This window comes from Neolamprologus multifasciatus, chromosome 13 (assembly GCF_963576455.1).
Source record: "Neolamprologus multifasciatus chromosome 13, fNeoMul1.2, whole genome shotgun sequence".
NCBI lineage: Eukaryota > Metazoa > Chordata > Actinopteri > Cichliformes > Cichlidae > Neolamprologus > Neolamprologus multifasciatus.
Window position 1 is genome coordinate 29424414 of NC_140451.1, and position 288358 is coordinate 29712771.

The 288358-nt window shown below is 39.3% G+C and overlaps 14 protein-coding genes across 23 annotated transcripts; 10 read left to right on the plus strand and 4 right to left on the minus strand.

The window, feature by feature from the left end:
• The first annotated feature begins 41293 nt into the window (after positions 1-41293).
• On the plus strand, positions 41294-51736 carry mcm8 (minichromosome maintenance 8 homologous recombination repair factor). 3 transcript variants are annotated; one of them, XM_085182956.1, is made up of 21 exons: positions 41294-41429; positions 41795-42066; positions 42269-42334; positions 42461-42543; positions 42734-42883; positions 43010-43107; positions 43204-43402; positions 43542-43627; positions 44813-44958; positions 45168-45248; positions 45334-45472; positions 45782-45812; positions 46471-46608; positions 47111-47171; positions 47273-47353; positions 47658-47853; positions 47928-48141; positions 48235-48444; positions 48583-48659; positions 50101-50290; positions 50904-51736. In XM_085182956.1, the coding sequence occupies exons 2-21, from the start codon at positions 41802-41804 to the stop codon at positions 50994-50996; spliced, it is 2604 nt and encodes an 867-aa protein (XP_085039082.1). In that variant the 5' UTR covers positions 41294-41429; positions 41795-41801; the 3' UTR covers positions 50997-51736. The 3 variants fall into 3 exon arrangements, with proteins under 3 accessions (XP_085039082.1, XP_085039084.1, XP_085039083.1); XM_085182958.1 differs by having other exon boundaries at positions 41300-41388; XM_085182957.1 differs by having other exon boundaries at positions 41326-41487.
• Positions 51737-51956: 220 nt separating this feature from the next.
• crls1 (cardiolipin synthase 1) lies at positions 51957-62207 on the plus strand. The gene is made up of 7 exons (XM_085182959.1): positions 51957-52559; positions 54714-54851; positions 55227-55356; positions 55443-55528; positions 57781-57849; positions 58570-58661; positions 59491-62207. Exons 1-7 carry the CDS (start codon positions 52107-52109, stop codon positions 59585-59587), a joined length of 1065 nt encoding a protein of 354 aa, XP_085039085.1. The 5' UTR covers positions 51957-52106; the 3' UTR covers positions 59588-62207.
• An 11748-nt stretch (positions 62208-73955) lies between these two features.
• On the plus strand, positions 73956-114208 carry plcb1 (phospholipase C beta 1). The gene is made up of 32 exons (XM_085182922.1): positions 73956-74456; positions 79126-79203; positions 81319-81387; positions 84685-84825; positions 84923-85002; positions 85295-85348; positions 85982-86057; positions 86505-86605; positions 88319-88482; positions 89892-90038; positions 92285-92442; positions 93514-93596; positions 93691-93775; positions 93893-94058; positions 95325-95380; positions 97165-97261; positions 98781-98865; positions 99112-99236; positions 99909-100063; positions 100173-100340; positions 100423-100522; positions 101241-101345; positions 103683-103795; positions 103878-104028; positions 104160-104213; positions 105508-105685; positions 105950-106082; positions 106361-106437; positions 109472-109561; positions 109724-109781; positions 109955-110041; positions 110522-114208. Exons 1-32 carry the CDS (start codon positions 74358-74360, stop codon positions 110672-110674), a joined length of 3486 nt encoding a protein of 1161 aa, XP_085039048.1. The 5' UTR covers positions 73956-74357; the 3' UTR covers positions 110675-114208.
• Positions 114209-117164: 2956 nt separating this feature from the next.
• On the plus strand, positions 117165-132700 carry napba (N-ethylmaleimide-sensitive factor attachment protein, beta a). The gene is made up of 10 exons (XM_085182940.1): positions 117165-117413; positions 123369-123448; positions 123893-124009; positions 126081-126127; positions 126244-126321; positions 126423-126478; positions 128978-129062; positions 129317-129421; positions 129557-129625; positions 131588-132700. The coding sequence occupies exons 1-10, from the start codon at positions 117316-117318 to the stop codon at positions 131738-131740; spliced, it is 888 nt and encodes a 295-aa protein (XP_085039066.1). The 5' UTR covers positions 117165-117315; the 3' UTR covers positions 131741-132700.
• Positions 132701-134377: 1677 nt separating this feature from the next.
• cdc5l (CDC5 cell division cycle 5-like (S. pombe)) lies at positions 134378-143390 on the plus strand. The gene is made up of 19 exons (XM_085182860.1): positions 134378-134607; positions 135079-135182; positions 135350-135511; positions 135614-135741; positions 135985-136084; positions 136990-137116; positions 137221-137312; positions 137524-137668; positions 137754-137945; positions 139667-139815; positions 140191-140362; positions 140648-140812; positions 140901-140981; positions 141139-141390; positions 141486-141593; positions 142175-142264; positions 142362-142493; positions 142627-142707; positions 142956-143390. Exons 1-19 carry the CDS (start codon positions 134563-134565, stop codon positions 143067-143069), a joined length of 2439 nt encoding a protein of 812 aa, XP_085038986.1. The 5' UTR covers positions 134378-134562; the 3' UTR covers positions 143070-143390.
• A 7-nt stretch (positions 143391-143397) lies between these two features.
• supt3h (SPT3 homolog, SAGA and STAGA complex component) lies at positions 143398-154316 on the minus strand. 3 transcript variants are annotated; one of them, XM_085182866.1, is made up of 12 exons: positions 154195-154316; positions 152710-152813; positions 149051-149135; positions 148689-148775; positions 148436-148532; positions 147367-147497; positions 147067-147142; positions 146597-146709; positions 145455-145559; positions 145221-145349; positions 144221-144310; positions 143398-143529 (listed from the first exon to the last, which is right to left on the minus strand). In XM_085182866.1, the coding sequence occupies exons 2-12, from the start codon at positions 152799-152801 to the stop codon at positions 143488-143490; spliced, it is 1047 nt and encodes a 348-aa protein (XP_085038992.1). In that variant the 5' UTR covers positions 152802-152813; positions 154195-154316; the 3' UTR covers positions 143398-143487. The 3 variants fall into 3 exon arrangements, with proteins under 3 accessions (XP_085038992.1, XP_085038990.1, XP_085038991.1); XM_085182864.1 differs by having other exon boundaries at positions 145221-145352; XM_085182865.1 differs by lacking the exon at positions 154195-154316 and adding an exon at positions 153983-154187 and having other exon boundaries at positions 145221-145352.
• Positions 152503-156908, plus strand: runx2a (RUNX family transcription factor 2a). Its single transcript, XM_085182867.1, has 6 exons — positions 152503-152644; positions 154819-155009; positions 155135-155294; positions 155881-155985; positions 156072-156146; positions 156355-156908. Exons 1-6 carry the CDS (start codon positions 152503-152505, stop codon positions 156699-156701), a joined length of 1020 nt encoding a protein of 339 aa, XP_085038993.1. The 3' UTR covers positions 156702-156908.
• A 121-nt stretch (positions 156909-157029) lies between these two features.
• On the minus strand, positions 157030-164333 carry LOC146505760 (follistatin-related protein 1-like). 2 transcript variants are annotated; one of them, XM_085182863.1, is made up of 11 exons: positions 164091-164333; positions 163763-163869; positions 161273-161362; positions 161006-161135; positions 160892-160921; positions 160678-160799; positions 159238-159356; positions 158975-159087; positions 158350-158460; positions 158149-158249; positions 157030-157465 (listed from the first exon to the last, which is right to left on the minus strand). In XM_085182863.1, exons 2-11 carry the CDS (start codon positions 163835-163837, stop codon positions 157442-157444), a joined length of 915 nt encoding a protein of 304 aa, XP_085038989.1. In that variant the 5' UTR covers positions 163838-163869; positions 164091-164333; the 3' UTR covers positions 157030-157441. The 2 variants fall into 2 exon arrangements, with proteins under 2 accessions (XP_085038989.1, XP_085038988.1); XM_085182862.1 differs by having other exon boundaries at positions 163763-163837; positions 164091-164325.
• A 6475-nt stretch (positions 164334-170808) lies between these two features.
• Positions 170809-186679, plus strand: LOC146505761 (gap junction alpha-5 protein-like). The gene is made up of 8 exons (XM_085182938.1): positions 170809-171224; positions 176883-177010; positions 179315-179479; positions 182119-182415; positions 182698-182763; positions 182858-183006; positions 183893-184635; positions 185157-186679. The coding sequence occupies exons 2-7, from the start codon at positions 176942-176944 to the stop codon at positions 184359-184361; spliced, it is 1215 nt and encodes a 404-aa protein (XP_085039064.1). The 5' UTR covers positions 170809-171224; positions 176883-176941; the 3' UTR covers positions 184362-184635; positions 185157-186679.
• Positions 186680-191318: 4639 nt separating this feature from the next.
• Positions 191319-195330, plus strand: LOC146505762 (gap junction alpha-5 protein-like). The gene is made up of 4 exons (XM_085182947.1): positions 191319-191415; positions 191510-191658; positions 192545-193287; positions 193809-195330. The coding sequence occupies exons 2-3, from the start codon at positions 191582-191584 to the stop codon at positions 193011-193013; spliced, it is 546 nt and encodes a 181-aa protein (XP_085039073.1). The 5' UTR covers positions 191319-191415; positions 191510-191581; the 3' UTR covers positions 193014-193287; positions 193809-195330.
• Positions 195331-215637: 20307 nt separating this feature from the next.
• LOC146505763 (uncharacterized) lies at positions 215638-227236 on the plus strand. Its single transcript, XM_085182944.1, has 5 exons — positions 215638-215845; positions 217875-218347; positions 218503-218644; positions 219301-219366; positions 219769-227236. Exons 1-4 carry the CDS (start codon positions 215818-215820, stop codon positions 219354-219356), a joined length of 699 nt encoding a protein of 232 aa, XP_085039070.1. The 5' UTR covers positions 215638-215817; the 3' UTR covers positions 219357-219366; positions 219769-227236.
• Positions 227237-233328: 6092 nt separating this feature from the next.
• LOC146505764 (cytochrome c) lies at positions 233329-237590 on the minus strand. 2 transcript variants are annotated; one of them, XM_085182952.1, is made up of 3 exons: positions 237440-237590; positions 235945-236119; positions 233329-234478 (listed from the first exon to the last, which is right to left on the minus strand). In XM_085182952.1, exons 2-3 carry the CDS (start codon positions 236111-236113, stop codon positions 234333-234335), a joined length of 315 nt encoding a protein of 104 aa, XP_085039078.1. In that variant the 5' UTR covers positions 236114-236119; positions 237440-237590; the 3' UTR covers positions 233329-234332. The 2 variants fall into 2 exon arrangements, with proteins under 2 accessions (XP_085039078.1, XP_085039076.1); XM_085182950.1 differs by lacking the exon at positions 237440-237590 and adding an exon at positions 236324-237390.
• A 4450-nt stretch (positions 237591-242040) lies between these two features.
• On the plus strand, positions 242041-251605 carry rbm45 (RNA binding motif protein 45). 3 transcript variants are annotated; one of them, XM_085182934.1, is made up of 11 exons: positions 242041-242435; positions 242798-242920; positions 243303-243429; positions 243603-243734; positions 243848-244018; positions 245758-245887; positions 247930-248020; positions 249246-249403; positions 249655-249730; positions 249823-249973; positions 250400-251605. In XM_085182934.1, the coding sequence occupies exons 1-10, from the start codon at positions 242160-242162 to the stop codon at positions 249937-249939; spliced, it is 1401 nt and encodes a 466-aa protein (XP_085039060.1). In that variant the 5' UTR covers positions 242041-242159; the 3' UTR covers positions 249940-249973; positions 250400-251605. The 3 variants fall into 3 exon arrangements, with proteins under 3 accessions (XP_085039060.1, XP_085039059.1, XP_085039061.1); XM_085182933.1 differs by having other exon boundaries at positions 249823-249962; XM_085182935.1 differs by having other exon boundaries at positions 242053-242435; positions 249823-249962; positions 251085-251605.
• A 2363-nt stretch (positions 251606-253968) lies between these two features.
• On the minus strand, positions 253969-277885 carry zc3h15 (zinc finger CCCH-type containing 15). Of its 2 annotated transcripts, none has more exons than XM_085182937.1 (11): positions 277685-277885; positions 261425-261526; positions 261144-261255; positions 260890-261042; positions 260280-260371; positions 259750-259932; positions 257509-257589; positions 257271-257336; positions 257066-257173; positions 255036-255171; positions 253969-254918 (listed from the first exon to the last, which is right to left on the minus strand). In XM_085182937.1, the coding sequence occupies exons 1-11, from the start codon at positions 277700-277702 to the stop codon at positions 254731-254733; spliced, it is 1239 nt and encodes a 412-aa protein (XP_085039063.1). In that variant the 5' UTR covers positions 277703-277885; the 3' UTR covers positions 253969-254730. The 2 variants fall into 2 exon arrangements, with proteins under 2 accessions (XP_085039063.1, XP_085039062.1); XM_085182936.1 differs by lacking the exon at positions 277685-277885 and adding an exon at positions 263000-263220.
• Between the last annotated feature and the right edge of the window lie 10473 nt (positions 277886-288358).

A 288358-nucleotide genomic window follows, 5' to 3' on the forward strand; every position in this document is an offset into this window, starting at 1 on the left:
ATAGATAGACGGTTAGATGGATAGATAGACGGTTAGATGGATAGATAGACGGTTGGATGGATAGATAGACGGTTGGATGGAGACGGTTAGATGGAGATGGTTAGATGGATAGATAGACGGTTAGATGGATAGATAGACGGTTAGATGGATAGATAGACGGTTGGATGGATAGATAGACGGTTAGATGGATAGATAGACGGTTGGATGGATAGATAGATGGTTGGATGGATAGATAGACGGTTAGATGGAGATGGAGATGGTTAGATGGATAGATAGACGGTTAGATGGATAGATAGACGGTTGGATGGATAGATAGACGGTTGGATGGATAGATAGACGGTTGGATGGATAGATAGATAGAGAGAAGAGCTTCAACAATCTCGAGACCCTTGCTTAAGGGAGTTGATAACAAATATTGACTTTCACACTTGTTAGAATTGTACAAACTCTGTTTTTGTCTTATATACTACATTTCTGCGTATGTTTGAAGATGTTTCAATAAATCACCTATTTCCATTTCATTTTCCCAGCAAAATATAAAGAAATGAGGTCACAACTTTCATGTAATACTGTATGTAGCCACAATAACATCATCCATTGGTTTAGGCATCATCAGAAGCATAATTCTTGGGATTTGGGCCACTACTGTGTTAGAGTTTAAGAGAGAAATCTTCATATATTTGGATGAAAGTCATCAGCTAACACTAGCAAGTCTGAATAAGTCACAGACTAACAAATCCAAGAATTTCACTCCTGAAATACCAGCTTTCACTATATTACAATAATTCTGCTAAAATGCTCCCAAAGGTACCATAATGAAAATATAAGTATTCTAATTATTGACCACATAACATTTTCACTAGTACAATATTCACTTCATCTTCTAGCTATACTTTGATAAAACATCCAATGCATTTAATGATAATTGCATTTGATTGTTTTGGTTTACAGCAGTTTTACTGTGCTGTTTATAGCCCCAATGCTCTCATAAACCTTATTTCCAGCATCAGAAGAGCAATCAGTGATTTGTATAAGAAATAAAGAACTGCACAGAGTCAGGCATGTTTGATGGCCTTATTTGACCCAAGTACTTGAAACACAAACTTGGGTCAAACACATGTTTTGCAAAGCTTGTCTGCTGCAACACAGCATAACAGAACACAGGTAGACAACTAGTGTCGGTTAAGAAAAATCAAGACGCTGAATGTATGCATTTCATCCATACACCCCAGCAGGCGATTTCATGGTTTACTTCCTTTTGCAGGTGAATGTCCACTGATCAAGGGAACAAGCTGCTGTAGTTACCGATTTGAATAAAAACCAGTGTATTCCTGAATTCGGATGAGATGTTGAATGCACATCCACAAATAAACCAACAAAAGCCCATTTTTGTAGAGAATGGTCTTCTTTTTATTATTTTTTTCGGCCGAGCAGAAAAAGCTGACGATAACACAAGAGAACAAAGTGGTTGTATTTGAGCCCAGTAGCCCGTTCTGCTCTGTGATTCACTGCATAATTTGACAAATGTCCCATTATAGACACTAGTGAAACTGAGAGTGAGGACAGAGCAGGGTTTGCTGTCATCCTGGAACAAAAACAGAGCAGAAGAGAACAACTGAAAAAGGAGAAAATGCAACTTCCAGGAAAAAGCCCATCGCCATCCCAGGAAAGTCTGCCTGGAGCGCAGAAATGCAAAAGCCTGCAAATGCTGCCCTGCAGCGCAGCTCTCCAAATGCCAGCTAGTAGTGTGCCACCTGTTTAAAGCTTCGAATTCGACATCCACGGGCAGAGCGCTGTGCTTCTCTGCTCAAGCCAAAGCTTTCATCCACAGGAAAGCGCTAGCTCAGTGGAAAAAGACTGACCACCAAGGATGAGCTCTCATTTCTCATACTTCTCTTCCTCTCCTTCATCTTCCTGTGCCTGCTAACTGCCACTGTGTTTTTTTTATTTTATTTTATTTTATCTTATTTTATTTTAGATCTGCTCTTTGATTACCAGCTGTGCGCTGCCTTGTGCACAGCTGGTTTGTTGGGATTTAAGAAATTACCCATGTCACCTTGCCAGGTGGAGTCCAGCTTGCTGCGAGGAGAGAGCTGTTACATCTTCATCCCCATGTTTCAGTGTCTCTCTAAATCTCACTGTCAGTTTAACTTACATCATCTATCTCTGTTATCTCCACAAATAACACTGTTTCTGTGTTTCGCTCCATCACACTCACAAAATGACAATAAAACACTCAATTCCCTTTAAACTGTTGCAGTTTTTCTGTTGTGCTCCCTTGTCGCCCTCTCCTCCCTCCCTTAGTTTTTTTTTTCTCTTCTTTATCTGTCAAATTCAATGGGTGTGATTGCGATATGACTGCAACAAATAAACAAACACTAATACAACATTGTAAAATATGACATGGAAATGCTATCAAAGGCATAACTGCTTCTTCTTTGTTTTCCTCTTGCTCTAATCACTCTAATTTCACTCAACTTTTATCTCATCTTTTGCTTCTTTCCCTTCCTCCTCTATTCTCAGCAAGATGACTATTGGCAAACTGAGTGAGGCAGAATTAATTGTAATTCAATGTCTATTACTGTCAGTGCTGCTTAGTTCAAGCCAGCACTGTAGGCGAGAAAGCGAAAGATAGAGGAATAGAGAGGGAAGCAAAAAGAACGAAGGAGACAGAGATTTAATATGAAAGTTAAAGATATAAGATGGAAGCGAGGAGAGGAAAGGAGAAAGAGGGATATGAGGATATGACGGGAGCAAAAACAGACTGCACCCTGCTGTCAGCCAGAATGTCCAGACTGTCCATGCCGCTGACATTTCCCCCTTGTCTCAGCACAATCTCAGGCTTCCTGCTGAACAACACCTTCTGACCGTCACAAGAACATGAAGAGAGTTATATGCCAGGGGTGAAACATCCAAACAACCAAGACCTCTTCAGACAGAAGTCATCATCTGCTTAAAACACCTAAACTGAACCATGTGCATGTGTGTGTGAAGTAATTTAAAAAGCCAAAGAAATTGACAACAACTGCTCTGTTCAAGTTCTACATAGTTTGTTTTTTAGCTACGCATCTTTGAATAGAAGACATCAAGAGTGCTTGACAAACTGCCAGTCAAGCCATGTTGCAGTAGGGAAACATGCAATAAGCCCTACCTGATACCTGATTTTCTGCACTGATTTCTGTAGGGCTGCTCAATTAATAGAATTTTAATCTCGATTACGATCTGAGCTTTCAACGATCATTAAAAATGACTGAGCCGATTATTAGCCCCTCCCTCGTGCTTTACTCTCGCGCTGCTCCGTGTGGCAAATCGAGCGCACCTCTGCATTTTGAACACGTGTCACAACAATTAAGAGCAGCGGTCCCCAACCTTTTTTGCACCACGGACCAGTTTATGCCCGACAATATTTTCATGGACCGGCCTTTAAGGTGTCCCGGATAAATACAACAAAATAAAACTAGTACCGGTACCGAAAAAAGAAGATTTATTCATAACACACGTGAAAAGACCCAGGAAAACCGAGTTAACGATAAAAACGATAACAAAATAACACTGAAAACCGATAAAAACCCTGAAAACTATACATTTCACACCTGAGCCTCAACTCTCCTGGTACCAAACGATTCACGGACCGGTACCGGTCCGAGGCCTGGGGGTTGGGGACCGCTGATTAAGAGGACCCGAGGGAAGCTCGGAAAGCTAAGCAGAAGTTATTTGGAGAGGAGAGTGACCGCTGTTGGTTGAAAAGAGAGGTAAAAAAACTTCAGTGGTGTGGAAACATTATGGGTTGGCGGAGTCAGACGTGGATCAAGTAGACAGTGTGTAAACTTTGCGACAGTGTCGTAGCTGCACCACAGAGCAACACTGCAAAGTTCACTAAACATAGATGTTTACATTTTTTATTTATTTTTTATATTGCAAACATTTGCACTGTTATCAGTATTTGCCACTATTTTATATTATTTTTTGACAGTCTTTAAAGTCATTATTCAACACATTGTTATTGTTAAATAAATATCGTCAAATAATCGAGATCTCAATTTCAGTGAAACTAATCGTGATTATCATTTTTGCCATAATCGAGCAGCCCTACATTTCTGCATCAGGTGCACTTAGAATCCTTTAATTTTCTCAAAAATCGACAGTGCGCTTTATGTATGAATTCTGGTTGTGCTTACTGACCTCGAACAGATTTTATGTGGTACACAGCGCTCAAAAATTTGTCAAAAAAATGTTTTAGTACAACTTTGGTAAGCTACAAAGCCACACTGCTTGATAGATTGTTGGAACATTACGCTTACCGTAGTCAGGAGCCTCGCGGGGTAACCTGGGTACTCAAAGTCAAACAAACACTGCAGCATCACTGAGAGTTAAAAACTGTCTAAATTCTTTCATCTAATAAAGTGATCAAAAACAACAAAATTTATTAAATTTAACAGTTAGCAGGAAGTTAGCTCGCTAGTTTCCACCTAAACATGATATAGCATGTTCTGACTGCGATTTCTGAAAAAATTAAAACGTACAGCTCAGCTATCACTTCCAACATGAATGAAGACAGAAAACTAAACAGCAGTGATGTTTGTAGAGTTACTGAAGTTGGACTAGCTGGTATATAACGATGTGCTACATGATCGCTAGCGACACAGCTATGTTAGCTTAACATAAACAGTGACGCTGGAAGATGAACGCTAACTATTTTCCACTCGATAAAAGTTCATGTGAGGGTTCCCGATGGTTATGGACAAAACAAATCGCATTGCAGGATGCTGCAAACGGACCAAACTTCATTAATATACTGCAACAACACAGGAATGAATCAATGGTATTGAAGTGGAGGAAGCAAGAAGAATGATTTGAGTAAAGTTTGACTTATCTGATTTTGTTTCACTTAATGCGCCTTATAATCCGTTGCGCCTTATGGTCCGAAAAAATATGGTACTGTTTTTCTGCACAAAGAGCACATTGCAAACTTAGAGGTATCTCTAAGTAATAATCTGGCTCATTTTAAGTGTTTCCACTGAGAACAGTTTAACATTTTGTGTTGCCAGCACTAATTTGAAGTCGCTAAATATCATTTACTTTCTTTTTAGCTCAAGTTGTTTCCCATGTGGATGGAGCCATCACCAAGTTGTTGTTTTTTTGGAGCCAGAAGTGGCCACAGTGGAGCGGTAAGTTATCTGATAGTCAGTGTTAAGTAAGAGACTAATGAGATTCAAACGTTTCACTCACCAAAACTAAAACACAAACTTTGATGGTGGTGTATAATACACAGCAGGAGATTTTAGGTGTCAGATCATTGAATTTGATTACTTCTGAGTTTTTCTATCAAAAAAAGGAGGTTTGGATAAAAGATAACAGGTTTGTCATCTTATTTCATTTTTAATTTGCATTTAGCTGGTATCATTCTGCAATGCTTCTACAATGGCAATGAGCAGTTGGCTGACAAGTTGACACCCTGCTACAACTCCAGAGCAGAGGCAGCTCTATAACCTGGGGTGGTTCAACAAATAGTTAAATCTTCCCAAGATGAAAGTAATTAAACACTCTACTGCAAAATTTAGGCATGTTTTAATATTCTACCATTCACTGGCCTTAAGTGATAAAATAGTACAAAATGTCAACAGTAGCCAAGTATTTTATGATGCACATTTATCCAGACATATATTAATTTCAACACTACCGACCATTCATCTTTTTCCCTTGTTCCAGCAGGTGTGGCCGTCCCCCAGGTGCCCCAAATGGCTTGTCACCGCTCGCTGTGATCACGAAAAGATTTGCTGGTTGTGGTGTCACCTAACGCTATCAGGAGCAAAATGTTCGCAGCACAGAGCACTGCTGAGTAATGACTGGTGCCCAAAGAGTCACCCCAACAATTGGATCCCTTTAAGATTAATGTGAACTTAAACTGCACCCAAAGCCATAAGAAAATGGGGAAAAAGTTGGAAATAAAACAAAAAGTCTGCAGGAGGGCATGCTGCACAATCTTCTACAGGCAGATATATTTCAGAGAAGTCGGGAAATGCTACTGAAATTAAGGTTTTGATGGAAGAAAATGATTCCTCTTTACATCTCATGTTTTATGATTTTCTGTCATTTCTCTTCATTTGATAAGTGACATGGAAAGTGTATTGCTGACCAGATTGACCAGCTGATTCTGGCCACCTGTGTAACCTCTTGAGTGAGAAAAATGGATTCGAAAAGAAACGACAGAAGCGCCTGAGGCTCATACTGCTGGCTGCATGTTAGCACCATGAAAAAGCAGAGCTCACATGTCAAGAAAAAAATAAATCAACAAATACAGTGAAGAAAAAAAAATATATATATATATATATAAATATATATACCAATCTAGGGGTGGTTGGTGGAAGATGAATTGGAGACACAGGGGGAAACAGTTTGTTCCTATAAGGCAGTAGTTGTCAAACTTTTTCTCTCATGCACCTCTTCTGCTGCCAAAAAGCATTTAGTACCCAAGCCCAACAATTTGTACCAAGCATTAACAATAAAAAGTATCCAAGTTTAAAATTAGTGACAAAAAGGATTAGCGTATTAGGATCAGCAAACTTCTTATTTTGCCCAAATAAATCATATTCATCCTATGAAGTGTGTTTTCACTCCATGTTTCCCCCTGGTCATTCAGGCCAGCAGAATGAGAACCATAATATTGTACTATTACTATATAATCATTATATTATATTGTTTTATACTACTGATGTGTTATTTTTAAAGCATCTTTTCTCTAATTAATATGTTTTTAATCCTTTATTATGTTTTTTCAGGAGTCTCTGTACCTGTCTGTTGTCTGGTGTCTGTGTGCGAGCATGTGTGTGTGTGTGTGTGTGTGTGTGTGTGTGTGTGTGTGTGTGTGCGCATGCTTTTAACAAACACAGACATTCATCCTGACTTCAGTGACTAAAAGAAAGAGAGTTAATGATCAGCCAGGCCAACATGACCTGGCTGCCTTGAGAGTCAAACTGCGGCACCATTTAATTGTGCTTCCAGGTGAATGTTGGCACAGGATTAACCCCTAACCCTAACCATGGCACAACACAGAAGAGCCACCTCCACAGGACAAGACTCAGCTGTCCATCTGCATCTTAAGGATAAAGGACACTCTTTTGAGGATGCCAATGTTCACATTTTGGACAGAGAGGACAGATGGTTTGAAAGAGGAGTGAAAGAAGCATCTATGTCCACTGTGAGCGACCATCTTTGAACAGAGGCGGTGGTTTACGACACCAACTCTCTGCCATCTATAATCCAGTTTTGAGATCCCTCCCCAGACGCCTTAACGCCCACTCACACCCTGGGCCATCTGACCTCAGGAATTCGCATGATAAGGTGGGGCCAGGTTTCACAATGAACTCACCCGAAACTCTGGCTGATTGGGACCCACACCCAGTTCCACACCTTGGCTCAGGCGATTAGAGGATCATCAGGGGGTCCTTTTGTCCCTCTGTGGGGGGAAACTCCCACTAGGTTTATATCTGGGACTCTCCACCATTTGACCTTAGAACTGAAGAAGCTTCTCGGATGAAGGTGAAATGTCTTCAAGTAACTTAAAGAAGTCCAGACGCTTTTCTTTGCAAGCTCCTTTGACCACGATGACCTGGATGACTGAGAACCTTCACAGGCACAGGACAGGGTTGCCAGGTCCACGGTTTTCATGTGAAATTGGGCCACAGTCTGTGGCTGGATGGGTTGACAGTTTGTGTCCATGGGTTGTGTAGACCTACTTGACATGAAAATTAAATGAATATGTAAAAATAAAAATATTATTTTCATAAAAGTAATCATTTATTTTTACAAGAATTCTACTATAGTGAAGCCAAAGCACAGACTAAACTCCTTATTGTCAGGTTGCTAATTAGTCCTAAGTAATTAACAATAAAATACTCGCTTCACAAAAACCTTTTGTCACAGACTTCTTGTCTAGATTACACAGTAGGTCAGAGCTTTCATCAAGTAATCCAATTTAAAAGTAAATATAAATTACAAGCACTGTAATGAATTAGGAAAATGTCCATTTGCCCCAAACCTGGTTTTTATTCCATATTTTTTAATGCTGTTAAAAATATGGAACATGGGGAACTATGGATACCATCCTCAAAAGGCCACTCCAGCAACTGCAGGTTTTCAGTCATGCTGAAAAGCCATGAAGTAGGCTAGCCCTGGGTTAGGGTAAGTGTTGCATGTGCCAGACGTGTCAAAGAATGCAACATACACCTTATATTTGACACATAAAAGGTGGATCTGTAGCTGAATTGAGGCAGCCAGACTCCTCATGACTCAAGGCTCAATGAAGTCCAGATGTTGCCCATAGAAAAACTCAGAAATGGGCCAAACATTCAGTGGAATCTGGGACAGCCACTCATGTACACACACAGCTTGTTGTAGTGCTGTACGTGATATTTAATGGTTAACATCTCCTGGTCATTGGGCCATTTTTATGGTGTTTGGATATCCTCTCTGTGTCTGCGTGGGTGCTCTGGTTTCCTTCCACAGAAAGTACAAAAACCATACCATACCATGATTTATTTATATAGCACTTTAAAAACAACACATGGCCGACCAAAGTGCTGTACAGCAGAAATATAAAAATACAATAAGAATAATAGATACAATAAATAAATAACAATAAAATAACACTTTCAGTTACGAATAAAAATCTGGATTTAAAAGCCACCACTGATGTAGATTACCTAATGTGAAGAGGAAGATCATTCCAAAGCTTCGGGTCCACTATAGAGAACGCTCGGGCTCCTCTAAGTTTCAGCCTTGATTTAGGGACTGAGAGCAACAGCTGCTCAGCTGAGCAGAGTGAACTGGGGGGGATGCAGGGCTTCAGTAAATTGGACAAATACACAGGTGCCAGAGCATTTAAGAATTTAAAAACCAGTAAAAGGATTTTAAAATAGATTCTAAGCCAGTGTAAGGAGGCCAGAACCAAAATAATAGGTCCAAATGTTCTTTTGCCAGACATGCATATTAGGTAAATTGGTTATCTTAAATTGGCCATGTCTTACTGACCACTCTGGTGACTAGAAAAGCACCATATGAAGACTATTTCCTTATAAAATACACACATTGTCTGATGACACAGATTGATGCGAAGCTTTATCTTTAAAAAGCATTTTCTTGCATTTTCTTATAAAATGCAAGAAAATGCTTTTCTACAATCTACAAGTAAACACTGTAACATAGGGAAACAGTGTGAGGATTACTAAAGTTGTGTATGTAAAGAGCTGCACCTTTGTTTTCAACTTGTGCATTCATATTAGTATCTATATATGACCACTAACAGAAAACTGGAGAACAAAGGTTTCATTCCTCTCCAGATAACAGTTTCAAATTGAGTGAATCGACAGAGATGGAGTTACACAGAAGGGGATGTGAAAAGAGAGACCAGAAAGAGATTAAGATCGAGGAGCAAAGGAAAGGGAAAAAAACACAGCAGGAGAAATCAAGAAACAAAGACAGAGTGAGAATACTAAGGAAAGGAGCACTGGGATGGAAACGATAGAAAAACGAGAGGCTGACAGATTTAAAGGCACTAAGAGGAAGAGGTGTGTGTGCTTGGGGGGGGGGCAGGAGGCGTGTGTGTAAAGGTATAGCGGGGGCATCGCAGGCACGGCTGCCCAGGTCTGCGGTTTGTTAAATAGCTTTTTGATGGAATTGGTAAAGCAGTGAAGCTTGTGACACTGTTAGCTGGCACACCAGAGAGGGAGGGAGAGGGAGCAATGCAGAGGTTAAAAGAAAGAAAGAAAGAAAGAAAGAAAGAAAGAAAGAAAGAAAGAAAGAAAGAAAGAAAGAAAGAAAGAAAGAAAGAAAGAAAGAAAGAAAGAAAGAAAGAAAGAAAGAAAGAAAGAAAGAAAGAAAGAAAGAAAGATGCCAGTTGAAGGCAGAGGGGTAAAAAAGAGAAGTGAGTTAGAAAGAGATTGAAATGTTGATTTTTCTCTTTTACTGTGGAGTTATTCTGCCCTCAAGAGGTCATAAATGTTGCAGCAGCTTAACCACAGTGTCTGCAAATGCCTGCTTATTGAGCTGACAAACATAAGCTGACTACCACAGGTTGTTAATGCTGCTGAGCATGTGGGATTGGGGATTTCTACACATTAGAAAGAGACATTTTCCACAATATACGCCGCAGCTTCTCTGGTATGTTGTTTTTTTTTGTCACACAGGGAATTATGTGCGTTATCTGTCACCAGTAGGTTCGAAATAAACTGAAGAACAAGCTTTCTGCATGGGGACCTAAGACCACTGTGGCTGAAGAGATGCTAGCAACATCTACATAAACAGTATGAAGAAACCTTTCAAACAGAAACAGTTTCTTTTGTGTGTGTGTGTGAGTGTACAAATCTGCACAGAGAAGGCATTGCATGCACCGAAATGTGATGTAAAGTTCGACAGATGCAAAGATATTTTGCATCTGTCAATCATGTTTAAATCTGCAGCACATGAATGCATTTATTATGAGAAAACACTTTTAATTTCTTCTGCTGTTGGGTTAAACAGAGCTTTAACTGTTCAGGAATTTGTTGCACAAGAAAAAGCACAACAAGACAAAACATATATCAGTGTTAATGCGCCAAAACTGGGCTAAACAGTATTAAATGTCCTTTCAGCCTGTTTCTGATAAAATAGTTCACAGCTTTTTTTTTCCTTGATAGATTTTAAGCTTTGTGGAAGAACCCTGAATGCAGCACTGCTCCTGTAACTAATGGCTCCCTACTGCTGCTCACCCACCATGATACACACAGACACAAACACACACACACACACACAACAAGCCAACGTGACTCACTCGTGCACACACACAGATTTAAAAATTCATACGTAAGCTTCTGCTCTTTTCTGCTCCGAAGGGTAAACTTTGATTCCACAATGCTCCCAACAAAATAACATATCACAGCATCAAAAGACTATAAAGAAAGTCTATTTTTGTGATTTTTTCCCATTCCCCCTACTTCTCCGTTCCAGATCGATTTGTTTCTTTGAAGACGGATTGTGAGAAGAAAACAGAACGGCTCAATCCATCATTCTGTCTGCCTGAGGCCCTGTGCCATAAACAATACATTACTGGTGGTATCTGAAAGCGCCCATAGGAGACCGGCACAGTTCAAAGCTATAACCACAAACAAACAGAATGGAACCACACAACTTATTTCGGATAATTCACACTGCTATCCCCCCTCTGTTGCCAGTTCCTCTGCTTCGCACCACTTAGAATCACACTGAAGGAGCGTTTAGCGCATGCATTTATCAGACGCTCTTAACGCAGAACAAGAAGAGACATAGTCAGCATTCATGATTCACTGCGCAACAGAAACAAGCTGCTGTGCCTGTGCTCCAGCACAAGAGGAGTGAGGGAATCCTGCAGAACAAAAGCCAGGAGAGATGAGGGGTGGAGGATTACAGCGCCGTGAATTTTAATGCTCTGATGTTAATACGGGGAAACGGGAATCCAAGTAACGAGATGTCTGATGGCATTTTCCTGCTCACAGATGCTGCATGAAAATGAGTTTGAAATGTCTGCAGCTTCTTATTTATTGCACATATTTGTTTCAGTGATCAAAAATGTGGATGCACAGTCTCTTACTGTCTTTTTTTGCTGTTGTTGTTTTGTTGACTTTGACTGGAAATAAACCAAATATCGATGTGAAGACACCTTCTCAGTGGAGTCACGGGATGAAACTGTTGATATTTGTTGTTTATACAAAGCCAATGGAAACGCTTGTGGCTATCAAAATAGCACCAGACGAAAGCAGAACAGAACAGATCTCCATTGTCCAACACAGTACCCTCCTCATAATTCCAAAATGACAAAGGACACGTTAAAACTAGGGATGCAACGATACCAATTTTTACAAACCGATACGATACCGATACTTGGATCTGAGTACTTGCCGATACAGAGTACAAAAACCGATACTTCTACCACACACACATACAAATGTAATGAATTGGAAGACAGGTTTTATTTCATTCTCTGATGATAAAAAATTAAATCTTAATAAAAATGACCACAAAAAAATTTCAAGTGAAAAATAAGCACTTCTGTTAAATTATTGCAGAGTCTCCACATTGTAATTTAACAAAATATCACTGAACTATTGGCACTGTCTCGAGCTTTCAGAATAATAAATAAACACTTCTGTTTGGAATAAAATAAATACAAATTAGGTTTGAGAATAAAATAAACTTTTAAATTATTGCAGAGTGTCCATATTGTAAACAAACAAACAAAATAACGAAAGTATTTGGCATTGACGAACGAACTCCTCATCTGCCCGTGGATCATCAGTCCACTGTGCCGTTAAACCAAGGACTGACATCGCGCACACACTGCTTGTCTTTACCGTTTCAGAAAGTTTTGGCACCATTATCTCCCTGATGTATGGGCGGTTGGGAATTTCATATCGCGGCTCGATTATGCTGAGAAGAATCCTATGTTTTCCACGACCGGCATTGGCTGGTCATCCAGAGCGATAAAATGAGTCAGAGCCTCTGTTATTTTAACTGCCTGTGGATTTTCTCTTGACATTTTTCTTCGCTTTTCCAAAACCTGAGTTAAAGTTGGCTGTTCCGGTCCACACTGCTGACATTTTGCTTAGCCTAGCTACAGCAGCCTCCAGTTTCTCTTTTTTATCTGGAGCCGCCAGTCTCACTCGTCTAACCCTGTGCCTGTTTAGCGCGGGATGTCCCCCTAGTGGCCAATCTAAAAAACTACAACAGAAATGACAAGCCACCCTCTGATTAATAAAATAAGTTAGTATCGGGTCATGGTATCGGTTAACTTTTACAAGTATGAGTACACACACATTTTACAATATCGGCCCCGATACCCGATACCAGTATCGGTATCGGTGCATCCCTAGTTAAAACAGTTTATTTCAGTTGCTTAAATCTCATGAGAACTAGCCCACACATTCCTGCAGATTCAGTCATGCTTGCTTTCTTTCTTGACTTGTGTGATGTCACTCAGTAAGAAGGCTCTAGCTAGGGATAGCCAGGAAATAAATGTAAACAGAAGTGGCCACTGAAGCCATCTGTGACACTGGTTGGCAACTTCCTTTCACACTTCTGTCTATAACTACACTGGCAACATTACTCCTCTTTTAATTTTGTCATGTTTACAGTAGTAGAGCAGTAGAAAAATCTGTAAACAGTTGGAGCAGCTCTCTTTTCTCACGTTGCTCTGCCTTACAGAAGTAGTAAGAAGAAACATCGGAGCGTAAAATAAATTCTAACATGTTATTCTTTCTCTTTGGATGTCATAAGAGCTCGTAGATGCAGTATTAATTTTATGACACCCAGTGCGGATAAGCCAATCAACTCTAGTGCAGACATCTATTTTCATTCCTGACCTGAAGCAAGACTATACATTATCTGGGATGGGCCATAATCAGACATATCACGTAGTCTGAATGTGTCATGAAATACATCAGCCATCGCCTCCCTAGCATCTGTTGAAACTCAGACTGGCAGTAGATAGATGTCGTCTGATTGGATTGGAAGGGTTTAATCAAGGAGTACCTGCCCATCCACTACCCTTACATTGCTGCACTGAATTTATTTTAATTGAGTGGAACATTTTAAAATATTTTATGAATCTACAGCTTTTTAGTTACATTTCCAGTTTTATTAATTATTAAAAGAAACAAATGTTTTCCTGATATTTCACTCACTGAGTTTTGCTCTGTCACCATATAGCACCACTCAAATCCCAGCTGTCACGCAGAAATCCCTCTTGGCATTTTTAAAACACAGCAGTGAGCTGGGAAAAAAGGGGAGCTATAAAACAACTGATAAGACAAACAGAGCCGTGTCTTTAAGTGAGTGCTGTGATAAATGTATTGATTGATTTTTGCTTTGTTTAAGGAAGTAACTGAGTCATTATCTACTAGACAAGGTTTTGTGTAGGGTTTAATTATGCAGAAGCAACTGACAAATTGAGAGCTGTGGTTCTCTTTCATTAGCATAATCCAGATTTGATGAAGAGCGTTATAAGTGTTGCTATTACTGCAGTAGATGTACAATTAACTTATGCACTTTATCATCTACAAATATATCTGGCCACGACAGTGACCCAGTTAGTCACCCGGGGTGCATGTCTGAATCTTTTTTCATCATCAAAGATAATAAAAGAGCAAACTAGTTCAAGTTTTTATAATTAAAGCTAAAGGAGGCTGGCACTGGGTGAAAGCCAGACTCAAGGACAGAGGGAGTATACAGAGAAATCAATACCAAATCTTTCCAACGCACAACAGAATTCAGAAAACAATGCATTTTGGAAATGTTTCAGCTCCTGCCCTCGGCGATGTTTCTTCCAAACACAAAGGCCATGTCCCGATACAAATATTTATGTGACTCACTAGAAAAAAACAAACAAAAAACATGTAAATGAAATATTTTTTAAGACCGTTGGCACAAACAGTCCTCGCCAGATAAAGAACTCAGCCTCACGACAGCAACACAAGCTCATCTCAAGTGTAAGTGCTTAACGTGCTAGTATCGAGAGACATAACATGAAATCATTTATATCCGAAGCTAAACGGTTTTGTATTAGTTGCAGTGCCTATTATTTTCCGACTTAAACTGAAAGTGAAAAGCACGCTTGCCCTCATTTTACCATCCACCGTGAAACTTCACAACAGATGCATCAATTTATAGGATCATTGTCTCTTCACAGCATGTGACCAAACTAATGGCTTGTTGCTTTAAGTGAAATTTGCAGTAGAAGCGAAGTGAGCCACAGTGTCACTTTCCTCACTAGTTAGTATTGACGAAAACAAGGAAGTCTCTGGGTAAAGGCCGGGATCTGCGCCGGTCCACAGGCTCATTAACCAGCATCTATCCTGCCCTATTAGCTGTAATGGAAAGGGTCCCTTAAGGTGGCGGTCCTGTTACTTTCTAGTCCCAGAGACAAAAAGGCAACTATTTTCACACTTACACACATACTGATCCCTTGAGGGCTCCCTTTCCGGTTTAGCCTGCACAGATGGAGACTATTAGCCACTAGCGTTTTTAATGGAAACAGGTTATCAGAAACAGTCACAGAGTGTGACAATGCTCGTGCTTGCTGTTTCCCCAGACAAACAAACAAAGAAGATGTCTGCTTCTCTGTCACAAGGATAAAAAAAAATACCCTGCTGTTTTCAAGACCCTGAGCAGAGAAATCTGCTATTTGTTCCTGGTACAAAACACCCACAATGTGTTTACATTCAAATAGATGTCAGCGTGGTTTCCAGAGGCAGGCATAGTTTGCAGTTGGTGTTTGTTTTAACAAAGGCTTTCATCGCAAAAGTGCAGAAGCTGACAAGTTTAACCCGTCAAGAGGGAGACAAGAGAGGGCCTCGAGAACAGAAACACGCTCACAGTCGATGCGTTCAGTGCTCGTTTAGACACGCGAGCATGTCCTTGGAAAGATGAGAGCTTTATCAGGACCTGTACAGCTTGTTTCTCTCACATGCTCAAAACAAAAACTATATGCACACAGTACACAGTTCATCACATGTCACCTGTGCACATTAAACTAACAGTCTATTAGGGGTGGGGAAAAAAATCGATACTGTGTAGTATCGTGATATTTTGTTTGCTAATAATGTATCGATACAGGGACAGCAGAAATCGATATTTTGTTACAAAAAAGGTTTTTGTGCTCTGACTTCAGAGCATGTTGATCCTTTTTCTGAGCAAGAATCCTGACATTCCTTCACTGTCCAAATGTGTTTAACTTTTTTTTGGCAGCAATAAACATGACAGTTTACTTATTTTAATTTAAGACATGTTTTATTTTAATTAAGTTTAAAACTTTTTTATTTAATGTAAAATTATATTTTGTTTTAATTTACTTTCAAATTCTTCAGTTGCTGAAGGGGCTGCATAGTTTTCATAAATTGCATAGTTCAGAATAGCTATAATTGTACCAGATGGTTGCGTTCAGTTAAGTTGGACTAGACTGTAATACAAACCGTTCAGTTTGTCAACAATAAAACTGAAATGAGAGAAAGACTGAGTGTGAGACTTTGATATTAGATGAATATTGATAAAGTTTACCTTTATGTACAGAATCTGAATATCGCAAAGTATTTTTAAAAATTGCAATAATATCGTATCGTGTGTTAAGTATTGTGATAATATCGTATCGTGGGATGTATGGTGATTCCCACCTCTACAGTCTATTGTAATGTTTTGGGCTCTGCAAGGAGGGTACCATGTGTGTGCAATGTATTACAGAGAGGGAAGCATAAACATAACATAAATATGAAAACCATTCGAGACCATATGAAAATCATTCCTAAAGGTTTTTTCTTAGAAAAGAAGTTTATTTGGATATTTTGAGTCTTGCATCACCTGCAGAGGCACTGGGAGAAAAATCAGTCAGTGTGAAGTGGTGGTGGGTGTCAAAGAACAGTCTCCTGCTGTTCTCCCTAGAGCAGGACAGAGTATCAATTTAATGTACTTCATTTTTTTCATGCTACTCCGTTATTGGCAAAAACATGTAAAATGATACTTCAGCGAAACACACACAGACACACACACAAAGGAGTACAGCTATGACATTTCTTTGATCCAAAGAAATAGCTGGATGCTCGCCTTAGTATCCCTGTAAGACTGTTAATGGAGAGAGTGGATTTGGATTTCAGGGAATGTGCCAGGTCGCTGTCAGTGAATGGATGACATTTGGCCTGGTGATGTAGCCTCAGAACCCTTAGATCAAACAGTCATCTCCCAAAAAAGGAAAATCAGAAATGAAACCAAAGTGTAAGTGACAAAAATTGAAATTCTAATGGTTACTTGAAGCTGCCTCCAAAAGTAAGTCAGTCCTCATAGAAGTCTGTGTGAGAATGCTCAGTTGTAAGTCGGTAGAAAAGTTTTTTTATGGCTTCAACTTCATAGCAACTATATATATAGTTGCTATGAAGCAACTATATATATATAGTAACTATAGCAACTATATATATATAGTAACTATAGCAACTATATATATATAATAACTATAGCAACTATATATATATATAGTAACTATAGCAACTATATATATATAGTAACTATAGCAACTATATATATATATAGTAACTATAGCAACTATATATATATATAGTAACTATAGCAACTATATATATATATAGTAACTATAGCAACTATATATATATATATAGTAACTATAGCAACTATATATATATATAGTAACTATAGCAACTATATATATATATATATATATAGTAACTATAGCAACTATATATATATATATAGTAACTATAGCAACTATATATATATATAGTAACTATAGCAACTATATATATATATATAGTAACTATAGCAACTATATATATATATATATAGTAACTATAGCAACTATATATATATATAGTAACTATAGCAACTATATATATATATAGTAACTATAGCAACTATATATATATATAGTAACTATAGCAACTATATATATATATATATATATATATATATATATATATATATATATGGCTGGACTGGGACAAAAAATCGGCCCGGGCATTTTGACTAGAGACCGGCCCACCAGGTATTACAGGAAAAACCATAAAGCCTTTGAATGAAAACAAACGCTGATGTCACAGTGATGTACACGGTCTTGTTGGTATATATGTATCAGTCTAATAAACTTAAACCTACACCATCCTCCCTATTCTGGTATTCTAAACAGTACCCAAAAGTAGACTGCTTGGTCGAGTTAACCTCCTGAACTATCTGCAACACATGGTGAAAACTTGAAATTAAGACAGAGATTACTGATGACAGATATATTTTCATAAACCATTCATTTGCCACATCAATAAACAGCATGGCAGGACAAAATATTTTTTCTAACATGGCAACCTTTAAAAAGTGAAAGGAGATAGAAAGACAGGTGAGAAAAAATAAAACTTAATTGACTTTTTGATGGCATTTTACACACAGTACTGGTACAGAATTTAGAAAATGTGGGAAAATACTGGCAAAATCAGCTGATCATTGATCAGTTTCATGATTGAAGTAGAAACAGGAGAGGGAGGGGAGAGAATGAGAGAAGAAGAGGCAGCTGTGCAGCAAATACAGAATAACTCCAGCTTTGTGTCTTTTTCATTGTAGCTGAATTCCGGGACAAACTGTGGTCCTTTTCACCTCAACACGAAACACGCAATATTTTCTCTGAATACGACGATTCTGTTTTTCTGGAAACTCTAATAACTAACCTTAGAAATAAAATAAGATAAAACAAGTTCAACATCAATAACATCATAGCACCTGCCCAGCAGTATATAAACTCCACAAAATATGAATAAAAACAGACAGGAATATTATTCCAGATTAAGTAAACTTAAAAAAAAAAAAAACTTTAACTTTAAATATTTTGCTCTTCATAAAAATATATCCTGTCAAAATTATGCAAGTTAGAAATATGAACATGCTGCCAAAACCCCCAGAAAAAATAAATGAAAGCATATACAAAGTTGGAGCCGCATGTAGACGGAGCTGGGCGTTGCTTCAGGAGTGGAACTAATAAACTGTGCGGGCCAATCAGTGTCGTACTTTTCCTCGAGTGTATCATTACACTGCAGCTCCATCTGAATCTGCACAGGCGCAAGTTCAGCAAAGTCCGCTGACTTGGGCTGTATCCCAATTAAGGGTCTGCAGCCTTAAAGGCCGCATTTTAAGGCCGATTACATCACAGCGACGCGACGAAGGCTGTCCCAATTCGAAGGCTGCTCGAAATGCGGCCCTCAAATGCGTCCTTCATTTCCCTGAATTTCAAGGACGTGGCGGTGTAGACTTCGTGGCCCAACATATCCCAGAATGCATAGCGTGGCCGTGGGTGTGGCTAATTTTGCCGGAAAAAAACGGTGGATGAGGGGCGGCCGAAGAGTAAACTTTAAGTAAGTACTGAATATTATGTCACTTATTTATGTGCAAATGTTTAATAACGAAGAACATTAAAACATTCCTGTTGGCCACATGTCGGCAAAGTTATGTGACATTAGTGACGTTTGTACTAACTTGGTTTTAAAGCCTTTACTTTAAAATATACTCCGTTCAATAGCTGAGCTTAATCTTACAGAGAATGATCAAAGCTCATGTAGAAACAAACAAACAAATGAACAAAAGATTTTCTCCTTCGTTTCTGTCAAACAAAGCTGTATGAAACGTTTCCAACTGTTAGTATCATGGTTGCTAGGCAACCTGGGCAGCGCAACGGAAGCTAGACCGTCCCATTTCACAAGCCTCGTACTTCCGGCCTTAGCGGTCTTTGAGTACGTGGCCCTTGAGGATTGTTGAGGTACATTAAGGCTGCAGACCCTGAATTGGGATACAGCCTTGGTTCAACATTACTTGGCAACAGGGAAAGTGAGGCAGGTTGCACTGGTGCATTTGTGACAGCTTGACGTGAAATGCCTTCCCCGCATCATACATGCCATGTCCATGAACTTACAAGATTTCCTTGATGAGCTCAAAAACTATTGAGAACTTTTCCCCAACTCAGCCAGCGGACCTCTGTATGATGAGGAATGTCGGCAAACTCTGAATCTATTTCCCACATAAAAGACTGAAATTGACGATGATTTAAACTTTTAGCTCAGATAAAATTTACTGTTTGCGTTACGGTGATCATTATATGCTCCATTTTTAGTACTTTACCACACAGCCTTTCCTGGTGTGTGATGTGATATGCTGTTAACTCACCAGTACATGTTCTCCTCCTGCATCTTTACTCGCATCCTGCTGACTAGTCCGCTTTTTTCACCGCACAACACCGGCGCTCCATCTGTTGTAAGTCCAACAAGTTTGTCCCAGGGCAGTTTCATGTCGGTTACCTTTGACATACGTTTTAAAAAATGTCTTTTCCTGTCGTTGTCCCGTGCATTGATTTAATGTCCAATATTTCCTCTCCAAGGATGAAGATGACCAGTCCAGCTGTGCAATGTCCATCATGTCTGTACTTTCATCCACAGCAAGAGAGTATGCAATAAAGTTTTTGCTTCTTTCACACAACTGTGTTCTTAAATCAGTGGCCATCTCACAAACCCGGTCAGCAATCGTATTTCTGCTCAGGCTCACATTTGCCAAAATCTGCGTTTTGTCTGGACACACGACGCAGCTCTTCAGAGTGGTACCGGGCTGATTTGGCTCCTCTGCTACAATAAAACTTGCTTTCACAACAGCTTCACTTTGTGATTTTGCTCTGGTGAAAAACGTCTGCTGAAATGTCAGATTCTTCTTTAGCTCTTCTACTTTCTGTAGTTTCTGCTCTGCATATAGGTTTTCAGCTTATCCTGACGTTTTGTCTCGTAGTGCCGTCTTAAATTAAATTTCTTAATTACAGCCACATTAGCTCCACTAATAAGACACACGGGTTTACCAGCATGTCTGTAAACATATATTCAGTCACCCACTGGCGCTGAAAGGCTCTGCTTTCAAAATCAACTTGTCTCTCCACCATTGTGAGCGGCTAGCTTCACAATAACAGAAGTTTGACTTGATTGACGCGGGAATGTTCCCAGTTAGCCTAGCGTTCAGCAAGGAGGCTGCAGCGCTGCATTATGGGATCTGTAGTTTGTATATTATATATATATATATATATATATATATATATATATATATATATATATATATATATATATATACATATATATATGTACATGCATAACAATAATAGTACATCTATATAAAATGATCTCGTGGGCCGGATATAAATGTAAGCCGGGCCGGATGTGGCCCGCGGGCCTTGACTTTGACACATGTGCAGTGTTTATACCGTTATGGAAAAAAACGAAAAGAAAAAAAAAACCCATCGGCCCACCGGTGTTTTAGCTAGCAAAGTGGCATGGATGATGTGGAGTGAAGCCACGTTAATGACAACGTGTACAATCGTTGGAGATGTGAGCAGGACAGACGGAACAACTGACAGAAAAAGTGTGGACTTTATACCAGTTTTTAAATTGTGTTGCTATGCCACGTAAAACCAGAGTTATGATAAAAATATATATGCAATGTTTGTTTTTCTTCCTGAATACTATCGTTGTTTATATTTACTGCTGGAAGAAACGGTAAAAACGGCGTTTTATAAGAAAAATGCTCGAAAGCCTGTGAGCAAAAACAACACCAAAAAAACCCCACCCTTTCCTATTGGTGGAAAAATGTACCATGTCGACCAATCAAAAGAATGATATGGCAACATAGCATTTAGTTGTGTAGGGAGGAGGGAAGTTTTAGGAGTGACAGCTGTGTTTTGAGATGTGAGAGATTTGCGAAGTTTAGCGCAAATCTTGTGTAGTTAGTGGGCACAAATAATTTGTGTGGCATCAAATTTGATGCAGAACAGCTGATTGTTCTGTAAATAGTTTGAAATGTTTATGGCTGCATTTTTAGGTAAACAGCTGCAAAAAACTTTGTTTGCATAACTCAGTTAGTTACTTCTTCAAAAAAGTAACTATATAATTAATTGCCCAGCATTGGTCATTATATACTGTATTTTGCAGACAGAGTTACAGCACTCTCTCCCAGACCACAGACTCATACTCATAATACAAGTCAGAGCTTTATATATATATAAAAAAAAGAAAGTTGTGTTTTCAAAATTGGAGTTCAAGTTATTTTTACTTTCAATAGTGTTAACATACTACACAGGTCATGAACAAGATTTTTTAAATTTGCATTGTAAGTGGGCTAAAGCAGTTAATTAAAAGTAGTCTAACATAAATGTAAATGTTGTAATTTGATTGTTTTAATAAACCATGTAACTTGGATGGATTCGATGCTGGCGTGACCACCGTGCACACGTCTGCTGTTGCTCACAGTGGTCCAAGGGACCGCTCAGGGAGTTTGTGTGTTCGCTCAGACACATGAAAAATTAGAGGGAACATTGGCTGTGAGGTTTCATGTTGGTGTCATTATCCACATGACATCTCAGCTTTTTTCTCAGCATGGGCAATCAATGTAGGAAACCACACGCTGAACATCTTTGGTGAACAATAATTGTTTGTTGACATGTTTTTTTCACATGTGGTGCAGTTTTTTCTGCAACCAATTAAAGTGTCTAAAGACGTGGGAGATAAAAGAGGGCATTATATTTGGTTAGATATAAATGATAAATAATACCATTATCCCTTTTTGTATAATACCTATAATACATAGGGGTGTTTTTTAATTTATTCTTTATATTACTTTTAAATATATGTTGTGTCACTGACACAGTCAGTAATTTACTGTATAGATATTTCTGGCTGAGCCTGAAAAGATGAGCGCTGTCACATACCGAGTGAAGAGACTCAACGGGTCATTTGGTAAAGACTGAGAGGTTTGACTGATGGTCTGTACAGTGCACTGGACCCAGAGATTGGATGAACAGACAATTGACATTTTGTCCTCTTTAATTCACTTCTTTGGATCTATTTCTTCTACATTTTCACCATCGCTGCTGTTTGTTGCTTTAACACTGGAGCATAATTTCATTTATAATGTGAAGAAGTTCAAAAGTTTCAAATTGCCTCGGCTCAAAAATCCATCACAACAAACCTAATTTATTTTTTTAGCAAATTTTTTGGAAAATTCTCTCTTTTATTCTTGTTTCTTTGTCCCAAACGGCACATTTTCATATCTGTGTGTGGATTAATATGCAACACTTTGCTTAAAGTCAATCACTTGACACCCACAGGGAGAAATGAGAGGAAATAATCCCTCAAAATCATTCAAACCATGGCACATCCTCATCGCTCAGAGAGAAGGAGGGATGAGGATTTTCTTTTATTATTAAAAATAAGTATAAACTTGTTGGAACTATTGTGATTTTTCTTCACTCCTTACTAGCAGTTTTTTCCTGTTTAGTACCTTTAAAGGTGTTTTCAGACAGTAAGTGGGTGCTACAGCCCTTATCGTTCACAGTGCACTCATGACAGCTGTTGGCAGCTGATGTCTGAGGGAATCATGGAGGAACTTTTTGTCTGTCTTTTTGTCTCTCACAGGCCAAATAATATATGTCACTTCTATCCAGCCTCTCCTACTTTGCATTTTTCCTTTTACCATTCATCCATTTCATTACTCTGAGACACACAAACTGTGCGTGCGAACTTTTTTAGATGTACACACATCTCACTGATCATTAAGCAGGAGTTTCAAAGTTTGACTCTCAGTTAGGCTAATAAACAATATATATTGTTAAGGAACTTTCTTTGGGAGGTGTTTCAGAGGTCATTTGCACAATAAGTGCAGTCTCAATTTCAATACAAGTGACCTCATTCACCGGTATGCTATGATTCATTGTCTGTCTCCAGCACCGAGGACACAGAGATACCTTAGACCTTCCCTGTAATGGCTTTGAGATAGAGGCCTTGCATATTCACCATGCTTCTGCTTCTGCATCGACCAAGCAGCACTGTTTCCTTGTTTGAATATTCTTAGTTTGACATCCTTAGTTTGTTACCCTTGAAATAAAGACACTGAAACTTGAAGTTTTTGTCATAGTGATAATGTATTTAGATTACAATAAGTGCTATTTTTTCACTATGTGATCATAAAAGTGATCAAAAAAAAATTAAGCCAATACAGAAGTGCCTTAAACATGCTTTATATCTGAAGGCCACCAGAGGGCAATAACTTTGGTTGCAATAAGAAGTCTATGGGAAAACAGCTTTCTGACTTGATTGCGTTAAACACTTTCATGAGTGCGCAGTTACTCATTTTGGGTCATATTAAATAAGAATACATATATAATTACTAAATAAAATATTATCTGCAGTATACTTATTGGTTAATGATTTATAAATGACAATTTAATTCAAATCAATTCGATTTTTATAGCACCATATCACAACAACAGCTATATAATGTAAGGTCAAACAGGTAAAACAGATGACCCCCCCTATGAGCAAGCTATTTGGTGACAGTGGGAAGGAAAAACCCTATTAGTAGGAATAAACCTCTGGCAGAGCGTGGGACAGGGAGGGGCAGCTGTCTACCCCCACCATTTGGGGACAAGGGGACGAAGACAGGACAAAGACACAATGTGGAAGAGAGACAGAGATTTATAATAACTAATGATTAAATGCAGAGGTATATAACACCTAATGAGTGAAAAAGAAATACTTGACACATCATGAGAATCCCCCAGCAGCCTAGCTCTATTGCAGTGTAACTAAGAGAGGATTCAGGGTCCTTTTAGTTAGCACTGATGCTAAGTAAAAGGACCCTGAATCTAATCCTAAAAGTGGAGAGGGTGTCTGCCTCTGACACTGAATTCAAGTTGTTAGCCAATGAGCAGTGTGACATCAGTTTGGGTTTGTTTTGTTTTGTTTATTAAAATGGTGGATGTGAAAACACTAATCTCAAAGTTTCAACAAATTTTTCAATATAGTTGAGGCTAGTGCCATGTTAAGGCCATACCAGAAGCTCTTCCTTTATTCATTCCAAAACCAACTTTGATGTGTTTGGAACCCATCATTGCCCTGTTGAAATACCCAGTTGTGTCCAAGTTCCAACTATTTAGCTGTTGGTTTAAATTGGAAACTTTGGAAGCGGTCCTCCTTATTCATTAGTCCTTCCATTTTGTGCAGTGTACCAGTATAAGGGTATGATGCTACCTGTATCATGTTGGAGAGCTGCTCGAGTGTTCTTTGAAAGAGACAAAGATTGAGGTATTTGGCCTCTTCTTGTTCTGGCCAAATACCTCAATCTCTGTCTCGTCAGACCAAACTACCTCTCCAGAAAGCATTTGGTTTGTCCGCGTGGAAAGTTCCACATTTCAGTTGAGCTTGAAAGTTTAGATTTTAAAGCAGGGGCTTATATCTTACTTAGCATTAGTTGGTTGTTACTGGGTTGTTTCTCAACAAAGTCCTTCTCATCTGAGGGTGACAGTGTGGGTTTTCTTTTGATGTGTACTTAACACACAATTGATTGTCTGTTTGTGATATTCCAATGCTAAATAATATTTAATATAGTGGGCTCTCCTGCATCACATATGCTTTTGTGACAGATGATACTGAATGTTTTAACTCATGTTAAAAAAAAAAAGTATGATCAACTGGAAGTGTTCTTGTTGCATTTAGAAGCGACAGCAGCTCAGGCAGGAAATGCCAACATTCTCCTGACTCGGTAACTGCAGAGTTTCAAATCTCCTCTGGCATTAACGTCAGCAGTTTCAATGGCAGTTCCTGTGTGTGATGTGTAGGGGCCCCAGTAAACTTATCCTTGCCTAACCACTTGGAGAAAAAGTGTCAGAGCCTTGTTATATTGTGTTTAAAAAAGCAGCGTGCCAAGACCTATGCAAACAAGAATACAAATACAATCCTTATGTGCTCTTCCTTGATCAAAAAACGTGCATTCCTGTAGTCTCATGAGAGCGAATGCCTCTACAGAGCAAATAAGTCTCCTTAAACTAATGAGACACGTAAACCTTTGAACCGCAAATTGTATTTTTTCCATTACTCTTATTAAGCTCTTAATTAGTGACCCTGAGAGGTAACGATTGGCATTGTTCAAACCTTGCAATGAAGTGAAATCGTTACCAAATTTCAAACTTTTTAATAGACAACCATTACCATGAGTAACATGTTTACATTTCCCTATGAAATCAGTGCAGCGTAATGTTAATTGAACATTTAATTCCAGCTCCACAGTTGTAATCAGGGTCTTGTAAAGTGGCACTTTATTGTGAGCTAATTACTGTGTCTTGGGAAATGTAAAAAATCTAATTGAATGAGATTAACAGAAGCAAGGTTCACGTATAAAGTTAAATCCAATCCTCACCACTTGAAACTGATCATCTGAGAGAAACTCTCTTGTTAAGTTGGCACATGCAAACAGACATCCTCTGAACCACCCACATATACGCACACTGCAACTGTATGCAGTTTATGTGTCTGCACTTCATAATAGTCCATTAGCCTCCACTAAAAACACAAATTAGTTGAGATCAAGAAACAGACCCAATGGGGTTTAGAGGTAATATGAAGCCATAAAACACACAGTTTCACTGAGCTTGTCAATAAAGAGGTTTAACTGGAATATTACTGTCTTTTCATGGCCATGTTATGCATCCAATTGTCTCCAAAAGCACTTCTTTTTCTGTTTATGCTTCTAGATGGGTGCCTTGTAGTGTATTTTATGCATGTGCATTGGTGTAAGCCTGCACACGCACAGTTTGTGTGTCTCAGAGTAATGAAATGGATGAATGGTAAAAGGAAAAATGCAAAGTAGGAGAGGCTGGATAGAAGTGACATATATTATTTGGCCTGTGAGAGACAAAAAGACAGACAGGAGTCGGAGCAAGGTCACTGAGGTCATTAATTGCTCTTTTTATTTTTTGCTCCTTAGAGTAAAAAGCAGCAATTATTATGTGCCTCTTTTTCAAACACAAGCATGGGAAGAAAAGTAGAGAGCAAAGAAGTGTCATCGGAGTAATTTTGTTTTCAAATTGCAGAAGTCTGTGGGGAAAGCAAAAAAAAAAAAAGAAAGCAGTTTGTGCAATCCTTGACATTCCCATCAGACCGAAGCTCAGAAAAGAGGTGTTGCTCTTTTCTCTGAAGAGACCTTGAGAGACAAATTTCATTTTCTGTGTTTCAGAGTCTCTGCTGGTGTCTTCATGCATATGTTACTCTCAGATAACAGCTGAAATGCCCCCCATCTGTAATTGTAGTCTGGTGGCCTGCAGAGAAGACAGAAGTGTCAGCAGGGCATGCCAGCAAATTGCCAGAGTGGCTTTTTCCAGACTTTTTGTGGGTGGGTTTCTGTTTTAGTGTGTGCTTGTGGATATGTGTTTGTTTTGGTGGCAGTGTGGAGTGATTTCTCTTCTTCTGTTTACTTGGGATAGCTGTTTGACTTGTCTTCAGTTTTGTTTTTGTGCAATGTTCATGATGATTACCCATCATCCAAGTAACAGCTGAGAAAATTAATATTAGAACAGGAATGATTAAACTACTCACCAAGTTTAATTTTAAAAACAGAAAGAATATATGGAAAGGACACTCAACAACTTAAATGTGTCTTATTTACAAGTGTATTCTTTTCTATATGGATATTAAAGCATAAAAGAAAATTCGTGGAGCAGTAAAACATTTTTTGGAGATAATTTATCAGCATTTCGGGCGCTGGACCACACCTTGAAAGACACTCCCTGTTAGGTTTTGTATTGTTGATTGTCATTTATGCTTAGAAATATCTACTTATATATGCTTAGAGGTGTATAATTAATTGTGTAGTGATAGGATGTGTGATCTTTAGCAGGCTGCAAAGGCTTGGTGTGCATTCCAGAGTGTTCTGGAATGCACACCTACATCCTGGGAGCATGGGAAGAGGTCGTACCTTGTTTTATGGTAGGATAAACGTGGCTATATCTGTTTTAGGCTAAGTGCCTTTTGTTTAGATGGTTTAGGGAAGTCATTTATGGGGTCACACTCTGACCCCACACACACACACACAGGCAAGGTACTCTTTGTTTGTATGTAGACGTCGTATGTTAATGAACCTATGCATATTCATATAACCTCAATAAAAGAGCAGTGTTACGGGGGAGCGGACGAGAGCAACTGGGGTCAAGCGAAGGAACGGCGTTTGTCCGGTTCTCTCCCGTGCACGAGAAACATGAAGATCTTTGCCTACTTTGTGTCTTGCTTTGCTGTGTAATTATATTGTCCTTAACGTTCCAGCGAATAGGTTTATGCTACGAACCTATCACTCCCCCCCCACCCCACCCCCCTTTCTGGCTGCACATCTACGAATGGCTTCCTGCTGAACATGTCAGATAATTGTCGTCTCTGTGCCTCATCCTCCATCCCTATTTCTTAGTTCTCACCTCCTATTGGTAATACCAGAGGGCTCTGCCTGGCCCAGGAGTCATCACTGATGCTCACAGTGCCCTATTAACACACTCAGCAAGCCGAGAGCAAGAAGAGTTTTTGCATAACTACCTGTATCTAGAAGTCTGCTTTTTGGGGGGCTTTTTATGCCCATAGCTGGCTCCTAATACAAGTAGGTTTTCTCTGTTTGCTAATCTTTTTTGCTTATCATTTGGTGTGCTGGTATGGTCTGGTTTTTACCCCTTTTGTTCCATTTTGGTAACAACACTGATCAAATAAAACACTTAAGCTGTGGGCTCTAAAAACACACTTAGACGAGAGGCTGCGGGAAACTGCAATAAGTGACAATTCTCTGTGGGTTCATCTCTGCAAGGAAGCCCAGTAAACGCAGTCATTAAAATCTTGTGTATATGTCCTCACACTGCTCCGAACTCCAATCCTACTTTTGCACTGAGCTGATGTTACCTTGTCAGCTGAGTTTATGCTGCATTATAGACTTTGACTAGTGGGAATATACAGCCCTATGAAAAACCAAGTGCATCCCATCATAAACTTGTAGAAACAATTGTTTTGTATAAGACTTTAAAAGTCTTTCATACCTTTGTAGGGGAATTTTGACCCATCTTCTTTACAGCATTGCTGTAAGTCATTGAAATTTGTGTGTATTTGTTTATGCACAACACTCTTTTTCCAATGTTTTATTTTAATTTTTTCAGCATAGAAAACCCCTCAACAAACAAATACAGCTCAGGCGCTGAGATGATAGGACAAGAAATAGCACAATAATAATAATCAATAGGGAAAGACAAAAGAAAGAAAACATTAAAATTAGAAACTACCAGTATCCATAATGAATTAAATGTCATGAATATGTAATAAACAGGGAAATTGCAGTGCCATGGTACATGTTTATACAACGTGAGCTTTCTCAAGGTGAGTACAAAACGGAGTCCAGGATTTTGAGAAAACATTTGCTGCAGGTGTTTGCAGGTATCGAACTTTCTCCAGCTGAATGACTGATAACATGTCATTGAGCCAGACACTGAAGGAGGGGGGAGCAGCGGACTTCCATTCCTTTAGAATAAGTCTTTTCGCAATCATCATTCCGAGGTCGATTGGCACCCGCACAATCGCAGGGATAGTTCTGGAACGTACACAGCCAAAAACTGCAATTTCTGGATTGGGTGAGATGGAAATCCCATAAGCTTTAGAGTACCAATCAAATATTTTGGACCAAAAATTGGTCAATGAGGGGCAATGCCAGAAAGCATGAGCCAATGTGCTCTCTGATGTTTTACATCTGTCACATATGGGGGAAGTTGAAGGATAAATTTTGTGTAGCCGAACTTTGGAATAATGTAGCCGATGGACAATTTTAAATTGTATTAATTGATGTCTGCTGTTAACAGAGCAGGAATGAATTTTTGATAGGCATTTGTCCCACATTGATTCTGATATTTCTATGCCCAATTCCTCCCTCCAAGCGTCTCTTATCCTCGTAGTCTGCACTTCAATGCTGTCATCAAACAAATGTACAATTGTAGAAATCAAGTGTTTGGAGTAAGGAGGGCTCAGGAACACCTTAAAAAGGTTATGTTCATGTGGAACATCTTGGTAATTCCTTATATTGGATTGCATAAAATGCCTGACTTGTAGGTAACGGTAAAAATGTGAGTGCGGTAAATCAAATTTTTGCTTAAGCTGATTAAATGATGCAAATTTTCCATCTATATAAAGATCTTTGAATTTGATCAAGCCCTTCCCCTTCCGAACATAGTAGGATTTATCATCCCAAGGAGGCAAAAAGGCATGGTTATCACATATTGGTGCCTCCACAGAGGAGTTTGGCACTTCAAAAAAAACTCTAACTTGGTTTAAAATCCGCACAGATTGTTTCGGAACAAACCCCAGTTTCTTAAGACTCTCAGCCTTCCCTACTTTTGAGAAAAGCAGGGCCTCTAGAGAGGAGTCCCTTACAATGCCAGCCTCCATTTTAACCCAAAGGGGGATGTTGAAATCACCAAGATCTGAGGATGTCTGTTGCCAGAAGGTCAAGGCTCTTAGATTTGCAGCCCAGTAATAATGTTTAAATATTGGTAAACTCAGACCTCCCTCCAATTTGGATTTTTGTAGATGTAGTTTTGAAATCCTAGGATTCTTGTTGTTCCATATGTAAGAAGTAATAATTGAGTCCAACTCCTTAAAGAAAGAGGAAGTGAGATAAATAGGAAGATTTTGGCAAAGATACAGAAATCTAGGAAGAGAGACCATTTTTATGGAATTTATACGACCGACCATAGACAGGGGAAGAATTTTCCATGACTCGGAAAATGTTGATAAGAATTCAGCAAAGTTCAAGCTAAAAATTAATTTGGGATCTTTAGGAACAGTTAATCCAAGGTGTCTGAGACGGTCGTTAACTATTTTGAAGGGAACATTACAAAGAAAACTCGGCGAACCGGTTTTAGATAAAGGCATAAGTTCACTCTTAACCCAGTTAATTGTATATCCTGAAATTTTGCCAAATGAGGTGACCAGATTAAGAAGGGATGGTACAGATTCTTCTGCATTACGCAGGTATAATAGTACGTCGTCTGCGTACAAACTAATAACAGTTTCAACACCCCCGACCAAGAGCCCTTGTATTTTTGGATGTGCTCTTATCTTAATCGCAAGGGGCTCTAATGCCAGAGCAAATAGAGCAGGGGACAGGGGGCAGCCCTGCTGAACAGAGCGCTGCAAAGGAAATGGCGCCGACCTCTCTCCATTTGTGAGAACTGAACAGATTGGATTTGCGTATACTAATTTTACCCAAGATATAAATATTTCACCAAACCCAAACTTCCGTAATGACTCGAACATATAAAACCACTCAACCTGATCAAAGGCTTTATGTGCATCAAGAGCTAAAATTGCTGCTCCTCCCGAACTACCATGGTCAGAATAGATGGTGTTCAGAAGACGCCTAACGTTGAAGAAAGAAAGTCTGCCAGGGATAAATCCTGTTTGATCAGGGTGAATAATGGAGGTCAGGTACTTGTTCAGTCTAGTTGCTAAAATTTTGGTTATCACCTTTCGATCAAAATTTTGAATTTATTTATTTATTGGCCTGAAGTTAGCAGGATCGGAGTCATCTCTGCCTTTCTTCAAGATTAACGAAATATTTGCTTCATACAGAGTTTGGGGTAGTACGCCCCTGTTTTTAGAATCACGCATCATCCTAAGCAAGAATGGAGCAAGACCATCACAAAATTTCTTATAAAATTCTACGCCAAAACCGTCAGGGCCTGAAGCCTTCCCAGATGCAAATGACTTAATAGCAGCTACCACTTCTTGCAATGTAAAGTCCGAATCGAGTTGATCTCTGGCAGCTTCATTTAGCCTAGGCAGACTGAGAGAATCAAAAAAGTCATTCAAGGCAGACTGTGTTACATTCAGCTGGGAAGAGTACAACTCCTGATAGAACTCTCTGAAGCGCTTATTAATTTCTATAGGGTTTGTTAGAAAAGCACCAGATTTAGATCTTATTTTGTGAATTGCTCTCGAAGCTTGTGTTCCTTTTAGTTGTTGCGCTAGCAATTTCCTGGGTTTGTCTCCTATCTCAAAATGTTTATGTTTCAGCTTCAGTAGTAGATTGGTAACCTGGTCACTCATAATTGCATTGTATTCGTATTTGAGTTTTAATATTTCTCTGTAATCCTCAGGTGATTTAGAATTCTGGTAAGCCCTTTCTAGACGAGGAATGGCACTATTAACTTCAGAAAGTCGCTTCATCTTTTCCTTTTTGAGGCCTGAGCTATAGGAAATAATTTCGCCACAGTGTTGAATCAGAGACCTCTCCGTTGTCATTTGAGTCAAGAAAGTCCTTGAGTTTGGGCGTAATATATTTAATAAACTTTTCGTCACTGAGAAGGGTTGGATTGAAACGCCAGGAATAGTTCACTTTAGGCAAACTTAGACTCAGTGATATAGCTGTGGGACTGTGATCAGAAATCAAAATATTATGATATCTGGAATTTGAAATTTGAGAAATAAGGCTTGAACTGACCAAAAAATAATCAATTCGACTGTAGGATTTGTGGATGCCAGAGTAAAAGGAGTAATCTTGATCAGTGGGATGTTGAAGTCTCCAAATGACCACTAAGTTTCTAGCTTTAGAAAGATTATTCAGAAGCCACACAGAGGCAATCTCTGGGGGAGGGCGAGTTGACAGCCGATCAAGGTAAGGGTCTAAATAGCAGTTCCAATCTCCTGCTATTACTATATTTGAGTCAGTATCATCCGGTAGCAAGTCAAACACCTTTCTGTTGCACAACACTCTTAAGGTCATCAGAGCATTTCAATCAGTTTCTTGATACTTTTATCTTTTTCAGTCATTCTCTTATAGATTTTCTGACATACCTGTCATGTTTGCTGTGTGGCAGGCAAGAGATTGGACCCATATGCAGGACTTGCAAGACACAGGGGGATGAACTAAAGGAGGTGGCTTTTAATGTGCTGTGAAATTACAGAAAACAAGGAACGAAGCATAATAACTAGAAGCTAGCAAATCTAAGGACTCAGGAAACTGGAAAACAAGAAGCAAAAAAGGAAACTTGGAAATACAGAAACTAGGAACACTGGCAAGGTACAACACGACAACAGACAAAGGGGAAAACAGGGCTTAAATACACCAGAAGGTGACAAGGTAATGGAATACAGGAGGGAAGCTCAGCTGGGGCTAATCTGACATAACGAGACACAGGAACCAAAGCAGGATACAGTGGCATAGGACACGGACTATCAAAGTAAAACAGGAAACAAGAGACATTCACAAGGACAGGGACTTGACAGTGAGGCACAGAGACACGACTGACAGGGAGACAGAAGGAACATGGAGAAAAGTTACCAGATGTGGAACATGTGGAAGACAAAGTAACAGAAACCTAAATTGTAGGAACTAAGAATATAATATAAGCAGAAAACAATAATGAGAATCAAAACCATCAATAACAATAATCAAGGAATATAAATTAATCCACAACCACAAAACACTGAGTCGCAGACCCAGTGCCATGACAGTACCTGGGATCCTCGTCCTATTGCATGATCTAGTTGGCAGCTGTTATGAGGTCTTTGTGCCATCAATATTATATGCATTATGAGAAACATCTCCACTTTGCTTTTGTTTTTTCAAAGTGCTTTTTTCCAGAAGTCTTGAGGTTTTAGTCAGATGCAAATTTGCAAACCAAAGTCATGCTGCCATGTTCTTCTCCTGGAAACACTTTCACACAAGCCAATTTTGTTCAGTCTTTTTCCAGTTGTGCTGTCATGAGCTTTAGTGTTTAACATGCTAACTGAAGCCTGAGAGTGTGTGAAATTGCTGGGAAGATTGTAACATTCGTTTAATACACAGCTGAATGCTCTAGACCAGTACACTCATAAAACTTCTGCATTTGTTGATATGCTCACATTTGCTCAATTTGATCAATCAATCAATCAATCAACTTTATTTATAAAGCACTTTAAAACAACCACAGCTGACAAAAAGTGCTGTACATTGGAACTGTAAAATAAAATTACATAAGATATAAGTAAAAACCAAATAAAAGAAGAGTGAAATCATTAAATAACTACTTCAATTAAAAGAGAAACTAAGTCTTGCTGAGGTTAAAAGCCAAGGAATAAAAGTGGGTTTTAAGACGTGTTTTAAAAGTGGACAGTGAAGGGGCCTCTCTAACGTGCATGGGCAAATTATTCCATAATTTTGGAGCCACAATAGAGAAGGCCCTGTCCCCTCTGAGCTTCCTCCTGGATCTCGGTACCTCCAGGACCAAGTGAATGTGATTAGCAACACTTGGCTACTACTTACCCATTTTATTCCCATGGAAGCAGTAAGGGTGTGTTTAGGTTTCTCACTGGACTGCATAGAGTCCTGTGAAAACTTTCTTTCTTTTCCACATGACTGTAATGCTTTCTCACTGTTTATGTGACAAATAAAAGTGTTACAGTTTGGCTACCAAGACTAAAGCTCCTGTAAATTAGAGCTCACATCCAGTGCGCCTTCATCTTCAGTGCTTATTGAAGTGCCGTATATAGAAGCATTCCCTTTCCTTCATTGTATAAGGAGATTGGCAAATTAAAATTTTACATAAACTTTAAAGTGAACCTATTTTACTCACACTATATTGCGAAAAGTGTTGACTTTAGGTGTTCCAATCATGTCAATGGCCACATGTTTATAAAATCAAAACCCTAGACATGCAGACTGCTTCTACATTCACTTGTGAAAGAATGGGTGACTTTCAGGAGTTCAGTGAATTCCAGCGTGGCACCGTGATAGGATGCTATCCAGTTGTGTAATTTCCTTGCTATGAAATATTCCAATATTGAGGAGGGATACAGGAGGTAATCCAATAACCACACTGATCCGGCCGGGTGAAGTCAAACGATGATTTTAATGACACGCGTGGAGAGATCACTGTACGCAGACAGCATTGATCTCTGCTTTAACAATACACAAGCAGTTTTATACCATTAGGGTTTAAATTTAATGACGCCCCTTCAACGTCAAACAGATACAATAGATACATAGGTTCAAAACCACAATGACTTTTAACACAGTTTGAAAAGAACATCGCCTCGTCTCCACGGCAGGTGCTTCCTGTCCATCTTCTGACTCTCGCTTCTCCAAAACCTCAGGCCACGCTCTGCAACAAACTAGCAATTCTGCACACACAAAAATGCAGTTGCAAGCGAATGTATCTGAACTCTCACCTAGAACATAAGCCTACCTACAGTGTATGCAGGTGTGTGTGTGTGGCTCGACCTCACACAAACTTTGTCTCACGAGTTGTGGTATTATTAGTGGGTGCTCGGGGCCAAAGTGCACAGAGGTCATCAATTTTCTGCAGAATCAATCACTACAGACCTCCAAACTTCATGTGGCCTTCAGATTAGGTAAGAGCTGAGCTTCATGGAATGGGTTTTCACAGTGGAGCAACCCCATCCAAGCCTTACATCACCAAGCGCAATGCAAAGCATTGGATGCAGTGGTGTAAAGCATGCAGCCCTTGGACCCAAGAGCAGTAGATTCAGGTTCTCTGGAGTGATGAATCACAATTTTCTGTTTGGTGAGTTGGTTTGGAGGTTGTCAGGAGTAAGGTACTTATCTGACTGCTTTGTGCCAAGTGGAGAGGGGTGGAGGGGGTTGATATTCAGGAATTGGGCTCGGCTCCTTAGTTCCAGTGGAAAAAAAAAACTCTTAATGCTCAAAACTCAACCTGATAGAACACTTTGGGCTGAATTACAACGGAGACTGCAAACCAGAATCTCTTGTCCAACATTAGTTATGACCTCCAAAATTCCCCAAAACACACTTAAACCTTGTGGTTGATTCTGTACCTACAAGAGGTCTAAAGATGGGAGAAAATAAGGTCACTATATGTGCAAATAATTGCTGTGAGTTATAGGCTCAGACTTCAGACAGTGTTCTCAGCCTCAGGTTTTCATGCTTTTTGATATATCAATAAGAGTAGATATCCTTCATAAATTAAGTGTGGAGTGGACAGCGGCACTTTATTTCACTGTATATGGGAGTGTCCACATGTGAAAATCTTTTGGGAAAAGGTAATAAATCTGCTGAGTCAAATTATTGGTGATGTGATTCCACTTCATCCTAAAATATGTATTTTAAATATATACCCGAATAATTTTGTACCTGCTGGAAACAATAGAGCTCTGTTAACGATTGGACTTTTGGAAGCCAAGCGCTGTATTGCTATGTGTTGGAAAAATCAAAAAATATGTGGACTATCTCAATGGCTTAATGGACTGACATGAAATAAACTGGACAAGTTTTGGGCTATATGGTCAAAATTCTACAACTTTCTGGAGAACTTACACACTGTGGACAGCCTGAAACTCTAACTTGATTTGTATATCTGTCCTTCCCTTTTGTTATGGTTTGCTTTGTTTTTGTTTCTATTATTATGTTGTTTCTGTTGTTGTTGTGGTTTTGTTTTTATTTTTTTATTTTATTTTATTTTTTACTTTATTATTTTTTATTTTATTTTATTTTTTACTTTTTTATTTTTTTATTTTTTTATTTTTTTATTTTTTTATTTTTTTATTTTTTTATTTTTTATTTTGCTCACGGTGCACCATGTAAAACCGGTTAAAACCAATAAATAAATGTTTTTTTAAAAAAAAGATATCCTTCATAAGGTCATCTCAGGCACAGGAGTCCCATCAAACTTCGGTTCAAATCCTTTGATTATGGGTGGCATAATCACATCCAATTAACATGCATACACTTTACTGACAGGGACATGTAGACATTAAGAAAAAAAAGTTGATGTGATTTACAGAGTAAAACTGTGTTTGTGTAACGCATTAAGAAAATAATGAAGATACTGTCAAACAAAAACATCCTACTCTAATCTCTGTTTTTGCCCAGTGCATGTGCTGCTCTCCCGCACTGTTGGTTAAACATATTTGGGGTACTTTTCCTCTGCAGGCTTCCACAACTCCTGCCAGTTCAAAGAAAGTTGCCTTTTACAAAGGTGGCTCTTAAAGAGCTGGAAGCTAATGCTGTCTATTTCAAGCAGGAGCTAAACTGAAGGGCTGTGGAGCTGGTATAGTATGACATGAATAAGGATGATTTTTTAACTCTTTTAATAATTTAATTTAAAGCCAAATTGAAGTCCTGATGAGCATAAAACTAGAAATAAGTCTGCTGTTTCAATGAAACCACTAACATCTCAGAAGAATTTATGCCATGCGTGCCAGAGTTTTTAGGGTTTTTCTTTCGTTACTGCTCTGCTAACTGCTAAACTATATGCAAGTACTGAGGAATATTTCACAGGAACAGTAATGTTCTGTTTTTCACTGCAGCACATCCTCATTGAGCTAAAAGTTTAAGAACAAACTTTTCTTGGCTTTCACTATTTTAACAATACTACCGTTGTTTCACTAAAACCGTTACTTTTTTTTTCTCAGTGTTAAACTATGTGCAAGTGTGTTTTCTGTGAAACCTCCAACCATTTCTCCCAGTGAGCTTCCACACCCAGTACTTTCTGCAAAATAGGGAGCATGATGGTTTGACAGCCCAATTTTTCTTTGCAGCAAAAAGGTGATGGCCACCTGCCTGTACTCATTGAGTCATGCTGTTCTCCTGGAGCCACGATTGATCAGTGTGTAATACAGTCCTCGAGGGGAGCCATATTGCACCCACTGAACCTGGGATATTATACTTAGGAGAGCTTTCTCACCATAAAGTATGACTTATCACCAAACATCAAAACGAGTGAAAGCCTTTTCTACTGTGAAAAAAAGCAGCAAAAACCAAAATTAAACCATCTAAACGTTTATAAGCAGCTAATATCAAGTGTCTTATAAAGAAGACAAAGGAAAATGCATGTGTGATCTAAAAGGACAAAGCATCCAATGTTAACGAAGCATACATTTAATGTGTATTTCGATCTTTGCACCTTTTTATTTGTTTTTCCCTGCTAGCTTGTGGCCACCAGAGATTAAGGTGCTTGTAAACCTGAACACTTCGGTGCTGATCTATTGCTGATCTGATGGCTGCAAACAAGACATTTGGAACATAACAAAATTGTATATCTGATATAAATCATTGCCCTATATGTCAATGGGGACATTGTATTGGGGGGAAAAATAAATTATGGTTACTCGGTGGGTTAGCACTGTGGCAAACTCAAACTCCAGGTGAGAAACTGATTGAATCATCGAGAGGAAGAGTCTGCAAATGGCTGAGCATAGAAGCAGAGCATCCAAATAGGGGATTGCTGCTGTGAAAATAACTCAGTTTGACTTTATGCCATCTTGTCCCATCCCTAACACATCCATAAGTAATGAAATCTGTCTCTCCTGACACCCAGACTCATTTTAGACATAGGCTGTAGATATTGTTGTCATGTCACAACCCAGCGGGGGTGACTCATCGTCTACTTAACTCTCGAGTCTGGCTGAAAAACAAACTTTGCTGAAAAATGATTTCACCTTGTTTGCCAAATAGCTGTGAATCCGCACTGATTTGCTGTTGATTGATCAAGTAGAGATTAAATACCTTGCCGAGAGGCGCAGTCCGCGCATTCATCTCTCTGCGGCGACTGCTGGTGGTTCAGCTCTCTCCCGGCACTTCAGTTTCTACATCTCTCTCCACAAAAGACCTGTTATCATCACAAAGGCACACACACGGAGGAAAAAGCCTTATTTCATTTATCAGTGCCTTGAGGATAATGATAGGAGAGAATTAGAGGACATATCTCCCCCTCTGTCTTTATTTCTTTGTCTGCTTCCTTGACAAGAGTTGTTTCTGACCTTAGCAACAACCTGTTTCACAATCTGTCTCCCTTTACTGTATGTGTGTGTGTTTGTGTGTGTGAGTGAGTGAGTGTCTCCATCCCTCTCAGCCCTCTGCTATTACCGCTAACTACTCCAGGCCACAGTACTTCAGGTATTGATTTTTCCCCTTGTTCATTCTGTCTTTCTATCCCCTTAAAACCACTCCCTTGAGATGGTGTGTGTGAGAGAGAGAAAGTGTGTGCTTTCAAACAGTTTTTGTTGTGTGGACCACTTTTAGTTTAAACGCACTTTCTGGTCACTTTCTAAACTACATTTTGCTTCTTGTTTTTGGCCAAGCATCTGCCCGTCTTTTTGACATGGATGTTTGGATGGATGTGTATTTTTCTAGTTCAGCTGTGAAATCTCACTAATCTTGAATAAATTTCCATCCTCGCAGGTTTTGAAATGCAAATATGTGATTTTATGAAGGTACGTGGAAAATCACACACATAAAAACATCTCTCTTTGGGTTAAATGGCACAATTATTCAAACCATTTGCGTTTGAATTTGCTGTGTATGTGTGAAGACACACTTAAATCAAACATGTTTATTTTACTTTTGGTAAAAAATACGTGTGCAAAAAGGCTTGAACCACTCTTCATTTCTTTATATTTTTCTAGGAAAATAAGAGATGGATTCAGATGTTTACTGAAATATACAGCTGTAATCAGACATACAAATGCAGCATAAATGACAAAAACAATAAAAAAAAAAGTCAATATTTGGTATGTCCACCGTGTGAAATGTATAGTTTTCAGGGTTTTTTATCGGTTATAGCGTTATTTTGTTATCGTTTTTATCGTTTACTCGGTTTTCCTTGGTCTTTTCACGTGTGTTATGAATAAAATTTATTTTTTTCGGTACCGGTACTAGTTTTATTTTATTGTATTTATCCGCGACACCTTAAAGGCCGGTCCATGAAAATATTGTCGGGCATAAACTGGTCCGTGGCGCAAAAAAGGTTGGGGACCGCTGCTTTAACACATTTGACACAGCCTGAACTCCTTTAGGCAAAGCTAATTTAAGAGGCTTCAGGATAGTTCTCCAGACTTTGTAAAGGACATCACAAAGTTATTTGGATGTTGGCTGATTTTTGTTGTGTTGTCAGTTGTCAAGATGATTCCACACTGTTTTAATAATGTTGGCCAATCCATGACTGAGTGTTTTATTGTGTGTTTTTCTGTCCGGGTATGCTGTTAGTGCATTGGCAGTGTGTTTGGGATTATTGTAATGTTGAAAAATGTGGCCACTGGTAATCAGACACTTTCCAGATGGCATTGCGGCTCAAAATCTGATGGTACTTTTCTGAACCAAAACCATTTAAATCAAAACCGAACAAAAGACCTGTTGCTGCTGATTTTCAGTTCAGTTCTTGTGTAATCCGGTATACTCTCTGGGGATCTTGCCCTTCGGCCGCGAGGGCTCTGACTGGGGCATCCGTCCTTCTTCTGGTGTGGGCATGCAGTTGTCATTGGGTCTTCAGTACTCTCTTGGGCTGCAGATGACCTGAGTCCCCTGGGTCTTTCTCTATGCATCTGGCTCTTGGAGGGCATTGTTGCGCCTTCACACCCTCATTTCATCACAAACACAACACACACACACACACAACACAGCAAGACTGTTGGTTAGTGCATGTATTTTTTCACTTTTCAGGTGCTTTTCTTTGGATGTGTTTTCTTACAGGTGCAGCAGTAGGAGACCCATTGCATTTCCCCACTTGTGCTCTGTCCTCTTGTTATTATATTTTTACCTATTTTACCCCCTTTTCCTTGCTATTTTTCTTCAACTCTGACATTGCCATATTACAAGTGCACTCATGTGAATAATAATAATAGAAATCAATAAATAAAAAAAGAAAAGAAAAAGACAAACACAACAAGAGGAGCCTACAGAGAGTCTATGGAGCTCATCTTTGAAGAGCAAATATGCTTAGCACAACGATGCATTCGAATTCTGATTCTGACTCTGCAAAATCTGCCAGTCCCGACCAATGACTGTACAGGTTACAAAAAGACTACAATATGTACAAGAAAGTCTGAATGAAAGGTGACTCAAGACTTTTTTTTTCTAATTTTATAATAACTAGCTAAAATACGTATACATGGATTGTTTGTACAATACTGTTGAATTGAACTTGAAATTAGTTACTATTTCATGTAATGACATAAAATGTCCAGAAGATGGAGGCAGAGGGCTTTGTTTTGTGTTATGTGGTAGGCGTGACTGATGGGTTGAAGGAGAGGGTGGGTTTACATCAAGGTCCTTATCTGCTCTCTTTTTTTTTTCATGGTGGTGATCGACAGGCTGAAAGTTGAGGTCATGCAGTTCACAAACGACAATGTGATCTGTAATGAGAGTAGCGAGCAGGTTGAAGAGCCCTGGAGAGGTGGAGATATGCTCAGGAGAAGGTGAATGAAAGCCAGTAGCAGCAACACAGAATACATGTGTGTGATTGGTTAAAGGTAAAGCTACAAGTAGTAGAGACAATGAAGGTGGATGAGTTTAAAAACCTGGACTCAACCGTCCAAAGCACCAGACAGTGCAACACAAGAAAGGTGAAGAAGAAGTGCAGGTGGAGTAGGTGGAGGTGAGTGTCAGGGCTCATTTGAGACAGAATGATAGCAACACAAGAGAAAGGGAAAGCCTGGAAGATGGTAGGGAGAGCTGCTAAGATGTATGGCTTGGATACAGCAGCATTAACCAAAATAAAAACAGGAAGCTAAGCTGGAGGCATCAAATCCCCAAAGCTGAAGATGTTTAGGTTTTCAGTGGAAATGAGCTCTATGGAAAAGATGAGAAATGAAAAATCTGGACATAGACCTCTGATGTTGGAGTCAGTCTTCCAGGTTTGAGGTTACAAGTTCTAATGCTTCTATTCATACTGAAATCAGTTTGCACTTTACATCATCATCATCTTTACCTCGTACATCTGCTCGTTTTAGCAGCTGGATAGTGTCGGGGTAAAATCAAACATCTTTGGAGCAATTGACAGGGTTTGAATTCTTGCTCAGAGTATGCAGAGTATGGGGCCTGCAGGCGAATAAGAATTCTGTAGTAGTTTCGCTATCCGCTGGGGGGCAGTAGAGCGCCTTAAAGGCACATCTGACAAAATAACATTAAAAGAAGAAGCTTCTTCGTGGAGGGAATTTTTGTTTGGTAATATCAGTCTTCGTGAAACACACAGTTTTGGTTTATGGAGTAATATATTGTGCACTTTCTTAAACTGTAAGATTATTTTACTCATTCTGTTCAAGAAAAGGCAGACGGTGTGTTTATACCTGTTGGCACTTTTTGAACGTAACATGTAGGAAAAAGTCGATGATTGTAGTTGTAAGTTGGCTAATAAGGATAACGTTACTAACTGTTGGAGAGAAAGAAATTAGACATGAAACATTAGCCCGAAGCTTGTAAGCTGAAATGTGTAGTTAGATCTGTAGGGATTTTACGGTTTTTAAAACGGAAGGGCAGTTAAGTTACCCAGCAGTATTTTAAAATGTTAAAGTTGATCTTAAATCTGCAGTGTTGACTTTGGAAAGTAGAGCCAATCAACATTTGCTGTAGTGCATATTTTTAGTGTTTTGTGTTTCGTTAATACTGTCACTTATTTTTGTTCCTCCTTTCATTGTCTTAGGAAAGTAATGAGTGGACAGGATTCCAGGAGAGGCTCTTCTAGAGGAGGCAGGGGAGGATGGAGAGGAGGGAGTGGAAGTGGTGGATGGAGAGGAGGGAGTGGAAGTGGCGGCGGCGGTGGATGGAGAGGAGGAGGTAGTAGTAGTAGTAGTGGTGGTGGTGGATGGAGAGGACGAGGTAGTGGTGGAGGATGGAGAGGTAGACCATGGAGAGGAGGATCCGGAGGAGGTTGGAGAGGCGGAGCAGGAAACCATGCCTACAGAGCGCAGAGAGGTGAGTTTCTGACACAAACAGTGTTTTTTTTTTGTAAGAAACCATTAGTAGAACTATATTTTTCTGTTTCTATTGAAAAAAGACGAGGTGAATACATGCTACATATTAGTGTTACTGCTTTGTCTAAAAACCCACACATTTGTGGTTGTACAATGAATGAACAGCTGCAACAAAATAACCAACTGCTCAACTGTCTCTTCAGTCCTTTGTCAGACTACTCTTGATGCATTATGTCCGTACAAAGGATGGACACTCTACTTCACAGATGGTATGTGTGCATTAATGGGTCCCTGTCACACTGTTACAATGGAAACTTTAGAAAGACGTCACATTTAATAGTCAGGATAATCTGTCTTTGTCTGTGCCTGTAATCCCCATGTCTTTTTATGTCCAGGATTTATAGAGAGTGGACCTAATGTGGAGAAGATCAAAGTGTTTGAGAAATATTTCACTTCCAGGATTCATCTGTTTGACAAGGTTCGTCAGATGGGCTCAGTGCACAACACACTGGCTCTTTGAGTTATCATTTGTCACAGCAATGGCACTACTTGGTGGCATCCTACTAAGAGACTTAATATGTTTTTGTTCCTTTAATTTCTCATCCATCTGTATTATTTTCTTTGTCTGTTTCCATGTCGCTTAAAGTGAACTTTGTTTTTGTGTACAGGATGAAATTGAGCGTCAGGGAAGTGTCCTGGTTGATTATGCTGACTTGATTGCAGACAAAACTGTGCGTCAGGCACTTCCTGACATAGTCACACAACTGAAACAACAACCAGAGGTGATGCTGAACTGTTTGGGATTGGCTATTCACCAGGTACACACACAAAAGACCCTACCACACATTTTATGCTAGCAGGATGTTACAGTCTTAATGATGTTCATATTATAACAAATGCTCAAATTTGTTACCCTGACTGAAAACTGTCTGCACGTCATTCAGGTGTTGACTCTGGATTTGGAGAAGCAAGCTGCTGAGCTGCAAGAGGAAGAGTTTCCTGTTGCTACACCAGTCATCAATATTCCCCATATTAGTGCGAGGTATTTCATCCGGTGAAGAATAATGAGTTGTTTTCTTGACAGCCACTTTGAATGACAATAAATACGGATGACTGCATTTGTGTAAATCACCTGCAGGCTCTATAACTATGAGCCACTGACTCCACTGCGAATGTTACGTGCCAGTGTGTTTGGCCGGCTAGTTTGTGTGAAGGGAACAGTGGTGAGAGTGAGCAGTATTAGACCGCTATGCACCAGGTTGGCCTTCAGGTGTCGGACCTGCTCGACCTCACTGTCTCTGGCTCTGCAGCATGGGAAATACACTACACCTACCAAAGTATGTACACGCACACTTATACGCTAACTTTTTTCTGCAACTTTCTTCCTGTACTTAAAGGTTGTAAGTTATATTGCATACATGCATATGGCTTTCTGGTCAGCATTCACACATCTCTTGTTTGTGTTTTATCACCTAGTGCGGAAAGCCAGACTGTCGCAGTCATACCTTCATCCCCATCCGCAATTCTCCTCTTACACAGACTGTAGACTGGCAGATCATCAAGTGAGTATATCATCCATCCATCCATCCCTTCCACGGTCCCAGCTGTCATGGTAAATGGTAAATGGCCTGTATTTATATAGCGCTTTACTAGTCCCTAAGGACCCCAAAGCGCTTTACATATCCAGTCATCCACATTCACACACTGGTGATGGCAGCTACATTGTAGCTGTGGCTGGGGCGCACTGACAGAGGCGAGGCTGCCGGACACTGGCGCCACCGGGCCCTCTGACCACCACTAGTAGGCAACGGGTGAAGTGTCTTGCCCAAGGACACAACAACTGAAACTGTCCAAGCCGGGGCTCGAACCGGCAACCTTCCGATTACAAGGCGAACTCCCAACTCTTGAGCCACGATCGCCCCACGATCATAGGGCGAAAGGCGGGGTACACCCTGGACAGGTCGCCAGTCTATCGCAGGGCCAACACACAGGGACAGACAACCATTCGCACTCACATTCACTCGCACATTCACACCTAGTGGCAGTTTGGATTATCCAATTAACCTATCCCCACAATGCTGCATGTCTTTGGACGGTGGGAGGAAGCCGGAGTACCCGGAGAGAACCCACGCAAACATGGGGAGAACATGCAAACTCCACACAGAAAGACCCCGGCCTGATGTTGGAATTGAACTCAGGACCTTCTTGCTGTGCGGCAACAGTGCTAACCACCGTGCCGCCGTACATATCATGTACAGTGGAAAACTACAGTAAGACATAGCTAACAAAAATGGTTGTTGCAGTTGTTATTTGAGAGCGGGAAAGGATGCCATGTACTGATATCTAAATGTACATGTAAAAATGCATGAAAGCTCCTCCAAAGAAAAGCCTTTCTGTATTTTTGAGGTATATACAGCATGTCTGTAAACTACTCTGTTGCCGGTCCATATTATAATCACCCTAACCCCATGTCACTTATATTTAATTTTAAGTTGATTCATGAAGAATCTTTGTATGTAAGTTATCATTCATTTATATTTAGGGACTTTACCTTTTGTTTTTTTGCTTGTATTATTTAGTGTGTACCATTTACTGTGCATATGTGTGTAGTTTTTATGTGTCACTCTGGACATTGTGCTTTATCAGCAGTTCACAGATACGAAGTATTGTCTTTAAAGGTCACATCTCGTGTAAATAACCTATAATATCCTGATCAATTGAATTTGAATGATTTTGTGCCACTTCAGGGTGCAGGAGTTGATAAGTGGAGAGCAGAGGGAGACTGGACGAATCCCACGGACAGTGGAGTGTCACCTGACCTCTGACCTCTGTGACAGCTGTGTGCCTGGAGACACTGTTACTGTGACAGGGATAGTGAGAGTTAGCAATGATGGTACAAAAACACACATTCTGATCATTGTGAAAAGTTAAGCCAAAGAAATACCGGTGCAGTCTCTAATTCTAAATATGTAGTGAATTATAAAAAAAATGTCTCAACTAAATCAAGCATTCAACAAAAACTCTAAGCCTTTGAAGTTGGAGTTTGCTGGAAGAAGTGCCCTCCTACTTAGACATCAAACATAGTTTGACTGTGCTTTTTAGGTCCAGGCAGTTCTAGAGGAAATAAGGATCAGTGTATGTTCCTCCTCTACATTGAAGCGACTTCTGTCAGCAATACAAAAGGTATTCTCTTTGAGACCTTCACATTTATATTAATAGGCTTTAGTCTTAAGTATTTAATGAACTGGAACTTTTTCTAAATATTTAGGCAAGCAGTCGAAGATGGGAGGTCAAGGTTCAAGCGGGACAGTTGAAGATCGCTGTGGTGGGGAAGAGTTCAGTCTGAAGGAACTGTATGCTATTCAGGAGATCCAGTCACAGCCTGACTTGCTGCGACTTATAGTGCAGTAAGATGATTACTTACTGCATTTAATGCAGCTACCTAGTCTCATGTAGTATCATTCTAAGAGTTATCACAGCATCTATTTATTTAATTTTTGTCCAAACAATGGAGTTTAAATGGTATGGTGATGAGTCGATTTTAACAATTTAATCTCAAGTTATCTATGAAGTTCGCTTGATTATTTATTTTATTTTTGTCAGGATTTAGAAATATAAAATTCTTCAGTCATCCAAAAATGTACTTTTTGATGATGATGGCATGCTACTACTGCACATCAACATATTTAACTAATTGCGTCCACTTGTTTTTGCAGCTCTTTGTGTCCTGTCATCTACGGCCATCTGGTGAGTTCCGCAAGACTGAGTACGCTAACAAGCTTTTCATTAGAAATTACTACTTCTTTCCCGTCAGGGCTCACATCAGCGGATCGTTTAACTCCATCTCATCCTATCACTAATATCATCCTCTGTCATCCCATCTGTTTGTCCTCCTTTGCTCCTGCCTGGCAGCTCCATATTCAGTATGCATCCAGTGTATCTACTCTCTCTTCCCTGTCCAAAAGATCTCAACCTTACCCCTCTAACGTTATCTCCAAAGTGTTTGACCTGAGATGTGTCACTGATATATTAATTTCTGCTCCTGTCCATACTGATCACTCCCAATGAAAACACAAACCCCTTTGGCTCTGCCTTTCTCTGTCATGGTCTCCAAACCATACATTATAGTTCAAAGTAGTTTTCACTACAACTTGTAAACCTTGCCTTTCACTCTTGCTGCTATCCTTCTGTCACAAATCAGCCCTGGCTCCATCCACTCCACCCTGCCTGCACTCTCTTCTTCACCTCTCTTGTACTCTGTCCATTGCTTCAGATAGTTGATCTGAGGTATTTAAACTCATCTGCTTTAACTACCTCTACTTTTATCAGTTTCACTGCTGCTAATGAGGTCTTACTTGCAATGCTAAAGTTTAGTCTAACATCTTGTGTCTTTGTGTATCTGCAGCTGGTGAAAGCTGCCCTTGCTTTGGTTTTGTTTGGAGGCACACAGAAACAAACAGGCAAGAATAGCATTCCAGTGAGAGCAGACCCCCACATCCTAATAGTGGGAGACCCCGGACTGGGAAAGAGTCAGATGTTACAGGTAACTTAGAGCAGCGGTCCCCAAACTTTTTTGCGCCACGGACCAGTTTATGCCCGACAATATTTTCACAGACCGGCCTTTAATGTGACGCGGATAAATACAACAAAATAAAACTAGTACCGGTACCGAAAAAAGGAAGATTTATTCATAACACACGTGAAAAGACCAAGGAAAACCGAGTTAACGATCAAAACGATAACAAAATAACGCCGAAAACCGCTAAAAACCCTGAAAACCATACATTTCACACCTGAGCCTCAACTCTCGCGGCCCGGTACCAAACGACTCACGGACCGGTACCGTTCCGAGGCCCGGGGGTTGGGGACTGCTGACTTAGAGGACTTTGCGTAGAGAAATGAATACTAAAGTCATGTCTACAGCGCTATGTTGATGACTCATAAGCTGAGACTGTGTATTGTGCTGTGTATTTCCTTTTTGAAACTGTGATATGTTCTTCTTCGACCTAGTACTATGCTCTACGTTTGTCTTTTACTCTGCATAGGCAGTGTGTAACGTGGCTCCCAGGGGTATCTATGTTTGTGGCAACAGTACCAGCACCACAGGTAACTTCTTAACTGATTTGTTATGCAGTAGTCAATAAGTATTTGGTTAAACATAGTCAAATTAGCAATGTGAGCTTTACAGTTTTTCGGTTTTTCTTTAGGACTCACAGTAAGTTTATCTCGAGATGCAGGAACAGGGGATTATGCTCTGGAGGCCGGTGCTTTGGTTTTGGCAGACCAAGGTGGGAAATAGAATAAATGCATTTGTTTTTAAGCTTATTTTAATGTGCTGTGAACATAAAACATTGCGACCTGTTCTAGTGGCTTTGAGGTAATTGCACTTTGGTCTCTAGCCACATTGCTTATTATTTATATTTCTTTTAACTTCACAGCATCTTCCACAAAGTATTCCTCCACTGCTTTGACCACTTTCACTTAGTTTGCCAGGCTCAAATTATCAGACAAGCCTTTCAGCCTGCAGGAGGATCTTTTTGCTTCACATGTGTCACAGTTAGTTGCTTGTTTCTTTTTTACTTGTTTATTTAGGTCTTTGCTGCATTGATGAGTTTGACAAGATGGGCAACCAGCAGCAGGCTCTGCTAGAAGCAATGGAGCAACAATCTGTGAGTCTGGCCAAGGCTGGTATAGTTTCCTCTCTGCCTGCTAGAACCTCAGTTGTGGCTGCTGCAAACCCAGTTGGAGGACATTACAACAGAGGCAAAACAGTCTCTGAAAATCTGAAGTAAGTTAAAGATGGAGGATACAGCAGATTGTATAGTATGTGACTTTACATTTGTGTACTCTTGTTCTGTATAGAATGGGATCAGCTCTCCTCTCTCGTTTTGATGTTGTCTTCCTGCTCCTGGACATCCCAGACGAGTCACATGACCGCCAGCTGTCGGAGCATGTCATGGCGAATAGGTCAGGGAGAGGCAGAACCAGCAGTGCCACGGTTACCAGAAATAACACTGAATTACAAACCTCAATCCTGTTAGAGCACTCTGACATGCCACTGTCCGAACGTTTGCAGGTAAAGATGCGCTGTCTGCTCTCAGCGCACACGGATCACAACGATATCACAAAAAAGCGATTGTTTTCAGGCATTAAGTGTATATTTTTCTAGATCCCTGCAGGTGAAAGTATAGACCCCATTCCAACGTGCCTTTTAAGAAAGTACATCAGCTACGCTCGTCAGTATGTCCGTCCCAAACTCTCTCCTGAAGCAGCACAAACCCTTCAGGAGTTCTACCTGTCACTGAGAGCTCAGGCAAACCCTACTGACGCCACACCAATCACCACACGACAGCTGGAGTCTTTAATTAGACTAACTGAGGTAGGTTTGGATAGCGGTGCATTCTCTCAACACACCTGGCAAAATGTGATGGATGAATACACAAAGTAAAAATACAGTTTTGGGGAACAGAAGGGATCAGTTTCCTGCTGGTGTCTCATGGTAGCTGTTTTTGTTTAGGCAAGAGTCAAGTTGGAGCTGAGAGAAACAGCCACTAAGAGTGATGCTGAGGATGTTGTTGAGATCATGAAACACAGGTAAGCCGAACAATCGATGCTCACAGCTTCTAGGCAACAGCATTTATAAATGTAGGAAAATGAAATGCATTTTCTGTCCTTTCAGGCTACGTCCACACGTACACGGGTATTTTTGAAAACTGAGATTTCCCGTTTTCGTTTTAAAAAATAATCCCGTCCACACGTAAAGGCAGAAATGAAGGAAAGCGCTGCTAGGAACATGCCAAAGCAACAGGTGGCGCTATATTCCTAACCGTGTAGAAATGTTGGCCTATCAGAAGTCTAGAAGCCTCGGTGGGAAATAGTAAACAAAGCTGGGGCATAGAAGCAGAACCGAGTCGTATGTGTGGAGGGACAGTAACTGTGTGTGTATATGTAAGCATTTAAACACTGCAGAGAGAACAATTAACAGTAACAGTGTTGAAGAAATTCATTTCACCGAAACAATAACGTGGCGCACAGTGTGACGTCAAAAAAGGCGCACACCTTTGACGCTGCGTTTTCTGCGTTTTCTCCGTTTTTCTCGTCCACACGTAAATGCAAAAATGGAGTTTTCAAAAATATCCACCCTGGCTGGAGTTTTTAAAAATCTCAGTTTTCAGTGACCAAAAACGCCGTTTACGTGTGGACGAAAGCTGCAAACGCATAGAAAAATCTGCGTTTTCAAAAATACCCGGGTACGTGTGGATGTAGCCTCAGTTAGCTGCTGCCTTTGATGACACATTACCTCATTTGAAGTATTGATCAATTGCTCCAAGGTGCCAGGAGCAATACCATTATAGCGCAATAGTTGTGAGGGCGCTAAGCATAAAAGTAAAAATAAAAATCATTGCTCAACACTTGAACCTCTTATATCGTGGTTTGCGCTTGTTAACCAGCTGATTAAAGCCAAGCTTTTCCACCGTGTTACTGCATCAGTAATTTGCATCCACCATTTGCTTGTTGTCATATGGACAATATTGGACTAATGTAACCCTCTCCATCCATAATAGTGTCATGTGGAGCGGAGCTAGCAATGCTCAGTTAAGTCATCTGTTTGCTCGTGAGTTCCACATCGCCAGCTGCTCCTCCTCCTTTGCAGTCTGGTTGTTCTCTGGTGTTTTTGCCTCAAACACATTTGTTGTTTCCATCTTTAGCAGGAACAGTTTTCTTGCATATTTTGCAAAGTACTGTGCTTTGTTGGAGGTTGTTGAAGTAGCTCCCTTTCTAGGATCTAAATTGTAATGGGAGACTGAAACAGCTCTTACAGTCAGACATGCTTGGACTTGTTTCACTGGGGAACCTAAATACATGGTGTTGCTATTGCAGGGACACTTTAATATCACAGAAAATACATACTAGTAATAATGTGCATAGTATGGTAGGCCAAAGCCAACTCTAAGATGATAAGTGTTAATATTTTTGTTAAATAATAATGCATGTAAATTTCTCTCTCCTTCGTTTTGTGGTTCTTGTTTTTCAGTCTGGCCAACACGTATTCAGATGGTCTCGGCAATCTGGACTTTGAGCGCTCTCAGCTCGGGTCTGGTATGAGTCAGCGCAGTGCTGCAAAACGACTGGTCAATGCACTGCACCAGCACGCTCAGAGGACCGGTCAGAAGCAGTTCGACGTACAGACGCTTCGATCCATCGCCAACAGAGTGAACGTTAAGGTGAAAGCACTGAAATATAAAATAATAAATAATAAGAATCAAGTTAACACTGTGTCTGATTTACAGTATAAAGGTAAAGACACAAACATTAATGGTGTTCTCTCACCATTTGTGAGCAATTACTTCGGATGTCATCATGATACAAAAACTTTATTAAAGGAAAATAGGAAAAAGGTATCGACTTGTTTAAGCTCTTTGTGAATAAAAATGTAAAAGCAAACATTAGAAAAGCATGTGGAAGATTTAAAGATATACAGACACTGCTTTAGCCAACATGTAGACCACATCAGCAAGGGTTAGAACTCTTGATTATCCCAAAATGAAATAAAACTCCAACTATAAATGTTTTATCAAACACAGCACATCTTTAATGGTGCCTTACTGAATGAAATCGGTCAGTACTTTTGATTTTTACACAAAGCTTTGTACCTATATAGAGAAGATTTTCCAAAACCTTTATATTTTGCCTTTTGTAACTATACACAGGTGGGCTTCCCTCTCCTCACCGCAAACCTTAGTGATTTCATACTTAAACATGAATGAAAACTATATGCTTAATTGCATTAAATGTATAATTCTTAATTATATTAAGTCAATCATTAATTCTTTCTAGGTGATGGATTTCGAAGGACTTTTGAGTTCCCTGAATGAACAAGGTTTTCTGCTGAAGAAAGGGCCCAAGCTGTACCAGCTGCAAACAATCTAACTTCTTACAGCTTTCACAGGCTCAAACCTGCAGACTTTACCAAAAGGTCGATCATTGGACCATGTTCTGTATAAAGCAAAAGAAATGGAGACTGCAGTTTAACCATTTGAAGAGATGGCAACAACCACAAACAACAAAAACAAGGCTGATTTAAAAAAGAAAAGAAAACTACTGAAACCTGATCTTTACCGCTACCACAACTTCTTGTAAAGACGATATCCCACTAACCAGAGAAATGTTAGACTTGAGATTGATATGTTGTCTTAACATTTCATTCATAATCCAGATAAAGATAGATTTTCAGAACTGGGCAACCCTTAGTTTAAGCAAAGTTGCAAATTTTGCCTTTAAGTTACACAACTTTGTCTAAACTGAATATGAAAGAAAACTGATTACTTGCCATTTTTTCTACAAATACTTAAAGAATACTTCAGAAGAATGTACATAATATGTATATGATGTTTATGTAAGTTTTTCTGTGGTTACATTTTAGAGAAGGCACTAATATAACCCTGTCAACCCATAATAGTGTCATAATAAGATGCCCTTGTATTATAAAATGTCTTATTTTTCTGAAAGATTGACTTCAGTATTGGGTGTCCTGTTGGATGTATAGTATTTGCTTTTCATTTTTGTCTTAAACATAAGTTCATGGTTACGTTCTGTCTCTCTGCTGTGCACTTTATTAAATGATGTGGAACACTCAGCCCTTTGTTTGTTGTTGTTGTTTTTTTTAGTTTTTTTGTTTTTTACAAAAAGGGAGGTAGTGAAAATGCTTTTAATTTGTAATTCAAAAGACTAATACGCTAAATATTTACATATTATTTAAGAAATTGTTACAATTTATTAACGACAAGTCCGACTATTATCTGATTTTTCTATCTCTTGATACACCACTTATTTAAATAAGCGATTCTCTTTTTAAATTAAAAGCGCTGAAGGAAAGTAGGTTTTACGACATCATGTACCGTATCGATTTACGGCAACATGGCAGCCTGCTGGCTCGATGAGGGTACCCGTCGGCTCTGACCATCGGGGTCTTTAACTTCATGATGAACTCGCGGGGAGACGGCACGAGGCCAGCAGGTCGGTAACGTAAGTCTCGTGAAGATGATGACGCTGTGTTTTCGGGGGATTTCTGCACCGCTGTGCCGCAACACAAACGTTCGCTGTCTGGTGTCCGCGCGGAGTGCGCCCGTGTGCCTACTGGAGCCCGTATCATGGCGGCTCAGATACACACCTGTCACGGAGTTCGCTAGGTTGAAACGACCTCAGGTGAGCGGCTCGTACCTCGCGAGACTCAAAGGGACAGACAGCCGTGTCGCGTGTTGGAGTGGGGTGCTCCAGCAGGGAAAGCAGACTCCATGGCACGTGCAAGGACCTATACCCCTGACCCAGGGAGGTCACGAGCGGTATGCGGCCAGTTTCCGGTCTCTGCTGTGCCCGACAGCTCGAGGACTGTGCAGTGGAAAGACCGACGAGAAGCCGGACAGTTCCACCGGAGAGGAGAGGGGTGACGCCGGCACGGTACCGGGACACGGACTGTTCAAGTTCAAAGAGCTGGTGAGTACAGAGGTGACAGGAGTATGAACTTCACAGAAGGGGGTAGGCACCGTAGATGCATGTTGTACAACAATTAATAAAGTGTAACTCACGTGTGTTCATCAGTTGGTGGCCAAAACGGTGCAATGGTTTATACTTTTAAAAGGAGCTATGGTCGAATGACCATAACATGAAGAAACACACAGTTGCTTAAGTAGAATTTACAATAGTGTAATCATTGGTCACACTAGAAGAGCTTTGTGGGTAATTTTCCACTGAAGAGGGAGCACTGGGCTTTGTTCCAGAAAAAAGGTTTAGTGTAAACTCTTACATTTCTCAAGCATGAAGTAAGAGAAACTGGATTTTTGTGTTTGTGAGCTATCCCAAACCCTGGGTCATTTACTGGCCCAATGGACTCTGTGAACCCAGAGGTTTAAATGTCCAGATTTTTTACAGTAAGTTTCCTCGTAAAACAGCCTTATTAAGTTTAATGAATACAAGTCCACAAGTAAATATTTTTTCCTGTACATAAAAATGGCATGTTTAAAATACCCATCAGTCCATTTTCTTCCACTTGCAGTGGGCTGGAACCCATCTCAGCGGTCATAGAGGTTTATGGTCACAAGATTGTTGCAGGGATGACACAAAAAGAATGATAATCATTGATGCTCACACACCTAGAGCCAGTTTATAGAATCACCAATGAACAACGTTTTTGTAGCCAGAGTACCTGGAGAAATCCCATGCAGACAAACAACATGCAAAGTCCACACATAAACTCTGCAGACTGGATTCAAACCCAGAATCTTCGTCCTATGACCCAGTGTAACCGGTGTGATTCTGCGTTGTGTCTGATAACAAAGGTAAAAGAAAGAAAGGCCTCCAAGTAAATAATTTGCCCACTCCAGCTCCTCTCCCACAGGGGAATTGTAGAAAAGGGCTGGCATTTATTTTTACATTGAACATAAAGTATGGATTTACACGTAACATATTTGACGTAAGATAAAACAAAAACAACAACACAAAATCCGACATACCTGATAACAAAGGTAAAAGAAAGAAAGACCTCCAAGTAAATAATTTGCCCACTCCAACTCCTACGACCAAATACAAACAGTGGGGAAGAGTGTTAGCTCAACCCACCACAACTTCCAAGCTAGCAAGAAGTATATATCCATGCTAGCATTTATGGTGCCTAAAACACATTTATGATACACACATACTACACACTTATAACATCTAACAAAAAACAGGCTTAATAATGACAATAATTGAACTAAAATCACAATCAGAAACATCCAGGTGGCTAAATATGCATTATATGAGCGTTTTACAGTGTTGGGAAAGAAATGACACCCACCTCTCCCACAGGGGAATTGTAGAAAAGGGGAGAGGCAAAAGGGGTACACTGTATTTATAGGGTTGCACCAAAGAAGAAGAAGAAAAGAATGAGGAGGGGCTCTAACTGATAATGAACATAACTACAGGCTTGGAGGTCCTAAAAGTCAGGTATAAAAGGAACAGTTTGGGGGTTTAGGACACATTTTGTGTAATTATAACAATGTGATTTATGACCCTGTTACACCAGCTTAACATAAGCTTTTGTTTACTAAATACCACTGTGACTTGAATGGTGTGGGAGGTTGTGGTGTAGGGATAAAAAGAGTTTTCAGTTATGAAGTAGATCGAGCTTTACTTGTTTTTTTGTCTTCTAGGAAAATTTAAGTTCTGTGACTGTAGAACAACAATAACACCAACTATTTTCTCCCCTACTGTTTTAGATGAATCATAGTCATAAGTCACATTGGTACACGTTCATATTCCTTGGACCTGATAAAAAATATTTTTATTTAACTGTCACCATCTTGTATCCTGTTGTAGGTCCTCTACTCATAAGGGAAACAAATAAATCATTATTTAAAAAACAGTTTTAAAGCTAACTGTTGCATTTGCCAACATAAAATTGAAATTCCTGCCATTGGTAAATGTCATCTTATTTGTTAATAAGGCCAATGCAGAATCGATATATATTGCACACATTACTGAGAACAGCTGCTAGAAAAGATTTAGGCTGACTGATCTGAAGCAAGTTCTGTGATTTATTTATTTATTTATTTATTTTTTAATAGCTCTAGCTGTAAACTCTGTCATAATATTTACTTATTTTTTCTTCAGTATGAGAATCCATGGACCATCCCCAACCTGTTATGTGTGTGTCGGATTTTGCTGGCTCCATTCCTTGGTCATCTGATCATCCAGCAGAAATTTCACCTCAGTTTGGCTCTGTTTGCGCTGGCTGGAGCTACTGACCTGGTAATCTACACATAAACGGACATTTATACTAAAGCACTTCCTGCACATGTGTGTGGTTCCAGTCTGGAGTTGCACGCCTGTACAAGGAAATCTTGTAAACTCATTTTCAGCTTTTGAGGATTGCAAACAGTTTTGGACATTTAACACATGTCAATGATGCACCAGTAAAAATATTTTTAAAAACGTGGTAGTTGGAATATTTACTATTTGTGTATCAAGTCAAGATCAAGATGCATGAGATGCAAATAAAGTTAATTAGGCTTTTAAATTGGGACTTTAAACTAGTTGTCTTACTTAGCTCAGCTTAGAAACTTGTACCACACTAAATTTACATCTTTATTTATTCCTTTTTCTGTCTCATTCTCTCTTACTCAGTTGGATGGTTACATTGCCAGAACGTGGCCCACTCAAAAGTCGGCACTGGGCAGTGCTCTCGACCCACTGGCTGACAAGATTCTCATCAGTATTTTATATGTCAGTCTCACCTATGCTGAACTTATACCAGGTATAATACTCAGTGTATTTCTGTGTTTTCTTCCTGTCTCAAACAAGGATATGAGATTTTTTTTTAACTGTGGACTTCTGTTTCAGCTCCACTGACAGCTCTAGTGATTCTCAGAGACATTGGTTTGATAGCTGCTGTCTTCTGGGTCAGATACAAGACGGTACCTCCACCGGTGAGACATATCGTTCTAAAAAACTCAACTTTAACTGAGGATCTTGTATTTAAATGCCATGTAGACGCTCAAATTTCAAGATATTTTCATGTGCATCCCACTGTACAGAAGTTTGCTGCAGCTAAACTGTGGGTGCAGCAGAGGGTGCTTGCAATGTAGTCCTCACTGCCAAAAATGGCACAGTTGATTTTAGTAATTATATTATTTATATCCATCCGTCCCTGTATTTATAATGCATTTTAATTGAAAGGAAGCACTTCGAGAGTGCAACCCTCTGTCAAGGCAGCGCTCTCGCTGAGTATATTTATGTTCAAACAATAATATTTTATTTTGTATATATTAATTGTGGTTTCTTTGTTCTTTTTAAGCATACTTTAAGAGGTTTATAGTGCAGTAAACAGAGGTTTACTTTGATTACTCAGATATTATGTAAGAATAGACAATATGTATTGATTTGTGAGTAAGTTGAAAAACATGAATAAATAAATCTACAGTGGGGCAAAAAAGTATTTAGTCAGCCACCGATTGTGCAAGTTCCCCCACTTAAAATGATGACAGAGGTCAGTAATTTGCACCAGAGGTACACTTCAACTGTGAGAGACAGAATGTGAAAAAAAAATCCATGAATTCACATGGTAGGATTTGTAAAGAATTTATTTGTAAATCAGGGTGGAAAATAAGTATTTGGTCAATAACAAAAATACAACTCAATACTTTGTAACATAACCTTTGTTGGCAATAACAGAGGTCAAACGTTTACTATAGGTCTTTACCAGGTTTGCACACACAGTAGCTGGTATTTTGGCCCATTCCTCCATGCAGATCTTCTCAAGAGCAGTGATGTTTTGGGGCTGTCGCCGAGCAACACGACTTTCAACTCCCGCCACAGATTTTCTATGGGGTTGAGGTCTGGAGACTGGCTAGGCCACTCCAGGACTTTCAAATGCTTCTTACGGAGCCACTCCTTTGTTGCCCGGGCGGTGTGTTTTGGATCATTGTCATGTTGGAAGACCCAGCCTCGTTTCATCTTCAAAGTTCTCACTGATGGAAGGAGGTTTTGGCTCAAAATCTCACGATACTTGGCCCCATTCATTCTGTCCTTAACACGGATCAGTCGTCCTGTCCCCTTGGCAGAAAAACAGCCCCATAGCATGATGTTTCCACCCCCATGCTTCACAGTAGGTATGGTGTTCTTGGGATGCAACTCAGTATTCTTCTTCCTCCAAACACGACGAGTTGAGTTTATACCAAAAAGTTCTACTTTGGTTTCATCTGACCACATGACATTCTCCCAATCCTCTGCTGTATCATCCATGTGCTCTCTGGCAAACTTCAGACGGGCCTGGACATGCACTGGCTTCAGCAGCGGAACACGTCTGGCACTGCGGGATTTGATTCCCTGCCGTTGTAGTGTGTTACTGATGGTGACCTTTGTTACTTTGGTCCCAGCTCTCTGCAGGTCATTCACCAGGTCCCCCCGTGTGGTTCTGGGATCTTTGCTCACCGTTCTCATGATCATTTTGACCCCACGGGATGAGATCTTGCGTGGAGCCCCAGATCGAGGGAGATTATCAGTGGTCTTGTATGTCTTCCATTTTCTGATGATTGCTCCCACAGTTGATTTTTTCACACCAAGCTGCTTGCCTATTATAGATTCACTCTTCCCAGTCTGGTGCAGGTCTACAATTCTTTTCCTGGTGTCCTTCGAAAGCTCTTTGGTCTTGGCCATGGCGGAGTTTGGAGTCTGACTGGTTGAGGCTGTGGACAGGTGTCTTTATACAGATGATGAGGTCAAACAGGTGCCATTCATACAGGTAACAAGTGGGGGACAGAAAAGCTTCTTACAGAAGACGTTACAGGTCTGTGAGAGCCAGGGATTTTCCTTGTTTGAGGTGACCAAATACTTATTTTCCACCCTGATTTACGAATAAATTCTTTACAAATCCTACCATGTGAATTCATGGATTTTTTTTTTCCACATTCTGTCTCTCACAGTTGAAGTGTACCTCTGGTGCAAATTACTGACCTCTGTCATCATTTTAAGTGGGGGAACTTGCACAATCGGTGGCTGACTAAATACTTTTTTGCCCCACTGTATATAACAATTTATGTTGTCTTCTACCAAAAACGTGATGAATATTACTAAAGTAAATCTTAACTGCTCTTTACTGTTTTGGGGCCACAGTGATTCTGGACTGCATTGTGAGCGTCTGTAATACTGAATCTACAGTTTCCTCCTCTTATTTCTGCAGGTGACCCTCACCAAGTTTTTTAACCCCTGCTATACTACTGCCCAGCTCAAGCCCACACTCATCAGCAAGGTGAGACGTACAACCGTGCACTCTGCTCTTTACCGATTGGAAAACTGTAGACGACCTTTCACCATGAAGTGTTTGTAATGTAGTTTTACCTCTACACGTGTTAGGAGCACCGCTGGTGTAGTTTTACAGAGTTTACTAATCTTTACACTTAATAAGCAAAAGTTACTAAACAATAAATGATTAATGTCTTTAGGCTACTCATCAGCACCTTTACACAGCCTGTTGTGCATCTTGCCGGAAACATCGGCACATTTCCTCATGCTTGGTATCAAATTGGACGTCAGTTAAACTCTGTAAACATTAGACATCCAATGTGATGAGGATATGAACAAAGCTAGTTTACTAGTTTGTGCCTGTTGTGTCTCCACCCTATCAACACCCAGATAATTCAACAATGGTTTCATTTTTGTTTAAAAGACCTGTGCTTCAGTATTTCCCAATTTTGCAAAGTTTATTTATCCAGGGTTTAATATTCATAACATCAGCCAACATTCTCAAGTTATATGGTTTATTACTGCAGTACTATAGCCTATGTAAGATATGCAACTTCTCTTAAATACACCTGACACTGATTCATTCTATGTTTGAATCCACAAATAGCCTTTAAACAGTCTGAAATAGTAGCATAATTTAATTTCAAATACGTGCAAAATTTTATCATGCTTTCATCCTTCTTTTCTGACTTTTATTTTATTGATGATTCATGTTTTTTTTCGATAGATTAACACGGCCATTCAGCTCTGTCTGGTTGCAGCTTCTTTGGCTGCTCCGGTCTTCCAGTATACAGACAGCATCCTGCTGCAGTGCTTATGGTAAACCACACGCTCCACATTACTTATGCAATCACAGTTTCATCCACTTAGCTTTAATATCCAAAATGTCCTTTTCCTTTCAGTCTGGTGGTACAAAAAAAAATTGTACAATGGATGCAAATGGTCTCATCTCAGTCAAGCACATAAATGCTGTTTGTTGCAGCTCGTTGTTCAGGTTAAGTGTACTGACTCATTGCAGTCTGCACCTCAGAGTGAGCTTGAGTAGAAATCAGACCAATGACAAACATGTTGTGCCATAGTAACCTACATTTTTACAAATCTACTTCAGTGGACTGTTGAACTGAGCATCGTAATTGAATTACAAGCCGTACAGTTTGGATTACTGATATGAAACTCTGGGCTTTTATTTAGTTAGATTTTAGAGTTGCGAGTCAAATCTTAAATGCTTTTGTTTGCTGTGGTTGATTAAACGGACTATATCAAATATCTAAAGATAGTATATACAGTTAAAATTAATTTTTCCAATTAAATCGAGTTTTAAGTTAAACAGGTTAAGAAATGAATGAGGGTAAATTTAAGTTAAAGCTCATCATACTCTTTGTTTAGCCAATGTGTATTTCTTCATAAGACCACTGGGGGCAGCATAGTCACATTTTCAAATTCAACACATTTAATGTTTATAACAAACTGGAGATTAATTCATTCCTCACCACAATAAGATAACAACTTCTATTATTCTTTTAATATTAATATAAAAATGATTTACCTCTCCTTCATCTTTTTTCTAACTTTGCACTTAAAAATAATTTGACCAAATACTTTCAAAGTTTGGTGTGTATTACAGCACATGTCATTTATCATGTTGCAGGTATATTACAGCAGTGACTACAACTGCATCAGGTTATAGCTATTGGCACTACGGCCGCAAGACTGTTCAGGTGTTGAACACCAGATCACCGTCGTAAACGCACCGAAAGCAGAACAAAAGCAGCCGCCCCAGAGACACTGAGCCCCGGTAAAAGGATGGACGGACAGGCAGACAGATGGACGATCGCCAGGAGCTCTAAGACCAAGTGGATGTGACAACCATACACGTGTCGCCATGGAAATGACACACGGAAACCAACCGAGGCCGCAGATGGTTTACTGCAACACTACAGAAACGCCTAACAGCAGTGGAGCCAGCAGACAGCATTCAGAGACGGGATAAAAACAGCAAACGCAAATATAGACCGTCCACCCACAACACGAAACGCACACGTCAACTGTTATCTGGCAAGAGCTTCTGTTTATTTTATTTTTCCTTAGGTTTTCAATCAAGGGGTTGCAATGTGAACCTAATTATTGTCACATGATTGTCATTTTTACACAACGGTGATTTATGATTAAAAAGAAAATCTGCTTTCGTGTTTGTCCACGAGAATCTTTCGGATGCAGGGGATTTTTTTTTTCCTCAGGGAGGGGTAATCTTATGGGACACACATGTGACAGCTGATCTATTTAAAACCAACAATCGGGGGATTAAAATTTGGGTGCGTGGTGAAATGACATCCTAGCTGGGCTCCACGGGCCCAGCAGAGTCTCAGTCCTGATTCATTTAGTGCTGCTTTGAGCTTAAATTTGTCAAGGCCGAGCTGCAGATTAGTATCCTTATTAAGCAATGTGGAGTCAATAATCCTATTATTACTTGAATAATTAATAAAAAGCATCAACTTTTAAATTGCTGCTATTAATCCAAACCTTCAAATTATCAGCTGTTGTGAGAACAAAACACCTCAGCTTTGGGAAAGGTGAGGATCCCATTTTATTATTTTCCTCATGTATTGTAGACAAGAAAATAAATAATAGGGACTGGTTGCACACATTTCCTTTGCTTTTATGTATGTGTATCATTAAAAACCACAACAACGCCAGTGCTGTTTTCAAGTTCTTCCAGTCTTGGGATCAATATGCCTGATAAGCCAGAGGTTATGCAGAGGCCCGGGGAGAACACGAGCCATTGCGGATGAACTCCTCAGGCGGTCGTATCTTACTCCACTGCGCATTTTTTTTCCCTCAAGAAGAAAACTAGTGTGATGAGGGGAAACGAGAAAGCATAACCTTTTCATCTCCACCATTTATTTCCCAGCAATTTTCTGCACCACTTGGGTAATGCAGCTTCCTCGCCGAGCGCGTGCTGATGACTGCCAGGCTTTTGCAAGTTGTTTTCATGGCCTTGAGTGGGATGTCTCCTCATATCTTCAGTGAATAAATTTAAACGATCCCATTTTAATATGAGACATCCGTCACCGAGAACAAATTGATACCTACGCTTATTAAAACACTGCTTAAAGAAGTTCTGCTGCTTTATATTATTTTTCCCCCAAAGTCTATATTTGATAAGACTAATTGGATGGGTGCAGTATAATTTGGAAGTTGTTTGGTGCCCCACAGTCTTTTCATATAGTGTTTGGGAGAAGCTTTAATTAGTTATGCCTTTGAGATTAAAGATGGGGAAAACATACCTTCAAGCCCTCAGTGATGGACTTCAGTGAGATGCGTGTCATCGTGACTGACAGATATTGACAGCTGTTATTTACACGATGATGGTTCTGTCAGTAAAGTGAGTCAGAATTTATATACAAAGAGCTAAAGATGAAAACTGTCTTCAGGATTTATTCTCACTATAACAGCACCTCCGAGATGCCTTTAAAACATTTCTCAGGTTAAAAAAAAGGCAAAATCTTCCATCCAGCAATTATTTAGTGCTTTTACCCAAGGCTTGTCTTTCTTTCTTACTTTCTCTTTTTCAAATATGATCTTCCCTTTGGAAAACCATCTCTTATCCCTTCAAATTCTTCCATCTCATTCATTCACGGTTACTGGAGTCTAAATGACTCCTGGTCTGTTGCAATTAATCTTCTTGTCTTGTCACATTTACAAAGAAATCAGTGCTCTTGTCTCAGAAAATGACTCTCTCACTTATTAAAGTAGAATCCACGGATTTGTATTTTCTGGCCTTGAGTAAAGGATCTTCCATTTACATTTTATGCAAAAATAAGTTTTTAAATAAAGTGAAAATAATAAGATTATTTAAGAACTATCAGGAGGTCATCTTCTGCAAGAACACAAACCAAATTATATAAAAACACATAGTGGGGATTATCTTTCTTTATATACAATGGCTGACGCCACTAATAAACAAAACTTTAGTCTTGTTACTGAACTCATTCACCTTGATCGAGAATAGCTTAAGTAAGCCACTGTAAGGCCTTTCTCAGCCACTAGATGGAGAAATGGCAAAGAAACGCCGAAGGTGATTTTACATTAGTGTCAGTAGAGGCCTTGTTTGTATCATTAATGTGCAGTCAATAAATATTTAAAGACCTCAGCAATCAACTGAACAGTGATGTGATTATTTTAACAGATAAGCATTTATAATTAAAGGATTTAAGATAAGGTGCAAAAATAAGTTGACAATTTAGGTGTTTATATGTTATATATTTAACAAATACTGCAAAAGTCATATTCCTTAACTAGTGACTTTAAACAGGAAATGTTTAAAGTCACAGAAAGGATTTAAAAACTGAAAGCACAAAAAATAAACATTTTTTTTCTATAGCAGAAGTGGAAACTGGTGCACAGTTTGTTACACTACAGCTATGAGCTCTAGTGTAACAAACAGACTTTTCCACTGTGAGACTCGAGAGAAAAGAGGGTCAGCTAAAAGTAGAAATTATGTAAATTATGTTAGATTAACCAGATTACTCGGTTTTCTAAACAATAGAGCAGAACTTGACGGTTATTGCTAGTTAGGAATGGTGTGTTATTTTCTTTATTTTCTACCTGGTGCCACATTTTCTCCTTACTGCTCATCTATTAGTTGATGCCGAAACAAACCTGTTCTTCAAAACTTAACAGGACACGTGAGAAACTGCCACCTGGGACTATCCATGTTTAGTGAAGCCAGGTTCAAAACCTGCTGGAAAAACCAACCAGAAACCCTCCAACACTCATACAGATGATTTAGTGATGGAGGCGAAAAAAGCCAAATGTGCCTTCACACTTCACGGCCCAGCTCTCCAAAACCCACAGACAGGCTGAATCACACTAACAAGGGCAAACTTTGGATCTGTATGCTTGTGTCAGCACGGCCCTGTGGCTACCGCTCACTGTTTCAGTCAGCCCTGCATCAAGTGAGAAGTGAGAGGTATCCTCTGTCCTCCAGAGCTAAAGAAAGCTTAGCTCTGCCCAACAACATCTCAACAGAGACTCCTTGTTTCCTGATGATTTTACTAGGTTAGTTTCAAAACTGGTGAAATGGATGGATATATATATATATAGGTATTTAAACCCTAGTGGAGGAGGGCCGGTGACCCACTATTAATCATCCCATCCCATGAGCCAAGCTGCGAAGAAAGGCATGAGTCATTACTACTAGAGGTTGTGGGTAAAGCCACTGTGAGACTTTGCATAAGTTGAGTAGGGGTTGAGGTGCCTGCAAAGGGATCTCAGGACTGTTCTGTAGGTGGCTGACAGCTGCTGTCATAAGCCACCCTCTGTTCAATGACGGTCATTCACAGTGGACATAGGTGCCCTGTTTTGCTCCTCTTTCAAACCATCTGTGCTCTCGATCCAAAATGTGAACACTGGCATCCTCGAAAGAGTGACCTCTATTTTTTTCAGTGTAAATGTAACATCTTTAGAAAATTTAAAGAAATCCAGTTGCTTTCTTTCCAAGCTCCTTGGATTACCATGACCTGGATGACTGAGAACTTATACAGACATATCCTATACAGACATGTCTTTGAAATATGGTTTTGCCTGCTTTGCTTTTACATTTGTCTGTCGGGTAAGGTTATAGTGGTGGATGCTCATATTAAACATGGCTAAAGTTTCACATGATCAGGTCAGTTTTTGTCCTGTGAGTCAAAAACATAGGATACAGACTCCTCTAGATGCTGATTTTCTATTTTTTTTTTTTTTTTTTCCTTTTTTGCCAATCCAATGGATTTATTTTGCCAAATGGATCATCATGGCATTGCCGTATTGGTCCATTTGATCGACCTTTGTTTTTATTATTTATTTTATTTTATTTTCAGTTGTTACAGACGGGACAGACATGAGTGAGGGATAGGAAAGGGAGAAAGAAAGGGGAAGGAAAAGAAAAACAGAAGGGGAGAGGGACAGTGAGAAAGGGAAAATAAATCTCCTGGATCACCTGTTGAGAGAAAAAGAAGAGAAAACAAGCAAAAAAACAACAACAAAGCAACATACTAAACACAACACCATCGCATTAATCTAGCTAAGTGTAAACAGCAGTAAATACTAAATATTGAATGTTGTTGTGCAGCACGCAGGACAGACAGCGCACAAGAAAGCCAAGAAAGGTGTGATTTAAGTCTACGAACAGTGAACACCCGTGTGCACACTTGTGTGGATCGGCGCGCTTGTATTCAAATGGTTTCCCCATGTGATGGTCTGCAAGAGGATGTAGAGAGCGATAGCCCTGTCCCCAGGGCATGAAGCAGGCATGGAGGAGATCCAGGCCCCAGACTATTATTTTTTTCCACTATTGATATATGATATTAGCGAGAGAAAATATCCCTAATAGCTACATATTGGTCACACATCTGTGGTTGTGAGCATAGAAGCCCCAACCATCGCCTATCTGGTCATTTTGTTTTTAAGGTGAAGCCAATTAGAAACTATTAGGATTAAAGCACTGCTTTTCAAACTGTAGGACAGGGATGAGCCACTGAAACTAAGCTGAGTGAATAAGACTGTCAAAGAGAAAGCAAAGACAAGTTTATTGATGCTATTATGCTCACATTTATTAAAGTAAAATTCAACTTTAATCCTTTAATTGATTTTTTTAAAGAATTAAAATAATTTACAGCATGCAGGGAAAAACTTGGGAGCATAAACAGAGGGCAGGGTGTTCCAGGGAGAGGAACTAAATAGCCTTGTTTTATTAAAGCAGCTCTAATAAAATCCAAGGACATGGAGTATGAAGATGTACTCTGAATTGAATAAGTCACCTTTCAAATGGCTAACAGTAGTTTAGTAGAAGATTGTATTTGACACCACTCCTCCCTGGTCACTGCTATTCCACTTCAGTGTTTTTTGACACAAACCACCACCTGTGTGTAATATCTGGCCTTTGCTGTAGGTTATCAACAGCATCCTCTGAGGAGTCTGACACCATCGTTGTTGTCATTCCTGATCCTGTTTCTGTGCTTGTGTGAAATTTCATGCGAGTCCATGCAAAATCTGACGAGACATCTCAGTCTGGAGCAATGTGGTGGACTGAACTGCTGACATCACCGTCCATCCCCGTAACCACTCTGCCAGCATGAACATATTTTCTCACGGTAGTCATATCGTTTCACTGGATCAGGTTCAGTTGAATTGCATTTAATTTGTGGTGCTCACGGCCATAAATAATTACAGTTACAAGACGGGCAGCGACGTGTTTCCCGTTATTCTGCATAATCCACAAAACATGTTGCAGTCAGTTTTGCTGGCACTCGTTCTTAAGTACAAAGTTGTGAACAGACTCTTTTATAATCCTTTTTAGAGACTTGAGGCAATTTAGAGAGGATTTTCAGGGAGAAGACTGCAATTAAAAGGTTTTCAAAAGCTCTTATCAGAGCTGCGAAGGCAAGGATGTGGCTGCCACAACATCCGGGTGCACTTGATTTGTCTGTGGCTACGACAAGTAAACAGGCATTTTCCAGTTGCACAGCTCCGTGGGAGTGCTGCCTTTCGAGTGTGTGTGTTCGTGAAGCTCCGTGGTGTGACTGGACACGTCGTAGGCACAGAGACTTTGAGCTGCCAGAGGTTCTGAGCCAAACTTCACTTCAAACTTGACTGCTTATGAAACCCACTGAATCAGAGTCCTTATAGTGCTTACACCAGGCCTACACTCACAAAGCCGTACCAACACAAATCCATATGGGTACTATAGCTCCGCACACACACAAACACACATGCTCCTGCACACTTACATCTTTTCTGGTCCTGAAATAGCTCTCAGCCTCCCACTCTCCCTTATATAAGCTCCCAGCACGGAGATCTGCTGGTGAAGATTGGGGTGTGTGCAAATGTGTGTGTGTGTTAATGCATCTGTCTGTTGATGTGTGTGCACATGTGCACTTGTGTCTGCGTGAGTGCCAGTGTGTGGGCAGTAGGAGTGTCTTAAGTTGTGTGTTTTTGTGCAGCATTTATGATTTGAGATTCCTGTTGATAATGCAGTGCGCAGCAAAGTACAAGCAATTTCTTGAAGGAAAGAAATGTTCTTAAATTCATAATTGCTGCCTTTTTTCTGTAGTTTTTGGCCATCATATGGTTATAAAAGACCTGGGCAAGGGCAAAGAACACATTTAGTATGACGGCATAGTATACAAACTCTAGCATTTAGGATTCAAAGGGAAAGAATTTCAATACCGTAGCACTGTAATTGTCCTTCATAGTGGAAAATTTAATTTAAAAGTATTACTCTAAAATGTTATTTTAACAAAGGTTTTTAGGTATACTTAATAATTTTTTAATAACCTGTGAGCCAGATACAGTAAAATGTGACTCAGTATTAGAAATCCAGACAACAGAGAAAAAGTCTTTGCATCATTATTATCTGTTTGCTACTTTTGCTTCTGCAGAGGGATTCTGGTGCATAACAAGGAGTCCCATTACCAGAAACTCTGAGCAGTCTCTGCTTTTAAATGGCCTTGTATTCTGTAAGCAGTGTTTCCTTCTATCTGGACACTGAGGCAGGACACGTTTTGTACGAGTGGGTGACTGAGTGTAATACGCCGATCAGCCACGACATTATAACCACTGACAGGTGGCATGAGTAACATTGATTATCTTGTTACAAATAGCACCTATGACACGATGGACTGCATTTAGCACAGCAATTTGCTTCAGATTTAATGTGTTGGAATTAAGAAAAATGGGCAAAAGTAAGGCTGTGAGCAGCTGTGTTGTCTATTTTAGTGGCTTGGACTTCTTCAGAATGTCAAGTCTTATCAGGTGTTCCTGGTATGCAGAAGTGATCCAATGAAGGGGGGGCATGACTCACTGAAACGCTTCTGCAGCACAAATTACTGAAACTCTTGATGTTGCTTAAGATAAAAGTGTCACAACAAATTTGAACTGCAGCTTTCTGGAGCTGTTCCCATTGTAGATATACTATATAAGGGAGATATGAAAAGTAAAGAATCTAGAATAGGAATCTATGGGAAAAGCAAGAGCCAGTCTGTGGCTAAAATGGGAACAATAGACTCACTGGCTACTTTGTTAACTGCTTGTTAACTAAATATCTAATCAGCCAATCGCATTGCACCAGCTAAATAAATTATGTGGATGTGGTGAAGACGACCTGCTGAAATTCAGAGCAACAGAATGGGAAATTAAGTGATTTTGAACATGGTGTGTTTTTTTTTTGTGCCAGAGCATTTAGAAACTACTAATCTAAAGAAAATATCCAGTGAGTGGCAGCTTTTTGGGTGAAAAGACTTTGTTGATGTCAGAGGACAGAGGAGAATGGCCAGACTGCTTCAGCCTGATAGGCAACAGAAACTCAAATAACCACTTGCTACAGGTGTGCAGAACATGTCTGAATGCACAATACGTTGAACCTTGAACTGAAGGACTGACACTGAGACTAGTATTCACAAAGAATGGAAAAATGTTAAGGGAAAAATTCTATTGCAACATTCTAAAGTGTCAGAATTTGACATAAATAACATCAAAGCATGGATCCATCCTGTCAGTGGTTCAAACTGGTGCTGGTACTGTAATATAATGGTGTATGGAATATTTTTATGGTCCACTTTGGTGTATAGGGTGTATCCGAAAACTGCCCACATTTATTCTGATTTTCTTCTAGAAGGGCTTTGCTCCTGCTGATGCCTGTTCATCCCTGAAGGGGTCTACAGTAGGCACATGGTTTGGCAGAAGATGAACTGGGGGGACCTGGTTTAATATATCTCCTTTTCTTTTATGTTGGCAGCAACATGTGCAATTACCTGGGAAGATGTGGCAGCAGGATACACTGTGAGAACAAGGCGAGCCTGTGGAGGTGGCGTGAAGCTCAGAGCAATGTTTTGCTGAGAAGCATAGAAGTAGGTGTTAGTTTCAAACATAACCCCCTACTTAAGCCTGGCAACGGTATTCCCTGATTGAAAGGGCCAATTTTCAACAGGAAAATACAGCCTGCCACCCTCCAGAAATGGTTCAAGAACAGTTTGAGGGACAAAACAACGATTTCAGCTTGATTTTGGACACCTCGTTTCCCATATCTGAATCTAATCAAGAATCTAATAAAGAAGGAATACATTGCTGCCAAGATCTTATTGTGACAAGACACCATCAGGGGTGTTGTAGAAGCCATTTGGGAACGAGTGTTTTGTAGCCATAAGAGGGAACTAAACAATATCAGAGAGTGGGTTTGATGTTCCTGCTTGTTATTGTAAATTCTAATAAAAACCCGTTTTAACAGACATTTTTAAAACTGCCAAAAACTTCAGTTGATCATAATTTTATAATTTAAATGGGTCTTAGTTTTTTTATGTGTCTTTTTTTTTAAACCTAATCCTCAAAGACTTGCAATGTGCTTCATGTTGCTTGAATTATAAATGCAGAAAAGAAATTCACTGGAGAACTCTGCACCCGCAGAAATGCTACTAAAAGGCAGCACTTAGCTACCGATTACAGTCTGTGTTCGCTGCACTCGCTGTATAAAAATTTAACAGGAAGATTCTGAACTGAAGCCATCCGTGACAAAAACTCAGAATCTGGCTGTGGGAGTTTCTCAGTTGCTCTGTGTCATCTCACCATAGTGCAAAACCTACCTGCTCTTTTTCACTTTTGACTTGTTTCAACTTCTTTTCCTGCTGTTTTTTGTCACATCTCAGTGCTCAAGAAGCCAGAAGATTTTACTGCAAAGCTGCTAAAATATACAGATACATCCACACTATTTGTAAGTGTGTCTTTTATTTTAAACAACAAGCATATATTATTGCAGACATCAGAGCTAGTTTCCACAAAAAGGTTCAGAGAGGAGAGAGTCAAAATAATCATTTATGGCATCTTGACAAACATAGACACTCTCATCAGCTAATAGTTAAAAACATTGTCCCTGGGACATAAGTGAAAAGGTTATTTGATGAGCAATTGGCCATATTTATGTATCTATATCATCTGCTGTGCTCAAGTGTGAAAAGTTGCCTTAATATATGCAGATGTGCATAACTCTCTTCTTAGCCTGCAATTCTCTGCATGCTTGTCCTGGTCAGTCACTGTAAATTAACTTCATATATAGAATTCTTGTCATGTTGATATAATTTTCTGCCTTTTAATGTCAACGCATTTAGATTATTTAGATATACTGAATCTCGAAGGAAGATTTTAACTTTAACTTTGAGGTTAAATTCAGTAGGTAAAGCCACAAAGATAGATGCTTTAACCATTTCAGGCATTTCTGCTGCTGGCTCAAATAGAGTTACACAATGCCTCTTTAATCCTCATTTTCATCAGTGTTGGTTTTGATTTCATCTAAAAATCTGTCGGCTCTTAGAGCTCGGTGCCTGTGTGTTCAAAAATGCCTTGCTTAGATATTTGATGAGCGAGCACAGACTTCAGATGTGTTCTCTCACATCTTTTCTTTTCAAGACTAAATGGCATTTTTGATAAAAGTTAAATTCATGTTAAATTTATGTAGCTCATCGTTTCAATACAGTCATGTTTTTGTTTTTTCAGCCAAGCTTGTCAACAAAATGTTAATTTTGTATATTTACAGATAATTTTGGCTCTGGCGCTGACGAACAGTATCACACAGTATCATGGCAACATGAGTCTCTGCACGTGTCTTTTCATGCACTGAAGTGTGAGTGTGTAGGAGGCTGCATAGCTGGTAAAGTGGGCCCTGAAATAGTGCATATCATGAGTGTGTAAGACCCCGTGGAGGTTATGGGGTCACACTGCTGCATTGCAACAAGCTCTGTGTTTTTGTGACTTATGTAATGGCATATGGAAATAAATATTTTCATATATAAGTGTACATAGGAGGTACATGTGTTAAGGTAAACAGCAATGGGTGGGCAGTGTTCCCTGTCTTGCTATCTTAAATCCTCGCCATTAACGACACTTGAAAATACTACAACAATCTCAAAATATGAATGTCATTAAAATATGATGTCGTCAGCATCTTGTTGCTTTGAACATGGTTACTGGAAGTGAGGGGCAGATCTGACTAACAATCTAGGGCACAAAAAACGTTTAACTGGAAGTGATTTAGTCAGATCAGAAGGTCCACCTTATTTTATACTCCTTTCTTTTCTCTATTTGGGGCCAAAATGATCTGAAAAAGACCTGAAGCTAGTGACTGAGATTATAAACCCATTAACCCTTTAAGACCTACCATAGAACCAAGTCCGCCAGAGCTTATATTATATTTTTACATGCTGTGGAGCCATTTTTGGGAGCATTTCAAGTTGATATACATCAATACAACCATTATATCCCAGATGTTAATAATATGTATGCATTGAGTGCATAGTAATTACATACATTGCAAAAAAGTGCAATAAACTACAAAAAAATTGAAAATCGTTTTTGTTTTTTTAACATATATTTCTAGTTAGAGAAATTTAAGAGGCTTATCCCTCAAAACTGTAAATACAAAAAAGTTGCACAAACTAGTTTCCCACCACAGGAAATTTATTTTAAGTGTCTTCATAGTTTTATTTTTGAAATACACCAATTTTCATACACTGCAGGAAAAATGAAAATAAATATTATAATGCAAATTTGCAAAATAACAGCATATGCATCAAAATAAACTATTTCCAGCAGTGCAATTTGAGTTCTAAGCATCCCAGAAACTATACAGAAAGTCAAAGATAACTTTTAAAAACACCAGTATAGGCTCATGAGGCCTTGATGGTAAAAAACGAAATTTCCGCAAAATGACGTCACTTCTGGTTTCGGGCAGGACATGGAGGATATGCGATAGTTCACGCTGATGGACGTAGGAAGTGTTATGAACAGCTGATCGGATCGGCAAAGCGTGTTTCTGGAATATTATGTTTTTGTTGCTGCAAGCGCTTTTTATGCAGTTTTTGCAAAACTATATGTGGAAGGAAACTGTGACCGAGGACAAGCTGATGGCATAAGATGTAAGTACAACTCCTCTGGTTTCATATGCAAAAAAATTTATTGCGCTAGCTTACGTGGTTGCAGTGCTACCAGGATTTAAAAATAGTTATGCAAAATGGAGCGTGTCCGCTCCGACCAGCTTTAAAGGGTTAAGAAGTGTTTACCAAGGTCATAGAGTAAGGGAGAAATAGAGTCATTTTCCCACAGACTTGCATACAATCAGTCTCCTTCTTGCAACCAGAGTTGTTGCCCCCTGCTGGCAATTACAATAATGCAGGTTTAAGGCACTTTATTGGGGTCACTTTTCTCTTTCCTTGGAGAAGAGAAAAGCAAAGCCAAAGCCTCAACTCTTTTATATACGGCTTACAGATACAACACACAAGCTATTCTGAATGCTTTTAGTTTTGTTGCTCTATAGCTGTTTTGTAGTTACATATGACTGATTCACATTTCAAAACTAATAAAGCCATAGCCATCTTTTACATACAGTCTATGTGATCAATTCATCAAAACTTATTTAGACACATGATATTTAACCATACAGACTGTGTTGTTTAATTTTGGTTTTATTTACCCAGTTTCCATCTGGGAGATTCCTGGATCCATATTAATATAGTGGAAGTTAATTTATTTATTTATTAATTCTGCAATAAAAACGACAGCCAAATCGCTCTGCCTATAATAATGATTGTAAGTTCTAGAGCATCAGGGATAACATTCTTCTCCTTTTTATTATTTTTGTTTGTTTCTTACTGAAATGGGCAATCACTCCTCAGAGTAAGCACTGTACGCAGCTCCTTATTGCAAAAATGGTTCCAATAGCACATTGTGTGAATAATTATTTTTTTCATCCCTCCAAAGACAGATAAATGTGTGAGCTCACCTTTTTGTGCCACCGCTTTGCCAGTGAAATCACCGCAGATGCATTTTTATGAGCATTTTATTGTATTTATGTATCTCTTTTGTCTCCCTCTCTGTAAGCACTTAGTGACATGTTTTACTGAGATTGCTTTTCAGAAAACAGAACTGGATTTAGATCTACCGCTTATTGTTAAACACAGCACGCAGGAGCAGATATTGCAGACATTCACAAGGTTATGTCCTTAAATGTCCTTATAGGTCTCTTGTTCCACTGAGTGATTACACTCCCACTAACACTTTGGTAATTATTTTTTGGCTGCATCAAACCTGCCAATTTCAGATTTAGCATTTAGAGGAAGGAACGCATTGTCGGTGATTTGTGCTTGTTTGTCCTCAATTGTTCTGTTTTTTTCCTTCATATCATCCAATACTCAGTTATTCAACATTCGCCATCTCGCCCACTCTCTTTCTTCCTCTGTTATAATTAGCTGTGTTTGTAAACATAAAAATCACAGCCATAAAAATACAAAGAAAGTAATGCTGTGTATTTTGTGTCTGTGGAAACTCGTGCATTCTAGATACTTTTTGCTGTTTAACTGTTTTGGCCACAATCCTGTGGTCTCTGTTAAGGAAAACCTAAATTCTACAGCACACAGTGATATAATATAGCTTTTCCCAGCTTCGTGACAACAGCTTGGGGATTTCTGTTTGTTCTTTTACCTTCACCGTTCCCCTAAGCACAAAGCTGGCTTGTATTAAATGTATTAAATCTCTAAAATGTAAGTTTAAAAATTATATAAATCACATTGGAAATGTTTGTTTAAACCGAAGACTACATTTAAAAGATATGTAATTTTTAAATGGGGCTTGAACCAAGAATGCAGGGGGGGTGGGTGTATGTGTAGAAAACTGGTGTACACACCAAAATTATAAAGCTCATCTGCAACCCTGTTTGTATTAGATTTATTAAAGCAAAGTGGAAAAAAGTATTTAGACTTTTTACTTTTTCAGTTATGTACAAATTATAGTAGCTAATAGTTCACTCAAAATTACACTTTTCAGAATCCTATTTATGATATTATTGGATTAAAATGAGCAGTTTATTGATGTGTGTATATCTTTAATGTTACAGCTGTTGATGATTTTAATTAGCTATGTATAGCACTATAGCTTTATCTAAAATGATCCAATGAATCTGAAAAATACCCAAGTAACTAGTAGTTACTACTACTACTAGTTACTACTACTAGTTAGTAGTAGTAGTAACTAGTAACTGGTCGCAGCAGATGGCCGCCCCTCCCTGAGCCTGGTTCTGCTGGAGGTTTCTTCCTGTTAAAAGGGAGTTTTTCCTTCCCACTGTCGCCAAAGTGCTGCTCATAGGGGGTCATATGATTGTTGGGTTTTTCTCTGTATCTATGAAGCGCCTTGAGGCGACTTTTGTTGTGATTTGGCGCTATATAAATAAAATTGAATTGAATTGAATTAACTACAGCAATACTAATAAGTATGTGCAATTAGTAGCAAGTGCAATAAGTATATTATGAATATAGTTGAATACATTCAGAAAGCAGCACAAGCACTGAAGTAAATGTGGACTGTAAGATGAACAGTACTGTACTTCAATGTCTTTGGTGGGGTGGCGCTTGGGGGGGGGGATCATAGCTCAGGAGGGCTGATCCTACTCCTACTCTTTTCTAGATCCGCTGCTGTGTAAGCCTGAATACAATTTAAACAGTTGAGTAATCAAACTAACAAAAGAAACCAAAAATTTAAAGCTGGCTGTAAACAAGCTGACTCGTTACCAGCACGTCGCCGAATCTTCAACCAAACCTTGTCTAAGTAAAAGCCTCATGACACAGTATCAGCACCAAACCTGACTGATGTTCAAATCCCTGCACCGTAGCTTCAAAGCATGATGGCGAACCTACCCATACGAGCAGAGGCTGTTATAATAGATTAATGCCTTTGGTATAGGAAGCACATAATATAGCTGTTAATATAGTGTGTATTCAAAACTGGCCTCATTTGACTATAATCCTGGTTTGGTTTGATTCACCCTCCACTAAAACGCCCACTCTCTTTTTCTTTTCTCCCTCTAGCTCTTTATTCTCTCTCTCCTCTTCTTTCTCCCTCCTTCCTCTTCTCCTCTCCTCATTTCTCTCCATCTCTCCCACTCTCTTTCTTTCTTTCTATCTCCCTCGCTCTCCCTGTCGCTCCGGCTCTCCCTCTCTTACCCCTCCCCCATCTGTGGGAAGCTGCCGTTGTGCGCATGTCGCCGATGAGTCAAATTGTGGAGGCAGTGCATGCACACACACATACACACACACACACACACACACATATCCTGTCTCCCACGAAGGCATCTGTTTCAGTCTGTCTCTCTGTGAGATGCAGCACCAACAGAGAGAGGGGGAGACAAGAAGAGGGAGGGAAGGATAAGAAAAAAGAGGTGTGAGAACAGAGGCACAGAGCAGAAAGAAAGGAGAAAGAGAAGAAGGGCTCAAATAAAAAAAAATTTAAGAGTGAACAAAGATAAAGCAAAGACAAAATACAAAATACAAGACTCTTCTTCAGAAGAGGAGAGGATGCTGCTGCAGCTGAGCATCTATGCCTGACTTCTGAGGAGTTCTCAGCTCGGACATGACTGACATGCAGCATTCCTGCATCTGAGCATCTCTAGTCCGTGCATGTGTGAGAGAGAGAGAAAGTCAGGGTTAATGTGTGTGTGAAGCCATGGCGAGTGCTCAGCCGGGGGTCCACGCGTTGAAACTCCAACCTCCTTCCGTCTCTCACACGCTGAGGAACGGAAGCAACTTCATTAAATGGGATGAGGTAAGGACTGATTTTCCTCAAGCACAAGCAAATAGTTTTATTTAATTCTGCTACTTGAAAAAAAAATAAGGAGGCTGAGAAAACAGTCGAAGAATTGAAACTAGCTGAATTAATGTGGAGCGTGAGAAATTGAGGAGGAAGAGGAGGAAATGAGCCATGTTGTCAGATGTGTTTACTATTCATTTGCTGATTGAGCTTTGGCAGTAAGTACCTGTGGATCTTAGCAGTGAGGCAGATAGTGTGTGTGTGTGTGTGTGTGTGTGTGTGTGTGTGTGTATGTAGGTGTGTGTCTGAAATGTGTTTCTGATCAGTCTTCTATTGGCACCTGTTGGCATCCACCAGTATTCATGTCCTGTGTGTGTATGAAGCCCACACATACTTACTCCTGTGCCGGTCATGAGCACAGTCAACCACAAGGTATTTGCAGAGCTGTGTGTGTTCCTCTGTGTGCATGTGTGTGTGTTGGTATGCTGAAGTACAGAGCGCTGACAATGAGGAGGGAAAAAAAAAATGCTGTCCGGTTGCCATGGTAACTGACATGGTTACCAGCACCTAAACAGATCAGGTGCGTGTGTGTGTGTGTGTTTATTATCACTGCCTTGAGCTTTATAATGTCATGGATCATACTTATGGAGAAGTACTTAAGAACTAATCCAATGCAGAGCTGAATCCATTCACAATAGCTTAAACTAGTGTGTGTGTGTGTGTGTGTGTGTGTGTGTGCGTGTGTGTGTGCGTGCGTGTGTGTGTTTTGATATTTCTCTCCAACATGTAGAGCCGGGCTTTATGAAAAATAGAATCAGTTGCTATGGCAACAGGTGACAACCAGGGAGCTAGTTAACCAGCTTCTGAGCTTCTTCTTCTGCTTTTTCTTCTTCCAAATGTAGGCTGTGTTAACACTTTCAAGAAAGCAAAAATCCTGCAAAAGAATGTGAAGAACTTTATAAGTACGGACATCTAATGTTTAGAGGACTGAGCTCAAGCTGGTTCCTGTACCTTCTCAGAAATAGGGATGGAGTAAAAAGTCCCTCCAAGTGTTAAATATATGCCCTTTTGAATAGCTATATTAATTATAGCACAGCAGGTAAGAGGTATAGCTTTGACGGATTTTATTGACTAGTATTATGAAACGATCAAGTGTGTACGATCAAGAAAACAAAGAGAAAAAGAAGTACCATAGAAATATAGTGTTGCCGAGGTTAGCAATTGTGCCACATGGAAAGCGGATGCTGATGTGTGACAGACAAACCGTTGAGTCTTAGTAAGAGTTTTAATGCTAGTCATTTTCCATGCATGCAAACAATTAATTATTTAAATTATTGTGTACCCCTGTATATAATTTTGTACCATTAAATTAAGGTGCAACATTCTGAGCTGGGACTAAAGACAAGTTGTAATGATAGTACTGACGAGGATACCTTTCTTTTCTCCCTGTGACATCTGGAAGAGTCCAGCTTAAATCTTAAATCAATAAATAATATTATTCTCACTCACAATTCACAGCTTTTTACGTATGAGGAGAACATATGTTCTTTTCTAAAGATTCTGAAGAAATATGGCACATTTTAGAATTCAGTGACTAATTTAGCGTTGGTTCAGTTACTGTATTTGGTTACTGTAAAAGGTGATATTAGTTAGTTTATTAGGTGGTATTCCTTCCTTGTGGTGGACTTTTGGCCACTAGTGGATGTTCCAGGCTCTTTTTTTGCATTTGTATCCCTAAAATATATTTCATACCTTTTCATATTATTTAATTTTTTTTTGTCCATCATTCAGTGGTTAATAGACAGACTTTTTAAATCTAGTTCTGTTTTATTGTGATTTTTCTGTGCTTGTAAGTTTGTTCAGCAATGCACTTGTGATGTATTGACTGAATGACAATAAAGGAATCTGAATCGGTCATCAGTGCCCTTAGCTCCTGCTGGTATTGATTTCAGCTGCTTTCCTCAAAGAGGGGATTAGTTTATTTCAGTAGCCTATACCCTTTTACTTTGCTAACGGATATTTTGCCTGTCATGGCTACAAGCTGCCAAACTACATTAACCTTTCCAGTTGTCCCTGGGGCATCATTTCAGGCGGGTGTATGGGTCGATTATACGCAAGTTAGCCCACATGTCCTTTTTTCAATAATATGAGCTACTTTTTTCATGTGGGTGTGTTTTACTTATACTCTTTTCCTAACCCTAATGTACTGGTTTTCTGGCAGTGTATAGTATAAGCCAGCAGCCCACTTAACCTATCTGCCAGGCATTTTTTATGGTTTTCATTTAACTAATACCTAAATAGATCTCTGTTCCTGTTAATACTTTTTACACATTAACAAAACAGCTTGAGCAGTTTTGTAGCAGTACAAATCTGATATCCATTCGCAGTAACTGAGTCCAGTAGCCTTGTTAGGCTAAAGCCTTCACCACTGTGTGCAGTTGTGAAGGATGCAAAAGATTCACGCTGGAAGTGTGAAACTGTCACTGTTTCACACCTCCCTGCTCTTGTTCTGCACACAGATAATGCAGCTGTTGGGTTTGAGCATCAAATTGATTAAGGTTTAGTTTATAAGAAGGTGGACGGCACTATATTAATTAGATGTAACATTAAATTGTATTGGAACATCTTATTCCTGTGTCTCAGGCAAGATTGTTGTCAAGTCCGTGTCAACAACAAAGGACACATTACGCATCGCACGGAGGCATCCAGTAAAATGTAGCATTACAAACCCCGGGATGAGAAGGCACTGGCATGCCATAGGCTTTGTTTGTGTGTGCCCTTTTAGGAAGATTCAGTGTGTTAGGACAATGAGAACAAAAGATTTGAAAGTGGAGAGAAATGGGTCCAATCCGTGCTGGTATGGAATAGGAAGAAGCAAAGCTGGTGAGCTAGTTTAAGCAGATGAGTTGAGCTGCATGGTATCATGCTTCCCTCTGCTCAGATCATACATTAATGACATGCAGTTTGGTGGTTTATTTAAGCAGCAACGATTCCCATCTCTCTCATTTCTGACATGTTGATATTTATAACTCGAGAGGTCGAAAGCAGCCGATGTTACAACTATAATCTTTAACAGCATCAGTCAACTTAACAATCAAAGGAGCTTGCAAAGAAAAGCGTCTGGACTTCTTTGAGTTGCTTGAAGACGTTTCACCTCTCATCCGAGAAGCTTCTTCAGTTCTAAGGTCAAATGGTGGAGAGTCCCAGATTTAAACCTAGTGGGAGTATCCCCCCACAGAGGGACAAAAGGACCCCCTGATGATCCTCTAATCGCCTGAGCCAAGGTGTGGAACTGGGTGTGGGTCCCAATCAACCAGGGTTTCGGGTGAGCTCATTGTGAAACCTGGCCCCACCTTATCATGCGAATTCCTGAGGTCAGATGGCCCAGGATGTGAGTGGGCGTTAAGGCGTCTGGGGAGGGAACTCAAAACTGGATTATAGATGGCAGAGAGTTGGCTTCACAGTCAACTTAACAATATTATTATTATTTTATTATACAATAATCCTTTCCTAGCTTTCATTATTTCATTGAATCTCCTATTACTGAACCAGCAGAAATATTGGATTCAATTTAACAAGTACTATCAATATGATATGATGTCTAAAACTTTTTGGTTGAATTGTCTTGTTGTAACTATAACTATAAGTCACAGCTCCCCAGTTACAAAAGCTGCAGGTTAATCAACTTTATAAAGAAGTCTTAAGTTTGCTTCACCAAGTTTGCAAAAATGACAAATGTCAGCTTTAATTTTTGATGCCACGATGTCTTCTTCTGGCGTCACTGTTTGTGTTGTTCGATATTTAGACTATTTTTGCTGTTATTATTGATTTTGTACAGCTTAAGTTGCTTTATTTTTGATTATTAAGTTATTTTTGATCTGTCACATTAAATCTTTTGAACCTTTTTGTTTGATTCGTGGCAACTGAAACTGTTAAAAGATTCCATCAGTACCTGTAATAAAGTCACTCCAATCCTATCTCTGTTTTGCAGAAAAGCAACTGAAACCACTCTGATTAAACTTTTATTAAACTGTATACACTCAAAGCTTTACATAGTCACAAATCTTTGCACTCCCTCGAAGCATATTCAATTCGGCTGCAAGCTTCAAAACACCAGTTTATCAAATAATTTGGGGATTCAAACTGCTTAACCCCATATAAAAAATACTTAGTATTATTTTTGTCCATTCAATACCAGATATTTACACCAGGCTTCAAGATGCTTTTATTTTTAACCAGTAATTAGCCACAGAAACCGGTCCTCTGAGACACCTGCTGCGTATAAAATGCTGTGATTTTTCAAACAGCAAAACATCAGAAGAGCTGCTCTGTCTGAATCCACCTGGAGCCAATTAGGAACTGTCATGGTGGGTTAATATGGATAGATAGTTAGTGTTATGACAGCTGAAAAGAACTTCTGTTACATGAAAATGAAATCGCTTAGTGTTCCCAGGTTAAAAGAGGTCACGCTGTGGTGAGTAGTAAAATAAGATTCTGGACACTAACAGTATGAATCATTATCACTTCATGCCACCACAGATAAGTGTATTCTTACATAATTTTCTCGCCCTACCAAGTAGAAAGTAGAACATTTTTATGAGTGCGTTAGATACGTAAATGATTTTTCTCTTGAGTTTTTATGATGTTTTACGGTTATTTTCATTCTCTCCACCTGTCTCCCTAGGATTTGTCCACTGTGAATCCAGTGACTCTGCATGTGGATCCACATGGATTTTACCTCTACTGGACCGACCAAAACAAGGTTAAGCACAAAAATCAGCTGTCTTAGATATAATTCTCTTAGACTGGCTGTAGATATTAAATGATGAGGAACACATTTAGCTTGATACCTCAAAAAGTGACATTAATTGATTTGGTGACTCATCAATATTCAGTATTTCAGTCATTAAAACTGGAACTTTTTTCAGACTAGATTCTGAATCAAAGATGAATCATTAAATGTTTCATTACCTTCTTATTTTCTGCACATTTGACTAAATTAATTTGCTAATGAAGATTGGTTTTTTAAATTAATTTTCCATTTTAAGTTTGATTAAATGTTGTCTGAATCATTTTTGTGCACCTGTGAAGCAATTTTATTATTTTTTTATTCTAATCTTACAAACACAAAAATATAACCAATACAGTCTAGCTGTTAGTCTGATCTGTTTTTGCTATGCTAATGTTTTGCTATAAGATGCTAAATATCTTGCTTCCACATAGTCTTGTCTGTGACCTTTATCTACTACATAAACTGCTTACATATTTACAACATTCAGCTTCACTGTGCTAACAATAACCAGTTATGTTTTTGGAATGCAGAGAAAAAGATATACTAAATGCTGCAGTTGGAGATCATAGCAGAGCCAAAATGATTCCCACCATGTGTAATGATTTTACAGTTTTCTTACCTTTCAAATGGTTGCTTTGAAGTTTGTGACCACTATTAAACCCCGATTCTTTTGTCCCCATGACAGAACAGAGAAAACCGACTCATAGTGTGTTCAAATATTGATATTTCTTTTATTCAATCATCTTCCGGAAGAGAGAGACCTCTGCACAGCTCAAACGCCAGTTGCAAGAGCTCTCTAACATTAGAATCATAAACTGTGCCTCATATAGGTGTTATTTTGGTAGTAAACATTGCTTATATGGCAAGTTCCTCATTTCAGTGTCTTATCTATTAATATGGCTGAGCACTAAAACTTCCTGTTTTTCAGTCTGGCTGAGCACTTAGGTTGTGAGTTAAAAGTGGCCTTGCTCTACAAGCCTTTATTAAAGTACATAAAACAATATAATAAGCAGATACACATTAAAAATATTTCTCTTATCCCTAACACCGCTCACAGCCAGTTCCTGTCTTCAAATGGTAGTTACACTGACTTGGTCAGATATCAGTCTGAGTTAGCTTACAGTTAAATAGCAACAGGTTGGTAATTACATGCAAACTGTTTGTGATAATATGATGATTTATTGTGATAAAGCAGTGAAAATAGCAACTCTGTTGCCATCTACATACAGAGAAATTTGCATTACACAGAAAAGTACAGTAAATACTTACATTCAAAGTCAGTCAAATCAGAACCACATAGATTTGAAACAAATATTAATAAAGACCTCCACAAATAGTTGCTGCAAGATGGGGATTTAACTGATATAACCAGAATACAGCTAGTTTGTCAACCAGCTGAGTCGAGTCAGCTGCTGCAAAGACATGAACAGCAGACAAGTTGCACTCAGCAGCACAGACTGATTCAGATTGGTTGCAACACATTGGCAAACTGTCAGTGTTCATAAATTAGACATCAATTACTTGCAAAGCCTCCCCAACCTGTTTGAGAGTGAGTCAGTCTGAGTTGGACCGTGATTATTTGGAGACAGATTGCCTCCCATCAGGTGACTTGTGCAATCGCCTTGCGATCATAAGTGGCCACCCAGATGTTCAAAAACCCAGAGGTTAGCTTTGTCACCTGAAAGTATGAAAATACATGAGAAGCACAAACTGTGTGCCATTCAGGGATTAGCTGTTTTTATTTTTCACAGACTATTCCAAGAATGTTGGTATTTATTTTATTTTTTTTTAGCTTTGTTAATCAAGAGGCTTGTTAATGTTAAGGTTATGTATTCATATACAAGAACTGTAGCGATACAATGTATAGTCAAAGGCTGGGCGGATACCTTTAAAAGGTATGCAAAAAGCAAGCATATGAGACAGCATACCATTGCACACACATACATACATGCACACGTTCTTTCCAGGTCGGCTTAAATCCTTAACAGGAAACAGCAGGAGGCCTTTAGCTCCCAGATAACAGCTGACTGTGTGTGTGTGTGTGTGTGTGTGTGTGTGCTCTATGTGTGGGTGTGTTGTCATTAGGACACAGAGCTGTTGGACCTGACCCTGGTAAAAGATGTCAGAACAGGCAGAAGCACGAAAACACCCAAGGTACTGTCATCTCTCTGCTTATGTTCACCTCTACTTGACCCTGCACGTGTGAAATGTATGCTGTGTCCTTCCTGCATTGCAATTTTCAATCCTCCTACTGCATCTCTGTAGCCGGTGACCTCTCACCTAACAGTTGCTCCTCTTATGCAGCAGAATGTGATGTTTTATTTATGAAATTTTTAATATTTGACTTAACGTTTGCATTACTTTTTGTAGCTGACATTACGGCATTTGTGCTTTAATAATAAGTTGATGTTTTTTATTGCCTCTTTTTTCTTTCTGTACTACCATGAAATACTTTAGATTTTATTTCTGTTACCTACTATCCTTTATGTTATATTTATTGCTTTGCTTCCTACTTCAATAGAAGACTTGTGCTTTGCTTTCATAAATAGCAAAGTATCTGATGTATTGTGTTCGAGGGCAGCCATAATATTTGCCCGACTGGGTTTCTTAATGATTTTAATCCTTGATTGTTACTATGACTGCCTCATAAGTCTCTAATAATCTCCTCCCTCTGGTCCTCCTCTACCCCTGCTTTTACTTTGTCATCCTGAAAATGATGTGCCACCATGGGAGGAGGCAATTTAACTGGATAATCACAAGATTGAACATTAAACCAAAGCAAAAAAAAACAAAACATTTAACACACCGAAACCCTGGAAAACTTTTTTTTAAAAATCAGTGATTCAATTCAATTCAATTTTATTTATATAGCGCCAAATCACAACAAAAGTCACCTCAAGGCGCTTTTAACAGGAAGAAACCTCCGGCAGAACCAGGCTCAGGGAGGGGCGGCCATCTGCTGCGACCGGTTGGGGTGAGAGAAGGAAGACAGGATAAAAGACATGCTGTGGAAGAGAGACAGAGATTAATAACAGATATGATTCAATACAGAGAGGTCTGTTAACACATAGTGAGTGAGAAAGGTGACTGGAAAGGAAAAACTCAATGCATCATGGGAATCCCCCGGTAGCCTACATCTATTGCAGCATAACTAAGGGAGGATTCAGTGTCACCTGGTCCAGCCCTAACTATATGCTTTAGCAAAAAGAAAAGTTTTAAGCCTAATCTTAAAAGTAGAGATAGTGTCTGTCTCCTGAATCCAAACTGGAAGCTGGTTCCACAGAAGAGGGGCCTGAAAACTGATGGCTCTGCCTCCCATTCTAATTTTAAATACTCTAGGAACAACAAGTAGGCCTGCAGAGCGGGAGCGAAGTGCTCTAATAGGGTGATATGGTACTACAAGGTCATTAAGATAAGATGGGGCCTGATTATTTAAGACCTTGTATGTGAGGAGCAGGATTTTGAATTCAATTCTGGATTTAACAGGAAGCCAAAACAGAAGAAATCTGCTCTCTCTTTCTAGTCCCTGTCAGGACTCTTGCTGCAGCATTTTGGATTAGCTGAAGGCTTTTCAGGGAGTTTTTTGGACATCCTGATAATAATGAATTGCAGTAGTCCAGCCTGGAAGTAATAAATGCATGAACTAGTTTTTCCTCAATAAGTACGCAAAAGGAGACATGGCTGGTGTGCCATCACCTCGTGGCATACACACACTGGGCAGATCACCTGCCATCAGGGCTAAGAGACAGACAACCATTCACAATTACTTTGAAGCCTACAGGCAATGTTGATTCACTTGTTAACCTAAAATGCATGTAATGGGGTGCCAGAATACCCAGAGAGAACCCATACAGGCACACAGAAAAGCACCAGTCTGGTTGATGGATTTGAAACTTCTTTATGGAAATGTGAATGATGTGCTTTAAATCACTGGTGGACATGTAAAATCAACTTTCCTGACATCTACACATGCGGCAGCACTATTTAAGCATAACGTTTAACCCACAAGACCATGGTACTAACAGAATGCAAGACTATACTGATCTCCCAAACTGGCCTCTCATTTCTTACATTTTGCTTCCAAGGCACCAGACTTTTTAGTACTTTTTAAAATGGTCTTGATCAATAATTCTCCAGCTATTCACTGGTGTACATAGTGTAACATGTATCCTTAAAATATTGGAGGAAACTGAACAAATGGAGGGCAAAAGAAAAAACATCAGGTCAAAAAACTATTTACAACAGATAAACAGTATCTGAAAGTCATGACCTTAAGAAATTAAAAGAAAAATGTAGAAGACTTGACACCTGACAGTTGATCGGTTCCCCAAAGTCTCATAGAAATAGTATTAATTGAAGGGTGGCTGTCAAGAAAAAACCAAAGAAAGGAACCAGGAGAAAAGTCTGAGATGAGCCAAATTACACAAACCTGTGAAGGTTCTCAGTCATCCAGGTCACGGTAGTCTAAGGAGCTTGGAAAGAAAAGCGTTCCCTTGAAGACGTTTCACCTCTCATCAGAGAAGCTTCTTCAGTTCTAAGAGTAACTGGTGGAGAGTCCCAGATTTTAAGCCCTATGGGAGTTTCCCCAAGAGGGTCATGGAACCAGTGGAGAATCCATCATGTCCTGGGACTGCATTTCAGTCACAAACCAGACAGTAGCATCTAAAAAGCATCTGGCAGCAGCGTTCACAAACACACTTTCAGTCTTAGACAGAAAAACATACAACGTAACACTATCAGTAAGATGGCATATAGTAGGAATGGCCTCTCCAGAGCCCGCACCTCAACATTATTGAAACACCGTGTATCATCTTGACTGGAACAAGAGGAATCTCCCTCAAGAAGCCCGGAGAACTATTCCTGAAGACTACTTGAAAGCTTGCCTCGGAGAATTCAGGCTGCGCTGAAGAATAGAGGTTGCTGTGTATACCCAGTGTTGGCTTTCAGCCTTGTTAGAATTGTACAGACTCTGATTTCCCCTTATATACTGTATTTCCATATATATCTGCACAAGTTTCAATGAGTCGCTGTGCCTATTTCCCATCTTACTAGAAAATAAAAAAATAAGTGGAAACTCAAGACTTGCATGAGGGATGATGAGACCCTCTTCAGTCAGAAAAACTGGAGAAAATGTGAAGCCCCTCTTGAGGAAGGTGACAAACATTAAATTATTTTTATTTCCTTACTTTCCACAAAAACATCTTTCTCTGTTTGATCGCCTGATTTACTGTCAGGTTCAGCCTGCACTCTCTTTACACTTAAAACACACTGTATGTTACAAACAACATGTCACGCTGGGTAAAAATAGATGCAAATAAACTGCCTGAAATGGTCTCGGCCATCCCCGCATCCCTCCAGGTCCCCTCACTTTCATCCGTCTCCTCTCTACAGTGCACGCCTCCCTCGTGGCTCCGATTCCACTGACAGCTTTCACTCTGTGTCATCCAATAGGAGGCTAAGCTGCGGGAGCTGCTCGACGTGGGAAACCTGGTCGGCAGGCTGGAGAACCGCATGGTTACCGTGGTTACGGCTTCAGACCTTGTAAACGTCAACCAGCTTAACTTCATCGCTTCGCAGGAGGACGAAGCCAAGGTGCTGAGCTCATTAAAGCGACCGTGACCATGACTAATTGCGATGATAATGATGATGCAGTGTGTGACTGTTTTTGTGTTTCGTTTTTTTTTTGTAGGCGTGGTGTGAGGAACTGTTTTCTCTGTCTTCCAACCTGCTGAGCCACAATCTCAACAGAGACCAGAGTCTGCTGAAAGCGTGAGTACGCACAAATGCATCACTGCACGCACATGTTTGTTTTATTAAACAGTATATGTCTTAAAGGGAAGCACAGATGTGGATTTGTGGGGTTTGGAGGTTAATAAAAAAAATGTGATGAACTTAATCATCCCTGCTGCTTCCTGACACCTTTTTGAAACCTATTTTCTGCACATCTTTTAATCTTAATGGTTTTACAAAATGCTTCATTCACACACACCATTGACCCATTTGCCCGACCACTTTTGCTACTTCACCCTTTGATTTTGACCCTCTAATGTTTCTGCTTCAGGTACATCAAGTTAACTCTTCAGCCGAATGCAGAGGGGAGAATTCCCGTCAAGAAGTGAGTTCCCGATGATTATTAGGTCCCCAAGCCTCACTCAGTGGTTTTAAACAAGCATTCACTTTGAGGCACATGTTACAGTATATGGTCGGGAACGTGAGGAATTAGCCTGAAGAAATCTTCAGAGACACGCACAAACTTTAACTTTGCTCTTTCCTGTCCCTTGCTTCCAAAAATAAACTTAATTCCATGTGCACTTGGGGAAGCAAAAACAGGGACAGGATTCATGAAGGTGCTTAATTCAGCACTGACCTGGTAATCAACCACTGCCAGAGCATGAGATGGATAATACAGTTATGACAGGAAGCTGTATTTTAGAAGCAAACCGAGAGCCGAATTAAGGTCAGCTGATATCTAAGAAGCCGAGGGAGTAGAGTTTTACGAAAGCCCGCACGGTTTGACAGTTTGCACAGTCGAAGCTTTGGGCTCGAGTGAAGAGGGTGAGATTTGCCAAAGTGAAATTGCATACATGGGGAATAGTTGCATTTCAAGAACCGTTATGGAGGATTAGCACCGTAAATGTCGGCCCATTAGTTGGAGAGAAGAATACGTAGAGGTTCTTACGGAGAGTAAAAAAATGAGTTTTGGGTCGGTGGAATGATCATAATATTGTTGCACCACTGTCTGTTTCAGTATTGTTCGGCTGTTTTCATCGGACAGAAAAAGAGTCGAGAATGCCCTGGAGAGCTGCAAACTGCCCTATGGACGGGTAAATACTTCAGTTAGTTTGGATTATTATAGGTGGCAGGGAATGAAAGACACATGAAAAGCTGTTCTCTTTTCATGGATAACTGCATATTAGACTCACAAAGTATTTTGTTTTTTTCTCTCTTTTTCTCTTTATTCTTTCTTCTCAGTTTTCTGTTTGCTGTTGAAGCTTTTGTCTGTTGGTTTTGTCCAGAATGACTCATAGTGCATGGATGGGTGAAATAAGCTCAGATATCTGGGTCATCAAGTTTTCAAGCAGCCACTTCCAATTCAAAACAAAGTCGTGTTGATTTTACATGAATCACACATTGAATATTCCTGTGAGCACAGAAAGATTGTTTTGAAGAAGACATGTTGGAGGAAAAGTTGCATTTTAAAAAGGTTTTTGAACTATATTCTGCAGTTGGCATTATCAATAATTAATGCCCATGTTCTTTGTGTTTGACAGGGTGACAGCATCAAACTGGAAGACTTAACACTTGAAGTTTACCGGAACTTCTTGGACAGTCTGTGCCCTCGTCCTGAGCTTGGGAACATCTTCAAACTGCAGTAAGTAAACAGAAAATAACTTGAGCTGGAGCTCTTGCTGCAGCTACTGACCGCTACTCTGCTAACAGATGTATTAAAGATGAAGAAGCTACTCTACAAAATGAAAAGTTGTTATTTGCTTCAGGCCAATTTTTTTGATGTCAGAAAAATCGTGATTCATCGTCTGTCCCACTTGTACAGACAGACAGGGATTGAAGAAACTGGTTGATCTTTAGCTTTGCAGCAGTAATCATATTCTTAACTAATCTATCCCCTCTTCCAACGATGTTATGCAACTGGACCAGTTTGTTAGAAGTAATTAGCTTTCTGGAGTCTTTTATCCTGTCTTCCTTCTCTCACCCCAACTGGTCGCAGCAGATGGCCCCGCCCCTCCCTGAGCCTGGTTCTGCCGGAGGTTTCTTCCTGTTAAAAGGGAGTTTTTCCTTCCCACTGTCGCCAAAGTGTTTGCTCATAGGGGGTCATATGATTGTTGGGTTTTTCTCTGTATCTATGAAGCGCCTTGAGGTGACTTTTGTTGTGATTTGGCGCTATATAAATAAAATTGAATTGAATTGAATTGAATTGAATTGAATTGAATTGAATTGAATTGAATTGAATTGAATTGAATTGGAGCCCATCGAAATCCTGATCCTGGAGTTTTTTTTTAATGTAATTGTGTCTAAATCTAAATCTATTTGTATTAATTTCTTGAACAACAAGACAATACGTCACAATTTCTTTTTATTTCAAGTTGATATGCAGTTGGAAATATATGATGATTAAGACCTCATTAAGACCAGTCAACAACCCCCCCGGTGACCACTGATCACTAGGAAAAAAAATGTCTATTCTACAAAATAGACATTCTACCTTTTTCTCTCTGAGCTGCAGTGAAACTGCAAACATCTATGCAAACTACTTGTAGCCTAGTAATGACGACAGCAATCACAAGGAGCTTTTCAGTGCTTCATCGTATACCTCTTTACTACCAGTTTTTTATGCAAGAGACTGTCAGGAACCTCCAGCAACCACTCGCTTACTAGTCACAGAATACACACTTTTCCCGCATGACTGGTGGTTGCTAGATAAGTGCCAACAGGTCTCTAGGTCTGTGTGACTGAGACCTGAACCATTGTGAGATGGGCCCAATCTGAAATTTCACATCGTATCTTCACACTTAGAATGACAACTTGATATTTTAAGAAAATGAAGCGTATCATCTAGTTGTTCTCAAATATTATCACAGGGCATTTCTGCATCGAAGAAACTGGAATCAATAAAGGATGATAATAATAAAATTATTTAAATGTTTAGTTATAGTTTGTGTAGTACTTGTACTACACTTGTACTTGTAGTAGTAATTCTCTGGGGTTTTTTCTAGCATTGGAAAGCAGTAGATAAATCTGTACAATGTGAAAACTGGCAGATTTATGCAGCATACCACTTGCACATTTGTTCTAGTGGTTTCTCATCACACATGAAAACATGTTGACGTATTCCAGTTTCTACAAACGTTCTAAACCCTTGCAAATTGATTTAACTTAATAGATTCAATCAATTGATAAAACCAACACAATAGCACTCTTCCCATTTTAAAAACTGTTTTTCAAGAGTATGAGGTTAAGCAGCACTCCAGCAGTGGTTCCACAAAAATACACAAACAGCATACAAATTTCTGAGAAGGTTTATCCTCTAATGCTCTCACTTTCAACCCAACTCTTCTCTGCTCTGCAGAGGAGCCAATGATGGGATGCTGTCAGTCGATCAGATGACAGAGTTCATCAACAATAAGCAGAGAGACCCAAGGCTCAATGAAATCCTCTACCCACCTCTTCGTCCTGCACAGACGCACACTGCGATGGAGAGGTATCAACATGACCAGGCACAACTGAAGCAAGGTACACACTTAGACAAGCAGATTTTGCTGGAGGTTTTATGTGTTTGTTTGTTGTTGTTGTTGTTGTTTTTTTACTTTAACCTCCTAGGACCTGGTGTCCACATATGTGGACATCACATTTTGGGTTATTTAGACCAAAATACTCAATTTTGCTCTACAAGGGCCTGATATCCACTTACGAGGACATTATGCTGCTACAGTTCTATCAAAATTTTAAACAAATATCCTCATATGTGGCTTATTTTTCATAAAAACAAAAATAAGGTAAAAAAAATCTTTCTTTTTACATTCATCGGGCCCCAATATGCTCAAATATCAAAGAGAAATTAAAAATGCATGCTGTGGAAGAGTTCGGGTCTTAGGAGGTTAAAAAAAAAACACACAAGTTGATTAGAAAAATACCTTTCTAACCCACCTATATACTTACTCTTTAATTTGTGTAGATCCTACTAGAAGAAATTTAGGTACTTTGCATCAAACATAAACTACAGTTTTTTTCACCCATAAGATAACAGTGCTGCTATCTAAGAAATAAAATGATTATGTTCATATTAGATTAGATTTCCTTATCAGAAATTAAAAAATCCTTATAGAGGAGGGTTGAGAAATTAAAAAGGAAAAACCTGAAGCTTTATTCTAGGATAGCGACAAGTCACTAAAGGGTTTAATGAGTATGACAATGATGCTATGACGCTAACATTTAGCAGATCTCAGCCCAACTGAACACCAAACAGCATTGTGGACAGTCGTGTCAGCCTGTGCGCTCCATCATAATCATCACCAAATGACAGGATGTTTTATAGAAAAATGGCGTTCATTCCCAAGGTCCCAAAGGTGCTCTACTGGTCTGAAATCTGGTGACTGTGGAGGCCACTTGATTACAGTAAACTCATTGTCTTGTTGGCGAAACCAATTTGCAATGATTAGAGCTTTGTGAGCTATCACAAGATGGGCACATTGTGGTCATAAAGGGATGGACATGTTCTGCAACAAAACTCGTCTGGCATTTAAATGTTGATAACTTAGTAGTAAAGGGATCAAAGTGTGCCAAGAAAATATCCCACACGCAATTACACCACCGACAGCAGCTGTTGATACGAAGCAAGATGATTCCATCTTTTAATGTTTTTTTCTCCAAACCCAATTATCGGAATATTACAGCAGAAATTGAGACTTCCCAGACCTGGCAAAGTTTTTCCAATATTCTGTTGTCCACTTTTGGTGAGCCTGTATGAACTGTAGCATCCTTTGCTGTTTTCAAATTCACTTTCCCAACTTCGTTAGATTGTCTTGATCATGCCTAAACGAAGTAAGAGTCAAAGTGGCCAGTTTTTATTGTCCTGAACTGATTTTTGTTGGAATAGGGTTCTCACTTTTTGTCTTTTGTGTTTGTGTGAACAATATTTTTAGGCAAGATCTCCCTCCAGGCGTTCTCCAGTTATCTGTCTAGTGATGAGAATGGAGTCATTCCACCAGAAAAGCTGGATCAGTCTGAAGACATGAGCTTCCCGATATCTCACTATTTCATCAACTCATCGCATAACACCTACCTGACAGGTACGCATGCACAAGTCCTAAAAGCTCAGCAATAAATCCATTACTTTCCATCACCGGTCTGATCCAAATACATTCTCTTTGATAGGCATTGGCAACTTCTTAGGAGAGAACAAATGAGTTGATTTAAATGTGTGAGCGTGACGAAAATAAAATATTTGTCTGTTCAATTAACAACTGATGCAAACAGGAAAAAAGGTGAATTACCAAACTTTTTTTATTAGTTGCGACTCAAATACGTCCAAAGTCTTCTTCAAGTTGACAGTTTAATCCTGCCAACAAAGCAGAGTATCGGGGGAACACACAGCTCTACTAAGAGAGCCATTATAGTTTTTCAGAGTGACACTGAGCTAAACAACATCCCAGAAAAATGCCTCTGCTAAACAACAAGTATGCATTTGCAGCAACAAGAGCACTTTAATGGCATGTAAATGAGCCAAATGCAGATCTCATCCAGATTTTTCCAAATAGGCTGAGCATTAATGAAGACATAAAGGATATGGGACACAAAGCGACTTAACACGCACATAACATTTTTCAGTTTCATCAAAATTATGCACAGACCTGAGGCCTGTTGCACCTGAGTCTAAAACGAGATGGCCTAAAAAGAGAGCTTGGAATCGTGGCCTGGTGGGATTCAAGTGTCTCCTGCTCCTTCTGCTTCTATAAGCATGCAAACTCCCTGCTTGTCCAACAGTTCGAAAAAAAAGGAAAATATTTGATGGAACTGGTTATCTATTACACAAGGAGACAAGGTGTGACACTAATAATCCATGCATTATTTCACATCTTGGCTTATGTGACTATTCATACGATAAATGGACGAACAACCTTCGGGATCACATCCTAAGGGGCAATCCTGCTATGTTTTAAATACCTGGGACTCTTCATGAGTTGTTTTAGAACCAAAGAAGACTCTTGGATGAGAGATGAAACATTCTAACAAAGCAAAAAGAAGTAATTTCCTTCTTTTCAAGTCCTCAAGTCTACCATGACCTCAGTGACTGAGAGCCAAGGTTATTATCGTTAACGAAAACTAACGAAATAACGAAAACGAGAAGTGAAAAAACATTTTCGTTAACGGAAATAAAAATAAAAACAAAAAAAGGAAAACTAACTAAAACTGGAATGAGTGTTCACAAAACTAACTAAAATTAACTGAATTTATAGCAAAAATGTGTTTAGTTTTCGTTGATGTGTGCGTGTCATACAAGAGTCAAGGGTGAAAATGAAGTTTAGTTTCCAGATTTTTTTCTTGCTGTGTCTCATTATGCCAGCAGGTGGCAGCACGTTAGTCGAGTCGTCTGTGTCGCTGCTCCGTCCACGCGCAGAATCATGTCAGGAAAAGTCGGAAGAAAGCGCCAGAGTCCAATTTGGGATTACTTTGAATATGACTGTGTTTTGGATAAAGCAAGTGTCTTGTAGTGGAAACAGACAAATTATGAGGGACATTTCTAAAGGGAAAAAAATCCCACAAACCTTGTGCACTTGAAAAGCTCACACAAGAAGGCTAACCTAGCTTACCTTGAGAAGGTAAGGGAGCACACTCAACCCTCATCCCCAGAAAACAGAAGCTAACCCCAGGCAAGGCAGCGTGATGCATCCCGAGACAACAGGACTGGGATATCTACATAACTGTGTGAGTCAATTACCTTCAAAAAGTTTATCAATTCACTTGAACCACAATTACGAACACCCGGTGCTGCGAGAGTTAATAGTCTCATTGGGGCCAAGATATACGTTTTATAGTTGCCTGGTATCAATGGTTGTTCATCTGCCTTTATTTATTTATTTAAAGAACCCATAGGTGGGAATGTGAGTTGTCTTTCTCTGCATGTTAGCCCTGCGACAGACAGGCGACCTGTCCAGGGTGCAGTATGGTAGCTGGAATAGCAACATACCCAAGGATGAGCAGAATGACTGATATGATGAAACTGGGATTTTTGTTACACTTAATTATTGCAAACACGACTAAAACTATAACTGAAACTAATCAAAACTAAACTGAAACTAAGGATTTTCAAAAAATAAAAACTAAACTAAACTAGCAAACAATTGGTAAAAACTAATTAAAACTGATATAAAATTGAAAATCTGAAGTCAAAACTAAATAAAAATAAAAACTAATGAAAATTGCAAAACTATTAAAACCGTGCTGAGAGCCTACACAGACTTACTTCCAGGAAGTAGCTTTGTATTTAAATCTTTAGCCTTGTTTTGCATCATTTGTTCTTGACCTTGTGTTTCAGCGGGCCAGCTGGCCGGGAGCTCCTCAGTAGAAATGTACAGGCAAGTTCTGTTGGCCGGGTGCCGCTGTGTGGAATTGGATGTGTGGAAAGGACGGACTGCTGAGGAGGAACCTGTCATCACTCATGGATTCACCATGACTTCAGAAATCTCCTTTAAGGTGTGTCTAAGTGGGAATTAAATCATGCAAGTTAAGAGTGCACGTTTAGAAAGCCATTTAAGCAAATGTTCGGTACAACTTTGTGTTTTCTCTCCAGAAGGTTCGTCTTAATCCTCTTGGTTGTTTGGTCTATATGCTCTTCTTTTCTCTCTTTGCTTCCCAGTCACCCAAAGCGGTCATAGCAGATGGCCGCCCCTCCCTCAAGCAGTTTCTGCTGGACATCTTCCTGTTTAAAGGATTTTTTTTTCTCCACACTCTCACCAAGCATTTGCTCATAGAGCAGTTATTGTTTTTTTTTGTGTATAATGTTGTAACGTGTACAATAATTGTCTTGGTGCTGTTGAAATATAAATAGAACTGGATTAAACCTTCTGAATTTGATTGCTCACATTGTTTTTGTGGCTGAATGAAAATGCCAAGCCATCTGCAATGATTCTGGACTGTTTAAGAGCTAATTGCAACCTCTTAGTCATCTGGCTTAGATCTTCTGCTTGTTAAAGAGGCCAACTTGTGTTTGTTTTGAATGGTCCTGATTGCTAGAATACATAAAATGTGTCAGCCATTAACTTTTAAAAGCAGGCTAAAAACATTCATTTTCTCTGAGGGATTGTTGTACTTTTGGTGTGCATGATTATCATGGCCCTAAGAATTCACAATAACTATAGCATTGCAGACACCCCATATTTTATTCCCAATACTACATAGAAAACATGTCAAATGAAACTGACAAAACGTACTATTGTAAGAAGAGGCAGAATCGTGTCTCAGTAAAGTGGTAATCTGCACGTCCAGACCATTGCTGGACTTTTGTCTCACATAGGATGTTCAACAGTCCTGACTCTGTAATTTTTGTTTCATGATGTGCCAAATGATTTCAGCCGTTCACGGTCTGGACTGTGGGATGGCCGGTTTAACAGGGCTCTTCTACTACGAAGCCATGCTGTTGTAATAGATGCATTACAACACTGTCTTACTTAAATATGTAAGGTCTTCCCTAAAAAACCTGCCTTGAGTTTTTGAATATCTGCAAGCCACTTTGCAATGTGTTTTTGTCTTTCTTTCATTTTCTAGGAGGTGATTGAAGCTATTGCAGAATGCGCCTTCAAGACCTCACCCTTCCCTGTGATCCTGTCTTTTGAAAACCACGTGGACTCGTGAGAATCTCATTATTTATGTTTTTTAATATCCTGATTGAATCATAAGATCTTTTTGTTTATATCTGTAATTTTCCATTTACCCATCTATCAGGTTGAAGCAGCAGGCTAAAATGGCTGAATACTGTCGATCCATTTTTGGAGAAGCTCTTCTGATTGACCCTCTGGACAAATACCCTGTAAGAAATACTGACACGTGAAAGTGTTCAAAGTGTCTATTTTGTGATCAGACTGCAGTTTAAATTAATTTCTCTCTTTTCTGTCTTTGTTTTCTCTTCTATTGTGTGTGTTTGCAGCTGGAGCCAGGTGTCCCTCTGCCCAGTCCTCAGGAGCTGATGGGCAAAATTCTCATCAAGAACAAGAAATCCCACAAACCTTCCAATAACACAGACACAAAGAGACTGACGGACCAACCTGCCAATCAGAGCAATGAACCAGTGTCTCCTAGCAACAACACAGGAGGTAAGACACAAAGACAAAAGGACTTTTTTTCAGCCCAGAAATCCAAGTGAAATGTATTCAACTGCGACAGCCTTTGTGTAAAAAAAATACGACAGACAGTAAATTCTTCTGTGGTTTCGACAGCTGCACGCGGCTGGAGAAATGTTAAAAACCCAGGTGTATTCCGGCTGTAACTTAAGGGCATCAGATGTCCAAAAAACGCTTTCACTGTGTGTCTTTCAAAGTGTTTTCACATTCAGCAGGCGTATGTCCTCACAAACATGAGTCATCGGGTAATCAGCATCATTGGAAAAAGGCGCAGTGGCTGGAGCTTCAGCACTGTTCCTGAGAAATTTGTTTTAAAGACCCAGGAAAAATAATGTGATTACTGCCCCAAATCATTTTGTAGTGTTTCGTTCTCTGAAAGGTCACTATCAGAGGACAGCACATTTCTTTAAACCACAATTTCCATCATGACTTTTTGTAAAATCCTTTGGCCCAAAGTATTATCTACTCCACCTCATCAGGGATGCTTAATGAGCAGGACATCCCAGATGAGGTCTGAAGCTCTTTTCAGCAATTAAATAGCAGAGCAGAGGGAAATAAGGGAGCCTTATTGACATGTTTGACATGCAGATTCTGAAAACAGGACAGCAATTGAGAGCACAACCGTGAATGAAGATCAGACCAGCATCTTTACTGAAGTCCATGCTCATACAGTGGCCGTGACCCTTGACAACGACTGCCTGTGTGGGCTGAATAATTAGCACCAGAGAAGTTAAAGCACAGGGCTGTTTAAACACTTTCCACTATCTGCTTGGTTTATATTCTGCTCTTTGGTGCACAAATTTGCCTTTGTCATGTGTTTCTCAGATGCTGTGCATGATTATCTATCATTAGTTTATTTGTGCACAGATTTTATTGTACAGCTCAGGAGAAAATCTGTAGTCCTTGCTCTCAGGCATATGCTAAATTGCTACCAAACAGTCATGTTAATGGATAATTCCTTGATGATTATATCAATCACACCTGATTAGCAGTTCACAGGCTAAGTTTCCTCCAGTGAATACTTTTATCAGTCTCTAGCTCTTTTCACCAGCTTTAGGACACATCTCATTAAACTGAAGTATTTATGTGAGGTTATTTTATTTGCATTCTGCTTGAAAAGCAGAATGCAAATCCTGTTCTTGTGTCAGCTGAATAACTGTGTTATTCTGGCCGTTTATATCTGAAAAAAAAAAAGACAAAGAGATGAAGAGATGATGAAGACTTGTTTAATTTTAACAGAGATGGAAGCTGAGAGTGAGGAAGATGATGATGATGAAGATGATGATGGTAAAAAGGTCAGTGGTGACATCGAACAGAGCTGACAGAGGGTCACCCTCACTGCTGTCGCCATTCGTTAATGTTTACAAGTGCTGTTTATTTTCATGGTTTTGCTGTTTATTCTTTAAGCCATTGTCATTGTTAATCTTGTTCTGAACCCTGAATATTGTTGTTGTTGTTGTGAACACTTGCTTTTTTTCCTTTTTTTTGCTGTTGCTTGTGCTTTATTTTTGCTGTTGTCTCTCCAGTGGTTTATTCCGTATCTGTACCATTCGTGCATTTTCCTCTGTTTTCACAGTTTTTGTTAATAAGGTGACTGCACTTATGTAGCATTACTTTACTATCATTTTATCTAACTGGGGGTTATACAGTGTGTCTGATACCAGGATGTTGGTTTTGCTAGAGCATCATACTAATGTTGCTCCCACAAAATCACTGCAGTTGACCAGCCATTGTATTGTGATATCATAGTGCAACTGAAGTTGCTTCAGCCTGCCCACAATTTCTGCATATCTGCAAGCCCCTTTGCAACCCACTTTCATCCCAGACAGATTCATATCTGTTGCTGTTAATGCCCACTCTGTGATAGGTTCTTAGTGCTGCTCTCTCAGCCTTTATTCTTTCTGTGTATCTGCATTAAATTATAACAAAGTACAGCACAGAGGAAATAGATTTAGGAAACATCCTGCTTTCCGGTAAAACAAACCATTTAACGGCATTAAATATGCATTTAAAAGCCTTTTTAGTTGCGCTTTCCTCCAAGCTTTGGCATCACAAAAAGGTTTTGTTGCGGTAATTATTAATTTTTATAGAAGATGAGATCGTGCTGTGCACACACAGCACCTCACTGCAAAAGAAAATACAAAATCACCTGTTTGATATTCTTTTAGCACCCCTAATGTACCCTTTAGTACCATTAATGAGGAGCTTTGACACCTCTATATATGTTATAGATTATAACATATATCTAAATATATGCATCTAAATATACTTTGTTCTACCTCTATCTTTGCTACTGGGGAATTTATTGCACTGCATGTATCAAAAGTTAATGTAGCCTTGAGCAAAGGTGATCAGCTGGCTTCAGAGGTCTGGTAAGCTCCCTTCTTTCTAACTTTTAAACTCGCTGTCTTGAGTGAAATCACCTAAGGCCATTTATCAGATTTTATGCAACTCTTTTTAGAGCCACCAGAGGTTTTATATAACGTGTGTGTTTTTCACTTTGTTTTAAACTACTCCCCAGGAGCTGTAAACAGTCTTTGATATGCGTTTGATGTCAGAGTTCCCCTTTAAGTTTCAGATGATGCTGAATGTAAATGAATAAAAGTAGAAGAGACATAATGTGGCAAGAGATATCAAACAGACAAGTGCGTTAGGTGTTGAGACAGAAAGACAGAATTCATTACACAGACGAGAGTGAAAGGTTGAAACAAATAAAAAAGCACAACAAAAAGTAGCAGGATAATAAACAAAAACTGAAATGAAAAGCAGGTCGGACATAGAGTGCGTGCACAAGTGTTTGTGTATTTGTGTTTTAAAAGTCGATGGATTTCATTTTGCTGTATATTTTTATTGTTGTGTTGGTATTAATGTTTGCTGTCAGATTCTGTTGCTGCTGCCATTCTTTTTGTTACTAAGTGCTGTGTAGAGAAATGCAGGACTGCAAACAATGAAAATGTCTGCTTGAAATGACAGCTGCTGTTCCCTCCAGATGTTATGGAAAAAGATGTATCTCATCTCATTGAAACTATGCTTTGGATGTGTGACGCTTATACTTTATTCCTTCTGTCGTTTATTGCAGGGCTCAGCTGAGCGGGAAGCAGTGGCAACAGAGGAAATGTCAACTCTGGTTAACTACGTCCAGCCTACCAAGTTCAACTCCTTTGAAGCCTCCAAGAGTAAGAAAAGCTCACTAGAGATCTGTTATTTTGTAGTGATATCCACTGTAAGTCAATATAAATGATATAATGCATAATTTTGGCCTTCACTGTGTTCACAAAATAGGGTGTGAGATTAACTGAGAGAGATTTTTTTTCATTAAAATTGGTATCTAAAGTAAAGTCAGGTGACAAATGAAAGGAAAACTCAACACAAAGTGACTTAATCAGTTTTAATAGATGATAACGTGTGAAGAGGGGATCAGGTCAATGTTTTACACATAGCAGGAGATATTCAGGGCCAAATGTGTTTTGACTGCTTGAATTCAACCTAAGTAGAGCTTTCAATAGGCAGGTCACATGATCCCAGCCCATAGTTACCTGCACTATGCTCATGTTGTGAGTTTGGCATAGGAAGCTAGCAAATTGAAAACCCCTAAATATCTGATCCAACTGGGTTGTAGATCTTTGAAGTCTCTGAAACTCTACTGGAAGAACGGAACAACATAATTCCCAGAAGATAGATCCTCATTTGGTGTTTAGGCGATGGTGGTGGAGGGAGTTGTGTAAATCAGGATTCACTGTCCCATGTTGTTGTTTATGCGTGTGGGTCTGTGGCTGTGCAGAGAGAGTGATTGTGCGACTTCTTCCTTCTCTTCTCTTTGTCTGTCTCCTCTTTTCATTCTTTCTATTTTATCTCTTCTCTTTTCTCCTTCCCTGAGCTGGGTTCTGCCAGAGGTTTCTTCCTGTTAAAGGACTTTTTCCCTCCCACTGTTGCCAGGTGCTTGCTCACAGGGGGCCATCTAATTGTAGGCTTTTCTTGTAGATGGTGTTTTTCTTTACAATATAAAATGTAACTGCTGTGTGAATAAAACTGAGCTACCAGTGCGTAGCTTGATGCCAGTAATAAAACACATGGATGAATCTGTTGAAAACAGTCCCTCAAAGGGAGAAACAAATTGCCATAATATAATATAAAAACTTTTTTTAAAAAATCAAACAAAACTTCTTTCTCTCGGTGAACTAGCCAGCCAGTCATAAGCAAAAGTAGGCAATATTTATGGTTGTACCACTTATTTTGACACTGCCCTGTGGTTGCTACAGACCTGCAGCTCATATCTGCAAAGCTCTGCAATCGCATCTATACACAGTCATGTTGAGCACTTAACCCCTCAGTCCTCCTATAATTTATCAGTTTGGTTAAAATCTGGTGACTGTGAAACTCATAGCACAGGATTTACATCATATTAATTCTCATCAAACCATTCAGTGAACACTTTGTCCTCTTGGAAGAGGCACCTTTAATTGCAGGATAAAGGTAATTACTCAGACACTTACACTGACACGTCCCTCTAAAAGAGCAAAAACGTGTCAGTAAAGTGGCCCCCACAAAATAACTGAGCCACCAGATCCCCACATAGAGACCAATGGCTTCATCCAATCCCTTCAATTTGTTAACTTTCTGTAGATGCAGGAAGTTTGAAACCAAACTAATTGCTCAGAAATGCGTGTGTTCTCGTTTTTGTGCGTGTTTGTGTAGAGGCAGCCCGCTGTTACCACATGTCGTCTTTTGTGGAAACCAAAGCGTTGGAGCATCTCACAAAGTCACCAGTGGAGTTTGTAGAGTATCCTTGGCAACAGTTACCACAGTTACATCACACCAAGGCACCATCACTTTATTTTTCATTGATTTCTCACTTTTGCTCCCTTTTTTTCTGTTAACCTCCAGAAATCTTTGTAACTCAGTAAGTTCTGATTACGTTTTCACTTCATCAGCTTCTATACCAGCAGTTTCAGTACAATACATTTTACATGAATCTATATGTTTGCACTACTAATGAAATAATGGTCCTTAACCTTCTGTTAACCAGATATAATAAATCTCAGCTGAGTCGTATCTACCCAAAAGGAACCAGAGTGGATTCATCTAATTTTATGCCTCAACTCTTCTGGAACGCAGGATGTCAACTGGTGGCTCTAAACTACCAAACTATTGGTAAACTATTTTTTCTTTTTCTTATTTTTTTTGTAAAAGGTGCATTTAAGGACCTTTAATAAAAGTCCTCCCACAAGCAAGTCTCCTATCATGGAAAGCCCATTGGCCAATTCCATGTTAAAAGACTAATCTGAATAAATGGAGCCACGAACATAACAGTTCATCTCTGACTCATCCCTACAGAGATCTTGAACAATTGCTGTGCTAATCCACATTAAACCTCTACTGTGCACTGGAAGATTGCGATTTTTATGTGCCACCGTTGACTGTCATGAAGAAATGTCATTATTGACATTTTAGAGGGAATGCAATTTTTGGAATTGCAGAATTCTCCCATTTAGGTTTCTTTTGAGCGCCATGTCTCTGCCTTATAATGCTTCTGCCTTAGTAAAAGAAAGCACTCAAGATTTCCCCCCCTTTTTAGTGCATTTTAAATTAAGGGAGATAGTCTTTCCAAGGCTATCCAGGCTTTGCATGTACTCATTTGTTAACCACTTACCCTTGTTTAGAGTCAGATCAGCTGAAAATGTACTTCAGAAGCCACTGATTCCCCGAAATAACACATTCCACTTTGCTGCTCTTTTGTGCAACAACCAGAGTGCAGCTGTACAGCTCAAACTCAAACTGGTGCTTTATGCCTTTGTGATGCTAAACTTCAATTTTCTGTTGCAGATTTGTCCATGCAGCTGAATCTCTTTATGTTCGAGTACAACGGTCGGAGCGGCTACAGGTTGAAGCCTGAGTTCATGAGGCGCCCAGACAAACACTTTGACCCTTTTACGGAAAACACAGTAGATGGCATTGTAGCTAACACCCTCTCTGTGAAGGTATATTCACAGTGCTTTCTTTTTTTTTAAACCGTCTCTATTGGTATAACTCTTGTTGTATCTTCCTGTATATGTTTAAACAAATGCAAGTGAATCCTCTGTGTTTCAGGTCATTTCAGGCCAGTTCCTGACTGAGCGGAGAGTGGGGGTGTATGTGGAGGTGGAGATGTTCGGACTCCCTGCAGACACTCGGCGGAAAGCTCTGAAGACCAAAACGTCTCAGAACAACAATGCGGTCAATCCAGTGTGGGACGAAGAGCCGATTGTGTTCAAAAAGGTGCGTTACAGGGAGTCAGATGTCTTACCTGTGCATACTAATTAGCCTATTAACAGTGTGACTGTGACAAATCTTTTCACAGGTGATTCTTCCTACTCTGGCCTCACTGAGAATTGGTGCCTTTGAAGAAGGAGGGAAGTTTATTGGTCATCGAATTATTCCGGTGTCTGCCATTAGGCCAGGTATTCATTCATTTCAACCTTTGATTCTCACCCTGGTGTTGAATGTTAAAGTATTTATCTATCAGATACGGACCTTTTTGTATCTTTAGTGCTGACTGCTATTACTAACTACACCTCTTAGAGATTTCTTTGAGTGTGCTTGAGTTTCTATGGGTTCACTAGTTTGTATTGCAGTTTTTCTTCTCCATGTTTCTTATGGAGTTTATTGTGTTTTCCTTGTACAAAGACAGCACTATGTCATAAAGCTTAGCAGACAATAACTGTCCAAACTCCCAGGAAATGAACTGATGATAAAATAAAAGTCACAGAGAATAAAAATCAGCATTTTTTATATGTGTAGATGTTTTACGGCACCTATCACGAAAGATTCATACATAAATATTTCTTTGGCTTTTCGTGCTTGTGGAGACTGTACAGACGTTGATATTTGTGTGATTGATCATATTTTGGGGCTCTAGATTTTTCTACTTACCTTACCTCCTGGGAAACATCCTGACTTTTATGTTCAGACTTCATGTTGTGTGATCAGGTTGCAGAGGCACAAACAATGTGAACTAAATAAGTTTTTTTCTGCGTAGTTTGACTTCACTCATGCTTGGTCTGAAAACACTTAGCATTTCTTACTGCCAACTAACTTTATTGCCGGCGTTTTGTGCATTGCATTAAATATTTATCTGTCTACATGAACCAGATGACTGTTGCATCTGTTACTCTGCAGGTTATCGTTACATCGGCTTGAGGAATGAGAAAAACCAGTCTCTGATTCTGCCAGCTGTGTTCGTCTACATTGAAGTCAAAGACTACGTCCCAGATACATTTGCTGGTACAAACTTCTGGACTGTTTAATGGCATCACAGAACCAAATAGCTACACTGACTGATTTATTTCATGTTTTTTGTTTTCATAACAAAGCCAAGCATCACATAAAAGAACATGGGGGAAAGGGCAGTGTCTTTATTTATGCAAGGTGGCTTACAGCGAAGGTATCCACTGTTGTGACAGTTTTTCAACACATGTAGGATTCCAAGCTCTGTAGTGCCACCTACAGAACAAATCATGACCAATCATGGTCGAAGTGGGCTCCTGTTTTTGCGTCTATTTGGCTCGTCCATTAGCAGAAACACACTCCTTGCAGTAAATCTCTTGAACATATTCATTGACTCAATAGAATAAAGGTTTTATTATTTTAATGTCTCACCCACATGATTGAGCACAAGTGTCTTAAACGGCTAAAATATTTTATTTGATCATCAGCTGAAGAGCTTTCAGAACATTGTTTATGCATTTAAAGTCCAGAGTGCAGTGAGGAAGCTTTGTTTGTTTGTTTGTTTAATGAATGACCAAAACTGACAAAATTACAAATCACATCACATAAATACAAATCACATAAATAAACATTAGTGCTACTCTTCTGATACAGTAAAGAAAGAAAGTACACCATTACATATGCTCTTCATCCACTTACTCATAATTTGCATAATTTGGCAAATGGAAAGAAATACAGTAACAAAAAATCAACATAAATCCATGTAAATTGCCAAAATTATTAAATAAAAATGGTGAAAAAAATGAAAATTACATAAGGATATAAATAAATAGGGGAATTAATACAAAGTTAAATATTTTTATAAATTAATTCATGTTTGCGTGTATTTTTTATCATAAACAATTTTTATTTATTTCATTTTAAACTTCAATAACAGAACTTAAAGATAAATACATAAATAAATGATTTAAAAAAAAAACAAACAAAACAAACAAAAAAAAAAAACCCCAAAAAACACATCAATCCCCACACCGCCACTCTGTCATTACTCCTCTGTTCTTCAAGTTACAGAAAGCCAGCTTGTAAAGGGGGACCAAATACAATCATATTGATGCAATTTGTCTAATAAACCATAAGTCACTTTTTCGTAAGATGCCAACTTAGCCATTGCCATTAGCCACTCTTCATAGGGAGGGGGGTTCTTTTTCCGCCAATATCTTAGCAGGACCCATTTGGCCGTAGGAAAAATCTCCATCAGAAAGTTCTGTGGTTATACCAAGTATGGACAGTTTTGGTGAGATACCAAATCTCCTTTTCAAAACACTGAAATTACCTCCATTATCTTTTCCCACCAATCCCAAAGTGTCGAACAGCTCCATAAGATATGTAAAATTGAAGCATTTTGACCATCACATCTCCAACATTCGTCCGTAGAGACCACGTTCCATTTATACAATTGTTGCAGTGTTCGATGCCACTTATGGATTATCTTAAGTTGAATAAATCTACTGCCTGTTTCTTTATACACAGTATTAACATTTTGAAAACATGAATCCCATTCAACTGAAGATATGTCCAATGCCACGTCCTGGGCCCAGTAGCCCTTAACTTTAAGGAGAGGGTCAGCTGACCGTTCTTGCAATAAATGATCAATCTTAGAGGTAATACCTTTACCCAAGGATGATCTTGAGAGCAGGACTTCCACAGGGCTGCCCACAGGACAACTCAAGGGGGTTCCCAGCCACTTCGATAATGAACTATGTATTTGGACATATAAATGGTAAATGGCCTGCATTTGTATAGCGCTTTTACTCAGTCCCTAAGGACCCCAAAGCGCTTTACACTACATTCAGTCATTCACCCATTCACACACACATTCACACACTGGCAATGGCAAGCTATGTTGTAGCCACAGCTGCCCTGGGGCGCACTGACAGAGGCGAGACTGCCGGACATTGGCGCCACCGGGCCCTCTGACCACCACCACATATCTCCAGAATTGATTATGCTGCAACTTATATAACTCCACAATTTTATCAAAGCTTAAAAAACATTTAGTCCCACAGTCAAATAAATCCACTGTAACCAGTCAACCGATATCCCTCCAATTAAAATTAAAAATGTTTGCGTGTATTTTTAATATTTCTGGTGCATTCAGTGGAAAATGTATTTATTTATTTTGGTCTTTTATTTATTCACTTGATTTTGGTTTTAGCGTTTCAATTTTTATCTTCATATGTGTACACAAAAACTATGACTTCTTCCTGTTTTAAATAACTGCTACATGTTAGTCAAACTGATATGGTCACATACACATAACCATATTCATGATGTCCACATAGTCCTCAATGCAATGCCATCAGCTCTGTATGTGTTTGTTCATATTTCTTCTAGATGTAATCGAGGCTCTATCGAACCCTATTCGCTATGTCAACCTTCTGGAGCAAAGATCTAAACAGCTGGCAGCCCTGACTCTGGAGGATGGCGAGGAGGACACGCAGACTGAGGTCAGACCTGCTTCGATCCTATTCATTCTTTGTCTCGTGAGCTAAAAGTTTGGCTGTAAAAGGTCTTGGTATTGATTTCCAGGAGGAGACTGAAAGCTGTGCAGAGCGTAAGACTGATCTGAAATCAGCTCCACTAGAAAACGGGCTTAGCCCGGCCTCTGGCCCACCGGGCCACACCCCCATCGCCACCACACCCAAAGCTTCTGCAGCCAATCAACAGGCAGCCACGACAGGTAGTTAGCACTTGCAAGTGAAGATGCACACACTCATTCAAATATTAAACGACTGATAAAAGTGAACTGAAGATATTCTAATGGTACAAATACTAAATTTACTAATGGATTTTCTCTTTTCTACATTTTAGATGCAGCCAAACCAGCAGCCAAGACTGAAGACCTGGTTTTAAGTGTTTTGATAGGTCAGTATTTACATAATTACATATTAAGATTTCTTATTTTAATTCTCTGGGTTGGTCTGAAAGTGTGATTCAATAATAGCAAATTTAAAAAAAATAATTAAGAGCAAAATTAGCACTGAGTGTATCTTAAATAAATATCGTGTATTATATATGTTTATATAAAGGTTAGTCTAGGACTAGGTCTGAAAAGTGAAGCCAATCCATGCGTGTCTTAAACCTGTGATTTTTCTAAAGGCTTGCAGAAGAAATCTGTTTTCATAGAAGCAGGGAAAATTAACTTTATTGATTTATGATCTCAGGAAATACATTCCTACTAAGTATATGATCACAGTAATTAACATCAGTGGCATCATTTTTTATTTTGTTTATTTATTTATTCATTTTATTTATAAAGTGTGGTGTACTGTAAGGTGTGGTTTCCTTTTGGTTGACAACATGAAGTGTTACTTGATTTGTCAGTCACTCATCGTGGTTTTCATGTTTACACAGAGCCTTTACAGAGAAGGTGTACTGGAGTATTTGTATTTTGCGAGTATAATCATCAGTTTGTGCTTATAGATCAGGGGTCCCCAACTCCAGGCCTCGAGGGCCGGTGTCCTGCAGTTTTTAGATGTGTCCTTGATCCATCACAGCTGATTCAAATGGCTAAATTACCTCCTCAACATGTCTTGAAGTTCTCCAGAGGGCTGGTAATGAACTAATCATTTGATTCAGGTGTGTTGACCTAGGGTGACATCTAAAACCTGCAGGACACCGGCCCTTGAGACCTGGAGTTGGGGACCCCTGTTATAGATAATAAACTTTAGGGTTTTTTTGTATTAAAAGAAATTCTGTATCCTTTTTGTAGCGGCAAGGCTTGGAAATCTTTTTGTACATGACTAAAAATGTGTGCATTGTGTACTTTGAATGACATTATGAAATACTTCAGTTGTTACTGTCTGTGTGGCAGACCGTGGGAAGTGGGGAATGAGGATCCAGTTGCAGGACTCTTAATAATGAGCGGTGTGTTTATTTACAGTGATGTAAACAGTTCACACGAAACCCCGTGCTCTCCCCTGACTCCTGTGCTGTGTCTTCTTCCCAAAAAATCCTTGTTTAGTGCTCTCTGCTCCTGTCTCTGCACTCCCCGTGCTCACTGCTCTCTCTCGTCCCACGCTCCTCCTGGGGGAAACAATAGAGGCAGCCTTTGACTTAATTCCAGCAGGCATACACTCACTGAACTGAATTACAAAAACCAATGTTTTAACACAAACTAATCATACACTGTATGATCTGTGATCACATATGGTAACAGATGTCCCAGTGTGCACTTTGGAGAATCTGCAGCAGTCCAAAGTTTACCAGAAGGAGCAGAGACGCCAGTTTAAAGAGCTGAAGGAGTTAGTGAGGAGACACCAGAAGAAAACGTCAGAGCTCCTCCGAGAGTTCAACAATAAGTACAAGAAGACAGCAAGACAATGCAGCAAGAACAGGTACGCACACCAACGTTATTATAGTGAATAAAATAAAACTAACAAAAATTTAACTTAATTGAAAATTACAAAGTCAAAATGAAAAAAAAGAGAAAAATAATTATACATTTTAAAGCTGTAATAACTCTGACACACACAGACACGTTATGTTTGTGTTTTTTTATAACATTTTTTCTCTTATCATATTGAAATAACACCTGTTATTTTACCGTGAAAGAGAGGGGAAAGTGTTTCATTTTAAAATCTTCGATTTGCCCTCGTCAGGAGTTCGAACTCGGACAGCGAGAAGGACGACCGTCTGCAGCAGCTGAGAGAAGAGCAGCATCAGCAGCTTCTGGCTCTGAGGCAGGAACAGTACTATAGTCAGAAATATCTGCAGAGAGAACACATTAAAACGGTAAAATCTAACAAAACAAACTTTTAAAACAAAAAAACTAGTTTCTTCACTTTTGATTGAAGTATTATTGACAAGGGAAACTCACAATAACATCTTCCCCCAAAAGACAAATTGCTAATAAGTATCACGCTATGATTGGCATGACAGAAAGTCTCTCCCCCCCAGGTTGTATAGCAATAAGAATGATGTTTGACAGGCTCTGTGTTAAGTTAGCGCCTTCAGTTTTGAGCATGTCTGTAAAATGTATTTGTGTGAACCAGTGTCTTTGTTCCCTCCAGCTGACGGAGCGGCTGACCAGTCTGGCTGAGGAGAGTCACAACACCCAGATGAAGAAGCTCAAAGACATCTGTGACAAGTGAGATAAAAATCTGTGACTGAAGTCTCACGGCTCTTTAAGCTCAGAGGACTTCCACATGGTGTTAGAGTTATTTTCATAACAGCAGTAGCTTGCAGAGCATTCCCTCTGAGCTGCTTCAGGCAACAGCAGGTTGGATTTTTGCAGGGCATGGTGCCATTCTTCATGGTCTTTATACCATAAAGACAAAATTTGACAACCTCCCCTTTACACTTAATGATAAGTTTCGATGCGTCGGTATATACGAATAAAGATGTGGTTTGACAACCACTAGAAACCGTCCTCCCTACTTCTGATGCAAACAACTCGGCTCAGAAAAGAGCTGCACGGATAACTACTAGTAGGCTTTCAAGGGGCTAAGAGTTCATTTTGAATTTGATCCTAGCAATACAACAAAACAAATGGGTTCAGCTTTGGATTCTTCCAGTACAAAGCCAGGCTGTCACAATAGTTGCATTTGCATTCTCTTGTTGAAATCAGCAAGGCTTTCCCTGAAAAACAGCATCATCTGCATGGGAATGTATATTTCCATAAAAATCTGTATATACCTTTCAGCACTGATGGTGCCCTTTCAGATGTGCAAACTGCCAAGTCCAGACTTCTAAATGAGTGCTGATAACAAGCCAGATGGTTCCACTCCTCTTTAGTCCAAAGTTTCCATGTTTTCCAAAAGAAAATCTCAAATTGTTCTCAAACAGGTTTCCAGTTTGCCTAAATGAGCTTTGGCAGCAACGTTTCTGGATTATGTTCACATATGGATTCTCCATTGTATGATAGAGCTTTAACCTGCATTTGTGGATGGCACAGCAACTCCACAGTGTTCACAGACACTGATTTCTGGAAGTGTTCCTGTTTGGATGTATTTGCATATTCCAGTAAATAAAACATGTAATTTATTTATTTATCAGGCACATTTTCACATAAGCATATTTTCTTTTTCAAATGAAATCATAATCACTGTTTTGACACCTAATTATGACAACATATATCTGCTGCCAGCATTTTGAGAAATATTTATATTGTAGAACATGAAACTAATGATCTGCAATATTATTATTATTTTATATTGAAAGTAATGTAGAAATTCTCCTAGTATTATCATATTAAATGGTGGAAGAAAAACAGACAAAGCATGGATTTAACAGCTTAAAATTATAGGCAGTTGCCTTGAAATGCTTAAATGGCTCCTAGAGCTAATTGAAGGTGATTTAATAATTCAGTTCAATTCAGTTTTATTTATACAGCACCAATCACAACAACAGTCGCCTCAAGGCTCGATTGTAAGCGGGAAGGAAAAATTCCCTTTTAACAGGAAGAAACCAGGTTAAGGGAGGGGCGGGGCCATCTGCTGCGACCGGTTGGGGTGAGAGAAGGAAGACAGGATAAAGACATGCTGTGGAAGAGAGACAGAGATTAATAACAAGTAGGGATGCAACGATACCAATTTTTTCAAACCGATACGATACCGATACTTGGATCTGAGTACTTGCCGATACAGAGTACCAAAACCGATACTTCTACCACACACACACACAAATGCAGACAGGTTTTATTTTATTCTCTGCCGATAAAAAATAAAATCTTAATAAAAATGACCACAAAAAAATTTCAAGTGAAAAATAAGCACTTCTGTTAAATTATTGCGGAGTCTCCACATTGTAATTTAACAAAATATCACTGAACTATTGGCACTGTCCCGAGCTTTCAGAATAATAAATAAACACTTCTGTTTATTTATTATATTTCATATCACAGCTCAAGTATGCTGAGAAGACGGTGCAATCCTATGTTTTCCACGACCGGCATTGGCTGGTCATCCAGAGCGATAAAATGAGTCAGAGCCTCTGTTATTTAAACTGCCCGTGGATTTTCTCTTGACATTATTCTCCGCTTTTCCAAAACCTGAGTTAAAGTTGGCTGTTCCGGTCCACACTGCTGACATTTTGCTTAGCCTAGCTACAGCAGCCTCCAGTTTCTCTTTTTTATCTGGAGCCGCCAGTCTCACTCACCTAACCCTGTGCCTGTTTTGCGCGGGATGTCCCCCTAGTGGCCAATCTAAAAAACTACAACAGAAATGACAAGCTACCCTCTGATTAATGAAATAAGTTGGTATCGGTTAACTTTTACGAGTATGAGTACACACACATTTTACAGTATCGGCCCTGATACATCCCTAATAACAAGTATGATTCAATGCAGAGAGGTCTATTAACACACAGTGAGTGAGAAAGGTGACTGAAGAAGAAACACAATACAGCATAGGAATCCCTCAGCAGCCTACGTCTATTGCAGCATAACTAAGGGAGGATTCAGGGTCTCCTGATCCAGCCCTAACTATATGCTTTATCAAAAAGGAAAACCTAGCTAAGATTAGCTAAGGCTTAATCTTAGGTATTTATCTAGTTAAGATTAAGCCTAATCTTAAAAGTAGAGATAGTGTCTGTCTCCCAAATCCAAATTAGAAGCTGGTTCCACTGAGGAGGGGAAATGAAGGCTCTCCCTCCTATTCTACTTTTAAATACTCTGGGAGCAACAACTGCAGTGTGAGGCATGAAAGATCGTTTTGACCTCCGCATTTTCTATTGGCAACTCCACTGGAAGCAGAAATTAGATGTGAATTCCACAACAGAAGCCATGATGGTAAAACCATGGCTTCTGTTATATAAAAAATATAAATGAAAAAAAGCTTTTAGTTTGAATCAGATTCAAGTGGTAATTCTATGCTTTCATTTTTTACATTGTAGTGACAATTAAAATAAGGTAAACAATAGAAAGGGACAGATTAGAGGGCATCATCTGGGCAATTCTTCAAATACCGGCCCAAATAATTGCCAGGAAGAGTTACCAAGATGGCTCTGGATTTTTAGCCTTGCTAAAGATGTCTTTTTAAAGTATACTTTATATGTACCCTATCTTATTTCAGCTGTTCTTCAAAAAATACTATGAGCCAGACTTTTACCAAGTGCACTTCTAAAAACTTGATACCATGTTTTTCCCCAAACATTTGCTCTAAACTTTCTTTCTGCTTCTGTAGGGAGAAAAAAGAGCTGAAGAAGCAGATGGATCGAAGGAGAACAGAGAAGATCAACCAAGCAAAGACCAAAGAGAAACATCTGGCTGAGGAGTACGATCTATAAGCACACGCACACACATTTCACTATTTATCTAGCTGCTTTAGCTTGCTCATCTGCTTCATGCACTGATCCACTGATCTAGTCTCATTAGAAGAGAAAAATATTTATCTCAGAGCCAATCAATGTCAATCCATCTGTCTCTATGTTCCCAGGGAGAAGATTGAGATCAATAAGTCCTACGTCAATGAAGTCGTCCAGAACATTAAAAGGGTGAGCAGCAGATGAGGTTAAAGGAATTTTTATGGGCCTTTCCATAAAGTGAATTCCAAAGAGACAATTATGAAAATTTTATGGCTGCAACACTCTCTCCATTTAGTGCAACTCTGTCTTTCTGCAATCATAAAATGCTCCATAAAACTGTATGTCTGTGTGTTTATCCTCAGCTTGAGGAGACTCAGGCAAAGCGCCACGAGCAGCTGGTGGAGCAACACAATGATCTCCTGCAAGAGATACAAGACCAGAAGCCAAAGGTAAATACGAGTTTCTCTTTCTGTCCCCAATTAAGTTCATTTATTTTTAGCCAAAGTCGGTGAAATCTGCCACCGACCACTTTGCAAGCTTCATGCTCAAACGCACTGCTTGGCAAGAACATTTCTTGTACACGAGGCTCCAAACTGGTGCTGCCGTCTGCCCACACCCACGCACTTTAGAGGCAGCGCTGACGTCAACGTGGGGCATTTAAAGGATGCAATGTGGCCTCTGGCAGCCATATTGGAGCTGTTCGAGTGTTGGCAGAAACAGCTGACAACAGCTGCGTTTCTGAATGTACAACCCATCTGTCTCAACTGTAGGAGATAACTTAACAAATTTGTGTGGTGTTTCTGACTGGGACCTGACTCATCATGGTTATATTTCGCTACATCTGCCGTTACGTAATCCCACCTTAGCCACAAAATATCTTTAAAAGCAATCTATCCTCTGAGCAAGCGAATGTGTGTGGTGTTTTCCAGCTGCAGGGTTCTGTGGAGGCAGAGTTTCAAGAGAAGTTCCAATGTTTGCCTGGAGAGATTCACGACTTCCTGCAGGACAGGAAGTTGGAGGTTCGAGGCCACAGCAAGTCACGACCTTCCACCCCACACGAAGCTCTTTCAGAGGAGGACTGAAGAGGGGAAAAAAGGATGAAGGAGCGACGGGGAAAGAGGAACGAGAACAATTGGATCAATGGAAGCAGCGTGGAGTAGATCAATGAAATGCAAAGCATGAGAATAAAAGATAACAAGAAGTATTGATGAAGAGGACGCGAAAGAGTAAATAATCAAGTTTATATAGACTGTTACTTCTTTTTAATGGAAGAATGCTTTAACAATTTATTTTTTATTCCATTCTAGCATGAACTTTGTGTGTTTAATACAAGTGTTTAATCAGACCCCGTTTAGTCTTGCATTAAGTCTTCTATTCTGTCATCTGTTATTTTAGACCTCAACAGTTTGTACTGCATGACTGCATATCTATCTATCTATCTATCTATCTATCTATCTATCTATCTATCTATCTATCTATCTATCTATCTATCTATCTATCTATCTATCTATCATTTGAAGATCACTGAACATACATCAGGCTCTGTCTTATTGGAGAGAAATCTTTACAAATATAGAGTTTTCAACAGAGTTTCAACAAATTCTAAGCAGCTGTTTGCCCTTTTTACTCGTCCAGTCTGCTATAACAATGTCAAAAATGTTAAAAACTACAAAGCTAGAACAATTCCATCCTGGAGTCCTCGGCGCCATGCTTTTACAAACACAATCAGCACACTTGGTCTGGTGCTGCCAAGAATAAAATGCACTGTAGCATTTGTTTGAGCTGAGAGTTTTTAAAACAGAAGCACTAACGTCTGGGTTTTGTTAAATCTCTCAAGGACAGAAAAAGACATTTTGCAATTCACAATTCAAGTATCTGCACTCCAAGGCTGGCTGAACTCACAGTTGGAAGCTGTTACGCACTAAATCTGGATGAAACTCTTTTATTTAGAAAGACAGAAAGATTAGAATTTAAGGGGTTAATACATGACAACAGTTAATGCTGTATTTTTTTATGCATTTATTTATCACTGTTATTATAAACGCTTTCTTTTATTTTATTTTTGGTTAGCATCACTGATATAGCAACAGGCTACATGCCTGACTTCCGAGCAGCTTTGCAGCTGGGATGTTGGTGATTTTGTCAGGGACACCTCAGTGGTGGAAATGCAAGAGAGGCAAATGTTTTACTTTTTCTGCCTACATCCTGATATTAATGCATTTATTTTTTTTTATTTTAAATAGGATTTTTTTTCCCTGTTTACTGTCATACAGATGAGGTGTGATTTTTTTAAAGGAGCTGACAATAACTCCATAATATAAAAAAGCTTTACCTGCTGTAAGTTTGTCTGATCTCCCTTAAAAGTCTTCTGGTGCACATCTGGACAATTTTTAATAGAGATGCTTTTATTTAGATCTCCCAGTGGAAGTCCCGCTTTGTCCTCTTGCACTTGTGCCTCTGTGACAGACGCTCTCCTCTCATGTGTCACAACTGCAATCCTTCAACTTGATTTTCATTTCTATAACTGTTGCAGGGAGACAAATCTGGTGACTGGTCTAAAGCAGTGTGCAAAGGTTGTTTTAGTGGCTTAAGAAGTCCTGCATGTTCAGTTCTGTTCTGAATGTTCTCCTTTAAATATCCTTCCACTGACTCAAGTTGCTACAATTACATTCAGTCTTGACAGTCTCTCACTGAGAGGTGAATTTATAATTTAAAGCCATATGTAGTTTGAAAGAAAATGACGAGCATTCTGTCACGGCCACTTCTCGTCTGAAGAGATGCCTTTACAAGTGGAAACTGTGAAGTCTTCAACTGGAAAGAGACCCTGCTCACATTACAATTAATGACCATCCACACAAAACTCAGGTCAGTTTGAAGCAGAGGTTGATGTTTTCTCTCTGTACACGCTTGGCTTGTGTATGGAAATCACAGACCAAAGGTGCAAGGGGTCACGATGGGACTTCAGATAATTTTTTTGTACTCTTCGCTCCATTTCAGGCAAGTCCCAACTGCTTTTCCATCCTTTGGTTAGGAAGGCCAGACAATCAGAAGGCTTAAAGCAAGAGAAGTCTTAAAGGATGATGAATGAATCAACAGTGCTTCAACAGTGTCCAGTATAAGATAAATAAGGCTTATTTTCACCTGTGAGTTATGCAAAGCTACTTTAGCTTTGCACAACTCACAGCTGAAAATAAGCTACTTTAGCTACTTTAATAATAAGCTACTTTAGCTTTGCACAAGAACAAAAATATGAGCATAGTAGGTCCTCTGTCAGTAATTCTTATCCTAAACTTTGCCTCATGCAGTTGCATAAACATCTAGTTTCATATTTGTGGTTTCAGGATTCTGTTATATAAACATATTGCCATGTGTCATATTTCAAGAAGGTAATATCCAGCTCTTTGTATGTATGTGGGTGTGTAACACTCATCCGTATACTGCATTATCTGAACATTAATAAGGATTTTGACACAACTCTGTGTTTTATTCTAGCAGAAATTATGCTAGTTCCCAGTAAGTGTGTATCATTATCTGCTTTATGTATTTATTCATGAGATTTTGGCAGAAAATGTAAAACTGATAAGTTTTTTCATTGTTTGGTTTTTTTAAAAGACTGTTAGTAGAAGACATGTTTATACGAGTGAGAAGGATTTGCACTGAAAGATAAAGTAAATGGTAAATGGCCTGCATTTGTATAGCGCTTTTCTAGTCCCTAAGGACCCCAAAGTGCTTCACACTACATTCAGTCATTCACCCATTCACACACACATTCACACACTGGCGATGTCAAGCTACATTGTAGCCACAGCTGCCCTGGGGCGCACTGACAGAGGCGAGTAGTACAAAGGTTTTATGACTGACCTATTTTGGATTTTTTTCTGACTACTGTAGTAGCAGCAATCACCCCCTCGACTTCCCCCAGATGCTGCTGCAGAGCTGATTTGGTGGCCAGGTGTCTTTGTCAAATGTGAACGTCTGCTGCCACTGCATGATTTATTTGTTCTAATGTGAAAGATGTACATAACATAGTCCTCATTCTGATGACGTATGGATTTATCGGTTGCTATTTTCATGATATTTAACAGCATAATTTGTAAAGTTTTACTTTGCTGTAAAAATGTAAAATGATTGGAGCTTGTTCCTCTTTGTATAGTGATCTTCCAGAACAATATTTGTTGGAACATTTTCCATGATGTTTTTTTTTTCCTCTAAGGCCTCAGCTGCTTTCAACAACCTTTTTTTGCTGTGAACCTTTACTTCAAATTTAAGCCACACATGATTGATCTGAACAATCTGGGGTCACTGTCTGTTCCTGACCTCATAAAGGTAGCTTGCACTTGCAGTCTTCATGGCAATATAGAGACTTAGTTTATAACTTTTCACACTAACATCAGAGTGCCTCATCGTTCACTAAATTGTCTATTAAAGGATGTTCATGTTTGCAAAGTGGCTGAGGTTCTACTGCAAAAATGTGTTGTTGAACATGCCTCGTGCTTTAGCACATATACTGAGCATGCTTTATTGTATTAGATTTCTCCACCAGTTGAATCGTTTCTTGGGTTAATTGAATGCTATTTTAAGACCAGACTATTAAATATTTGATCTAAAAAAACAAAGTGTTCTTGGAATGTTTTTTCTACCCTTACAGTCGAAGACTTGCAGTGTTGCGAGAAGATGCACTGTTCAGGCACTGTGTGAGAGGAGGTAATTGCTGTTGTCAGCCTCGTCAAAGGCAAGCCCACTGAATCGTGCCTGTTCACAAAACTTTGCTGTTGCTGTAATTGCGTGCACAGCCGGGATAACGTGAGCTTTCGGGCGCCGTACTGAAGGTGTGGGGGAGGAAAGTGAGCGGCAGTCTGTCACAGGAGATTAATGTGACTATGATGACCTTTCTGCTTCCTAAATAACAAAATATGTAGTGAACTGAATCAAGCCGTACATGAACTGTTAATTAAACACAACATATATTACGAAAATCTTTTTAATTGTCTATTTCCTTAATATACGCAACATATTTATAAATAAATAAATTTTTATTTATATAGCACCTTTCAAGACAGAATCACAAAGTGCTGCACATAAGATTACAAGTCATAAAAAGATTTAAAAAGAAAAAATAAAACAGGCGAAAAATTAACCAAAAGCAGTTTTAAAAAGGTGAGTTTTGAGTTGTTTTTTAAAAACAGCTACTGAGTCCACAGTTCTTAAGGTTTGTGGGAGTTCCACAGTCTAGGGGCCACAGTGGCAAAAGCTCTGTCACCCTTAGTCCTCCTCTTAGTATTTTTTATAGCAAGTAAGCCCTGATCAGATGACCTCAAAGACCTGCTAGGGACATAGGGCTGTAGCAGATCAAAGATGTAGGCAGGTGCCAGTCCGTGCACAGCTCTGTAGGTCAAGACCAAGATTTGTCAATAGAACTTTCCTCTTGTATGTTTTCATTTGCCCTGATGTCATTTGCGTTGTTTTTATGCTTTTGTGATTCAACCAAACACCTGAAATATATAATTTTATTACCATGGAAACATTTTCATTTGTATTCACTTAAATCCAACAGTTTTTTTGTTGTTTTGCTTTTTGTTTGCTTCCCGTAGCAGTCGGAAAATATCAAAATTAGCCATCAAACAGCAAACACTGACGCTGAGCATACAGCTAACCTACACAGAACCCTAATCAAACCATGATTCCAAATGGATGTCTCACATGAGCTAACATTTAATAACCTTACAAGATGATTTTCTGACAGATGTTTTCTGCATGACTCTGCTGCCCTCTAGTGAGCAAGAACAATAACGCAGGTGTAAACTCAGACCAGAATTCAAATCTTTTTTTTGTTGTTGTTATTGCTGTTTGTGTCTTTATATTTGTTGTTGCACTGAATTTTGTGAGATCTGTAATAAGACATTTATCACCAAATTTATCAGTTAACCAAATTTACAACTTTTGAAATGCTATACCGAACACAAATATTTACAATTGTCTCTTAACTGCTGCCCTTAACTTGTTTTATTTTACATTACTGTCTTAAGTAAAAGTCATAATCTCACTGTAGCAATCGAGCAACAGTTGTATCCTAAAATCATCCTTAAAGTATTTAAGTTGAAATACTCAATATGCAGAATGGAACATTTGTGAACTGTATTTTATTATTGGATCATAATTGCTGAATTTTTTAATCTCTGAGCTCGATATGAATTTATTATTTAGCTTAATTAAGCTTTGACAGTAGTGATACAGTATAATATATGGCCATTTTATTGTGTACATCTTGCTAGTACTGTGTTGGACCCCTTTTTGCCTTAAGAACTGCCTTAATTCTTCATGTCGCAGATTAAAAAAGGTTCTGCGAGCATACTTCAGATATTTTTGGTCCATGTTAACAGGATAGCGTGACATACTTGCTGGAGATTTGTCGGCTGCACATTCATGATGAGACACTCCTGCTCTACCAGATCCCAGAAGTGCTCTATCATTGAAATCTGGTAACTGTGGAGGCCATCTGAGCACAGTTAACAAATCATATAAGATGATATGACACATTTCCCTGTAGGAAGCAGCCATCAGAAGATGGGTACTCTGGTCACAAAAGGATGGACATGGTCAGCAACAGTAGTCAAGTCAGCTGCGAAGCTTACATGATGCTAAATTGATACTAAGGTGTCCAAAGAGTGCCAAGAAAATATCCCCACACCATGACACTACCGCCGGCCTGAATAATGTTGTTTATACCACATTGTGACTATCTGAATGTTGCATCAGAATCAGTTTTACAATCTTGTCTTTTCCAGTTTTGATCAGCAGTAACTGTATCCTCAGTTTGTATTCTTAGCTGAGGAACGTAGCACACCGTGTGGTTTTCTGCTGATTCTTCTGCTTCAAGGTCCAACATGTTGTGCACTGAGTGGTGCTGTTCTACAACTCGGTTGTGTTTATTTGAGTTACTGTTGCCTTCAGCTCCAAGCAGTCTTGCTATTCTGCGCTTGCATGAACAAGACCTTTTCACGCAAAGCTCACTGGATATTTTGTCTTTTTGTACCACTCTCTACAAACCTGAAGTATTTGTGCAAGAAACTCCCAGTAGATCATCAGTCTCTAAACTAACACTATTCTGATTTTCACTTTGAAGGTCACCAGCAGGTTGTCTTCACATTTTTTCAAATCTAAATACACCAAAATGTTGCCATTTGACTGGATAATTAGATATTTGCATTGATGAGCAGTTTTCCAATGAAGTGGCAGTATAAGAAGGTTTATGTTTTAAAGTCCACAAAATAAAGAGTAAAGTTTTAAAATAAAACAGCACAATGCTGGCATAAAGAAATAACAGGTTAGAGGCAGATAAACACCTTCAGTAATTACTTGATTAACTCTAATAATTAAATTCCTCAACAGGTGATATCCATGCTCATCAAAGGTGTTGGGCACCATTAGATTACTAGGGGTCAACCCAGCTTCTCCTAATTTTTTAGTTTTTAGTTTTTAGTTTAGTTTCAACCTTGCGCCAGTTAGTTGCACTTCCGCTTCCTTCCAGCAGATGGTGCCATTGACTCACAACTGACGCTCCACTCTCGACGTCGAAGAAGAGCTGCAGCCTCTCAGCAACCAGCAGAGACGTCTCTCTCTCCTCTCTCCTCTCCTCTGCTCAGCTCTCCTCTTCTCCATCCACTGCGGAACATCGGCCTGTTTTCCTCCCGTCCCTCCTCCAGCGGCAGACACCCAGCTCGTCATGGACAACTCCGGGAAAGAGAAGGAGGCCATGCAGCTGATGGCTGAAGCCGACAAGAAGGTCAAAGCGTCCGGATCCTTCCTCGGAGGGATGTTCGGGTAAAGGATGCTCTGATTCTCTGCCTCTGTTTACCAGCTCGTCGTGGTGGTGGGGAGGGGAGGGGGCTCTCTGCACAGAGGGCCCATCTTCTCCACGGACAGACCGCTTTATTATGTCTATATTAGGCCCGTGATATACAAATAACGCGCCTGACGCTCAGAAGCGAGCGGCACATGAGCCTACATTGCACGCTTTTGTATTTTATCGTCACCCTTTAATTTATTCCTTATAAATCCCACCAGGTGCGCCTAACTTTCACTATGACATTGTGTCCTTTTTTTAAACGTTTATAAACGAATCATGGAGTCGGCTTCATGCCAGAAACACTGGCTGCCACCGCAGATTGTGCATCTTGGCAAATGTAAATGTGGCACATCTCTGGATGGTGCTGATGCTGAGGATGCTGGAGGTGAGCGAGTTTGGATGAAGCGTGAGGCCGAGGCAAAGATGCAGGGAGGCGGGGAGAGCAGCGCAGGCAGGCCGGTGGTGATGCGGTGTTTGCGGGGGATGGTTTTCTTTTTGGTTTTTTATTTGCTTCGTGTGTGTGTGTGTGTGTGTGTGTGGGGGAATGGGAGTGAGTTAGCTTATTTCACGCGTGTGGGAGGGGCGGATGTTTAGCCATCATTTTTGATATGATGTAACCATTGATAACAAACAGCCGGTTTGCTTGAGGCAACTTATTAACTGGGGGCTCTTTGTGTAATAAAGAGGAAAAAAAAGAAAAACATGTATTCTGTGCAAAGCAGGTCTCTCCAAATTCAAACCGACCCGATGGTCTCTGAGATTAATCTCTCCAAATCTGACTGTTTACTATCTCAATCTGATAAATTTGGGTCAGATGATTGCAGCCAGCTTCAACTCAAACAGACATGTAAAAGGTTGGTATAAGGACACAGTGTGAACATGTGCATTTACCCTAATTATCTTTAAGGTTTAGATGCTAAAATCAATTAATCTGCATTACCTGAGTGTCTGTTAGAGTCATGTCGGTTTTATAAAGTTATACATAAAGTGATATTAACGAATTTATCGTTATTTAAGAAATAAGACAAGAAAAATAATGCAGGCTAATATAACTAACACAAACTGGTAACTTAAAAGAGAAATCATCTGAGTTGTTTTGAACAGGATCCCTGAAAAACCTTTCTTACTACACAACAGAGACGGATAATAATTTTATTTGTTTGGGGGTTTTTTTGTTTTTTGTTTTTTCAATTAATGGACTACTCTGAATATTTCAATTTTTGGTCCATTCAACTGACAGCTTGCATATTTAGAGATATAACATGGGGTTTTAGGATTTTATGATTTATGATCAGCCATTTTTTTAAGGAACATCTAATTAACTAAAATCAAACAGAAGATTAAGCAAGTAATATGAACCTAGAAGCCATTAAAATAGATCACACGACAATAAGTGAGCTGACCAACAAAGCAGAACTGGTTATGGTAAATAACCATGAAAGAATAAGGAGGAGTAGCCACGATCAGACACTAAATCCCATATAGTCTTTTATGGTAAATGTTTATGGTTAATACCAGAGTACCAAGTCTGGCATACAGTATCAGAAAATACAGTTATATTATAGGTCCTAAATCTTTGTTTATATATTAGGGCTGCCACGATTAGTCGACTAGTCACGATTACGTCGACTATCAAAATCGTAGACAACTGATTTAATAGTCAACACGTCGTTTGAAGCTTTGTAAGATCACAAAAGACGCAGGAATAAGTAGTAGGATTTAAGCGTGTAATAACGGACTGAAACAGAAGATGGCAGCACTGCATGTACAAGGATGTCAGCTGCCGTTAAACCCTGAAGAAGAAGAAGCTGTGTCCAAGAATTCATAGGGCATGTCACTACCCGATCCGTACCGGAAACCCGATCGGTACCCCGCATGCGCGAAAGGTGTCTACTTCCGGTCGTAGCGTTTTACGATAGTTATGGGTCAGAGTATCTGTTAAGATGTTAAGAATAATAAGTATATCTTAAAATGTTTGCAATAATGAAGCATTTCAGTACAATGTAGACAAAAACGAAAAACAAAAAGATAGTTACGGATCGGGACTCCCCGATCCTTACTGCGCATGTGCAAAGTCAGACCGTACAAATCGGCCACCTGCTGACTGAGCGAATGAACCCTATTGTAAACTGAATTAGCGTCATTACAAACGTGTGTTTAATTTGATTTAGTGATAATCGAGTGTGTTTATGCTTGTCTGTGTGGAGAGGATTGTTGGAATAGTGATGATGATGTCCGCTATCACTGTCAGTTGTCAGTAAACACTTCATCTGGCTGCTGAATCTTCACGTGACATATTACAACGTCTGTATTATTAACTCTGTAATTAGGCGCCATTCTTCTTATTTTACGGCGCTGTTATTCAATCGGGGGACGCTCTCTGTTGAGGAGAAAAGCATGAATTTGTTTGTATACGGATTATCCATTGTTTAAATGACCCGGTAGTCGGAAAGGAGGCAGAGCTGCTGAGAAATGCTAGGAGCTAACTGGGCGCTAACCGTATCATTCAAATATATTGAATGTCGCAATGTTGGCAAAGAGAGGAAGTGACGTGAGATTTGCGCATGCGGGGAACCGATCGGGTTTCCGGTACGGATCGGGTAGTGACAGCGCAGCCCAGCTCAGTTTACAACAATGGCGGCAGCTAGTTAGTTTTAATATTACTCTTATTATTCTTTCTGGGTCACAAAATAAACGTTTAACATATTTTCAGGTGAGAATGTAGCTGTGTAAACCTCAAATATCTGCTCGGTTTATCAAGACACCACATATTTTCAAAAGCGCTCTGACGTTTTCGGAGACGTCTGTTACCCACTAGCTCGATAGCTAGCCCGGAGCAAGGCTCACTAGAGCCCGTGAGAACACCGGACTCCCGGCTAATCGTTTTCAAACCCACTGCCGTCTTTCGCTACTCAGGTTAAATATATATAAGTTACTTAGATAGCTTAAAAATATTATTGTTTGGCTTTTTTTGGTATTTTATTTGTTCCTGACTAAATCGGTTTGGCTGAGATTAAAGTTATAGTTTTTACACAGCTGTATGAACGTCAAGAAGACAACTGATTATCAGAAGTGTGAGATGCTCAAGAATATATTCCGGTGTCCTGTTATATTTTAGATAGCAAGGAGTTTATTAAACTTCACTGAAACAATCTGCAAATTTCATTAAAATTTAATAAACTATCATCTTGTCTTTATTTTTAGCACATACCTTAAACACTTAAAGCTGTAAGCTAATGATAGTTATATAAGAGCAGATGCTGCTGGTGCAATAAGCTGTACGTTTTACGTCCAATGGATGCATGATCTGATTAGTCGACTATCAAAATAATCGTTTGTGGCAGCCCTATTATATATGCATATTTATAAAAGAATAGATAGATAGATAGATAGATAGATAGTCATTGTGACAGTTTTAATAATTTTCCTTCTAACTCTACAACAGTTGTGTCCACACCTCATTGGACTATAAACTGAGCCAAAGCTCTTCTAAAGGCACTTTTTCGGGCAACTATTTTGAAGCATTATCATAATTAACTTTAATTTTATTGACCACTAGGATATTAAAAACTGCATGTCAGAGATCAAAGTTTTCTCACCTCTCCCAAAATAAGGTTTTAAAATGTGTTTTTTTCTGGCACCATCTTTACTTTTAAAAAAGCTTCCCATAGCTTCTGCTTCAGGATACTTTGAGTGTCATGTACCTCTCTAATAGTGTCTCTGATTGAGTTTGATTCGTCATATAGTCACAGTTAAACCCATCAGTCCTTTTTGAACCTAATAGTTTTTGAGTCATTAAAATGAAGAAACCATATAAAAATGTGAGCAATTTCTAGATAGTTAATGCACGAACACTTCAGACACATACAGATTGCTTCATTTCAAATTCATTGTGGTATTGTACAGTGACAAAATGTCCAAAATTACATTGCTGACAAAAAACTGAGGACTTGACACAGAGCTATTTATTTGATGTCCTAGAATTGAGAACTAGGTCACTCAATAAGCTATACCATGATTATTTGATGAGTTTCTCCCCTGCGTTGAAAGATGAGACGAGTTAAGCTGTGGCTGTTTTGTGACCAGAGGTAGGTTGTAGATTTGTGATGCCATATCATATCATACATCTAATTAGTGTTGATGTATAATTTAAAAGCTGCATTTATTTTCCTACAGAAAGGTGCAGATGTTGTTGCTGAACAAAGCCCCTTCTTTTTTTCATGATTCAGAGCTACTTGCCTTTAATTTGAAATCTTTTGTGAAAGATTTTCTTCAAGACTTTTGTATAAATATTGAGGGAAGTAGCAAAGCCACGAAATGTCAAATGCTGAACAAAATCTACAGTTTTTATTTATCAATGAGCTTGAGAAGGATCCTTGTTGGGTTTTAACTTTGTCTGTTTGTCGAGGTTTGCACGCAAAGAACACCGTGCAATATCGCTTTCATTTTTGCTCCCTAACACTGTTTTCCACATTTGTTTTTGCATTTTTTTACAGAAAATAAATCATTGAGTTGTTTTTTTTAAGATAAAAATGTGTGCAATATTGAGGAAATGGTCCTTCTCATATTTAAATCACATTTAACAGATTACATTTCTCATTGCAAGAGAAATATGCATCTTTTATCCATTTCTAATCAGCAAATCAGCAGCCTGCCTCTCTCGTTTTTATGTCTGCTTGGTTTATTGTCCTCCTTTTTTTCTAGATGCAAACCAGTCCTCTGTCCTGAGGAGTGTGACGTAAATACTTTGTGACCTAATTCAGGCTTCATGTAGTAAAACCAGAAAGAAATATGATGCACAGATGAGCACGGTTATCAAACAGGAACGAAAAATATAGTTTGAGTTGTGCAGCAAGTATCTGTGTGCACAGCAATACAATATGCAAGAGAAAAAGGATTTGATTTGAGACTTGAGAGTGTGTCAGCTGGAGGGGTTTCTGTCCTCTCAGCACGTATGTCCTTAAACTGGAAGAGCTGTAGTTAGGGATGCACCGATACCGATACTGGTATCGGGTATCAGGGCCAATACTGTAAAATGTGTGTGTACTCATACTCGTAAAAGTTAACCGATACCAAGAACCGATACTAACTTATTTCATTTATCAGAGGGTGGCTTGTTATTTCTGTTGTAGTTTTTTAGATTAGCCACTAGGGGGACATCCCGCACTAAACAGGCACAGGGTTAGGCGAGTGAGACTGGCGGCTCCAGATAAAAAAGAGAAACTGGAGGCTGCTGTAGCTAGGCTAAGCAAAATGTCAGCAGTGTGGACCGGAACAGCCAAATTTAACTCAGGTTTTGGAAAAGCGAAGAAAAATGTCAAGAGAAAATCCACGGGCCGTTAAAATAACAGAGGCTCTGACTCATTTTATTACTCTGGATGACCAGCCAATGCCGGTCGTGGAAAATAGGATTGCACCGTCTTCTCAGCATACTCGAGCCGCGATATGAAGTATAATAAATAAACAGAAATGTTTATTTATTATTCTGAAAGCTCGAGACAGTGCCAATAGTTCAGTGATATTTTGTTAAATTACAATGTGGACACTCTGCAATAATTTAACAGAAGTGCTTATTTTTCACTTGAAATTTTTTTTGTGGTCATTTTTATTAAGATTTTATTTTTTATCGGCAGAGAATAAAATAAAACCTGTCTTCCAATTCATTGCATTTGTGTGTGTGTGTGTGTGGTAGAAGTATTGGTTTTTGTACTCTGTATCGGCAAGTCCAAGTATCGGTATCGTATCGGTTTGAAAAAATTGGTATCGTTGCATCCCTAGCTGTAGTAATAACTTGTAGTGTTGAAGTAAATTTACATTAAAAAAATAACATTTATGTCAGGTTCAAAAATGAGGTTGATGAAAACAGACAAAAGAAATTATACATTTTGTTTGACTTTGCTTTTTATGTGCATCCTTGTTGTGTGTTTTAGGGGGAACCATAAGGTGGAGGACGCCTGCGAAATGTACGCCAGAGCAGCCAACATGTTTAAGATGGCAAAGAACTGGAGTGGTGGGTGACACACACTTATCTACACACACACACACACACACACTATCTACACACAAGTACATGCGTCACATTCATTAGACAGTAAAAAAAAAGCTTTACAAAAAAAAGATGACTCCCACACAAACACCCACATGCAGACACGCACATGTATCTGAATGCTTTTACCCTCTGCTTTTTAGTAGCATATGAATGATTCAACAGCCTGTAGAAAACATCATGTTACCACATACAGCAATGAGATCTTCAAACATGGACTGATCAGTGAGATTTTGTCTGCAGGAGCCACCCTGTGCTCTGGATATGCCAGATGTGCCAATAATAGCTCACGCTGTGCAGAATTTAGCTGTTCGGATGTGTGTTTTGATGCAGCCTGATGTGTGTCCGTCCACACAGTCAGTCGTGAGCGTGGTCGTGTAATGCATGTGTGTGTGTGTGTGTTTGTAGCTGCTGGGAACGCGTTCTGTCAGGCCGCTCGGCTCCACATGCAGCTTCAGAACAAACTGGATTCTGCCACCAGCTTCGTCGATGCAGGAAACGCCTACAAGAAGGCCGACCCACAGGGTGAGTGCTTCTGTCACACAGACACACATCTGGCTGAGTGACCTCTACAAACTTACATTTAGGCCGTGCATGATGTCTCCTTTTAGTGTTGCACCACAGATTTACACATTTGCCTGATAACAGGACGATGGTTGGTCGCTGAGAGGAGACACAGGTCTGTTTGGGGCTGTGTCGGAAAGGTCTGCTGACATAAAACATGACTTTTGTTATGTAAGAACAACATTGTGGTGCACCGATGTTTGGCTAGAAGCTACTTGGTTGATACGCAGATAATTGCCTTGATTTTAATCAGACCAAACTCACTCCTCTGAGATGAGCCGAGTGAGATCCAGTTTTAATAGGTGCTGTTGACGTTCAGGAGATAAAACCATCCATTTATGTCAGCCCGGAGATAAAATCAGTGTGTTGTTGTTTTTTTTGTTCAAGGACTCTTATCATTTACCTCCTGATGCTTACTCTGTTATCTGGCTTTACTCAGATTTCTGTACTTAAAACCTGTCGCTTTAACAAGTGGAGAAGGGAGGAGCAACAGAAAAGGCACTAGAATTAAACTGACCATCTAAACTGTCCCCCTCTAGCCACAATTATACCCAAATTTGCCAATTTTCTTGGATTTCTTCACCCTTTATTCACAAAGTGCAACATAAGTAAAATGTTTAATGAGAAGTATCCAAATGTGCCTCAAGGTGCTTTATGTTTGTGAGGTAAAGACCCTACAGTAATACAGAGAAAACCCTAACGATCACATGACCCCCTATGAGCAAACACTTGGTGACAGTGGGGAGGAAAAACTCCCTTTTAGAGGGAAGAAAGTTCCAGTAGAACCAGGTTTAGGCAGACGGGACTGAATATGGGTGTGTCAGAGCTTTAATCTACGTTCAATATGCTGATTTTCTTAAACTGGTTGTAGAATATGTGATAATCAGCGTTTGTGCTGGAAACCAACATTTGATTAGATTAGAAAAGCATTATATAAATGTCGGTGCTCTGTTGTTGTGCAGAAAAAACTTTCCACATCCTGTCAGAGGAGTGAGTTTGGAGTTTTTGAGAGGGTTGAAAGTGCATCATTGTAATGGAAAGATATTACAGTGACATTACAACAAGATATGCTTGTTTTTATAATCAGTGGAATCCATAATGGTAATTAGATTAAAATTGGATTAGCTGAGCTGCGCTAACTCTTTACTGTCCGTCTTTATCCATTTTTTCTTACTTGTTCTTGTTTGTGGGTTTACACGTTTAAAGCTTCTCTAAACATTGGGCAGCAAATTCTGCTGTTTAAACATATCACAGCCTGGCTCCATAAAACATTCATTCAACACTTTTTAAAGTAGTAAAAAGAAGATTTTAAAGAGTTCAAAGAAACAGGAAAAACAGGAGCCTGTGAACACTGGAGCTGACTGGGCTCTACAATGGAGCTCAATGAGGCAGGATGCATAAAATGTCTTGACAATTTAACCAAAGAATAGTGTTTGCTGTTTAGGTAAAGAAAACTACATGTAAAAACTGGTTAAACAGTTACTATGTGACAGCACTGGTTCATTTCTTTGCCTCTATGTAAGATGTTCAAAGCAGGAAAGTCCTGTTTCTGGTGGAGCTGCTTCCTATTCCCCCCAAAATGCAGTAACAGTTTTAGCAAATTGCAACAGTTTTAACTGAGATATTAAAGAGGTTAAAGCTGACCCCACAGATGTGCTAAACGAATGTGCTGTGTTTACACTTCCTCAGTTTCCTCAGAACAACTACAAAAGTGTAAAGCTACGTGGTGAAAGGGGAAGCCTCTGCATCACTGCATTTCACCGACAGGTTCGGGCCCAGCGGTGGGATTGTTGGAAGATTAAAATGGGTCCCTGGTTTGCTCGAGGAAAATTAATATCTGGGTTGTGTTGTGACAGACTTCCTGCTTCCTGGTGATGAGCTTAATAAAATACAGCGGGTTATCAGGTTAACAGTCACATAGGGAGGAAACTGAAATTGGAGATTATTAATTTGACTTCGGGCGTTCAGCACACTTTCCATCTTCTTTGTATTTATAAAAGCCCTCCTTACCCTCTCATCTGTCTCTTTCCAGAGGCTATCAACTGTTTAAATCAGGCCATTGACATCTACACTGACATGGTAAGACCTCTGCCAGCCATTACATCTCACTCTCTGACAATGATCTCAGTCTTTCCTGTGATTAATGTCCTGTACTGCCTCTTCTATCTGTGTGTGTGTGTGTGTGCTGACTACAGGGTCGGTTTACCATTGCAGCCAAACATCACATCACTATAGCAGAGATTTATGAGTCAGAGCTGGTGGACATTGAGAAGGTAAAGTGGGGAGTAAAAGGACTTCCTCCGTTTCTTTGGGATGAAAAGATTTTGGATCTATGTGCGACGCTCTGAATGTCCTCGTCTGTGTGTGTTTTCAGGCCATTGCCCACTACGAGCAGGCAGCAGACTACTACAAGGGAGAAGAATCTAACAGGTAAACAAGCTGTTTAGCTAAAAGCTAAATAACTATATAGTACATACATAATGGGGCAATTAAAAAAACAGATATAAGAGCAAAACATTTACAATTATTGGATGTTGCTGAGCTGTGACTCAGCATTGAAAATGGCCACTAGAGATTTGTCTCGCATCTTTCAATCTTAGACACATTTTTCATGAACTCAAGTCAATTTTAAACATATTTGAGAAACTAAACAACGCACAAAATATTTATTTATTTTAAGTAAAATCAAGTTGTGATTTAAAGCTGATGTGATGACAGTAAATGATCGAGTACACAGAAACAGCAGAACGTCTCTGTGTGGGTATGATTACACAAATCTTCTTGGTAGATCACAATTACTGGAATTTTTGACATAATAATGGGTTAAAAACAACACATTACCATTTGCAGGTTGATAAATTAGAATATTAATTTAAAAAAACAGTTCTAATAAACAATTATTTCTATTACTAAAAGTAGAAAGACCATTTTTTTCAGGTTACTCAAATGGACTCAGGCGCAGACCAGGAATCCTTTGCAAAGCAGTGATTTTATTTACAGTAAACACCAACTGCAAATATGTACAGCTTGCAGGGATTGGGGGGCGGGGGGACCAGGGCTCCAGGGTCCGTGGGAAAGGGAAAGATCCACACACACTCCACTCTCTTCTGTAGGCGCTCGCGCTTCTAAGCACTTTGCCACTCAAAAGCTCTCAGGTCCCTTGGGTTTACAGGGACGGGTCCAGGAAGATCTATTCACACAAAGGACTCGGTTAGAAACAGACTAAGATAAACACACAGGTTCAGATCAGAAATTGCCAGCCAGACTAACATAAAATACTCAACGATCCAGTGACAAGTAGCACAGAACTGCCATCTTAAATATTGCTCAGGATTGCAGGAGATGAGCAGCAGGTGTTGTGATTAGAGACAGGTGCGTGGGCCAGAGGCAGGAGCCTGTGATGAGCTCTGCCCAGACAGAGGAGAGAGAGCGAAAGACAGAGAGCATAAAACAGCAAAAAAACATGTTGCCTAGCACAGAGGCTGTATCCCAATTCAGGGTCTGCAGCCTTAAAGGCCGCATTTTAAGGCCGATTACGTCACCGCGACGCGACGAAGGCTGTCCCAATTCGAAGGCTGCTCGAAATGCGGCCCTCAAATGCGTCCTTCATTTCCCTGAATTTTAAGGACGTGGCGGTGTAGACTTCGTGGCCCAACATATCCCAGAATGCATAGCGCGGCGGTGGGTGTGGATAATTTTGCCGCAAAAAACGGCGGATGAGGGGCGCCCGAAGAGTAAACTTTAAGTAAGTACTGAATATTATGTCACTTATTTATGTGCGAATGTTTAATAACGAAGAACATTAAAACATTACTGTTGGCCACATGTCGGCAAAGTTATGTGACATTAGTGACGTTTGTACTAACTTGGTTTTAAAGCCTTTACTTTAAAATATACACTGTTCAATAGCTGAGCTTAATCTTACAGAGAATGATCAAAGCTCATGTAGAAACAAACAAACAAATGAACAAAAGATTTTCTCCTTCATTTCTGTCAAACAAAGCTGTATGAAACGTTTCCAGCTGTTAGTATCATGGTTGCTAGGCAACCTGGGCAGCGCAACGGAGGCTAGACCGTCCCATTTCACAAGCCTCGCACTTCCGGCCTTAGCGGTCTTTAAGTACGCGGCCCTTGAGGATCGTTGAGGCTGCGTACTTTAAGGCTGCAGACCCTGAATTGGGATACAGCCTGAGCCAGCCAGCGAGACACGGGGGCCATGACAGTTTCTTTCTTCTCTGCCCCTGTTTGTTGTTTCCTGGAGTTGCTCTCTCTTAAACTAACTGTGGATGTTAATGCTATCTTTATACATTTTTTTGCAGACCTATTGTGTTCAACTACTAAATTTACCCCATATTCATCAGCATACTTATGAAACTAGTTTATCATTTTGTGAAAACTTGGAAGGATCCAACCAGAGTTTGATTACAGACAACTGAACAACGGACAAAGGAAAACATAAGAGTTTACACAGAGGGTTAATCTGGAAGTGGGGTTGCTGATTTTATTGCTTATTTGGTATTTTTGTGTTTTGGACTCTTATTTCTTTTGATTTGGCGAAAATTGTGTTTCTTGGAGTTTGATGGACCACACTTTAGTCTGATTGAGAAAAAACTGAGAACATGATCTGTAATTAAAATATAATCAGTGGTTATAGCCCTTGTAGGGGAAAATGTATAACTATACATGTATTAATGTGACTGTGATATTGTTGACACTGGTGGAGTGTTTCATGCTAAAGCTGCCACTCGTACAATATGATGAAGTGGTCATTGAGTGATGCTCACTCAGCCAAGCCTGATGGTCTTTACAGCTGGATAATACGCTTTGTATACAGTCTGTGGGTAAAAAACTGTCAGTCATCTGTAGGAAGATTCAGTATGAAAGAAACAGCAGCTATTAAAGTAACATTTCTTGTTTGTGTCTTTTCAGCTCAGCTAACAAATGTCTTCTGAAGGTTGGACACTACAGCGCTCAGCTGGAGCAGTACCAGAAAGCGATTGAAATCTATGAGCAGGTAACAACTGATTGTTATACCCATTTTGCTTTTATAAATGCAATAATGTTAAGTTATTATTATATTTGAAAAGAACCCTTTTTTTTTTTATAATGTTTCATCCCATTTCAAATTGTATTACTAATAGTAACAAAAGAGAGCATAAGTGACCAAAAATGTAAAAATGTATCAAGTTAAAGAGAGGGTTCTAAAAACTGGTCGTTTATGACATTTGCCCACTTTGGTTAATGTTTGTGCCTCCATGTGTGTTTTAGGTTGCAATGAGCACCATGGACAATCCCCTACTCAAGTACAACGCAAAAGAGTATTTCTTTAAGGCATCGCTCTGTCATTTCATTGTGGATGAGCTCAATGCCAAGGTAACACAACAAACAACAACTATAGGCAGCCACTGAGTCCGCACAGACACATTTGTGGGTCGGGTTTCATGCTTAATTGTTCATTGCAGAAATCAGTTTACACGTACCCTTAGCACTAACGCCCGTGTGTTTCAGTTGGCCATCGAGAAGTATGAAGAGATGTTTCCAGCCTTCTCAGACTCCAGAGAGCTCAAACTGTTAAAGGTAAATTACCTTTTCTTGTTTTTTTTTTCAACGTAACTTTCTAAGTTTGCATAAATATTTTATTAAAGGTTTTAACGGTTTATAAAATCTGTTACGCTGAAAGAATAATTTTATGAAAAATGATATAAACTCTCTTTACAACAAGCAGACAATGATTTATGAAAGAAATTCCTGGAAAATTTAAATGTAATTTTTTATTTTTAACCTCTGCAAAGGTTTGGACTAAACTTTGTTTACTAGTGGATGCATTGAAATGTTTTCAAGTGTTTGTTGTATATTTTTGTAGCTCTCCATCTTTGACTTACGTGATTAAATAGAAATCGCATTGACTTGGTGCACCATCTTGTGGTTCAAACTAGAGATGGACCGATCTGATATTACGTATCGGTATCGGTCTGATACTGACCCAAATTACTGGATCGGATATCGGCGAGAAATAAAAAATGTAATCCGATCCATTAAATATCAAAAAAGCACCTCACAAAACTTGCGACACGACGTAACTCGGCTCATAACCGTAGCACGTAGCAGCAGTGTGCATCACGTGATAGAGCGGCTGTGTGTTTTTGTAGCCTCGCTAGCAAGCCAGCATTTTATCTCCGAGGAAGTTTTCCCAGAGAGAAATAAAGCAAGTGTGTAAGTTCATCTCTGAATGTTTGTAAAGCGTTCCTACGTTAAGCTTAACAACCGATATATGGAGCGACTGCCTCTCTCTCTCTCTCTCTCTCTCTCTCCTGCTGCTACTTCAATGTGAAACTGATTAATGATCAGCTGATCGGCTTTTCTGTCGAGAGTCCGTCTCTCTTCTTAGTTTTTGGCCCACTTCCCGCCAGAAAGAGGAAACCAGCGGCTGAACAACAGCAGCACGTTTAAGCTTGATAAGCTGTTGTTAGAATGTATTTAATATTACTTTCTACACCAGGATCCTTTTCTATGTAGCTGACGGCTGGTAACTGTGCAGGGGCGGATCTAGCAAAATTTAGCCAGGGGGGCCGATAGGTTATGAACAGGGAAAAGGGGGCACAAAGACATACTTTTCTTTCTTATTCTCATTTAAAATGTCGAGCTTTTAATAAATAATTATCTGAATTTTACACCCAAAGTTTTAATCTGATGTAAAATGTATAGAAGTCCATTACTGTATATAGTAACTGTTAAGTCTAATATACCCTAGTAAGCTATACTACTTTTTCCTTTGGGAAGATACCATCTGTGCAGTCTGCAGTTCTGTTGAAGAAAGATGTTGAATCTATTTAATTATTCTTGAAAAATAATTTATTTTTGTGCATTTTCCCCCCTGCATCAAATTAAATTTGATTACATCGATTAAGCATCATGAGGTGGAGGGTGGTTCCCTATTTTCTTTTGCTGGGAGTTTGCAACCCTATTAGTTAGGTTGCTTAATATTTCTGCTAAGTACTCTTTAAAATACCAGAATAGGGAGGATGGAGGATTTAAGTTTATTAGATTGATCAGTGTTGCTGAACTATGAAATATTTTGGGCGCAGTGTATTTTTTACATACAGGTATAACAGAATAACTTTAGTGTTGTTATTTATTTATTTAATTGCTTAAAAAACACACTATATCGGATTCATATCGGTATCGGCAGATATCCAAATTTATGATATCGGTATCGGTATCGGACATAAAAAAGTGGTATCGTGCCATCTCTAGTTCACACTGGCATTGCACAAAGGTACAGCCCAGCCTTACTCCAACTCCAGTTGATATGTCTTCAGATATTGCACTTTTAGTTAAGTTTAGACACTGAAATCAAACATGTAGATTTCTTTCAATAGTATTTAATATAAATAGTCATAAGAACATTATGATGTGAAGGAAAGCCCACAGAATATGATCATTAAAAACACTGCTGCTACTAATCAGAGCTTAATTGTGCCATTTGTGTGTGTTTTTCCCCATGAACGATCGCCTATTCGCCACTCCTCTGTGCAACAGAAACTGCTAGAAGCCCACGAGGAGCAGAACAGCGAGGCGTTCACGGAGGCTGTGAAGGAGTTTGATTCTGTGTCTCGCCTGGACCAGTGGCTGACCACGATGTTGCTACGCATCAAGAAAACCATCCAGGGGGACGCTGGGGACCTGAAATAGACACACTTAGAAGAGGGGAGAGAACAAAGGGGGGGGGGGGGGGGGGGGGGATAGGGAAAGGGGGCATTGAAGAGAGAAGGAAGATGAGAGTGGAGGGGATTAAATGATGGGACAAGAGACAGACATGTATCTTAATGGATGTGTGAAAGTAGAATAAAGTAAAGGCAGAAAGATGAAAGAGGGTGGGAGGTGAAGGAGTTTACAGTTGTACATATCAGTCTGCATGTGACCTGCCCCCCAATGAGCTAAGCATCACCTTTAAATCACCTTAAGATCACCCCGTGTCTCCCGGTCCTGCAGTATTGCTCTCGTAACACTGGACAGAATTGTACTTAAAAAGTAAGAGTGGAAAGAAAACGTGTGTGTGTGTGCGTGTGTGTGTGTGAAAGAGAAAGAGTGCATGCGCGTGTGTGTGTGTGAAAGAGAAAGAGTGTGTGTCCACACCAGAAAGGTAAATGATGGGAAAGTTTGCAGCTTACATGAGATTTAAGGAAATATGTTATTAAAAAAAATATTGAGAAATATTATTTATGAGATTTCTGATATTTATTGTCAATACTGAACATATGTATTGTTTATTATGGTGCTCAGTGTTATGACTTGTCTTACTATTTTAGGTATTAGCCCCTCAGCTCTCTCTCCTTCTCCTTTCTCCTTTCCTTCTTCTCTTCCTCCTCCTCTGTCTCACTGTCCTCTCCGCATCCCCACACCCTGTCAAATCGGTGAAATCACCCATTGTGATTGGTTTGTGTTCAGGCCAGTGGTGGTTCGGCACAGTGAGCCACCAGTGCTGACTCCTGTCACTGCCTTGTTTTGTGCATGTCTACTGTCATGTTGTTGTAAGTGTTTTCCGTGTTGTGCTAATGTGTGAAGAACATACATGTAGCCTGGTATCATTCGTGTGAAATCGGTAAATATGTACTTCAGAGACCGAGTTGAATAAAAACATCAGCGCTCCAAGTATCTGGGTGTTTATTTAGAATATGGAAACAGACCACAGGCCAGAAGACGAGAACACTGAGAAAGTAGAATATCTCATTAAAATAAATATAAATAAAGGAAAATAAATACACTACATTCACTTTAATAGCATAACATAGACACATGTCTCTGGTGTCTCTGTGGTTGGTATTGCTGCAGTTACAGATTTTGGAAGCTAGGATCTGAAATGGATTTTAGTCATAGGTGAGAGTGAGTCAATCAGGTTTCTCCCAAAGGCAGGTGGATACACCAAGATGAATTCTGCAACACTCAACACAACAAGGAATGGTGAGGAGGTTCATATTTAGCTTTTGTGTTCAGAGAATATTTGTTTCATGTATATATGCAGAACAGGAAAAGGAACTGCCATAGAAGACCAAGCTTTTACATGTGATGTGCTGTTGACTGATAGAGGAAATGCCTGAAGCCGAGAAGTGGCTTGAAAAGGCCTGCTTAAAGGGCAGCACAGAAATCAGATCATGGCAGCAGAAGAAGAGGCCATAAGTACTGCTTCCAAAGAGGCATGAGTCTAGCATACATGACAGGACCCAAGTTGCAGACTGTGCAAAGGTGCCCTGCAGACTATCAAACACACGTTGCCAGACTGTAAGATGCAAACTGAGACGGCATGCACTGAGAGGCACAACCAAGTGGTGAGGAACATCTGTGCCTTTGTGACTATGGGAGACACCACCACACGTGACTGACAACAACAGAGGTAAGGTCCTGTGGGACTTTGAGTTCCTGCTTGCTGTCTGGAACAGCAAGCAGCTCTGTATTTATTCATCCACTCACCTAGTCAGCAGGACACTGCATCAGACCTTGTGTCTCAGCTGTACTCTGCTGACCATCCTGCACATTTCTTTTGTTTGCCTGATAACCTTGAATGACATAATGGCATATGCTAGTCTTGTCAGAATGACAGATGCCATCTGGTGTTGGTGTTTTAAAGTTAAAATGGTTAAAACCCTTCCTTAATAGTAGATCATTATTTTTGGTTTAACAAACCTTATTTGTTTTTTATTTCAAAATTTAGGAGGAATAGACTTTTTATTATGATTTGAATTCATTTATATATTCGAAACTGGTTGAGAAACATATTTTTACGCTACACGTAACACCAATATGGAATAATAGATATGCTCTCATTAAATGAAAATGTGTATACACAGAGGATATGTTTTCCAACGGTGTTTTTTAAAATTAATTATTTTTTCATACAAGTTATTTATGTTTAAATGTTCAGATGTATCTAATGTTATTTTTTAACATGTATTAATGCTATGGTGTGTGCTTTTCATATATGGAACGCCAGACTGCCATAATGAATTAATTAAATACACCATTAAATAATTAATTAAATGTGGCAATAATTAATTAAAATGTGAAATACATAAATAATTAATTAAATGTGTCAATAATTAATTAATTACATGTGTCATAACTATTTATTTAATTAATTATTTCCCATTTTAATTAATTATTGCCACATTTAATTAATTATTTAATGGCGTATTTAATTAATTCATTATGGCAGTCCTGGCGTTCCATATTCATAGACTTTGTCTGTTTAATCAAGTTCCGAAAGAGGGGGGCGGGGTAGGAGGGGTAAAGGAAACTGTCATCGATTTTCGTCATTACTCGTCGACCACATTACCCACAATTCAGTTGGTGGACCCGTTCTGAGTTTCCGGTATGGTGCATGTCGCCTTTTCCCTCGCAGCGCTTGTTCTGTAGTTGGATTTTTGTTTTGTTTGAATCTTAAGCTACAAAACACCACAACTGGATAAGAATCACTTATAGCATTTCACTGAAGGAGGAGATACACCGAAGCCGCCAAGATGCCGCGAATTATGATTAAAGGAGGCGTCTGGCGCAACACTGAGGTACGTGTTTACATGGCTAGCTTGGTTAGCATGATGCTAACCTCCGAAAGCAAACCTATGGTCTCGAGTTAGCATGAAGCTAGCTACTCATTTAACAAATTTATCCCGTGTGACCTTTTAATTTCATTTAAATTATCACCAGCTCTGTTTAAGACTTTATTTCGTGCTTGTGTTGAGTTGCATGAACGCGGCTTTTTAATTTGCACTTAAACATATATGTTTACAGTTAGCGAATATTTGGCAGTCTAGATGGCCAAAATAATAAACCACAAGACTTCATAAAAGTTTATAAGGGAGCAAAAGATAGGGGATAATATAATTGTATTTCAGCACTGGGATGAAAATTAATCAGCCCACTGCGGATTGAGGATAAAAGATTTTGACATGTTTAGTCTTTATAAATCTTTTGTCATTCAGTACATCCATTTAATTTATGGACGTCTGTTCCTTTTTTAAAAATGTTTTATTCAGGATGAGATTCTCAAGGCAGCGGTAATGAAATATGGGAAAAACCAGTGGTCCCGTATCGCCTCCCTGCTTCACCGAAAGTCTGCCAAACAGTGTAAAGCCCGATGGTGAGTTTTGAGTCAGAGATGTGTGATGTGTCAAAAACATGAGATTAATTAAAAGTCTACATACATTGATGGTTGTTTCTTCTGTCTGTGATTTGTTTTAGCTTTCAATCTCTCTTTATGAAGAGTGAAATAAAGACCTTCTCCTCTGGCTTTGTTTCTGTCTGTAGGTACGAGTGGTTGGACCCCAGTATCAAGAAAACAGAATGGTCCAGAGAAGAGGAGGAGAAGCTGCTTCACTTGGCCAAGCTGATGCCCACCCAGTGGAGGACCATTGCTCCTATCATAGGAAGGACTGCTGCTCAGTGTCTGGAACACTACGAATACCTGCTGTATGTTTATCTCTGTGGCTTTTCACCTTGTATGTCCAGGATCATTCATTGTTGCTAATCATTGCTGATTTGTAATTGAGATGTATTTTGTGTTTTATTCAGGGACAAAGCAGCTCAAAGAGACAATGAGGAGGAAGTGGGAGATGACCCCAGAAAGTTGAAACCAGGAGAAATTGATCCCAATCCTGAAACAAAACCTGCCAGACCTGATCCTGTGGATATGGATGAAGGTACAAAAACACACTGTCAGATTTATTTGAGCCAACAAAAGAATGTATCCTGATGTTAAGAATGGATTTGCTTCCTAGTTATCTTGTACATTTTTATATTTAATTATTTTTAAAAAAAATCCTTTCTACTTTGTACTTTCAGTCGAGTCATGTGAGAGTTTAATTATAACACAGTCATATGTGGTAACTAACCAATGTGTTTTGTGTGTGTGTGTGTGTCTGTCTGTCTTCATCGGTCTCTAGATGAGTTGGAGATGCTTTCAGAGGCCAGGGCTCGTTTGGCCAACACCCAGGGCAAGAAAGCCAAGAGGAAGGCCAGAGAGAAACAGCTGGAGGAAGCCAGGTTCAGCTAATTTAATGTTTTTACAATTGCTCTAAAACAAGCTGTCTTAGAGGTCCATAACTGGACCTCTTACAGAGCAGTTGACATGTAATTAAGGCTGCACAATTAATCGTTAGAAAATCGCGATCTCAATTCATACTTATGTGCGATCTCATTTCCAAATGACAACGATTTAAAAATAAGAAATAAAAAGACGATTGTACCGCATTTTCATCCGGGACGTAATCTGCATGAAAACAAGCGCTCACTCTTCCTGCTCAACAAATGACAAGGGCGGAGCCTTATACCACGTGATACAGAAGCTGGCTGCTAAAAATGGCAGGGAAAAAACAACGTAGAGCACGTCAGGGATGACGAGAAAGTGACTGGAGAAACATCAATAACGGGAACCTTATACAGCGCTTCCCTATACCCGTCGAACTCCCGCAGGCACAAAGAAATTACGGAGGCTGTTACTTATCACCTGACCAAAGATATGGCTCCATCACACTGTGCAAAACGAGGGATTTAGGAAAATGGATCAACACGCTAGACAAACGCTACACAGTGCCGTCCCGCAACTACTTTTCTATTGTTGCACTACCTGCTCTATACACGCAGTGTCGAGCAACGGTGGAGACGCAATTTCAAGCAGTACAACATTTTGCGGCAACAACAAAACGTGAGACATTTGTTGTTTTTATGTTTATTTATTGTTTTTATGTTCAGTCTCAACTGTTACGAGGTTGATGTGCAGTTCATAAGTGCAATAAATATTTATACTGGAAAAGAAAATCGTGAGAGAATCGTGATCTCAATTCTAAGCAAAAAAATCATGATTCTCATTTTATGCAAAATCGTGCAGCCCTACATGTAATAATAAAATGATCATATTTGACTATTTTTTTCCTGATGTCATACTGTAGACGGCTGGCTGCTCTGCAGAAACGCAGAGAGCTGAGAGCAGCAGGAATCGATGTTCAGAAGAAGAGAAAGAAGAAGAGAGGAGTAGACTATAATGCTGAAATCCCTTTTGAAAAGAAACCTGCATCGGTAACCGCAGCTTTATGCGTTGTATACTTAAAATAACCCACAACATCAGCAGTGAGATCAACTTAATCTTACAGTACTAATTGTTGTCTTTTGTTTACTTTAAGGGTTTCTATGACACCAGCATGGAGCAGTATGATGCTCAGGAGCCTAATTTCAAGAGGCTCAGACAGCAGCACCTGGATGGGGAATTACGCAAGTTAGTATAACTTTAAACTACTGGTGTTTTTCTGTATGCTAACATGGCTCCTTGTTTATGTCACTTGAATATTTTCCTTGGTTCTTGGCTTCTCCCAGCGAAGGCGTGAGAATGTCACGCTAATGTTATATAATATAAATAATAAGGATCAAAATGTGTTCCACATTTTTTTGTCTTCATCCATTCATAAGCCCTATTGTGTTTTTTATAGTGAGACTGAAGAGAGGGAGAGGAAGAAAGATAAACAGAAGATAAAGAAGAAGAAGGAGAGTGACTTGCCGTCTGCCATCCTGCAGACCAGCGGAGTGGCTGAGTTTACCAAAAAACGTTCCAAACTAGTGTTACCCGCACCACAGGTAACCACTTATATATCAATATAATGTACTTGTTATATTGAAAACAGGTAGTACATTCAGTTTTTTAATTCGCCTTTCTTCACAGATCAGTGATGCCGAGTTGGAGGAAGTTGTCAAATTGGGTGTCGCCAGTGAGGTCGCCCGTCAAGCTGCCGAGGAGAGTGAAAGCGCTAACTCCGCCTCCTCCACCCTCCTCTCAGAATACAGTGTCACCAATACCATGGCAACAGGCCTACGGACCCCACGAACCCCTGCTGCTCAGGACAGAATCATGCAGGTAATAAAGACACTCAAAAGCAAAATGTCTCACATATGTTTTGTTTAATCTCATATGTGTGATTTCTGCATATCTGTGATATTTTATATTAATTGATCCATGTAATTACAGAGATGCTAAGCTAAATTGTCCCTCATGAATAAAGAATAAGTCAAAATTAGAGAGCCAATGTGAAATCACAGTCCTGTCTGCACGTTTGAATGTCATACAGGTTACATCAGAAAAATACCTTATAGTCTGCTGTTTGATCAGTTATTACCAATCCAGATAATAATAAACGTAAGTTAGTAGAGACAGGATAGTGCTTAAAAACGCATGTACATATTATGTGTTGATCACTTGGCCAACAATCTGTTTGCATCATTTATGTATTTGCATTTATGTATACATTGGATGCAGACCTAAACTTAGAAAAACACATTAAGACAATAACAAAATCAGCTTACTATCACCTCAAGAATATATCAAGGATAAAAGATCTGATGTCTCAACAGGACCTGGAAAAACTAGTCCATGCATTCATCTTTAGTAGGCTTGATTACTGTAACAGCATCTTTACAGGTCTACCTAAAAAATCAGTCAGACAACCACAGCTCATTCAGAACTCTGCTGCTCGAGTCCTCACTAAGACCAAAAAAGTGGACCACATCAGTCTAGCTCTGAGGTCTTTACACTGGCTGCCTGTCCGTCAGAGGATAGACTTTAAAGTTCTGATGCTGGTCTATAAAGCTCTGAATGGTTTAGGACCAAAATACATCAGTGACCTCCTGACCCAGTATGAACCTTCCAGATCCCTCAGGTCATCTGGATCCGGTCTTTTATCAGTTCCCAGAGTCAGAACCAGACACGGAGAAGCCGCATTCAGCTTTTATGCTCCTTATATCTGGAACAAACTCCCAGAAAGCCTCAGATCAGCTGAAACACCAATACTGAAGCACCAAATCAAAACTTACATTTTAACTACTGATTTTATCTGTTTTGATTTTATATACTGTTTTGTTTGTTTGTTTGTTTGTTTGTTTGTTAATTAGTTTGTTTGCTTGTTTTAATCAATTTTAAATCATGCTTTTTATTTGTTTTTGTTTCTAATATCTCTGTAAAGCACTTTGAATCACCTTGTTGTTGAATTGTGCTATACAAATAAACTTGCCTTGCCTTGCCTATACATTAAGGAGTATCGTTGTCAGTAAAAATGTAACTTTACAAAGTTGAATCTAATTTCCTGCTTCTAAATTCAGATGAAAGAGGTAATTGTACTCAGCCCTAAAAATCTAGAAATATGGTCTGTAACCAGATTCTTACTCTGGATGGCACAGCAACACTGTGAGGAACCTTGAAGTCATCTTTGACCAGGAAATGTCCTTCAATGCACATTACACAAATATGTAGGACTGCTTTCTTCCACTTGCCTAATGTGTTTAAATTTAGAAATATCCTGTCTCAGAGTGGCGCTGACAAACTAGGTAATGCATTTATTACTTCCAGGCTGGACAACTGTGATTCATTATTATCAGGATGTCCTAAAAACTCCCTGAAAAGCCTTCAGTTAATCCAAAATGCTGCAGCAAAAGTACTGACTAGAAAGAGAGAGCATGTTTCTCCTATACTAATGTAAAATTCAATTAAATTGAAATGATACTAAATTCCTTTCTGTTTGTTTTTTAGTATTTATCTGTAAATTAATTTGTACCATCTGTGTGTGTGTGTGTCTGTATTTTCAGGAAGCTCAGAACCTGATGGCTCTGACTAACATCGACACCCCTCTGAAGGGAGGCCTCAACACCCCGCTGCATGAGAGCGACTTCAGTGGAGTGACGCCTCAGCGCCAACAGATACAAACGCCCAACACTGTTCTCAGTACACCATTCAGGTAAAAAAACCTTTAATCCGTCACATAGCATAAGGTTTACTCTCTGTCACGTAAATAGAGTTCTGAATTCTGCATCAAGTTAAGATGTAATAAACACAAAAGTGTCCTTTGTCAAGGCTCTAACAAAAAACCGATGCTATTATCCTTTTACATTTTGTAAACAGTGTGAACAAAGAATCTTAAAGACACATGTGTTACCATTTAGTACTCAAGCCTCAAATGCTGTGTCAGATTTGTTGAGCTGCATTTGTTGAATGTGTGGTGCATTATTCCATGTCACAACTCAACCATTTTCACCAAAGAGAAAGGATTTCCTAGACTTGTTCCTATACAGTTTACTAATTTCAATAATTTTGTGTATTTCAACTACAACAGAACTCCTGGTCCAGGTCAGGGGTCAGATGGCATGACACCTCAAGTCGGAGGTGCGATGACTCCACGTGTGGGAGGGACTCCAGGTTTAACTCCCGGCCGTACACCACTGAGAGACAAACTGAATATTAACACAGAGGAACAACTGGCTGACCCTGCATATGCTAAACACACGGTAAAATAAAAAACACACTAATACATATGTGAATGCACAACAAACAGATTTGTAATGATCGGTTAAGAATCTGTGTAACGTGCCACAAATCCTGAAAGTTGCAGAAAAGTTCCAAGTTTTCTGTTTTTGTGTCTTGAATAAAAATGAAATACAATTAAAAAAAAAAATCACAACTTTAAACTTTAAACAATTAGTTTTATGTTTTGGCAGCAGATGCACAGTTTGTGTGTTAAGAGAAAAACAACACACCACAGAATGAATTACCTGCTGTTCTTCTCTTCACAGCAAAGGGAAAGCTTGCAGCACCTGCGACAGGGACTGATGTCACTTCCTGTCCCTAAGAACGACTTTGAGATCGTTCTTCCTGAAAATGCTGAGAAAGAACTCGAAGAAACAGAGACTGAGACGGGATTCATAGAAGACTCTGCAGATGTAGAAGCACGCAAGCAGGTGCGTGTACACACACACACACGCACACACACACACACGTAGTTTGAATAAGATATATCCAACAGGTTCACTTTATGCCATTTTCCAGGCTCAACGAGACGCTGAAAGAGAGAAGGAGTTGAAATTGCGGCACACTGCTGTTCAGAGGAGTCTCCCCAGACCTACTGAGGTAAAATCACAACATTAAAATAATTTAAATAAATGTGCATTTGAATATAATCACCAAATCTTTCAGAAATCAAAGCGATCAAAGAAAAAACGAATTTCGTCTACTTTAGCTGGCATTAAATGGATCCAGTTGTGCTTATGATCCTCCGTGTCTGCAGGTAAACGAGTCTGTTCTCCGTCCCACCTCCATGGAGCCCCTCTCTGACCTCCAGCAGGCTGAGGAGCTCATCAAACAGGAAATGATCACCATGCTGCATTTTGACTGCTTGCATCACCCTTCAGCCAATGCTGCCAATCAGCTGCAGCGCGGCAAAATCCGAGGCCCCACGTCTACGTCTAACAACGCGTCACATATTGCTTACCTGGAAAAAACCTCCTACAAGCCAATTAGCACAGAGGAGATGGAACAGGTAACCCGGCAGCACTGATGTCTCTGCTTTAAAAAAAGAAGTCCCTTACACTGTTTACTCTCAGTAATTCTGTTTACCTGTGTGTCAACAAACAGGCAAAGTTAGTCCTGGCAGGAGAAATGGAGGTGGTGAAGGCAGGTATGGGCCACGGTGACCTCAGCATGGAGGCTTACAGCCAGGTGTGGGAGGAATGCTACGGACAGGTGAGCACCCATGGACCAAAAATGAGAAGTCAGAGAAGCATAAATAGGTGTAGAGATTTGTTATCACCTTTTGGTCAGTGTATTTGTCATATTTCTAAATTAGAAGCTTCTAGTGTGTAGAAATACACATGGATGGAGTAGAGTGTAGTGCACTAACCCAACTAGTTATTACACACCTAGTCTGCCTTTGATGGCACACAGCTGAGGTCTCGATCGATCATTCTCCCCGAAGCTTAAGTGTTTTGAAGTGAGTTTCCTGAGGTGTGCAAGTCCAATGTGATGATTTCACCCCCACCTCCCCACTGGAATAATATGCGTTTCAGCAAATTGGGGTAATAACAATTTTCTCATGCTGTACTTGAGCAGTCGATGCTCTACTAAAGTAACACCTTCACCTAAACCAAAGGACGAATATACAGCAGTGAGGATGCATCTAAAGCAGAAGGCTTGCTGTGTGCCACCTTTATACACTTCTTTACGGCATGTGGGGAAACTGTTGTACTCGTGATCTCACGATATTGGTACCAATTAAATTTTTTTGTCTGTTGTTGAAACTGTTCATATTATCTGCGTCTGCACAGGTGCTGTATCTGCCTACTCAGAACAGGTACACCAGAGCAAACCTGGCATCAAAGAAAGACCGCATTGAAAGCCTGGAGAAAAAGCTGGATGTGAGAACGCACACAGAAAAATCTCTCAAACTTGACTCTTTCATCTTTTTGAGCTCTGGTCTAAACACTGACATCTCTGTATTTGTGGACCCTATAGGTGAACCGTGGTCACATGACGGCGGAGGCCAGGAGAGCAGCTAAACTGGAGAAGAAACTGAAAATCCTGCTTGGAGGATTTCAGTCCAGAGCACTGGGTCTCCTGAAGCAGCACAGCGAACTCTGGGAACAGGTACTGAACACATTTGCATTGGACTGACAGGTTGTGTTGTCACAGGCTGTAAATTATTATGGCGCCTGAAACGGTGTGCAAGTCAGTGTCATAGTTTCTATAACAATCATGTTATTCATAATGTGTCCACCAGGTGGAGCAGGCAGCCACAGAGCTCCAGACCTTCACTCAACTGAAGAAACAAGAAGATACGGCCATTCCCAGGCGCCAAGAGGTAAGACATTACACACGCAAACCTGTGTATCACAGTGCAAGGTGTCTCCTCTGCTTTTGTTCCATTGGTCAAACAAAATTAGTAACTTTAAGTCTTTGAATGTTAGAAATTAAAGCACTATATGCCCACCCAAATAAAAAGTGGGGTTAAAATTATCCAGTTTAAAAGCAGCGGTGTAACTGAGGTTATTAAAAAAAGCTAGTTAACACATCTCGCTGGTGTTTACAAGTCTTCAACTTGTGTTTCAGGCTCTGCGGGAGGACGTGGAGAGGCAGATGGAGAGAGAGAAAGAACTTCAGCAGAGATATGGAGAGCTGCTGATGGAGAGGGAGTCGCTGCTCAACAGTGCTCAGAAATACTGAGCAAACTCATCACAGAGACATCGACGTCGAACTGACCGCTGCCGCGAGTGTCGAACCTTTTAATTTTCCGCAGCAAATCCTACAGATAAGCCCTCCTCCATGTGCTCATGTTGTTAAGATGTCACAGGCTGAGTTTTCAGCATGCTCAGTGGTCCTTTGTGTTTCTGTATTAGTGACCAATAAAGTTTCTTTTCAACATAACTTAGTATCACTGGGTATTTGCCTGAGGTAGATTTTTATCAAGTGCAGCAAACAGTAAAGTTTAATGTATTTTAAGAAAACTACCTTGGGTCTGTAAAAATCAATAAACCATGAATCTGACACCGGCTTACTGAAAAGTTTTTATTACAATAGAAATTGAAAAAAAAAAATGTATAGAACAAAGTCAAAGAATGTGCCTAAAATAATTGATGCGTCCTCAGCAGGTGAGGAAGGTCATCCCACTCCTGGAATAGGCACTCTGCCAGAGAGAAGATGGACATGTTGTTCAGTAGGGAAAACACATTTAAACTCCTGTCCAGAGTGAATTTCTGACACAAGGTACAGAGATTTGCTTCAAATAACTTGTTTTTTCTGCGGGGCGTCTGGTAATAACTGGTTTGTTTAGCAGAGTAATTGTTCTTTTCCTGCAACAAAACAGCGGTACACAGATGCTTTTTTGTGACAACCAAAATCACAAACATGACTAGTTACTCAGTACCAAAAAAGACCTAATGGTTTGTTTAAAATAATATAAAAATACCTCCCAACAACCCACATTTGTGCACAAAAAAAAGACAGCTGTGGGAAAATCCTACCTTTGTTTTGACAACAAATTCACGAGCAAACCAAAGTATGCTGACATTTCAAACAATTAACTTTTTAAAATGTCACATTTGCATTCAACTGAACTTTGAATCCTATTTCACAAAAAGCAAGGAAAGCTCGTTTTGACTCCGATCTGGATCGGTGAGCATGAAGGACAAATTAAAGTTATTGATTCAGCAATCTTACAGGTTAAGACATGTACAGAAAAAGTAAAACATCTAAACCAACCCTTTAAATTAAGAGTATAGTATGCAGTAGTTATACGACTTTTAACCCATGAAATAAAAAAAAAATAAAAAAATCAGCTGTGGAAAAGTTGTGTAAGTTTCTCTTTGTGTACATACCGTGTGTCTGTAGTTGTATCTTCTAATAGCCTCTCGGATGTGACAGGGCTGGATCGCTCCGCTGGGAGGCTCCACTGTAGCCGGACAGCTCTGAAACACAATCATGAGTAATAAGTATTAACACAAATACAACAAAGGACACAATGGAATGTTTTGGATGTTTCCTTTAGGAACGTGGAGTTTTCCATGAGATGAAAATGGTCACCTTTGTCTTGTGTGTTCAGAGACTTACATTTTGCAATTAGCAATAACATCAGTTATTATGTACATTAAGAAAATTAACAGAGGAGTTCATATTCTACATCTGCACAGAAGACTTTCTCCTAAACATTTGTTAAGACACATTAAAGTCTGACTCGTCAAAAATTAGTACAATCAAGGGATTAATACAGCAAAATGTTTCTTATTGTCAGAGCATTTATTCATTATTCATCATAAGTCCTTCTACAAATATGATCAAGCAAATAAATGTACAATAAATCACAACAATTACTGGCTACTTTAGTTGTACCTGGGGTCCAAACTTTAGACCCATTTAACCCAGACACTCTTGCTTAGATTCAGGACTATTAACATGTGTTTTGATCTCTAGAGTTATACTGAATCTCAGTGCGTTTCATTTAAAATGAAAACCAGTGGTTTGGGATCATACCTGCAGTGACGCTAGTGACTTCTCTGACAACATCCATCATATAAAACAAATATTTATGCACCAGATACTTAATAATAATTTACAAGTTAAAAAGGATGTTTTACAGGGTGTATTTGTGCAGCCAAAAGCCCCTTAATCCCCCCACTCTGCAGCATCCTTTATTCCACGGTTGTGTTGATGACAATCTTTTGTTAAGCACACTATAGATCTCATGTAAGGTTGTGATTCCATTGTGTTGACAAAACCTATCCAGAGGCAGACAAACGCCTTTGCTGAAACCTGCCTTCTCCTGTGCCTTCATGACACACACAGACATTAAACTCATAAGAAACTGCAGCTGGGACTCACCTTTTTACGTTTCCTCTGCCTCGCCCTGCCATCCACACTGCCGTTACCTTGTAGGACGGGCTTTGACGAGTGTGAGGACCCTGGGGTGGAGGGAGGGGTGGCTTCAGGTGAGTCTGGATCCTTCTTCACCTGCTGGGGAGGAAGACGAAAGACAGATGATATTTACTCAGTAATATTATGACAGTAGATTAGTGATTGATAGGTCTCAATGTGTGATGAAGTGTGTGTGTGCACCTCAGCATGTGTGTTGTAGTGGATGTAGCTGGCAGAAATTACATGACTGACTGGATTAGTCTTTGCTGTCATTTCCTGCTTCACCAAGAGCGACAAATCCACGATCTGAACGAAGTAAAAGCATTTTAAAACAGGGGAAAGCTTTTAAATTACACGCACATATGCAGTGTTGGGAAGGTTACTTTTAAAATGTATTCCATTACAGAATACATGTCCCAAAATGTATTCTGTAACGTATTCCTTTACGTTACTCAATGAGAGTAACGTATTCTGAATACTTTGAATTACTTAATATATTATCATGCTGTTTACAACTACATGAATGTACTATTGCTGTGATTTATTACTGTTACTGAAGGTCCGCGGCTCCGAACCGTAGTAAAGGGACCTCTGGCTAATACGTCGGGTTCTGTGTCGGGCTCGTAGCCAAAAACTAGCTTTACTTTGTTGTCTGGGTCAACTTTGCTAGCAAGAGACAAAGAGAGGCGTTGAAAGGCTGCTCCAACAGAACTTATTGTTCCAGAGGAAAACACGAACACGGTGTACAGTCGAGTCTTAATAGCTTACTTACAACTGGGCTCGTCAGGCACTCTTCTTGGCTGCAGTGGTTATTATTATATTTACATGCTTCCAGCTCCCGTTTTTGCTTGATGACAGCTCGTACTTTTCCTTTTTCTCCCTCCCTCGCTCACAGACACGTAACGGGTACGGCAGTCCATTCTCCCTGCAGCACGGACTACACTGCCTATGATGCTACATTCTTTAGAGCTATACCTGTAGCATTCTGCCTATTAGCTTAGCATAACAACAACAACAGGCGCTCTCTCACCCAGGAAACACGCAGAGAGAGAGCGTCACCCTGTAACCATGGCAACCGTAACGTTGCCGCCTGGAACAACAGAACGTAGCTGTCAAACAAAACCCAAACAGTCCTGACCCGCCACAATATGAAACAGGGAAGTACCGCCGTGTAATCCATTTATTTCAACAAAGTAACTGTATTCTAAATACCACCTTTTTAAACGGTAACTGTAACGGAATACAGTTACTCATATTTTGTATTTTAAATACGTAACGGCGGTACATGTATTCCGTTACTCCCCAACACTGCACATATGTGAAGTAATGACTTAACAAGTTACCTGGGCAACAGTCTCATATGCCAGGTATGACAGGATCTCCATGGCCATGCTGTTGGGTTTCAGCTCCAGGCTGCTGCAGTCGAGCCAGTCCCGAAACTTTGAAGCTTTCTTAGCTTGGAGCGAAGACGGGCAAAGTAAGCACACACGACAAGAGGTCAGACGGGCTTAAAATGCTGAAACTGATCCTGAATCAGGTTTTTACGTTTTTAAATTTAGAACTGAAATATGATTATTCAATTGGTGAACTAACAGGATAAAACACAGTCCACAGCTTTATTTGCTTATTTATAAGATGCCCATAAACCATGACTTAGAGCACAGGTAGAGTCCGCATTAAAAAAATATACGCAACATCAAACCGACATGAAAACAAACATTAGCAATAAAATGTAATCCTTTACTCCTTTTGTACCTATGACAGAATCAACTTCCTGAGAGACAGATTCTAAATGAGCCGTTTAAAATCTTACCAAAGCTGAGCTGCCGACTCTCACAGAACTCAGCGTACTGAGCCGGGTCCATATTCCGAGTCTGACGCTCCAAACGCTGAAGAGTCAAATACACATAAAAACACTTAAATCTATAATCCCAAAAAGTTTCTCTCACTGAAAACGTCCAGATGAGCAGAATCAACTTTTTGGGAAGTCTTTATCCGGATGATTGAGCATGTGTCAAGGCGTTTTAAATCTATAAGGTCATATATGTGTCATTTACTTTCAAAACAGCCCTACTAATCAATCATATTCATGCATACATCGATGGGCTCTGACCTCCATCCTCTCCTGTTTGATGGGGTCTATTTCCTGACGTTCTGCTAATGACAGGAGTTCACCGGTCTGATCCATCCACACCAGGAAGTCCTGGGCCAATCGCTGCCTCCGCTGGTTAGCACCAGCAGTACCTACAGCACCCCATTTGTCACAAAAGACAAAAAAAGAAACACTTAAGATGAAAACCAGAGCTCAGTATTCACTTGGGTTTTGACTGTAGCATTTGAAGCTTTTTTTGTACAAAGTGGTTTCTGAAAAAGTTTGGATGCTGTAAAAAAATATATTTTTAAAGATCTGCAAATTATTTAAAACCTACATGTAATTTAAGGTATTGCAAAAACAACATATCAAATGTGGGAACTAAGGTGAATTTTGTATTGTGCAATGTGTAATATGATAATGTTAAATTTCGCCTCTGTCAGTGCTCCCCAGGGCGGCAGTGGCTACAATGTAGCTGCCATCACCAGTGTGTGAATGGGTGGATGACTGGTTGTGTAAAGCGCTTTGGGGTCCTTGGGGACTAGTAAAAGCACTATAGAAATACAGGCCATTTACCATTTAAGCAAACAAGATGGGACAAGACCATGTTTTCCAGTGTGTTGCATAACTTTTTTTTAAACATAAACGTTTGGGAGCTGAAGTTCTTCAACTTAAAATTGGCTTTTTTTTGTTCCATAATTTGACAGGACTTTTTAACTATAGTGCAATGCTGATACAACTTGACATCGCCTTGCAAATGTTAGTAGTAGCAAATGTTAAGCATCAATGGTGCCACTACAGATGTGAAGCCAAACCATTTCAATTTTAACCGATCAGGCCACAGCACAATTCTGCATCAGTCCATCTGAAAGAAGTGTGAGCCAAGGAAAAAAAAACAAGTTTTTTTTCTTATTTAAACTATTTAAATGCTCTTTCCAAGAGTTTTAAATTCTATTTGTGGATGCAGCAACAAGCTGAATGACTCAGAAGTGCTCTTGAGCCCACGCATTGATTTCCACTCCAAAACAGGGTCACAGGGTTATAATAACATTTAAAAGGTCACTGTGTGTGTGTGAGGCTCCGTGTATACCTGATTCTGCCTGTGTGTCTTCATCGTCAAGAGTCTTGAGTATTTTGGATTTATAATCTCTAAACTGGAGATATTTTAATAATCTCGCCAACTTCCTCTGGTCAGCAGATTTTGAGGCGTGAAGATGAAGAACAGAAAAAGGGAAAAGGAATTAGTTATTTCAAACCTTAAAAAACAATAAAGGAAGAAAAGATTCATGGACATACAGTTTTGAATATTTAATGTTTTTTTTATTCACATGTGCATTTTGTACCTTGTCTCGCCTCATCAGGAATAAGATGTCCTCAGGTGAAATAACCCTCGAGCCACGCAGAGCCGCTCCCTCGCAGGCCTGATGCAGCTGAGAAATAAACAAATTGCTTCAGTAAAGTCAGAATTAAATTGCACTTATGCTTTAATATAATTACATTTATTTTTATGCCATTCAGAGGCTCCGAAATGAGACAGAATCGTGGATTTTTACAGCCACATCAGTTATACATGTAAGGGTTTTATTTGTCTTATGTGCTTTACTATTATTCAGCCTGTAATTAACTCTTCAGGTGGTTTAGGCTTTGATCTTGAAGTTTGAACAGATAATTGTTTCAGCGTTATATTTGTTACGTTGTATGTTACCATAGTAATGAGTTGTGTGTGTACAATATCCTCCACCAGCGCTGCAGTCTCTTGCAAAGGCCTGCGAGCGTCTCCCAGAGCAAACCTGAAAATCAAACACAGCTATAATCATAGTTATGCAGAGCCTTGCAGAGCTTCCAGTGCGTCAGTCGAATCTAATTACACTGCCACGTGTTAAAGAACTGCTAATTGTTAAAGTCTAAAGTCATAACGTTTCTTAAACATAGCGCCGGTTGTGCTAACAGCACTCATTTTACACTATCTAACTATCTAACTGGTTACTTCTATCATTTTGCATTAATGAAGCCTGCCTCTTACCACCTTCACAAAATTAAAATTACTTTATTTATACACTGTTATTTAAAAGGTAAATATATTACATAATTAATCATAATAAGTAACAAAAAAGCTAAATATATAGTATGGATTTTTTTGAAGAGTGGATTTCCTGCAGACGATATTAAATATAATTGTTTTAACATATCTATATATTCTAAGTATATATTTTGTACATTATAACACCTGTAAGAATAGTTTTACAGCAATTATATTTATTCTATCATCCATCCCTTTTTAAAAACCATTTATTCACCAAAGGTTTCAGGGAGGCTGAAGCCTCTTCCAGTTAACAAGAAGCAAAGTACTTTATTTACCAAACAAGAAAAATGCCTTATAAAAACACAGAAATTTACCCAAAATAAATAAATTATGAATAACTATTAGCACACATCGTTACTAACTATACAACAGCTAAAACCTGTGAATGGTGAGATATTTTATTAGTAATTTAAAGAGGCATACAAAGATGCTCACATTCAACACTGTCATTACAGGACATTACCTTCATTTTTATTCTCACCATAAACCACTAACACTTGCAAATAATTAGAAACAGACTGGCTTGTTTGGAAGGGTTACCAGGAGAAAGCCCCTTCTCAAAAAAGACAACATGGCAGTCAAACCACAAGACTGGAACAATCCCGTTTGGACAGACAAGACCAAAGTGAAGATGTTGACGCACAGCACCACGTTTGGAGAAAGCCAAACAAATCAAGTACGGGGGGACCTGGGCACCTTGCAGCCATTGAGTTGACTGTGAACTATTTCAAAGTATTCTGGGGTTAAGTGTAAGGTCATGTCAGATGGCTAAAACCCGACTGAAACTGGGTCATGCAACAGGACAATGACTCCAAGCACAGCAGCAAAACTACAGCACAATGGCTGAAAGAGACGAGAATCAAACTGCTGTAATGGATCAGACCTCAACTCAAGTGAAATGCTGTGAAGAATATGACAGACAGATGAAGTCATACAGAAATCAATTAAATCAAGTTATTGCTGCTAAAAGTGGGGAGTACTTACTTTTTTACAGGTACTGTAAAACGCGCTTTCTCAGATGACTTCAGTCCTTTAAAGCAGTGGTCTCCAACCTTTTTTGCGCCACGGACCGGTTTATGCCCGACAATATTTTCACGGACCGGCCTTTAAGGTGTCGCGGATAAATACAAGAAAATAAAACTAGTACTGGTACCGAAAAAAAGAAGATTTATTCATAACACACGTGAAAAGACCCAGGAAAACAGAGTAAACGATAAAAACGATAACAAAATAACACTGAAAACCGATAAAAACCCTGAAAACTATACATTTCGCACCTGAGCCTCAACTCTCGCGGCCCGGTACCAAACGACTCACGGACCGGTACCGGTCCGAGGCCCGGGGGTTGGGGACCGCTGCTTTAAAGGATGCGTCTCTCACATTACTTTAAATGGCTTTAATTACATCCAAATTAAATGTAGCTGGATATTAAACCTTGTTTTGGTACTAACTGAAACATAACAGGAGAAAAATTAGCAGATACTTTAAGTTGGTAGTGAGATTCAGTTCAGCTCAGATTTGTTAAAAATCTGGTGTGACTGCTTGTTTATAAACATTTTACATAAGTAAAGGAATCGTCATAAGATGAAAAGCAGTTCTTAATCTGTACGGTATTAAAGAAACTTCTTTTTTTTTAACTATTAACTGTTACTAAACTAAACAAAAACATGATTTATGGTCTAAAAACAAGGCAGAGCTGAAGTTTTGGTTACTTTCCAAATAAACATGCAGCCAGTAAATGTGTCTGTGTATGCCTCTGTTTCTCTCTCACACACACACTAAGGTCAACAGGCCACACATACACCTTGACCACAATTTGGTCAAAACCTCAATTTGCATCCAGAAAGCCACTTCCATGATGGCAGACTAACGTAAACCCACATCCTGGAGCGCTTTCCTTCTCTCATTTCTTCTCTTTCCCACTCTCTCCTTTTATTTCTCTATGAAATACAAACACCACCATTCCCCTTGCTTAATCTCTGCCCCCCAGCCCTTTAACCTGCTCCCTGATTGGTTGTTTGTTGCTCTGTCATACAGGTGAGAGAGGTTTTGGTTTGGGGTTGTGGGCAGGTTGGCCTCAGGTTCGGAGGTTGGCTTCAGACTTTAGGTTGATTTTAGGTTTTGGGGTTTAGTCTGGTTTTAGCCTCTCTGACCACCAGCATCACCTCTCTGCAGCCCACACAAGGTGAGTACAGCAAAAGACACACAACACAAAGGAGGCTGCAGCAGGCATGTGGCCTCTTTAGAAAAAAAATCCTTCAGTAAGAATTTAAATATGACAGTTTTACGTGTAGTACTTCTAAAAAACCTAAGCAGAAAAAGTGACTTCATATCAGAAACTAAGTCAAAAAGTAATTTGTTATGGTACCGGAGTTGTCCAGTTGTTTTTAACTTTAACTAACAGTTTTAACTAACAGTTGCTTTTAACATTTTTTTTAACTACATTTTTATTTTTAAAGATCTTTTTCCACTTCCACTAATTTATCCACTAATTATTTCCTCAACAGGATGATTTCAGAAAATGGTGAAAAATGCAGATTATTTATTAATGCTGAACCTTCCTGATTATTTCTTCTTTTCTAACTAAAAGGTCCAAAATCTAAATATATGGAGTTTCTTGTCACTTAATACAACAAAATGTGATTATTTTAACCTAGAAATAAACTAATAATGAAAGAGTTGCTAATAAAAACTGATAAAACATTACATTCTATATATACTGACCTACTGTCACTTACTGTGAATTTGTAGGAATGTTAATTAGATTTCTTATTTTTTCCTTTTGTGCAGAGCAGTACTTTTGTCCATCAGTCATATTGACTGGTTGTGAATGTAAAGGTTAACTAAATGTCTAGAGACTTCAAGTCTGAACTGATTATCACTCATGGCTCATGTCTCTGGATATGAGCCATTTAATTTCATACTTTTATGTTTTTGTTTTTCGTTTGTTTTGCTTGACATAAAACCAAATGTTACTTAAAGTTATACTTTAGCAATTAAAAAATAATAATTTTTTGAAATTCTTCTGAAATCTTTGTACAAATGTGTTATATAAAATATTGAAATGAAGGGCTATGTGCTGTTTTCAGGCATCTGTTTTGGATTTGCAAAGTGTCATTAACCACAATGCTAATATTGTGGCTCTCTCCTTTAAAAAACAGGTTTCCATGGCTTCAAACAGTCTGTTCAGCAGCCCCAGCCCAATGCTGTACTGGGGTGAGACTCCTTCTCTTTGTTTGTTTGCATGTGTGTGTGTGTGTGTGTGTGTGTGTGTGTCTTACATCATGCTCTGTAGCTCTGGGATAAAATTGATCCTGGAAGCTGGACGGTCTTTAGAGCTGGAGGGGGCGGAGCCAGCCATGGGACTGCTCATAACCACACCCACCTGATGACAAAACCAAGACAACCACATTAAACTAGAGAGAAAAATTAATTTACAATCTTTTGAGTGAAGAAAAGATCTAACAATATTTTAACTTTTGTTCTCTCTTCAAATATACTTTATTGACTATAAGGTATACTTTGACTATATATAATCAAAATATACTATATCTTCTTGTATATATTGACTGTACAAGAAGAGAACACCCCCAATATAAATGTCTGTGTAGGTTCTCAGTCATCAACGTCATCGTAGAAGGCAGCTGGACCTCTTTAGGATTTTAAAGCAGTTTCGCCTCTCAGCCTCCTGAATGATTTCTGATAGCAGTGTTGAATATTCTACTAAAATCAGAGCGTGTTATAGTTTTCTTCTTTTTCCCCTCCTTAATAAGGAATGAAATAAGGAATCTCGGTTAATTCTGAAAGCCTGCTTGGGGTCATTACTGCAGACTGAAAAGTCATTCTGTAAGTTAGTGTTCTGGTGTATCCACAGGCATGCTAACATTCATGCAGGTCCAAACACTCTGTCTGTTAATGCCGGGCAAGTTAATGCCAATAAAGTCCCAAGCTGAACAAAGTAACATTCATCTCATCTGCTTGAAACGTCTGAAAAGTTTCATCTTCAAGTTTAGTGCCAACGACCATAACTTCATTCACACATGTGGATGTTATGTGCCGTCCTTTTCCCTGTCTGAATAGAGACAGAAACTCAGCTACCCTGTATATCTGTATAGAACAACTAAAGCAGCTCCAATTAGAAATACTGCAGCTTTTTTAGCTTCTTTTTTCATCCTGATTGCTGCTGCATCTGAGATTGATCCTCCTGCATCATGTTTTTATCTATGTGAAGGAACCTGCTGGTTCATGTTACGGCTTTGCACGGCTTTGTTGCACTTGGTCTCTACTTGACAGATGTGTGTGTGTGTCTGCTTTATACAGTGTATGTGTGTGTGTGTGTGTGTGTTTCAAATGATATAAATAACAATGCTACACTTGTTGTTCACTTTCATGTGGTTTTAGTATTTTGGGATCACTTCATCTAAACAAATCAGAGCACAACAGAAGCCGAGCCAAGAGCCTAAAACAACAAAATAGCAGAACAGAGCTTGGGATAATAAACACAACGTCCTAACACATGTTCACACACATACATAAATATAAAAACACACATACACACTCCTACAGTTGGACAGGTGGTGTGACCGCAGTAACTTCCCCTCCGGCAGTAAAATATGAATAATAATACAGCGCAGTTCCCTCATATTCAAACACTGCGGTGGCTGAAACACAATGCAGAAAAGAAACAAAGGAGAGGCAAGAGGAGGGGAGGCGAAGAGGAGAACCAAACACACATAGAAAAGCATAAAACAAGTAAAAACTCTCACCAGAGTCTGTCAGAGAGACGCTATTACTGTTAATGTTCTGGTTTTCTTCTGTTTTCGGCGCGATTTGATGACGCAAGGGAGCGCGAGGGGGTGGTAGTTGTAGTTTTCTACACGTCCTGGTCGAAAGGCGCTACACTCCAGCTATGAGCTGTTAAATACAAGGTTAGCAGCTGAGATTAGAGTTGAAGAAGATACACAGCTTAAAGGGGAAGTGTTTATACTCGAATCAGTACTCAGAATTTTAACATATCCACCATAGCGACACAGCTTTAGCAAAATATGCTGTGATATACTCTCCTGCGGCAATCTCACTTGTATGGAGGACCAAACGGTCCAAAATTAAAAAGTAAATAAATTTATATAATTAGTAATGATTTTACAATACACATTTATGTATACAAATATAACTGGTGTTGGAGTGCTTTAGATTGAGGCAGTAGCTACAATAGCTAACCCTTTATTTAAATTGCCATCTAATATGACTCTTAATACAGTCTGAATCTAAGACTGACTTCAGGAAATAAAAATATATTCAAGTCTAAAATGCATGTAATCTCAGAGAAAAGAACAAAAAATGAAAGACAAAATGGGATAAAAATTGACTTCTTTATTCCTATCGTTAAGATCCTGTGGTGAAGTGCCGCCTGTCACCATCAGCCAGCACTCGTCAACTGGATGAACAGGAGCTGAGGTGTCTCCACCAGTGCAGTACAGCTCCACCCAGAGGACTGGTACCGACCGACAGCCCAAATTTCCTCTGCAGCAGCCTGCCTCAGCACTGGAGGTGTAATAAGACACTACCAAGAGCCTTTACTGTGAGTAATCTACATATACACTGGTGCTATTTTTAAACCAAAATACAGTTTATTCATACTGAAAGAGTAAAAATCCTCTGTTCACAAAGCTAAAAGACCTGTTACAATGTTTTTTAATTTCTCAGGTTGTTGCCCTGGGGAACGATGTGCCTGATGGCGTGGTTGTGACAGTGATGGCTGGCAATGATGAAAATGTTAGCGCCGAGCTACGTAATGCCACAGCCACCGTGAAGCAAGGCTGTGCCCACTTCAACGACCTCCGCTTCATCGGCCGCAGCGGGAGAGGTATACAAACAGATACATGCAGCACTGTTACAAGTTATTCATACTTGTTTGTCAATAAACAAGAGGAAAGACTGCAGCCTGCCATCTTTACCACCTCTGTCTACACTGTTTACACTATTTGCAATTGCAGTGCCCTGCAATCGCACGGTTAAAACATTTAGTTGTTGTTATATGTTTCTTTTAAATATTTGAATACCCGTAAAGTTAGATCAATAATCAAGCTATGGAGCCAGAATTAATTAACTCTAGTTAATTAATTTGTTTCTTAATCAATAACATCAGAGCAAAACTGAGTAAAAGAAAGCAAATCACGTGTAATCATGAGCACATTTAAATAAATTAAAAAGCCATAAGATTTAAAAGAAATAAAGAACACACTAAATACAATTAAGAGTATTAAAAATAAATTAAAATACAATAGAAATAACGCTGGATAAAGTACATTAACAAGTGAAAAGTTTTGAGCAGTCAAAAAAAACAGTGATTAAGACAAAAAATTTGATTCAGTTAAGTAAATAAAAACAAAGTAGGCAAAAGTATACTCAACTAGTTTCATGTGTGCATATGTTTTATTATCGTTTTAAAGGTAAGAGCTTCACCTTGACGATAAACGTGCTGACATCACCTCCTCAGATCGCCACCCTACACAGGGCCATCAAGATTACCGTGGACGGACCACGGCTGCCCAGACGTTAGTGAATACGAGTGAAAACAGTATGATTGGATCAATTCTGAGGTGATCCGGGCAGGTTTTAACTTTATTTCTTCTGATCTCAGGTCAGAGGCAGAAGGAGATGAAGGCTGGAGTTTTTAGGCCCACCAGCAGCATTAGTAGCAGCACGGCTTCATCAGGTAAGACAGAAAATGTCACAGCGAGGCCACTGGAAATTAAAAACTATGTTGTTCATTTGTAATTTTAGTTTTTAGAAAGAAAACTTTCTCTTATGAAACAGTAGTGGGGCGTGGTCATGCTCATGTCACATGACAGCTGAGCAAACAACAAAAGAAGACGACGAGTTCTGGAGAAACACTGATGTTGATGCTTCTTGTCTCGCTTCAGAATGCAGATCCTTTCCTTCCACCTCTCTGTGGATGAATGAGTCCTTTCTGGGCCCAGTGACCTCTTTGGCATCTTCATTCGCTCCTACACCCAGAATGCACCACCTGCCTGCTCTCCCTTACTCTACCCAACCTCCTCCATACAGTTCCTATCTGTCTTCTCCTCCTCCTCCCCCCGCTCCGCTCAGCCACAGTGGTCCATTCCAGGCCGGCAGCTTCCACTACGGGCCCAACCAACCATTCCAAACCACAGGGGAGGACCGCAATGTTGTCACAGCACTGACCAATTACATTGAAGGGGCATGTCTTTCCATGAGAGGGGAGGAGCCTGTTTGGAGACGTTATTGATGATTGGATGTATTATTTTAGCATAATGTAAGCATTTAACCAGTTTTAATGTTTTTCTATCTTTTTTCTTTCTTTTTTTCTCAGAATAAATCCTTAAACCTACGTTCTTGATATTTTGTAAACTGTTATTTATTAAAACAACATTTGTATATACTGTGTTGAACAATGAATAATAATAAAAAAAATTCAATAGTTGCTTCTCACGCTCATTTTTATTAGATAAAAAATGATACAAAAATAGCTTTCACTATCAAAACAGTTAAAGTAGTATCTCATTACAAACCAAACAAACAGCATTGGGGGCTGTTTGTTTGTTTCACTGATCATAGGAAATTCGATTTCATAAATACTTGTTCATTAATACAGAGGGAAATTTAGACAGAAAGTCAAAGTTTAGACAGAGTTATCAATCAAAAATTTAAAAAAACAAAAACGTGCTCATGTGTTCTTCAAAAGCCAGAAAATATAATTTAATTCTTTAAAAGTATAAAGCAATTAATAACAAATTAAAAACATTTTTTAAAAACGGGTTGTGTATTAGCAACCAACTTGAGCGTATTAAATTCAGGAAACAAAATAAGAGGTAGAATAATGTTTAGAAGTGATTTAACAGTTCACACAAATAAAATGTGTTGAATCATTTATAAGAATCATAACAACAGCTATTTAAACTAAACCTGTTCCTCATGTTTGGAGCGGAAGGCCACTCAGCTGATGACTGGCTGTTGTGACTCAGGACCTCAGTTCTGCATGGTGACAGATGCCTGAAACAGGTAAAAGAGACGTTCATTGGTATAAGTTTAAACACTACCTACAGGTAGTGTTTAACCCTTCGGGCAGGTCATGGCGGACATGCGATAGTTCGCGCTAACGTCTATTCCAACGTAGGAAGTGTTACAAACAACTGATCGGATCGGCAAAGCGTGTTTCTGGAATATTATGTTTTTGTTGCTGCAAGTGCTTTTTATGCAGTTTTTGCAAAGCTATACGTGGAAGGAAACTGTGACCTAGATCAAGCTGATGGTATAAGATGCAAGTACAACTCCTCTGGTTTCATATGCAAAAAAAATTATTGCGCTAGCTTATGTGTTAAAAGTAGTGTTAAAACCAGTCAGAGCGTGCCCGCTCTGACTGGTTTTAAAGGGTTAAACTTATACCAATCATGTGTGCATCACATTACTACAGAAGATTTTTGTAGTTGTACATTTAAATGACTTATTTAAGTTAATAGTTTTAATTTAAAAAAAATATTCAATCAACAATTATTGAAAACCAGGCAGTGGTTGTGCCTTTCTGTTAAACTCCCTTATTCTGCAGTTTAATGCATTTATTTATTCAGAAGAAATAAATGTATTTTTGCCACTCTGGTCTAAATTTGAGTAACTTTTATGTCTGTGTGAATAACAATTTAAAGGTTAATAATATTGTTTCAGGAGAGACTGTCGACCTGTAAAGCATTGAGTTCAGCCACCCTCCTGCTCCACTCTTCTTCGGTCATTTCTTCATCTTCTCCTCCTTCATCAGTATCTTCATCAACCTGATGCTCTCCTGAAATACATGTTGCAAAGATAAACACAGCGGCGGGCAGAAACAGAACAAATGCAGCAGTCGTACAATACGACTACAGTGTTTTTATGTGAACTCGCACCATTGCAGGTCAGAGCGGTGCACACCCAGTTTCCGCAGGCGCACACACACTTGTTGCACTCCATCTGAGTTTCAGCTCCATCCTCAAAGACCTCGTCTTCCAGAGCGCACTCTACACACATAAAACACAATGTAATAAACAGAAGAACAGCTAACTTTCTTGTCCTTAAAAATATAAAAAGTTTCAGTTTTCAGTTTTTAATAAAAATTATTGTAAAAGGAACAGATGCTGTAAAATGTGTGAAAATACATTAAAATAGTCCAAAATATGTGCTCTTCTTCACATTATCCAAAACTTTGCTTGGCTGATTCTAGCCCGTGAGTCTTGTGTTCGACACTCCTGATGTAGATCATACAGTTAAACATACTTTGCCACTAAGTATGTGTTTGTGTAATTATATGTTCCTTTTTTAGAATCAAAAGGGTTTATACATACATCCCCAAGTAGTAAACACTTTGTTCCAGTAAATAATAGTCTTCAAATGATAAACAGTGTTAGGATAAATCCAAAGCTGGATACAATGGAGAAAAGCAAATAGAAATCTTATAAAAATGTGAATCACACAAACACAAAAAGTGTCCAGTTTCATACTCTTATGTTGCTGCTTGTGTGTATGCATGTTTACTTCTCTCAGTTGGGTGGTAGGTGGGCGTAAGGCAGTTGATAAACTCAGTCAAACTCAGCTTCCAGTCAGCATTTTCATCCGACAGCTCTATCAAAGCATCGACACACAGAGATCTAAGAAAAAGAAAGAAGTAAGAGACAAATGACTGGAGAAGTCTGGATATGGAGTTTTAACAGCCATTTAATTTCTAAAATGATGTGCAAAATGTGTGCTGCAATATACAAACAAAACAACAAAACAAAACAATTAGAAAAAACGAATACCTCAGCAGCAGGTTAGTCTGCAGAGTGTCTGAGTATGTGATGTTGAGCGCCGTCTCATTGTGCTTCAGGAATCGCAGAAATTCATTCGAATCAAGCTGTGAATCCCCATCATCATACGCCTGTGACACAAAAACACCATCAACAACTGCATTCAAAATATTTTACCTCGTTTAGTTATTCACAGATATTCTCATATATTACTTCTTCTCTAACCAGGAAGTGAATATATTAAGAATGACTATGGAAGCAGTCAGTGTCAGAATCCATGTAAGTTAATAAATGGTTACAATTAGGGATGCACCGATACCGGTATCGGCCTCAATACCACATTTTCTAAAGTACTCGTACTCATTAAAAGTCCCCCGATACCGAGGACCGATACCACGGTCTGAGACCTGTCTATGTTTAAGCAGCATGTAAGGGGTTAATCACAGGCTCCGAGTGCCCGCCCCCAGGCCCCGGCTGCAGCTCAGAGCGGGGAGAAGGCGAAGGCGAGGTGAACGAAGACGCGAAAACAAAGGCGGACTGCAAATTGTGCTCAGCGAAATTGTCCAGAGGAGGCTCTAAAGGTAGCGCATTTAACACAAGCAATTTAATCAAGCACCAAAATCCCAACACGACAACGAGTACAAAGAGTTTACCCACGCTTATTTACCCACGCTTATTAGCACAGAGGAGCATAGCTGACGCTATAGCAGTGGGACGGAGAATAGTTGGGCATTTTAAACAATCCGCCTTAGCCTATTCCCGCCTCGAGGACATTCAGGGACAGCTCAACCAGCCAATAAAGAGACTGCAGCAGGACGTACAGATGCGCTGGAACAGCACGTATTACATGCTCCAGTCCCTCATTGAGCAAAAGCGAGTGCTGGGCGTGTCCGAGCACGAACTCCCTGACTATCTCACCGCTCACCAATGGGCTCTTATGGAGACGACTGTTGCCATCCTCGCCCCCTTTGAGGAACTAACTAAAAAAGTGAGCAGCTACGACGCACTAGCCTCTGATGTCATCGCCGCTGTGACTGTGCTAGTGAGACTTCTAAACAGAGAAACAGACAAACAAATTTAAAATTAAATTTTGTTTTTTTATAATTATTTATTCTGTAATATGTTGCATACAACATGCTTTTCATTTTAAATAAATGTTCTTAATTCCAAACTAGTCCCTTGTTTGTTTGTTTTTTGTTAAATTATAGGACTAAAGCTGTTACCTGCAAATTTAAATCATGTTTTTATTAAGTACTTGGTATCGGCGAGTACTGAAATGCAAGTATTCGTACTCGTTTCCAAAGAAGTGGTATCGGTGCATCCCTAGTTACAATAATGGTATATCATAAGGCTGAAGCTATGCAAGATAATAAGCTAAAATGTATCATTTCTTCCTACAAGTGACTAACAGATACATTTGTAATTATTATACAGTGTATGAAGTATTCACACCTGAAAATATGTCTGAAGGATGTCACCGGCTGATGTGTTTGAGGCCAGATCTTCAGCTTCTTTCTGAATCCACTGGATCACTCTCTCTCTCATCCAGTCACGATCAGATAGGAAACACACGACTGCAAGCGTGAAGCGTGAAAAAGAGACCGGCTTTAGACAGCCACTCAAATTTGCTGATTTGCGTATAAATGTGAAATATTTCGTGACTTACTGGGGCTCACATCGGCCTTTGTTGGTTTCTCTGCAAATAGAAACACACACAAATCCTTCATGACTGCACAAGCTTCACTCAAAGCTTGAAGAGTTTGTGTTTGTGGATACTGACCCAGACAGTGTCCTCTGTGCTCCACGTGTATCTTGGTCTGGGTGATGCAGGCGTCTCTGTGCAGTTCACAGTGATTCCTGTAGGGTTTTCCGTTGCTGCCACACACCCGGTGCTCTGACACGTCACACTGCTGCAAAGGAAACAGGCTCGTCAATAGAAGATTACCAAAAAATGGTAGCTGCAGAAATATTACCTGCAGTCTTTCCCTAAACTAAAACAGACGTACACTTTTACAAGTACATGTTTGCTAGTAGTCAGTGCCTTTACCTGTAAACATCGACAGACTGGTTCTCCTTGGTCAGTCGATACACACTCTCTACCTGCACCGCAGAAAGTCCTGGCACACACCGACTCATCCTAACACAGAAGAACACACACAGGGACAAAGACATTGTCATCCCAGTGAAGAGAATTGGGAAGAGTGGAGGAATAATTTGGGGTGGGTGTGCTCCACATTCCAGATGGTGACCTTTGACCTTCATCTGAAAGGCCACATGGCACGTTGAATGACCATGACTTTCTCCCTCTCTCACACACACAAACACACACAGACAAAATGTATTGGAGCAGCTGCGCAGCGATGCATCTCATTTTAAATTCTGTCTTCTTCAGGACTTTTTCATTGTTTATAATTTAAAATTTAATTTCACCACCCCCATTTCTGAGTGAGACAAAAGCTGATTTATCAACAAATGTCCATTTAAACCCAGTTACATATTAAAGGAACTGAAAGAATTAAATGTGAATGTATAGAAAATAATATATTAAACACCAAATTAAGATGCAGATGATAATATACAGTTGATAAGTAAAATGTTGTTATAACCAATGTAAATATAGGCAAAGCACTGTTATAATATATTGTAATATTATTAAATATTTATATAAATATTATTTTAGGCAATTTTTAAAAACTTATTCAAAAGCCAACATTTTGGAGGCAAATGAGAAATGCTGAACAAAAATGATTATAATGATAAAAAATAAAAATAATAATGATTATTATTATTATTATTATTATTATTATTATTATTATTATTATTATTACCTACCTGTCGGCAGGTAATCAGTGCAACATAAATTTACTAAAAGTTCATAAAGCTGAAAAACAGACGAGATTCAGATGATAATTGATTTTTGGTGCCCACTTGTAATATAAATTGGATTGTAGATAGGGGGCAGGGTTTAATAAGAATATTTTCTTCTTCCTGCTCCTTTTCACACATGGTTGTAGTGCTTTTTGATAGAAAGTGTGGTTGGTTTGTTTGAATTGTTGTACCAAGTGTGAAATAAATAAATGAAATGAAATGAAATAATTCTCAGTAAGTTCATCATGTTTATGATATAACAAGCCAAGATTTCCTTTTCAAAGTGTTCTTAAAGAGGCAGTGAATTATATGAAGCAGCAATAAATACTCAATACACAAGAACAAAATTACACTCTGATTCCTGACATTCCTCTTTATTAACAGGATGGAAAACCTGAAAACTTCTGTATGAAAACATTTTTGAAATCATGTATTCCCAAAGCTCTACCATAAGGACATCTGAACTCAGGCTCCAGCAGTAATCTTCACTTTGATCTGAGGACAGTCTTTGAAATGAAAGAGGACTGCACAAACTCGTCACTTTAAAAAAATGTTCTCTGTCTTCACTCCCAGATTGTTCTACACAAAAACACAGAAGGGTGCACACACACACACACACACACACACACACACACACACACACACACAATAGGTACATCTGTCGCCTGTGGCTGTCCAGCTGACACCTGCTGCACTGAAAACCTGCTGTTAGCAACCAGCTGACGGTACGGAACACACAGACACACACACACACACACACACACACACACACACACACACAAACACCGCATTAATGTTTTCGGTGTAATTATGAGTATATGTCTTATTTAGTTTGTTTGGCTGCAAAACAAGTTTCTGGATTTGTTCTCTCTTTTATACTTTCTCTTCTCTTTCCTTCCCTTAGTCAAGCTGATTATTCTCTTCTCTAACAATCCTGTGCTTCTTCTGCATGAATATTGTGTAGATTTTCAATTCTGCAGTAATCCATTTTCCCCTTAAAAGTCCTTTTGGATTCTGTTCTGTCTTTTTTTGTAACATTTTTGCATTAAAGTTCTGATTTATTGTATTTTTTCATTTTTTTCCTGATGTATTTTCAGTAATTGGCTTTTGTGTTCGACATATACATTTAAAAAGACATGTTGGAGTTACTCTATACACATTTTTCAAAAAAAAATCTCATGATTGTTGAAACCTTTGAATTAAAGTAAATTTTAATGTGTGTCACCATATTTTTTTTAATCTTCTTTCAATGGTAACTTAAAAAAAGTTGCCATGGAAACTTCTTTTGAAACAAGCTTACTCATAGCAGAGTGTGTTTCCACCAAAATTACAGGTGGAGGGAGTGCGAGACACACCCGAGGACCTGTTCTATATTTCTGTGGGTTTCTATGTTACCTTAAAAACATTTGCACAAAACACATGCAGACACTTTCCTAAATCATGATTACCTCAACATATGCAAGCACACACCTGCCCGTAAACATCAGCTACTAACTAGTGAGTATTAGCAACAACAACAGTAATAACAAAAGCTTTTTTTAGTGTAATATTAAACATATTCTCTTAGTACTTAAACATAACAGAGCACTATAATTATCCCGTACACTTCTCTCAATTTCCATTTTATCAAAATAAAAACAAAACGACATATTTTCAGCAGTGAGTTTACCTTGGAAAGGGGAGAGGAGGACACAGGATGAAAGAAGAGGAGGAACTGCAGCAGGAGCACAGAGATGGTCAACATCTGAAGTGGACAGGAGTGGAACAATCATGATGCTGTCCAACAATAACAGAAGTAAAGCTGCGCTCTAATGCATGATACCATCAGTAATGCTACTGTGAAAAGTAAAATAGCAGTGAAGACTGAGTCTGATCATACTTTGTTCAGAAATTGCTGCAATCGGCCTGTAAGAACCAACTTGCTTGTATCCAAATTTCACTTTAAAGCGAGTCTGTTCAAAGCTAAACACCCAAACTTCCAAAATATCCTCATGTACCTGCATAGATGATGAGTTTATATCCAGCAGTGATCGGTGAAGACTCCTGCTTTGTTCTGCTTTGTTCTGATGACAGCATGGTATGAGGAGAGAGAGAGAGAGAGAGAGCAGAGGAGGAGGAGTGATGCAGGAACAGAAAGAAGACCAGCTGTCCAGAGTCACCCCCACCCTTCTACACCCCCAAGCCTCAGAAACACATAAAAACCCACTTGTCTTCTGTGGTAGGAATGATGAGTTAAAGGCACGCAACATGTTCAGACAACTTTAAACAGTGACTGACAGATGCAGGAAAAAAAAGAGTCACTGCTGACAATTTTCAGTAAAAAAAAAAAAAAAGTGCCACTGTTTTTTTTCACAAATTATATTTATACGTATTTATGAATATAGATTTGTTTTATATAATCTAGTTTTAAATGTTTATTTATATTTATTATATTTTTTTATGTATTTAATTCTTTATTATATTTTATTTAGTTATTTATTATTAGATAATTAAACAATTTCTCTGGACTTAAGATACAAGGTTTTTGCATACAATCTCGATACAATCTCTTTATTAATTATTCTAATTAATAAAGAAAATATTCTCCAGCTGTTACTTTTTACTATCACTGACTTTTCTGCCCTGTTTGGCTTCTGTACCCTTCAGTTTCTCAGTGCTGTAGCACTGAGACCACCAAGTGAAGTAAAGCATTTGCATTTTTTAGTGCTTCTATATCTAAATGCCATCAAAAACAACACAGGTACTGCATGCTGGCTTAGCTTTTCAAACCACTATCAGTAGTTACATTAGTAACACCTCTGCCCTCACTTTTACAGCAGACAAAAATGTTTATAACACAACAGGAACACATAAAATGTAGCTTGTGCGTGATGAGGTAGTACCACACTGTGACCAGCAGAGGGCTGGTACACTAGGCATCCACATATTACTTTAAAAACAGGATGGTGAATGAAACAAACAGTCCCACACAGACTATTTCTACCAACCTGCCCTCATAAATAAGTGTAAACCCTACGACTAAATGTATACTCTTACCAGCACACACATGAATGGGATTCGGGAGGTAGATGTGCTAATATTTAATCTTAAACGTAAACATAAACTGTCTACATGCAGGAAAACTGTGCCCAGGAGGCCAGAACTGTAACTGGTGGAGAGTCATGAGACCATAGATGGATCCATTCTTCTTTATGAAGTAGGTGTCATCATTAGTTACAAATGTTAATCACAAAATATCAATCATAAAAATCATAAAAATGTCATAAAAATCTTCAAGATAACGATAAGATATTTAGTGTGTGCTTTTAGCTAAGAACAGTATCATGTGAACAAAACTGGAACAAACTTGGATCATCTTGGTCTGATCAGCCCATATAACAGCGGCAACAGTCACATGTGTTTCTAGACTAAGATAAGGACACAAGGAGACAGTAGGCAGCACCTGTTTTAGTGGATAAGTGTTTGAAATTAAATATTAATTAATCTGAAAAGTTTGGCCATATTAGGAAAAAAAAGTATTTTTAGTTGAATTGCACTTAGTTTTTTTAAATATTTGATTTTGGAAATGATTGTTGTAGGCTTCTGTTCACAGTGTGACCTTCCCCATAACAAAACTCTGTAGCTCCAGCACTGTGTTAACATTTTGCTCGACTTTGTCATCCCTCTTGGAGCTTCCTCTCTCTCGGGTGTGACAGTCAGCTGTTTGTCACAGGAGGTGCTGAGGTTCAGATAAACCCAACCTCCCGGTGTGCGCTGCCACACCACTGGAGTGCTTCTTAAAAATAGCCGGGAGCAGTCAGCCAGAGTGTTAACATCATTTTTCTGTGTGCGTGTGTTCTTTTAATGGAAGGTATGTTATCGTTGTTCCCATTAGCTAAGAGATAGCAGAGGTGTGATGCATCCAAAACACTCCAAAATGGATACACACCAATATGCAGTTCACACACAGCCACACATACAGACACAATTTAAAGAGGAGATGATGATAGGAAGTAAATGTTTGCCTGTACTCTTTCTGCATTTCATCACTGAGTCTCTGAGAGTTTATTGGTTCATTTTACAGTTTTAAACAGGCCTGCATTCATCATACGGACCACTAATAACACCTATCTAGTTTTTATACCTTCTCAAATATTGTCTTGATTTTTTTCATTTTATTTATTTTTTCTTCTTCATATGTCTACATATAATTTGACACTTTAGAGATATTCTTGTTTTTCTTAAATATATACATCTCCTTTTTCAAGCTAAGAAGAAATCCTTGTTTCTCTAGAGGCTCGACTAACGTGAGGTCATCACTTTTACTTGGTAAACTGTGATGACCTCACATTAGTCGACTTTCTGTGTGAGAAAGTTTCGGAAAACAACTGCTTGTTTGGTGAGTAATGACAAAGCACCAAAAGTGGAAAAGAGTGTAATTATGCTTGAAGTTGTCTTTTTAGTTAAATTCTTTTAATTTTCTTTTAATTCCTTTATGAATAAGGTGACACAAATATGTATCAGCAAGTTTCTTACCACCACCATGTTTTTGGCTACATTTGCATGTATGTCATTTTGTCCCATGAACACAATAGCTAAAAAAGTTTTGAATTGATTCTGATAAAAGTTTATTGTGTAGAGTGGGGTCATGTTAATAATCCATTACAACTTGCCTTACATCCACTAAGGTCGTCAAGGCCAGCTTGATGACTTATTGGTTGAAAATTGACAGAAAACCTTTTAGAAACTTGGGAACTATGATTCATCTTAGATTTAACCTCTGACCTCTCTTTCAAGGTCAATAAACTTACCTCAAGGTCAAAGGGATACAGAGCTATTTAGAATGAAAACAGGTTTTCAAACATGTTGGTATTGGATACTTTTTGTGTACATTACAGAAACAGGTTCCATCACGATTTAAATGCATAAACATTTGCTGAAGGGATGATCTGATATCGTCGTGTTGGTGTTGTTCCAGGTTCAACATCTCAAGTGACCAATCACATTATTGTGACGTTATTCTTTTGCGCGCCAAGCCATTCGTGCATTTATGAAATTCCAATGTTGCAAGGACAATATCAATTCTGCTTAGCGTTTATTAAAGGGTTAGGGTTAGGGTTAGGGTCCGTTGATCGGCGGACAAAGGCGGTTTCTTGCAGCTTAAGTACAGTTTTTGGTTTTACGGCGGTTTTTCCCGAAGTCGCAAAAGTATGACGTCACAACAGTCTGATTGGTCACTTGCAATGTTGATCCTGGAACAACATTTAGTATGATGATCTGGGAACTACACCAACACGACGATATCACGCTAGCTGTGTCCCAATTCAAGGTCTGCACACTTGAAGTACGCATTTTAAGTGCGGTTACGTCACCGCCACGCGACGACGGCTGTCCCAATTCGAAGTGTACTTAAAACGCATACTCCAAATGCGCCGTCGATTTCCCCAAATACCAAGCGTGGTCCGGTGCACGCTTCGTGGTCCCATATATCCCACAATTCATAGCGCGGCGGTGGGTGTGGATAATTTTGCCGCAAAATACGGCAGAAGGGAGCGGCCGAAGAGTGAACTGTCAAAAGTAAGTACTGAATATAACGTCACTTATTCATGTGCGAATGTTTAATAACGAAGAACATTAAAACATTGCTGTTGGCCACATGCCGGCAAAGTTATGTGACATTAGTGATGTTCGTACTTTCAGCGTTAACTTGGTTTTAAAGCCTCTACTTCTAAATATACATATAGTCGACCTTAATCTTACAGAGAATCTGATTATTTTATGGATAATTAAAGTCAGTCATATATCCACAAACACAACAAGCTGAAAGTCAGTGATATATATATATATATATATATATATATATATATATATATATATATATATATATATATATATATATATCATAATAATCTGACAATACTATAATATTGGCCATATTATATTTACATTACCATAGTGAGATGACTTTAGTCTCATGAACAACATTAACTAATTGTTATTTACTAGCTAATCTTAAATGACTGTTCAGTACAGAAATGAAGCCCAACAATCATGTTTTACAGTCCTGTGGTCTCAGCCTCAGATACTCAACTAATCAAAGTGATGTCATGACAAAACTGAATGACCAACAAAACAATTTTCTTCTTCATTTCTGTCACACAAAGCTGTATTTAACGTGTCTCGCGGTTAGTATCATGGTTGCTAGGCAACCTGAACAGCGCGACGAAGCATATACCGTCCCATTTCACACGCCTCTCACTTCCGCACTTCTCGTACTTATAGTACGCACCGTACGTAGTACGCGTAGTGCGCGTACTTCAAGCGTGCAGACCCTGAAATGGGACACAGCCTCAGATCGTGTAAATTTGAAGACATGTAAGAAGTACTAATTTCTTTTGGAAAACAAAATAAACTTATGCTATTTACTTTCCCTACTTTGTATCTATTGCTAAACATTTAAATTTGACTAAACACATAAATAAAAAATAATAATAAACATTTATGCTCAAATGTATTTGTTTCACGTCTTAAACTTATGAAATTACATTTAAAAAGAACAAAGAAGGCAAAATGAATATACAGAAAATACAAAACTATTTGCATAAAAGCAAATAGTGTGCAGAGAGTGAGCTGCCATGGTGGAGGTTTGTGTTCTCAGAGTGCTTCTTAATCTGATTTATGATGACACTTAAATGAATTATTCATACTTTTAACTGATGCAAAAATAGGTGTAGGTTATAAGTTAAGGTATAAGTTAGTGCATAAATGAATCACAAAGACCACTAACATCGTGCGATTCATCTAGTTTACCCAATGCACGGAAAATCCATAACGATACCAAAGTACCAATATGGTATGTGCATGATTGTATTCTAGATTAGTTAGATATGGTCGCCTAGTCAATAAACATGTGAGCAAAAAACAAGGAAATAAACTTTTTTTATTTATTATTTGAAAAATCTGCAGAACTTTAATCTCCTGAAGCTATTTGGAACAAAATAAAGAGTTTTTGTATATCAAAAACTTTTGTTTTTAATGCTTTGTGAAGCATTAAAATCTTTGATCTTTGATAAAAAAGATCATGCGTTACAGGAAGTTTTTGGGGGGGGATCTGTTGTTTTGTCCCATGGAGATTATCATCTTTATTTTTTTAGGACAACTCAGAACTAAATGATCACCATGCTTCATGTGACAAAAAGCCACAACTAGGTTTTTGGATTCCAGCTGAAAATGTGTCACAAGTTATTCCAACTTTTAGAATTTTTGAAGTGTAAATGCAATAAGGAAATAAAATATTCAATCGTTTAAGAATTAAAACGCTAGCAGTAGCCTTTAAGCAAACTACAGTTATATTACATGTAATAACTTCCTCAGTTTCCTGTTCTTAGCTGACAGGCGTGGCCGCCACCCATTGGTTCAAAATTTGATGTGTTGTGCTTTCAGAGATGTTCTTCTGCATACCTTGGTTGTAGCAAGTGATTACTAGAGGTACTGTTGCCTTCTTGTCGGTTCAAACAAGTCTGACTTTTCTCCTACGACCTCTGAAAGTTATTTAAATGACCTTTCATCTGGACCATGTTCACATGCTTGATTGCTCTGAGTGGCTGTGTAGGTGTTTGCATCAACAAGCAGCTAAACAGGTGTACCTAATGAAGTGAGCAGTGAGCAGAGTTGCATGTTAGAACAATATCTGGTCATTTTAAAGCGAGAGACCTTATTTTATCTACCCGCTCCATTCAAGAAAATCCCCTAACTGTGAAACTACACAATTAGTGTAGGATTTATGTGTTTGCATATCACACACTGCATTTAAGAAAACTTCAATGAATTCACTGAAATGAAGGGTTAGGGTATCCTCACTGAATTTTTTAATCGCAGTTCAGCTGGTTCAAAACAAGAAAATTACCTTGAAAATTTCTGACATTTGGTGTAAAGTTTATATCCTCTGGCTGTGCAGTGTTGTTCACCACATTGTTTAAAGTGTCACATGGTATAACCGCTGCTTTAGATATACTGAGGAAAAGACACGCTGATAAGAGCCTGGAGGAAGCCATGGTGCTTTTTATTCTATCACAAGTTCTCTGAAAAGAAGACACAGCTGCTAGAAAGTGTTTTCATGCTGATTAAAAAACCCCAAGCGAAATTCTGTCCAACATTTTAACCCTTCAGTCATTCTGGGGTCATGAACTGAAGTCACATGTTGCATCTTAACCTATTTTTTAATTTTGAGCAAAGATGTTCACTTTTACTTTTTCATTATATTTGGCAAATTTCAGTTTCCATTAAATACAAATAAGTAAATGAAATGAATGTAATCACAAAAAAGAAAGACTTAAGAAACTGAAACCAGTTTGTGTTTATCTTCGGAAGAGTCTCACCTTAACTCAACTTAACCAGCAGTTTTCCAAAGAGATTCCATAATAAATCCTGCGGAATTATACTTTAAGCTTAAGTCACTTACCAGAGCTTAAGAGAAGCAGAGAGATGTCGAAAGAGTGACATGAAGGAATGCAGGACTGGGTCTTTTAGCTATTGTGTCTTAATACAATATGTGACTTCCTTCAGTGCCAAACACCACAAACAAACACATTCACCTATATTTGAGAGTTGAATAGCAGGCAGCGAGGCACCAGGCCCACTTCCTCTGGAGATGTAGAAGGAGGAGAGGGAGCGAGAGCGGGAGAGAGTGAGTGAGAGAGGGAGAGAGAGAGGGGGGTATAAACTACAGCTTCACACACATTTCATTTCAGTTCAGATCTCTCTGGACACAAATTGCTCCAAACTGCTGGATTGACTCCTTTTTCACTCCCCTGAATCAACTTGACTCTCTCCATCGATCCGTCTTTGTGTCAGTCTCGACCTGTCGGTCCCGAAGTTTGTCGGGTTCATCAAGTTCACGCTGACATTCAGTGACTGAGGCTGAGCAGGAACGCTCACACTCACAGCTGGAGAGTGTCATCACAGATCATCTGAATACGTGCATCTGTCAAATCTGCTGCTCCTACCTCCTGAGGATCAACTCTGAAGAGGAGGAGTGCCTGGCTTACTAGCACCTCACCAACAGGAAGAAAGCATCCATCAGTTTAGCTTCAGTCTACAATCATCAGGCTATCACTGGATTAGAAGTTTCCTTTCTCTGTATCCTAAATCAGGTAAAGTATCTGTATGTGGCAGAGTTTTAGTTAATATCAGTTTAATATCAAAAGTGTAAGCATCTTTTTCTGTTTTTATGCATTCCAGTGTTAATAATGACCACATCAGTGCTAAAAATGACCACAAAACAGCATTTTCAGACCCCAAAACCTTAAATAAGATCACAAAGAAGTGCCACAAATAAAATAATTAACAAATTAAACTTCTTTTGTTACTTGAGTTTGGAATTTAGTTCGTCTCTAAATGAACGCCCATGATGTTGATGGATGTGGCAGAATATTATCACGTTGACCTGTTAATATTTTCTATTCAGCTTATTATCGCATTGAAAACATCCTCATGTCTGACCGATGTCAATGATTCATCATTTATCATTGTAAACCAGCTCGAGAAAGAGAGGGCCTTTGTATTTGTGTGTGTGTGTGTCGGTGTGCCCATTATCAAGACAGGATGCAGAACAATACTGACTCCACATATACACACCCAGTCTCTCTCTCTCTCACACTCACACAAAGAGAAACACACATGCATGCAAAGGTCAAGAGAAAGTCTATACAAGGAAGTAATATTGTTATTAATGATGCTGGGATCACTTGTGAAAGACATGAATGGGAGCACACAGACACACACAACACAGACACACACACACATGGTTTGTTCGAAGCTTCTGGGCTTTACAAAAACAGGAAGGGATGGGCATTTAATAAATAAGTTGCCAAAAAGTTGTAATCTGATTTTAAACTTTTTTTTCTGGTCAGATTTTTAAGTTCATCTTCGTTTCTCATCTGAAATTAGTGCTTCTTGCATAACAACACGTCTGAAATGGACTTTTAATATAAGTTTAATATGAGTTCCAAGTTAGGGACAAAAACAGTCAGAGACATTTGCCCACTGGTTTGAGAAATGACATCAATCTAATGACAGAAGGGTGAGAAATTTGGCATGTAAAGCAGTCCCACTCCACCCAGAAATGCTCTTTATTGTTCTCCCTGTTTTGGAAGTCCGTACAGAGTCTGGTACTCATCAGAATCCATATTCCAAATACCTAGGTATGTCGTCATCAGTTACCTTGTCTGTGTTTCCTTTTTATTATCTTATCATGTATGTATCTACACATACATGTATTTAAATAATAACGATAACTGCAAAATATCCGCAAACTTTAAAAATTGTGACACAAAATCTCATCCCAGGCAGTCAAATACTGCCACGTGTAATGCAAAAATAATTTAACAAATAATGAAATGAATTACTTTCTCAAGTAACTAAGTAATGCACTCTATGTTATATGTTACTTTTAGTAAAACGTAATGTGAAATATTTCACTTTTTTTAACCCCAACACACCCAGTTGAGTCCCAAGTGGGATAAATGTAGGTTTGCTCTGTGCCCACACAGCCCCACAGTTCACCCACACCTGCCCACTGTGGGGTCAAACAGGCATGTTTGCTAGCACATTCTTTATGATGAGGAAGATTAAATGAGGCTGAGAGAAGGTCACTGATTCAAAACTCAATAAAATAGAAGTTAAACTGGTTCTTATTGATATACTGCAAAATAACTCAAGAAGTGAAAGATATCAGGTCATATTCCAAGGATTTGAGGGTTTTGGTTTTTGTCTTTAAGGGTAAGTGCCTCTATTACGTAGAGACTTGAGTATTTAACAAGCAAAAGATTCTTGGTTCAAGCACAAGAGACATAAGACCTGATGGTTGTGTCAGGCCAGGGGCCTGGTGTGAAAATCTCCAGCATTGTGCATTGATGCACATTGTAAACGAGGGAGTGCTTAAAGGAGGCACAGATTTTAATCAACACTCCATACCAACTGGTGACTGTAATGCAACATGGGGCATATGTGGGTATGGAATGTGTGCACTTCTGGGCTCCATACCATTCGGTCCAGATTAGGGGTGGGTTTTTATAATCGATTTATCGATTAAAATCGATTCTGGCTTGGATTACGTAAAATCGATTCATTAAAATCCTGAATCGATTTTTTAATACAAATTTATTTTGCCCGAAATGCCAGAATCTCTGGTGAAATCTCACAAAATTTCAACAACCACCAAACAGCTAAAACAGTAAATGAGAGCAGGAACACAGATTCTGCACAAAGACTTAAACACACAGCGCAGCCCGCGGATCAGAATCAGTTAGATGTCGAATTTCTCACAGTCGGGGCTGAAAGCCGACAGCCCGCTGATTCTGATCTGTCGGCGGGTCAGCGCTTTGTGTTCACGCCCTTTATGCGCTGATTGTAAAGCTGTTAGTTTGATGTCTCTCCAAACAATATTGACCGAACCAGCAGCAAAAGAAGATCCAAACTACGCTTCACATAAACATCGTCATGTATTCACTCTTACTTTTACTGTTTTGCTTCTACCATGAGGCACAGCTCTCTCTCTCTCTCTCTCTGTACTGTTTTCTGCATTATTCGCTTGCTTGTTACGCACAAGTCTACTGTTGTTTACAGCGCTATCGGCCGACTTTTTTTTTCTTTCCGTTTTATATACTTCCGAAAAGAAAACCTAATTTCTGCCGTTCAACGCTGAACAAATTTAAACTTTTTAAAATTATGCAAAATGCAAAACGCTAAGCCGTGTCTCTAATAAAACCGCTGTAACTTCAGAGGTAATGTTCATATGTTGATTAATGGTTTTCTTTCGTTTTTGATGTACTGCAGAATATTTTTATAAAATCCCAGGCCAGGAAAAATCACCTTCATGTGTTTCTGTGTTTTATCTTCAGCTACTTTGACACAAATGCATCTGCTGTGACGCTCACACCTTTGATAAAGTCTTGCGTGTGTCAGCTTCCTTTTTATAGATACAAAAATATGTAAATGTACTAATCTGAATTATAATATTTCTGACTGTCAAAATTTCCCATATTCAAATCGAAGTGAATCGAATCGAATCGAATTAAATCGAATCGTGGATCGAATCGATTCTGGACCTTGTGAATCGGAATTGAATCGATTCTAGAAATCAGTGACGATACCCAGCCCTAGTCCAGATGCCTAGTCCCCTACAGGCATTGGCATGGTACTGGGGCCCATAGTGGACTGCCCACTGTGGGACATGCAGGTCTGCCCACACTGGCCCCAAGGGGGCATGTTTGCTGGGAAGGAAGATTTATATTCATACTGGTACAGACACAACCAAACATAGGAACAGACTGAATGTGTGTGTGTGTGTGTGGTAGCAGTGTTTACAGTAGATCTCTAGTTTTCCTTCCCCAGCGACAGGCGGAGGGGGAGTGTGGGAACAGAGAGGAAGCTAAACTAAGCCATGGGCACAGACATTTTTATTAATGGGGTCGTGGCCGGGCTGGAGAGAGGCTCAGAGGGTCAAGATAATAGAATAACACACACACATATACACACACAAACACAAACACACACATACACAGCCGTGTTCTCATATTTTAGTGGGGACATATAATTGACATAAGGCTTGCCTTAGCTGCTTACCCTGACCCTAACCATCAAAAATGAATGGCTAACCCTAACCCTTTGCCTAAACTTAACCATTACCTAATTGTAACAACAAAACCACATTTTGAGTCTCAAAAATGCCTTCAAACTCTTGGGGATGGGCATTTTGTAGCCATAACAGCTGGTGGTCCCACAAGTACAGTGACATTTCAATGTTTGGTCCCAACAAAGATATGTCAACATGCCACACACACACACACACACACACACACACACACACACACACACACACACACACACACACACACACAGCAACAGGCAGTCTATTCCTCAATGGTTTATCCACTCATCAACTAAGGTTTTTTGAGCAAGAGCATGGAAAAAAGATTATAATTGCACCGCATTTGGAATTTTAGAAGGTGCACTAATGCTCCATGAATAGAAAACAAGGAGAAGCACACACAGTGAGATATTTTAAGTAACACAGTTTGCCCCAATCCCCAAATGAAAGAAAATAATACCAGAAGAATAACCACAGCTTTTTCTCCCCAGCCAACCATAAAACATTGTGCATTAAAGGCAGCATGCATACAGCATAATCACTGTAGCTGGAGAATATTTCTAAAAGTTTTGTGGTTAATCACGAATTCATGAGAAGTGCAAATGAATATCATACAAAGATATAAAACATTTTTTAAAGATTGCCCCAAGTTATTCTCGAGATATGTGTTTAATTCAGCCCACCTGACCATAACACACATGACAAAACCTTCCACTGAAATATATCACGTGTTTTAGCTCTCCAGATTAAAACACTACAAAGGGATATTCTATTCTCAGTATTTCTCCTGGATGAGTTATTTAAGTTGAAATATTTTGAAAAATATTTTAAATCCGCTTTATATACAGAACAAGGAAATGCATATATATATTGAATATAAGACTGTTATACTATAATTTTTGTCACGGCCCGCGAGGGCAGACCGTGTGGAGAGTGTGTTTGGTGGACCCAGGTGCGGTCACAGACGCTGGAGGCAAAACTTGTGCTAAGCTCAAAGTGAGCCTTTAATCAGGGCTGATACAGAAGGCAAAATAACAAACCATAAACTATGGGAATGACTAAACTAAAAACCTAAACTGGGAGGAACTAAGGCTATGAACGAAGACCAGGACTGAACTATGACAAAGTACTGTGGACAGACTATGAACAAGACATGAAAAACCGTGAACAAGATCTCGGTACTGGCACATGAAGGTTCAGGGAAACATGACTGGAATAAGTGACTATGAACATGTCCAATACCGAATCTTGCAGACTAGAATCATGACGTGCAGCTAGATATAATAATGTGCATGAACAGACGACGCGACACTGACACGAAGACACAGTGGGCTAAAATACACTGAGGAAGTCATCAAGGAATTAGAGACAGAAGGGGAACACAGCTGGGAGGAATAAGACCTAATGAGACAGGGGGAACAAAGCTAGAAACACTGACATAAGACAGGAACATGAACCTTCAGAGTAAAACAGGAAACAAGACGCCACTAAACAAAGACGCAGACACGACACTGAGAGACAGACTAGACACTGAACTAAACCTGCAATAAACATGAGAACAAAACCTACGAACTAATCCCTAAACAAGAATAACTGAAACATAGATTCATAATAATCAGCATCATCATAATAAGAAAAGAATCCAAAATGCAAAAACACACCAAAACATAGCAACTCAAAATACTGGGTCAAACTGACCCAGAACCGTGACAATTTTAGTCATTACATGGCATTCAGTTATGTGTTTCACATTTCTTCACATTCATAGCCCTAAAATCTATTTATAAACAAGATGAAAGGTTTTTTTAAAGGAAGATTAAAAAATCATGCCAAACAAATGTTAACAGTTGATGTTAATTTAATAGATTTTCATGCTTTTTTCTAAGCTAAAGACATTTTCTCACTTGTACATTCCCTGCTTTTGTTGAAAAGCATTCTCATAAAGTAATAAAAACGAAGCTACATCTCCATAAATGTAGGAAGTCCTAAAATCTATTGAAAACATAAAATTCTGTCTGATTCAGGGAGGGTTATTCTTGGTACCTCATAGATTTTTATTAAACGTTGTTATAAAATTAGTTTGTAAGATGTGCCTGAATGCATCATGTGACCCAGCTGTTACTCATGCAAACCTTCCCATGCTCTTTGTTGGTGTGTTCAGGTGGATATTGCCCAGCTCACAGTTTAGCAGTGAGTAAGGAATCTGAGTTGTAATCAGTCATGGCAGACTGGAGCCTACTGGGAAACTTCCTGGAGGAAGTACAGGAGCACTCTACCTCTGTCGGCAAGGTAACATGCAAACACAGACATGTATATGTACACACACATTGCATACTAACACACAAGACTGGTCCGACATCCTCTGTTCATGACAGACAAACATATACACTCAAAATAGAACATTCATGTATTTCCAGTGTTGGGAAGGTTACTTTTAAAATGTATTCCACTACAGATTACAGAATACATGCCCCAAAATGTATTCTGTAACGTATTCCGTTACGTTACTCAATGAGAGTAACGTATTCTGAATACTTTGGATTACTTAACATATTATCATGCTGTTTACAACTACATGAATGTACTATTGCTGTGATTTATTACTATTACTGAAGGTCCGCGGCTCCGAACCGTAGTAAAGGGACCTCTGACTAATACGGGTTCCGTGTTGGGCTCGTTGCCGAAAACTAGCTTTACTTTGTTGTCTGGGTCAACTCTGCTTGCGAGAGACAGAGAGAGGCGTTGAAAGGCTGCTCCAACGGAACTTATTGTTTCGGAGGAAAACACGAACACGGTGTACAGTCGAGTCTTAATAGCTTACTTACAACTGGGCTCGTCAGGCTCTCTTCTTGGCTGCAGTGGTTATTATTATATTTACATGCTTCCAGCTCCCGTTTTTGCTCGATGACAGCTCGTACTTTTCCTTTTTCTCCCTCCCTCGCTCACAGACACGTAACGGGTATGGCAGTCCATTCTCCCTGCAGCACGGACTACACTGCCCATGATGCTACATTCTTTAGAGCTATACCTGTAGCATTCTGCCTATTAGCTTAGCACAACAACAACAACAGGCGCTCTCTCACCCAGGAAACACGCAGAGAGAGCGTGTCACCCTGTAACCATGGCAACCGTAACGCTGCCGCCTGGAACAACAGAACGTAGCTGTCAATCAAAACCCAAACAGTCCTGACCCGCCACAATATGAAACAGGGAAGTACCGCCGTGTAATCCATTTATTTCAACAAAGTAACTGTATTCTAAATACCACCTTTTTAAACGGTAACTGTAACGGAATACAGTTACTCATATTTTGTATTTTAAATCTGTAACGGCGGTACATGTATTCCGTTACTCCCCATTACTGTGTATTTCTAAATCATCCTGTTTATTTTGTGTATCCCGACTCGTGGTTTCAGAGTCTTGTAACACTAGAATGAAACATCATACAAACATCTGTTAGTTTAACCATTCAAAAGTCAACTCAACAAGTCTTAAAATAAACCAAAAACAAATAACTTCACTTTCAGAGATTTTATGGAACTAATGTTACTTACAACTGTAACGATAGCAGTAACCTCTGGTTTTCAATGCATGTCCATTGTTGTAAAATGTGTGCATGTACTGTGTGCGTCCTCTTTCTTCAGAGAAGCTAAGTAGTAGTAGTCCTCAAAGTAAGTTGTTTACAGAACTGTTGGCAACGCTTAGGAATCCAGGAGCACAATTTATAAACCAAGATAACAAATTTAGACATGGCACAAGGTCAAGAGGACTGGAATTCACGTTCTTTGTGGGACTGTTTCTTTTAAATCTTTGTTTCACTCACTTGGTTAGGTTTAGGAAATGATGACGCTCTTGGTTTAAAAAACAACAACAACCCAATAAACATTATATATCATTGAACTTGTGAGAAGGCTCAGTTTTCTAGTTTAGATTCTTTCTTAAATAACTGATTGTAATGGTCAATTCAATCAGTCAGCACGTTGTGTACTTTTTCTAAGGCATTTTTAAATCTGTTTGGACGTACTACAAAGATAACCAGCTCCTAAAGTATGTAATAACTTTAGTTCAGGGTGGCCATGAAGTCAGTACTGGCAGACCAGCTATTCTCACTGCCAGCCAGCTGATGGCTCAGTTAGAAGTTGTCAAGGCATCCAACTGGCAAACCTCATACAGGGAAAACTATTTAAATGCCACTTTGCAATCCAGCTAAACTCCGAGTCCTCTCCCTGCTTTTCCATGGATGGAGGTGGAAATGAGTTGCCATAACATAAATATACTACCAAACACAAATAACTGCAGATGAAAATAACATTTTTTAATATTTATAGTGGCCCTCCCCTCTGGGCTGGAGTAACCTTTAAGAGCTGTTTATACCTTTATTGTTTTAAAAAGGGTAAAAATGGGAATGTCCACAGTCTAGACTTTGATTAAAGGATATTTTATTGAAGCAATTCAGCAGAAACAAATAATTATAGTAACACTTAAATTACACTTATCCAATTAACCTACTCTGAGCTAATGCTGATTTTGTTCTAATCTTTGGAAGAAGAAGAAGACTGGAGGTCATGATTGCTTCATGTTTTTTCTCCACAGGTGTGGCTGACCATCCTGTTTATCTTCCGAATCCTTGTCCTCGGGACAGCAGCTGAGTCATCGTGGGGAGATGAACAGGAAGATTTTAACTGTGACACTGAACAGCCAGGCTGTGAGAACGTCTGTTATGACCGAGCCTTCCCCATAGCACACATACGATACTGGGTAATGCATTGGCAGTCAAAGATTATCTTTTTGTCTTAACCAACTGAAATCAAAGATCATAAAGAAGTCAGCCAATCCATCTTAAAGCTTGACATTTTATTAGAAATTTATTATAGTTACTCTATCACATTAACCAAAAGAACTTCTTTATACCTGTTGATGATTTTTAAACATTTTCTAAAACTATAAACACAATATGAACTCTAATTAGTCAGTTGGAATGTATCTGTGTCTGTACATCCCTGTTCATTCATCAAACATTTCAGGCTACAGTATCCTGCAGTCATTGAAGAAAAAGAAGCATTTTAATTTTAAATCTATCAAGTGTTAAGATTGGTTTGCCACCTTCCTTACAGCTATTTACTTCCATTTATTTCAGTGCAGTGTGAAAAATAAATTGCAGTCACTTGATGTCCTCAAGGGATTAATTATAGTGAAATGTTTCCATTTCATACAGGCTATTCAATGAGATTATCTATGCTTGCAGCCGAGAGCAAGGGCTGCTTCAAAAATGCCTCGCTGCAAATGAATCCCCCCCCCCCCCCCCCAACAACAACAGTTCAGATCAAACAATAAAACTCTTATCAAAATCTCAGAACCACAAAAACCGGAAACTCATTTCCCAAGAAATGTGGCAATGAAAGGTTGAGTTTCCAATTACAACGTAGGTTAGGACATAGATTTCCAGCTCTATCAAGCTTAAATCTTTGCATTCTACTGCATTAGTCTGACCTAAATTTAACAGATTCCTAGAAAGTGAATAATCTTCAATGGTGGAAGTTAAACTCTTGCAGATATCAGATTAGTGAGTTAATCTTTTAATTTTGAGTCACTATCCTTTGTGTAAACCTAAAAAAAAAAAAATGTTCAAGTAATATGTTCAAGCAGGCTGCAAAGCCTGCAGTGGCAGCTGCCCCAGTTTGTCCCCCTGAGCACAGACTAATACTCAGGACTAGGGATGGGTATCGTTTAGGTTTTATCCGATACCGGTGCCAAACCGGTACTTTTGAAATGGTGCCGGTGCTTAAATGGTGCTCAAACCGGTGCTTAAAGAATGGAGAACACAAAATTGGTCCAAAAACCTCTCATGTTTAGCTGTTTTTTTGTAAAAAAGATAACAATGTTAGCCTTTTCTGCAGCTATGGGGCATATATGGTATCACTCTTGGCTGGAAGCAGTGCTTAAACAATGGAAAAAACACAAACTTTGTCCAAAAACCTCTCATGTTTAACTGTTTTCCACTTTTTCTTTGGTCATTTTAGCCTTTTTGGCCAGCGTGAAGGGAGTATCTGCCATCAAACAAGAAGACAGCCGCATGTAACTACGACGGTGTTTGCTAGTTCACCTTACATGCATTAATGTAATAACGTGGTTAGCCTACTCAACCTAAATTACACACGAACAACATTAAGCTACTCACGCAGAGAAGAACGGCTGCTGCTGCCGTCATCATTTCTGCTACACTAGCAGGGCTCTGGGTCCGATAACAGGCACCACACCCGCAGTAGATGTGCTCGGTGTGAGGTCTCGCAGCAAGCTATCAAATACGGCGCATTTCTCGGCTTTTAAAAAAACGCTATGCGTCGCCAGGTGTTTCATCGGATTTGAGGTGTTACCTCCTTTGCACAGTATCACAGTATCAGCTTAAAGCACTTGTTGCAGGCTGCTGAGTTTGCATATTTTGCTGTGAAGTACAGCCAGACGTTTGACCGCTTCGCCTTGGGCATTTTAATCTGTAGCTCTGCTCTAAAAGAACGTACGTACCTGGACCCGCCTACTATCCTCGGAAACGTAAAATGATTGGCTAGAATCTAAAGTGTATCACAGCTCAGGGAAAAAAAAGCACCGAAATGTGCGCTGCTTTTCGGTCTGGTTACTACGTTTATGTCAGAACCGGTACCCATCCCTACTCAGGACTGAGCCATAGCTTCAGTTCAAAAGTCCTATTTAAAAAGGAGAGCGCCACCTGTTACTGTTCAAGCACTCAACTGCTAGTTGAGTCATTCTGTCAAAGACTGCAAGAAAATAGGATCCAAATGCATTCTCCAAATGAGACGGGTTTGAAGTGAGCAAAACCTTTATTGTGGCCGATAATAAAACAGATCATAACATAACAAAGTCCAGAAACACAGCAGTCAACAGAAGGGAACACACTAGTAACTATATAGACATGGGGGACGTGAAAAATGGGTAAAAAGAGACAGCTGAAATGAATCAGGATGACTAGACACAAGGAAGTAAAATTAGAAGCAAGGAACAAGCAAGAACAGATTATCAGTTAAAAGAAGATTTAAGGGGAAGAAAGAGAGAAACAAAGAACTAAGACACTAAGAAACATGGCAATCAATTATAACGGAGAACCAATTACAACATCAATTACGATTCTAAAGTTCATGAAAACACATAACTGGGCTAATGGGCCAGAACAATGACACATCTCTTGCGTTTCATACTTTCAATCACTGATGCCTGATCTGCTCTGGATGAGAGTTTCGTTGTTTCTCTCCCCACCTAAATTGTTTAAAGTATAAAGTCCTGGGAGTCCATACTGAGAAATATCTCACACTGCTGCAGATGAAAATTTGAAAAGTAAACTTTTGTTTTACTTTTGATTTTAAATCGTATTCATGTCTTTCCAGGTGCTCCAAATTGTGTTTGTATCCACTCCCAGTCTGATCTACATGGGCCACGCTATGCACACTGTCCGCAGAGAGGAGAAAAGAAGGAACAGGGAGGAGGAGGGAAGAGAGGAGGGAGGGGGAGAAGAAGACCCAGGAGGAGGTGAAGGAGGAGGTGGAGGTGGAGAGAAACAAGAGAGGAAAGGGGAAGAAGATGGAAATGAAAAAAATGAAAGTCACTCAGCAGGTCGAATTCGCCTGAGGGGAGCGCTGCTGCAGACATATGTTCTGAGTATACTGATACGCAGCATCATGGAGGTAAATGTCACCATTTCTGCCTTTAACTTAAACATAACTTGATAGCAGGTTTTCAAATCTGTCCAGTTCAAGCTCATGTCTGTCCTCCAAAGGCTGTAGGTGGGTCTGAAATGCCAAGAGAAGTAAATTAATAAAAAATTGTATTGCAGAGTTTGGACCAAATTGCTCATGAAAGTTTAGGATTTGTAAACATCAAAGGACTCGTATTTGTATTGTGCCTAAATCATGATGTCCACACGTAAAAAAAAAAAAACAACAAAAAAACCCTGTCCTTCCATCCAGGTGGTGTTTCTGTGTCTTCAGTACTTCCTGTATGGAATCTTTCTCAACCCTCTGTACGTCTGCAAGGTAAAAATCAGACATCATTTTGATTTCACTCTTTTCTGTTAACCACAATATTTGGGCCTATAACAGTAATTCTCTTGTTCCTTTGCTCTTTTAGGCATGGCCATGTCCACATCCAGTTAACTGCTATGTCTCCAGACCTACAGAAAAAAATGTCTTTATAGTGTTCATGTTGGTCGTGTCAGCTGTCTCTCTGGTCCTCAGTGTGCTTGAACTACATCACCTGGCATGGAAACATTGTTGCAGGTCAGAAATTCATTGTATAATTTTTTAGTTAGAAAAGCCACGATTGAGGCTTTTACATGACGACATAGACGAACGAATTCAGAATATTCTTTTGAACTATGATGATAATTGATGATAATTTTTTAGTTAATTAATGATTTTATTTAATGATTGTTATGTTTATTTCCTATTTAAGAAGCTTAAAGTAGATAAAGTTGTTGATAAAGTTAGGACCTATTTGAGCCTTTAGTCATTAACAAAGATGTAATTTGTTGCCAGTTTGCACAAACAAAAATAGTGGTAAATTATGTAACAGTTTATTTCATATCAGGTACGACTGTGTTAATCTGTTGTTTTGTGACCCCCAAAGTGGCCAGAAAAAAGTGGAGTTTTAACTAGACAAAACTCCACTAACTCCACTAAAACTCCACTAAAAATGAAAAAATAAAGGTGGCTTTTTCTCTGAAGAGTAGGAGTAAATACTGCAATGTGGTAATAATATCCTAATATGTTACTAGACACGGGTTATTCTCCTGTATTCAGTCTAAACCTGATTAAAGAAAGAGATAAAGATAACGATTGTTGATGATTCAGATTTTTGGTCAACAGTGAGACGTATTCATATGGATTTTAAAGTCTTGTAAAATTAAACAATACAACTTTCTCACGAAATTTCATTTCCCTCAAGAGATTCGATTCCAATAACAATTTTAAGCCTTCAGTGATTCAGATGTACTTCCTGGAATTTACCATTAGAACAAATGGAATGAGGAAAACAGGGATTGGTTTCCACTTTGTGGTAGTGAATTCTTAAAGAAGTGTTCACAGCGGGCAGCACGGTATGTTGTGGTTGGCAGCATAACTTGAAATCTTACATTTTCCCACTGGTTCACTCTGTTTATTGCAGGCGATTCTTGTGCTCTGCAAAAGCCAACAAAGCAGCCAACACCTCTCTGAGCCGACAGCTCTCTTTGTCTCCTCCACCACCATCAACACCACCTCCAGATTTCAACCAGTGCGTGACTGGCTCCACACACTTCCTACCCCTCCCCTTCCCCAACCACCGACTAGCAAACCAACAAAACTCTGAAAACATGGCTACCGAGCAGAACAAAATGGCAGCCGCAGTGGAAGAGGTAAACTTCCTCCAAATGAGCTGCTATTCGCATGGATGGCAGAAGACCAATGACGGTCATATCCAAGATGGGAGATACCTGAGACCCGATGCTAACTGCTATACCCCCGAGAGCAGAGACGTCGGCTGTGTTCAGATCCAAAATGGTGGCCCAGACGTGCTGCTGCATAAGGACAAGCGAAGATACAGCAAAGCCAGCGGAACGAGCAGCCGAACTAGAGCAGATGACCTCGCAGTTTAGGAAAAAAAAATAGATAATAGATTTACAAACTTGCTGAAAAAACCCACACATGCATAAAAGACAATCTAAAGCTGAATAAGTCCGTTCACCTTAGCTTTCATAACATGATTCATTTTATCTGAGGAATCATGCAAATGATGACTAATTCCTTTTATCTTCTTCCTTCCAACATTATACGGCTCCTAATGACTTAAACGATGGTCTTTACCCAACATCTGAGTAAACGCCCAGCACTAGGGATTGAACAACTGGGCAGCAATATCTGGATGTTGTGGTGCTACACAGATTGCTGTCAAAGGAGCTTGCAAAGAAAAGCGTCTGGACTTCTTTAAGTTACTTGAAGACGTTTCACCTCTCATCCGAGAAGCTTCTTCAGTTCTAAGGTCAAATGGTGGAGAGTCCCAGATATAAACCTAGTGGGAGTGTCCCCCCACAGAGGGACAAAAGGACCCCCTGATGATCCTCTAATCGCCTGAGCCAAGGTGTGGAACTGGGTGTGGGTCCCAATCAGCCAGAGTTTCGGGTGAGTTCATTGTGAAACCTGGCCCCACCTTATCATGCGAATTCCACACCTTGGCTCAGGCGATTAGAGGATCATCAGGGGGTCCTTTTGTCCCTCTGTGGGGGGACACTCCCACTAGGTTTATATCTGGGACTCTCCACCATTTGACCTTAGAACTGAAGAAGCTTCTCGGATGAAGGTGAAACGTCTTCAAGTAACTTAAAGAAGTCCAGACGCTTTTCTTTGCAAGCTCCTTTGACTACGATGACCTGGATGACTGAGAACCTTCACAGACATACACAGATTGCTAAATCCATCAAGAATAACTGGATTGTGGCTTCTTCTTGAACTGAAACAAACATGCACCTGAAGCTTGCACTGTTTATATGCTGAGACGTAAGTCACCAAAAAGGCCATAAAAGATGGAAAAAAAACCACACAGTTTGGGTGACACCATTGAGGGAGTCTGCACTGTATAGCATAGATGTCTTATTCTTTTCTTTATCTACTGGTGTGACTCAGTTGGGCACAAATTAATTCATGACTTTAGTCACAAGCATGCTGATAAAGCCTTTTTCGAGAACAGCAGCAGTGACTGTATCAGAAAACTTTTCAAAAACATGCTCTTTGTGATTTTTATCTCCTGACTAACAGCAACTTGCGCAGGCTAGAAGAGATCTGGTCCAAGTCACAGCTGCCTTAATAGTACTAATGTGTTTCAGGACCTTAAAAGGCCCAAATGGAAAAGCCAAAAAATGCACTAAAATCCTGACTGTGACGTATTTGTTATATTTCAAAGCCCAAAGAAAAAGGCACGAGGAAGAGGCATGAGGCACATTCATTTAACGCTTTATTTTTAACATCATGTAAAGGCAAACACCTCTTAAATATATATTTTTCTGAGATTTTATTCCCAAAATTTGTCGTCTATCATTGATGATAAACTTAAGATAGAGATGAAGATTTCCTCCAATGCTAGTGCATTCACCTGCTTGCCAGGTATTTCACTTAAACTTATAACAAACTTACACTGTGTTTATTTCACTGTCACTTCTTCACATTTTTTTTGCAGAAATGTTTATTCTAATTTACCTGCTCTATAATCAGTTGAATTTCATTCTTACTAGGTGCCATTTGAATTAAATGAGACTTTAAAACAATACATTTACATTTCAGTATCACATAAATATTGCATGAGCAGTATTTTTTATATCTTGCTGGTTTGCAGTCCTTGAGTGCGCCCAGGAAATACAAAATTGAGCCTCATGTCTTTGGAAGTACCAGCACTGGACACACTGGGGACTTCTATGTTACCTGTAGACTGAACCTAAACTCTGTGGCTTATTGGCTGGACTTATGACTGACTTATTTAACATTTTGCACTGGAAATTTACAATGTGATTTTGTGAAACCGCTTAAGAACATTTTGCTAAATTTTTTTCACGTTTTCAGCCACATTTGATACCGTGTAGATTATCTTTTCGCACCAGCACGTCTTTTATAATTTCTTGCATTTCCTAAAACATGACAGTCTGGATGATACTGATGGGTTTCTAGTACATTATATTATGGTCATTTTAGCTATGAACACACATAGAATTAAGCATGGACTACTACTATGTCTAGCATAATGTATATGATGTGTTTTGTTTCAAATTGTTCGTAATGTCATTGGACACACACACAAAAAAGGTTGGGTATTAAGCAGTGAACAATGCTGTTAATGACAATTTAAATTTGTTTTATATTTATTATTCCACTTGAATAATGTGAATGCTTTATACATTTTGAAAATAAATGCAACATATGCAAACCATTAGAGTTTGTGCTTGGAACCACAATAGCCAGAAATTGTTCGTGTTCATGCAGCAACTATGTGACCTAGTTCTGCAGGATATTATGTGGAAAGTTAAGACCTGTTTGCTACAAAGCATCATAGACTGTATATACAGGACACACATGATGCTTTCAGTCAGGAATGCAAATTGCAGCCTCAGAGTCTTTGAAGACTCAGAGTTGCTTGACATGTTGATTTTTTTTCTCTTAGAGCCATAGGCGGCCATATTTGGAGCTGGGAACAACCTGCATTCATAAACTGTACTGGTGCAACATGAAGACAGCAATATCTGCTGATTAGCGCTGAAATTAGAATTTCACTCACAGAATCTGAAGCACACACTTTTATCCCTCACAGCAGGCCATATTATTTGTCAGGTAATTCCATTGCATCTGCAAAAATGCTAACAAAAGCTATAATTAAAATATTAAGCCTTAAAAAAACTCAGTGTTGTGAGTTATAAAAGATATTCAAGAAAGGAGTTCTATGTAGAATGGTGGCTGTAAATATGTTTTTTTTTCCGTTAATGTAAATTTGGTTATTTTAACATAGGCAATTTATTAATTTTTGAAGTCAGTCTCGAATAGACATTTAAGGAAATGGAGTTATTGGTACTTCCAGGTCTGAAGGTCGATGTTTGTTCAATATCTCAAGCAACACATCACCACACATCTGCTGAGCTTCTGTAATAAAATTTAAATCAGCAGACAAGCAGAAAGAACAGAGTCATCTGAGCACCAAGGATTCCTGTGTTGTGTTGTTACTATGCAGGAAAAGTTAAATGTATAAATACACAAGTAAAGTATTTTAAAAGTATCTAATAGTATACTTAGACTAGTCTATGTGTTTCTAACTGTAACTGCACTTAATACTGCTAAGTTCACACAAATTGATAATATGTGCACACAGTTTGCTTGGTAGAGAAACGACCAGTCATCATGACAGTGTAATCTATCTGCCATCATTATGGCACATGTTTTCACTTTGGGCCAGCTGACTTGATTTCTTCCCATGAAAGACAGAACAGTAACGATGGACAAAACAGGCATCAAGATACATGAGTAATGCTAGATAGTTTAAGGAAGGGGCACTTTTATACATTTGTCCTGATTCCCATGGCCAACTTCCAGCATGGACAGGAGCTGATTGGAAAATTCCCATTAAGGTCATTTGAGGTCCAGGAATGTTTGGGAACTGCAAAAAAGAAGAGCTTCGTGTTTTCTTTTCCCCTCTCTTCTTTTGTCCCATCTGTCGTAGCCATGTTTGCGCTGTGATGAGTTGTTTAACGTCAAGATATCAAGAATCAACTTATTATTTAAATATTAGATAAATATATGTCCTTATTAATAGTTTTATTAATAAAAATATAACAAATAAAGACCAATTAAATAAAAATATAACCACACCAAAGCTAGAAGTGAAAGTAGATTCATCCATTACATCAGGTCATTGCTCATTGCGGGGGCAGCAGTCAAAGCAGAGCTGCCAGCCCCCCCTCTCCACAGTAACCTCTTCTAGTTCTTCCATTAGAAGAGGGGGCACTAACTGCTCATTAACTCAATCAAGAGATGTAATCTGTCCAGTGCGCCTTAGGTTTGTCTCAGAGTCACCTTCCAGTAAAACGTGTCCAAAAGGTCTCACCCAGGAGACATCCTAGTCAGATGCCAAAATTACATTAACTGGCTTGTTTTAAGGTGTAGGAGTTTGTACCCATACCATAAAAAACATACATATGTCATATCTGTAACTGAGTGGAAAAAGTCAGATGATGCAGCTTAACTCAAACCATGGGACTATTGCAACACACTGAAAAATATATAAAATTTTTACAAATTGTTGTCTCAATAACCACAGTATTTTGTGTTTGTATTGTCAAAGGAGATACGACTTCCTTTATGGCAGAGAAGCTCAAAGAGGGACGGATTGGAAATCCTAGAGGGACAGCATCCCCATGTGGTGAAACATGGTATTTCTTATCAGCTGTAAAATAATAAGCACATTTTTATTGAAATTTACAGTAATTATAGAAACTATACTGCCAAAAGTATTCACTCCCCTATGCAAATCATTCAGTTCTATGTAAAATCACAAAGTGGGGTCAGCAGATGCTGAGACACATAATGTGCAGTCACCCACATGATGCAGAGTCAGTTGCTACACTTCTTGTGACCATTGCTCAAGAACAGTGTAAAGAGAGCTTCGTGGAATGGGTTTCCATGGCTGAGTAGCTAATTACAAGCCTTACATCACAACGCAAAATCCAAAGCATCACATATGGTGGTATAGAGCACACTTCCATTGGACTCTTGAACAGTTGAGATGCGTTCTGTGGACTGATGCTTTCACAAATTCCAAATTTGGAAATCATTTTTTCCTCCATTTATAAACTGAATATCACCTGAGTGTGAGCTTGGACACACACTTTAGTCTGACATCAATGATTATAGCATCAATACCACTGGAACCATATGCTCCTTAAAAGTTCATAATCTGTTATTCTGGTCAGACACACCAACAACACCACAGACAAGTTGTTTCAAAAATGAAACCTACAGATGAATGTTAACCTACAGTGACCTAAGTTCAAAGGGGGTTGACTACTGCTAACCACGTCTACAGACTTTGATAATTAAATTTCCATGACAATTGTGACAGCACAGTACAGTGTGTAAATTTGTACTTTGTTTTGAGACATTAGAGTTCTACAAGTTAGAATGTTTGGTATACATTTAGTTACATTTAGTTAAAAAAAACTAACAACAAGATTTCTGAGTAAAAAAAAAACTACACTATCTATGTAATTAAAGGGCAAACCTTGAGTACTATGTGAATAAATATGAATACTATATCATGCAATTTGCATGTAACATGAAAAAAGAAAAGAATAGAGTTTAGGGGAGGAAAAGATTAGGTAAATACTGGGGAGAAAGAGCATGTAGGGATATTAAGGTGAGGAGAAGGATTTTATAGAGATGCAGAACTTGACTGGGAGCCAGTATGGTTACATAAGGAAGGGGGTGATAGGAATTAGTGCAGGTAAGAACTGAGCATTTGAGTTCTGAACATACTTCAGCATGTTCAAACTGCCTAGCATATGCATATCACATTTACCATAACAATCTTTGGTCCAGAAGATGTTTTTCAAAAGGTCTGAAATTTGAGCCTGAAACACAAAGGATTGTATTTTTGACACTTGGAGTGGCAGCAGTTTGATGTTTTTGTTCTTTATTTCAATGAATTTATTAATGTTAAAAAAATGTTGCCTTTGTAAAATATTCTAAAAATTCTTATGGAAAGAAATGAGGTGATTCTGAAAGAGGATGTCAGGAGACTGGCTGATTTTTCATGGAATGACCCCTTCATGACAATAATTTACTTGTTAGACACAAAGTTTGGTACATGCCAAAGTTTTCATAAAGTTCATGTAAAGTTGTTTGTGTGGTCACAGCATCGTAGTTTCCAAACAGAGGATGTGGAACTGGGCAGCAGAAGCAGTTTTCTGTTAATAAAGAGAGAAGTGCTTGCAAAAATGAATCCCATAAAATGGGATGAAATCATAATGTTGTGTCATATGCCTTTGGCATCTCCAAATGTGGCACAAGGTATCCTTAGGCATCTCATCCCAGATGAGCAAGCAAAGAAAAATTGCAGCAAAGCAATATTATAGGTCAAGAGATAATATGTCTCATATACTGACAGTACATAAGAACAAATCTGCTCTGAAAAAAAGGCCATGTTAGATTTACTTAATTCAATAGTGGACATTGGTTGCACACAACTGTTTTGCTTTGGCAGAAACTTAAACAACTTAGTTAAATCAACACAACTTATTCATATTCCATAAGCCTGTGCATTTTGTGTTGATAAAACGCAATTGAAACATGTTTAGATGAAGTAAGTTGAGCTCTCGGAATATTTTAATCCTTTACAATTTTGTCATTTTATTTCAACAGTATTCAATAACTTTTACCCCAGTACTACTTGGTCATTTAAATACCACATGTTGTCTTCATATTACATAATGTTCTTTTTTTTTTTTTTTTTTTTTCGCCTGTCCCATTTGGTTCTTTAGCCATCAGAATTGTTGTCTGAAGACCAACAAGGATACCCAATGGATTTATTTTGCCAAATGGATCATCATGGCATTGCCGTATTGGTCCATTTGATCGACCTTTGTTTTTATTATTTATTTTATTTTATTTTCAGTTGTTACAGACGGGACAGACATGAGTGAGGGATAGGAAAGGGAGAAAGAAAGAGGAAGGAAAAGAAAAACAGAAGGGGAGAGGGACAGTGAGAAAGGGGGGAAAAAAAATATCTCCGGGATCACCTGTTGAGAGAAAAAGAATAGAAAACAAGCAAAAAACAAAACAAAACAAAGCAACATACTAAACACAACACCATCGCATTAATCTAGCTAAGTGTAAACAGCAGTAAATACTAAATATTGAATGTTGTTGTGCAGCACGCAGGGCAAACAGCGCACAATGTGCTTTGAAGTATGTTGTTTACAAATCCTAAGGATTTGATGTTTACAAATCCTTAGGATTTGTAAACATCAAAGGACTCGTATTTGTATTGTGCCTAAATCATGATGTCCACACGTAAAAAAAAAAAAAACAACAAAAAAACCCTGTCCTTCCATCCAGGTGGTGTTTCTGTGTCTTCAGTACTTCCTGTATGGAATCTTTCTCAACCCTCTGTACGTCTGCAAGGTAAAAATCAGACATCATTTTGATTTCACTCTTTTCTGTTAACCACAATATTTGGGCCTATAACAGTAATTCTCTTGTTCCTTTGCTCTTTTAGGCATGGCCATGTCCACATCCAGTTAACTGCTATGTCTCCAGACCTACAGAAAAAAATGTCTTTATAGTGTTCATGTTGGTCGTGTCAGCTGTCTCTCTGGTCCTCAGTGTGCTTGAACTACATCACCTGGCATGGAAACATTGTTGCAGGTCAGAAATTCATTGTATAATTTTTTAGTTAGAAAAGCCACGATTGAGGCTTTTACATGACGACATAGACGAACGAATTCAGAATATTCTTTTGAACTATGATGATAATTGATGATAATTTTTTAGTTAATTAATGATTTTATTTAATGATTGTTATGTTTATTTCCTATTTAAGAAGCTTAAAGTAGATAAAGTTGTTGATAAAGTTAGGACCTATTTGAGCCTTTAGTCATTAACAAAGATGTAATTTGTTGCCAGTTTGCACAAACAAAAATAGTGGTAAATTATGTAACAGTTTATTTCATATCAGGTACGACTGTGTTAATCTGTTGTTTTGTGACCCCCAAAGTGGCCAGAAAAAAGTGGAGTTTTAACTAGACAAAACTCCACTAACTCCACTAAAACTCCACTAAAAATGAAAAAATAAAGGTGGCTTTTTCTCTGAAGAGTAGGAGTAAATACTGCAATGTGGTAATAATATCCTAATATGTTACTAGACACGGGTTATTCTCCTGTATTCAGTCTAAACCTGATTAAAGAAAGAGATAAAGATAACGATTGTTGATGATTCAGATTTTTGGTCAACAGTGAGACGTATTCATATGGATTTTAAAGTCTTGTAAAATTAAACAATACAACTTTCTCACGAAATTTCATTTCCCTCAAGAGATTCGATTCCAATAACAATTTTAAGCCTTCAGTGATTCAGATGTACTTCCTGGAATTTACCATTAGAACAAATGGAATGAGGAAAACAGGGATTGGTTTCCACTTTGTGGTAGTGAATTCTTAAAGAAGTGTTCACAGCGGGCAGCACGGTATGTTGTGGTTGGCAGCATAACTTGAAATCTTACATTTTCCCACTGGTTCACTCTGTTTATTGCAGGCGATTCTTGTGCTCTGCAAAAGCCAACAAAGCAGCCAACACCTCTCTGAGCCGACAGCTCTCTTTGTCTCCTCCACCACCATCAACACCACCTCCAGATTTCAACCAGTGCGTGACTGGCTCCACACACTTCCTACCCCTCCCCTTCCCCAACCACCGACTAGCAAACCAACAAAACTCTGAAAACATGGCTACCGAGCAGAACAAAATGGCAGCCGCAGTGGAAGAGGTAAACTTCCTCCAAATGAGCTGCTATTCGCATGGATGGCAGAAGACCAATGACGGTCATATCCAAGATGGGAGATACCTGAGACCCGATGCTAACTGCTATACCCCCGAGAGCAGAGACGTCGGCTGTGTTCAGATCCAAAATGGTGGCCCAGACGTGCTGCTGCATAAGGACAAGCGAAGATACAGCAAAGCCAGCGGAACGAGCAGCCGAACTAGAGCAGATGACCTCGCAGTTTAGGAAAAAAAAATAGATAATAGATTTACAAACTTGCTGAAAAAACCCACACATGCATAAAAGACAATCTAAAGCTGAATAAGTCCGTTCACCTTAGCTTTCATAACATGATTCATTTTATCTGAGGAATCATGCAAATGATGACTAATTCCTTTTATCTTCTTCCTTCCAACATTATACGGCTCCTAATGACTTAAACGATGGTCTTTACCCAACATCTGAGTAAACGCCCAGCACTAGGGATTGAACAACTGGGCAGCAATATCTGGATGTTGTGGTGCTACACAGATTGCTGTCAAAGGAGCTTGCAAAGAAAAGCGTCTGGACTTCTTTAAGTTACTTGAAGACGTTTCACCTCTCATCCGAGAAGCTTCTTCAGTTCTAAGGTCAAATGGTGGAGAGTCCCAGATATAAACCTAGTGGGAGTGTCCCCCCACAGAGGGACAAAAGGACCCCCTGATGATCCTCTAATCGCCTGAGCCAAGATGTGGAACTGGGTGTGGGTCCCAATCAGCCAGAGTTTCGGGTGAGTTCATTGTGAAACCTGGCCCCACCTTATCATGCGAATTCCACACCTTGGCTCAGGCGATTAGAGGATCATCAGGGGGTCCTTTTGTCCCTCTGTGGGGGGACACTCCCACTAGGTTTATATCTGGGACTCTCCACCATTTGACCTTAGAACTGAAGAAGCTTCTCGGATGAAGGTGAAACGTCTTCAAGTAACTTAAAGAAGTCCAGACGCTTTTCTTTGCAAGCTCCTTTGACTACGATGACCTGGATGACTGAGAACCTTCACAGACATACACAGATTGCTAAATCCATCAAGAATAACTGGATTGTGGCTTCTTCTTGAACTGAAACAAACATGCACCTGAAGCTTGCACTGTTTATATGCTGAGACGTAAGTCACCAAAAAGGCCATAAAAGATGGAAAAAAACCACACAGTTTGGGTGACACCATTGAGGGAGTCTGCACTGTATAGCATAGATGTCTTATTCTTTTCTTTATCTACTGGTGTGACTCAGTTGGGCACAAATTAATTCATGACTTTAGTCACAAGCATGCTGATAAAGCCTTTTTCGAGAACAGCAGCAGTGACTGTATCAGAAAACTTTTCAAAAACATGCTCTTTGTGATTTTTATCTCCTGACTAACAGCAACTTGCGCAGGCTAGAAGAGATCTGGTCCAAGTCACAGCTGCCTTAATAGTACTAATGTGTTTCAGGACCTTAAAAGGCCCAAATGGAAAAGCCAAAAAATGCACTAAAATCCTGACTGTGACGTATTTGTTATATTTCAAAGCCCAAAGAAAAAGGCACGAGGAAGAGGCATGAGGCACATTCATTTAACGCTTTATTTTTAACATCATGTAAAGGCAAACACCTCTTAAATATATATTTTTCTGAGATTTTATTCCCAAAATTTGTCGTCTATCATTGATGATAAACTTAAGATAGAGATGAAGATTTCCTCCAATGCTAGTGCATTCACCTGCTTGCCAGGTATTTCACTTAAACTTATAACAAACTTACACTGTGTTTATTTCACTGTCACTTCTTCACATTTTTTTTGCAGAAATGTTTATTCTAATTTACCTGCTCTATAATCAGTTGAATTTCATTCTTACTAGGTGCCATTTGAATTAAATGAGACTTTAAAACAATACATTTACATTTCAGTATCACATAAATATTGCATGAGCAGTATTTTTTATATCTTGCTGGTTTGCAGTCCTTGAGTGCGCCCAGGAAATACAAAATTGAGCCTCATGTCTTTGGAAGTACCAGCACTGGACACACTGGGGACTTCTATGTTACCTGTAGACTGAACCTAAACTCTGTGGCTTATTGGCTGGACTTATGACTGACTTATTTAACATTTTGCACTGGAAATTTACAATGTGATTTTGTGAAACCGCTTAAGAACATTTTGCTAAATTTTTTTCACGTTTTCAGCCACATTTGATACCGTGTAGATTATCTTTTCGCACCAGCACGTCTTTTATAATTTCTTGCATTTCCTAAAACATGATAGTCTGGATGATACTGATGGGTTTCTAGTACATTATATTATGGTCATTTTAGCTATGAACACACATAGAATTAAGCATGGACTACTACTATGTCTAGCATAATGTATATGATGTGTTTTGTTTCAAATTGTTCGTAATGTCATTGGACACACACACAAAAAAGGTTGGGTATTAAGCAGTGAACAATGCTGTTAATGACAATTTAAATTTGTTTTATATTTATTATTCCACTTGAATAATGTGAATGCTTTATACATTTTGAAAATAAATGCAACATATGCAAACCATTAGAGTTTGTGCTTGGAACCACAATAGCCAGAAATTGTTCGTGTTCATGCAGCAACTATGTGACCTAGTTCTGCAGGATATTATGTGGAAAGTTAAGACCTGTTTGCTACAAAGCATCATAGACTGTATATACAGGACACACATGATGCTTTCAGTCAGGAATGCAAATTGCAGCCTCAGAGTCTTTGAAGACTCAGAGTTGCTTGACATGTTGATTTTTTTTCTCTTAGAGCCATAGGCGGCCATATTTGGAGCTGGGAACAACCTGCATTCATAAACTGTACTGGTGCAACATGAAGACAGCAATATCTGCTGATTAGCGCTGAAATTAGAATTTCACTCACAGAATCTGAAGCACACACTTTTATCCCTCACAGCAGGCCATATTATTTGTCAGGTAATTCCATTGCATCTGCAAAAATGCTAACAAAAGCTATAATTAAAATATTAAGCCTTAAAAAAACTCAGTGTTGTGAGTTATAAAAGATATTCAAGAAAGGAGTTCTATGTAGAATGGTGGCTGTAAATATGTTTTTTTTTCCGTTAATGTAAATTTGGTTATTTTAACATAGGCAATTTATTAATTTTGAAGTCAGTCTCGAATAGACATTTAAGGAAATGGAGTTATTGGTACTTCCAGGTCTGAAGGTCGATGTTTGTTCAATATCTCAAGCAACACATCACCACACATCTGCTGAGCTTCTGTAATAAAATTTAAATCAGCAGACAAGCAGAAAGAACAGAGTCATCTGAGCACCAAGGATTCCTGTGTTGTGTTGTTACTATGCAGGAAAAGTTAAATGTATAAATACACAAGTAAAGTATTTTAAAAGTATCTAATAGTATACTTAGACTAGTCTATGTGTTTCTAACTGTAACTGCACTTAATACTGCTAAGTTCACACAAATTGATAATATGTGCACACAGTTTGCTTGGTAGAGAAACGACCAGTCATCATGACAGTGTAATCTATCTGCCATCATTATGGCACATGTTTTCACTTTGGGCCAGCTGACTTGATTTCTTCCCATGAAAGACAGAACAGTAACGATGGACAAAACAGGCATCAAGATACATGAGTAATGCTAGATAGTTTAAGGAAGGGGCACTTTTATACATTTGTCCTGATTCCCATGGCCAACTTCCAGCATGGACAGGAGCTGATTGGAAAATTCCCATTAAGGTCATTTGAGGTCCAGGAATGTTTGGGAACTGCAAAAAAGAAGAGCTTCGTGTTTTCTTTTCCCCTCTCTTCTTTTGTCCCATCTGTCGTAGCCATGTTTGCGCTGTGATGAGTTGTTTAACGTCAAGATATCAAGAATCAACTTATTATTTAAATATTAGATAAATATATGTCCTTATTAATAGTTTTATTAATAAAAATATAACAAATAAAGACCAATTAAATAAAAATATAACCACACCAAAGCTAGAAGTGAAAGTAGATTCATCCATTACATCAGGTCATTGCTCATTGCGGGGGCAGCAGTCAAAGCAGAGCTGCCAGCCCCCCCTCTCCACAGTAACCTCTTCTAGTTCTTCCATTAGAAGAGGGGGCACTAACTGCTCATTAACTCAATCAAGAGATGTAATCTGTCCAGTGCGCCTTAGGTTTGTCTCAGAGTCACCTTCCAGTAAAACGTGTCCAAAAGGTCTCACCCAGGAGACATCCTAGTCAGATGCCAAAATTACATTAACTGGCTTGTTTTAAGGTGTAGGAGTTTGTACCCATACCATAAAAAACATACATATGTCATATCTGTAACTGAGTGGAAAAAGTCAGATGATGCAGCTTAACTCAAACCATGGGACTATTGCAACACACTGAAAAATATATAAAATTTTTACAAATTGTTGTCTCAATAACCACAGTATTTTGTGTTTGTATTGTCAAAGGAGATACGACTTCCTTTATGGCAGAGAAGCTCAAAGAGGGACGGATTGGAAATCCTAGAGGGACAGCATCCCCATGTGGTGAAACATGGTATTTCTTATCAGCTGTAAAATAATAAGCACATTTTTATTGAAATTTACAGTAATTATAGAAACTATACTGCCAAAAGTATTCACTCCCCTATGCAAATCATTCAGTTCTATGTAAAATCACAAAGTGGGGTCAGCAGATGCTGAGACACATAATGTGCAGTCACCCACATGATGCAGAGTCAGTTGCTACACTTCTTGTGACCATTGCTCAAGAACAGTGTAAAGAGAGCTTCGTGGAATGGGTTTCCATGGCTGAGTAGCTAATTACAAGCCTTACATCACAACGCAAAATCCAAAGCATCACATATGGTGGTATAGAGCACACTTCCATTGGACTCTTGAACAGTTGAGATGCGTTCTGTGGACTGATGCTTTCACAAATTCCAAATTTGGAAATCATTTTTTCCTCCATTTATAAACTGAATATCACCTGAGTGTGAGCTTGGACACACACTTTAGTCTGACATCAATGATTATAGCATCAATACCACTGGAACCATATGCTCCTTAAAAGTTCATAATCTGTTATTCTGGTCAGACACACCAACAACACCACAGACAAGTTGTTTCAAAAATGAAACCTACAGATGAATGTTAACCTACAGTGACCTAAGTTCAAAGGGGGTTGACTACTGCTAACCACGTCTACAGACTTTGATAATTAAATTTCCATGACAATTGTGACAGCACAGTACAGTGTGTAAATTTGTACTTTGTTTTGAGACATTAGAGTTCTACAAGTTAGAATGTTTGGTATACATTTAGTTACATTTAGTTAAAAAAAACTAACAACAAGATTTCTGAGTAAAAAAAAAACTACACTATCTATGTAATTAAAGGGCAAACCTTGAGTACTATGTGAATAAATATGAATACTATATCATGCAATTTGCATGTAACATGAAAAAAGAAAAGAATAGAGTTTAGGGGAGGAAAAGATTAGGTAAATACTGGGGAGAAAGAGCATGTAGGGATATTAAGGTGAGGAGAAGGATTTTATAGAGATGCAGAACTTGACTGGGAGCCAGTATGGTTACATAAGGAAGGGGGTGATAGGAATTAGTGCAGGTAAGAACTGAGCATTTGAGTTCTGAACATACTTCAGCATGTTCAAACTGCCTAGCATATGCATATCACATTTACCATAACAATCTTTGGTCCAGAAGATGTTTTTCAAAAGGTCTGAAATTTGAGCCTGAAACACAAAGGATTGTATTTTTGACACTTGGAGTGGCAGCAGTTTGATGTTTTTGTTCTTTATTTCAATGAATTTATTAATGTTAAAAAAATGTTGCCTTTGTAAAATATTCTAAAAATTCTTATGGAAAGAAATGAGGTGATTCTGAAAGAGGATGTCAGGAGACTGGCTGATTTTTCATGGAATGACCCCTTCATGACAATAATTTACTTGTTAGACACAAAGTTTGGTACATGCCAAAGTTTTCATAAAGTTCATGTAAAGTTGTTTGTGTGGTCACAGCATCGTAGTTTCCAAACAGAGGATGTGGAACTGGGCAGCAGAAGCAGTTTTCTGTTAATAAAGAGAGAAGTGCTTGCAAAAATGAATCCCATAAAATGGGATGAAATCATAATGTTGTGTCATATGCCTTTGGCATCTCCAAATGTGGCACAAGGTATCCTTAGGCATCTCATCCCAGATGAGCAAGCAAAGAAAAATTGCAGCAAAGCAATATTATAGGTCAAGAGATAATATGTCTCATATACTGACAGTACATAAGAACAAATCTGCTCTGAAAAAAAGGCCATGTTAGATTTACTTAATTCAATAGTGGACATTGGTTGCACACAACTGTTTTGCTTTGGCAGAAACTTAAACAACTTAGTTAAATCAACACAACTTATTCATATTCCATAAGCCTGTGCATTTTGTGTTGATAAAACGCAATTGAAACATGTTTAGATGAAGTAAGTTGAGCTCTCGGAATATTTTAATCCTTTACAATTTTGTCATTTTATTTCAACAGTATTCAATAACTTTTACCCCAGTACTACTTGGTCATTTAAATACCACATGTTGTCTTCATATTACATAATGTTCTTTTTTTTTTTTTTTTTTTTTCGCCTGTCCCATTTGGTTCTTTAGCCATCAGAATTGTTGTCTGAAGACCAACAAGGATACCCAATGGATTTATTTTGCCAAATGGATCATCATGGCATTGCCGTATTGGTCCATTTGATCGACCTTTGTTTTTATTATTTATTTTATTTTATTTTCAGTTGTTACAGACGGGACAGACATGAGTGAGGGATAGGAAAGGGAGAAAGAAAGAGGAAGGAAAAGAAAAACAGAAGGGGAGAGGGACAGTGAGAAAGGGGGGAAAAAAAATATCTCCGGGATCACCTGTTGAGAGAAAAAGAATAGAAAACAAGCAAAAAACAAAACAAAACAAAGCAACATACTAAACACAACACCATCGCATTAATCTAGCTAAGTGTAAACAGCAGTAAATACTAAATATTGAATGTTGTTGTGCAGCACGCAGGGCAAACAGCGCACAATGTGCTTTGAAGTAGCAGCCAAGAAAGGTGTGATTTAAGTCTACAAACAGTGAACACCTGTGTGCACACCTGTGTGGATCGGCGCGCTTGTATTCAAATGGTTTCCCCATGTAATGGTCTGCAAGAGGATGTAAAGAGCCATAGCCCTGTCCCCCAGGGCATGAAGCAGGCATGGAGGAGATCCAGGCCCCAGACATCCAGAGGCCCCAGAGTGCAAGAGCCCAAGGAGGACCACCGGAGGGGTATCCGTGCCACCTTCATGGGAAGGGCTGATGATCCCCAGACGAGGGGTCACCCAGTAGCCACCGGGCAGAAACTAGAGGGGGCTGCACCGGCGTGCCCGCCGGCTCCGCCGGCAGCCAGCTGTGCCAGAGTGAACCGAGCCGCAGGCACAGAGGCCCATATTACATAATGTTCAACAAAGTCTAGACTCTAAAGTCTGGTTAACATAAAAATTGAATGGATCTACAACAACTACCATCCTCCTATCTTTATCCGGGTTGCAGGGGGGCTGGGGCATAACCCTGAAGTGATAGGGTAAGAGGCAGGGTACATCCTGGACAGCTCACCTGTATTTCACATAGAGACAAACAACCATCTGCACTCACAGGTAATTTAGAATCACCAATTAACCTAACCTAACTCTTATGACTGCATGACTTTTGACTGTGGGAGGAAACCAGAATTCCCAGAAAGAAACCACTAGCGAGATTGTGGATTTGAACCCAGGACCTTCTTGTTGTTTCACAACAAGAGCACTAACCACAACGCCACCGATCCAGGTTTAGCAAAAGCAGGAAAGCTATGATTTTTAGGCTTGATGAAGAATTTTCTGTACGTTTTTGTCCTTGACAGGTTACACCACAAAAAATAGCAATAGCATACACGTGGTGTGTGTGTAGTCGTCTGCCTCTTATAACTCCAGTGCAGTTTGAAATCTCGTCGAAATCTGAGCAAGGGACAAATTTCCTACCCTCAAACAAACGTAATTCATGGCCAAATAGTAATAGGTGAGAAAAAAATTATTGAATTGTGAGCATCAGCAGTGTCTGAAGATATATTGGCACAAGCCTCATGTCTTAACTTTGCTTTGTTAAGGAGATATAACGATTTGAAAATGCGCCCCATTAGAGAATTCCAGCGGTGATTTTGAACAACTCTCCAATGACTTTCTATGGAGAGTTTTCAGACTTTGTGTTGCTCTGAGGCGATTTTATAAAAATCTGCAACTTCCACAACAATGATAGTGACATTTTCTGAAAGCCAGCAAAAAGCCCCACGTTTTGATGTATAATGTGTCGAGGTTGAGTGAAAATTGAGTGAGTAGCAAGAAGTTGTTTGGACATGAAGAGAAACTTCAGAAAGGACCAGTTAATTGCATAGCAACCATAACAACGCATGTATTTTCTGAAAAATCACAAAGCTGCAACTGAAAACTTAAAGAGGCATTAAATTAAAACGGTAATGGATATGAAAAAGCTGAATTGTACAGGAATAGCCCAATAATTTGAGAACGTTTTAAAGTTTGAATGGAGTTTCTACGTGAAAGTATGAGGAAGTTGTGAAGTTTCAAAAACAAGCAAGTTTTAGCAGAATTTTTGAAGATTCCCATTCATTTCAATGGGACAAATTAAAGGAAAAAAGTGTAATATTTTAAAAAGTATAAATAGTAATAAACACCAAATGATATAGCCGGAAAGAGCAGAAATAGCAGAATACAATACAATACAACTTTATTTGTATACCACGTTTAAAAGATCAGCGGTACACCAAAGTGCTTTACAATAAAAACAGGAAATTTAATATTGTGAAATTTGAACGGTGACAATAGCACAAAAACTGAGGAAGTAGTTATGGTGCAAAAAACTTACGGAAGCAACAAGATGGATGAAGATAGCTGTATGTGAAAGGGTACACTATGCAGTGTCAGTAGAGTACATTCAAGTAGGGAAGATGTGTAGCAAATGTCACATGTAGGAAACAAGTGAAACATAGTATCAGAAATACTATAATTTAGCAGAAAAGTAATATCTTAATCAGAAATATTGGAGAAGAGAAATGGCCAGCTGAAAAAGCCTGAACTTTTCTCAAAACTACTTGTTATTCAACTGTGAAAATTTGGCAGAAACATTACAAAAGCAAGAAGGAACAGCCAGCAGATACACAAAGCTAAGGCAAAAATGACAAGCCTAACAATATTTGCAAATATGGACTCACACACACAGAAACGCAGTGACACATAACCCACGTTGAGCGACCATCTTTGAACAGAGGCGGTGGTTTACGACACCAACTCTCTGCCATCTATAATCCAGTTTTGAGATCCCTCCCCAGACGCCTTAACGCCCACTCACATCCTGGGCCATCTGACCTCAGGAATTCGCATGATAAGGTGGGGCCAGGTTTCACAATGAACTCACCCGAAACTCTGGCTGATTGGGACCCACACCCAGTTTCACACCTTGGCTCAGGCTATTAGAGGATCATCAGGGGGTCCTTTTGTCCCTCTGTGGGGGGAAACTCCCACTAGGTTTATATCTGGGACTCTCCACCATTTGACCTTAGAACTGAAGAAGCTTCTCGGATGAGAGGTGAAACGTCTTCAAGTAACTTAAAGAAGTCCAGACGCTTTTCTTTGCAAGCTCCTTTGACTATGATGACCTGGATGACTGAGAACCTTCACAGACATATTATATCGTTCGTCAAAACGTCCTCGGTGTGTTGAAATAATCCTGTCCGATACCACGTGGGAACAATAATTGTATAATTTTCTGTTGTAACCCACAAACTGCACAGTAATTTAATGACACTCATCTTTAACTTTTTCACAAAAGTAAATGATCACTATTTCCACGTCTAGTTGGTCGAAATCGAAGCGTAATCAACTGAATTGGCTCTCCATGCCCAATGTGCAAGAGCGAGTGGATCATAGAGGGAGTAATGTTCTTTTTTCTTAAGTGTTTTAAATGAAACATTTCAGCTCAACAAACTTAAGCATAGACAAACTGTTTGTGCAGGTTTTTGCACAGTGTTCTGCTAGCTAAAGGTCCAGCTGCTTTATTTCACAGGGAGAGAAAAAAAAAGAAAGCTAACTTCACTCAGAGAGGGAGAAAGCTGTAGGAAAAACAGGAAAGGAAGAAGAGATTTAAAGTTAATAACTGCTCAGTCGTGTTTGGTAAACTGGAAATGTAAAGCTTACATGTAAGTCCTCAAGTTTTTAAATCGGGTGTTGGGTCTGTAAATTTGACATTCCAAAAGAGGGATTCTGTTCATCTGGATGTAGCATTTTCTGTGGGAGAAACGTTTTGTCACTCATCCAAGTGACTTCTTCAGTCTCAGCTGACTGCAGGTTTCCCCAATCTTATAAACAGTACATTTGCATAATGATTGAAACCAGCCCACTGAAAGAACAATGGGCTGGGAGGTCAGTTCCTTAATCTTAATTATGCAAATTCTCATGACCATTGATCAACAACCACTGACCAAAACCCACTGATCAAAGACCACTGATCAATGGCCATGAGTACCATTCACAGAGAGTTGGGGAATGGCTGCAATCACAGCATTGTAAGATGGCGAAAGAACGTGAAAAGGGAAAGACCATCTCTGAATCTAGGAGGGGGCCTCTTTCGCCATCTCCCACAAAACGCTACGTCGAGATGAACAGAATCAACCTTTTGGGATTTACTTACCTGCATGATTGAGCATGCATCAAGACATATGTGACTAAATGTGGCAACATGAGGTGGTGGGGAATAATAATTTATTTTTTTCTGCTCATGGTCTACTTTACTGATTCAAGCTGAGTACCTTTATTAGAATTAATATTTAGATTGAAGGAAATTTTGTATTCCCATCTACTAATATTATTTTATTATTATATCACAATATTCAATTATCTTTGCACAAAAATAGCTGTTAGAAGCATCCTCCAAAGAGCTACATTTTACTTTCTTACTTTGAGTACATTTCAGAGCCTGTACTTTTTCACTTTTACTTGAGTAGAGGTTGAATCAGTACTTCAACTTTTACTGGAGAATTTTTCAGGACTTCTAAGTAAATTCGAAAAAAACTGGACATGTGGATGACAAAAGAAGTAGTAGGCTTAAAAGAAACCTCCTACGGCAGTATCTGAAAGTCATGGAAGAAATCGAGCAACAACCTCACATGGGACCTGAAAGATGTATTGTGCCCTTCAGTTAAACCATAATGTTGTCTGAAGCCTCATCAGTAATGGTCTCAGTAGAAGGGTGGCCATGAAGAAGCCATTCTTAAGAAAATGAAGTAGATGGAAAGGCTCTATAATTTCCTCTGAAAGAAAGAACATATTGTGATAAATTACACAAGAACTGGATTGATTAGTGGCAACAGGTCTTATTTGAACAAAAAATGCCAGTTAGTTTTTTCATGTCTAATCTTGTCAGTGCCAGTGAAATCCCAATATCTGCTCTCTGTACAATTAGTTCATGTCTATTTATGAAAAGCATTTCTAGTGGGGTTTTTGAGGATTTTGGTACACAGAGAAATGAAATAGAAATATCTAAGTACAGTGGCATTTATTTAACACCCTCCCCAGTGTTTTTCATTTCTCTTCTCAAGCACCCCACCTCTTCCTCCACAGTAACCTCTGAGTTTTTTGGGTTTTTTTTTTTTTCAAAATTAAATGAATTGGATTTTACATGACTCCTGTAGTGTTTTTTAGTGTATGCAGTGTACATATTTTTTCCCATCATCAGGTTAACATTGAGATTAACTTGTAATTCATGTCTAATGAGCATTACAGTCTGGGGATTATTATTTATGATTAGCATTAATATATCACAGAAAAAGTATCTTTAGAATGATCAAACTATTATCTCTCTGACGTTTAATCTTTGGTTTTGTCTATGCCTGCAGAAGCGAATAAGAAAGGAAAACAAGAATGGCTGGAAAGAGTGAAAGGAGAATTTCAAAATGGCCCACTTGCATCAAATGTTGTGTTTGCCCTTATTTTGACGGTCTTGGAAAGGTTAGTGCAGACAGAGTTTGAGTGCCCCTGTAAAGGGACAGACATGAATGGTGGTTTTGTGGCTACATTTTTCATCATTCCTGGAATCTTGGCTTATGTGCTGATGGCTTCAATGCAAGAACTGAAGTGCTCATGTGACACAGACAATGCAAAGCGATTCTTTCACTGCTGCGTCCCTGCATTTGTGTGGATGATCTTGATGCTCTTTGATGGCAGCTACCTTTCTTGTGCATTGACTGACTGGTCAGGCAGGTATGTAACTGCTGACAAAGCTGCCCCACTGAAGTGGTGTGAACCAGAAAATGGTACCTTATTTCAGGATAGACTGAACAAATCTCAGGACTGGTACTTTCACTCTCAGGTAAGTAAACTCTTTTTTTTTTTTTTAAGTGGTGTGGTGAGAATGTGATATGTGAAATGAGGTAATTTGTTTCCTGTGGTAATACAACATTTATGACAGGTTTGATTATAAATGTTTTGTTTTTTTCCCATTGTTTATCACTGTTCTTTGTTTTAGTGGGCTGGGCTTGCCTTGGTCTTGGTCTTGACTTTGGTCTTCCTGATCATAAAATGCATCATAAATACATCTCTTGAACAAGAGCAATCCAGTACTCCTTCAGAAAGTCACTCTGGTCCATGTGTTCCCCCAGGTACCTGTTCACTTTAACCTGTATGCAGTAGAAATATTAACAATGATTCATAAATTACATTTTACAACTTGTTTTTGTCTTTACATTTCATTTATACATGTCATGTATTTCAAACACAAAAAGTATGATTGGAATGTTAAGATTACACTGCATGTTTATCCGACATTGATGCCTGTATTGTATATTACTTTAAGTGATAATGACAAATGATTGATTGCGCTTTATGCTTTGGTGTGCGCACATGTGCTGGCAGGGGTGCAGGGGAGGAAGGCGATGATTCTAAAGCCCCATGAGTAACATTCAATTAGTTGTTGTTGTTGTTGTTGTTGTTGTTGTTGTTGTTGTATACCATGAAAATTAATAACTTATCACCATAAAGTAATGTTTGCTTCACAAGGTACTTATAAACATGTATGTTTGCTAGCATTAGTTTTGTTTTCTGTTTGGCAACAAAGGATAAAATCAAGTCAGCATCTGACCCTTCCTCCCCCCTCCTTATTTCATGATTTGGTTTGCTCCAGGTGTAAGCGCTTCTAGCTGATGGAGCTCTAGAGCTGTACCTCTGCAAGAGAAAGAGACACTAGCTTTGTTAAAAGTAAAGTCTGTGTTTCAAAAAAGAAAAGTGACACACGTAAAAATTACATTCATAGAAAGTCTCCATGAAAGATTCTCCTAGTGTTTGTTAGCTTAATTTCTAACATAAAACAATGTTTTGTAGTTTTTTAGCCAACATGTAATTAGTGCAGGCAGACCCTCTGTACATATGTATGCTAAAACACTTTTTCCATCTCCCGACCTGCTGCCAAACAGATCAGGCCTCTGGCTCAGGCTCAGCTGTCGTACTCCAACTTCTCCATACCAACACTCCTGACACCAACGTCACTGATATGTGAAGAAGCATAGGTGAGTTATTTTATGTCAGACTTTATTTTTATTCTACAGACTATTTATTTTTGTAATAATAATAATACGTTATCTTTATAACCTATACAAACAGAGTATTTTATGGATAGGTGTGCATATATTTTGCACACTGCTTCTGACAGCTGCAGTAAGAGCTTTCAGTAAGCTCAATCATATTAAAACAGAGTTCCACCTATCAGAATTGGCCAGGTCTTATTACATATTTTAGTTGGCTAAAGCTTGTTTAAAAATTGATAACCAAAGAATCATTTAAGTTATATTTGCCAGTATTTTATATTATGAATAAAAGTGTTTATTAATTATTTAAAAGACTTCAGACAAATGTAGTGGTTACAATACACTATATATATATATATATATATATATATATATATATATATATATATATATATATATATATATATATATAAAATATAAAAATATAAAATATATTTCATATACTCATCCATCTATTTTCTTTCACTTATCCAGTGTGACGGAGGAGCTGGAGTCCATCCCAGCTGTCACAGAACGAGAGGAAGGATATACCCTGGATTGGTCGCAACCTGAATTCTAGTAGTGTATTATATGTTACACTACTATATCTTTATAATTGGCCACCTCTCGCTGAATTAGTTTTTTTCTTGTCAGGGTTAATTTGTGGAATTTCTTGCCTTCTTAATGGGGTTGGGACCATCAGTTGTGCAGAACTCAGGTTGGTACACAACTGACAGCCCTATTTGACAACTGTTAGAATTCATATTATGGTAAGAACCAATCAGCTAGAGAAATGTGAGCACTTCATTATCTTAACCCTATAACGCCCTTTGTATCATATTTGATACATGGGTTTCTTAGACCTGTATCTCATCAACATGATCAATACTTACCATAATTTCAAAATGTTATGGACAAAGCTTTTTTTGGTCTAAAATTAACATTTTTGTTAACAAAAAGTTGCCAAAAACACCCAATGTATCAAATATGATACCAAACATATATAATAAATATATAATAAATATATATCATACACAACATGATACAGCAAAAACAAGGGGGTTTTGTTATAAGGTTTAATAAACATCTCACTTGCAAAAAAATCTGAATTTTCTGGCTATTTTTTGATGGGTTGGGTCGTACAGGGTTAAGAACTGAAGGTCAGTCAGTCTGGAAAATTACCATAATTGTCGGGCTATAAGCCGCTACTTTTTGCACAAGCTTTGAACCCTGCGGCTTTTAGTCAGGTGCGGCTTTTCTATGGATTGTCCATGATTTTTGTGATATCGTAAGAGGATTTGTTTTGTTTGTTCCGCTGTTGTACGGCACTACGTTGCCTGGCGGAAGGATCGGGGTTCAAGAGTGGTATGTTGGTCACATGTCCGTCCGCCAGGCAACGTAGTGCCGTACGAAGTAGCGCGAAAAACAAACTTCAAAGTAGCGCTACGCGTTCAGCGGGAGGCGTGGATGATGAGCGGCGATAAACTTGCGAAAAGCAAGTCATGCCCAACTCCACCGGTGGATTCTGAAATCTATTTTTCTGGTGTGCTGTAGGTTATTGTTATGTACGACATTTGTTACTCATTTATGAAGCACAGTACATGTTTCGTACTTGTAATTACCGGTACTTGTACATATACCTAAAAAGTTATGCAAATATGTACCCATAACTTGTTTTTCAAAATATTAATAAAAGCGGTGTGTCTCCAAACAGCCATCTCTTTCCTGACAATTCCCTTTGTGCATATTCTCTTACATATGATAAGTCAACATTGAAACACCTGCGGCTTTTAGTCAGGTGCGGCTAATGTATGTACAAAACAGGATTTTCCCCTGTTTTTAGCTTGTGCGGCTAATATTCGGGTGCGCTTTGTAGTCCGGGAAATACGGTACTAAAACTTTGAATGTGTCCTAAGTGTAATAGCAGAAACCATCAAGCGCTACGATGAAACTGGCTCACATGAGGACTGCCCAGGAAAGGAAAACCAAGTCATCTCTGCTGCTGAGGATGAATTCATCTGAGTCACCAGCCTCAGAAATTGCAGAAAAATGCCACACAGAGTTCCAGTAGCAGACACATCCCTACTAATAACATTAAATCTCTGCTTTGGTCTGATGAGTCCAATTTGAGATCTTTGATTCCACCTGCCGTGTCTTTGTGCAACGCAGAAAAGGTGAACTGATGGTCTCTACATGCATGGTTCCCACTATGAAGCATGAAGGAGGAAGTGTGGGGGTGTTTTCCCACTGACACTGTTGGGGATTTATTCAAAATTGAAGGCACACTGAACTGTTATGGCTACCACAGCATCCTGTACCGACATGCCATCCCACCCAGTTTGTGCTTAGTTTGACCATCATTTATTTTTCAGCAGGACAATGACCCCAAATACACCTCTAGGCAGTGTAAGGGCTATTTGACCAAGAAGGAGAGTGATGGAGTGCTGTGCCAGATTTCCTGGCCTCCACAGTCACCTGACCTACACCCACTCAAGATGGTTTAGGATGAGATGGACCGCAGAGTGAAGGCAACTCAACCAGCAAGTGCTCAGCACCTCTGGTAACCCCTTCGATGTTTTTCATATATTTTATTGAAAATTAAAATGTCAAGAACAGTCTGGGATTTTCTGTATAACCATGCATAAACATTACTATTGATAACAATGTACCCCCTAAAAAATCCTCATAGCTACCATCTGTAATTAACAACATTGATTCAGTATTAATTTTAAACTAGTGTGTGCTTTCACTTTCACATGTGCTTCCTACACTCTCAGAAAATACAGCTCGGGTGCCTTTATAATCCTATAAACCTCTCACCAAATGAAGTAGTCTAAACCTTGCACTGGAAAGAAAGTTCCTTATTTCCCACATGGTCACACATTTGGCTTTCCAGTGCAAAGGAACTGATAAAGGAATATCTAAGAAAATAAAAGAAGGAAAATGCAAGGTGGTGATGACACAGTGCTGCTGGTGTTTTTTTTCACATGTGAACTTCCATCACTGGGTGGTCAGCAAAAAGGGCAAACATCCAGGTATGATTAAGAAGACAGCTTCAAACTAAGCTTTTCACATAGCTTTACAAAGACATGAAAATGCCACCTTAACCAGCTTTTCTAAAGCCATCAGGATAATAGCAAACAACATTTGATGCAAATGGCCCATTTTCAACTGTACAAAGTCAAAAGATGTTTTTCTTTATAATTTTGAGGACTTACACAACTACAAAAACAACTGCATGAAACATGTAAAATTAAATCCATTCTTCAAGCTTGTTGTCTTGACTTGTTTATTACACCCTCAGAAGACATGGATAATATAAAGTATTACGCTTCCTTTTACTGGCTTCCAGTGAAATTCATGATCCACTTTAAGATTTTCCTGTTAAAATATAAAGACTCAGTTCTTGGCAGTTTCAGTACACACACAATACAATTAGAAAATATATTATAACTATTATTATACATTACTTCAGTGATGAAAGTGATTACTTTTGAGAAGAAAAGAAAGAAAAAGTAAATCAGTTTTAGAAGTTTTGGTTGGAAAAACAGTGGTTGATCAGCAACATGTGGTGCATGTGGTTAAACGGAAAAAAAATACATATTTAGCTGCAAAATATCAGCTAGAATGTGGAGCTGGCTTATATTTTCCTTATGTAGAAAAGAGTAAGCTAAATGAGGAAAATGAGAAGGGGAAAGCAAAAGCAGAAGAACAACATTTGAATATTGTAAAATAAAAAAAACATCTGCCACGGTCCTGGGTCGGTGACCCAGTGTTTTGAGTTTCTTGTGTCTCTGAGTTTTTGTATTATGATCTTAGTTCTCTTTGTTGCCCCAGTTTATTCTTTAGTCTAGTGTCTTAGTTTCTTGTATTCTCTTTAGTTTTCTGAGTATTTAGTAGCTGACCTCTGTCTCCTTGTTATTGTTCTCTGTTTCTTACTTGCTTTGTCTCCCCTAGTCAAGTCTGCGTTGCGTCTATGTTACATTTCCTGTTTTACTTTGAAGGTCTGTGTCCTACGTGAATGTATGGAGTTTCGCTTCCCTTGGGTCTCGTTATGTCTGATTTCTCCCAGCTGTGCTCCCCTTCTGTGTCTCATTCCCCTCGTTATTTCCCAGTGTATTTAAGCCCTGTGTTTCTCTGTGTCAGTGTTGTGATCTCCTGCATGCTGTGCGTTTCTCCCTGTGTGTGTTTTGTTAGATTATTTTCAGTTTAGGATTTGTAGATGTTCTTTGTTCAGCAATAAAAGCTGCCATTTTGAGTTCAATTCTATAGTGAGTTTGCGTTTGGGTCCAATTCCTCCCTACACACAGCTGGATCATGACAACATCAGCGATTTGAATGAAATAAAGAGGAGTCTAAAGCACTCATTTCCATGCTTCACTGTAGATGTAAAGTGCTAGGACAAAGACTAACCTTTGGTCACTGAAGTCCCAATCTGAATCCTTGAGCTTAGTGGATTCCCGTCACCATCTTGTTGTTTTGAATTCAGACTTCAGAAGAATGCATCAGACTGTAAAATCAAATGCTGATTGATGTGAAACTTCAAGCAAGGAAGAGGGTTGGAGTCTTAATATGGATTTGAAAACAAAATGAAACAAAACCAGTTGGTTATGTCAGAGTTTCCATTTGAGAGCACCTGAAACGAGTCTTGGAGCAAATTTGGGATGAGAAGCTTGACAGGTTATTAAAACTGTCATGGTCCTGGATCAGCTGACCCAGCATTTTGTGTTTATGATCTTATGTTCTAGTTTATTCTGATTTTGTATTCTGGGCAAGAGTTAGGGTTTTGGTTCCCTGTGTGATGTATAGTTTCTGGTTCTAGTGAAACCAGTGGTTCTGGTTCTAGGTTCTAGTGTTTTTAGTTGTTTTTAGTATTTGTAGATAAATAGTACAAAGTTGAATCAACTCAAGAAGAGGTGACATACGACTTTGAAAAGGCTGCCAGGATTGGTCTAATAGCCAGCAATAAACATAAATTAATCCATTAAGTGTTTCCTGCAGTTGTTTTTAGTTTGTATAGATAAATAGTACATAGCCTGATTCACAGTATCTTATACTCTCATAGGTCATGACAGGCTTAAAATTATAGACCACGTATTAAAGATTCCTTTTGAGTATAATAGGGGCCAGAATGCATAAAATTAACAAAATGATTAAATGAGATATGAACTGGCAACAGAGCAAAATGTTTACTGAGGTCATAGAGCCAAGGAGACCATGGTTGTATAGACTTCAACACAAGAGGACTTCATTTTGCAATTATGAGTCCCCTGCTTCTGGTCATTAGAAGAATAAAGTGAACATTCATTTTTGTCCCTTATTTTTTTTTTTTTCATATTTTTGGATAAAATAAAACCCACTTTTTAAACTGTACACCTGTCCCTGTTAGTCCTTTGCCTACTCGGCCCCTCTATCTCTTCTACAATGAAGTGTCATAAAAGGCATTTTACTGTGCATTATCTTCATGGGCCAGCAGGTGTCTTCAAATCCTCATCAATCTGTCCTGGGTTTCCCAGCTTCTCTTTCAAAACCAACGTAGTTTATGGAGAGGTGTAAGACAGGCAAAGAAAAGGGCTCTTCTATTTCCATAAACTAGATCCTTAAATAATGTAATGAGGTTACAGCCTAAAAGATCAAACACAAAATTTACTCAGCCTTCTGTCTCCAGGCAGCATACAGACACTGTTTGAAGACAAATCCAGTCGCGTCTCAGATGACATACTGCTTCACCACAAATACAGGATCTCTGTTAGTGTTAGCAGTTTGCAATGTCAAAACAGCCACACTGAGATAATAGAGGAAACTTCTGTCCTAATCTGTCCTTTTTTTGTCCTTGAAAACACCCTTTACCTTTAAGAGTACTTTTCTCAAGCACTTACTGTTCCCAAGTTGAGGGGCCTGAAAACATGTCTTGGTCAAAAATGACTCCAAGGTTCCTCACAGTGTTACTGGAGGCCAAGGTAATGACATCCGGAGTAAGAATCTGGTTAGATACCATATTTCTAAGTTTCCCAGGGCCAAGTATAATAACTTCAGTTTTATCTGAATTAAGAAGGAACGTTAGCGGCCATCCAGGTCTTTATGTCTTTAAGACATTCCTGCAGTTTGACTAATTGGTGTGTGTTATCTGGCTTCATGGATAGATAGAGCTGGGTGTCATCTGCATAGCAGTGAAAATGTATGCTATGTCTTCTAATGCCTAAGGGAAGCATGTATAATGTAAACAGAATTGGTCCTAGCACTGAACCCTGTGGAACACCATAATTGATCTTAAAGTATGAAGAGGACTCTGCATTTACATGAAAAAATTGGAGTCCATTAGATAAATGTTGGGTTTATCTAGGCACAAACCCCGCTGGAACACGAGACACCCAATAAGTGCACGACAAAACAAGGCAATACAGAGCTCTTTTGTCTTTGTGGCTCATGAGGGAAGTCAGCCCATGCCTTCAACTGTCCTTAGCCAACTTCGATTGATTCCTTTGCTACAGCCTTTTTTATTGTCAGCAAGCAATCATTCATACAAATACACGTGACATTCTTAAACAGCCATATCTGAACAACATCAATGTCTGTATTCTGTGTGTGTGTTTCCAGTTATACCATACATAGACATTCGACCTTTTAATGAACTTAAACTGTACTGTGTATGAGGTATGCAGAAAAGCATAAATAAGCGTCTTGCTAAACTAGAAAAACAGGAACTTGTAATGGTCACGTCTCAAACGAACATTTAAAGATGTGAACTCTTGCACCTCAAGAAACAGAACATGGTGCACAGAAAAATAACACTAGAGAGTGTCTATATGGGTCCACTCCCCTGAGTGTTAAATATAACATTGTTGAGTGTTAAATAAACACTTTGGACAGTGTTGTATTTTAAAAAGTAACCTAGTCAGATTTGAAGATTAACAATGACTAACACTGAGCAGTGCTGATTTTCTAACACTGGATTATTTCTAACGTTTTGAGTTATTTTCTAGTGTTCTGAATTATTGGTTCTATCACTAGTTTGTTAACATTAACTGTTTACTGTCTATTGATGAAACAAACCAACCACCCAACCAACCTGGTGATGTCACGTTCTGTATTGGCACAAAAAAGGGCTAAACAAGTACTAAACCAAGGGTCGGCAACCCTGGGCACGCGCGCCACAGCTGGCACGTGAAGGGTTAACTGATGGCACGACCATAGCTGGACTGGCCATGGTGATTTTTTGTACTCGCTAGCATGACGGAGTGTCTATACAGCTGGGTGGGTGTTATGATGTTACTGATGGTGAACTTTATTTTATTCATAAGGTTAGTTAGTAGAGTTGCCAACCGTCCCATAAAAAATGGAATCGTCCCGTATTCAGAGAAAATATGGGGTATTGAGCTGAAAAGGAACAGTTTGTCTCGTACTTCAGCTAAAATGAAAAAAGACAAATCGGGTCAATTATTTTTTCCCAGTCCAGCCCTGGGCACAACACGCAGTGAATTCAACTGAGAAGGTGCATTAAAAAATAAATGGCCAGGCCAGCGGTGCACATCGCAAATTAGCTCGCATAGTTGTGCCGCTTCTTAATGACGGTATCTTAGCTAATAACCCCAACTACCAGATTCAAATTGTAATTGGCTAAAAATAACTTAGTCTAGCGGTGAGAGGGACCAGTGGCGGTCCTAGCCTGTTTGGCGCCCTGGGCGAACACTGTGTGTGAGATCATCAAACTGTAAATTTTAAATTGTTATTGATCCCTTTACCCCGAGTCCTAAAGTGTATATTTATTTTCTTACTCTTCTTATATATATTGTTTGTTTACTTGCACTGCTGTAACTGGAGCCTTGTCGTCTCATCTTTCTATATACTGGACTGTATGTAGCGGAGATGACAATAAAGTTTACTTTGACTTCGGCAGCAAGCAGGCGCACCGAGGGCTCTCGCGCTCACTTCTCGTGTATAGAATTTTGAAAAAACATCGGTGCAAATTATAAGTCTGTATCATGATGTCTGGTGTTTTCGTGTTTGTTGGTTTGTTTTTATTTTGCTTTACTTTGTGAGATGGTTATTAGATGCTGCTCCAGCCGGTCAGAAAATCCCCCGCCGCCCTGCCCTCTCCTCTCTGCGCCGCAAGCAGCAGGCGCACCTCGCAAACGAAGGGCGTCCTTACTCCCAGCAAATGGGCGATAGAAAACCGATCGGTGCTTATGCCATTCCCAACATGCGCTGGCTGACGTCGGGGCAGCATGAGTACGAGCATTTTTTTATTTTTTTTATTTTTTTTGCCGATACCCGTGATGCCACCCCCCACCATGATGCCGGCCCGGGCAACCGCCCGTGTCGCCCGTATCTAAAACCGCTGAGAGGGACGTTGGTAGCTGGCAGTTTTTCAAGCGATGTTGAAATTTCCACTTCAAATGCTTCAGGAGCTTTCCGCTCAGTGAAGCATCAACATGGTGGAAATACACGGATACATCAGTAGACTCACAATTGATCAAACCAGAAAGCTTTAATAAACAGCTTGATTTGTCTCACATTAACTGGCTGAGTTAATGCTAGTTAATGCGACATCGAAATGCAGCTGATTGAACTGAAAACCTCGACTTTGTGGGGGTCAGAGTTTGCAGAACTAAGAATGCAGCTGGAATCCACAGCTGTGCGTGTTCATGGAGCTTTCATTTTCACCTGCTGGACATCACTACCTGACAAGTTTAACTGTCTTCAGAACATTGCAGAGGCCTTATTGACAGTATTTGGCTCTACATATCTGTGTGAGCAGATTTTCTCTCACATGAGTGTCCTCAGGTAGCCGTCTGAATGCTGGACACTCGTAGACCTGTGTCCCTGAGTGGGAGACCAGAGCTCACATTAACATGTGTATCCCTGTATTAACAAACATGCCATATTGGCTCAGTTTATTTTTCTTATCATTGTTGTGAGGAGACCATAAATAGCATTTGTATTTTCTGTTCTATAGTTCATTTGCTGTTATGGATAAAAAGTGTCTTTTTTTTGTTTCAAAAAGCTGATAACTATTTGCTGATAGCTGCCAACATCTGCAAACAAGTATAATTCTATGAAGTTGTTCTACATAGTGTGTAACTGTTAATATAGAGCGTTATTAAATTTATTGCTAATGCAATCATATGGCACACTGACTTTAAATGGCACTCATCATCAGAAACGTTGCCTACCCCTGTACTAAACACTTTAAGGGCTTTTTTTAAAAAAAATCCAGCTTCACAGACAGAATAAAATTTATGTCAGATTTTTCAGCAGGGCTACATACTGTAAATTGGCTTTATACTGTTTCATGTCCAAGAAGAAGAAGAAACAAAAAGTACAAACAGAAGAAGAGGGGCGTGTCTCAGATGAAAAACTGAAACTCAACCAAGCAGTTGTTTCAGTGTTCACTGGTAGAGCATCTGAGACGTAGGAGAGTATGCCTGGGATGAATCAAATTTGTAGAGGTTGGTGCAACTTATTTTAATCTTTGTAAATACTTCAACATTTATAAATACTGTTGGTTTACAGATCAAATAATTACCAAAGCATCAGAAAAGTGTAATGTATATAATTTTATTCAGAAATTCAGAAAATCTTAATTAGTATTAAACAAAATTGGTGAAAAAGAAGAATTTGTAATGTATTTATCTCTTCTGATATTTTTTACAAAGCCCCATGTCTGTTTGCTACTCGTGGACTGACATGGACTAAAAGTACAGACGTGGGAAGTAATAAAGCAGAATTTTCAGTTGGGCTATCTGTACTTTACTTGAGTATTTATTTTACTGACAACTTCTGACTTTTCCTCCCTATATTTTAAAACAAATATCTTACATTTTCAGACCAGGCTTGCTACTTTTGACACAATTTAGGGGTGTTATTTCAAGCCACGTCCAAACATCAAACCAATTTGAGCCTGGACAGTAACGCATGAAAGGCAATTCTATTTGTGTATTAATCATCAGGAAATGTCGCATAAAAATAGATGAAAGGCGCAGAACATGTACCATACTCAGGGTTTAAAGCGGGTTGAAAGAAAAAAACAAAAAACACCAACCCGCTTTAAACCGGGTTGGTGTTTTTTTTTCTTTTGTTTTCTTAGATGTCCATATGCTGCGGTTGTGCCGGTGTCATGCCAAGGTAGTTATTCCCTACAGAATATATCAGGCTGACCCTGCCACAATCTGTTCCCCCTGTCAAAATCATCGACAAACAGGATCACACATTCTTTCAGCTACAGAAATGTGTTTTACAAAAATAAAAAAAAGACAATCGTTTTCGGCGGGGTCAACTGGATCTGCTCTCCCTGCTCAGCGTGAGCGAGCGAGGGGATCATAAGGGGCTGTTTCTCAATATGCTACTTGTCTGTACTTGCAAAAACACATTTTTGAGCTTGTGGGGACCGCCAAGTTTCATAGCCTAGAGGCAAATTAATTTGTGAAACCTGTCTGCACCTGGTTCTATCACCACGGTTGATAGAACCAGGGATAATGGAGCTATAATGCTCATGGTGTATTGTACTTGAATAAACACAGATTCTAATTAATAGAAAACAGGTTGCAGAACAAATTCTATCAGGGACAACAGTACAGTCTTTCGTTGAGGGGATTGCCAGGCTAAAACTGCGCATAGTACTCTGTCTGCTCAAAAGCTCAGCCATACCCCAGAAACGTCTAGATATTCATAAAAAATATTTATGTATATATCCTCTTGTAGCATACATTTTCAATGACTTTTCCAAACTATGCCTGTAGTGAGAGAAGCTCTGGTGCAGTGACTGACTTGACTTTCAATGTGCAGAGTGCCCTTCAATTAATACATAATGTTTGCTGAAGCCTCATCAGAAATGGTCTCAGTTGAAGGGTGAGGATACACCATCAAGAAGCCATTCTTAAGAAAAGGAAAGGGCTCCATAATTTCCTTTGAGATTAATAAAGTGAAATTGAAAGAAATATCACAAAAACTGGACTGAATATTAGTGGCAACGGGTGTTATTTGAACCAAACATGTCAATATTATAATTTGTTCAATGTCTAAGCCTGTCCATCCTGGTCACTGCAGGCTAAATTTCAATATCTGCTCTTTGTACTTTTAGTTCATGTCCATTTAGGAACAACAGTGATTCTAAGAATTTTGGTAAACAAAGGAAATGAAAGCAAAATCTCTAAGTATAATGTAATTTATTTAACAACCTCCCCAGTGTTTTTTTTATTTCTCTTCACAAGCGCTCTGAATCTTTTTCCACAGTAACCTCTAAGTAGGATTTTAAAAAAAATTAATTTAATTGGATTTCACATTTCCTATAGTGTTTTTCAGTGAGTGTAATGTACATTTTTTTCATCATCAAGTTAATATTGAAATTAACTTGTGATTCATATCTAACGAGCGTTACAGTCAAATGACTAGTACTAATATATCACAAAAAAGTATCTTTAGAATTATCAAACTATTATCTCTCTGACTTTTAATCTTTGGTTTTGTTTATGCTTGCAGAAGCGAGTAAAGAAGGAAAACAAGAATGGATGAAAAGAGTGAAAACAGAATTTCAAAATGGCCCACTTGCATCAAATGCTGTGTTTGGCCTTATTTTGATGGTCCTGGAAAGGTTGGTGGAGACAGAGTTTGAGTGTCCCTGTAAAAAGACGGGCACGAATGGTGGGTTTGTGGCTGCATTCTTCTTTATTCCAATGATTTTGGCCTTTGTGCTGATGGCTTCAGTTCAAGAACCGAAGTGCTCACGTGACAAAGACAATGCAAAGAGAATCTTTCACTGCTGCGTCCCTGCATTTGTGTGGATGATCCTGTTGGTCGTTGATGGCCGCTACATTGCTTGTGCAATGACTGATTGGAAAGGCAGGTATGTAACTGCTGACAAAGCTGCCCCACTGAAGTGGTGTGAACCAGAAAATGGTACCTCATATCAGGATAGACTGAACAAATCTCAGGACTGGTACTTTCACTCTCAGGTAAGTAAAATTTGCGTTTTTTTAAAGTGGTAAGGAAAATTGATATGTAAAATGAAATAATGTGCTCCCTACAAAATGTGGTAATACACCATTTATGACAGGTTTGATTCTAAATGGTTTTTTTTTTCATTCTTTATCTCTGTTCCTTGTTTTAGTGGGTTGGACTTGGCTTGGTCTTGGTCTTTGGCTTGGTCTTCTTGGTCTACCTGATCAGAAAATGCATCATGAAAAAATCTCCTGAACAAGAGCAATCCAATCCTCCTGCACAAAGTCAACCCAGTCTCCATGCTCCTCCAGGTACCTGCTCACTTTAACCTGTATTCAGTAGAAATGATAACAATGATTACTAAAACAATTTACAACCTTTTTGTCTTTAAATGTCATGAATTTCACACACAAAAAGTATTACTGGAATGTTATGATATGATATTAATTGACATTAATTAAGTGACATTGTTGACTGTATCCTGATTGTATATTATTTTTTTAAGTAATAATGAGAAATTATTGTGTTTTATGCTTTGGTTTGCACACATGTGCTGGCAGAAGGGCAGGAGAGAAAGATGATGATGATTCTAAGGGCCCATGAGTAAGAGTCCATTAGTCATTATTATTATGAAAATTAATAACTGATCACCAAAAATAATGTTTGCTTCACAGTGTCCCTCACCTGACCCTGAGCGCTCGACCTGTACCTCTGCAGGAGAAGGAGACAATAGAATAGCTATATTGAAAGTGAAGTCTGTGTTTCAAAAAAGAAAAGTGAGACCGGTGGAAATTACACTCATAGGAAGTCTCCATGAAAGACTTTCCTAGTGTTAGTTTGCTTAATTTCTAATGCAAAATAATGTTTTGTGTTATTTTAGCCAACATGTAATCAGTGCAGACAGACCCTTTGTACATATGTATACTAAAATACTTTTTCCTGCATCTGCCAACCTGCTGCCAAACAGATGAAACTATCCCACTCCGCTACCGCAGTCCTGACACCAACCCCACTGATATGTGAAGAAGCATAGGTGAGTTATTTTATGTCAAACAATGTTTCTAACTGGCAGGAAGCCGCTTGGGAACTTTATTTATTTTTTAATAGTTTTGATAATAATAATAATAATAATAATAATAATAATAATAATAATAATAATACATTATAACCCACACAGAGGATTTTTGGACAAGCGTGTACTGTTTTGCATATATTTAGCACAATTCAGTAAGATGTTTTACGCCATTTAAAAGTTACAAATATTTGTAGTCGGTGTACAGTACTAATCAATGTTCAAAAAAGATATGTAACAAATGGCGTGCACATATCTCATCAAGCTTGCAAAAAATAAAAATAAATCTATTTATCAAAGCAAAATATTGATTTTGGAATATTAAAGTGGTGGGCCCAAAGTGATATATTTTTGTTTCCTTAGGTGTGTCATCCTTCATTCAGTAGCCAAGAGAATATTGGAGGCCAAGAGATAAAAGTCCACGTTTTGAGAGGTGGAGGTGGAAATGGTCAGACGTATATCAACTAGAGATGGCACGATACCACTTTTTTATGTCCGATACCGATACCGATATCATAAATTTGGATATCTGCCGATACCGATATGAATCCGATATAGTGTGTTTTTTAATCAATAAAACGTTTTTTTAATATCTTGCTGCATTTTGTGTAAGTTTATACTCAAGTTTAAATAAATAACTAAAGCTATTCTGTTATACCTGTATGTAAAAAATACACTGCACTATATTTCATAGTTCAGCAACACTGATCAATCTAATAAACTTAAACCTACTCTATCCTCCCTATTCTGGTATTTTAAAGAGTACTTAGCAGAAATATTAAGCAACCTAACTAATAGGGTTGCAAACTCCCAGCAAAAAAAAAAGGGAACCACCCTCCACCTCATGATGCTTAATCGATGTAATCAAATTGAATTTGATGCAGGGGGGGAAATGCACAGAAATAAATTATTTTTCAAGAATAATTAAATAGATTCAACATCTTTCTTCAACAGAATTGCAGACTGCACAGATGGTATCTTCCCAAAGGAAAAAGTAGTATAGCTTACTAGGGTATATTAGACTTAACAGTTACTATATACAGTAATGGACTTCTATATATTTTACATCAGATTAAAACTTTGGGTGTAAGAGTCAGATAATTATTTATTAAAAGCTAGACATTTTAAATGAGAATAAGAAAGAAAAGTATGTCTTTGTGCCCCCTTTTGCCTGTTCATGCCCTATCGGCCCCCCTGGCTAAACTTTGCTAGATCCGCCCCTGCACAGTTACCAGCCGTCAGCTGCGTAGAAAAAGATCCTGGTGTAGAAAGTAATATTAAATAAATTCTAACAACAGCTTATCAAGCTTAAACGTGCTGCTGTTGTTCAGCCGCTGGTTTCCTCTTTTTGGTGAGAAGTGGGCCAAAAACTAAGAAGAGAGACGGACTCGCGACAGAAAAGCCGATCAGCTGATCATTAATCAGTTTCACGATTGAAGTCGCAGCACGAGAGAGAGAGAGAGGCAGTCGCTCCATATATCGGTTGTTAAGCTTAATGTGGGAATGCTTTACAAACATTCAGAGATGAACTTACACACTTGCTTTACTTCTCTCTGGGAAAACTTCCTTGGAGATGAAATGCTGGTTTGCTAGCTAGGCTACAAACACACACAGCCGCTCTATCACGTGACCACACTGCACCAACATGCTACGGTTATGAGCCGAGTTACGCCGTGTAGCAAGTTTTGTGAGGTGCTTTTTTGATATTTAATGGATAAGATTACATTTTTTTATTTCTCTCCGATATCCGATCCAGTAATTTGGGTCAGTATCGGACATAGGTAATATCGGATCGGTCCATCTCTAATATCAACTAGGAAATTGTAATTTTCATCTGCTTAGGATGGTTGTGTTTGGGACTTTAATAAACTTTTACTTACTTTTTTTCTGCAGGATATTGCATCCACACAGCCTTGCTTCCCCTTTTCTCATTTTTTCTATTTGATTAAAGAAATGCAAAGTCTATATGTGTGTTCACAAGTTAAAACTGTCTTTTCATCCTACAAGTTAACAAACTTTTGATAAATCTTTAGATTTAGGTAGCTTAGATGCTGTTGAAGTGCAGACTTTCAGCTTTAATTCAGTGGGTTGAAAAAAAAGATTTGATAAAAGGAACTAAAGGATTTCTTGACACTCTTCATTTCAGAGGCTCAAAAGTAATTGGACAAATTAAATAACTAAAAATAAAATGTTCATTTCTAATACTTAGTTGAAAATGCTTTCCTGGTGTGGAGATACAGAAATCATTTTACTGCTACAATATAACCTGCATCATTAACATTGCATTAATAATATAATCTACAGCATTGATATTGCATTAAAGATGTTTATTAAAGTCACTGGTACCATATTAACCTTTTATTACAGGTGCAACCATAATTATTTTATACACACATTGCATGTTTGTGCTCATTGAGAATGGATGCTCAGTCTATTAAAGAAGGTTTCAAGCTTTGTGAAGCGCTATGTCTTCACAATCGATTGTGTAGGTGACTTGGAGCACAGAAGGATTGCATACACGCTTACAAAACACATATAATCCAGAAACCTGCCAGGCCGAAGGCCTGAAATTCATTTAGCTTCTAGCTGCATTTCAGTTTGCTCAGTAACAGATGACAGAAGACGAGTCAAGAAAAAGGACAAGCCCTCAGGGACCATCTAGGCTTGCAACTTATTGCCATGTATGGAAAAAGGAACTTCTGTGTCTGTTTTTAGAGATTTAAGATGAACCATTTACTGTAATCGATGTATTTGATGTGTAATTGACGCGAAAAGGGGCGTAAACCCTGATGTTATAAAAGCATTTTCAAGTGTATTCTTAGCAGGAGACGTATGCTAATGTGATGCTGTGTACTTCTTCTCCTGCGTGTGTTTTAATAAACTCGTTGTTTGATTGCACTCTTCTGGGCCTCTGTTGGTTTGTTCCATTGCTCAACATTTTTGAATTCGGGACACTGGCAATGACACCTTTATTACACAAGTATGAGGGAGAGCACAACACTAACAAGGAGAAACACCGGGCTTAAATACATTGACAGATAATGAGGAGAATGAGACACAGAAGGAGAGCACAGCTGGGAATAATTAGGCAGGACGAAACAAGGGAAGCAAAACTAGAAACACTGACATGAGACACGGACCATCCATCCATCCATCCATCCATCTTCATCCGCTTTATCCGGGGCCGGGTCGCGGGGGCAGCAGCCTAAGCAAAGAGGCCCAGACCTCCCTCTCCCCAGCCACCTCCTCCAGCTTGTCCGGGGGAACACCAAGGCGTTCCCAGGCCAGCCGAGAGATATAATCTCTCCAGCGTGTCCTGGGTCTGCCCCGGGGCCTCCTCCCGGTGGGACATGCCTGGAACACCTCACCCAGGAGGCGCCCAGGAGGCATCCTTGTCAGATGCCCAAACCACCTCAGCTGGCTCCTTTCGATGTGGAGCAGCAGCGGCTCTACTCTGAGCCCCTCCTGGATGGCCGAACTTCTCACCGTATCTCTAAGGGAGAGGCCAGCCACCCTTCGGAGGAAGCTCATTTCCGCCGCTTGTATCCGCGATCTCGTCCTTTCGGTCACTACCCACAGCTCGTGGCCATAGGTGAGGGTAGGGACGTAGATCGACCGGTAAATTGAGAGCTTCGCTTTTACACTCAGCTCCCTCTTCACCACGACAGACCGGTGCAGCGTCTGCATTACTGCAGCTGCAGCCCCAATCCGTCTGTTGATCTCCGGCTCCCTTCTCCCATCACTCGCGAACAAGACCCTGAGATACTTGAACTCCTCCACTTGGGGCAGGAACTCATCCCCGACCTGGAGTGGGCACTCCACCCTTTTCCGGCTGAGAACCATGGCCTCAGATTTGGAGGTGCTGATCCTCATTCCCGCTGCTTCACACTCGGCTGCGAACCGCTCCAGTGCGAGCTGGAGGCCCTCACCCGATGAAGCCAACAGAACCACATCATCCGCAAAGATCAGAGATGAGATTCTGAGGCCACCAAAGCGAAAGCCCTCCACCACTTGGCTGCGCCTAGAAATCCTGTCCATAAAAATTATGAACAGAACCGGTGACAAAGGGCAGCCCTGGCGGAGCCCATCACCCACCGGGAACGAGTCCGACTTATTGCCGGCAATGCGAACCAAGCTCTTGCAACGGTTGTATAGGGATCGAATGGCCCGTAGCAATGGGCCAGACACCCCATACTCCAGCAACACCTCCCACAGGACACCCCGAGGGACACGGTCGAATGCCTTCTCCAAGTCCACAAAACACATGTAGACTGGTTGGGCAAACTCCCATGCACCCTCAAGTATCCTCGAGAGGATGAAGAGCTGGTCCAGTGTTCCGCGACCAGGACGAAAACCGCATTGTTCCTCCTGCATCCGAGGTTCGACTAGCGGACGAACTCTCCTTTCCAGCACCCTGGCATAGACTTTCCCGGGGAGGCTGAGGAGTGTGATCCCCCTGTAGTTGGAACACACCCTCCGGTCCCCCTTCTTAAAGATGGGGACCACCACCCCGGTCTGCCAATCCACGGGTACTGCCACTGATCTCCACGCAACATTGCAGAGGCGTGTCAACCAGGACAACCCTACAACGTCCAGAGCCTTCAGGAACTCGGGGCGGACCTCATCAACACCAGGGGCTCTGCCACCAAGGAGTTGTTTAACTGCCTCAGTGACCTCGCCCCCGGAAATTGGCGGGTCATTCCCCTCATCCCCAGACTCTGCTTCCTCCTCGGAAGACGCGTCAGTGGGATTAAGGAGGTCCTCGAAGTATTCCTTCCACCGCCTGACAATTTTCTCAGTCGACGTCAGCAGCGCTCCGCCAGCACTATACACAGTGCAGGTAGAGCACCGCTTTCCCCTCCTGAGACGCCTGACGGTTTGCAGAACCTCTTCGAGGCAGTCCGAAAGTCTTTTTCCATGGCCTCTCCGAACTCCTCCCACACCCGAGTTTTTGCTTCAGCCACTGCCCGAGCCACCCTCCGCTTGGCCTGTCGATACCTGTCGGCTGCCTCCGGAGTCCCACAGGCTAACCAAGCCCGATAGGACTCCTTCTTCAGCCTGGTGGCTCTCTTCACCTCTGGTGTCCACCATTTGGTTCGGGGATTACCACCACGGCAGGCACCAACCACCTTGCGGCCGCAGCTCAATGCAGCAGCTTCGGCAATGGAGGCGCTGAACATGGTCCATTCGGACTCAATGTCCCCCGCCTCCCTCGGAATGCTGTTGAAGCTCTGCCGGAGGTGTGCGTTGAAGATCTCACGGACTGGGGCCTCTGCTAGTCGTTCCCAGCACACCCTCACTACGCGTTTAGGTGCACCAGGTCTGTCCAGCGTCCTCCCCTGCCACCTGATCCAACTCACCACCAGGTGGTGATCAGTTGACAGCTCAGCCCCTCTCTTTACCCGAGTGTCCAGAACATATGGTCGCAGGTCTGGTGATACAATTACAAAATCGATCATCGACCTACGGCCTAGAGCGTCCTGGTGCCACGTGCACTTATGGACACTCTTATGTTCGAACAAGGTGTTCGTTATGGCCAAACTGTGATTAGCACAGAAGTCCAATAACAAAGCACCACTCGGGTTCAGATCAGGGAGGCCGTTCCTCCCAATCACGCCCCTCCAGGTCTTGCTGTCGTTACCCACGTGAGCATTGAAGTCTCCCAGCAGGACAACAGAGTCTCCAGGTGGAGCACCTTCCAGCACCTGATAATGATATAACGTCCCTTTAAAAAGACATAGGCCCTTTGAAAAAAAAATTGTCACATGTTAAGTAGCTGAAACCCCTAAACAATCCATCCAATTTCAATGTGGATACCTTCAAATGACAGCTGAGAGTCTACACATTATGTCCACATCTGTTATATAACTATAATTGGAATATGTTTTGGTTAACAGGTAAAAAAAACAAACAACAACAACTTGTGTCCAAATATATATTAACCTAACTGTAAATGGCACTTCAATCTTGATAGATCAAAATGACATAACAGGAAACCAGTGAAAACCAAAATCACAACAAAAATAACAGTTAAATTGAATCACATGCTGATCCTATTTATGTCATAATGTGGCTCATTAATGTGGCTCTCTATGTGACACTAGATCCTGGGGAATCCTATCCTGAATCAAGGGATCCCTTGGACAATCTGTGGCACAATTTGGCAGCATCAAATGCATAAAACAAAAAGTGCCAGAAGCTGTCAAATGGATTCAGGTGTGGGGAAAGTGAGGGCCTGAGATCAATGCTTTCACCATCCGGAAACTACCTACACACTCTGGCTACAAGAGACCTGTACAAGGAAGAACTCAGGGATATGGAATAGAATAGAGTAGAATAGAATAGAATATCTCTTTATTGCATTTTACATGTATAACAAAATTATGGACCAGGACTCATAATGGGTCTGAGGATTTACCAGAAGTTAAGGTACTGTTGGCTGACACACTGAGGTCTGTGCAACCCTTCAAAGATATGTTTTCTCAGACTATCACCGGACCACTTGTAAAACCAGTTATGCTAAAAGAAGCATAACTATCTTCATTTTTCTAAGGAATGCACAAAAATGTTCTTAGAGGCTCTTACATAATTGTAAAATAAAACTAGACTGATTATCAAATTTAACAGCAACAAGGGGCAGGAGAAAAGGGATGTTATTGAAGTCTTAAAAAGAAAATGAAACTAAACCAGTCAGTTATAAAAATGAGTTCAGAGTGCAGAGCATCTAAAAAGAGCCCTGCATTAAAGCACTGACAGGTTGGTGTGATATAGTTTAGTCTTTAAATATGTATTGCTGTTGTGGTTTGTACATCAGTAGCACAGCATAGGAACATGTATATTAAGTTATGTCAACATTCCAAATATAGACTAAATCAAAGTTAACAAAATGATTAAAAAAGAACAAGTTATAGTTCATATCTTTATTATAAGATGTAAGTCTGTATTAATACTTTTAGTCCATGTTGGTTAATGAACAACATTAGTTGCAGGTCTGATTAAATGCTAAACAGAAGCAGAGAAATGGTTCTAATAAAAATGCAACTTAGATTTCCACTGTTGGTTATTATTATTAAAATCAACTTTCTTCTTTCACACTAACTTTCTCAAAATAAAAAGCTTTTTTAGTAGTTGTAGGCTTTTTCACCTCAGTTCATTTGTAAATTCTGAGCAGTACAGTCAGAGCAAAGACATTAAATCATTTGTTTAATCATTTGTTAAAAGATAAATTTGATCTTTTTTCTTCTTTTGCAGATACAAGTAAAGAGATGTCAAAACGCTGGTATTCCACCTTGAGAGAAACAGTTAAAAGTCCTAATGTTTGTCCTAATATGGTTGTCAGTGTGCAGAAAGAACTAGAGGACGAGAAGCTTTATTTTCAGGTTTAGAAGTGCAGACATGAGACGCAGGAAGCAGCCTCGTCGTCAATTTTCCATTGCACACAAGAAACTACAACTTCCTGCCCCAGGGCGGATGTGGCTACAATGTAGCTGCCATCACCATCGTGTGAATGTGTGTGTGAATGTGTGGATGACTGAATGTGTAAAGCGCTTTGAGGTCCTTATTGACTAGTAAAGCGCTGTACAAATTCAGGCCATTTACCATTTCTGTTCTTATAAGTTTAGCAGAACTGCTGACTTTTGCTTTTGTACATGTTGAGGTGTTAAAAGGTCATGCCTAAATGGAGTGACTTGAGATGTCATTGAAAGGTCGCATCCTGTACTGTCTTGATCAGGCTGTGTGCAGGCAGGAATTGGACCCAAACGCAAACTCACGGGAAACAGGACTGAACTCAAACTACAGCTTTATTGCTGACAGAAGGGAAAGGCGATACTGAAACTAAACTGGAAGATTCTAAGGGAACTGAGTCACGAGGAAACACACGGTGGGCCACACAGTTAACTAAGAACGCTGGGTCAAAATGACCCAGGACCATGACATGTACAGGGCAACTGAAAAGTTTGATAAGTAACCATGCCATATATGGTGTCAGGAACACACACGCATATACACACACAGACAAGCTTACACATGCGTGCCTTAAAACGGTCATGTGGTTACCCAAACTGTGTATAACTGCTGTCGATAAACAGAGCAAAAGAGGGAAGTCAGGTTTGAAGTTGTTGCTTGGATGGGCGAGTGGCAACACTGCTCTCCAGGACGTTGTTTCATTGCCAACAAAACCAAAAGAGCTCTGAGTGTGTGTTTGTTGGCAGTGACAGGTTTCTGAGACAGCGAGAGCTGGGAGTTTAGACCTAACAATTATTAAAACGTTAGAGTGATTGCATAGATCTTTTACAAAAGGGGCACATCAGTACATTGTACAGTTATCCAACATTGGTTGCATTTTATTCTCAATTTATATTCACTATATTCACTGAATAAAAATATGATGATAATAGGAAATCATTAATTGTGTTATATGTTTATTAGGTGTATGATCACATGATGTGATGCATGCAAATAGTGTCTTATCTTGTAAGCGTCTTTCTTTTGGAATTTATTATTCTTAATCTCTAAAATAGATGCTTACAGTTGTGATGGATGGTTTTACAAACCACAGACAACAAAATAATGAGTTCATTGTTCTACACAAATCTAAAATTAAATAAAAAGACAAATTGAAAATGTATAGCAGTGCTTTTTCAGTGGTCAACATGATGCATGTGACATTTGCAAACAAACAGTCAACATTATTGGGACTATTTTAAAATTGTAAAACATTGTCTATATGGAAGCAAAGATATGCCTACACCATTGTCTAATATCTTATTCATTTTGAATACTAGAGTTAAGGGCATAGCAACTTTGACTGATAGGTGTACTGCCACAGTCAGCTGTAGCCGACAAGCTGTCACACCAGGTATGTGTATGGTATCCAAATGAAGTAAATCACTGATATAAAGCAAGTATGTACACTGTAAAAATGTTACTTACACATCACACACATCTGCAGATGCTGTGGCTGTGCTTTACATTTGGAGCTGATTTCACCTGCAATTACTCATTTTAACACAAATACATCAAAACTGAAAGACTAGTCATACTCATTATATTTTATTCTTTATTTTATTTTAAATCAGTTGATTAAATAAAAATAAGAGATTTGGAAAGGTGACTATTTATACAGAAATTCACAAGGTAAAAACTCAACAATAAGACAGCAATTCCAAGAGAGGAGACAGTGAGGTGAAAAGACTCAAAATGAAGGAAACACTGACAGAAAAAGTTTGGATTACTGACAAACTTACAGACTTTGTTTTCAGGGTGAGATCCATTCAAACAAAGCCAACATGACTGAAACAGAATCCCAATAAACAAATTAACTGCTAGAGTGGTTCATTTTCATTTAAACTATATTTGAACATAATGAGAAGCAATGACAGGTAGTGCCACCTGGTGGATAGTGGAGGGTATGCATAACCATGAAGACAAAAATGAAAAACCTATATATTTGCAATATATATTTCATAGTATATGTTAGGAATACAAACATTTTCATTAGCCTCCCTATGGAGTATATGTATATATATATATATATATATATATATATATATATATATATATATATATATATATATATATATATATATATATATATATATATATATATATATATATATATATATATACACATATATATAAATTCCCCTCTCACCCCTGTTGGTGGTCTATTCTTGAAGCCCTCTACCAGAGGCCTGGAGGTTTGAGGGTCCTGCACAGTATCTTAGCTGTTCCTAGGACTGCACTCTTCTGGACAGAGACCTCAGGTGTTGTTCCTGGGATCTGCTGGCGCCACTCGCCTAGCTTGGGAGTCCCCGCACCTTGTCCTCCTATTACCACTGGGACAACTGTTACCTTCACCCTCCACATCTCTTCGAGTTCTTTTCCCAGCCCTTGGTATTTTTCCAGCTTCCCGTGTTCTTTCTTCCTGATCTCACCATCATTCGATATCACTACATCTATCACTAAAGCTGTTTTCCTCTACTTATCCACCACTCTTATGTCCGGTTGGCTAGCCATCAGCAGTTTGTCTGTGAGTATCTGGAAGTTCACAGGGGTTGTTAGCTTGGTCATCGACCACCGTAGGATAGTCTGCTGTTATGTGCTGGATCAGGGGCATCTTTACACAGACTGCACCCGGGGTCTTGCCTGCTGTGATAGACTTCAGCCTCTATGGATCTTGTGCTCCAAGCTTGTTCCTGTGCTGCCATGATTAGTGCCTCTGCGCTGTCCTTCAGTCCAGCTTTGTCCAACCAATGGTAGGATTTCTGGATGTCAGCCACTTTCTATATCTGCTGGTGGTAAAAACCGTGCTGGGTCCTGTCATGATGGTATTCTTTTCTGTGCCTCAATCATGCATTGAACTATGTGCCTGTTCATCTTACCTGCTATGATTGTTTGTGCAAACAAACAAGGAGTTTGACTCCAGCTGACTTTGCTCTCTGCATACAAAAATAAACGTTTTAAATAGGCAATTTTAAATAGGAAATATAGAAACAGACATATATACACAAGCAGAAGGTAAATACAAGGAGAAAATAAAAAGTAAGAAAAATACAAGTTACAGAAAGTCTTACGAAATTACAACTAACTACAACTGTGCATGAATGACAGATATGATAATAATAATAATAACTTTATTTATAAATCACCTTTAAACAAAGTGCTGTACAGCTATTTGAAACTAAAAAGATAAATAAAAATAAAAAAACCACAATACAAGTTAAAAACAGGAAGAATTTAAAAACTAGAAGGCATAAAAGTGGAACATAAAGGTGTAAAAGGTCGGCGAGGTATGAAGGTGCCAATCCATTTAAAGCTTTGTAGGTGAGCAGCAGGAGCTTAAAATCTGCTCGAACCTGACAAGGTAGCCAATGAAGAGATCTCCGTACAGGGGCGTGTCAACTTAGAACAACCTGGATTTACCCTAGTTATTAATTTTAATGATTCCCATAACTTTGGGCTTTTTGTCATGGCCCTGGGATCATGTGTTATTTTTTAGTTTAATGAATATTATGAGTTCTATTCGTCTTTCTTGATCGTTTATGGTTGTGTCTATAGTGTAATCTGCTAAAGGGTGCAGCATCGGAAGGGAATAAGCGTCGAAGGCGTTTGGAAAGGGAGGGGGGATGAGTGTGTGCAAATGAGATATGAACTGGCAACAGAGCAGATCAACTCATGAGAAAAATGTTTACTGAGGTCATAGAGCAAAGGAGACCATGGTTGTATAGACTTCACCACAAGAGGACTTCATTTTGCAATCATGAGTCCCCCCCTGCTGGTCATAAGAAGAATAGTGAACCGTCATTTTTATCCCTCAGCCTGGAAAGGCTGATGGGGTATTGTCTAGCAGCATAGATATGCAAGTTTTGTGATGTGACATGGGACTTTGAAAAGGCTCAGGGGCAGCACTGGTGAACGCCAGGATTGGTCTAATAGCCAGCACTGCAAACTGGCTTCACTTTTAAGCTGTGCCCATATTCTATAAACAGTCTATGGGCAAAATGCACTGATGTAGTACTAAACTGTCACACTGTCAGCTAACCTGAATAGAAAGGTGTCTCAATTACTCTAAAAGTTGCACAGAAATATTTGCAGAGGCACAATAACACATATCTTGTAAAAGAATGTTTCTCAACATTAAATATGAAGTGAAACTACAAAGAGAAGAAGAGGGGCGTGTCTCAATATGGTTTAGAAGAAAATCCGGCCAATCATTTCAAAGTGGAGAGCATCTAAAAAGCAGTGGAGTATATCTGGAATGGCTGAAAGGCCAAAAGGTTGGTGTATTTTCATTGACCAGTTTAAAAACCGTTGTTGAATTTCTTGCTACTAAAATTATAACAACTAGAGAAAAAAAATACTTAAGACTGCTTCTCTTCTACTGACCTCAGTATTAGACCCCATTACTGCATTTCATCTATCTTAACCATCTCACTGTACTACATTATTCCAATGGAGCACATTGCTCTCAGACTGTGGGCTTACTTTGTGCTTCCTAGAGTTTCCGAAAGCAAGAATCTTCAGTTCTTCTGTGGAACCAGATTCCTTAGGTTTCCTTTTGATAAAATTTATAGTTACAGCTGAATTAAGTGACTCTGACCACCGATTAGATAGGCTGCTGGAGGACTTTCCATCACGTACTATGCACTTCTTCTCTACTCCCCATGTCTTTATATGCTTGTACTGCATGTTATTCACTCTGCCTCACAGTTTGCATTGTTTCCTTGTCTCTCTGTGTCTCGTTTTTTGTATTTTCTTCCCCCTCGGCCCCCAACTAGTTGTGAAGATGGCTGCTCCTTCCCTGAGCCTGGTTCTGCCAGATTTTCTTCCGAGTAAAGAATTGTTTTTCCTTCCCATCATGGCGAGTGCTGCTCATAAAGGATTGTCTCATTATCTAATATTGCAGGATCTTTGCATTACAACACAAAGAAACTTGAGGTGGCTGTTGTGGCATTATGTTGGTGCCATGGAAACAGAATTTAATTGAGTGTTGGACCCTCCCCTGGTGGACACTGTAAAATATAATACAGCCTCAAAGTATATTGATGAAGAATTCTATTTTATTATTATGGCTGTTTCTTTTACAGTCTGTTATGCATTGTGGGTTTTTGGTTTTTTTTTGGTTTTTTTTGCTAACTCCTTTATACTTATTTCTTAGAACAACTTATTTTCTTTGCTGTGTTTTTGATATGATTGTTTTCATATTTGTAGATAAAATAAAAACCACGTTTTGAACAGTACACATGTCCCCGTTAGTCCTTTGCCTACTCGGCCCCTCACACATCACTGCTTCCTTACAATGATACTGTCTTTTATCAGCATGACTGTCCTGAATTGATGATGAATTAGTGTATTTTTATCACTTTTGTCCTTTTCATTTATTTGTTTTTTAAAGATGTATTTGTATGTGTAGGTTTATTGTGACATTAAATTGAACCTATCAGCCTCTCAGAGGCTTGCTATTTTCTGCCTTACCTTATTTCCATCTGAGGTTCAGAACATTATGCCCCTCTATCTTTCAACAATGAAGTATCATAAAAGGCATTTTGTTGTGTATTACCTTCACGGGCCAGCAGGTGTCTCCAAATCCTCATCAACTTGTTCTGGGTGTCCCAGCTTCTCTTTCAAAACCAACATAGTTTATGGAGAGGTGTAATGCGGGCAAAGAAAAGGGCTCTTCTAATTAGATTTTCCATCAACTAGATCCTTAAATAATGTAATGAGTTTACAGCCTAAGAGTTCAAACACTAAATTTACTCAGCCTTCTGTCTCCAGGCAGCATACAGAGACATTGTTTGAAGACAAATCCAGTCACGTCTCTGCTCTTACTTGATCTTTGATCCAGAGGTAAAGCAAGGCCTGGGCTGCCATCAGCTGACTGTCTTTCTAGAATGATTTTATGAGCAGTAAACTGACACCTTACCGGCAAGAGCGGCCCTCTGGCTATGACTGAGAGTTCAACTCTCTTTAAAGAGACAGGGAGTGCACCACAAAATGTTACTTTAAGTGGATATACTCAATGTCTAATCTGCTCCTTATATATATATATATATATATATATATACCAAACAAGACTCCAAATAGTGTTATTACAGTAGCAAATGTACCTTACTACACTGATAATACAAAATTTACACATATTTGCTCACCACGGCGTCTTTAATTCGCTTTAAGATGAACTGAACACGAAAATGTAAAATCCACATTTGGGGTCATGCTTGGCTTCATATTTGTTTAACAAATCGGCTGAGAGACGACTGTAAAATTAGTCTGGTCTTATCTTTAATAAAAATTACTGGTTTGATAAGACCAGTGATGTTTATTGCCTTTACTCTGGAGGGATTTTTAAAAGAGCAGAACATCACCCGGCTGCAGGAACAAGCTGTCAGCTCCTGACAAACACCATGAAATGAAGAGTCGTTTTTACATGTCTGTACGTTTTCTTTTAATTGATCCTTAACCATCTTGTCTGTAACAACATTCAGCTACCACATTACAGTCAAACACTGATTACAGTAAAAGAAATTAAACCAACTCTGTCCTGCCTGTGAAACCAGGTAAATAACATCTTTCTTCAGTCCAGATGGTGCCCACAATAGTTTCCCTACATTATAAAGTCACTCCACAATATTAGCTCGTGATGCTCGCATGCCAGCTGATTTCACTGTACCTCCGCATGGTGGTGGGTTTCAAGGCATCAATGTAATATTTATACAACCCCACAATTATTGGCTGTAAGGAGGCAGATAAATACATCACCTTTAGCAAGAAATCTTTAAAAACTTCAAAGGAGCCTGATGACAGGCAGGGGGTAAAAACAGGAGCTCAGAGGGGCGGTTTCAGGAGTGTTAACAAAAGCAGTATTTCCCAAATTCAGTCCACAACAAACTAAGAGCATTCACAGCAGGCAGAAGTCTTTAATCATATCTGTGCAAAGGTCAGACTCTCACAACTTGAATATGAATGCTGAGGGCAGATTCAAAATCAGCACCAGTTCCCACCAAAACTCCACACAGGCTTCATTGCCGTTCCACTTTCATGTAGCTGATATTAGATGAATTTTATTATTCATCGTTTTGAAAATAAAGTATATGGTGATAGCTCTGTTAGTCGAAAATACCAGACACGTTGTCATGGAAAAGAATGAGACGACCCATCCTCCCAAGAGATTTTTTTTAAATAATGTGATTAGTATGTACTCGTACAGACTCAACGAAAACAGGACTCTGGTTTTATGTTTGGTCACTTGAACAGCTGCTCAAAACTCATCTGACCTTAACAGGAAGTGAAACTTACAGCAAACGCCAGTTTGAGAATATACATTAACCGTCTGTCCAAATGGCCAAACATAAAACCATATTTAATGTGTAATGGCAGAAAAAAACATTAAAATTACATTAAATATTGTGATCTCGGTGATCTTCTCATGACGTTGCTGACTTGAGGTATGCAATGAGGTCTTGGCGCTCTCCCTTCTTTTTGATGCCAGCAAAGATCATTTTGGTTCCAGGAATGTACTTCTTGGGGTTCTCCAGGTACTCCATCAAAGTGTCCTCACCCCAAATGATACCTGAGGGAAAATGGTCATCAATGAGTCAAGTAGCAAGCAGGTGACGCAAAGTATGAGTGACCAGTTTAATGTGCGGCTTTAAAGAGGCCACATTAATAAAAAGCATTTAGCTTGTATACAATCTTTAAGAAAAAAAAAGGAATTAAGGAATTAAAGCTGCCATTTATATAAGTCTAGTTTAGACTCAAAACGAATTAACTGAGGTGAAAATAAATGTCACCTAACACTTCCCACTCATTTGCCTGCTTCTTCTGAATGAATCACACTAGATTTGTTACAACTCTAAACAGTCTTGTAGCAATTGAATAGTTTATTGTACAAACTGTTTGTGTACTCCAAATATTTAAGTATCTGATGGCTTGTCAGATGACATACTGCTTAGTGTCAGCAGCCTGCGATGTCAAAACAGTCACACTGAGACAATAGCGGAAATTTGAAAGATCCGTCCTTTTGTCCTTGAAAACACCCATAACCTTTAAGAGTACTTCTCTCAAGCGCTTACTGTTGCTAAGCTACGAGAACACGTCTTTATCGCATCTACCATTATCTTGACTGATATCACACACCTGCCCCTTCTTGAGTTTGAAGTTGGGAGGGGAAAGTTAGAGAAGGAAGGAAAAGCACCACAGAGGGGCAGTTTGACACAAAGGACTTTGAGCGTGTTGGCCCCCAGCTTCAGCAGGATTTATAGAGAAAACAAATGGCGAGGATGCTAAAAATCGCAGGGATCTTTAGGCCTGTGTGCACAGTGAAAGTGTCATGAGACCTTTTATGAAACCTAAAATGACTTTGTCAAGTAATCCAACACCATTATAGTCAATGTGCACTGCATAACATAACGACCTCAGCAGGTTATGTTGTTTTGGGTTTTTTTCCCATCAGAGCATCCAAGGCAGTGGCAAGAAAGATGTGGCACTCCTCCAAAAAGGGCCACAGGAGATCATTTTATTAACTTCACTTCAAGAGTGAGAAAGACCAGAGATACACCTGCAGGTACAAACTGTGTGTGATTTGAGCTGAAAACCTGCAAGCCTCAAAATGTGAAAACAGAGGAGGATATGAGACTTTTAAAGCCCTAAAGAAAAAAAATAAGCTTGACTATTTTTAATATAGATGCTTAACTGGGAATCCTTTGCCTTATTAAAAATAATAAAATGGTTTTAAAAAAAGACAGAAAAAATCTTTAGCTTGTAAGCTACTGAGACAACATATAAACACGAAATAGCCCTTTAAAGACTTCTGAATAAAAAAAGCAAACAAACATTTGTGAACATAGAGGTTTAGATGCAAGTCCTTTGTCTACACACTTAGTCAAGCGAGGCACTTTACAGAGAAAGTCCCCGAAAATCAATTTAAAAACCTTTATAATAACTTAGATTTCAGACAATGCCAATCTCCCTTCTTTGGTGATCTATATCCAGCATACAAAGGTATTTATAATCTACTCAGAGACCCAGTGAACTGACCTTTGCTCTTGTTGGCGTCTGTGTAAGTGAAGCCTTCTGCCTGTCCCGTCTTCCGTCCGAACAGACCCCAGAGGTTGGGGCCCACCTTATGCTTGCCACCCTGCTCTACTGTGTGGCACTGAGCACACTTCTGGACAAAAACCTTCTTTCCCTTTTCAACGTCTCCCATAGTTGACTGGAGAAACAGAGCCAACAGGAAAAAGAACAGAATGAGATGAAAATGCAGTTTAAAAAGTAAAAGTATACAGAATTATGAAGGGCTCTTTAAATACACCAGACTGTCTTCTATTCATAGCCCAGTTAGGAAACTTAAAGCTCTAATTTGACCCCAGCGCCATTTTGTGAAGGTCACTTAAGGAGACAACTCCATAACTTTTACCATTTCTTTATCGTCGGCTCTAACTTTACAGTGCATTCAGGTAAGTGATTTCATTGCCCTGTGCGCTGGTACGACGCCGAGATTACCCGGAAAGCTGACAGAAGCAGCGCAGGAAACCGAAACTACACCGCCCTTAAAACACGTTGGGCAAGCCACGAAGGGCCTCAGCTCGAGTTACTCCAGGGGGGACAGGTTGCCAGGTTTGGCGAGTAAAGGAGGACCTTTTTAATGATCTTGCGCCATGAGGCAAAAGGTTTACCGATGGGAGCCACGGTTAATGTGCTTAGCGGAAAACGTGCTGTAATTACTAGAGCACCCGTGGCAGAGATCCGACCGGTGTTTCTGCCATAAAGTCGCTTCTACTTTGAGTTTCGAGGTTAAAAATGATAGTCTATCATCACTGGGGGAAACATTTTAGTGCAACACCACTAACATGACCCCCGGTCCCCCAAAATCCTTCTACCGCCCCCTTTTCGTTAAAACTACCTACAAATCAACATTTTAGTTATCAGCTATCATTAAACGGCTAGTATTTTAGTAATTACATAACATAACGGCTAATTTTCTCATTCTAGTTCTTAAGAGACGAACCGCACCACATCGTTTTCCGCGTAGCCTCCAACATGGCGGCAGCCGGCTGAATGGCATCTCCCTCACGTAATATCAAGGGCATACACCCTTTACAACAAGTATCAACGTGTATTCGCGGTCTACGTGGCATTTTCGCCTGATTTTGACGCTTCGAATCGCTGACTCAAGCTCAGCCTGAACTCAGCTTGGGCCGACCATCGTGCTAGTAGTACGATAAGCCGGGTATGGGTCGCCCACCGGGGCTGTCAAGGATGCTTCAATGTCGGCGTACGGAAATTGCACTTCAAAGCTGCTGTGTTGCCCAAATGTTTTCCCAAATCACACAAGAGCCCAAGTAAAATGGCTATAACGTTTAAATTACCTTATTATTCCCCCATAACGGATTACGCAATGAGAACACAGCCGGGCTATTCACCAACGTGTGCGCTAACTCCCGCTACATGCTACTGTTGCGACTCATATCCTGTTACTTATGATATAACCTCAATTCCCCTGTAAATACATTTATAAAGTATGAAATTTTACCTTTTTATGAGAAGATGTCGGGTTAAAAATACTCTACTGTAGGTAAGTAACCGTCTCAGCCTCGGCCGACAAGCGGTTTGTGACGGTCGCAAAGAAGGTCACTTCACTTTAAAGGCACCGGCTTTCGACGTCATCACAGCCAATCACGTGCCGCGAGATTACCGCTTAACCATTACGTGTCGTGTAGTATCATTTCTATATGTTTTTTTGTTTTCAGTTTTATTTGTCATATGCAAGTTAGCACAAGGTCAACATCGCAATGAAATGTATTTGACGAGCAGAAGAAAGTCACTCAGCAGAAAGTTACAGTAGAAGAAAAATAAATAAATAAAAAATAAATAGAAAAATAGAAAACAGCAAAATATCAATATGTATCCTCATCCATGTCATAGCTTTACTTTTATATAAAGAAGTCGTTTACTTTTTTATGAAAAAAATACAATTTAAACACAGAAAACACTAATATCGTGTCTATATGTGAGGTTTTACCAAGAACGCAGCAAGTCTTGTTATGTGTGTACACGCGAGGCGACGAGGCTGAGAGCAAGAAAACGAAAGGGAGTTTTAGCACAGGTCCCAAGAATCTTGTCGCATTTCCTCCAGAGCCTTTATGGGGCAAACTGAACCTGCTTTTATGGAGAAGTTTCGTGAAGGATTTTGGCAACCGAAAGTACTCCACGTTTAACTTACCAAAGATAGCCTTTTAATTTAACAAAACTGACACGTAATTTAATAAGTCACTCAATGATCGTACACACTTAGGTACATGTACTCTCCACAAACCAATTACGAATAGAAAATGTGCGCATAATGTTTACAAATTATTAAATAAATTATATTTTCTTCTTTTTATGTCTTCTACTTATCTGTAGTTTCTTACATTGCCTTTTGCACTCTACATCCTTATCCCAAAATGAACCCTCACTCGCGAAGTGCTTAAATGATATTTATATTAAACATGAAAGACAAAAGAAAATGGAAAAAAAAATAAAAAGGTTAAGTGGTAACCCTTGAGTGTTTTCTCAAGGTGACCCTATGTGTCCCCAGGATAGTAAAAAAGACTTGTTTTATTAAACACAAAGAAATATAGCGATCAACATTCACAACATGTGAAACTGGAATACTATTATGACAGAAAGCGGCTAAAAAATTTAAACGTTTGTGCTCAGAAGGGTCATTCAGCACGTGACCTGTAAGCACCTAAAAATACACCTAGACACCAGCGATCGCACGCGCGCGCACACACATGCAAACTAGGATGCTTTCAAAAATAATAATCTACCTGTGCAGCACATCATATTTTAACAGCACGTGTTTTATTTAAAAATCATGGTCTGACATTATAGATATACTCCCACAACTTTTCTGGTCGCCTGTCCCCAGCACGAATGTGACTAACTCTATCATCTGTAACGAAGGGCTAGCTCCCTCTTATTTCTTTAAACAAACACACACAGAGGCAGACAGAAAGAGCTCAGGTAACTATTTCACAGCTGATCCCTGATGAGTGTAATCTTGTGTCAGGTATTTATAGAACACGATTAATAGGATTAATAAACCATCAGGGGTTCTCGTTTGGTGATAAGTCCCATTGCTCATGTTAATTAACGTGTTAGTTACAAAACCTCTCTGCAGCATCTTTTCGTAAGACCAGGGTATTTTGTAACACCTGCATTTCTCCTTCCCGTGCTGCAGAGGGCAGTAAACGCAAAAACGTGTCGTCAGCACCGCAGATGCATTTAAAACTGTCGGAATTTCTACAATTAATTCTCTAAAGTTCTCATTTGACAGCGAACAAAGCAATTCACTGTCTAAAGATTTAAAGATTTAAAACAAAAGTACTAAAACAAGATTTAATCTCATGCCTTATAAGCATTCTCTATACACGATTTAATTTCATTGCTTCTCTGATTCATAACGTTTTCAAATGCTTGCAAATGGCTACTACAAGCGGTAAGTCGTGATTTTTTTTAAGTCTCAATCTAAATAATGTTAATGAAGGAATTTACTTTTCCAAAAGTTTTTTTTTAAACACGTAGATAACAAGAGCGTTATAATTTACTTAAAAATTGCCGCGGAGCACATGAAGGCAGCACTAACAACTGCAAGCAACGCTGCTGTGTTTACTAGTGATGGGATTTCCGGATCTTTTTAGAGAACCGGCTCTTTTGGCTCGCCTCACTAAAAAGAACCGGCTCTTTCGGCTCCAAACCGACTCTTCAGCTTGTTTTGTTGCTTTAATTAATTTATTATTAACAATAATATAAAATTATGCACAAAAGGAATTACTAATGTAAAAAAAAGTGGTTTTATTTATATATGTTTATATATAAATATATACAGTGGCCCCTAGAGACAAAACACGTACAAACTCCAAAACACATTTCTAGCTTTAACTGAACTTCCAAAACAGAGCTACCTAGATAGGGATGGGTATTGATAAGATTTTCACGATTCCGATTCCATTTTCGATTCTGTTTAACGATTCGATTCTTTATCGATTCTCTTATCGATTCTTTTTTTAAAAAAAGGAGAACACTACGGTCTAATAGCTTAGAACTTTGTTTTATATCTTCTCTTTGAACAAGATAGAAATTTAGGAGTAACATAGCCTTACAAACCCAACAGTGAGATCTTAAGAGATCCACAGCCTACAGCTCTTCAATGGGGTGTCACTGGGCCCCCAGGAAAAAAAAATTGTAAATGTAAAATAATAAAATAAATATTCTTCTGTAGCAATAACAAAGTATAACATAAATTATTCAGTAGCAATTACACAAGAATATCCAGTAATGTCCCTGCCTACAATTAAACACATTCACTTACTGAAAATCATCTGCTGTGGCAAATGGGTGCAAGCCTTTGACCACAAACTTAGTCACTGCTCGGTGACGTTCGTCTATCCTGGCCTGAAAGGAGACGCTACCGGTAGACTGCAGCGAGAACTGCCAGCATCTGAGCCAGACTCTGTCTCTCTCTCTCATCATGGTCACCTAAACGCACAGTAATGGCAGGTTTTGTAACAAGGCAGATCGCGCTAACATAATATGCACTGTTAGTTGATTATTTACCTGCCGCATTAACGGGAGAGGACGTGCAAACGTTACCGCTGCTGCTGGGTTGAGATTCACGAGTCCGGAGCGGAATTAAAAACACGACATTCATTTAAGGTTATCGCGTGTTTTGTGAGCAAATGCTTTTGCATATTCGTAGTGTTTCCTTCCTTAAATGAAATATCTACTTTACAAGTATTGCAAGTTGCCCTGTTGTCATCCGTTCTCGTAAAGTATAACCAAAGTTTTGAGCGTTTGAGCCGCTTACGCGCCATGTTTCCTGCCAGGTAAATGACGCTCCGCAACGTGGTGACGTCATTCGGGGCGACTGGAATCGATAAGGGAATCGTTTGCAAAAATGGCAAACAATTCCAAGGAATTGAAACAGTGGGAACCGGTTCTCAACAAGAACCGGTTTTCGATACCCATCCCTATACCTAGATCACTTAAATTACACAATTGAAAGCATATGTGTATTGTTTGTGTATTTATACACAAGCACTCATATATATTCAAATAATTTAAAAAAAAAAAAGTTCATTTACCTGTTACTACCACACACCAAATCCGGTCGTTGGTACTTGCTGGCTTGTGTAGCCTCTAGGTAACAAAAGCTCAACACTGCGCCTAGCATTCTGGAGCACTTCTGTTGTGTTTTGTAGGTGTTTTGTAGTTTTTACGTGCTTCTGAGTTTTTATATGTTTTGTAGTTTTTACGTGCTTCTGAGTTTCTACGTGTTTTGGAGCTTGTACGCGCTTCAGGGTTTGTACGTGTTTTGAAGTTTGTACGTGCTTTGTCTCCAGGGGCCACCGTAAATATACTTTTATTTATTCACTCCACATAAAATGTAATAAATAAATCATATAATACAAAAACCAACTAGTCACAGTTCAACTTTTAACTATTTAAATTTTCAGCCTTTTCCTTTTAAACAAATTTAAAATGAAACAACACAAAACACTGCAAACCACAACACAATTAAATATAAATTAAAATATGAAAACAAAAAGAAGATGCACATTCTCTGTCATATAGACCTCCATAATAATAATAATGGATTGAATTTATATAGCGCTTTTCAAGGCACCCAAAGCGCTTTACAATGCCACTATTCATTCACTCTCGCATTCACACACTGATGGAGGCAAGCAACGGGTGTAGCCACAGATGCCCTGGGGCATACTGACAGAAGCGAGGCTGCCATATTGCGCCATCGGCCCCTCTGGCCAACACCAGTAGGCGGTAGGGTAAAGTGTCGTTGTGCCCAAGGACACAGGGAATCGAACCAGCGACCTTCCGGTTACAGATACGCTTCCCAACCCCCTGAGCCACGGCCGCCTCAAATAAATCTTCTGAATCCTTTATCATCCGCAACTGAAAATAGTTGTGGATGACTACTATAGCTTTCTAATATGAGTCGTTGTCCCTGGCTTTCTTTCTCTGTCTCTCCCTCAAGCTCTGTTCCTGTGCTACTGTGTAACTACCGCCCCTCCCCCCTCTTCCCAGGGCAAAACACAAGGCTGGCAAAGCGTAAAAAAGTGCCAGAGAGGATGAGAACCCATGGCTCGCGATAAGGAGCCGGCTCGCGTCGTTCACGTCAAAGACTCGGCTCTAAGAGCCATTTCGTTCGCGACCGACACATCACTAGTGTTTACAGGGAAGCGAAGATGGAGGAGTATCCCTCCAAACAGGTACCCGAAAACCTCGACGATCCTCCCAACAGCCGACTGTTCGTGGTGACGAGTCGGTCCATCACTGAAGATGAGCTGCGGGAAAGCTTCTACGTGTTTGGGGACATTCAGGGGGTCTGGGTTGTCAAAGACAAGCAGACAAAGGAGTCCAAAGGCATTGCCTACATAAAGTTTGCCAAGTCTTCTCAGGCCTGCTTGGCCATGGAAGAAATGCACGGCAAAGTCCTGGTGGAAGGGACTAAACCTGTGAAGGTAATGTCAATGGTTAGGTCTCCAAAAAGATTATATTTTGTCTGCTTCAGTTCAGACTGTCGATTTATAATATGCGTATAGCTAGCAAGCTAAAGGGGCGTGATCGTTAGCTGCTTTCAGTTCACGTAACCTTTATCTACAATCTCACTCTTCTGTGCAAAATGCTGTTTAAATTTTAAATATTTGGAACTGAGAAGACAAAACATGGAATATTTATTGGCTAGGGATAAATCTTATTCTTAACTTTACATAAGAAAATATCATAGTTGCGATTCTTCTTCGAAAATATACAATTAACGTGTATCGTCCGCTATTTTAATGCATCATTTGTGTCTCTTTGTTTGCAAATGTTGGCTCTTTAGGTGTTTATAGCCCAGTCACGGTCATCAACGAGACACAGAGATGTCGAGGATGAGGAGCTGACCAGGATTTTTGTCATGATCCCCAAATCCTTCTCAGAAGAGGACCTCAAAGAAACATTCAAAGTAATACTTCTTCTTTTGTGGTTTTGCAGCTCTGTGTTTGCCTGTGTTTTGTATGTGTCTAACGGAAATTGCGTTGATTGTTTAATGTCAGTGTTGTGTTTCCTTTATGAAAAATATTTTTGTGCTCGCCCAGAGGTTTAGCCATCTACCAAAAAACCTACACCAGGACTGTGATTAAAGTATTTTGCTATAAGCTAAATATATTTATATTTGTCTATCAAATGGCCTAAAAATGCATAAACTTCTGTTAAGTAAGAACAAAAAACATGCTTTAACTATATACAGACCACGTGTTCTTTTAGGCCATCTTAATTGAGGCTCTCTAGAACTCGCTGACACCCCTAAATGCTCATTTCGATTCTTTCTGTTTTCTGTTTTGCAGGAGTATGGAGATATTGAGTATTGTGTGATCATCAAAAACAAGTTTACAGGAGAAAGTAAAGGCCTCGGCTACGTAAGATACTACAAACCCTCCCAAGCTGCTCTCGCCATAGAGAACTGCGACAAAGGTAGGTCTGCCAAACTCATTTACTTGTTCATTAATCCTGGTAGAAGCAGCAGTATGAACATCAAATATACAGAATGGTTGGTGAACAGTTACAGCTGTGGTGACTTCTCACTTCTGTTAACACTTAGTAAAGGGCATGTTTATGATTTAAAGCTGTGGAAATGATGTTATTAGCCTACAGGGCCATTCTGGCTGAGCCTCGAAGCAAATCGACAGCAACAGAAGATTACAGCTCTGGAGGAGCAGCAGCCAGAAATGATTATGCTGGCGGCTCTGAATCCATGAACCAGTACACGTTCTCATTGGGTACGAGTTTCTTTGTCATCAGAATTTACTACCACAGGAAGGAAAGGGTAAAGGTAGTAGTAGTATTATCCTCTGTCTTGCTACTGACCCTGGTGTCCTTCTTCTCTGTATAGGCGACCCTGGGAACTACACAGTCATAGATTACCGCCACGGTGATTTCACACGCTGTCTCATTGTGTCCACGCGCATTGCACTCAATCAAGAGCAGATTTTTTCTCTTTTTGACATTATACCTGGCATGGAGTACTGCGAGCTGCAGAGGGATGCCTATGGAATGAACAAAGGTTAACAGTTCAATGTTATTTATATACCTCCAACATGTTACACCAGTCAGAATCTGTTGCATTTAGGAGAAAAAAAACCCCTTTTAACACGAACCATCTGCAGAATGAGGCTCAGGGAAAGTGTGAGGGACCAAGCAGCCAAAGCAAAGAGGACACAGGCAAAAAAAGTATCTTCAAAAAGGGTTTTCTTTATTTTAACCCTCAAAAAGTCCAAAATTAACAAAATTCAAAAACATACTTAGCAGGCCCATAAAAGAGGTCAACTAAATATAACTCTACGAAAAGTAATTTCCAGAAACTTAAACAAAACAAAGTGAGACACAACTTAAGTCACAAACTGACCTAATTACAAAGACACATGAGGGTAGCTTTTATAATGATTTGGCCAAACCATTTACACACAATAGGGGAGAAAACAAAAACACACACTAAGGCTGTATCCCAATTCAGGGTCTGCAGCCTTAAAGTACGCAGCCTCAACGATCCTCAAGGGCCGCGTACTTAAAGCCCGCTAAGGCCGGAAGTGCGAGGCTTGTGAAATGGGACGGTGTAGCCTCCGTTGCGCTGCCCAGGTTGCCTAGCAACCATGATACTAACAGCTGGAAACGTTTCATACAGCTTTGTTTGACAGAAATGAAGGAGAAAATCTTTTGTTCATTTGTTTGTTTGTTTCTACATGAGCTTTGATCATTCTCTGTAAGATTAAGCTCAGCTGTTGAACGGCGTATATTTTAAAGTAAAAGCTTTAAAACCAAGTTAGTACAAACGTCACTAATGTCACATAACTTTGCCGACATGTGGCCAACAGTAATGTTTTCATGTTCTTCGTTATTAAACATTTGCACATAAATAAGTGACATAATATTCAGTACTTACTTAAAGTTTACTCTTCGGCCGCCCCTCATCCGCCGTTTTTTCGGCAAAATTATCCACACCCACCGCTGCGCTATGCATTCTGGGATATGTTGGGCCACGAAGTCTACACCGCCACGTCCTTAAAATTCAGGGAAATGAAGGACGCATTTGAGGGCCGCATTTCGAGCAGCCTTCGAATTGGGACAGCCTTCGCCGCGTCGCGGTGACGTAATCGGCCTTAAAATGCGGCCTTTAAGGCTGCAGACCCTGAATTGGGATACAGTCATTTTGTTCACAGAGTCCTCAGCCACGCCTTTTGCCCAGACAGGAAACAGCCACCGCCCAAACCCAGGTAACTCAAAGAAAGAGAAACATAATTAATATAACAAAACATTTTAGAAAAACCACACAATGTTACTATGTGCGCGCCTCATAATACCAGTGTTAGGTTTAACCAAATGATTAATGAAGAAAACTGCAAAGCAAACTAATAAAGTAAAAAATGGACTAATTTACCCCTGTGTGGCTGATGCTATCACAGACGGTAACTGTCCAAGGAATCACTAAACACTGAGCAGATTGTTGGGAACAGTAACCTCAAAGTAAACTCTTACAGAACATATGTTACAATGTTATCAATTTAATCCTCTACAGATGTAACAAGATTTTAATCATGAATGTTTTCTTAGTGTGACAGGCTAAAAGGAGCAAACCCTCACATTTAAAAAACTGGATGGAGCTGATGGTTATTTTACACACTGCATCAACTTTACTCTAGTTTGCAGTATCGCTTCTCTGTGGATGTTGATGTGATCCATTCTATTTTGATGACTGTGAAATATTCCACTCTGACCTTTTCTTTGCTGTGTGTCACCTGCCTCCAGGCCATGCTTTGATTCGCTACAGCAATCTTGGGTCAGCACTTTATGCCAGAGAAAAGCTAAACGGCTTTGAATATCCACCTGGAAACAGACTGGTGGTAAATTTCGTCGACGACGGCGAGGACCGCGGCAGGTATACGCACAATGCACACATAACTACGCAACCGTATATGTTTAACTTTGAACCTGCAGAAGGGTCACAAATTACTGGAGCCTCAGAGAAGAAAATCCCTTTAAAGTTAATATATCCATAAATTAAAAGATAGGAACGAAAATGCCACTGATAATTAACTGCGACCTTGTCTGCACGCCTTCTTGGCCACATTTTATTTGTTGTTAAATATTCACAGGTGAATGTTGTCCCCTGTGGGTTGTAGTGACCGGGCAGTGTTTTTTCAGAGTGCCGTGACTGCCTTTTTAAATATTACGTGATCTCAAAGCTGTTAGCGATACACACTCACAATATTCATGAACTTCACCCTCTCTCTAGTAAAAGACATCAGAAGAACAGGTGGAAGACGATCCTGAACAATATGGATCTAGTTAACTTGGCCAGGATATTAAATTTGGTGCTTGTGGACTATAGAATGACAGTTAACTGGGGCTGAGATGCACAGCTGTCATTCCCCCTGCTGTCTCTCAATATGCTATGCCTCAGCGTCTCTAACTATGCGATGTAGGACCAGTGTTTCCTTTCCCGTTCAAGTTGGCTTGAACATGAAAATTACACATCAGTAGAATACAGCGCAATACAGGAAGAAGCACAAAAAGCCATCAGAGATTAAAGTAGCATGCACTACTACACAGTAGGGGTGGGTTTTTATAATCGATTTATCGATTAAAATCGATTCTGGCTTGGATAACGTGAAATCGATTCATTAAAATCCTGAATCGATTTTTTAATATAAATCTATTTTGCCCGAAATGACAGAATCTCAGGTGAAATCTCACAAAATTTCAACAACCACCAAACAGCTAAGACAGTAAATGAGAGCAGGAACACGGATTCTGCACAAAGACGTAAACACACAGCGCGACCCGCGGATCAGAATCAGTTAGATGTCGCCTTTCTCACGGTCGGGGCTGAAAGCCGACAGCTCGCTGATTCTGATCTGTCGGCGGTCCGCGCTTTGTGTTCACGCCCTTTTTGCGCTGATTCTAAAGCTGTTAGTTTGATCTCTCTCCAAACAATAAAAATAAAACTGACTGAACCAGCAGCAAAAGAAGATCCAAACTACGCTTCACATAAACATCGTCATGTATTCCCTCTGACTTTTACTGTTTTGCTTCAACCACGATGCACAGCTCTCTCTCTCTCTCTCTCTCTCTGTACTGTTTTCTGCATTATTCGCTTGCTTGTTACGCACAAGTCTACCGTTGTTTACAGCGTTGTCGGCCGCTGTTTTTTTTCCCATTTACATACTTTTGAAAAGAAAACCTAATTTCTGCCGTTCAATACTGAACAAATTTAAACTTTTTAAAATTATGCAAAATGCAAAACACTCAGCCGTGTCTCTAATAAAACCGCTGTAACTTCAGAGGTAATGTTCATATGTTGATTAATGGGTTTTTTTTCGTTTTTGATGTACTGCAGAATATTTTTATAAAATCCCAGGCCAGGAAAATCACCTTCATGTTTTTCTGTGTTTTATCCTCACCTACTTTGACACAAAGGCCTCTGCTGTGATGCTCACACCTTTCATAAAGTCTTGCGTGTGTCAGCTTCCTTTTTATAGATACAAAAATATGTAAATTTACTGATCTGAATGATAATATTTCTGACTGTCAAAATTTCCCAGATTCAAATTGAAGTGAATCGAATCGAATTTAATCAAATTGTGGATCGAATCGATTCGGGACCTTGTGAATCAGAATCGAATCGATTCTAGAAATCAGTGACGATACCCAGCCCTACTACACAGCACACAGTGTTTTAAACACTCTTCTTCTAAACACCTTCTGTCTTTAACATCACAAACATGAAAAAGAGTAGCTTTCATTATAGTTGCTGCACAGAGTTTTAACACTGCCCCCTTGTGGTTATATTTAGCTATAACATGTAGACGAAGCCCTACAAGCGACCAGTGCACGTCTGTGCTGGGTGCTTGAGGCAGACTTAATTTTCCCATCGTGTCCACAGCTGGAAACAGCCTGTATGTTTGCTGTTGTGTGTAGCCCTGTAGGTCGGATGGCCATGCAGTTTGTTGCAGCACAGATGATGTCAGCGGTCTGGAACGGACCATCCAGCAGCCAAGGGATGAAACCTGTGAGTCATTAATTCAACATCTGATTTACAAAGTTGTGTCAGGTCATCGTCTTGTTACTCTGCACATTTTATTTACATTTCAGATGGGTTTTTTTTTAGCAATGACAATAAGAAAATTTCTAAAAAAGCTTTATTTTAATTCTTATTAGCTTATCTTTTAACCCTTTAAGACCTACCATAGAACCAAGTCAGGCAGAGCTTATATTATATTTTTACATGCTGTGGAGCCATTTTTGGGAGCATTTCAAGTTGCTATACATCAATACAACCATTATAGACCAGATTTTAATAATATGTCTGCATTAAGTGCATAGTAATTACATAAATTGCAAAAAAGTGCAATAAACTACAAAAAGATTGAAAATCGTTTTTGTTTTTTAACATATATTTCTAGTTAGAGAAATTTAAGAGGCTTATCCCTCAAAACTGTAAATACAAAAAAGTTGCACAAAATAGTTTCCCACCACAGGAAATTTATTTTGAGTGTCTTCATAGTTTTATTTTTGAAATACACCAATTTTTATACACTACAGGAAAAATGAAAATAAATATTATAATGCAAATTTGCAAAAAAGCAGCATATGCATCAAAATAAACTATTTCCAGCAGTGCAATATGAGTCCTAAGCATCCCAGAAACGACACAGAAAGTCATGAAGTCAAAGATAATTTTTAAAAACACCAGTATAGGCTCATGAGGCTATATGGTAAAAAAAAAACCTACATTTTCCGCGAAAATGACGTCACTTCCGGTTTCGGGCAGGTCATGCGGACATGCAAAAGTTCGCGCTGATGTCTATTCCAACATAGGAAGTGTTATGAACAGCTGATCGGATCGGCAAAGCGTGTTTCTGGAATATTATGTTTTTGTTGCTGCAAGTGCTTTTTATGCAGTTTTTGCAAAGCTATATGTGGAAGGAAACTGTGACCGAGGACAAGCTGATGGCATAAGATGTAAGTACAACTCCTCCGGTTTCAAATGCAAAAAAAAATTATTGCGCTAGCTCACGTGGTTGCAGAGCTACCGGGATTTAAAAATAGTTATGCAAAACAGAGCGTGCCTGCTCTGACCGGTTTTAAAGGGTTAAAAATCTGTGCTCACATAAAGATTAAAAGTAGTTCAACAGACACATCTAGAATCTCCTTCTCTGAGGGATATGCAGTGTGTGGACAGTATGTGACATTAAAATGACTGATCCTGTGTTCTCTGTGTTGGTATGTACCAGGGCTTCTCTGTTGTCTCGTCAGTTTCTCGAATTCAGACCGACGCCAACCTGCCGTCGCTGAAGAAGCTCGCTCCGCCTGAGAGCAAAACCAAGGAGCGGCTGTTTGTCGTGTTCAGCCCCTCCCCGCTGCCCACCGATGTGTTGGAGGATGTTTTTTGGTAAGTGCCCTGTGGTCTGACTCAATCACTAAAAGAAAAAAAAAACAGTGCATTACCGGGACGGTTAAAGGTCTGCTTGATTACGACTCTTGGCTCAATCAGTGCAAACTGCTGTGGATGATAACATCAGGCTAAGTGCTCTTAAATAACAGAGTAAAGCTGCTATTAAACCAAACAGACAGAATTAGAAAATGTTCCTGCTTTACAATTAAATGTTATTTGTTCGTCTGTGCCTCCCCGTCTCTGTCTAGTCGCTTTGGCTCCCTCATTGAAGTCCACTTGGTTCCAGGGAGGAAAGTTGGATACATGAAGTATGCAGATAAACAGGTAACGCTCAGATTGAGGATAAACTTGTGGGTTTTTTTAATGAAGGAGTAGAATGTAAGTAAACTTCAAACTCTTCTTCATCACTGTGTCAGTGTGCGGACGAGGCCATGGCGGCGCTCCACGGACGCGTCGTTAACGGGGTAAAGATGAAGGTGATGCTGGCTGATCCTCCCAGAGAGGAATCTCATAAACGTCCTCGTACCTACTGAAGCCTACATGACACGAACCAGTGGTAAGTGTGCAGTCTTCTGCTGCAGGCTCCCCAGTATGTGCAATTGGAAGTATTTTGGCAACAAAATATATACACTGTGCATGTAATTTGTCTGTTTACATGTTTGTTTAAGAATATCAGACACACTGCCAACGAGAATAATTTCTTATATTCTTGATTCGGAATTATGATTTATTTAATCCAACACGTGTGTGTGTGTGTGTGTGTGTGTGTGTGTGTGTGTTTGTGTGCGTGCTCTAGTGTCAGATGCTTTGGGTATATGTGTCGACTGACCACAAAGTAAAGACGCTGTTAACAAACGTCGACAAAAGAGCAAAAATGGAGCATATAAACACAATAAGTACAAAAAGGGAAAGGATCAGGGACAGTGTGAGGTGACGGCTTGAAGTAATAGTGGGAAAAAAGCGTAACTCTTGGCTCTCTACATCACCTGTCAGGGACAAGAAAGGCTCAGTGTGTAGGCAGGCTAACCAACTACAAAGGACCAGTGCTACTTCATCAGTTCACAAGGAAGGAAGTGCTGCAATGCTGTGATGTCTGATCCAACAGGTGGTATCATGGAGGCAGGTAGACGTGCAAAAAGAAAACGTTAGGAAGCACTACACAGACAGCAAAGTATTTATGGAATAAAACACTAGGAAACACCAACTTTCTGGATTTTTCCTGATATATTAGCTGATATTATATTATGTCACAGCATGTGTTGTACACAAGTGTCCTTGCAATACTAAGTCTGGTCAGTAAAGCAAAAAAAACACAGATCAGAGTCTTCAAATTGTGTTGAAGGCTTTCAAAGCCTGATTATAAGCTAAAAGAATTATTATTATTATTAATCATATCATTAGAAAGTTATATCACTATACATAAAGCTTTGCACCCCTATTCTGCTTCCATTGCGAGTTTAGAATATTTAACCTCAATGTTACCCACAGCGAAGGCCCTTTATGATTTATTTGCAACGTAAATAAACTGTGTGAGAGCTCCTTCACGTCACCCGCCTGTGCACTCCTGTGAAGCTCTCCTCATGAGTCACGAAAGCGACGCTCGAACAAGATGTCAAGAAGTTTCTGATGACAGTCGTTTCTCTTCCTGTGAATAACACTGCAGCTTCTTGTTCCCCAGGCGACTGTTGCCATGACACAATGACACCTGACCTGACAGACCGATATCAAGACCTTCTCCCGACCTCTGACACGACCTTTGACACCTGTCTGACCTTACTCCCGGTCAGTGACCTTGCGGCGACTCACTGATAGGACGCTCCAGTGTTATAGCGCTAATAAACTGAAGTCTTAATCGTAAACAGTCTGTGAATAGCAATTGTGTAGTTTGTGGTCAGTGTCATACTTTCGTGCTTTCTAAGTGTGTCAGCCTCGACACTGCTCTTTGATTTAACAGATGATTTAAGAAACGCTGACGTGAGAAGTCTCATGGTTCGGGCAGTGTGCAGCATTTTACTTCATGAAAATCTGCAGGCAGGAGGCTGCAGTTTACTGATAAGCTGCGAAAAACAGGCTTTATAAAGCTGGATGTGGACAGTTTGTAGCTCACATCTGGTCCTCCTTATTTGTCTGATGGTATGCTCTGTAACCTGTGCAGGGCTCGGTTAAAAGGTGGTTATTTGAATGACTGTGAACCTTTTTTTTTTTTTTGTCAATAAAAATATAGTTGAACACATCGTCTGTCTCATCTCTTCTTTTACAACATATTAACTGAACAGCTAATAAAAAATAAATTATAAAAGCATCATTTCTCCTGTTATGCTAAGAAGCTTGCTAAATTAAAAGGTCATGCATTCAGTTTGTACTTTTTAAAAAAATATGTGATGATGACCCGGAGACCATCTGGATACTGGGTCTTTATTTCCTTCTGTTGTACTTGTCTTTGTCCTGCAGTGTCCCTCTGATGCTCTAACGGTGGAAGCCCTGTTTGACTTGGCTAGTCACCCATGTGCATTGTGATGGCTGCACTTACAGCCACACAGTGGTAATACCCACCATGTTAGTGTAGAGGCTTACAAGTAACATTGCATTCACATTTGTCTTTCTTTAAATATAGGAATTAATTTACAGGACAATAAATAACTGGTTTTTGTTTAGAGTTAATTCACATATCCACATAACACTGCATTCTAAAATAAGTGTGCACATTTTAGTTTACACTGTTATGTGTGATTAATCTTTCGTTTTCTGAGTTACCTTAGTTGCAGCTGTTCCAGTCCCTTGATTAAGGAGCCAAGAGGTGGAAAAGGGGCGGAGCGAGCTTTAAAGGAAGTCTACAATTTGGTTCATGCCATCAGTGTTGGGAAGGTTACTTTTAAAATGTATTCCATTACAGAATACATGCCCCAAAATGTATTCTGTAACGTATTCCGTTACGTTACTCAATGAGAGTAACGTATTCTGAATACTTTGGATTACTTAATATATTATCATGCTGTTTACAACTACATGAATGTACTATTGCTGTGATTTATTACTGTTACTGAAGGTCCGCGGCTCCGAACCGTAGTAAAGGGACCTCTGGCTAATACGGTGGGTTCTGTGTTGGGCTCGTAGCCGAAAACTAGCTTTACTTTGTTGTCTGGGTCAACTTTGCTAGCGAGAGACAGAGAGAGGCGTTGAAAGGCTGCTCCAACGGAACTTATTGTTTTTGGAGGAAAACACGAACACGGTGTACAGTCGAGTCTTAATAGCTTACTTACAACTGGGCTCGTCAGGCTCTCTTCTTGGCTGCAGTGGTTATTATTATATTTACATGCTTCCAGCTCCTGTTTTTGCTCGATGACAGCTCGTACTTTTCCTTTTTCTCCCTCCCTCGCTCACAGACACATAACGTGTATGGCAGTCCATTCTCCCTGCAGCACGGACTACACTGCCTATGATGCTACATTCTTTAGAGCTATACCTGTAGCATTCTGCCTATTAGCTTAGCACAACAACAACAACAGGCGCTCTCTCACCCAGGAAACACGCAGAGAGAGAGCGTCACCCTGTAACCATGGCAACCGTAACGCTGCCGCCTGGAACAACAGAACGTAGCTGTCAAACAAAACCTAAATAGTCCTGACCCGCCACAATATGAAACAGGGAAGTACCGCCGTGTAATCCATTTATTTCAACAAAGTAACTGTATTCTAAATACCACCTTTTTAAACGGTAACTGTAACGGAATACAGTTACTCATATTTTGTATTTTAAATACGTAACGGCGGTACGTGTATTCCGTTACTCCCCAACACTGCATGCCATAACTCGGGACCATGGGGGGGAATTGGAGTTCATTATGTTTGGTTTAGTTAGGTTTTGTGTGTTTTACCCCTTCTCCTGTTTTTGTGGGCTGATCAGCCACTATTTAAGTTTCCCCTTTGTCTCGTTAAGTTAGGTCCGTTTGTTTGAGTTATCAGTAGTGTTGTCAACTTTGAGTAGAGTTTTGTTATTTTGACCTCTTTTATGGGCCCAAGATTTTGATTCTTTTGGCATGATTTAACTAATTATGTTTTTTGGGTTAAATAAAAAATCATTTTTTTGGACTTTAACCTGTGCCTAAGTTTCCTTCACTGCTCGGTCCATCACATGCACATGTCTGACACTAATAACCTGTGTGGATTTTTACTTAGGTTGCATTTTCAGAAATACATGTTTTCTTAATTAGCACTTTATCTTATATCCTGTTCTGGCTTAAGAGCAATCTTGGATTTCAACATATAGATATTATAAATAACTGAGTGGGTTTGACATAAAGTATAACTCTACTAATCAACTTTAAAACCACGGGTTGCTCCAAATCCTTTTTTTTTCTTCTCAGCATTGGCTCTGGTTGTGTGTTATTCCAGTCGGTCCTTGCCCAGAGAGGGTCTAAAAAGGTAAAGCTGACCCTGAATCACTGAAAATGCACGGCTTTTATTTTATGGTACACAACAGGAGGAGAGGGGACAACAATCAGTGAAATATGGGTGTTAAACAGAGAAAAGGAACAGCACCCAAAAAGAGACGGACACTGGATGTACAGTAATTTTATTTTATTTTTAGGCAACTCATGAGAACATTATTTACAATACCAGGCTGGCACTGGGAACAAATCTGGTCTCAGATCAGGGAGCTGACATTTAAGAAGCTCAGTTTGGACCTTTCCTTCAAAAAAACTAATTACTAAAAATAAGATTTTTTCAGCAGAGCTGTGACCTCAGCTAAATGAAATAATGGATCTGTTGAAGGGAAAACAATCTACTTGAATGATGAAAGTGCATCTCCTAACTAAAGCTTTTTGGCATGAGAGCAGGTGAGTTGTGTTCACCTTCCACTTGTATAACTTCTTCGCCACTGAAGTCTGGTTTCATAATACAGTCTAACAGGTATAGCTCTTTAATTGTAAATCTGATACACTTCCCTTAAATCAATATATTCAATATTTTACTGATAGAGTCGAGAAACACTTGAAGCCTAATTTACCAAATGTCAGTGTAAGCCATCAAGTTTGTCAAGCAGCAAAAAGTGCGCAACCACAGCCAAGTTCTCCTCAGCAGAGATGCGTGGAGTTGGCCTTGCTGTGGAAATTTGGACACCCAGAGGACAGAATGATGTACGGTGAAAACAGAGAGGGCAGAGACAGGCAGTGATGTCAAGATATAATCAGGCTTTATTACTGGAGTCTCTGAAACTTAAAATCATTCAAACGTCTGGTCTCTTTGATGTTTAGCTCCATGCATCCATCAGTCCATCCCTTTGCCACTTAGTCCATCTGACTTCTACCTCCTGCTCCCTCCTCATCAGTCTTCCAGCGCCAGTGTGTTGAGTTCTTCATCGAGCTCCTCCAGATCTTCTCCCGTAAACAGGTTTTCATCTACCGGTACTTCCTCTTCCTCTTCATCCTCCCCTCCTCCGTCCTCCCCTCCGCCCTCTTCCTCTGAAAGCCCGTTGGCCTCGGCGCCACCACAAGCTCCGTTCAGCTGCTCTTCTGCAAGAAGGAGGGAAAAAAAATGCTAATCACACAACTGACCTTTGTTCATCAGAAGTAATGTGTTTGTTCTCTTACAAAAAAGATAAATTTTGACCAGTGTGTTTTTTTTCTCACCGTCGTCCGATTCCGTCGTCTCCGTCTTATTCCTAGAGGTGAACCGGTCCGTGGATGCTACAGTAATACCTGTGTTGTCGACCTCTTGTGGAACAAAGCGAGATAAGTCTATGTCCTGGACGTCTGTAGTATCAATCTGAAATTTAAAAGAAGAAAGAAAAGAAAACAAGAGAAACATTAAGTTAGAAAATAAAGAAAAAACGTGGAAGGGCTGGAAATTAGGGCTGGGTATCGTCACTGATTTCTAGAATCGATTCAATTCCGATTCACAAGGTCCCGAATCGATTCGATCCACGATTCGATTTAATTCGATTCGATTCACTTCGATTTGAATCTGGGAAATTTTGACAGTCAGAAATATTATAATTCAGATTTTTATCTATAAAAAGGAAGCTGACACATGCAAGACTTTATGAAAGGTGTGAGCATCACAGCAGATGCCTTTGTGTCAAAGTAGGTGAGGATAAAACACAGAAAAACATGAAGGTGATTTTCCTGGCCTGGGATTTTATAAAAATATTCTGCAGTACATCAAAAACGAAAGAAAACCATTAATCAACATATGAACATTACCTCTGAAGTTACAGCGGTTTTATCAGAGACACGGCTGAGTGTTTTGCATTTTGCATAATTTTAAAAAGTTTAAATTTGTTCAGCATTGAACGGCAGAAATTAGGTTTTCTTTTCGGAAGTATATAAAACGAAAAACTGACAGCGCTGTAAACAACGGTAGACTTGTGCGTAACAAGCAAGCGAATAATGCAGAAAACAGTACAGAGAGAAAGAGAGAGAGAGAGAGAGAGAGAGCTGTGCATCGTGGTCGAAGCAAAACAGTAAAAGTCAGAGTGAATACATGACGATGTTTATGTGAAGCGTAGTTTGGATCTTCTTTTGCTGCTGGTTCAGTCAATATTGATTGGAGAGAGATCAAACTAACAGCTTTAGAATCAGCGCATAAAGGGCGTGAACACAAAGCGCAGACCCGCCCACAGATCAGAATCGAGCGTCGGCTTTTAGCCCCGACCGTGAGAAAGGCGACATCTCACTGATTCTGATCCGCGGGTTGCGCTGTGTGTTTAAGTCTTTGTGCAGAATCCATGTTCCTGCTCTCATTTACTGTCTTAGCTGTTTGGTGGTTGTTGAAATTTTGTGAGATTTCACCAGAGATTCTGGCATTTCGGGCAAAATAAATTTATATTAAAAAATCGATTCAGGATTTTAATGAATCGATTTTACGTTATCCAAGCCAGAATCGATTTTAATCGATAAATTGATTATAAAAACCCACCCCTACTGGAAATGTGAATTTCGAAAAACTTTGAAAATTGCAAGAAAAAAAAGTTAGATTAAAATTCTTATCTTTGATGTATAAATTTTTCCTTTTCCATAAAATTAGAAAATATCTGAATACTAGTCTAGCTAGGAAGCATAAACCATTGTGGCTACATTGGAAAGGCAACAATAACAACTGTCAAAAAGGGAATTTTGGGAGACCTGCATGTGTGGATTTAACTAAAAACACTGACATTGTCTCGATATGTGGCACAGATGTGCATGGCTCAACCAATCACTGGTAAGAAGGTTCAACTATCATTAACACTATCAGTAATATTAATATTTATTCCCCTATAAGTCTTTTTTCACCAGCTATAAAATACTGAGATACTGGCTTCATATTTGAATGCTTGTTCTCCAGTATAAATCAGTACCTTAACATATCTGCCCGACTACACCGACCTCACAGAGGAACTAAAATAAATCGCTTGAAGTGGGAACACCAACATCAAAACATTTATATTTCATACCAACGACGCAAACTATATTAGACACCAAACACAGGTTATTGTGCGGGGACATCTCATTTCAAGTGTGAGCCACAGAGCTGAAATCAATATAAACTCACAGACTACAGAAAAACAAGACCGTGGGAGGTTTTTGTCTATTCTAAAACACAGAGCTTCTTTCAAACTGCCTCCAACCAAATCTGTGAGTTTATTGCATTATGCAATTGCTGGAAATTTCATAATTACCTCTTCCTCCTCCTCTTCTTCTTCGTCGGCGTATCTAGTGTCGTCAGCTTCATCGTCGTCGTCATCAACCAGCTCTGGGCGGAATTCGAACACCTCACGGCCGCTCACCTGCAGATAATTAATACAGATAATGATACAAATTGCGTTTAGACATTTTTGCTTCGCCACCGCTGCCAAGGTGAAATTTCACAACAGCTGCACTCACCACCAGAGATTTGCCGGCCTTAAAATCAGCCTTCTTCTTCTCCAGTTCCTCCCTTGCTTTGTCCACCTGATAAAACAAAAGCATCAAGTATATCATGACAAAAATATTTGACAAAGCTTTAATGATTTCAGTCATTGAAAACCCCCCCCGAGCCATCAAGTCTTTAATAATATCAGGGAAAAAGTGGGGACTTGGCCCTGACAACCTGATGCTACTACAATGTTTGAATGTGTCCAACCTTCTCCTGCCTTTTCCTTTTCTTCCAAGCCAGGAAAGTCTCCAGAGTTATCCGAGTGACATTTGCACCCAGAGCTGCACGCTGGAGAGAGACAAAGAAAGAAATCTCAGTTTCCGCACTTAAATTAATTAATTTGAGGTAACAGCATGAGGCCACAACATCTGAAGACAGAGACATTTCTTAGCATTCAATTATAATATCTCAGTCTTAGCTTATGTCTTCTCTTAACAGCAAGTTTTGCTGTTTTTCAATACTGAGTAGAAATAGTTTACTTTCATAATTACATATGTTGAGTTGTTAGTAGGGCTGGGCTATATCATACTGTTCACGGTAATACCGGTGTAATTTTGGGCAACGATAGGAAAATGAAATATCGCGATAGAATATGGGTAAAACGCGCATGCGCACTGCCTATGTTTACATACGCACATGGCGGTGACGCAGAATGAGAAGAGCGAAAGCGGATCGTTAAATGAAACGGATGAGCCAGAACTGGTTTGTTAAAATGCTGCAACTTCAGTGGTGTGGAACTGGTTTAGCTTTCGTCCGTCAGATACACATCAAAGCACTATTTTTGGTAGAGCATGCTAGCAGGCCGTCGTTATTACCGTGTTGTTTGGAAAATACGGCACACTTAAAATCAATCCTTTGATGTTTCTGAAAATCGACAGTGCCCCTTATAATCCCGTGTGCCTTATGTATGAACTCTGGTTGTGTTTACTGACCTCGAAACGATTTTATGTACACGGCGCTCGAAAATCTGTCAGATGTTTCAGTACGACTTTGCTAAGCTACGAAGCCGCACCGCTTGATGGACTGTTGGAGCATTACGGCTCCGACAGTACGTATCACCTCGCGGAGTGATACGTACTGTGCTTCAACATAATATTACCGTATTGTGTGTGTATAACCTCTTTTTAAGTTTTGTGGATATTACACATGGTTATGCTGAGGATATGTCGACCAGTTTCCACTGGAAATGCCTTTTGGTTAAACTGTCAGCAAGGAATTTGCACTGTTACATTTTTATGTAACTTTAATGCACATAAAAAAAACAGCTGCTTGTTTAAGTGAAAATACCTTGATGGGGTTTTTTGCACTAATAAAGTTGTGGAGTTGTAAAGTATTTTGTCTAGTGTCAATTATATCGTCAGTTACATCGTTATCGCAAATTTTCAAATGTATATCGTGATAAATATTTTTGGTCATATCGCCCTGCCCTAGTTGTTAGCTAACATCCTAACAAGTAACACATTCAAAAAAAATCCAAAACAGCAGCACTGACCGCGACACCAATTTATATTAAGCAGTTTTGTATTCATGTTTAAACATCGTTCCACTACCCTGCAGAGGTCACATAGTTTGCTCACATTTATTAGCACTGCTGTCACTAAATGTCTAAGATGTCTGAAATGATACGTAGTCTCGTCTGTCTGGACTAAACTATTTGAAACGTACTTTTCTTAAGAAATCATAACTGATTCAGATACATGTTTGCACTCAGCTTGGACTAGGTGAGGCTGCTGCTATTGGTTGTGATGTGTGTGCCATTACAGGAACACCAGTAGTGATAACATTCACACTTAAAGCTTTAAGCTGGAGACGTGAAAGTTGGCAGAAGCTCTAAACACAGACAACTTAGCGTTCTGTTTCAGGCATTTTTTAATAGTTAAGCTGTCCAACATGATTTCAACAGAAACTGCTATAAAGTTTTAACAAAATGCAGTGACTTCTTCAACATGGTGTCAGTCAGTCTGGATCAAAGTGGTGCTTTCATACCAAGTCTGTTCCTCTAGCTGCAAAAAATACAATGGCTCAATCCCAGACGTTTTGTTTCTTATATTGTAAGTAACACTAGTAATTGTATAACCAATGACAATTTGGTCTAATGGGACCATATCGAGCAACAACTGACCAGTGGACCCTGGGACTACCGCTCTCCTATTGACCTGCCTACTTGGAGCATTAGTTGAGGCATTTAATCATTCAGCACCCACGTAAAGGTTTCACAGCTTCTGTTTGGTTTGATACGTGAACCTCCACACCAGGCTGAGCCAGCCTTTTGAAGATAAAGGAGAAAAGTGCAAAGTTGTCTAAGGTAAAAACGGTTTGCATATCAGCAATACCAAAGACAGCAGCCTCACTTTTACACCTTCCAGTCCATCTCATTCAATAGTTGAACTCTGCTGCTGTTACTCACCTCAAAGGTTCCCTAAAGCACGCTGTTGTAGTTATCCTTACCTCACTCTCTACAAGTTCCTCCAACGAGATCTCTTCCTCCGTCTCCTCCTTCTTTTTGTCTTTTTTCAGTACAAAACCGGGAGGCAGAGCATGCCGGTACATACAACTGTCGCCCCCTGCGGGACACACCCAGAACCAGCCGTACTTATTGTTTTCTATGGCCTCCAAGAAGTACTTACACACCTGCAGACAAACAAGTGTGAGTTAGCAACAGTAAAGCAGACAAAATTTTGTATCATTATTGGTATTAGTTGACTGAACTGTTAGCTGGACTGTCTTTGAGGGATTTTGTTTAGAGCCAAAAGACTCTTGGGAACAAACAGAGGAAAAAAGCACTTTTTTCCCCTAGATTTGGTTTTCTCTGCTTCTTCTTTATCCATCAAACATCCTGAACTCCCTGCATTTCATCTTACCACACAAACAAGTCTGTTTCCCACACTCTCATTAAACCACCTGATGAAAACACAGACGACCAGCAAATATCTAGCTCCTTGTCTTCATTCAATTGTTTTTCATAACAACAGACTTACGATTTGTGTTTTGGCTTTCTTCTTCTCAGCTTCTCCGTGTTTTTTGTTGACGACTTCCTCTAGTTTCTTCTCATCCCAGTTCTCCATAGTGTCTGAAAGCAGCACATCACAATCTTTCAGCATTGGGTATGAATTCAAATCACTAAAATGCCCAACACCCTCTCCTGTAGCTCATAAAAATAGCTCACATTGGCCTTTTTTGTACGAGGATGGGGCTCTGAGATAGTAAGACGTAGCAGAACTTTCAGTTAATTTTCAAAGGAAAAACAAACAAACATAGTAGGCATGATGGACCACTGTCCAGGTAAAGTCAATAAAGGAGATAAGGCAAAGGCCTGGTTAATTTAATTAAGTGTTCATCACTGGATTTTAAGTCCAGATATCAGTAATGAATGAGGCTTAAACAAAGCTGCCATAAAGTAGGCTTAAGACCCATGTAATCATAACTAAACTGTTTACATTTTTAGCAGATGGTTGTCTTCTTAATTTATCTGAATAATATAAAATGATAACAAACAGATTTCCTAAGAGAAATCATGATGCAGATGTTGACATCACGCAGAATAAACACCATTTCAATATGTACAAGTTAACTGTGATGTCTACCAACCTTTCTCCAGGTCTTCATCTCTTTCGTCCACATAGACGCTTCTCTTTTCACATTTCCTCTCCATGGATAGATCATGGCTGAACTTGCACTTGTCTCCTTTAGTACACTGACCCTGCTTAAAGAACGCACACAGCACTGACTTTGGATCAACACCTGCAGGAAATAAAGAGATAAAAAAAAGATCAATCATCTTTTCTTATCAAATTTAACACATCAAATGATTCATCTCCTGTGTGTCACACGCTGTGTGTTACCTTTGCTGACTTTCTGAGCAACAACTACAGGTTTAAAAAGCTCATTGAGTTCATCCAGCTCTTTCTTCTTATCATTCTTCTTGGTGGTCTTTTCTGCCTCAGCCTGGGCAATCTAAACACGACAAATTCAGCCACATTTAAAGATTATCTTACTTACAAAAGCTTTAAGGAAGACAGCAAGTACAGGGAGCAAAAGTAAGAGAAGAATGTTTGGCTTAAGGATTAAGAAGATACACAAGGATGAAGGCAGAAAGAGATACAGAAGGCAACAGTTTGCTAACCTGTCTGGCACTTTGTTGTCCATATTTGACTTGCTGAGTAACATTCTTGATGTACTTCTGCTGCTTGGCCCCTTTTTTGTTCTTTAAGCCAAATGTCTTATCCTACAAAAAACACAAAAGCCCAAACACATCTTTATTAATTGTCACTTTTATAATACAATTCCAAACACATACATCACTACAAAAATCCACTTGACACATCTGCAAGATTGTAGTCTTGGTTCAGTCTTTGGTAGGCTCATTATGCAAAGCATAACCTCCAAGTTTGCTTTTATTCCATAGATGCTTTAAAATAAGGATGAGGAATCTGTTTTCTTTGGTTCTACTAACAGCAACATGAGACCAGTGATTAGTGACTTCAGAGAAACCAAAATTTGTCTCAGCAGACCAAGTCTGTGAAAAGTTCCTATCGACAAGGAACATTTCATAAATGCATGTCTAATTCAATAAATACTGACACACTTGTTCAAAATCTGACATACAGCTATGATAAAAATTAGACATCATTATTGAGGGTAATTTTCACAGCGATTAGAACTGAAGGCTATGGTTGGCCTTGTGCGGCACTGTATCGCTCTGTGTCTAAATGTTTTATAATTGCACTACCTTGCCTGCGGCACTCATCCCAAGTTTCATCTTTATTTGGTTGTTCATTCTTTATTAAAAACCCATAGGCCCAATTCACCATCCACCATAACAGTAGGCTTTGATTTTAACAGGTGGTATTGAACCAAGAGTGCAATATGTGGCTCATCTATGTGTTTGAATAGTTATTTTACCAACAACAAAAGTCACACCTACAGCCTGGCTCAACACCATTTTCTGTTGTAAAATTAAAAACTTTGCAACTGAAAGCAAGAGTTGCTTGTCTGGTGTTAAGGAAACTGAATTATGAAGTTGCATGTTAAAAACTTCGAGCACAATCTGCGCCCCTTTCAAAATTTACTTGAAATTCCCGCTGCTAAACTTAACCACAACAGAAAACATGTAAGCGTCCGGAAGACGCTGATAACATTAAGTGTTGTTTCAGGAAAAAACTAAATACACACAAATTGAGCTTGAAGTTACTCATTTCTAGCCGGTTTACATCACTGAAACAGACTGAAAGCAGCCCTGAGGCCGGTCAGAAAACAGGCCTTTCACTCTGCGCCTTCGTGCCCGTTTGTGTTTAAAACCATAAATACAACCTCATAAAACACTACATAAGCTTTACCATAATGTCTGTAATTCTTACATGCGTCTTCAACAGGGGATATTAACCTTAAAGCAATAACTGTAGGCACTTGCTCATGCGGCGGGACGGCCCTGATAGCAGCTTAGCTTTATCGGTTAGCTGCATGCCTTCGTCGAGACAGTCAGCTAGCTTTAGGTTTAACTATAACCGAAGGAGCCTTTAGTAGAATACTACTAACTACTTGGAAATATGGACCGAACAATTAGAAAGCACTGTCAACTGCCCAGAGGCCAGAACAACTTTACGATTCACCTGTCAGCACTTGCGATAGCCGCGGTTAGCCGTATGCTAGCTTATCAGCTAGGGTTAGTCAACGACACGCTAACTCGTGTAACTTTTACCTCAATAATCTTTTCCTTTTTCTTCTCCTGAGTTTTTTTATTTCCCCCGGGCGGGGCGGGTTTCTTCGGAGGCATGCCGGCTCAGGTATAGCTCTGAACAAAATGCGTGAAGCTGTTCAATATCTTTATTAATATGGTGATTTTGCAGGGAAGTCAGCTCCACATTACCCGGTTGTTGCTAGCACCGCAACAGCGCCTTCTAGGCCACATGTGAGTTGTTGATGTTCTGTGACGTCAACACGCACCCCGAGAGGCAGGATGGGTACTGTAGTCTGTAGAAAAATCAGACTCAGAATACTTTATCAATGCCTAAGGAAATTATGTAATCCCTAAGGAAATTGCAAAACACGTCTAGTTCAGGGGTGTCGAACATAAGGCTCTTCTTCCTCTTCTTCTTCTTAAGATAATTACGGTGGTGGTGCAGGACATTAGTGATGGGATTTCCGGCTCTTTTTAGAGATCCGGCTCTTTCGGCTCGGCTCACTAAAAAGAGCCGGCTCTTCAGGTTGTTTTGTTGCTTTAATTATTTAATCATTAACAATAATATAAAATTATGCAGAAAAGGAATTACTAATGTTAAAAAAAGTGGTTTTATTATATATGTTTATATATGGCCCCGAGAGACAAAGCACGTACAAACTCTAAAGCATATACAAACTCCAAAAAGCACGTACAAACTCCAAAACACATTTCTAGCGTTTAATGAACTTCCAAAACAGAGCTACCTAGATCACTTAAATTACACAATTGAAAGCATGTGTGTATTGTTTGTGTATTTATAGACAAGCACTCATATTTATTCAAATAATTAAAAAAAAAAAGTTCATTTACCTGTTACTACCACACACCAAATCCGGTTGTTGATACTTCCTGGCTTGTGTAGCCACTAGGAAACAAAAGCTCAACACTGCGCCCTAGCATCCTGGAGCACTTCTGTTGTCTTTTGTACGTGATTCTGAGTTTGTACGTGCTTCTGAGTTTTTACGCGTTTTGGAGTTTGTACATGCTTAGGAGTTTGTACGTGTTTTGGAGTTTGTACGTGCTTTGTCTCTAAGGGCCACCATAAATATACTTTATTTATTCACTCCACATAAAATATAATAAATAAATCATATAATACAAAAAACAACTATTTACATTTTAAATTTTTAACTATTTAAATTTTCAGCTTTTTCCTTTTAAACAAATTTAACGTGAAACAACACAAAACACTGCAAACCACAACACAATTAAATATAAATTCAAATATTAAGGCTCTAAGAGCCATTTCGTTCGCGAACGACCCATCACTACAGGACATGTATGAAGACATGGTGAGACGGTAAGATGTGTTTAAGGTGCGGGTAGGATTAATTTAGGGATCAGCTCTGAGCCCATTCTTGTTTGCAGTGATGATGGACAGGTAGAAGGTTGAAGAGAGTCTGGAGAGGGAGAGGTATGCTTTGGAGAGAAGAGGAATGAAATTCCGCAATTGCGCACTACTGGCACGGTCTTTGCGCACAGAAAATCTGCTTTGCACACACACACAAAAAATCTAACCTGAATTGAAATTAAAATTAATACTTTAACTATTCTTTTTTGCAGTGTTAGCCAGTAAGTGACTGGCTGCTCCCCTATGGGATTAGAACGATGCCACCTTATCCCATAGTCCAGCCAATAATGCGATTCACATTCGTATATACGCAGCTAATCAACGTGGTTGACAGGCTATGACAGCGTCTTTATGTGCCGACACCGGTGTTTTAGCTAGCAAAGCGGCGTGGCTGATATGGAGCGAAGCCACGTTAATGACAACGTGTTGGAGATGTCCAACCATTGGAGATGTCAGCAGGACAGACGGAACAATTGACGGAAAAATTGTGGACTTTATACCAGTTTTTAAATTGTGTTGATAGGCCACGTAAAACCAGAGTTATGATAAAAAAATATCTGCAATGTTTGGTTTCCTTGCTGAATACTATCGTTGTTTATTTACTGCGGGAAGAAACGGTAAAAACGGCGTTTTATAAGAAAAAAGGCTTGAAAGCCTGTGAGCAAAAACAAACTCCACCCCCCTCTCCCTTTCCTATTCGTCCAAAAAAGTACCATGTCGACCAATCAAAAAATGATATGGCAACGTGGCATCTAGTTGTTAAGAAACGGGGGGAAGTTTTAGGAGTGACGCAGAGTGGCACAAATAATTTGTGTGGCATCAAATTTGATGCAGAACAGCTGATTGTTCTGTAAATAGTTTGAAATGTTTATTTAAAAACGCCTTGGCTGAATTAAAAAAAAATAGCTGCAAAAAACGTTGTTGTTTGCCAAGAAGTAACTATATAATTAACTGCCCAGCATTGGTCATTATATACGCTATTTTGCAGACAGAGAGTTACAGGACTCTCTCCCAGACCACAGACTCATAATCCAAATCAGAGCTTTATTAAAAAATTTTTAAAAAGTTGTGTTTTCAAAATTGGAGTTCACGTTATTTTTACTTCCAATGGTGTTAACATACTACACAGGTCAATGACTAGATTTAAAAAAAAAAAAAAAATTCATTGTAAGTGGGCTAAAGCAGTTAATTAAAAGTAGTCTTACATAAATGTAAATGCGGTAATTTGATTATTTTAATAAACCATGTAACTTGGATGGATTCGATGCTGGCGTGACCACAGTGCACACGTCTGATGTTGCTCACAGTGGTCCAAGGGACCGCTCAGGGAGTTTGTGTGTTCGCTCAGACACGTGAAAAATTAGAGGGAACATTGCTCACAAGTTTCAGTGTGCATATACTGCAGACTATGATACCGGGTTTGAAGTCATTTGATTGCAGTTATAAGATTTAACCATCTGGTGTCAGTATTGCAATATATGTCAGCTGAAGCAAGACGCTTCAAGAAGTTGTACATTAAGAAAAGAGGACCTCACTCATTTAATGGTCAAGTGTAAACAAAATTCAGACATATATTGTTAGAGAGCCCAGAATTATATGAGAGCACGAACTTTCTGTGTTTTGGAAAACTAACTGAATAATGAGGAAAACAGATCTGCAGTGTTACAAATATTTAGTTATTACAAAAACATCTTCAAAATTATTTGAAATGCTGCCTGCAAGGTGAGGTGATATAATGAAGCCACTATGAGAGAGTACTTACTTTACAGTTTCTTTTGACAGATTAATGTCGCAGCCTCAAACAGCAACCAAAAGATCAAGAAGTGGCTCAACTCATGAGACTTGAGAAGGACCACATGCCTAAATTGGAGTTTGGTTGAATGACTTTGGAGCATTTGATTACACAGGTACTGAGAAATCAGCAGAAAGGAGATGTGTGTTTCTATCATAGGCGGTAGATAAAAAAGGTTATTAGAGAGCCACCATCTGGCCACTGAAAATAAGACTGTTTTATTAGCTTTTTACTCTTTTTTTTTTCACCGTTTGATTAGACCACTAGTCAATTAATTTCAACTTTGGTATGACTTTTACTGGCTGAGTAATGGATCAGCCCCTATCTGCAAACCCTCTGTGGTTTGCTGTGAGGAAAATTATAGGAAGCACAAAAAGAAGAGAAAGAGCAGGAACAAAGCTACAGTTGGGTGCGTTTGAAGAAGAAAAGAAAGAAAACCCCCCTTTGTAACCGGAAGCACGAGACGTGTCATCGCTGCGAGGTGGAGAACTAACCAGCAGGGGTTTTACCGCTTCAGCTGCTGATTCAACTTGATTTAATTAGATTTCACTTAAGTTACTAATGTGATTTGGTTTGGCACATTTGAAATGTGTGGCCTTCGTTCACATTGTGCCTCGGTTCATCGGCCACTTCACTGTGTGTGCAAATGTGTGTATGTGACGCACAAGAAACCGAGGCACAGACAAGAGCCAAAATGGGTCACACACGCCTGCTCCTTTTGGGCTCTCATTTGCGCTCATGTCTTTTAATGAGTCCTGGTTTTCAAGGGTAAGGGACAACATTTACTCAGTTTGGGTGCTCTTATAATGGCAGTACTAGTTGTGCACTTTAATGAGTCCCAGAGTGAGACAATGAATTAACTCTAGTAACAGCATCCTTGGCTGAAAATGTGTTATCAAGCCATGTGTTACCAGACATTTCTCTCTGCTTGCTCTGCTGCAACTTTATTTTATTCTATCCAATGCGGAGACTTTTTTATTTCTAACACACTTATCATGCACGACTCTTTTCCACCTTGCAAATATGTGTGCGCGAGTGTGTGCATACAATAACCTATATTGACACTACCGCTGACTGCATGGCTGAAGGCTAGATTTTAAGACAACAGGGGTTGGTAATATTGCCTCAAGCAAACTTTCCCTGTGTGTTTCTTTCTCTTGCTCCTCCTTTTTCTCTTTCTCTGAACGTCTTTGTCTCTCTGAGTGGAGTATAATAAATCACTATATCTGCTAGAAGAGCATTTTCCCTATAACCTCCCTCTTCATATTCATACAAACATCGATCCTTTCTGCAGAGGGCATCATGTCACGCACACACACGCACACACACACACACACACGCTGAAGCACACACTCGAATGCACTTGAATCCAGAGAGGCCTGCAGATGGAAAGAAAACATCTCCGGCCTAATTAAGAAAGCACAACAGTCGATCTTCTTCCCATGGTAGCCGAGAAAACTTGACACTGCGCAACCTGTAACCGGCTCATTTTTCTGAGGCAATAATCAAAAGCATCCTGGTATTCAGTCTGCCTCAGCCTCCTCCTGCTTCCAAGGACAAACTGCAGCACCTTGTCTGTACCGCTAACTTGCTGAGCAGGTCATCGGCTGTCAGCTGCTCCCCATCAAGGTGTTGCACGACACCAGGGGCGAAGAAAGGGGCAGGAACGATAATCTCCAGCCAGGCCCACCCAGGCAACCTCCTGCTCCAAAAGCAAAAACATGTATCTCCACTGTAGATTGGGGAAAAGTGTTCTGCTGCATAAAGACCTTGACCACCCATCACCTCAGGGCTTTTTTCTCTGCACACTGCTGAGATCCCATCATCCCGCGGTGCTCCCCGCAACCCAGGACTTATTCAGTGCTAAAGTTCCTCTCTTTTTTTCCTTTTTGGTGTAACGCACATTCCCCTCAACCTGCCTTGTCTACATTTACTTCAGAAGATGGTTTCTTACACTTCTGACAGTCCCAAGAGAACAGATGTGAACTTGTTGTATTTAGCTTTATGCTCTGTGTTCAGGTAATAACCAATAGCAGTAGCAAGAGTGATAGCGAGAGACGGTGCTTTTTTTTTTTTATCTGGGAAAAGGGGAGAATCGTATCCTTTTACTGATAACACAACTCGTCTGCTGCATGCATTGTACTCAGGTCCCTTGAGGCTACTGTCGGTGGAGAGATTGCTGTGTATTCCTGCTCTCGTGGTGGATTTCTGTCTCGCCGTGTGAGAGTTGAAAGTCGGTGCAAAATGAAGAGTCTAGAAAGGAGCGCTTTGCTCGCTAATCCCAAGGGACTGACACCAAAACAGGATGTTTAGCTTACTGTTGATGTTTCAGATAACTGAAGAATGTGGGACTGCAATTGTAGTGCTTTTAAGTTTCAATATCAGTGTAGCTACACTGGAAATATCTGGAAAAGCAGAACACCAAACAAGAAGATGGGCTCGAAACATTTGAGATATTTACCAGTAGCTATTTTTAAAACATGTTAAACTATTTTCAGCAGGATTTTTCTCTAACTAGCTGTCCCATTATTCACTCACTGCAGGAAAAATACTCAGGCTTCTTCTCACAATTGGATAAAGTTGTTTGTAAACCTATTACTGTCAGTCATAAGTGCTACCACCTATTCATTTTAGCAGAAGCACCAGCAGCACTGATAACCGATTTTAGGTTTTCAGCGTTTCGGCTATTGACTCCCTGCAGGGTTTTATCATCTCATGCTTGCCTGTGTGGCATAAAACTGTTGGTTGTTTTTGTGATTTTACTCATTCCTACATTTTATTGCATTCCTTTTGTGCCTTTTTATAGCGTATTCCTATTTCATTATTTTATTGTTAACTCCATCTGCAAGCCATATTCATCTCAGGGGACAATAAATATTGAATTGAACCGCACTCAGTCGTTTCAGGGAAGATTGGAAGGTGGAGGGTTTACTGCCTGATAACTGGAAACATGAATGAATGAGTGAGAACATTGGTGGGGAAAGTCAAAGGATTAGACAGAGTAGTGTTCACGGCTTTAAACCGTAGCACATTATCAGGAAAAAACAGAAAAAAAAAATCAGATAAGAAGTCTTTTAAAGTGCTCACAAAATGAAAATGATAGTGTTTAGGTTTTGGAGCTGAGCTTGAACTCCACCACCTGAGAAATAGCTCAAGAAAAAGTTTAACTTTAGAAGTTTAAACTTTATCCTCAAACTTAATTTGATGTCTTTGTAAGTCTTTATGTAAATGCTACATTAGCCTCAATTAAAATAGGGACACATACAGTCTTACTGTCAGAGTCTTCCAGGTGTGGCGCCTGTCTGTTTCTCTTTCTCTCTCCTATCCATGTGACTGGAGGCAATGTTGTGCGTTACAGTCTGTTTCAGTGCTGAGCATGGTGTCAGGAAACCCAGGGCGGGCGCACCAGTGTTTAAAGCTGGCTTCCACCACCACCTGTTGCCAGATTTTTAACCTATGCACACGTTAGCATGGCGCTTACCTGCTTGTTTGTATCCTCATGGACCTTGTACTTGCCTGCCCACCTGGAGAGAGTGCCTCACCCGCACTCACTGCCCTTGCTGCTGTAACATCTCTACTCTGAGGACTCAAATATTGGAAACCTTAGCCTGAGGAAAGAGAGGAAAACTGCAGTAACAGTGTTTGCCCCCTGCCTAAAGTATACTTACCTGCTTATTTAGAAACTTGTCCAAGTCCCCTGCAGCTTGTGAATGATCAGCTTACCAGAAAGATTACTTACCTAATTTGTTTCACTGTTTACCTGCAAGTATTCCCCGCTGTTGTTGCTCAGAGAACTGCTCATTAAAACTACTGACCTTTTTCAGTGTTCTGCATTTGAGGTTTAAATCCTTCTGGATAACATTACCACTTACTGGTCACACATTACACACATTATTAGAATGATGACATAATAATAATGCTTCAGAGGGTGTAGTAACAAGGTTTGTTTCAGCACTGCCTCTGTGCAGGAAGTTCATACATAACCATCAAAACTTAGGGCACCTGCAAGACTTATTTGGACTCGCTTTCAAGACTGCATTTGGTTCCATCACTGCAGGAAAGATCTATGTTAAGCAATTTGTTAATCCCTTAAAAAAAGACAGTTTCATGTGAAATTTAAATAATTTCATTTTTAAAAATAATACGAGCGCAGATATTAGCCCTTTTTCTCATCTCCCACCAAATGTTTAGCCAAAACGGGGGTGAGATATGACTTGGAAGAAATGGAAATTTAACACCCACAACAGGGCAAACTCTGTTGGACGCAATTCACCTTATGGGGATTAAATAATAAAAAAAACACTGACATGCACTGAAAATGAACAGGGTGTAAAGATGCTACAAAATGTTTCACACATGTGAATGGATAATGAACAGTGTTGGGAAGGTTACTTTTAAAATGTATTCCATTACAGAATACAGAATACATGCCCCAAAATGTATTCTGTAACGTATTCCGTTACGTTACTCAATGAGAGTAACGTATTCTGAATACTTTGGATTACTTAATATATTATCATGCTGTTTACAACTACATGAATGTACTATTGCTGTGTGATTTATTACTGTTACTGAAGGTCCGCGGCTCCGAACCGTAGTAAAGGGACCTCTGGCTAATACGGTGGGTTCTGTGTCGGCTCGTAGCCGAAAACTAGCTTTACTTTGTTGTCTGGGTCAACTTTGCTAGCAGAGACAGAGAGAGGCGTTGAAAGGCTGCTCCAACAGAACTTATTGTTTTTGGAGGAAAACACGAACACGGTGTACAGTCGAGTCTTAATAGCTTACTTACAGCTGGGCTCGTCAGGCACTCTTCTTGGCTGCAGTGGTTATTATTATATTTACATGCTTCCAGCTCCCGTTTTTGCTCGATGACAGCTCGTACTTTTCCTTTTTCTCCCTCCCTCGCTCACAGACACATAACGAGTATGGCAGTCCATTCTCCCTGCAGCACGGACTACACTGCCCATGATGCTACATTCTTTAGAACTATACCTGTAGCATTCTGCCTATTAGCTTAGCACAACAACAACAACAGGCGCTCTCTCACCCAGGAAACACGCAGAGCGAGAGCGTCACCCTGTAACCATGGCAACCGTAACGCTGCCGCCTGGAACTACAGAACGTAGCTGTCAAACAAAACCCAAACAGTCCTGACCCGCGACAATATGAAACAGGGAAGTACCACCGTGTAATCCATTTATTTCAACAAAGTAACTGTATTCTAAATACCACCTTTTTAAACGGTAACTGTAACGGAATACAGTTACTCATATTTTGTATTTTAAATACGTAACGGCGGTACATGTATTCCGTTACTCCCCAACACTGATAATGTGGGATTAATTTTAATCAGTCACCACTCAATACTGTACATCATCTCAAAGATTAAACCCATTTAACAGATAATAAAATGTCTTTCTATAAAGTTAATGCTTTCATATCAAAACTCAGCAACTGTTTAGTAAAGAATATGAAAAATCAAGAGAAGTCACACAATAAAAACTCAGATTATTATAGCAGAATGTTCAGAGATTACAAACTCCCAGAGATAATTAGACTTCAAATAAAAAATGAAGACTTTCATTCCAAAATTAGATATCTGCCACTTGGCAAAAAAAAGATATATATATATATATATTTTCCACCTACCAGCAGATGATTGCTGGCAGTAAAGCTCAGCACTATTATAGTTAGGAGTCGTGTCACGTTCGCTCGGCGAATTGTTACAAGTTAAGGACTTAATAAACTGTGTTTCTGAAATATTAACAGATGAAATTCAGACAGTAAGGACAAATTTATTGCAGCTTGAAATGAAACCTGTAAATCACTTTCAGTTCCATGACTGAGACTCTTGTTATTGCCAATAAAAGAATACAGATGAACATTTCACCTGCTGCCAGTCACAGCTTGTCCAAGCCTCGCAGGCATGCCTGCGTTCTAATATTCTTTTGTTTTTATTAAAACAACATGGAGGATAATTTACAAGCATAAACTGTTTAAACTTGGAATAAATAAAGGGAGCGATGCTCTTCTGGAGTCCAGTCACGTCTGAGAAGCATGCAGCTCAACTCCAACTATTTTGATTAGAGTTGAAATGAACTCCGTGTTAATGATCTGAGCGTTTCAGTTAAGATTTGCAATCAGCTAAATGGCTCAATTTAGAACAACTGAAATAAACCAAATAATTAATTTGGAAGTGTTCGGAAAGAGCTAAAAGATTAATTTCTGAGAGTGGCAAAGAAGTAAATGATTTATCTGGGAAGAAGTGGAAGGAGCTTAATGTTGAATGGAAGCAAGCGATTCATTCAAAGGAGTCGGTCCTAAATGACTCTGAGCCAGCTTCATCCTGAAGTTAAAAATAGACTTTCAGCGGTTGAAGAAGATCACTGCACACATACGCACGCACACTCACATGCACATATGCATGGCTATCGGTGCACGTGCTGTCGCCATGCAAATGCACACAAATGATACGGGAACCACAAAACACCACAATTACATTTTGTGAAATTTCAAATAAAAAAAGAAAAACTTGCTCACACACACAGCCGGTGTCACACTTTCTGTCACTAGCTCTCTTTTTTGTTCTCTCACTTGCTGACACACAAACACACACATTCTCTGACACAATCGCACATACACTGAAACACTGTCGCTCTCGCTCGCTCTCTCTCTCTCACACACACATATATATACACACACACATATACACACACATACACACACACACACTTGCGCTCTGGCTCATGAATTAAAGAGCAGAGCTGGTCCAGGGGGAAGAAATTATTCAGGCAGATCTGCTCTCTGACAGAGGAGTGGGAGGGAGGGAAGAGAGGAATGGAAAGGGAAAGAGGGAGAGGGAAGGGGGGAGGAAGAGGATGCAAAGACAGGAGGGAAAAGGAGAGGAAAAAAGGAGATGGAGAAAAGAAGAGGGGAGAGAAGAAAAGGACCTTTAATAAGGAATGCACTGATTTGACATAGAGAGGCGATCGAACCCCCAGTGGTGCACTGCATGAGTGCATGTGTTTCAGTTCTGTGTCTCCCCAGCCCTCCCCCCTGGCTTGTGTGTGCTTCTTTATTGACTCTCTGTGTAATGGATGTGGGTATGCATGTATCTGTTTCTTTGTGAGGTTATGTTAGTACCTGTGTGAGCATTCAGGTGTGTGCGTGTGCGTGCGTGCCACTTTCATGCTGCTGGATGGCAAGTTTCTCTTTTAGTCTAACTTCACATGTTGCATTAAAACAGGTGATAAGAGACGTTTTCTGTCCAAGCTCCCCGATGAGGTGAAAATTAAAGGGAAAAACCTGCTGAACAGCCATCTAACCGCAGCACACAGGACATATATCAAAGCTAGCTCTGAATTTTCCACAGTGTAAGGCTGGATAGATTAGAGGTCCTCACATGTCCAAACCGCTCTTATGTAAGCAGTACCACAAACTATTTTTTGATTTCAAATGAAATTTGAAAGTTAGACACCCCAAAATTGATTGAGGAAGCGTGTTATTTCAGAGATAGGTGAGATATGAAAACCAAAGTCCAGTATGACTAACGGATCGGTGAATTCGAAGGCTTATCAGAGGCTAAAATACAGCAGCTCTAGACAGTTATCAGTTGTGCAGTTATTTTATCTTTAAATGTTAAAATAATGATTTAAATGATAAAAAATAAACTTTCTGGTAAAAAAGTCATGTCGGTCAGGAATATGTGGTTGAAGGACTATTGCTGCATGATGTTGATTTCTCGATTATCATGGCTTTCCTTACTTCCCTCTAGTGTTATTCCAGGCACAGACCTTTGTTAATCATCTTTAATATTAGTCTTTCTGTCACAGTTTCAGTTATTTATCTTTTGGTCATTTCCTGTTTTAACTGGAAGATTAGTTTGCTGTTGCTTTCTTACACTGTGGGTTTTCAGTAATAATAAAGTTTGACTTTTGTTCCCTTTGACCTGTGTGTGCAGTGTTGGGGAGTAACGGAATACATGTACCGCCGTTACGTATTTAAAATACAAAATATGAGTAACTGTATTCCGTTACAGTTACCGTTTAAAAAGGTGGTATTTAGAATACAGTTACTTTGTTAAAATAAATGGATTACACGGCGGTACTTCCCTGTTTCATATTGTGGCGGGTCAGGACTGTTTGGGTTTTGTTTGACAGCTACGTTCTGTTGTTCCAGGCGGCAGCGTTACGGTTGCCATGGTTACAGGGTGACGCTCTCGCTCTGCGCGTTTCCTGGGTGAGAGAGCGCCTTTTTGTTCTTGTTGTGCTAAGCTAATAGGCAGAATGCTACAGGTATAGCTCTAAAGAATGTAGCATCATAGGCAGTGTAGTCCGTGCTGCAGGGAGAATGGACTGCCATACACGTTATGTGTCTGTGAGCGAGGGAGGGAGAAAAAGGAAAAGTACGAGCTGTCATCGAGCAAAAACGGGAGCTGGAAGCATGTAAATATAATAATAACCACTGCAGCCAAGAAGAGTGCCTGACGAGCCCAGTTGTAAGTAAGCTATTAAGACTCGACTGTACACCGTGTTCGTGTTTTCCTCCAAAAACAATAAGTTCTGTTGGAGCAGCCTTTCAACGCCTCTCTCTGTCTCTGGCTAGCAAAGTTGACCCAGACAACAAAGTAAAGCTAGTTTTCGGCTACGAGCCCGACACGAACCGACGTATTAGCCAGAGGTCCCTTTACTACGGTTCGGAGCCGCGGACCTTCAGTAACAGTAATAAATCACAGCAATAGTACATTCATGTAGTTGTAAACAGCATGATAATATATTAAGTAATCCAAGTATTCAGAATACGTTACTCTCATTGAGTAACGTAACGGAATACGTTACAGAATACATTTTGGGGCATGTATTCTGTAATCTGTAATGGAATACATTTTAAAAGTAACCTTCCCAACACTGTGTGTGTGTGTTCTTTTTCTGAAAGGATGGGCCTTTTTAATGCAGTCAGTTTGAACACAGCATCAAGGTGCGTTCAAACAGGAAGACACCAACAGCTACATGGGACCGGACATCACAGTGACATGTCAGTGAACTTCAAAGACCTGTAGCGATGACTGGTGAAATAAGAATGATAAATAGAGCAAGCAATTTAATAGGGTACCACTGGAAATGAAAACATAATTGACTCACATATTTAGGTGCATGTACCAACAAAATCAGAGCCTGGAATGTCCATTAGTAACCAGCTACAGCTACAAAGCACCATATTGTCCCTCATATGTCCAATTTTTGTTCTTTATTTCTCTTATTTATTAGTTTTAAATCTTTGTGTTATGATCCCAGGTTCAGCTGTGGGCTTTTGAACCTCTGATGGTGAATTCTTTGTTTGGTGTTATAGTTTTGCTTTTTGACCTTCGTGTTTTCTTCAGCATGTTTGGAAGCTTTAGTTTTATTATAATTTAGCCTTAATATTTGAGTTTATGTTACTTACTTATTTGTTTACTGGTCTATCCTCAAGTTTATTCATGTGTCTCTGTTCTCACTTCCTGTTTTATTAAAAACAATTAATCTAGTCTGAATACTTGCGAATTCAAACACACGCAGTGAAAGTGAAGGTGATTTGAGATGTTGCCTCTTTAAATGTGGACACGCTGCGTAGTCCTGTTTTATTATTAGCCTTAATATTTTTATTCTTGAAGTTTTTAGAGTGTCTTTGCATCCAAATAATCCTTATTAATATTTTACTGGTCCTCAGGGCAGCTCTTCTGATTGGCTGGACAATAGATTGCGTGGGGCTTCTTTGCTCACAGGCAAGGTTGTGTGCCTGAGAAGCGTAGTAGGGATATTCCCTCTGACTAACATCATATAGACCCTGGAATAGGAGGAAAACCTCCCTGAAACAAAGCATTTCGAGCAGTATGAAGCCTGAACTTTTAGATCACAGGGATTAGTTTTGTATATACACTGACTTATTTAGAAAACATTTAGTGCAAATTAAAAGATCAAATCAGCCATACAAAATGCATGTAGTCCACCTCGTCCATATAATTCACATTTTCATGAATTAAAAGTATTGATTATCCTGGAAAAAAAGAATAAAAATCAGAATTTTTTAAAAATTCTAATATTATAGGGTCTCTATTTTACAATATAAAGCACCTCGAGATGCTTGTAAATTGTTACGATATCAACAAAATTGAACTGAATTGAATTTTAATAATCTCATTCAATTTCATTTTCAATTAGAACCATATCCTTTAAACCTGGGGCCTTGTTATTATGCTACTTCCCCCAAAAAACAACTTAAAAAGTTATGAACAGGAGTTTAAATCATCCCTAAAAAGTACCTGATGATTACAGTAATTAATGAGCAGCCAAAGTGAAAAGAGCACCAATCCACATAATTCCACATAATTTAAGTGCACACCATGTTTGAACACACACACATACACACACAAAACCCACCACAACTTCACTTGCAATAAATAAATCCATCATGATCAATGCTGTCAGTGTTTACTCAGATATTTCACATGTAGAAATGCCCACATCAGTCATGCATTCCAGTTTTTTATACATAAACGTGCTTGTGTGTTATAAAAAAAAGTGGTCTGTGTTTTACTTTTATTTTATTGATCTAAAGTGGACCACTAATGCATTAAATCACAAGCAGCTTTTTAAGATTCTGGGTAGGTCAGAGTAGAGCAAAATCTAATTAGGTATAATACAGATTGACAGCTTATCCGATAATAATGTAAGCGTGTTTTTGTTGACTGGTTGAGGGTTTTATGTGGGCAAAATTGTACATGAGCAGACTATGTGAGATATCCATTTATATTAAATGAAAACATGCCAAAAAAAAGATACATGCCTACCATGATGTGACTGTCGTTTTCAAAGTTGGCCTCTGAGTAACTGAGTTTGAGACCTCATACTATAAACCAGCAATATAAAATACTGGAAAGTGGGACTGTGGCTCACTGCCATGAAGGCCATAGATGGATACATTTGTATATATTAAGACCACAAGCATTATAAATCTGTTGTTCAAGAGAGACCTGCACAAGGAGTCGGTAGAGGCTTTAACAGCATTAATAAACACAACTGACACACAATGCAAGGGAGTGAACATCACATCTAGATATATGCAACAACATTTTGAGAAGAAGCACAGCTTCAACAGCAACTTTTTTCTTAATTCTTTGGAATTGACTTAAACTCCCCCACGATAACCAGTTCTCACAAATTTAGCGCCTTCTTTCGATTTTTCCAGGAAAAATGGGCAGCATATTTAAAAGCTTATTTTGACCCGTTCTCTTCTGGCTCCAAGGGCAAACATTTGTATAATATTGAGAAAGCAAAGGCCGTATTGATTATGGGTTTTAGACGTGCGTACACAGATAAGTGTGTGCAAGCCCAAGCAGATATTTTTTATTTAGAAATAACCAATAACAAAATCTGTGGACACAGAGACGACACTTATCAGCAGCATACAGGAAACGGCAATTTCGATCATTTCTATGGACTATTAAAGCATAAAACACAATGGTAAACAGTATTACTATCTTTACCTGCTGTGCCAGGTGCATTCATGAAGAGCAAATGACTATAATCCAAAAAGAGAGAAAAAGTTGAGGAAATCAACGGTTTCTTCAGCTGGAGAGCAAAATTAATAAAACGCTAAACAGATAGGTCTCTAGTAACAGGACTAGGGATGAGTACCGGTATCCGGTGCCATGATGACATAAACGGTAGTAACCAGACCGGAAAGCAGCGCACATTTCGGTGCTTTTTTTCCTGAGCTGTGATACTTTCTTCTTCCTTACATTTGTATTGGTGGTTGGCAAACAGCTGAAAGGTGCATTACCGCCACCAACTGGTATGGAATGATACACTTTAGATTCTAGCCAATCATTTTACGTTTCCGAGGATAGTAGGCGGGTCCAAGTACGTACATTCTTTTAGAGCAGAGCTACAGATTAAAAACGCCCAAGGCGAAGCGGTCAAAGTCTGGCTGTACTTCACAGCAAAAGATGCAAACTCAGCAGCCTGCAACAAGTGCTTTAAGCTGATACTGTCAAAGGAGGTAACTCCTCAAATCTGATGAAACACCTGGCGATGCATAGCGTTCTTTTTTAAAGCCGAGAAATGCGCCGTATTTGATAGCTTGCTGCGAGACCTCACACCGTGCAAATCTACTGCTTGTGGGTTGCCTGTTATCGGACCCGGAGTTTGCAACATCCCCCAAAAATCCGAAGAGGAGAGTCCTGGCCCCTAGCCCTGCCAGTGGAGCAGAAATGATGATGATGGCAGCAGCAGCCGTTCTTCTCTGGGTGAGTAGCTTAATGTTGTTCGTGTGTAATTTACGTTGAGTAGGCTAACCACGTTATTACATTAATGCATGTGAGGTGAACTAGCAAACACCATCGTAGCTACATGCGGCTGTCTTCTTGTTTGATGGCAGATACTCCCTTCACCCTGGTCAAAAAGGCTAAAATGACCAAAGAAAAAGTGGAAAACAGTTAAACATGAGAGGTTTTTGGACAAAGTTTGTGTTTTTTCCATTGATTAAGCACCGCTACCAGCCAAGAATGATACCATATATGCCCCATAGCTGCAGAAAAGGCTAACATTGTTATCTTTTTACAAAAAAAACAGCTGAACATGAGAGGTTTTTGGACCAATATTGTGTTTTCCATTCTTTAAGCACCGGTTTGAGCACCGTTTAAGCACCGGCACAGTTTCAAAAGTACCGGTTTGGCACCGGTATCAGATAAAACCTAAACGATACCCATCCCTAAACAGGACACTGTATGGCATTCCAGTTTGTAGTAAACCTCATGTCTGTGTTAAGTATCCAAGTGCCTCTCCAATGACTTGTTTATTCATTTTTGGCCACTGTTAGATTTAATTTACGGGAATTTCCAAAAATAAATCAAGTATTGACCTGTCGTAGTAGATAATTTTGTGTCTATTCAAGGGAAACCAGGGGAAGCTGATGATCTATGATTAAAAACTACCAGGACAGTCAGAACAAAACACTGTGGGGTGAACAAACGAAGCAGACAGCAAGCAATTTAATTGAAAAAAAAAAAAGGGGGGTGTTGTTAATGGGCTTCAGTTAGCTAATTTAGTTAGCCAGTATGATTAAATGGACACAACAGGTTCTGACAGCAACCACACCACTTCATCTGCAAAGACAGTAGATCACCACTTTGCTCCTATGAAGAGAAAAGAGAATGGGCTTCAGCATCAGTTAACGTAAGTCAGTAAACACCTAATGTCTACCTATCTGTGTTTGCAGCTTTCTTAATTGGTATTTAAACATCGTCAGCTGGATGTGTGTATTTAACTACATGCTGAGTGCTTGTTTTATAGAGGTTAAATTCTCTTCGGTGTTCAGAGAAACGCTTGAATGTTTGTGCTTGCAAAGCAAACAGCAGTTGAGCCTGCTGTTGAGGCCCTAAGTCAATTCAAGATTTCCCTAATTATGCAATTAGTGTTTTTGTTCAGTCACCTGTTGAACTGTGAAACTTGAGAATCACTCTAGGCACTGTGGACATGTTTTTTAAATGTATAATGTATTATCCAGATTTTTCTTTAAAAAGGAAATTGAATACTGGCTGTTTTGGCTGTCCTTTATGAAATCCCCTCAAAGACAATGAGGGGGATGTTTGTAGGTCTTCTAGTCAATAGATTTCAATGATGAATAACCACCAATCTCAAAGTTCATTATCTTGTCCCAACAATATTTGTGAAAGAACCACAATATATCAACAGTCCCCTATGAGGAAGCACATGTCGAGGGTGAGAAGGAAGAACTGCCTTTTGACAGGAAGAAACCTCTGGCAGTAACAGACTGCTCTACACGGGTGAGGGTTTAAGCTGTTTTTATGGGTCCAACAAACGATTTCACTCAGACAGATGGGGGATAGAGGGGTTTTCACACACCCCCGTGCAGTGCATCCAAAATCCTGACTGTGCATCTTTCACTGACTGTCTGCTGAATGTTGATTGGTTGACAAATTGTGTGGACCAACAACAGCACAAGCAAGAGTGGCTCACAGACGGGTTGTACCACATACTTTGTACACTGCCCCCATCTGACGACAGAGCTCACTGCAGGCAGACGGGCCATCCCTTGAGTGGAGCGAACAGCGGGTGCACTGCCTCTGCTTGACTTTAAAACCAACTTAAGGTGAATAGAGGACTGCAAGAAGGATCAAAGACAGGACAAACACAAAGTGGAGAGAAGACAAGAGTTAATGACATGCAATACTTGATCCAGCTCTAAATTGAAAAGGCAAGTTTGAAGTCTAATCTTAAAGGTAAAGAGATAATCTTTGTTTCCCAAATTTAATTTGAAAACTGGAAGCTGGAAACTAAGAACCACAGGTTACCTCCACTCTGAGTGCTCAGATGGCATCATTCAGGACTTGTGAAAAGAAACATCTTTAAAAAAATTCTGGGAGGGATTTTACAGGGAGCCAGTGGAGCTCCTTGGATTATGTTTACAAGTTAAGAAGGCTTTCTTTTACATCTCCTGTGACTATGAAAAGTAGATTAATTAAAGCTGCACAACAGATACTTTTGCCACTTGAGGCCATAAAAACACAAGATAAGCCTTTCTTCACCTTTATACCAAACTTCTTTGATATCTGTTGCTTATTAAAACATCAAGTTATTAATTTAGAGTCATGTTTCCAGACACCTGGTGCAAGTAAGCCCAAAATTAACAGATACTAAAAAAGACAAATAATTACTTAATTAATTACTTCATGCTGCACGCTGATGTGAACTTATCAGCTGGATTTTTTTTTTTTAACAACTTTAAAAAAAGGAGATTTCTCCACCCCATTGATCACTTATTGTGAAATTGTGTTGAGGGTGTATAAGCATATGTAAAATATGTGCCGGTGTCATCAGTTTTAAGCAGGAGCTGAGCTCAGCACTCTGATAGAAAACTGACGTGTTTAACATCATAAAAGTGCTTCAAGTTTATATTTAATCCTCATCTAACAAAGCCATTTTAGCATTCCAGTCTCCTGATCAAAAGGTGGATGTGATTATGTCTCAATATCCCAACTTGCCCATAAGGTGGTTTGTTGACACAAATGATCTTTGCAGTTGCTTTGTTGGTCTGATACGGATTTAATAATGAAACCCTTTAATGCTATTGGTAAAGTAAAGCATGGTGCTGTGTTTCATGTATGCCCTACCACAAGGAGACCCTAGGGCAGACCCAGATCATGCTGGAGAGATAATGTTTCTTAGCTGAAACAGCTGTCTGAGAAGAGGGAGGTCTGGGCTTTGCTGCTTAGACCACCGTCCCAGGAGTCTAAAGAGACCAAGATCAGTGGTAGAAAACGAATGGGTTATAGCTAACATAAATGGTGATATCATTTTTTTACACAGTAACCCTGTCGTGAGGCTTGAGTTTGTTGTGTTTGGAGAGAAATATTGTGCTGGTGTGCCTTTTAAAGGACTACATTCAAACAGCATCTGGTGTAATATAATAATTGTACAAACAGACAAATACCAAGACATTTGACCAGTCAGCTCTATGATAATAAGCACTGTGCAGGAGAGCTGATCCAATCAGTGCTGCTAAATAATGATCCGTGTTTGTGAGGATGCTGTAGAAAAAAATCTACAAGCTCTGCGAGTCTTCAAATCCTATTACAGAAACTAGTGTGATACTTGCAATGTGATCACAAGCAGCAGATGTTGCTGAAACATGTAAGGTCATACGAGCCCTATAAAGATGTTGGAGCAGTATCTCTGCTGATCATTTTCTGTATGTTTATCAGAATGAGCGAACCTTTTTACCTCGTCATGTTTGTTTTCACGTTGTCATGATACATGGTTATTATAGAAATTCTAGCAAGAGCCACTTTATAATTAAAGCCCCCTCTCAAAGTGCAGGATTTACACTCGCTGTGATAGCTAAGGTGCTTATGTAACCTGATAATGTGTTTCTCAGCACACGGTAAGAAGTGGCATAATTACTTTGCTGACAAGAAGAAGGCATATTGGCACAAAAACCCGAAGCATTGAGAAATTTTCTAATGCATGGTGAGCGTGTTTTGATGTTAAACCTTTTAGATGTAGGTACAAAATGCAAATTCTGCTAATTGAACAGTCTCAGAGCGAGAAGCGGCTGTGCCCACGTCTTTGTAGCTGCAGCTGCTGAGTGATCACAGTCAATGGGTACCTCTGTATTTCCATTGCCACATCAGATGTACCGTTTCAAAAGCGATATCAGATATTATTCTAATATTTGAAGACACTGGACATGCTTTCCTTCACTAAAATGCAAAAGTTCTCACCTTGTGTTCCTGACACGGCAGATTATTGCTGCATTATGTGATTCTGCAGCTCCACCAAGTTCTGGTGCTCCACCTACAAAAAGCAATCTGGATGTAAGTGTGTGCACAGACCTTTTGAGCAACATAAAACAGTTTTTGCAGGGATTGAAAAGTAATCTGTCATAAAACCAAGTAACTATTTAACTGCAAGGAGCCAACTCTGTTGAGTAAGGCAGGTAGTGGGTGGTGATTGTGTTGGTGTGGACAAAAAAAAGGTATTTTTAATGTGCTGTGTAAAAAATTAAAGGTGCACTAAAGGCATGAATGCTGAAGAAAATAGAAAGTGTGCATCTTGACCTGATGCACTTTTCTCACAGTCGAACATTTGCAACTTTTTCACTGCAAACTTCTGTGTGACCTTTAATTGTTTGGGTGGGAAAACGTTTTTAATGAGTCTTTAGCTAAGTTGTGGACACAGTTTTATTCAGTATTTATTTTGGTTTCTTTCTTTTTCTTGTGTTTAAAAAATCACCTCAAACTATTTCTGCTAAAAAATTAGCTTGACTACAATGAGAACGATGACTTATTGGCAGAATAGGGAATGTTTGTTTGCTTTATTTAAGGCAATTGAAAAAAGATATACAATATAACAGATATAAATAAATATTCATTTGTGATATGTTTTCATTTGGATACCACATCACATTAATGAGACTATTTCAGCAAAAACAGGAGATGAATTGTGAGCTCTGATCTTACATGTAGTTATAGTTAATATTGACATGTTAAATTGAATGTTTCATGTGCCTCCTGTAGCTGCGGTGCTGCCGGTGCATTATTATGTATGCACATTCAGTGGCCATGGGGGCTAAATGTTTTTTCACCACTCACTCAGCACAGTGAAGAGACCTCCTAGGGTGCAGGCTGTAGCTTGTTCAGCTACTCTCATACAGCCAGAAAGCTTTATAGATGCAGTGTATGCTTTTCTATATGACACAAGTGTGCAAATTCATACAAAATAATCACTATCAAAATGTGTGAAGAACACAGTAGCTCAAAATTGGTAGCTATTAACTTTTTGTTACTGAGCCCAAAGGAAAAATGACCATCTCTTTCTAAAGTTATAATAATGTAACCAGTTTTATCATATAAGAATTCATCTATTCAAGCATAATATACATTTTTCATTATCGATTTTTCACAAAAACAATGATATATCCTGTCAAATAATCTATATTTTTCCTGATCTTTTTTCTTTTCTTTTGTTTTCCCTTCAGGGTATAATGCAGTGATGCTTATTGTCTTGAAAATTTGCCACCCTGAAAGCCAATTCTGTGCCAGACAGAAACCCTATTTTGAATTGTCACACAGTTCTCATGGTTTATAAAGGTGTGTGGTAGTTACTCAAAACACTCTTTAGAGAGACTGAAATGAATAAGGAAGTCCTTGAAACTTTTTAGCTAAAAAGAACAAAAACATTTTTTTTGTCCTCATTTTGGTTGGATTATTAAGACAGCTCCAAACAGTTACACTCCACACAATACCAGTTGTCATGAATCAGTTTAAATCAAGCTGGTAGCACCAGTTTACTTTAACAATCATCTCGATGTATTTTATAACCCAAGGTAAAGATGCTTTAGCATTAGAGAAAGAACCCCAGTGATCAGATGATCCCTGGGGGACTATGCCAACAGGCTGAGGGGGGACAATGTAGTGATACCATGGGTAGAGATACACAAACATGCAGTAGTGGTATATAAACTATATAACCTTACAAACTCTGTATCAGTGGTGGAATGTACCAAATTCAAATTGGGTTACTGCGATATAACTTAAAGATTAAGAAGACCCTACAATGCCAAATGTATCATATATGATACGTGGGTTTTTGTGAGTTTATAAGACCTCTGCATCATCAGTGTGATTTTCCCCCCCTACGAAATAAAAATACATTTTAATTAATAAAATCCACAAACATGATAAAAATTAAAGGTCATATATACAAATTTGTCTTTAATTTATCAGAAGATTCAATAAACACTCCAGTTTTACATAATAGGATTTTCTGAAAATTATTTCATAGTTCAGACAGGACTACGTATACTTAGTAAACTTATATCTAAACATTTATGTTACATGTAAAAGAATCATTATAAGAATGGCATTTAATCATATAGTTACTCAGTGGTATAAACTGAAGTGTAGATGCATCCTTTTCCACAAAGACTACCTCTCTAACTGGTTAACAAATTCTCTATTATTAAATAAAGAATAATTTCTTTCAGGACAAATTTACAGTTTATTTTAGAAACCACAAAATGGTTTGAATAAGAACCCTTGAAATGCAGCCTTCATTGACTGTGGCTGAAAAACAGGCTGTCAAAAAAGAAAGAACATTCAAATTTCTTTTAAGAAAAGGATGAAGGACATGGCAAAGCTACTAGATGTGCATTTTCAGTTAGTCAGAATGTATTTGAATAGTATTATTCATCCAGTTTAATACAGGAAACAATGAGAAGCAACTTAAAGATTGTAAACAAAAAACATAATAGAGCAAACATTTTAAATATGTAGGGTCATTCCATGAAAATATGAACCTTGATCACCTTGTATGTATAATAACTTTTTTATAATTACATAACTTTGTCTTCATGTTATGAAGCTTTTCAGAGTTACATGTCTCTAAGCTTTCTTGAACCCAGTTGAACTAGGCCAGAGGTCGGCAACCTGCGGCTCAGGAGCCACATGCGGCTCTTTAGTCCTTATACTGCGGCTCCGCGTGGTTTGGGAAAATAAATTAGAAGTATTTAGCTGAAGTGTATTTTATTTATGTTATTTTTTTTTTTAACTCGTAGTTCTAAATTGGAAGATTATTGTGATATTGAAATATAAAAATAAAATTATATTCTATTACTTTTTCATCGCTCAAAATAAGCGTCAGACTGGCGGAAGCCGGTGTACCCGCCGAAACGGCGTGCATTTATCGAGACTTTCAACCCCAAATAGGCCAATTATAGATCTTCGGATCCACATTATGTCAGCAGCTGTTCTCCTCCGTGAATTATGTTAAAAACAAACACCACTCACGCCTCATAGATGACAGCTTACAGTCCTGCGTAAAGATGAAAATGACTTCGTACAGCCCCGATTTGCAGACGCTGTGCGCAGAAGTCCCATTGTAAACATATCACGGCAGACCCGACGATGTTTCCATGAACACGCTTTTCAGCTTCTCTTTATTGACCACTTTTCACACACGGTTGCTGTACGCATACAGCCGGCTGTAGCTTCTCAGCTCACAGTCCGACAACACAACAGCAGAGAGAGCACAGACAATAAGGCGGCGAGGCGTGATTGCGGGTGCCGCTCAGGTGCGTCCGACTCCCCTGCAGTGGCGCTGCAGGACCACACCCCGTCACACACATTAACCAGGTAAAATACATATTTAGGCAGAATTTTGCAAATATCTATTTTTCATTTTTTAGCAGCATAGTGCTTTTTTTCCAGTTATTTTTTTAAAAGTCAGGTCAAGGCTCTAAAAGCCCAAAGGCGATATAAGGGGGGCGGCTCACAACAGTTTTTGTTTGCTGGATCATTTTAGTTCAGCTGGGTGTCTTTCCTTTTGTTATATTTCTTTAAGAGTTCAAAATGTGTTAATTACATAAACAAAATGTAATTTTCTCTGTAGCACTTCATGGATTTAATAAGCAACACACCTTAGTTGTTCACAAAAAGCATAAAGGTAAAAATCAATATATACAGTGTTATCTTCATTTTAGATGTCAAAAAGTATTTGCGGCTCCCAGTGTTTTCTTTCGCGTGGAACCCGGGTCCAAATGGATCTTTGGATGTTAAAGGTTGCCGACCCCTGAACTAGGCTATCTTATTTTTTCAGGGTGGTATGCCTCTATAATGAGCTTTGAACATCACTATCATGGGATGTATCATAATTTCAATAGCAGATACATCCTATTTTTTGGTATTGGTAACCTGGATTTGTTGAGATCTGTTTTCTGATTATTCATTAGATGAAACTTCAAAACATTTCCTGGAAATCTTCAAGGGTCACATCAAAATGTGGGTGAGATGGCTGTTAAAGAAAACAAGTAAAAAGTTATAAAACATTAAAGCATATGAGAGGTCTCTTTTTTACCTACATTTTCTGGTTTCCTTTTTCCTTCTGGCTGAAAATAATTTTCTAATATAGTCTTTTTATTTTTTTTTTTTTTTTGGGGCAAATTTGAAAGCACCAAATTCCAGCCCTCCCCTGTGTGCTTTGAGGGCCTGTAACTTGGAAACTTTTCTTAGTATGAAGGTAAAAATAGCTACATTACTGTAAATATACTGGATGTTTTTCAGTATATACAGTGGGGCAAAAAAGTATTTGGCAGCCACCGAGTGTGTAAGTTGTCCCACTTAAAAAGATGAGCCTCAGACAGCCTTCTGTCTCTCACAGTTGACGTCAACCTATGCTGAAAATTACAGACCTCTCATCTTTTTCTGTGGGACAACTTGCACAATCTGTGGCTGCCAGATACTTTTTTTTGTACTGATTTTTCACAGAGTGACCTAATAGTATATCAGTAAATTAAGAGCAACTGAATCAATAATGCTTGATAAGCTTTTAAAAAGCCAACGTATTATGTATGATGAAATTTACAGTAATAGCTTTAAAAACAAAATTAAAGAAAGCAAACCAGGATAAAATTAAATTACCTAAAAAGCCAAAGCAATGAAATTGAATCGAACTACAAGGTAATGACATAAAAGTAGAGAGTGAAGTTTTGCCTTTATCGGCTAGGATATGTTTACAGATCACCGAAACACACCAGCTGTTCTTAATCTACCATCAGCTCTTGGCTTTGTGGTGTCTGAGCCTCATTCACATTCAGTCACCAGCTGAGTTTCTGATACCAGTAGAAGTTTCTCAGTCGGGGGGCAAGCAGTCATAATAGTACATGAAATCAATTTCTATCTGTTTCGTTCTGTTCAGAGTGTTTTTTCTGACAGAAACTCAAGGTTGGCACACAGCGGGTTTTCAGGAGCTTTCAATATCAATAAGTGGAGACAAGGAAACATTTGTCTTGAGAAGTATGACCTTGGGCACATAGAGAAATAATATTACACGGTGGTATTCAGGGTGGCCTGGAAGTGTTGTGTTTTCTGTGTTTCTGAAATAAATGTGGGCGACTTTGGGTCCCCAGAGCAACTAATGGAGCAGCTGAGTATTCCCGCGCTCCTGCAGAGAAAGGTTAAAATCTCCTTCCATAGGACAGAACATTGAATCCATTATGTTGTTGTTGTTTTCTTATGTTTTTTTATAGAGCCAGTTGTTTTTGATTTCACTTTTGAAACATCTCTCAACAGTACAATCATACTGCCCTTGACTGAGGTATTTCACCTCCAGCTGTTCAATCAGAGCTGCCGAGCACCAGCAGCCAGCAGGGTTAAACTGGGCAGATCTGAGAGCTTTCTGTCCTCAGTTGATCTGTAGAATCGATATCTGGACCAATCACTGTATATTTTAATGGCTGAATAAAGCTTGGAAAATGATTTCTATTTTTTGTTCATCCCATGTGCTCAGTTTAACCACAAGAACTGGCTTCTAACTAACAGAAAACAAATCAAAGAAGTGAGCAGTTTCATGCAAATATCCGTTCTTGCTTCAAGAGCAATAAAAAAAACCTAAAGGTTAAAAACTTGCAAACAGTTGCTTTGCATGTCATTATTATTTTGCAGGTTAACAATTCAACTGCAGAGCTCGCAGAAGCCACTTTAATACTTTAGAGTCAGGATTTAACAAAGACGCTTCGCCTCAGCTAAAAAAATTAAGAGTGCCATTCTCAATATCAGATAAAAATTGTTATGGTTCTAAGAAAAACTAAACTTTTGGGAAAGATAAAATTAAGAGTGCGGACGCTAAACATTTATCTAATG

What these genes read in the sequence shown, in the direction of transcription:
- mcm8 (XM_085182956.1), top strand. Translation starts at nt 41,802, where the DNA reads ATGAGTGGACAGGATTCCAGGAGAGGCTCTTCTAGAGGAGGCAGGGGA. An exon ending in GAAAGAGTCAGATGTTACAG is followed by an intron (nt 46,609 to 47,110) that starts GTAACTTAGAGC and finishes TACTCTGCATAG; the next exon opens with GCAGTGTGTAACGTGGCTCC. An exon ending in TTTGGTTTTGGCAGACCAAG is followed by an intron (nt 47,354 to 47,657) that starts GTGGGAAATAGA and finishes TTGTTTATTTAG; the next exon opens with GTCTTTGCTGCATTGATGAG.
- LOC146505760 (XM_085182862.1), bottom strand. An exon ending in TCCTTCAGACATATTTTCAG is followed by an intron (nt 159,357 to 160,677) that starts GTGTGAATACTT and finishes TTTGTGTCACAG; the next exon opens with GCGTATGATGATGGGGATTC. An exon ending in CAGACTAACCTGCTGCTGAG is followed by an intron (nt 159,088 to 159,237) that starts GTATTCGTTTTT and finishes TCTTTTTCTTAG; the next exon opens with ATCTCTGTGTGTCGATGCTT.
- cdc5l (XM_085182860.1), top strand. Translation starts at nt 134,563, where the DNA reads ATGCCGCGAATTATGATTAAAGGAGGCGTCTGGCGCAACACTGAG. An exon ending in TTGAAAAGAAACCTGCATCG is followed by an intron (nt 137,117 to 137,220) that starts GTAACCGCAGCT and finishes GTTTACTTTAAG; the next exon opens with GGTTTCTATGACACCAGCAT. An exon ending in GTCTCCCCAGACCTACTGAG is followed by an intron (nt 140,982 to 141,138) that starts GTAAAATCACAA and finishes CCGTGTCTGCAG; the next exon opens with GTAAACGAGTCTGTTCTCCG.
- rbm45 (XM_085182934.1), top strand. Translation starts at nt 242,160, where the DNA reads ATGGAGGAGTATCCCTCCAAACAGGTACCCGAAAACCTCGACGATCCT. An exon ending in AAGGGACTAAACCTGTGAAG is followed by an intron (nt 242,436 to 242,797) that starts GTAATGTCAATG and finishes TTGGCTCTTTAG; the next exon opens with GTGTTTATAGCCCAGTCACG. An exon ending in CATAGAGAACTGCGACAAAG is followed by an intron (nt 243,430 to 243,602) that starts GTAGGTCTGCCA and finishes TGATGTTATTAG; the next exon opens with CCTACAGGGCCATTCTGGCT.
- supt3h (XM_085182864.1), bottom strand. Translation starts at nt 152,801, where the DNA reads ATGAGCAGTCCCATGGCTGGCTCCGCCCCCTCCAGCTCTAAAGACCGT. An exon ending in TCAAACAGGAGAGGATGGAG is followed by an intron (nt 147,143 to 147,366) that starts GTCAGAGCCCAT and finishes TTGACTCTTCAG; the next exon opens with CGTTTGGAGCGTCAGACTCG. An exon ending in ACTACAACACACATGCTGAG is followed by an intron (nt 145,353 to 145,454) that starts GTGCACACACAC and finishes CTTCCTCCCCAG; the next exon opens with CAGGTGAAGAAGGATCCAGA.
- crls1 (XM_085182959.1), top strand. Translation starts at nt 52,107, where the DNA reads ATGATGACGCTGTGTTTTCGGGGGATTTCTGCACCGCTGTGCCGCAAC. An exon ending in TGGCTGGAGCTACTGACCTG is followed by an intron (nt 54,852 to 55,226) that starts GTAATCTACACA and finishes TCTCTTACTCAG; the next exon opens with TTGGATGGTTACATTGCCAG. An exon ending in AGCCCACACTCATCAGCAAG is followed by an intron (nt 57,850 to 58,569) that starts GTGAGACGTACA and finishes TTTTTTCGATAG; the next exon opens with ATTAACACGGCCATTCAGCT.
- LOC146505762 (XM_085182947.1), top strand. Translation starts at nt 191,582, where the DNA reads ATGTTGGTCGTGTCAGCTGTCTCTCTGGTCCTCAGTGTGCTTGAACTA. An exon ending in GCATGGAAACATTGTTGCAG is followed by an intron (nt 191,659 to 192,544) that starts GTCAGAAATTCA and finishes TGTTTATTGCAG; the next exon opens with GCGATTCTTGTGCTCTGCAA.
- napba (XM_085182940.1), top strand. Translation starts at nt 117,316, where the DNA reads ATGGACAACTCCGGGAAAGAGAAGGAGGCCATGCAGCTGATGGCTGAA. An exon ending in CAAGAAGGCCGACCCACAGG is followed by an intron (nt 124,010 to 126,080) that starts GTGAGTGCTTCT and finishes GTCTCTTTCCAG; the next exon opens with AGGCTATCAACTGTTTAAAT. An exon ending in TTGACATCTACACTGACATG is followed by an intron (nt 126,128 to 126,243) that starts GTAAGACCTCTG and finishes TGCTGACTACAG; the next exon opens with GGTCGGTTTACCATTGCAGC.
- LOC146505763 (XM_085182944.1), top strand. Translation starts at nt 215,818, where the DNA reads ATGCCTGGGATGAATCAAATTTGTAGAG. An exon ending in ACTGGTACTTTCACTCTCAG is followed by an intron (nt 218,348 to 218,502) that starts GTAAGTAAAATT and finishes TCCTTGTTTTAG; the next exon opens with TGGGTTGGACTTGGCTTGGT. An exon ending in CAGTCTCCATGCTCCTCCAG is followed by an intron (nt 218,645 to 219,300) that starts GTACCTGCTCAC and finishes GCTGCCAAACAG; the next exon opens with ATGAAACTATCCCACTCCGC.
- zc3h15 (XM_085182936.1), bottom strand. Translation starts at nt 263,074, where the DNA reads ATGCCTCCGAAGAAACCCGCCCCGCCCGGGGGAAATAAAAAAACTCAG. An exon ending in AGATGAAGACCTGGAGAAAG is followed by an intron (nt 260,372 to 260,889) that starts GTTGGTAGACAT and finishes TGCTGCTTTCAG; the next exon opens with ACACTATGGAGAACTGGGAT. An exon ending in AGGAACTTGTAGAGAGTGAG is followed by an intron (nt 257,590 to 259,749) that starts GTAAGGATAACT and finishes GTCTCTCTCCAG; the next exon opens with CGTGCAGCTCTGGGTGCAAA.
- LOC146505764 (XM_085182950.1), bottom strand. Translation starts at nt 236,359, where the DNA reads ATGCACTGTAAAGTTAGAGCCGACGATAAAGAAATG. An exon ending in GAGCCGACGATAAAGAAATG is followed by an intron (nt 236,120 to 236,323) that starts GTAAAAGTTATG and finishes CTGTTTCTCCAG; the next exon opens with TCAACTATGGGAGACGTTGA. An exon ending in AGACGCCAACAAGAGCAAAG is followed by an intron (nt 234,479 to 235,944) that starts GTCAGTTCACTG and finishes ATTTTCCCTCAG; the next exon opens with GTATCATTTGGGGTGAGGAC.
- plcb1 (XM_085182922.1), top strand. Translation starts at nt 74,358, where the DNA reads ATGGCGAGTGCTCAGCCGGGGGTCCACGCGTTGAAACTCCAACCTCCT. An exon ending in ACCCTCTGGACAAATACCCT is followed by an intron (nt 93,776 to 93,892) that starts GTAAGAAATACT and finishes GTGTGTTTGCAG; the next exon opens with CTGGAGCCAGGTGTCCCTCT. An exon ending in CTAACACCCTCTCTGTGAAG is followed by an intron (nt 100,064 to 100,172) that starts GTATATTCACAG and finishes TCTGTGTTTCAG; the next exon opens with GTCATTTCAGGCCAGTTCCT.
- LOC146505761 (XM_085182938.1), top strand. Translation starts at nt 176,942, where the DNA reads ATGGCAGACTGGAGCCTACTGGGAAACTTCCTGGAGGAAGTACAGGAG. An exon ending in TGATACGCAGCATCATGGAG is followed by an intron (nt 182,416 to 182,697) that starts GTAAATGTCACC and finishes CCTTCCATCCAG; the next exon opens with GTGGTGTTTCTGTGTCTTCA. An exon ending in GCATGGAAACATTGTTGCAG is followed by an intron (nt 183,007 to 183,892) that starts GTCAGAAATTCA and finishes TGTTTATTGCAG; the next exon opens with GCGATTCTTGTGCTCTGCAA.
- runx2a (XM_085182867.1), top strand. Translation starts at nt 152,503, where the DNA reads ATGTGCTGTTTTCAGGCATCTGTTTTGGATTTGCAAAGTGTCATTAAC. An exon ending in CGGACCACGGCTGCCCAGAC is followed by an intron (nt 155,986 to 156,071) that starts GTTAGTGAATAC and finishes TTCTGATCTCAG; the next exon opens with GTCAGAGGCAGAAGGAGATG. An exon ending in TAGCAGCACGGCTTCATCAG is followed by an intron (nt 156,147 to 156,354) that starts GTAAGACAGAAA and finishes GTCTCGCTTCAG; the next exon opens with AATGCAGATCCTTTCCTTCC.